The sequence below is a fragment of the Aptenodytes patagonicus genome, chromosome 17 (genome assembly GCF_965638725.1).
Source record: "Aptenodytes patagonicus chromosome 17, bAptPat1.pri.cur, whole genome shotgun sequence".
Lineage (NCBI taxonomy): Eukaryota > Metazoa > Chordata > Aves > Sphenisciformes > Spheniscidae > Aptenodytes > Aptenodytes patagonicus.
The window spans coordinates 8,738,636-8,955,454 of NC_134965.1; the positions used below are offsets into that span (position 1 = coordinate 8,738,636).

The following is a 216,819-nucleotide window of genomic DNA, read 5'->3' on the forward strand; positions in this document are numbered from 1 at the left end:
TATAAAGCATGAAAGCTGTGATGAAAAAGTAAGTAGTTATTAAATTATATTTATCTTCATATTCTCTGCTGGTTTTAAGGTCCACCTGTGCGGACAACCCTTTTCTTTGGTGGTTGCATCAGGTTTTAATTTGTTTCCAAGCTCCTTAGACCTAAACTCAGCTACTCCAGCCCTGTGAGTAATAGTGTTTGCTAATCCATGGTATTTTGCCATTTTCTTACATCAGGAAATGTCACGTTGCGTGATAACCGTCCACAGCCCCAGCGCTGTCATGATTTTTGTGAAATCTTTTGCTTTTGCTCGGCGCCCTGCTCGCGGGGACTTTTCTCCCTGTGGCAATACCGCCGGCGGTGTCCCAACGGGCTGTAGCAACATCCGAGCCCGGGCCGCGTTGGGGGAACGTTTCAGGGGAACTTTTCACCCCTCGTTCGGCAAAGCGGCCCTCGCCTTTTGCAGCCCGTCGCCCCGAAAACACCCGCGGCGAGCACCCGGCCCGGCGGCTCGCCACAGCGCGGGCCCGGCCGCCCTCCACCCCGCGGCGGCACCGCGCCCGGTGCCCGGGGGCAGCGGCGGGGGGCCGGGGCCGGGGCCGGGCGGCGCCGGGGCCGGGGCCGGGGCCGGGCGGCGCGGGGGTGCCGTCCCGGGGCCCGCCGGTTCTCGGCCAATCGGGTCGGCGCCGCGCACTCCCCGCCCCGCTCGCCCCATGTGCAGAAATAGCCCCGCCGCGGCCGGCAGCGGCTTTCCGCGGGGAGCGGGGCGGGCGGCGGCGGAGCATCCCCGGGCGGAGCGGCGGCGGGGCCGTCCCGTCCCGTCCCGTCCCGTCCCGTCCCGTCCCGTCCCGTCCCGTCCCGCGGCGCGCCCCGAGGTGCCGGCGGATGGCCCCGCGGCGGGCGCAGCGGCCGGGCCCCGCGGCGGCGGCGGGCGGGCGGTGAGCGGTGCCCCGCGGGAGCGCGGCCGCGGATGCCCCCCGGGGGCCGGGCGGTGCGGGCAGCGGGGGGTCGCGGCCCGGGGCTCGCCGCGCCCCTCCGGCCCCCCACGCCCCGGCAGCCGGGCGGGAGGCGGCGGTGAGCCCGGACATGGGTGTTTCTCTCCGGGAAGCGCTGCCCCGTGGCCTGTTGGTACCTGCGGACGGGCGCCCGGTGGAAAGTACCTTTTTCTCATGAACCGTTCTAGCTCCTCGCCCTGGGCTCTCGCCATGGACACTATGAAAACCACCTATATCGTGCTGGAACTGATCATCGCTGTGCTGTCTATCGCTGGCAATGTCCTGGTCTGCTGGGCCGTGGCCATCAACAGTACCTTGAAGAACGCAACCAACTATTTCCTGGTGTCCCTGGCAGTGGCTGATATTGCCGTGGGTTTGTTAGCCATCCCTTTCGCCATCACCATCAGCATCGGATTCCAGGCGGATTTTCACAGCTGCCTCTTCTTCGCCTGCTTCGTGCTGGTGCTGACCCAAAGCTCCATTTTCAGCTTGCTGGCGGTGGCCATCGACAGGTACCTGGCTATTAAGATCCCACTGAGGTAAGAGACCGGAGTGGACGCAGGTAGCCACGTTCCCTGACAGCCCAGACCGTGACCTTCCTTGTCTTAGCGCGCGGGAACTTCCAGTCTCTAGTGTTGCCGTAAGAGCTTTGCTGCTCACAGGTGACGATGAAAATAACAGAGATTTTTGTACTCGCTGCAGGGCTGGGATCAGGTTTTCAGTATCCTGCCTCTGACTTCAAAATACACCTTGGAGCTCAGTTTCTTGAGGATGTTTGTCTTGGGAGGGTCGGTGGCTTCTTGGGGGGGCTATGCAGTGATGTAGTGGTGTGGTCGAGATAGTTGTAGCTAATCTATGTAGGTATTTATACAACCCCCATTACTGTGGTGTTGGGGCATCTCCCAGGTAATTAAATATAGGAGCAACCACTCTTTCTCCTACTGCCCAGCCTATTAGAGAAGTAGTTTTGCAGGCTGTTCTGTAAGAGCTCTTGTCTTTTCCTGAGCTCAGAACACAATATTTTCAGAAAGGCTGAAAGTCATCTTAAATAGATCTTAATATGACTTTGTACATACTTCACATTTTCAGCTAGGACTAGAGTTTAACTAGGCTGTCTTCTAATTTTTAGAGGGATATAAGGAATGGACTTAAACCGCAATTTGTTGCATCTACAAACGCTGAAACAGTATTTCTGTGCTTGTATATGTACCTTTTCCGAGTGCATACCACGAGTGAGTGTATAGATCAGCAAATGTCAGAAGGTGTCAGCTCTGTGCATACACTGTGAAAGGAGAAAAGGGAAGGGGAAAGGATTCATAGCTCAGTTTTCAGAATTTTATGGCTTCTTAAACTTTCATCCAAGGGCAGTATCAAAGACAAATTTGTTTCCTTCTAATTCATGGGATATTGCAAAATACTGGGGGAAAATGTATTGAATATATTTCACAGGCACTTCACCAGTGAATTGGTGCAGCAGCTGCTTTAAGCTTTGCATTACAAATGCAAATTACAAACGCAAATTACAAACCCTGGCTTTGCATTACAAATGGCCTGAGTTCTGTATTCTCGGTCTCCTTGGCGTCTCTGCTGTCCCTCCCTGAGAATAAGATATCGATGGAGCCCCACTGGGCAGTCCAGGACTGGTCAGAAGTGGAGGCTGTGGGGAAGCAGGGCAGATTCGGCGTAGGGACCTCAGCTGAACTGTGTAAGCTGCAGCTTTCCTGGATTCTGCTTGTCTCGGGTATCTCCCTTGCACGAGCAATGAATTCAACCTGAAATGACTTAACTCCCCCCCCGCCCCGGCACCCTGTTCTGGCACCTTGCATCGGAGGACTCCTATACATTGGGCCCATATTAATTAGTCATCAGGCAGATGATAAAAACTGGTAGTGGAAATGCATGTATGCTGAGTGGCTGCGTGTGTCATCGGAGCATGGAAATTCCACAGGATGTAGAGTAAGCGAGAGCCGAGCTGCAGCCCTGGTCTGCACAGGAGGGAGGGGGGGCAGAGCAGTTCAGGTTGCTGCCAGCATCTCTGACACTGGCTGCTTACCTTCCCAGCCACCCGGCCGGACTCAGAGACGCACGTTGGCTCCGGATAATGCTTTGGTGCCTCTTCCATTCATTCGTTTGGGGCTTTCTTGGGATGGGGGCTAGCAGCGCAGCAGCGGCTATTGAAGCAGGTCGGATTTATTAAATTTCAGTTTAATCACACCACCCACCACAAGCAAGCTGTTCAAGCATGGGCTGTTAATTATAACTCTTTTCCATTGTACCACAAGTGCTTTTTGCAGTGCTTGGCTGAGGAAGTTGAATCTTGTGAGATCGGTTTCTACTCCGCTGGAATCCAAGACGAGAGTAGCAGATCAGAAATGCTCTGAGGGGATCGTTTCAATGTTGGCAGAAGAGAAGTGGTTTTGCCAATGGACAAAATAGCAAGTATTTCCTCCACTCTCTTCACAACGCTGGTCTCTAGCAGGTTTGCTCGACTCTCCATTAGGTCGGTCTATACACCTGTGTGGGATGAAATCCCCGGGCAGTTTTGCCTCGCTTTGGGATCCTTTCCCAACATCGCTTTTTCACCCCATCTTAGGCCAAATCTTTTATTCCATTTGCACAAACATCTTTATTCCTATGAGCGCTTCCTAGCCGGACACGTACGGCCTCTTCAGCTGTAAACGGAGGTCAAGGAGTCCCATCCTAGGCTGGTCTGAAATGTGAAGTTTGGATTAAACTTGGTCCTGGCATTGAGGCCCGTTTCATTACTCTTAGGGGTGACCAGTGAGTAAAACCCCTTTAAAAGGACGGGGGTTTGTCACTGGTAGGAGTGCAGGGCAATGGACAGGTCATTGCTTCGGCAACGGGAGATTTAGGGACTGGTACTGAAAGGCTGTTTTTATTTGTACAGCCAACATCAAAAGAGGATAGATGAGGTTATAAAGCTAAGCTGGCAAAACACTTCTCTGCTGCACTTGGGTTTTCCAACCAAGGCTCAGTTAGAGCTGCCTTGTCAGCATCGTTATTCCCAAGATGCTCCACAGTGCTGCCGGCGGCGAGGGGCGAGGAACTTGTCCAGCCACCTGCTCTAGGTAGGTGCACGCACCATTTCTGGAAGGAGGTTTGCGCTGCGGAAAGGGAAAGCTGGTCGTTAATTTGCAGGAATGGCGACCTTGGGAAAAGTTTCTTTCTCACTAAAACACTCGTTCTGGAGACCAGTAGAGAGGCTGATAACAGGCCATGAAGTATTAAACGTTTAAGAAAATGATTTGTACCCAGCCCTATCTAGCAATTACAATAAATAACGCAGTTGTTGCAGAGCAGACAAGCGTCCCTGTCACATCCACCGGCTCCCTGTGGAAACCTCTGCAGGGACACTGAGAACTGAGTGTGCCATATTATTTAATACTATTTCAGGGCTATTTAAGCACACTGAGAGGCTGGGCAGGCCTGCAAGCTGGGGGCGCGCAGGAGAAGTTTGCATTACAGCCAGGCTAATAATGGATTTTTCAGTTCTGCGGCTGAACCAAAAAATCCCATGGGGAAGAGGAAAATTGTTTCAGTCAAACTGAAACAGCAATGTTTGGAGGTTTCAGTGAAACAAAGTGATCCTGACCAACCTGGCAGATTTTGTTTGAGTTGCTTAACCCTTCCGATGTTGCTGCGCTGCTTTTTGAAATGGAGGCATCCTCGCTGGAAAGGAACTAACAAATTCTCACCTAGACAATTGCAGAACAAAAAATCTTATAACATTTAAAAATGATGTTTTAGAACCCTCCCTCTTCTGGCTAAAAATATTTGCTGAATTTGACCTGAAGCCATGAATTCTTTCTGTCCCTTGAAACTCTTATTTCGTTTGTTTTTGGAGGAGCCCCCACCCACGCTGCCCACTTCGTGCAGCTGCAGCTCTGAGCCCTTTCCCGGGTCCCTTCTCCCCTGGTCGACGCACCAGGACACGGCTTCTTGTCTTCAGGCACGCTCTAACCCTGCCTTGCTTCCCGCACCGCAGTGCTCCGACCAGGCAGCGCTGCTGCCTGCGTGTGCCCGTCCCTGTGCCGCCCCAGGTACACGGCACCATCCCTGCTCTCATCTGCCAAACTGACACCCTGGCCACCCACCCCCCCGAAAGCTCGCTCCCCCACAGCGCTTCCTCCAAGAAGAATATCAAAGCCAGGCAATCGAGCATCTTTCAGCAGCAGTAAATCCATCCTGCAGAGTGTTTGGCAACAAGAACGGTGCTAGGCTTTCACTCTGTGGCTTTCTCCAGGGCTGGATTTCACCCCACAGTCACATAGCTGCGAGCCAAAGAAGATTTGTAGGTGGAATAAAATCTTTCCCTTTTATTTGCATTAACCAAAATCCTTTGGCGTGGCTAATAATTGTAGGTACAGATAGATGCCTGGAACAAATGTGTCAAGAATTAGGGAGGGAGAAGAGCGTCTGTATTTAGAGAGCAAAAGGAGAACGAAACGCTGTACAACATCATGCTGCGTGTGCCCTTGTCTGGCTGGTAATCTCCTGCAGGGCAGTGAATGTTGTACTGCTGCTGCCTACCTGGCAAACACCCCAGCTGAGACCTGTGGAGGGAAAATTAGCCCCAGCTCCCTGCGATTTGAGCTGATCTGGTGCTTGTTCTTCCTCCCTGGATTTAGTTCTCTCCCATTTTCAATCTTATCCCTAGCAGAAGTGCAGGACTGATGTTCTCTGGCAGCTTTGCCATGAACTGGAACAGCATATCCATGACCATGCCCTCTCCCTTTCTGTACATTGTTGAGCCCTCGCTGTCCCCCCGCAGTCAGAGCATCCACGCTTGGATCACGATCTGTTAATGGTGTTGCACTGCTCTGCTTCTGGTGCTGCCCCACATGAGCTGCTGCCCCTCTTATCTTTGACCTAATGAAGGCAACAGTCCAGCTCCTTTCGGCTCTCCTCATGGGGACAAATTCCATTTGGATTGTTGTTGCTCTTATCTGATCCTTTCAGCTGTGCAGTGTCCTTTCCTGAGGTGGGTTGGCTGATGCTTTACAGCTGCCTGTCCTTGCTGTGCCCTGCTGCTGCAGAGGAGGGGGTTCCCTCTGGGTTCTCCAGCAAAGAATTGGTCCTGGATTCCTCTCAACTCCCAGCTTGTTCCTCAGCAAACCAAACCGGTGGGTGTTTGTGTCAGGTGGGAGGGCTGGAGCCACTGGGGAGGAGAGAAAATCCTCTTCAGAGCCTTGGTCTTCACCTGCCATTTTCTGTGTGCCATCAACGACATAGAATTGCAGCTGCTCTTCCTTCTTCAGCCCTTGCTTCGCTTCCTTTCTGAAGTGAAATCCTTGCACTGCCCTTCATCTGAACTCCCAGGCGTGTTCCGCTGTTCACGTGTGGCTCACACACGCAGTGCCCGATCCTGAGACCCCAGCGGGATGGGAGGCATAATTTCTCCAGAATAGTGGATGCTCTGCCTCCCCCATCCATCAGATGGCTGTGCCTGGCCAAGGTTATCATCAATTGATAAACTTAACGTGCAACAAACCTGGCAAACGTGCCCGAGTGCTGCGGGCAGGAGGGCTGGCGTGTTTGCTTGAGCAACAGAGCTGCCACGTCTTTAAGGAAGTTTGTGTCAGTTGAGCTCAACTCAGGCAGAACGTGGCGGGGTTTGTGCTGCAGCCGGGAGCCGGCAGCGCCCGCTCTCCTGGCCGTGGGTCTCGCAGGGCTGCCGCTCGCTCCGGGCTTCGGATGCAGCCAACTCTGGACACAGAAGCACAATAAAAAACTTAGGAATAATCGCATGTGCCTTCATGGCCATAAATCAGAGGGGAGAAATCACCCCTATTTTTAGTTGTGAGCAGCCTGGTTTCCTTAAGATGCATGTCCCAAATTTTTATATTTTTCCCCCACCTCGGGGGTCACTTCCCTCCCAAAAAGCAAAAATCCCGACAGGAAGGGAACGAATTGCCTTTGACACCTCTGTCCCGACGCAGCTCCCGCAGAAGCTGGGGGCTAGCAGGGATGTCGGGGCGCGGCAGCTGAAAGCCTCATTTCCAGGGCACCGATCTCTGGGCTGAACCAGAACGCAGAGCTTTGGGTTTAGGAGATTTTTTCAGTTTTGGCCAGCTCAATCTATAAAAAATACAGGTTAATTCTGAAAGCGGCTTTTGAAATCTGGCAGAATTTTACTCCAGAAGACCTTTTGCCCTCTCTGCAAAAAATATATGAAACCAAAATGTTTTGACAGCAAAGTGTTTTATTTTGCAGTTAAAAGTTTTTGCTTTGTTAATTAACGGGCTTGTTCTTGGGGTTTTTATAAATTTGCTGTTTGTCATAGCAATGAGCACAGACCACAAAACTGAGTGTTTTAGGAGTGTTCTGCCCTGGCCCTTGGCTGCACGGGGCAGTCCCTACTGGGGGGTGCTGGGGCTCCTATTCCTGTGTTATAGACAGCTTTGGTCCGCAGGATGCCAGGAATCGGTGACACCAGCTGTGCCTACAGATGTGTCAGTCCTCTCCTCTCCCCGCTGTCTCTCGTGGCTTTGCAAAGTCCGACGACGGGCTCAGGAAATTTGTACGTGCCAAAGAGCGGATTATCTCTTAATCCTATGGATGACATCAGGCCTGGGCATGAGCCACAAATAACCTGCGAGCATGTCAGTGGGTGTGTGTCCGTGCTCTTACACTCACCCTTCGGTACCGTGTGGGCACCGGCGTGGCACTGGGAAAGCGGGTGGGCACTGAGCACCGTGACCAGAGCTGCTGGACCCGCCGGGGATGAGGGACAGAGCACAGTCCCTGCAGGAGCTGCTGTGCAGGCGGACTAGTGCCACTGTGGCTGGGGCTCTGCCTGTACCCCCTTCATAATGCACTGTGCATCAGCACCCATCACCCCGCACCCCGGCGCTCACCTCCTCCCTCCCTCCCGAACCCCAGTACCGGGCTCCCCGGGAGCGCGGTGCTGCGGGGGCGGTTGTTGGCCACATCCTCCCTCCCCCGCGCTCAGACCTGTCGGTCTCTTCCATGAGATTTGCCATCGTGCTGCAATGGCGTATCTGGCATGCGGGGGCTGGATGCTGTGTCGCCAGCTGGTTCGAACCTGGCCGTGCCTGGGCAGGGAGGCGAGGACAGGACGGGCTCCTCGAGCTGCCGGAGCACGCTAGGACGGGGCACGGGTGGGTGAGTGGTGCTGGGCTTGGTGCTGACCACGCAAGATCCAACAGCCCTTGGGAAGTTCGGTCAGGGCTGTGCAGGGAAGGCAGATGAGTAGCAACTTGCTGGGGCTGGCGGATGGAAAGGCCAGCGGTTTGGGGCCTTTAGGAAGGGCTTTAGCACCCGTTTCATTACAGAAAGAGTGATCCAGCAGAGATCTGCCATCTCCCCACCCTTATCTGTTATCTGAGTGAGCAGGGCCCCGGGTGCCTGGGAGGGGTAGCGGTCGCTCCACTGCTCTATATACAGGATCACACCCAAACAGCTTGCTGTGAATCATAGTTCCTATCTCACCTTTACCAGCCACCTTTAACTCAGCTGCCCTGGTGCTGCACATCTGAGGTCTGACCGCTCTGGGAGGTTTGGAATGACAAAAATTCTCAGCCCCAGGCAGCCTCAGGCAGATAACGTGGAGCTTCAGAGCCCTGGAGGGAGGGTGGTGCCAGAGGACGAGCTCTCGGGAGGGCTGCAGGTTTGTAAGGATCCTCAGCCCTGCGGTCTCGGGTAGGGAGAACCAGGTTTTTGTGCTCCGGGACTCAGAAACACTCTATGGCGCATGAAGGGTGGGCAGGTATCGCACACTCCTGCCTGCACATGGGCGTCTTGAGGCGGCTGCTTATGTTTTGATGTCGCTGGTTGTTGGAGTGTGAGAGCCGGCGTGCGGAGCGCTGAGCTAATTTCCTTCCTGTGCCCCGGGGGCTCTGCACACCTCTGGCAGTCCCCCAGCATCAGGCGTGTTCACAGGAGTGTGGGGTTGCCCAGCGTGCGCAGGGAGCCCGCAGCTTGCCCTGCACCCCGCTTGTAGCCTGTGTGTCTTAGTTCAGTTTTCAGTCACCTTTTCTCACCCCGTCAGGGCTGAGAGCTGGCTGGGACCGGCTTCTACAGACAGAAACCAGGGTAGCGAATGCAAATTCCTGCCTGGCTGCAGGCTGCTGTGAAAGCTGTGCGTGTGAGAAAAATATTCACACCTCTACATCACAGGTGCTGTCGGTGTTCAACAAGTGCACGGCTGTGTGGCCCCCTCCCACCGCTCCCCACCCCACAGCAGCCTGAGCTGCAGTTTCCCTTCTTACTCCCTTCTTAATCCTCCAGATGACCCAAATGTGTGCCGTTTGCAGGGTGCTTTGGACCAAAACTGCACTCTCCTGCATTTCTCCTTCCCACTTTCCTGGTCCTGCAAACCTAATGCCCTTCAGCCGTCCCCCTGCCCTGAGCTGGTGCTGTGCTGGCAGTGGCAGGGCTGAGGTGCCAGCCCGTGGAGGGGTGTGTGAGGATAAACCGGGGTGAGGCGGGAGCTGGGGGCTGTAGAGGGCAAGCCTTCGCTCTCCCAGCTGCTCTGCCTCCACCCCGGGGAAGGAGGAGTTCACGGGAGGGATAAGCACATGCGTGTAGTTATCTTGCTGAGAGGGTTTTAAACCTGTAGGCACTCGATAGTCCAAGCGCGCAGGCTGCAGGACCTGGCGTGGTTGTAGCCTGTATGGAGTAGGCTGGGGCATGCCGGCACAAATGAGTACCCAGGAGCAGGGAACGCTCCCCTCCATACCCCCAGCTCATCCCAAGAGGCATCGCCATGGCTGCGTGTGAAGCACAAGTGGGTTTTGTCCATTTTGTCCTGGGAAGAGTAATTTGGAGTCTTTATAACTGGGGAGCAGTTGGGGCTGCAAACAGGTTTGCTTCTGAGTGGCAGACATTCCCCCCATCCCTGCCTTCCTCTGGGAGCAGCAGATGGCCAGCGTCCACCCGAGGGCTCATCTTCAGCCAGAACCGCTTCATCCTGGTCTCTGTGCTGCTGTTTGTGCCTCTCCCTGCCTCACATCTGTCTGCTTCTCTGTGACTCTGCTCCCAGGTGGAATTGCTTCCTAGAGAGCAAACACACAGCACGGCAGGTCTGGAGCAGCCCCAGCCCCTGAGGGCCTCCGATCACACACTGGGCTTGTCTTTTTCTCTTATTAGTTCAAAAGCATCTAGCTTTTATTTCAGACTAAGGCTGAAAATGCCATATAACATGACCAAAGCAAGCCCTGGAGAAAGTTAAAGCCTTCCAGGCTTTAAATGCCTTTTAGTGATCCTCCAAACCTAAAAATGAAGCATTGCAACCTGTGATCTTGCTGGTTAGCTGCCTCAAGCAGGAATGGAAACCTAACAGCACCGGGAGGCGAGCAGCCAGTTGTTCCTCCTCACTCTGTGAGGATGGGAGCCAAGGCAAGGCTGGGTTCCCCAAGCATCCAGGCTCAAAGCTCAGAGCAGCGCTCACATACCGGCCTCCCTTTTGAAGACAAGGCTTGAAACAGCAGCCCGCAGCCGGGCTGTGTTGCGAGGGCTGGGTGTTCTCTCTTACATGTCACTACCCAGGGTTGCACAACAGCGGGGCCGCCTGCGTGGGGTGGGGTGCTCCCCGGTGCGTGCGTGCTCTTGGCACCGGGAGCAGGGGAGGGCTGTTGCCCTGCGAGCGCTCGCTTCTTTCCATTCAGCTTTTCCTGACAGGTTAAGGACGGCCGTGAGCCAGCGTTCAGGGCTGTCTCCATCCCCTGGAGGGTGGGTGCTCAGGGGCTGAGCTGCCACAGGCGCTCAGGTTCCCCATGGAAGCACCAGGCAGTGGAAGAGGTACTCCCAGCAGCCAGAAATGGAGGGTGCTGAGCGATGCCTCCTGCCCCTCCAAATAACCCCTGTGTGCTCACCTGAGCTGTGGGTGCTGGTGTGTTTGCAGTAACCCGTCCGGCGGAAGGCCGGGAGTGCGAGCGGGGAGCACTGCTGCTGTCCCCTGCGCACAATAGGGACAGATGTGGGAGGAAGTGATTTGTCTACAACTGGATGTGGACAGACGCAGATGTCCTGCTTCCTTGGCTGATACTGTAACGGCTAATCAGATTTCTCACTCTCACCGCCAACTCCTTCCTGGTTAAAAAGCACAGCTTTTTCTTTTTTATCTCCCCCCCCCCCCCCCCCAAGGTGCAATTTATGATTAATTTAAAATGTTCGGCCAGGATATTTCAGCTGGTATGTGATCTCCATTCCATGGCTGTGCATGGAGCAAACAGAACGGCAGCAATGTGCTTATTTCATGCTGTTATAGCTCCAAAAAAAAAAAAGAGCAAGATGCAAAGTACAGCTGCAAGTAGACGACAAGGGTACGATGCTTGGCAGCCAAACTGCTCTCTCCCCTTGTGAATGGAGGTGCCTGTGTATTTTCCTTCACACTTAAAATAGAAACATACAAATTATCACTGCTTGTTTGTATCAGAGCACCTGCGTAGTCCGAGTTCTGCAAACTCTCCATCTGCTCACCTTCCTGCATCCGGCAGCCTGGGCACGGGGCAGAACAGGGAGGGAAGCAGGGGGAGCAGCGGGGAGCACCAGCCCCCAGGGCTCCCTCCACAGCTCTGGGCACCGGGAGCGCAGAGAGGACCCAAGCTGCCTGCAGCATCCCTTGCACAGCCATCACGCCTGTGTCTCCACTGATCCCATCAAATGTGGCCTCAGCACAAGATACCTGTGAGTTTGGAGTTTAAGCACTGAAATTGCTCATCGAAGGCTGATCTTGCGCTGGGGTTTGGCAGTGGGAGAACTGGCCCAAACTCCTTGAGCGGAGCGGCGCAGCACCCTCCCATCGGGCTGGGGCGCAGGGACTCTGGTGTCTCTGCTGCTGAACTGCAGCTCTGCTGACGGACACACGTCTGTGTGGGGTCGGTATAGACTGAAGTTGACCACACGACGTGTGCAGGTTTAGAGCTATGCCTTGCCTGATTCAAAGCGCTCCCCTACACCATCCCAGAGACTCCAAAGATGCCAGGACAAGGGTTGGGTCCCTCTTGGCTCTTCCCAGTTAAGGTTCCAGAAGGCAGAGTTGTCCCGTTCAAATGCTTGGACTAAGCAAGCTTGGGAGGCTCTGTCATGAGAGAAAATTTTCCTGATGGAAAAGTTAATGCTGCAACTTCAGCATTGTGTTACATACACAAGAGAAGTGTTTAAACACCCGGTGTCCATGTGCAGCTTTCACAAGCACAGCCTGGCAGCCCTGCAGCCTTTTGGGGGCTGCTGGTGAGACGAAGCCTGACCGAGGGGGGCTGGATTCCTCGTAACATCTTTTTGTTGCTAGATGCTGCATCTCAGCCAGCCTCAGGGATTTTACTCGGGCACCCAGCGAGGTCGGGGGACAGCGCTGATGCCTGGGCAGGTGGACATCCTATTGCAGACGTCTGGAGAGCCAAGACCCACAGTGTATTTGCCAGGCACCAGGGGCAGGTCTTCAGACCATAGCAGAGATGATGGGGCTCATTTTTGTGTATCCAACAGTGGCGCAGTAGCAGAGAGGCAGGGAAGGACTTTGGGAACAGGGCTGCCATGGTGAACAAATGTAAGGGGGTTGTGCCACTCTGCAGGTGACAGTCAAAGGGGTCACCTCCCGCCTGCCTGCCCCTGCGCAGGGCAAGGGCTGCGTGGTCGAATGCTGCCCAGAGCAGCGGGCCCTGCGCCACAGCGCTGTTGAGCACATGGTGGCAAGCGCTGACGCAGTTTCTCAGCTTGCAGATCACTCATTTGTTCAGCAACACACCTCAAGTGTTCAGTAAAACAAACTATTTGCTATTGGCTCTGCTCTTTGCTAACCTCGGGTTTATTTACCCAGTAATTTTTCAGCCAGGGCCCAGGCCAGCATCATGGTCAGGGCCACCACCAGACTGCACCAAGCACCAGGAGAGCAGGTGTGTCCACCACAACGTTTTGACCTGTTCATCCTTCTGGGCTGCTCAGGGACGGCGGGGGATTCTCCCCCATTCCTGTTCTCTGAGGATACATAATGTGGGAATAATAGTCCCCTTCCAGACTATTTCCTCCAGGCTGTTGCTGTTTTCTGCCCCAAGTCTAATCACCCCAAATGCTGAATTAAGCCTTGGCTGCTGCTGTACGCTCCTCGTTCGATGGGAGCTCAGGGGCAGCAGTGCCTCTGCTTGGGTGATCTCTGCGGGGTCACTGCAGGGGTTGGTGGGGAGATGCCAGGTACGTGCAGGACATGACTCAGTTCCTGCCAGTCGGGAGCCAAACTCCTGCACCGGAGAGGCTGGACTGAGCTACAGGCTGGCAACGCGTCCTGCTCTGCTCCAGCTGTGCTGAGCAATGCCTGCCTGGGTGTCTTGGCTGGTATCCAGCTCTAGTAGATAGAACTAGAAATGCAATGAGATCTGTTGGGAAAAAAACCACCCTGACCATCCTACCAACCAGAGGCACAGTGCCTGGAGAATGCAGAGAGCCTTCCTGCACCCTGTGCTAATGGACAACTTGGTCATTTTGGTGGTTGCCATGATGCTCTTCCAGAAAAGCTGTGGACCTTGCTGAGCCCTCACTGAAGCAGACCGGCCACAGGCAACAGCAGCGTGTGCTGGGTGAAGGACACCACCTCCAGTCCACGGGCCAGCTCAGGGGACATCTCCTCCAGCTTCGGTGGCAGAGCGGTTGCTCACTCCACGGCACGGTGGCTGGGCAGAGCTGTGCTGTGCCCAGGCTGAAGCCTCTGCCGCTGGCCCGTTTTGGTGATGGCACAGCAGGTACAGACCCAGCAGCCTGGCACTTGTATACGGTAACACCGGTGGGCCAGAGCCATGTTGTAAAAGCAGCTGAACTTTCCGTAAAGCATTTGACCTACTGCAACCCAGGCTGTGTGACTGTGACACTGGTGGCAAACGTATAGTTACGTATGTCGGAAGAATAGAAACCTGAATCGCTTGATGACGGCAGCACAGCGGGGGTGGCATCGGGGCTTCTGGAGCATGTCCACTGCGGGGGCACTGGGTGGGAGCTGAGATAATTAGCTGCTTGATGATGATTACGCCAGTAAAGAGACTTTCCCTGGTGGTGTAAAAGGAACTAATGCATTGCCAGGTTATTTAATCTCAATAAACCATTTTAAAAAATTCAGCTGTTATTTACGTTAAAGCAACATTTGATGCCTCTGGGCAGAAACATAGAGGAGATTCAATATTTGTTATACATTAATTGAGCAGATTTCGGTGAGTAAATTTACTTTAACAGTTTTTTTGCCTAATAATATTAAGCCTAACAGAGAACGAAGGAGGGGTTTGCTGGAGCATTCAGAGCTGTGAAAATCTGTTGGTTCCTTACTGTCTGGTCATGTTTTATAGAGCTTAGGAAAAAAGTTGAGTCTCGGCTGTCTCACAGCCCGTGCCTGCTTTTCTTGATGGTGGTTTATGACGGAGGTTGCAGGTGTGTGCAGCGGCTCGCTAATGAAACTCTTCGTGCCTTGATCTGGTAATAGTCACGTACTCCTTTATTTTTAAGCATGTGCTTAACTTCCATTAACTTAAGGCAGTGTCCCACCAAATAAGTGTATTAAGGTAATGATGTGGTTTAACCCGGCAGGCAGCTAAACACCACACAGCCGTTTGCTCACTCACCCCCCGCCCCAGTGGGATGGGGGAGTGAATCAGAAAACAAAAGTAAAATTCATGGGTTGAGATAAAGACAGTTTAGTAGGACAGAAAAGGAAGGGAAAATAATAATAATAATAATAATAATAATAATAATAATAATAATAATAATAATAATAATAGAAGAATATACAAAATAAGTGATGCACAATGCAATTGCTCACCACCCGCCGACCGATGCCCAGCCAGTTCCCGAGCAGTGGTCACCACCCCCAGGCCAACTCTCCCCAGTTTCTGTACTGAGCATGACGTCCCATGGTATGGAAGGTCCCTTTGGCCGGTTTGGGGCAGCCGTCCCGGCTGTGCCCCCTCCCAGCTTCTCGCTGGCAGGGCATAAGAGGTTGAAAAGTCCTTGACTAGTGTCAGCACTGCTCAGCAGCAACTAAAACATCGGGGTGTTATCAACATTGTTCTCATCCTAAATCCAAAACACAGCACTGTACCAGCTACTAGGAAGAAAATTAACTCTATCCCAGCCAAAACCAGGACAGGTAATAACAAGGTAATTAGTGAACAATTTTAGAGCATTGAACTATCCCCAATTTCACCTTGGCCTCTTCTGGCTGGTAGCTCAGTGACCAGCTGTGACCCTTCTCTGCAGTCACAGCAGCGACCATCATCATTACCTGGGATCAATCCACTGAATGGAGAGATGTTCGGAGGAATTTGCAATGCAAAAATAGAGCTAATCTAGGGAGCGCGTTGTTCACTGTGATGAGTTATCTCCACTTTAATGAGCACCATCTCCTCCCTGCGCGGACAGGCCTGCAGCCCTCTCCATTGCTCAGCTCTGGCTCTTGCAGACCCGGAGCGCAGCGTGTTTTTCCATCTCCTCCTTCTCACAGAAGGGGCCCCTGCTTAAATGCAATCCTGGCTGCAGCTCTGCTGTGTGTGCTGGGGAAGAGTGAGCAACACTAAAATAAACATGCCACCATTACAGCCACTGGAAAATGAAGTGACTGCTTAACTGGTTTTGTAAACCTTCAAGCCGAGCTTTATCTTTGCAGAAGAGTTCAGGAGAAGAGCAGATGGAATAAGCCTTATTTGAGGTCATATGTTTCCAGCAAGAGGTGGCACCGAATGTCACCAGCCTGGAGTGGCGCGGTGGGCATCGGCCTGAGCACAGCACACTGAGCCGCAGCATCTTTTCCTTGTGTTCCTGTGCACAGCCTGCTTCAGACACACAAAACTCTTGACTCCTTCAGTTTCTCTGTCTGAACAATGGTCCCTTTTGCATTTGCCAGTCTCGCTACAGTAGTTTTCAGGATGTGACATGACTGAAGCAGCAGAGAAGTAACTAAAGTGATCAACTAAGCGTGAATAGCACAAGCCAAGGAGCCACGGTTTTTTTCTTCCCATGTGCAGAGCTGTAGGTCAGCTGCAGCTCTTGGTGCTCCTGCAGCACTGACTAAGCTTGGCCAACGTCGTAGCTCGAGACTCAGACTTTGCCAAGAGATCGGATTTCTGGGAACTCGCTCCAAATCAAATCTTAAAGTTTTCAGGCCCCACAACCCAGACCAGCTCTGCCTGCTGAAAACAGGCATTTAGCACAGGGTTTTGAAAGCAATGGGCTTGGCCTCAGTGATGCCCTGCCTGGTAACTTCTCATCTTCTGAAGCAGCGAGACTTAATAATAATGAGAGAAAAGTGCAGGAGAAACCCCTCAGTGGCTGGACCTGCCCTTCAGACATCTACCTCGTGGAGTGTGTTCACAGTTCAGCATCACCTAAACGTGGCTGCTGCTCCCGCATCCTCTCGGCCAGCCCCGGCTGTGCCCGAAGCGAGCCCCGCTCGCAGCGGCCACGCAAAAGGAGCCGAGCGCTTCCCCCCAGCCCCTCTTTGCCTCCCGGTTCGTGCTGGCAGACCACCCCCCACTTACTCTCCTGTCTTTGTAGCTTGCAGGAGGAGAGGGACACATGGCTCGCACGGAGGTGACCGCAGTGTGATTCACAGGCACAGCTGCGGTTCTGTGGGAATAAAACCCTCCCCTGCTTCACGGGCCGGAAGAAAATCAGAACAAACGTTCTTAGGAAAGGAGAGGCAGGGTAGCCAAGCCAGAGAAAACAAGCACTGAGAGAAGGGTGTGGGAAGGGGGGGGGAACGTGTGTCTGCCAGCAGATGCTAACTGGCCGTGGAGAGGACAGTAATGGGTTTCTCATGTTGTCTTTCTGGCAGTCGCTGGTTCTTCGTATCTCCAAAAAGCAATCCAACTGATGCTTTGATGTTGGCATCTGTTTGGTTGTACCCAAACCAGCTTGACTTTTGCTGCTTTATGTTCCAGCCCCATTTGTGTCTCCGAGCATCAGCCACAACCTTTACTTTCTTGGCCATGAAGACACCCAGTCTGTGGGGTTAGGAAAGGTATGGGGCAGCATATGGCTCTACACCCCTCAGCGCTGCATCAGCTTGTCCCTGGGCCACCGCGGAGCTTCTTTGTAACACGTGTGAGAGCAGCAGGTGCCCAAGGAAGGCATTTACTTAAAAATCTGTATCTTTACAAACAGTTATGGTGGGTCAGCAGAGCACAAAGCATCGTTTGACAGCAGCAGCTACGCAGGGCTGAATGGTTTAACCCCACTGACGGTTTCAGCAGCTGCAGGTCCAAGTCTGTGTGTGGCTTCAGGACGTCTTGATGGTCAGTGTCCCCCAGAATTGGCACGTCACATACACGAGCAGTGGAGGCTGACACCAGCCCTGGGAGCTAAGCGAAGCTGCCCACATCAGCACTGTTGATGGAGGATGCATAAAGCAGGGATGCCAAGGGGGGAGAAGAGCCCAGTGTCCCTGGCTCTCAGCTCCACACCTGGATGCGAGACTCTGAATGGAGACATAAACCCTAACTTGTAACTCTCCTAAGCAATCCATCATTAGCAGTTGCTTTCAGATGCTGGCTCAGAAAAGCCTTTCAGGGTGTTTATTATCCAGCCACAACAAGCTCGTGTGGGCTGCAGTCTGGCATGTGTAAACCAGCAGCTGCAGTGTTTGGGAAACTGGTGGGATCCCTGGTTTCCACACACGTGTACTTCCCACCTTAGTGTATGAGGTAGCATGGGAAGGGACATCACATTACAGGACTGCTGCAATCTCCAGTGAAGGCCAGCATTGCTGCAGGCATAAGAGCAGCCCAAGTTGAAGCAAGTTGGCTGTGGTATAAAGGCTGTAAGTGTGTGGTGATGCTGGTTAAGTCTTTAGCTACCCATTACGGTGTAGAATTGAGAGCCAGCACTGTCTCAGCTGTAATAAGTCAGCCCAGAAGTTCAAGTAGCCCAGCAATGTGCCCTGGCGTGCCCAATAATGGATGCTTAGAGCAAGGGACTAAGTTGGTGGTTACAGAGTGAGCCTTCCCCCTGTTCTTGCCCTCCTTGTAGTTGGTGGTTTAGGCTCATGCAATAATAAAGCCTTTTTTAAGAATCCGGGTTCTTACCTCCTATTGAAGGATGTTCGCGGGCAAGAGCAGTGCTTGGCACCTCTCAGGAATAGTAAGTGAATCACCTCCCCAAATCACTTTGCGTAGGCGTAGAGCACAAGTGAGATTTTTTTTACCCTCCGGCGATCACAGAGGTGAGGTTCCTGCATGGGTGTGGGTGGCGATTTTGTGGCATTAGCCAAAATGCTGATGACTTCAACTGCAGGGAAGTCACGAGCGCTCATTTATGTAATGGCTCTATCTTGGTTTTGTTCTTGATACTGTAGGTATAATAGCCTGGTGACTGGCAAGCGGGCAAGAGGACTCATTGCTGTGCTGTGGCTCCTGTCCTTTGGAATTGGACTGACTCCGCTTATGGGCTGGAATAAAGCCATGAGCGGTTGTCCCAACGCCACCAATGAGACAGGGGCTGACACCGGGACAGAGCACCATGGCTGCTTCATCTCGTGCCTCTTTGAGAATGTGGTAACGATGAGCTACATGGTGTATTTCAACTTCTTCGGCTGCGTGCTGCTTCCGCTCATTATCATGTTGGGAATCTACATTAAGATATTCATGGTCGCCTGCAAACAGTTGCATCAGATTGAACTGATGGGCAACTCCAGGACCACACTGCAGAAGGAGGTCCACGCAGCCAAGTCTCTGGCCATCATTGTCGGACTTTTTGCCTTCTGTTGGCTGCCCCTGCATATCTTGAACTGCATCACTCACTTCCACGAGGAGTTCTCCAAATCCAAGCCTGAGTGGGTGATGTATGTGGCCATCATCCTCTCCCATGCCAACTCTGTCATCAATCCCATCATCTATGCCTACAGGATCAGGGACTTCCACTACACCTTCCGCAAGATCATTTCCAAGATCCTCTGTAAGACGGATGACTTCCCCAAGTGCACCACTGACAACAACCAGCACCTGACTGTCACCAACATTAACTCTCCAGCAGCCTCTGTGACCATATGACCGTGCATGTCCTGCTCCCAGGATTTTGCAGTCTGTCCCTGACACTACCTTTCCCTGTGCCTATGTGAACAGTTACAGCTAACTCCTAGAGGAGTGCTCAGAGATGACCACTATGCAGTTATGCAGCTGTATTTTTTTTTTTTTTAATTTTTGTAATTAACATAGTGCCTCCTAGAGGAATAACCTGACCGGGGAGACTGAGCGCAGCTCACCCTCGACTGTAAAACCAGGTTGCGTGAATGCTGGTGATCGTATTGTATTTCCTTTCCAGGTCAGACATTGACTGTGGAAGACCCACCTGCTGGGGGTGTTTCCCCAATTGTGCTGCTCATGTCAAGTCCTAGGATCTTTATTTTAATTATTATTATTATTTTTTAATCTTTTGATTCATTTAGGAGTAATAATTTTGTGTCTGTTTTTGGGTTGTTCTTTAAGTCCATACTTGACAGCACTTTGGTAATACCCTAATTATTCCATCAATTGTTTGATGCAGCTAGTATTCTCCGATGGGAAGAAGTCTTACTTAGCCCAGTTGCTGGTGTGAAACTGAACCTGCGTTCCAGGCTCTGAGGGATGTGACCGTGTTGATGGGAAAACAAGATCAGAACTGGCCAGCTATTTCTGGCCCCAGTATGGAAGCCCTACTTACTGAAAGAGAAAAAATTTAGAAAAGAGTTGACTGAAGTTTTAGAACAGCAGTTTTATTGCCTTTAAATCTCTTTGGTCTACAGGATTGTGCAGATCAGTGCTTCAGGTTTGATTTCAAATCTGTTTCCTGCTATCAAAAGGCAGAAGTGCCCTAATAGTCCTAGTTAGTCCGATCCAGCGTCACTGAGGTTAGTGCAAACACTCCCTTGGTGACACTATCTCTACAATTAGATTTTTGCTCCCAAGTCAAAACTTGACAGCCTTGCAATACGTCTAGAAGTGCAGGTTTTGGCTGCGATAGCTGGATGCTGCAGCTCGCCTGATTCCTAAAACTCGGTCTTGCTGGGGTTCCTGTGTAGCCCAGTAACCCCCAGAAGCTGTGAGTGCTTTTTTTTCTAATAGTGATTTTTATTTTTTTATTTTTTTAATCCTGACCTGCATCAGTAGCAAAAGAGACGGGAGGGGAGCTAATTTGCTTGAGAAGCTAGAATGCCTTGACTTGCGACCTGATTTTGGCCAAGCTCTTTGGGGAAGAAGCTCACCTCGCAGATTGCCCAGCCTGGCCCCTGCAGTTAGCCACAGAGTCCTGGCCCTTCGTAAGGACAAAGCCCACTCAACAGCGGAGCAGTCTTAATTTATACTGCAAGTTATAATAACTCTCTGCAACCACAGCTCAGTAGTTACTGCACCTGATTTCGTAGGTAACTAACTGTAATATGCAAAACTAGACAAAGGTAGAAAGAACCGTGCATTAATTTCTAAAGCACGAGCTCCACTTCTCCAGACTGCATGACAGCACGTGCACTGCCGTAAAAGAACCAGGGTTTCTGGCATGTCTTTTATTTTGCAGGGCAGTTTCATGCCACAGCTGTGAGGAACAGGGAGGGCAGGCAGAAAAACACCAAACAGCCTCCCTCCTTCGTGCCCAAAAGCCGACTGTGGTACAGACACAGCTGCTTTCGACTAGCTCAGACCTGCCATCACCTTGTGGCCCCCTTACAAATGGGAGTCTTGCCTGAAGGTCCCTTTACGTGGTAAAGTGGTACCGTCTCTCTCTGAAGCACTCGATGCCAGCAGCATCACCATGCGACCGGTGAGAAGCTGGAGTGCAAGGATGTGTATTGAATATGGTTTTAGTGGTAACCCATGTGGGGAGGCAGAGACAGGGAGCAGGCCTTTTAGAACCAGGTGGCAGGGAAGGAAGTTTAAACACAGCCGGTTCCTGAAGAACAGGCCCAGTGATGCCTGGAGCAGTTTGTCCCTGATAAATTGTACTTGAATCATATAGAAATCAGCTTTCTATTTTTTTTTAACTGCATTGCACTAAAAGGGGGTTAATATAAGACCCCAAGAGTTTCATTTCTCTGGCGTATATAATGACAAATACAGTGTAAAATCAGCTGAAAAGCTCATCTGAAGAAATTCTGTTCCTGCAGCATCTGCTGTGCCAGCTGGTGCGACCTGCAGGCAGCAGCTGCAGGTATGACTTAGGGCCCACCATGCAGACAGAGGACGGTTCACTAGGAGTGATGGATTTCGCTACCGTGTGTGTAGCAGCTCAGCCATAAGAGCCAGCCCCAAACGTTGGTGAATCACCAGTAAGCTCTGAATGGGTTTGTACATGTTTATGCAATGTCCAAATTTAGCTACAGCTCAGTATCTCAGATACTGGCATTTCCAAGAAGCAGCTGAATAGTTAAAAGTTACTGTCCCACGTGTTTTTCCTCTAACAGCCCCATTCAGCTTTGCTGCGTCTGCCTTGGTCATAGTCCAGCTAACACATGTAGCCACCATTTGGGCAGGGTTTCACTCTCTCCTCCTTTCATTCCTTCCCTTCTGTATTATCTTTGGTTGTGTTCCTTCTGTTAATCATGGCTGGAAACCAGCAGGGTTTCACCTGCAGGTCTGGCAGTGTTGCAAAGTGGTTGCAAGCCACATTTATCCTTACAACAAAGAATGTAATCTCTCCCCTCCTGCTGGCTGAAAATGAACCAAACTCTGGACAGCACGAACAGACTGAAATGCACAGCGCTGCAATACAGAGAGAGATGGTCCCGAACACTTGCTCGTATGTGACAGCTTGCCCTGCAGCTCGGCATCCACTACTGCTACCTTTCATATGCCTCTTATGAGCCAGAATTCCTGTAGACAAATGTGGTGTTTCCTTAGTAGACTGTGCCATCGGGTTGTTAGCCATTATTAACTATGGTCCGGGTCACTGTGGTCTTCAGGCACATTAAGTGCCTTCCTGGATCTGAGCCAAAGTCATTTCAAGGCAAAATAAAAATAGGACACCTCTCTCGCCCCCCTCGAAAAAAGCTCTGAATGTTTCTATAAAAATGTGAAGTGAAAATGGCAGAGGAACTTTCTGTAGCGAGTGCAGCTGTAGCTATTCAGCTATCACTCATTACTGCTCTGATGTACATAGGATGGATGTGTTTTCCTCATGTTGCTCAGATTTTGTATTTGCAGTAACTGTTATTTACATACAGAATGCTTAATTTACCACCTACACAACCTGGCTCAGCCTGTGCCCCATTATTTCTTCCGGTGTTGTGTTCACACGGTGTAACATACGAGGCCACGCTGTACTCAAGGAGGAGCCCAATCTCAGAGCACGGGCAGGGAGTCACAGAGCTGGAAGGAGCTGGTTTCCCAGCTCACCGGCTGGTGTGTGGAACGGGGGAGCAGCAGTCTCCTTTCCCCTGTGTCTGATGTGGACAGCCTTGCTTTGCCTGCCAGCACGAGGGGTCAACTTGTCTGAAATGGGTGATGCTTCCAAAGATCCTGTATTACAGTAAGCACAGCGGAAGCACAGACCTGTCATCAAGCTCGAGGTGCTGAGAGGTGCTGCCTGCCCTAGTCCCTGGTACAGGTTTGCCAGTGATGAATCAGGAACTGCTGTGAGCAGCCAGCTGCAAAGAGCCACTGCAGCGTCACTCTGTCAAAGGCCAACTCCACAAAGCCATGCAGGCACTGGAAGGGCGGTGGGGTTAGTCAAAGCACGAGCAGATTTAACAAGGTTTAATGGATCCCTAAGAGACCTGCTGGACTGTTCATATCCCCACATCCCAAGCACACAATACTACAGATTAATTCAAACACCTTCAGCAATCCCAAGAATAGCCTAAATAAGTGAAAATGAAGTCAACACAGGCTTCTTATCATTTTTTAATTAGTCCATCAGTGCAAGGCTGCTAATTAATGTCACACTTGGCTGCAGCACAGGAAGAAACCTACCAGCCACGATGAACATTTGACAGCCTTGTAGATATGAAAAATGCCAGCTACACAGCCGGGAGGGCACACAGAAAGCACATCTACATGTGATCCAAATCCTTCATCCTCCATCCTCTTCCTCAGCCAGTAAGATGCTTGTGAGCTGCTCCTCAGAGACAGATAGTTCCTGGCAGGCTCCCATGGCCTGACTGAGGTAGACGGCAAGTATATGTTTGCACTGCAAATAATAGTGCAGCCAAGTTAAGAGCTGGAGCAATGCGGGAATGTCATGCTCTATCTGGAAGCCACAAAAATCCATCCTGGCCAGAATGGGTCTAATGAAGCGCTCACCCCTCCCAGGCACACCAAGCCCTGGCACAGGCTGGCGCTCCAGTCGTACCAGGTCAGTTCTGCCATCAGGATAATCTAATACAGGGATCTGACACACAGCAAAGTGTTAACTGGCTCCTGATGCCCTCCCCACATGCATGCAGGAGAAGGTAGATCCAGACTATAAAGAACAAGAGTCAGCTTGGTACTGTCTGGCAGCCCACACAGCTCTCAAAAACAAGAGGACACCTGCAGACCAATTAGTTACCCTGAGCCCTTCTTCACTGGCACCAGGTGAACTGCACCACTTCATCAGCCAGACTCCATGTGGCAGTCCCATTAGCAGCAATAGCCCTTGTTCCAAGAGACCAGGGATTATTCATCTCTTGAAAGTCAGAACAGTAATGTGTAATTAAGAACAAAAGCCCTCCCTAGCCCTTGTAAGGCCTAGCTCCACCCAAATACCGCAACTCCCAGAGGCCAGATTATGCAATGGGTCAGACAGAGCCTACGTGGCCAACTCAACACGAATGTGTTTGCTCCCTTTGAAACTTCAGGCTACTCAGGTTCAAGGAGCAGAGCACAGCCTTCTCCCCCGTTCCCTGTCCCGGCCCCAAGTTAGGGCAGACAACTTACCAGAAGGCTCTCGCTCTTCTGCAGTACAGTAAAACCAAAAGCAGGACACGTGCAGAAGTGGCAGGAACTGTAGCAGGTGTAGAGTTTGCCTGAGCTCCCAAGGACCTGAAACAAAGGCAGCCAGAGGAAGCGGGAGTCAGAGACAGCATTCACTTTTAATTTCTCTAACTCTTAGCATGTATCTGGCCTGATATCCTCTCCGCAATGACTCACAGCATGCAACTGGAGAGCAGCTGCCACAATACAAAAGAGTCACCAAACACCGCAGCGACTCATCTAAGCTTGAAGCTCCTCAGCTTTCTCATGGTCTCTACACGCTTCTCTCCCTACAGGCAAGGAAGCGCTCCTGTACGTACACCTGTGCTTGCAGCAGACCTTGGCTCCAGTGACTTGTCTGCTGCTAAGAGATCAGGAAAAGGGCAGTGGCACCGAGCACACACCCCCCTCCCCTGATCTCCCAAAGCTGGAAGCACAGCAAGCTGCCAGCCCCTCCAGCGAGCTTCCTCCCCCATTACTGGCAGACACAGGATAGTTGAAGATGACGAAGACTCTCTTGTCACAGAAAGCTCATTTGAGAATCCAGGGCCACCACAGACCTGGGGATGGAAGGAGAGCAGCAGTGAGCACTCGCAGCAAGGCCTTTTCTAACCAGCTCCAGTGGCTGAAGGCTGCAAAGGCTCTTGCTGTTCTGCTGTCAAAACCAGCTGCAGCTCTCAGAATCCAGTTTTGCCTGAATGAACAAAGTTGAAGTCTCCACAGAAGAAGCCTCCCTGCTCCATCTCTGGTTTGGGAACAGCACTGCCTCCTTTTCCCACATGCTGTTTCTCTGCAAGGCTGGTACCGAGGCATATTGCTCTGCACCATGGGCATGGGATGCAGGCAGCCAGGTGAGGGAAGCATTCATTTCCAGCATGGAGAAACTGACAGGCAATCTGTGAGCTGCTGGAGCTGACTGCATGGTATGGGAAAGCTAACCTACGGATCATTTCTCTTTGGTTTCTTCAAGACTAGAAAATAGCTTTTAGAAAGCTACTTTAAGAGCCAACTGCTCTGCCCTCTCCTATTGCAAGGGAAGGGTCTGCAGGAGCGGAACATACTCGCAGACTTTAAGCAGAAACCTGCGCTCAATAGCATGGACTTTACTAATGCTCTGAGGCCTAAACTGAGTGCACCCTGTGGCCAAAACACAATCACCACAGAGTATTTGCTCTGATGTGTCTCGTATCTGCCACAGCGAGAGCAAGTGCTTTGTGTCAGCTCTGTGGCCTCGACAGCTGGCACTAACTCTTCCTGGATCCTCCAGAGAATGGTGTAATCACCAGCAGTGCCCTCCTCTGCACACAGGCCTCTGGGCTTTACTGGCACACCACACTCCTCTCCCATACCACGCTTTAGATTCTGGTTGGGTTTGTGGCACACATACACCTAAATCCAAAGATAAACACAAAAAAGTAAAAAGACAGAGGAGCTCTGCAGAGTGCTGCTCCCCTCCGGGACGCCCCTGGCACTCCTAAGTCCCTCCAGAGGAACATCATCCCTCCCGGTCCAGAGCTGCACTTGCAAGGGGAGCCTTCCCCTGTGCCCTGGAGCTCACTCTGCACCCCTTGCCTGACAGGTAACGTCCACAAGTTTAAGCTCTCCAGCAGAAGCGCCTATGCCTCATAATCCCCCTTACTGCCAGCAGATTCAGGACACAAGACTCACATTCCCATTTCAGGGTAAACCATTCTTTTTTAAGTCTGGCCTTTACCCTGGGCCCTCCTTATACTCCAGGCTGAGTTTGTTTCACTTGTGATAAGTTTGTTTTTCTCTAGCCCCTTTGATTGTTTTTTCCAAGATGAAGTATTCCGATGGTGCCTTTCCTTCAGAAGTGTTTTCCTTTGAGGAGGGGGGGAAAACACATACACTGCCAGATTTGGGCTGAGTTTAGCTTTCCCCTGTCCTGACCCAGATGGCAAGAATGCAGCTTCTGCCTAATAAGGCAGAATCTAAAATCCAAAGACCAAGAGAAAAAGGTGCCTCTGTTTCTGGCCAGCTGCAGCCAAGCTAGGCACTGGAGTGCTCTCTTGGCCCTGCGATGCTGTGAGATTTCCTTCCGCTGCCCTCATCTCCAGGCGCTTGCTGGCTGCACAGCGAGGAAAAATCACCTTGGTGGTGGTGTCCCTGCCAGCGTGTGGGGATGCAGGAGAGCCAGCTATAGCACCATGGCAGCTACTGCTGCCACCAGTGTACAGCTAGGTAGCGCCACAGTCTGTGCCAGGACCCGATGCTCAAATCCTTCACGGTGGGGCAGGTTGCCATACAGTTCTAGGAAATTAATTAAAAAAGACATAAAAAAGAAGAATCCAATAAAAGTGCAGGATGTGAGCAATGCAAGTGACAGTTGGCAGGAGGGCTAAAGCACTGCCTCTCCCCCTGCTAACTGGCTTCGCTCCCACAGCTCAGCATTTCTGCAACTCAGGCATTGCTAATAGGTGCCCCAACTGCCACCTCCTCACCACTTTACACTTCTGCTGAATCCAGCACAGCTCCACCATCAGCCAGCATCCACCATCTCTGCAACAGGTAAGACTAATTTATCCCTGACCTGGAGTTACAAGGGTTGGCTTTAGTCTGCAGCATAGGCAGGTATTACACAAGCTCTTCTGGGATGATTAACAGCTCTGAGGTAACATCAGCCCTTGAATACCCAATTGGTGCTACTCTATTAAGTAGCAAGGGCATTAATGCCCAGGCATTAAAAGACAAATCATAGCTTTCATTTGACTGAGGGCGCTTTTTTCTCCCATCTCGGTTCCTGAGGGCAAGAGCTGCCTACACTACAGGCTGCAGTCCTAGGGCCTGTCTGAGCAGAGCCGTTTTTCCCTGAAGCAGTACCCCAAGATGAGCTGGGTGATATGGAACGCAAACAGCATTTTAGCCTGTGAAGGATCAGCATCTCAGATTTGGCTATGATGACCCAAAGGAGTTTCACAATAGGACCAGCCTCGTGGCCTCAACGAGAACAGTTCTCCAAATCCAGCTGCAAGTGAAAGCACCACCTCACATTCCAGCTCAACAACATCTGGGTGCAAATGACAGAGCTGACTTTCTGGGGAATAAGTGAAAGGGATGACTGTGCATGTGCCCAGGCAGCTACGGATGCCCCCCCATTCCCCACTGCACTGAGCATGCTTCTCTGCTGAGGGAGAAGTGCACACAGCTGCGATACGTGTCTACACCACACACACACACACATGAATGAAGAGCCAGTGATGCTACCCAGCTACTCTTAAGTGCAGTATCCTACTCAGTGTTTCGGTTTCTATGGCCCCAGATTATGTTCTTGTCACTGCTCCATCCAGCAGCCTCAGGGGAGGCTCTGCTCTTCGTTTCTGCATCTCAGACAGCTGTGCTGAGGAAGAATTTCACAATAGGACCAGCCTCACACCCCCAGACAAAATATCTTTTCAGATTCCTGTTAATGAACTCATTGGCATGGCCTTAATCAGCAATCAAGCTCCACTAAAGAGGAATGCTGCTCAGAAGCACACATGCACCCTGCAGGCAGGGACTGCTTCCTGTAGGCTGCCTGTCAGCTGGGAGGACACAGGCACAGACCCTGGGTGATGCAGGGGGGCCGCTCACATCATACCCATCAGCTACAAAGTGCTTGGCAGAAGGCAGGACTTGTCCTACATTAACTCCTGGTGACCAGCCCTGATCTACCCGTCCAGGGGTTCCTTCCCCGCAGGGGAACCGGTGGCTCCCTCTACCTGCAGCGGCAGGAGGAGAGCAGTTCTGACACTTGCTCTTTTCCAGTGTGCACCAGTTGAGCCAACTGTTGGGGCCATCAGTAGATATTAATCAATCAGCTCCCATTCGGTGACTGCAGGACTGCCGCCAGCAGGAATTTTTGGCCCCTCACTTCAGTGGGGAGAGGGCTGGGCAGTGTGGAGGGGTGCCTGCCTTGCTGCAGCACACACAGTTTGAGGCAGCACTGTTCAGCAGCGACCCTGCCCAGACCAGAACAGGGTGTCAGGGCGGCACGCAGCATATCAAAGCCCTTTCGCCATGCTTCTCTGATCTCCTCAGTGTCTCATGAGGCTTCCTGCATCTAAGAGATGAATATTAGGCCTCTTAAGATGCGGATAACTCTGCCATGCTGCAGAAAAGCTGTGAGCATGTGAGCACACATTTAGGCTCGCTGGGAAGACCAGAGGCTCTAAGCAGTCCTCCTCATCCTTCACACAAAAGGGTGCTAAGTGAACACTGTGCATCCCAGCCTGCAAAGCTCTGCCTTAGCCTGCATGGCCCGACAAAGCTCTGCAAGGAGAATGTGACCATTCTCTGCCCAGTGGCATATTCATCCGAGCAACAGTAAAAAAGGAAAAGCCTTTAAGCATTCAATTACTGAGGCAGCTGCTGTCTAAGGGTCCTGGAAGCAGTGCTTCTTAGGCTTTACCAAATACCCACAGGCAAGCCCCCAACTCAAATCAAAGGCTGTGTTCTTGAGCCCTGTATATTTATGAATCATGCCTCTCTGGAGGGGCCGATGTCCTCTCCAAGGCCCCAGAAGCAATAAAGACTCCATGTGCAAATCAAGCAATGCAAGCTCTGAACACATGAAAAACATTTCTGTCGTTACCCAAGCCTGGCTTCACAGCTCTTCTCTTACCCTAGATGACCCCAAAGCATCCCAGCACCTCCAGTGAAGGAGAGAAGGCCCTTTTTAGGGAGAATATTTGGAAATGTTCCTCTTGGCTGCTGCAACAGCGAGCAAAGAGATTTCCCCCTTCTCTGGTGTGTGAAAAAGCAGAGCACCAGGTTCAGCAATGGAGGGGGCTGTGCTATCTGAGGGGGTTAGTAGTGCTAAGTAGAAGGAATTAGGTGCTTCTTCACCAAAATCTTATGGGCACAGGGTGCCACTGCTTATACAGACTCAGCTAGGGCACAGCACACAGTGTCTCTTTGACTCTGTGACCCCCATGGGCTGGATGCAGCTGGTCAATGGCTCACAGAACAGACAGACTGTCCCCAACAGAGATGCCACCAGCGCTGTGGCACAGTAAAGCAAGGAATTGTCCGTACCACAGAAAAGTCAGAAAGAAGTGCCAATGGTTCCTCTCGTCACCAAATGAGCCTCAGATCCATCTCCGATCCTGTGCTGTAAGAGGAGTTTGATCTTTAGGGCTAAGGTGGGCTCTTCTTCCTAAAATGCCATTTTATGAAGATGTTTCTGTGATTCACAGGCTTGGCTACAGTGAACTAGAATGAAACCCATGGATTTGGCCTGCATTGCTTCCTCCCAGGCAGCAAGGATCCTGTTGCCAAGTAGAGGTCAAAAGCATTCAGGACACTGAGGATTTGGAGTGCAACAGGGAAAGAAATGCAGTAATGGCAGATAACACTCCGTTGTGTACAGTTTGTCAAGAGGAAGAACTGCCTTTGCTGGATAGAATGAAAGTAATAAAGCAAAATTAGCAATCCCTGGAAAACTTCCTTCTGATTGTGATACCCACAAACACGTAAGAAATCGTCTCTGACTGGCTGGGAGCCACAAAGAAAACGGTAGTGTACCATGCTGTTCTAAGTCTAGTCTGTGGCTACTGCTCTCCAGTATCACTTTAGGAGTCTGTAAAATATTGATATTCTCTCTGTGTTTATCCAAGTGTCCTTCCATGTTCTGCAAGTTAGGAAAATATTGGCTCACACGTCAACTGGAAACCATCAGAAAGTAAGACTGAAGCGGAGAAAAACAGTGTGTACCTGGTATGCAGTCCTTCCACTGGGGGACATGACTCGGGTGACAGAACGCTGATCCACCAAATCCAAAGCTGGGACAGCAGATGGGCCAAATACGAACTTCAGCCTGAAAAAGAACGTGTCTCTAGTTAGGTCACACCACAAAAGGAGACCACTTGTCTTAGCCTTAATCCATGGGATTTAGCCCTATGGAGGCCAGGCGGCCTGTAGCCAAAGGTTCCCATTGCCTCTCAAAATCCCACCAGTTACAGCTCCATTAATTACACTACCAAGCAGCGAAGTGCATTTGTCTTTCTCAGCTTTGCTGTGTTTCACCAAGTGACCACCAATCCCAGCTGACAATCGCTCTCCTGGAAGACAGACAGGACTCAGTCCTTAACGACAGCCTCTACTCTGCCAGCTATTTGGAGCATCTACATCTTTTTTTATATTCTTAAGAGAACTTCCAAATTTCCAAGCTGCTCCCAAACAGCCCCACATCTCTTTACAAAATCCCACTCGCATTTAATTACAAGGCATTTTAAAGATTTTTCTTACACAGGACATTACAGCTTAAGTGTTTCTTCTTCAGCACTATGACCCAAACACTATCCTGGCTGCCTGCTGCACAAACAGGACATGAAGTGGTTCCTGTCCTGAACTAAAATGAGACTAAGTGCATCGGAGACACAGAAGTAAGACTTTTTTAGTCAGTCTCTATGACTGTGACACAGTGTTAGCCATGTAGGTGAGGAGTTATCTTTGAGCAGCATTTCTGGCTTGGCAGTCCCTTTACAGATCACTGATTATTGCAAAGGGAGTGTAGGTGAAGCAAGAGACACAGGTTGTCCTTACAGTGATCTGATCAACCTTTTTGTTAGTATTCCCATAGTTCTTCTGATACAAACTCTGTGTAGACAGAGCACTGGTGCTTAACCAATTTATCAAACAGTGAATCTAGACTTTAAAGCTGGAAGCTTTCCTTCTGCCCAGCACCCTAAATACACTAGGTCTTCTTCAGGGGAAACTGCACCTCTGGCAGCAGAAGCAAGACATGTTGGCAAAAAGAAGATGCAGGAAGGAAATCCTGGGGGATGCACAGTGCTGGGGATCCAACAGAGTTTACAGGCAACAGGCAGTGTCACACACACAGCTCAATTATCCTTGTTGCGGTAAACTGTGAAACTGTCACATGAGCACAACGAGCACAAACATGGATTTTAGTGGGAGCAGCACCAGGTAAACAAGAGCACACGGAGGCAGACTTGCTAATGCTAAGGGGAAAAGGGGTTCGTGCTCTGGGACACCTTAATTGTACATACAGGCTGTCCTGGATGAGTTGCCCTGGATCAGATTATTGATCAGTTGGTCTTGAATCCCACCTCCAGTTATGGCCCACACATCATGCCTCGGAGCAAGGAGAGAGCAACAATGATATATAGCTCCTTGAGCAATAGGAAATGCAGCAATAGGGCTCCTTCCTCATCCCAGGGAAACTGGTTTAAACCCTGGAGAACAAATGAGTCATTTTGTAGTGATCGCATCTCCTCTATCACAGTCACAACTGAGGTCTAAATTATTCTTTCTCTACCCACCAAACCGCATCAATAGGAAGCTAAAGACCATCAGGGAAATACTTAAGACTCCACTACACATGGAGCCACCAGATAGCAGCAGTTTTACATCTGTAATCCAGCTACCAGTAGGGCTCAGAGACAGCAAACTTATTCCAGATAAACATCCAGGGACAGCATATGCCTTATGTCACTCCACCCTCCCTAAAAACCCTTTCCTTTTCCTTTCCTTCCAAGCAGGACACATCACCATGCAGGGATGCACCACTGCACAGCATGTATGGATCAGAGAGTGCCTGGGATGGGGTAAAGATGAGGTTAGCCAGGTTTGCTCAGGTACATGTTTGCTTCCTGCAAAACACGGCCTCTACACAACTCTCTCCTCAGCCTCAGTCCTGTGCTGCAGCACCATGGAGGCATATGCTGGTGTCTGGCCGCTGCTGTGCTCGGTGCTGTAAAATTCCACACCAGCAAGTGGAAAAATAAAGAGCTGCGAGTCCTGAAGGCACAGTAGTTTCCATCTACATACTCATTGTCTGCACATCCCCTGCCGTGCAAGGGTATATGATAAGCTGTATGTCAAATATGGACATCTGTACCTTTAGCCTATTGTCCAGACAGCTCATAGGCTTAAAAGTTATTCTAGACCTGTATATCCAGCTGCTCTGAATGGGTTCCAAAGAGCTCAGGGGCAACGCAGTTAATTTTACAGACCTTTTATCCACCAAGAAAAATCTGTGTAGTCTGGGTTAGTTACAAGGGTAAACAACAAGAAAATCAGCAGTGATGAAAAGATAGTACAAAACATGAGCAGGAGAACAGGAGAAAGCAGAGGAACATTTCCAACCCCAGTGAAGACACAAAGAGCCAAGGCAGAGCCCTGGCATCTCAGCAGCATGGCTGACCTGTGCATCTGAGTCAATCTCATTGATAACAAGCCAAGCAGACAGATTTATTCCAGGAAGACCAACACTTCAGTTGCACAAACTCAAGGCAATAAGGATTGGCTTCATCTGAGGACTGAGAGGAGGTGGGTGGGGGAACACTCAACGTAAGACATTCCTTAATGATTAGGTTTGGGACTATAAGGGGGCTGAGTTTAATAAGTTTCAGTAACTCTTTCAAATTTGGGGAATTCTTTTTTCATTTATATAATTTGATCAGTCTAACAGGAAATAAGTAAGGGAAATGCCCAAAGGAAATTCAAGGACTTCAGAGATTTGGAAGAGATTCAGAAATTAAATCAGAATACTTCTGAGCCACTGGTCACAGGGAATTGATGGAAATCTGAGTGCCAAGAGTTACCACCCAACCATTATTAAACTTAACAAGGGAATTTCTTTCCTCCTCTTTTCTTTTATGACAAGAAGGAAACAAAAAGTTACGGGACTTGTCAAATATAATCCCACCCTTCAAAGGCCATTGTGGTCCCAGAAGAGGGAGCCAGCATGCATACCTTTCACACGTGTTATGTTGGATAACTTTAGACCCAAAGACATTAAGGCCTGAAGGGTTCCTGTGATCTCCTCTCCTGGCTAAATTACAGGCAGGCAAGAACACAAAGTTAAAGGTGAATCTGAAAAGCCTTTCTTACTGTGATGGTGCCTTTTCAACACCAATTAGTGGGGGCTGCAGAAGTTGTAAAACTTGGATCTCTTAGGAGACTGCTTGGGAATGACTGAAATATTCACAAGCTTCAATCAATGCAAGGACGATGAAGCTGACCTGAGACGACTTCTAAACAGAAGAAAACTCTCAAGGTAATCTTCAAGTTAACAATTCCCTTGTGCAGAGAGATGATACATTCACTTCTCCCTTTCTATCACACAAGCCCGTGACTCAAACAGAAGGAGGGGTATCAGGATGCTGCTGTGCTCACAATGATATGAACGCAGCGGAGATGCAGCACTCCAGTGGCATGAATCACTCTGAAACACAGTCCACTCTCACAGAAAACTCATTCCAGATCTGAGGGTGGACTCAGGGCTCAGGTTAAACGTTCTGGGTTTCTGCATGTTTAATCCACCCAAATCAGAGCAAGTTATCACAGGAGATTCAGCGATACAGAGATAATTCCATGAATCGCTGGAAAAACCCTTGAGATTGTCTCTTCGGACCTTCATTTCCACTACCAGCAAAAACACGTAGCAACTCTGCATGAGAAACATGTACTGGTCAAACACAGGAAAAAAATAGCAGTACTATGATGAGAGCAGATTATCAGCTGCCCTTTAGCAGGACACTTGGGACAAGAACTGAAGCAAAAGATACTTACCCCAGCAGCAGGTCATCGGGGACTGCAACAAAAAGAAAACGAAGCATGATCTTGCTGAACTTCCCCACTGTGAGAGACATCAACATCACAGGGAGGCTAGTGTCTCCCTAATGTTCCCCCAACGGCTACGCAGGACTGCACTGCTCTAGCCATCCTCTCTAGCCACCAAAAAGCAACAAGGAGCAGCAAAATGATCTGCTATGGTAGTGCTAAGGCACTTACCAAGTACAGCAATTAAGTATACATTCAGAACCACAGGGATTAATTTTAAAAAGAAATGCAGAAGCCCAAATATACTGACTTTTATAATATCCTACTTTTAAAAGCATGCAACAAAAGGCATGCGGCCTCAACATCTTACTCTGTCACTTTAAGAAGTTGGTTAAAAATATATATGTATTGGTTTCCCTGAAACTCTCTTGGCATGAGTTGAAAATTCTGGCATCACAACTTTAAAAATGTTGTTCTTTTCCCAGCATAGTCTTGCCGGGCGCCACTAGTTTATAGCTTTTAATACAGCACACAGAAACATAATGGCTTCACTTATTAGAACTTCTTGTTAAGATGGAAAATTACATTTAAGAAAATTAGTCTGTTTGTTGTAGCTAACAGCTTAGGCTCTGGTCATCAAATCTGATCTTTCTGTTATCACTAATGGGACACAGTGTACTACGTCTCTGTATTCCACTGGAAGATAAGGACTTTTGACTTTTAAAATCCTTTGTTCCAACAATTCAAAATATTCACTGTGACTTATGCTGTTGGTTTGACTTTTCTGACTTTATTCTAATTTAATTCTCCAAAGTGATTGATCAGTTTCTTTCGGCAGTTATGTCCCAGTGTACTATTTCGGTGCTTTAAGGAGAAGTAACCCTTAAAAGGAACGTTGACTTTTTTTTCTAGTTTACAACAGGATTTATAAAGCTCTTTTAAAAAGTCACATGTAGATTTTGGACCTACTCTAACCTGACAGGAGCCATACTACAAGTATGCCGGAAAGCTGTCAATGTGGTCACTCTGACAGTTTAGACATTAAGTCTCTGCCCATTTCCCACTCAAATGTAATACTCAAACAGACTTCTCTGAATGTTTATTTGGTTGGTTCCAGTGCAGCTGAAATATTCCTTAAATAGACACTTTCCTTAGGAAGAACCATTCTGCACTACTTATCAAGTAAACACAAACACATGTTTATTCTTTCAGCACAGATTGCAGAACTACGTTAGTAATCCAGAGTGCAACGAAGGTAGTTGTTCTTAACTAGCTGCTAGAATTGGCCAAGATTTAACTGTTGGCTTATGCTTGCTTCATTCAAGCAACGGGGAAGTTGTTCTTTGCCCTGGGATCACTAACACAACACCCTCTGCCGGTCAGTCAGGAAACATGATCGTTTTTACAAAGATTTCCCTTTCAGCTCCAGTTTTGAAATTAGTGAGTCTAAAAAACCAGCAGTACAGTAGGCACAACAAAACGCCTACCTAGAATTATGTAAATTATCATCTCTCAAGTGCAACCACTTACACTACAAGCTCAAAGCAAGCAGCATTGCCCTAGGTCCCATGTTCAAAAAAGTGTCCAACCTGGTCTAATTTTGGGAAGCAGGCTGCTCCTTATTACCTGTGCTTCAAACCCCTTTGTGTCCAGACAAGTTGTATCCAGTACAGAACTAAATATACACTCAGAACCACAGGGATTAATTTTAAAAAGAAATGCGGAAGCCCAAATATACTGACTTTTATAATACCCTACTTTTAAAAGCATGCAAGAAAAGGCATGCGGCCTCAACATCTTACTCTGCCACTCCTGAAAGTGAAGGCCACCCCTTATGCAACAGAGTCTGCAGAAGATGAAAGCAAGGAGAGGCTGACAACCTTCATTGCTACCTGAAGGTTCGACAGCGCCAGTAGTATTGGCCCACCGCCTGCTGGGATGGTTCTGTTCTTTACGTACCGTGTGAGGTCTCCTGAAAAGCCTTTTTGATCTCTTTCAAAAGCTCTTCTGCTACTGCTGGCAAGGTACTATCCATCTCATTGGCACTGGCCTCGTGACTGGAAGCAAGACAGAGGAGAACAGGAGACAGTGGGAAATCATTAAGGTCACCACAGATACTATAAACCGGGACAGTTTATCTGGGCAGTACTCTATTTCAACCCTGCCATGAGGCCAAGGAAAGGGCATCCTCAGCGCCTTTCGAACTGTGTTTTTTACACTTTCTCGGAACAAAGGGTTTCTCAAAAACGCAGGGGTCTCTCTCAGATACCCCCACGTATAAACAGATCCCGTGGAAGGAGGGGCGGGGGGGCGATACAGCCGGCAGCAGGAAGAGGCCCTGGCCCAGAGCGTCCCGGCGCTGGGCCAAGGCAGTTCCCGGCAGAGGAGGACGCACAGCCCACCCGCCGCCGCCCGCGCCCCTGCGGCAGGAGGGCCTGGCTGCCCCCGGGGCCCGCGAGCCGCGCTGGGGGTCTCTCGGGGAAGGGCGGCCGGCTGCCAGGCCCCGGCAGCGGGAGCCGCGCTAGCGCCGCCCCGCGCGGCGGCTGCTCCCCGCTGCGGTCCCCGGGGGCTCCCTCGGCACGGTGGAGCCGCGTCGGGGCTATTCAGAGCCGCCGGTCCTGGGACGGCGACCCCGGGGCCGGGCCTACCTGTGGCCGCGCAGCCGGGAGGGCGCGTCTCCATAGTAACAGGCGCCCTTTGCCCCGGGTGACGCACCGGCCCGCATCACGTGGCGAGGGCGCGGGCGAGCTCTTAAAGGGCCCGCGGGTGAGGATGCTGGCGGCAGGGGTGCCGCGGGCCCTGTGCCGCCTGGCCGCTCGGCGCTGCCCTGCGGGGCTCCCGCCGCCCCGGACCGCCTGGCGCGGCGGGGCCCGCGGGGAGGAGGGCAGCGGCAGGACGGGGTTCGCGCGGCGGCGGTGGGCCCGGCCGGTCGGGTGTGCCCTGGGCTTCCTGGGAGGTGAGGCGGGTCGCGGGCTGCGGGCCGGGGCGGCTCGGGGCAGGGCGGCGCGGGCGGCGGTCACCCTCGCCCCGCAGCCCTCTCCCTCTTCCCCAGGGACGCCGAGGAAGACGGCGAGGACGCCATTATCCTCCTGCTGAAGAGAGCGAAGGTGAGGCGCCGTCCCCTGCGGGGCCGGGAGCCCGTCACGCCAGGGCCCTGGCGGGTGACCGGCCCCTCGGCTTTTCCCTCTCTCTCTGCAGCTCAGCGTCATGAAGGGGGAGCTGGGGGAGGCCGAGCAGGTTCTGCACCAAGCCCTGCGGCTGTCGCACCAGTCGGATAACAGGAAAGCCATCGTCTACACTTACAGCATGGTGAGGCGCCCGGGGGGGGCCGGCAGGGGCTGGGCTGGCCGCCCTCTGGCTCGGGGCTGCCCCATGTCGTGTCTGGCCCGTGCTAGAAGTCGCCGTGGGGCCGCAGTTCCCTTCGGTGGGGGTGTGGTGCCACATGCTGGGTCTGTGGTGGAGCTGTAGGTAGAAGGAAAAGCGGTTGTGTTGAGGCTAGTCCCCGCAGCCTTTGTGGAGCTTCAGCACCGCCTGTCTCTTCCAGATGGCAAACGTGGCCTTCATGCGGGGACAGCTGGACAATGTGAGTAACTGGTTTTTTTCCCTCTGAATTTTAAGAGGCTGACATCTTGTGCAAGGTCTTGTCATGTCCAAGTTCTGAAGGTGTGGCATGCTGTGACAGGCTGCGTACTGAGAGTTGTGAGGCAGAGATCTTGCAGTCCAAAGCAGAATAATTTGCCTTGGGACTGCAGTCCCATGGAGCACATGCTGCTAAGAAAGATGCTTTCACAGTTAAATTTTGAGCTCCAACATGGTGTGCAAGGGAAGGAATACTTCTTACTGTCAAATGCCATAGTCAAGCAGTTAGATGGCTGTCCCAAGGAGAATCTGGGAAAGCCCTGAAGGCACACAGATGTGGTAAACTCGTGGCTGGTGCAGGAGTCCTAAAGTAGAAACTGAAAGGACCCTGCTAGCTGGCAGTACCGTTGGGCTCTGGTTAGCCTTTCACTTATCACTGGTCTTGACGTACAATATAAATGCCGCAAATTGTGAGACAGGTTTCTCCCAGTAGTCTGCCTCCGTAAAGAGTAGAGGTCTCTTGTTTTAACTACCATCATTCCTCAGTATTCTCTTCAAAATTCTCATTTCAGGCAGAAAAGCTCTACAAAGCAAGTATGAGCTATTTGCTTGCAGGGGACACAAAGGAGGTATGTTCTTCCAGCTGAAAGCCTTTATCAGAAGTATTAACAATTCTTTGGTCTATTTCTTGTGCTGTAATACCTCCTACTCAAAACTTGCAATACTAGCTATGAGCTTGCCAGCTTCTCAAGAACTTCCTTTGAGGGGATGGCAGCTCTGGAGACAACAGGATGGGCATTTTCAAGGTCTAAACTTGTTCTCTGGCAAAGTAATGTTTCTACTGGGGAGATGCAAGAAGAGTAACAGTTGTGTTGTGTGTCCTCCTGGCAGGATGACAATGCAATCCTTGAGATGTCCCTCAAGCTGGCCAGTATCTATGCTGCTCAGAAACAGTGAGTTCCCTGCTAAAGGCATTTTTTGCTTTCATCTCAGCTTCACAGTGGCAGTGGTGGCTGAGCAGGGGCTCTTTAAGCATAGAGTGCCTGAGGAAGCTTTGGTGTGACAAGATACCATCAACATAAAGGTTCCCACAGGCATGATATTTGCCTACCCGCTGTCACGCAGCACAGTGATTTGCTGACCTGCCCAGCTTTTAGGGCAGAATTAGTCATAGAGGACATCACTCTTTAGTCTTAAATCCACACCTCACAGGAGAGAAGGCTTTTGAAGCAACTTGTAGCTTCATTTTTCAATGAAGTGTTGGCATGGGTTGCTTTAGCTGGCCTTGTTTGGGGGGAGGGGGGGCCCCTCTCCACATCTTGGATCCCTTTGCCTATGGGTCAAGAGAAGGGTCCAGGCCATAATCAAGAAAAGAACACCGAGGGCAAGAAGTTTCTGGTGAAGGGGAAAAGCTGTCTTACAGGCCCTCTGCAATGAGGGATTGAAGGTGTTCACATCCGTCCCTTCAGGGGTGGAAGGAGCCTTGTTTTGCTGAGTAGTTGTACTTTGCAGGCACAAATTAGCCCTGGCTGGCTATGAGTTCTGCATCCTGACCTTGGAGGAGAAGATTACCAAGCAAAAGGACTTGCCTGAGGATGTCTTACCAGGTGGGACTGCCTTGTCTGCCAAAGGCTTCTCTTATTATCTTTTCTCGATTTCCCTGTCTTTGATGTTGCTTTCCCTATTGCCTAAGCACCATCTTCATGTCAATCCATTGTCTTCACACTGCATTGGTTTCCTACTCTTGTAGGATGGAGACTCATGCTTGATCTTGTAGAAGTGATCACTTCCCCTCCTCTCTATTTGCAGCTGAAGAAAAGGCCAACACCCGTCTGTTGCTTGGGATGAGCCTAGACTCCTATGCTCGCTATCTCCAAAACATTAACCAGCTCCCAGTGGCCCAAAAAATGTATGAGAAGGCTCTGCAGATATCAAATGATGTTCAGGGAGAGACTCATCCACAGGTGACATGTACAATGGTAGTTGGACTACTAGGGAAAGAAAGGCTAATGTCCTAGGGAATGAGGCAGCCTTCAAAGCAGCTTTGCTGGCATCAAATGTACACAGCACTAAATTAGCTTCTGTTTTCCTGCCAGGAAGAATGAGCATGCAGCATGCTGATATATAAGACACTATTACTGAAAGCTTCTCTGGGGAATACTACTTTCACTAGTGTGACTGGGGTATGAATGTGATGCTCCTGCTGCCCTAGACTTCTATGCAAGTCTCGCTCTGAGGCTTCTTTTTCTGTCCTGGTGCAGACTGTGGTCCTGATGAATGACTTAGCAACTGTACTGGATGCTCAGGGGCACTACGATGAGGCATACTCCTATGTGAAGAGGGCAGCTGAGCTGGCAAAGGAGACTCAACACCCTGAGGAGCACATGGTGCTGAATAACCTGGCAGCAATTCTGATGCACAAAGGTAAGTAAATAAATGTCCAGCCCATGTCACTGTGCTTGTGCTGACTGCAGATGCCTGTACTGTAGCATTGAACTATAGTGTTATTTTTGTGTTACTATTTTTAGTTTAAGCAGTAGGTCTGCTGACTTTGTGTAGGCAACTTGTATTGTGTTCAAATTGAATTCAGCTGCTGAAGGATCCTGTCCAAGATAAATGTGGTACTGGTGCATCTGACTCAAAAGGTTGCCAGTGAATCTAGTTTCCCTTGTCCTGTATGTATAGTAACTGGTTCCAAAATGATGCAAGACATGCTTGAGACTTGTTACGATGAGATCTTAACGCTGAAGCAGCACCTTGTCCTGTCATCATTGCTGCTGTCTAGCTCTTTTAGTTGGCACCCTATGCTGGCTGTTTTCTGAACCTCCCTAGTTCTTGAAGTGTTCCAAGTAGTCTTTTGCATGTCCTTTGCATGCGCTCAGCTTCAGGAGGGGACTCTGAAAATGGGTGTGTAGTTGGCTAGCCATGCTACTTTCTCCTCTTGCTACAGAAGACTTCCTGCAAGCAAAACAAGTGTACAAAGAAGCTCTCAAGCAGGCACAACAGAAGGGAGATGTTGCTTCTGTCCAGCACATCCAGGAAGAACTAGCTGAGCTGGCCAAGAGGAGAAAGGGCTCCAAATAAGTTTGGCCACAGAATACAACCTTGAGGTGGCTGACAGCAGCAAGGATTGGTCAGTACAAGCAGCCTGGGACCAGTTTGGTGCAATTCTCCAGGGGAACAGCAATGAGGAGTTTAAGGACTGCTTAACAAGAAGGGCTGCTATCGCCTAACAACTTACTTGCCCCAAAATAAAGTTGTGAAATCTTAACTATGTAAATTCGTGGTGTAGTCTATGGTTAGAGTGACCTACCATGCTAATGATTTAACTTTGTCTTGACTGCCAGCAAAGTCTGGTATTAATACTTGCAGTTAAGTCAAGGAGTGTATTTGTGTCAGTGCTACAGTTCAGTATGTATTAGCTTCAATAGAGCATTTCCCAGACTATACCCATACCATGACAGAGCTGTAGGTCCATGTCCTTTTCAAACAGGTTGCCTGAAGATCAAGTGGGTTTCTTCAAAGCATTTAGCACCCAAAGATAGAACATGTCCTCTCAGAGGAGGGGTGAGACTATGTTACCAAAGCAGAGCTGGTGTCAAAAATAAAACACTTGGCTACCTTACCCCAGCCAAGAGCACACTAAGTGCGAAAGCTGTCTTCCTTTCTTGGATAGGTCAGTGTTAGAATGCTGAGGCTTCCTCTTGGAAAAGATGGCATGTACATACCATCACGTTTGCAAGGTACATGCCTTCATGTGAATCTAGTATGAACAGCCTGCTTATACAACAGAATTTTTCAGTTCTGCCCTGCAGGGAAGCTTAATGTTAAAGACAAAGGAGAATTAAACCAGAAGTTATCAAATCTATATTTAGCTAGGATAGTAGAACTAACTAACTCTGTCATTACCAAGCATTATTTTAACCTCTCATTTGTAAGAACTTCAGCTGTTTGGTATATCCCTTAATGTTAATTGCATCACTATTAGTTTACTTACAGTAGCATGAGTGGCTTCAACTCTGCTTAACTTTGAGCTAAGAAGAGGCACGCAGGTTTTCCAGAGTAGATGTTCATTGAAGCTGGAAAAACTCAAGTCACATATACAGCTTTGTTCTCAGCAAGCTAGGAAGTAAAAATACAGCTGTTACAGGCACGCTTGTACTAACAGAAAGGCTCTAACACCTTAGAGCCAATCTTCTTTAAAGTTCTGTTTTTAAGTGGCAGACCTTAGACACTCCAGCAGTGTTAACTGGGAACCCTGCAGCACCCCCTAAGGGAAGTGTTTTGCCTGTTCTCATGAACATAGCTTGATGCTGCAAAACAAGAGGGAGACACAGAAAAAGCGAATGGAGAACTGATCCCCTTTATTGATTGGTCTGAATCCAGAAGTCACTGTCTACTGAAGACATTGTGTGGAAAAAAAAAAAAAGTTGAGTTTTATGATGCATGGGTTTTTTCAAGTCTTAAATGGTTTCATATCAGAATCACGAAACATATCAAGATGAAAGCATTGTGAAAGCGCTGATCAGAAATCAGTTAAAAATTTGTAGTAAACTACACTTTGTAAACATGATTTACAAACACCTTCCTGTTTGAAACAGGTCAGATGTAATTCCATACTTGAAGATTACTGGAATTGTGGTAAACCCTAACTTAGGCTCTGGAGAAGTTTTTCACACTGGAGAAGTTAGAACTCTGATAACAAACAAAAAAGCAGCAATATTTTATGTGCAAATGCCACTCAAGCTGTATCTTAGGAGAAAGTGACTATCCTACTTTGGATATCTTGCTGCTGCAGCAGCAATAACATGAAGCTTTGCAATGAACATGCTATACTTACTGTACAGTTAGCAAAGACGTTTGTCTGTACATGCCTCTCACATTGTATTTGTTACACTAAGAACGTGAGAACAAGTGAGTCTTAGAATGGAACTGAACTCTCCACTCCAAATTTAAATCTACAAAAAGGGCAGATCAACTTGTTTTCCAGTATATGTTGCTGTGGGAACAAAAAAAAGTTAAAATAAGAGCACAGGTCTACAAACAGGACGAAAAATTCACTCCTTTATGCCAGAAGGGTAAAGGATGGGAGGGTGAGAAAAATCTTTCTTAGAGAAAGACTGCAAGGAGATTTAAGACTGCCAACTGATCTACTCTGATGCAGTGTTTAAAAGAAGTAGCAAAATAATTCTGTATTTGCAACGCAGTGTCAAGTTTCCAAATGAGTTCCTTTGGATTTTTTCTTTCTCACACTTAGGGCAAAAAGGCTTTCCTCTGAAGTACTCAAAGTAAATTTGCTATCGATAAATAGTTCTGTACTTCCTCCTGTTTGCAACTGGACCATTACAGTCCTTCCATAAGATGTAGAGCTTACATAGCTTAAGGTTACACAGCTACATTACACCTTCTATACAAGGTATTGCAAATACAGTGTTAAATTAAAAATATTTTGACTGGAAAATAACTTCAAGGCAAAGGCTCTGTTCATCAATGAGGTGCAAAAGCAGTTTGGAATCTGACAGACCATGCCACCCCCCAACTCAGTGCTATCTGTAAATCAGTCCTTCTACCCCAGAAGACTTAAATTCAATTCCTGAGGTCAGTGCAGCAAAAAATAAGATGCTCTTGAAGATGGATGTCAGGACACCCTGTGATATCACTAACCAGATGTATGTATACATGAGCTACAAGCATATCATAGCAGGCATTGATAGATGAATGATTAAGGAGACTCTCCTAGTACCATATACAATTTAAAAAAAAAAAAAAGTCACCCTAACAAGTATTGCACACTTTAGGAGTTAAGCCAAGCGTTTGTAAGGACTTCCACCAAAAGCTTGCTTATAAGGCTAGGGATTGGGATGGGGACGCAGACTTTAAAATAACTACTACGTAATGATTTTAAAATCAGACTGGAGGAAGGTAAAAGTCACAGTACCTATTTCAAACTGGTTGTAACAGAAGCCAAGTAGTTGACTCGTGTGTTGCTCAATTATTCTATAAAAGCACTTTGTTTTATTTAAACTTGGGATGTAGAGGTTTTTCTTCTTAAAGGATTTATCAACCCACCCAGAGCCTCTGTTCAGATAAGCCATTTGCTGTGGTTAAATAGGACAGTAAAATTTAGTAGCCTGTTTTGACTGCATACAATGCAGAAACAGAAGACACCAAGATAGGCTTTTGGGGCACAGTTAAAATTCCCAGTGTGCATAACAGTGAGGTATGCCTCCAGAAGCTGTTCTTTTTGTTTTGTTTTGTTTCCTTTTAAAAATGAACCATAACATACCCATGCAATAATATTTCTGCAGTGTTGCTAAATAAAACCAACTGCACCAAAAATTTACAATGTGGCAGAATTTAAAAGTCAAAGAAATATATCATCTTATTCCAGCGAACTGGACTATGTTAATGTACAGAATTCAGTAAGGGGTCAGTCTTAAAAATCAACATTTTCACAAGAGCTTGAACACCACTGAGAAAGTGTGTCTAGGGGAAAAAAAATTATATAAAAGCACAATGCCTGCAAGAAGTGGCACGGCATTAAATGGGCAATGATGCTAGGCTGGTTGGGAGGCTAGGGTTACGGTTAGGCTAGGCTGGTAGAGAGGCTAGGGTTATGAAGAGTACTCTACACTGGAGAAAATGCTTAAAAAAAATTACAAAATGACCCCCAAAGTTTAGGCAATGATTTGAACATAAGTACACCAGATACTATAGCAAGGGAAAAAACACTGCAAAAAGTACTCTCTATTTACAGAAGAATGATTTAAAGACATTATGGTTTTCTTTACAAATAGATGTAGAACAGGAATAGTCCACATTTTTAAAAACTCTTTACATATTTATCTTTAGTAAGTCAACCTTCTTGATCACGATCCTCCAACACATGGCCTGTGCAGAAGGCATTTAATGGACTCTCCATTAATTCTTCATTGTGTGGCCCTTGCTCTCTTGGAAAGTCTCTATGGGCACAAGTCAAAAATAGATTTCTTTTTTTGACCCGCAAATTAAAAAAAAAAAAATCCGCATAGTTCAGTCATCACTGTCAGACAGAGTCTCATATTGTGCTGAAAGCAGTGGTGCAGGCTCTCGCTCCCATATCCTGTTCTGTTGGTGAGTGGTTGCTTGGCTCATGGACGGTGGGGCACACGCAATGGATGTTGGCGGTGTACTGCTGAGCATCCTCATCGTCAACGGGTTGTAAGGAAACTGTGTTGAACCTGAATCAAAGAGAGTTTCTCCAAGTCAAAAACATGAGCTGTTCTAAGAGATCTGTATCTGAAAGATAGTCGGGTTTTTGTTGTGACAACTAGCAGAAAGTCTGTTTCAGAAAATCCTTATATGCTGTAATCTTTTGACGAATATACCAGTGTTATAGTGTGTCTACCTCTGACCTTTCTACAAATACCACATCTGGTTTGTCAAGTTTGAAAGAAACCCATTTCTCACCTGTTGATGAAGGCCTGTCTTCCCAGGCCCACACTGGAGTCTGTCTGTGGTAGTCCCCTTCTGAATGTACAGATGAGACAGAAGAAGGTCTTTCGGTTCCCAAATACCCCTGTCCAGGAATCGGAGACTTAGACTTCCTACTATTTGACTTGCCGATTAGCTTCTGCTTGCCGACTCCCCCTCCTGGAAACAGAAGGGACAGATTTCACAAAAATGTTACACTGCATTTTAGCCTAAGTTTGTTTCTGTAAATTAACACTTAGTAGCAAACAGGAGGTGCACACTGGTGCCTTCTGGCATGCTGATTTACTACAATTAGTGACCGTATAGGCTGGTCTTCTAGCACACTGTTGCTAGAAAATCCCTATTCTTATCACAACGGAGTTATATTTCCATTTTTAGGAAGGGAGATGTTTTCAGTTCAAGCTAGTTCCCACTGTCACGTCTTCTTTATAAGTGATGTACTACACATGCATTTTCATCAAACCACTGAGAAGGTTCAGGTATCTAATACACCCTGTTATCTCTTCCCTGTTTCATCAGTGTCGTCATTCTCTAAAAAATACTGGCTAATGCTCCTGAAGTCACCAGCACCATTTTGAAAGCCAGTACCACTAGAGGGAATGGAAACACCATCTCTATGACTTCTAGAGGAAAGACGGCGATTTTCAGTGACACCAAATTTATTCAAAACCCTTAATTTATTTTTTTCTTTAAGACCATGAAATATTTAGGAGCTGCAATACCTCACCTGAATTTGGTGATGGATTAGCTTCTTCCCTACGCGTCTCATTACTTGCTGATACTGCAGCACTGGAACTGCCAGGTGCTACCGCAATAGATTGTGACATTACAACTCCATGCTCCTCACTCTTGTCATCAAAGTTTCCCATCAATGCTTTCCTAATAATGTCTTCCAGACCCAGATTACTGGCAGGATCTGCAAAGGAATGACCCCTAGAACTGACTGCACCTGGGAGATAAAAGAAAACATACAGGAAAAGGTGGGAGGGGAGGCAAAAAACATATCTCAGAGAAATTACAAAGGGATATGGGAAAAGATTTTAGAGAGAGGCAGAAAGGTGGGAAAAAAAACCAAAGATGAGATTTTTTAAAATGCGAAGCTACATGCTCCAAAGCAGCTCACAATGGCTACAAGTTAGACATGCCAGCAAACACTGAAGAGCTATGTCAGTAGTGCCACTAAATGTCGGACTGTTTGCAAGAGGGTAAATTTTACTTTTCTTTGGGTTTTTTTTTAATAGCAAAGGAAGCTGAGCATGCTGATTGTGATAGCATATTAAGTAAAATCTGCAGCTATTATTCAGCTGTAAAAGAAGAGACCAGAAGAATACTTCTCTCATTAATGATACATACTAATTTGTCTTATGAAGTGTGATACATGGCAAATATTTATTCCAAAAGCTTGTCTTCCATCTAAATTAATGGAAATCAGTACTTTCTCCATTTAAAAGACAGAAGCACTGTACCAGAAGGGGCAGCGACTGGCCAAAATCATGTAAAGTCAATCTGTGGTACAACTCAAGATTCAGATTTGGCAGTTCCTATCTCCCACATTTCAGTCCAATTCTCTGTCTCCCTCGCCTCTTTAACACAGTAAAATTATGGGTTATGTTTCATTTCCCCATCTCATAGAAAGTAATCAGTAAGTATTTTATATACACTGGTTTATAAAGTAAACTACATTTGATGAACTAAGCTCAAGTTTTGTTGAACTACACTGTATTTAAATTTATTTAAGTGAGATGCTAACCAGTTTCATGACTTCCACCTCTGTGTAGGACTTGCAGAGCACACAGAAATAAAACGTTCTTGCCTAAGTTCCCATTTAAAATATTTTCTGAAACTTCCTTTGGTCATTTTGCTTTTCCTTTGGTCATTTTTGCTTTACAGGAAACAAGTTTTCATGTAGGATATTACTTTTCAAATTTTCATCTTCTTCCTCATTTACTGGACTCCCCAAAGCATATAAACGGAAGATATTACACTAGTTTATTTTTTCTGAAACATATATTGTTTCTTTTATTGAAAATCTTACCTGAGGTAGTGACTGCTGGCAAATTGAATATTTCAGTCCCTGGCTGAGCAGTTGCTGCAATTAAAGCACAACATTTCATTGAGTTTTCCAGTATTGATGATCACTACAAGTGATCACTACTAGTCCTAATGCACAAGGTATAATTACTTTGAACTATGTTCAATGTTCTGGTTTTGCTTTCTCAATCTTCTAAGATGAATGTGCATTTATGTCTCTTCAGGAAAATGATCCATACCAGGGTAAAAGTATCTTATATGGTCACGGCTAGCCTTCTTTTAAAGATGTTACTTCAGGAAACAGACTGACTTTTTGAAGTTTCACAATTTATGTACTTTAAAATGCAAAGCTGCATTTCATTTGTTAAATACATATTTTAACATACGAACCGTACAGGCTGAGTATTTGTATGTACTAAAAAAATGAATGACAATAACTTTGAATGGCTAAACATCCCCCCCTCAACATTACCCATGTTATGTCCAATTTGAGAATAAAGATTTTCAACCATAACACTGAATTCAATATATAAATGAAAAGATTATTGGCAGCAATGGAAAGTGTGTTTGTACGCCAAGCATGCACACAAAATTTTCAACAGAGCCAAATCTATCGTGCACACAATGGGGATCCAATAAAAAGAATACTGCAACCCTTACTGACACAGCCTTGTTTCTCAGAATGAGATTAATTTGTTGCTCAATGCAAGAGCATTCACTTTCAAATAAACACTCTCTACTAGGTACTGAGTTCACAAACAGCTTAAACTCTCACTACTGACAATTTTGATACAAAGTTCTGTTAAGGTTTCTAAGAGAAAAACAAAAATATAGTTCTAGTATCATATTCCACCATGTCAGTATCCATTACTGAAACTATATTAAAATATGTCTTTTTAACAGCCATAATCATAAGGGCCAAGAAAACACAAGACATTCAGTTTCAAGACACCTTTCCAAAAAGGAAAATGTGTAATAGTTGATGTTGATATGAAGCAAACTACAGACACAAAGTTAACTAGAATAATGTCAGGTTTTAACTCTCTTGTTAATTATGTGTTTTTTCCATGGTTTTCAGAAACCATTTCCATCTCTCAAACAAAATGTTAAAAAGCTTAAGTGTGACAGTCCTACGTATACCAGCACTAAAAAAAAAAAGAAAAAAAAAAGGAAAAAATGTAACAATCTTCCAGTTCTTTGGTCATAAATTATTATATATGTTTTTATATTCATAGATTTGTATTAATTCATATGTTATTTTAAACTTATTTAGGCTAGGACATTTGTGGATGGCAGTCACATAAAGCTTAAGCTGGAAAAATTCAGTGAAAAGGCAAGTCCTGCATACCCATGTCAGAGTCACCTCCACCAGATGAGTTCAGCTTTCGAAATATCTCCTGTTTCTTGGATTTTACCATTGGTGAAGTGTTCTCAAGTTTGGTGAAAAACGAAGGCAGGTAGCTTATACTACCTGGAGAGCGAGAGTCAGTCCTGCCAAGACCAACATATGTCAAAGAGAGAGAACATTTTCAAGATGTACATTTAAATCTTTCCAAAAGCAGTCAGGCAGAAACCGCCAACATTCATACGAGCTTTAAAACTCTTTCCTCAGCCTGTTTTTTGGCGACCAGACAAATATAATGACTCTCCAGAACGTCTGCTTTATCCAGGTAACAGGGGTTTAAGATTCTACAGCTCACAGAAAAAGTGACCATGTCATTGTCTGTGCTGGAGAGTGGTACAGAGATGATGCTCTTACAAATCATGTCAGGGGTGCCTACTTCTGCCTTGCAACCTGCATGCCGGCTGAAGTTTGCACTGCAAATTGGTAGGTGACGAAATGTTTAAGCTAGAAGCCCAAATACTCATCCTAGCTGCTCCTACTATTTACACATTTCCAACCTTTTTCTTCTCCTCACTCTTGTCCCCAGTATGCCACCAAAAAGGACGTACTACTTCTTAAGTCTGCTCACCCACCCTGTCACACATGGTCCAAACAAATGAAGCCATTTCAGGCATTCTTAGAAACCAGGTAAAATAACCTTATGGACTGGAATCTGGCTCAAGAGCTGCCAGTTAGCCATCCTTGCTCTATGGCACAAATTCAGACTGGGATCAACGTCCTGTATTTCATACGCCTTATCAACTTTATGTTCACAGTAGCTGGCGCATTTTCTGCACATAATTTCTGTCACATTAGCGTAAAAAAATTGCTGAAGTAAATGTCAAACTGACAAGGGGTGCATTTTATCTTCAAATCTTAAAATATGCGAATTTTAGGCTGTTTATAAAGATGATAAAAGCAGTAGTATTCCAATTACAGAATTTTAAGAAAAAAAATAAACTAAAGCATGAAGAAATTCAGGTGAAAAATCTCAGCTAATACCAGCATCAGGAACAACTTGCTCTGTTTTCAAAAGTGGATAAAAACGATCAACTGTATGTTCACTGTGGCACTTAGAATACTTGAGTTTGTTTAAGCAGCAGCAATCTGGCAAATCAGCTTTAATTTAAAAAAAAAAAAAACAAAAACCAAACAAAACCAAACTCCACCCCATACTTAAATTAAAAAAATAGTCTAAAAATAAAGTAAAAAAAGACAAAGACTCTAGGTTTCCTAGGCCAAGATCCTTAAAATTCTAAAAAGTGCAGTCTTCCCTGCCACGTTCCTGAAAATCCCTTTGCATCTAGCTAACACCCATCATGGACTGTAACAACCCTGCCAGCAACTGCAGAGTGCAGGGGGAAAAAACAAAGAAAAAAAGAATCAATTTCCCCAGCATGAGCCCTAAATAAGTCCATGGTGAGCACATCAGGTGCTATTCCTTCTTCAACAGGCAGCAGAGCAAAATGACAGAAGCATCCATTCCGATGTGCATTTGCCAGACGTTTGAAGACACCAGCACTGATACAGCCTGCCAGGGATCCCATGTAGTTTTACGTTGCAGATCTGGCAGACTGACAAATAGCCCTGGAAACAGGGCTGCCCGATGCATGGACCTCCTGACATCCCACCTTCACACCTCCTGGAAATTAAGCTCCTTAGCTTAGTGGTATTTCATGTGATAAGCTGCTCTAGAATCATGAGTGTTGGAAACCTGGGTTCCTCCACACTTCACCAGGACAGTATCCAGGAAGCTGATCAGGCAGGAGAAGCCTGAATTATTTAATAAAAATGGTAGAAAATGGGCCTTTCCCAAAAACCACTTCAGTTTTATAGAACTGGCACCCACAAGGAGTTTTGTTATATCTGATAGAAAACATTATAACATAGAACACACTGCTTGCACCAAGAAACTTAAGAACAGAACACGTACAGATGACGTTTCACTCAGGCTTCCCAAAGCATCTGCCAAGTAGCAAGTTTTGAACGCTAGTGCAAAAGGATGAACAGTGATTAACAGCTTGCCCGTGGTACCAGAGGAAGATTGCTTAAACTGCTCTTTAATAAAGATATTGTTTGCAGCACAAAGATCCAGAATAATGTTTTTAAAATTCAGTTTTACACATACCTCTGTTCAGTAGGCTCACTTCTTTGGGAAAGCAAAAGAACATTTTCCTGTTTCTCATGTACAACCGGGACCTGAGGTGGCGAGATTGGCTCATAGGGCTCTGAAGAGACATGACTCCTCTCTGGAGATTTTCCAGGTCTACATCCATAATTCAGAGACAGATAAGTACTCTTAATGCATGTAAAGCAGTAGTTAACACATGTAATTGCATTGCAGTTGTTACATATATAACTAGACATAAGTAGTTATATTACACGCTTTAGTATGCTTGGCGATCTCAAAAAGGTGTCTTTGAATTGTCCATAATGACTCTGATAAGTTCTAAGTAATTAAACATCTTCACCCCCATAAAGACTAGAAATTAAGCATAAGAAGTGAAGGGAAAACAGTTATAAGCTATGTTATGAAGCCAACCAATTGTCAAAAACAGTGCAAGACAGACGTTGCCTAAAGAAAGACCAAAAGATACCTCTACTTCTGATCTACATCAAGATTACTGCGCTATTTTTTATAAATATCACATTTGGGCATTAATTAAATTTGCAGTTAAACTGAAAACATGCATTACCTTCCCCTGGACTTGTCAGACAGATTTTCAGGTGACACTCTAGCACCTGGCCGCTGATGGTGGACAGACTGCGATTGCGACTCAGGGCTGTAGCGATTTGATGTTTTTGCCCGGGTAGAAACAGGTGTTGGAGCAGGGGTGGAATTCTGGAATGTAGTGGTGGGAGGCTGCAAAGAGGCCTGAGAAGCTGCTTGGTTTCTAGCAAAGTCTTGTGTAATAATTTGCTGATTGTGGCCAAAAAAATAGAAAAGAGACCTTGGTCAGACATTGGCCAGAGTGTACGTATTCATGAACTAGATGACTATGAGACCAATTGCAACAAATTAGATGATCGTAAGTTCAGACACACCATTGCATAATATCCTCAAGTAAAACTAATAATTACAGAATTGGTATTATGTTCCAAAACATGTATTTTCATCATCAAAATATAACTTCTCACATCTGAAAAGATGCATGCAAATAAACCTACACAAATGTGATCGGCAAGGGTGATAAGTCGATGGGTCCTGGGCACATGTGCCATGCCTTCTGCTTGGGAAGAGGGAGGTGGAGGTTGTTGGGGTGAAGGTGGTTCCTGTTGTGTCCTATAGCGGTGAATTGTCCCCTCGTATTGCCTGTTTGGGTCATCTAGTTGAAGAAGAAAAGGTCAGTCTGTTAAGATGGTATTACTGAAGCTTCAAGGTTTGGAAGTTCTGTGCTTACAAATTTAATCTGCTTTAGACTTCGGGTATCCTGTGCGATAACCACCTTTTCCCCCTCCATATATACGCCCTACAATTTAGAATAGATAAATAAAGCTTCATTCCACAATGCAGGTGAATTTCAGCTCATTTCTCACCTGCAAACTGTACTGTAATAGTTTGAGCTTTACTAGTAGGTAAAGTTGTGGGCATCAACACCAATATGCAGTAATTTTAAAGAATATATTGAAAATAAATTTCTTATTAAATCAGCTACACTGTAATGTAAAGGAGCTTTGTTTAATGCCAAGTGTCAGTTCCAATACATTTGCTCTAGTTTTTTTCCCACAGATCACTGCAACAACATACTTCCAACAGAAGTTTCTGAAAAGTAAAGAATGTGGTAAGCAGTCACTTAAAGACTCCCGAGATATTTTAACTTTATTATGAGTTCATGGAGCTGGTAAATATAAGCAAGATAATTGTGAGAATATTTGCATATGCAGATAAACTTACTCTCTGTCTGGCTTGGTTTAGGTGTCTCTTGTTGATAGGGCTGTAGCTTTTCTTGGGTAGGTACAGGTGAATTTGCAGGGCTAATCACCTCAATGGCATCTCCAGGAGCTTCATACCGGTGGGAGGATACTGAATATCAAGCAAAGGTTGTGGAATAAGGTGTAAATATCACAGAAGATTTTTGTTGCCTATAGACAGCAACACTAGTGCTTCCATTAAAATGACACCAGTGAAATGAAAGTCAAAACGCTGTCTTTTTCTCACAATAACCATGGTGAAACAAATATTTCCATAAAGCAGTATTCCAACGTAAACAAAATAATTTTAGGTTTCCTGACTTCTGATAATGTTAGTTTTATTATCCTGCATTTCATGTTGTAGCATAGAATTCGAACAGAGCAAACAACTCTGAATTTGCAAGAATCTTGAGTCACTATATGCAAAAATAGTATTTGCTTATGAAATGTCTCTACTGCACAAAGCTGAATATTTTATCATTAAACATCAGAATCATTTCACAGCTTATTATCTCCCTAAAAGGCTAAGACAGACAGCAAAGAAGTAGATAGTTACTAAGATACGTACAACTACTGGAAGAATCTGAACTTTGAGAGCCCCTATCTCGTGCATCCTTGTCTGAAGCAATCTGTCGAGTGATGATCACATCTATGAAGTTAGCAGCAGTAATTGTGGTCTTTCCTCGAGTTCTCAGCTCTTCCTCGTACCTGGATTTAGGAGGAGGTCCTTTCTCTTTACCAGCCTCTGAATAGACTACTGATGAAGACTGTCCCTGGGACTTGCCACCAGAAAAATTTGCAGATGTATAGGGGCACTGGACAGGCCTCTTTTCTACCTCCAGTGTCTTCTGTTCCATCTGCTGCTGCTCAGTAACCACAGCTGACCGCCGTCCCATATTCTCTTCTATCCTGGTTCCTTCGTGCTTGTTCTCTTTTGCTTTGGCAACTTCCATCTGAGGAGCAGAGGCTGCAGCATCTACTAGTGCTGCAAGGGCATCAGCAGCAGTATTGTAACGGGAAGCTGGCAACCCTTGAGTAATAGAGGGAGCTCCAGGGGTGAGCTGCCTGTTGGCAAACATTGAATATTGTGAATTGTATCACATGAAGAAAAGAATTAGAGCCATATCATGCATACAGCAAAGTGAAGCTTTTATGACACTAATTTCTATCCAAACTGGACTGGGTGAAAATGCATTCGATCATTTCTGATAAATCCAAAAGCAATCAGATAGTGGTATACCCTTATCTTTTAGTATTTTCCCCAGGCTAAATGCACCTTTTAATAAGCTCAAATATTAGAACAGATATCTCTGCAACAGTAACTTATAAAACATACATGATACGTAGCTGAGCAGCAGGATCCAAAGGTGTGATTACACTTGTCCCATTGGTTCCTTGAAAAATACTAGGCCTTTGCTGCAGTATGTTTTCCTGGCTTCTAACTGAAGGGGACGGGGACCGAACATATCCATGACTGCCAGGTCTGCCAGGTTGCTCTGTACCTGCAGAACATAGAGCAGAGGGGAACAAACAAAAAAAATATATAGATCACTTTTATAACGATGCAGAACTATGTATCGATGCTGTCTCCTCCACATCCTTTCCCAGTTGTCTCCACCACTCTAGATGCGACTGTATGTATTAAAGGTTTAAATGGTAGCATTCTGTTTACAATGCTCTAAATGACATGCAAGTTGTGCTAGCGATAACTGGGATTCACACCATTCCCTAGGTGCTACATTGCTATGAGAGAAAGATCAAGCAGCCTGTTACTTGCTGAAGTTGCAGTCATGACCAGAACTGCTAGGTAATAGGAACCTGCCTTAAGTGCAGACTAAAACCAAACCGTGTAACATGTTGTTATTAAGCTGCATGTTGCTAACAGTGGCTACAGAAAATGAGCAGTTACAGTCTACAAGACAACTGATCCAAATGTAGCAACGTGCACTCACCTGGTCGAAGATAAAGTTCAGCAGGGACTGAAGCTATTCTCTCCCTCTCTCGTTCTCTTTCCCGCTCTCGCTCACGTTCCCTCTCCCTTTCCCGTTCCTTCTCCCTCTCCCTTTCCCGTTCCCTTTCAGCATTTGCAGCTGCAGAACCTGCCAGGTGTGTAGGGTGTCCTGGAAGGTCCACAAGATAAAATGAAGTAGCAAAAAGAGATACTCAAGCATAATTTGATGTAAACGCTTGCCAATATATTCTGCCATCCACTTACAGCAAAATTTCCCAAATACATTTTCATTCCACTCAAGACTATCCACTTATCTAGGAAGACAAAAGCTTAACATACAGTGACAGTGGAAGGCTCGACAGCTTTATACTAAAGTGGTTTCTATACAGTTAGAAACTAGACAGCTTATAGACCCTAATTCTACCCTTCGACACATATAATATGAGGTTAGTGAAATCGTAATCAAATGACTATAAATAAAGACCTGACAAAATGAGGCAAATTCTGAATTTGTCAGCGCGCCTTCAGCTGCTAATGTAACTATAAAGGATATCATTAAGAAAACCTTTGCTATCCAAGCGAGAAGTGCATGCAAAAAGCATCGCCTAAGAAAACATCAAAACATGACATTAATGAAAGCTAAATAAAGATGGTCAATTATCTCAGCATGTGAGACGATTAGAGACATCACCAAACCATAAGAGCTCTTACCTGGTGACAGAGAAGCAGGATTGTAAGGCCTGGGAGGGAACGTAAGCTGGGTACCGGGGATATACGTGATTCTCTCCATGGGTGGTGTGCTTGTTCCTCCAGGATGAGGCACTAAGATAGTGGGAGCCATATTGTTCAGGTCAATAATTCCTGTTAGGAGATGACACATGTAAGAATGGCCATTCAAGGACAGACCAATGGTCCACACATTATATATTCTGTTCATTGATAACGGTCAGCAGTGAATGTTTAGTGGAAAAAAATATAAGAATAAGTGCAGAACTATATTCCAGCTGGCTATACTCTCTTAGGTCTGGCAATCAGCAATTTAGGAACATACTAAGTCAGAATTTGCATTTCTAGCACTCCCTTTAATTGCCCTTCAGAAAAATACACTTCACCTCTACTCAATAATCCCATCTTTTAGCAAAATGGTATTACCCGACATCATTCACTCCCTTTTCCAGACCTTTTATATCCATAAAGTAAAATGAAATGTTGAAACGCACAGGTTCAACAGGTGTGGATGCGGCAATCAGAATATCATCCACATAAGAGAGGAGAGTTAGGTCTTCATTTTCTTTCTTCCACACTTCTAATTCTTTCGCTAATTGATTTCCGAACAACGTAGAACTATTTTTAAAACCTTGGGGCAACACAGTCCAAGTAAGTTGTGTTTTTTGGCCTGTACTCAGACTTCCCCATTCAAATGCGAACAACGCTTGACTTCCTGCCTCTAGAGGTATGCAGAACTCCAGTATAACTTCCCCTACTACAAAACCCACTTATCCTTTCTTTTCCAACCAATTAAGACACTACAAGATCTTATATCTTATCCCCAAGATAATTAGTCCTACCAGCCTAATTCCATCACATTTGCTATCTTCCATTCTACCAATAACTATCAAAACCCGTCTAATCAATAGACAGATTATCATATCCAGTAACCAAGCTGGCAGATTGACTATTTCCTGTTAAGTTTGTAACTCCTGGGAGAACGCCATGTAACCCCAAGGACTCATAACTATTCATTTTATTATTTTGTTCTAAGACTTTGCTCAACATTTCAATGTGAAAGAGCTCTTCAAACTCATGTCCCATAAAGAAAATCTCCATTGCAGAAATATAAGTCTCTCCACAGCAGAGTTGCAAAGAAGTTGCTTTGCTTTTTTTCAGTGGCCTTATCTTCTAAAGCATTACTTCCGAGTTTTGATGATTTATCAGTGTCTACAGTTTCTTTGCCAAGTTTCTTGCTTCTGGTGTATCTGAAGAAGTTACCTGTTCATTTAGCTTTATAAATTGTTCCTCAATTTTTTTGACCTTTATGGTCTTACATTTAACTTCTCAAGATTTCCATTTTCTTTGTTTGAGGAGTTACACTTTTGCGAGATGTCTTTTTACTTCTAATAGCTCCTTCTTGCTGCTGTTAAATGTCCAGATTGATTTAGGCTTTTCCCCACCCTGCAAGAGGTCACACACATTTGCTAACTCTCTAACATAACACCTTTAAGCCACCACCATGTTTTTCACAAACCTTGCCGTTTTAGAGGTGTTGCTTTGATTTTCATTTTGAAGAAACTCTCATTTTGATATAATTCTCTTTTCTGAAGTTTGAAGATGAGTTAAGTATGCTTCTGAATATCAATTTAAACTAGCATAAAACAGTCTAGCTTCTTGAACACTAGTAAGTCTTACAGCCTTCCCTTTAACAATATTGATTACGTACATAGTTGTCCTTTATATCCACAAAAGCCAGTTAGATGTACGACAACTCATTTGCAAACACATCTATACATATGCACTTGTATGCATGCATCCATACAAACACATATATTTATAAGCAGCAACGAAACAAACCAACCAACCAAACCACACCGCATATCCAAAACACACTTTAAAGAACATCAGAAAAAACACAGGCATACCTCTTGCTCCTGCATATGGGAGAGCTAAAGTTTGCTCTCTAGGAGATAACCCTCTCGTTACATCAGGACGTAAATTGACTTGCATCTGCTGTGAGGTAATGTAGTCATTTAGGATTGTCTGTCGTGTATTCTCCATTGCGTAAAGCTGATACTGACTTGGGTAGCCTGGCGTGGGTGAGAGCTGCCTTTGGAACAGGTAAGCAGCAGCAGCTGAGGGTGAAGGAGGGTAAAAAAGAAGATTTAGGAAGCAGCATGGATGATATTGAATGAAAGTTTCAGATGTTTATATAGCTTCAATGAGAAGTGTTATCAATTCTCTCTAGCCAGTGCCAAATGAATTAAAATAGCATTTTAATACTGATGTTTTATTGAATTTATGCACTGTATGCGGACAGAAAAAGCTAAATAATCCAGGTTGGAGATAGGCATTAGAGACTTGATTAAAAATGTAAATCCTGAAGTTCTGAAGATGTAAAGGGCTGAAATACCTAAAGGTTAGAATACTTCACAGAAGTGGACCGATGGATAGGTTAAAAGGAAGTCTACTGTATTTAATATCACCAGGGATAACCTGATAATCCCTCAGTGAGAATGAATAAACAGTCCTGAACAAAGGGGTGCTGATTACAGTTTAATTCTATAGCATCTTCCACATCCTTCTTTGCATAGTTTTCAGGAAAGCTTTTAATATATTTCACAAATACTTATCTAAAAATACTGTCTGAACTTTTTAATAAAACAGAAGCAACCTGGCAGCTTCTAAAAGAAAGTTACAATATTATACAATAATATTTTAATAAGTTTCCTGGTTAGATATTAAACCTCCCACTAAACTGAAATCAAACCACAACAGTGTATATATATAACCTCTTATAAATTATATCTGGCCATTGATAATTGTCTTTTAAAGGTATCTTTTCTGTGCATCAAAGCAGACAATACTTCTAAAAGTAAAAAAACCCAACACAAACGTATTTACCAGGATCCAGAGCCCTGTGAAATGGCATAGCAGGATCTAAATGAGGAGGGAGGTGACTCCTATAGACTTCAGGAGTTGCTCCTCTGTGATGAGGGTCAAAAGGACTGTGAGCCACTACAGGATCAACCCCTGGGACTGGAGATTTTGCTGGCACGCTCTCCCTCTGTGTTGGAGTAAGTGTGTTTTTCCTTTCGTGATTTGCTGGCTTCCCAGAAGATATTCCAGCTAAAAACAATGAAAACCCCAAATTAATAAAATGCATATTTTTCAATAGAAAACTCAGCTGCAAGTATACACTGGCTCCCAAGGAACATTCTAGAGGACCCTGCAATCTGATACAATAAATCACAGAGAATATTTTATATCACAAACTATTTCTGGTGAAAAATCTAAATCCTAAAACTAAGATCGCTTACACTTCACCATATTACCTTCCTCATCTAGATACCTCTATAATTCAGGAATAGGTTCTGCCCTTAAAGCATTACTTTTGTAGGTAACACTTTCAGTGTGATCCATAATAAAATGCAAACTGAGATTGAATTGCCTTCCCACCTCCTTGTTACAATATGGCAGATTTTCATTTTCTTACTTCAATTAACAGCTTACAGCCTTCTAAAATTCCTTCTAGCCACCCTCCAAATTGAGAGAAGCCATTAGAATAAAAAAAAAACATAGAATGAATTACGGAAACCAGTTTACCAGTAAGTTTAAAATTAAATTATTAAAACTTCTTGTCTTACTCTGGAAGGGAATAACATACCCTCACTAACTCTATTCATCATAGGTGAACTCCTGGACATTGGACTCTGATAGTTCACAGGTGTTCTCCGAGCATTGGTATCATCATAAATCCCAGGGCTCAGCTGTGATTTGGGAGTTTCATGAAGAGTTGACCTGAGAACAGAGGGACCAGAGCTGACTACTGACGTGTGACGGGAACGTACTGCATCCCCGGTCTTCACATCTTCATATTTTCCTCGCTCCACCACCTTCACGTTTTCTGGCACCATTTCCAGCTGAGGCATTCCACGGGGTAGCTTGCTTGGTCCAGTGATTAAAGATTTTACATTGTGTTTGATGGCAGACTGGCCAGAGTTGCTTTCATATTTTATGGGTGTGCCCTGAAAAGGAGAAAAAGATCAGGTAAGGTTATCCTGCCAATGTTTCACTCATGCTAAAAAACTCACATTGCTGATACCGTAGTTCATTGCTTTTATCACATTAGCACAGAACACAACTGGATCCTCGTGATTGTTACTTGTCAGTTCTCACATTTGCTTGCAAGTGTGTTCCCTACAGGTGAAGTGTCAGGATTTTTCTAGTACACAGAAAATATTTTTAAGCTTTGTAAGTTGGTTGCTTTCTTAAACCAAAACAAACAACACCTCCTCATATTTGTCATTATTCAAATATCCTGAATTGATTCACTACTGAGTCTGTAAGCAACTGTATAGTCTAGTAGTGCTTTTTGTATTTACCTGAGATATGGAGCCTTCTATGATTGGCCTGGTCGTCTGCACCATTTCAGGAGTCTTGCGACTCTCCTGGCTTAATAGGTCCTGTCTTGGGATTTCATGGATGGAACGACCCATTTCTTTTATAGTAGTGACTCCATCATATGGTTTCCCCTTAGTAATGGCTCCTTCAAATGTCCTTATGGGAGGTGACTCTCTCTTTATCTGTTTAGGGTATTTCAAGCCTTCTTCAAAACTTTCAGCTGTTGCTCTTGGTGTGCCTTTTATAGAAAGAAAGAGTCACATTACTGGTATTAATAATTACTAAGTCTCTTTTTTCCATAAACAGAGTAACTAACTACATGTCATAAAACTGGAACTTTGGTTTGCTATCATCTGCGATAATATATTCTGAAGACTAAAAAAATCGCCACAAAAATAATACTGAACAAATATTCAATATATTACTGAAAGCATCCCAAGTTATTTCAGATGCTGAAATAAAGGAAATAGCATACATCTCCAGAGGTCTGTGGAAGCGTTAGTGTTCATTTAAAAAAAAAAAAAAAGGCTACTTACCAAGTATGATATTAAAAAAAGTCTGTTTTCCAAAAAGAAATAAAATGCTATGTTTACACACTAGCTTTGTATACAGCATATCAGAAAGCTGCTGATTTATGCTTTGAAAACATGTTTAATAAAATAAGCTCCACCTTTAACACAGCTACCATTGTTAATAACAGTTTTAAGGTTCAGAAATACAGATTTTTGAGGATGTAATTAATGCTTGCCTTCTAAACTTGCAATACTTTACCTTGCATTATAGAGCCAGACAACACTGTTCTCTCTTTTAGTTCAGCATGTGGGCTACCCCTAGGCAGCGCACGGCATATTAAACCTAAAATTAAAATGAACGTAACTTAGAGAATTAAACAAGTGTTCAAAAAAAACCCCCAAAACAACAAAACCCCTCCTCCTCCTTACATACATTACAGATAATATCTGTATCACGGTAGTGCCCAGAGGGCCTAGCCTCAGTATGCTAGGCATTGTATCAACATGTTATAAACACCATCCTGCCCTAAAAAAAACCCTTTCAGTTCAAGTATTCATGCTATTACATTGTCGCAAGTTTTAACACATTTAGAAAACACAAGGTATTTTTTTATAATCAAGCATAACTCTTGTCCCAAAAGCAGTCCCTGCTTCTCTTACACTCCACTTCAGTTTCCTTACCTAGTAAAGAAAGGTGTTCGTGATGGGAATTGGAACAAAAATAAAAAACCACCCCAAAATATACCTCAGCATCCTCCAAATTAATCAAAGTTCATATTGAATCATCTGGAAAGAGCTGAATTTACTGTTCCTACAGTAGGAATCGAAATCAACCCCCCAAAGAACTCATAATTTTCCACAGTTTGAGAACAGCAAATGTGTCAGAGTGACGAGATACAGCATAGAAGTATCAGAGCAGCTTCTCATATGCCAAAAGAGCCCAAAGACAAGCCAAATGCATCAGCAACTTAAAGGCAACACTGAATTTCTATATATAGTCTAGAAACCTCTTATTCATATTGTTCCATCTGATGAAAACGTACACAAAATAGCCTTTAAGGGCTACCCAAAGATGGGATAAAATGCACTTAAGGAGTAAGACTCCATAGTTTAGGCATGAAACATTTTCTTGCGTTTGTATTTTTAAAAAACAATCAGAAAAGTTATACAATAGCCTGACTTGACCTTTGCAGGCTTAGTTTGATTATAGTTTATTAAATCAAAATAATACTAGGGATACCCTGAAGCAGGATACGGCAGCTGTGCAAGCATTCTGCTTGGCATAATCAAAGAGTTTATTGCAGGAACGCAGAAGGTCACGCCAGTGTGTTACCAAGTTACTATGCCACGGCCGAGACCAATATTTAACTGAATGGGTGAGTCCGTGGAGTTCATGCTAGTATGACTCAGTGTTGTTTCAGCTCTGCGACAACCTGCTGGGACTGTGAAGAGTCAGTTACGTGTGTCGGATCTACTGAGAGGAGTAAGTGCTGGCTGAACTACCCGCAGTTATGGTAACACACCAGCAAAACAAAAAGGAAAACTAGTATCTACTCCAGTCATATTTCCAGCATGCTTTAATTGTAGTGGTTATTACACAGATTTGGTTAGTAGTGTAAGATTTAAATCTAATTTCTCATTTAGTCTGTTCCATAAAATAACTCTAAATACTCTTACATCAGTGCAAAAGGTTTGGATAAAACACAAAACACCTTGGAAGCAGCTGTTTTTACCTTCCAGCGGTGCAGACACTGGAGACTCCCGCATTGACATTCCTTGCTTTATATTTCCTTCCATTGTATCATAGCTTCTCTTTAAACCAATTTCATGAGCAGTTCTTGGACTCCTTGTTCCTTCACGAACATTTTTAATAGCTGGCAAAATTTACAAGAGTGTGGTTAGGAAATGTGGACAATAAAAAAAAAGACGCATGAGCACTACATTTAATGAGACCACAGGTCATTAATACTTTAACAACACAATTTCGATATAATATTGCAACATTAAATCTCAACCTTAAAAAGATCTTTTAGGGCTTGTTAAAAAATAATAATAAATTCAAAGAGTTACTCATTTATCAGTATATCAACTGAAGTTCAAACTTAAATGATACATTTCTTTTGATTTTAATAGAGATAATTTTAAATGTGGTTGTTTAACCTTTCAAAATAAAAATATTCCATGACAAATTGGAAACAAATGGCACAGAAATTAAATAGTTTAACTATATTTTAAAGACATAGTACAGGAGATTCTTCAGAGCACAGGCACAATTTCTGGATCACTTTAATTCTCATACCCTCAAAAACACATGCAGGTCAATACTTCCCCCAGACTGAGGTTTATACCTATCCACCTGGAAGCAGATATAGTTCAGCTATAGATTATAAAAGCAGAACCTGCTGCAGCCTTGACTTCGATCAGGTAGAGTATACAAATACTCACTATCGTAAGATAAAATATGCCCACTTTTGCCTTCATAAATAACATGGCCTTTGGCTGAAGCTTCCTCTCGGCACTTTTCTGGGCTGCTGTCTTCTGTAGCTAGCCGGGTGATAGTTCCCTTCAACAACGCATCAGCTGCTATGCCAGACTGGGACAGAGCTGGTGTACCCTGCATTTAAACCAATCAAATGTAATTCAGAACATGTGTATTTATTTAAAAGAATAGGGAGCAGCGAAGGGGAAAAAAAAAAAAATAACAAAACCCACAACATTTTTAGATCTAGAAAACCAATTACTTTATCAAGCAGTATGGCTTAAACTTCTGCCTCTGTTATTAGACATTTAACCTAAATATTAGTAAGGTTATTTGTAGCCTATTCGCTATCTTGTTAAAAAAAAACAGAAAGAAGAATGGGAGTACAATATTACAAAAGTATTTCATGACCTAGAACATTTACCCTATAATACCATTTTGGGGGAAGATAACATATACTACATACTTAATAGTGCCATTAGGTTTTATTTCTATCCAAAGTAACGAAAACTACCCTTCTCAGAGGAGAATTGTTACTATTGCTCTCCGTAACTAGAGATCCCAAATCAACCAAAACAGCAGCACTTAAAAAATCATGAGACAAAAGGGCTTAATTTACCTTTTTGGCTTTAAACAGCATCTGCACAAGACTGGTTACAATTGATTTTAACATTTGAACTCAGGTGTGATGCTATTTTTATGGAAGTTGCTAATAAACCTTCAGTTAGGTATACCAAAGGCTCTGGTGGTTTTATTTAAAGAGTTTAAAGGCTCATATACATGAAGATGAAATCATGGCAATGCTGACTTCAGCAATAGTGGGATTTGACCATCTGATTGTATTAAAATCCCTTTTTTCACGGCAGTTCCTACTCCGTGATATTGATTTACTTTTTCAGACATGCAAATACATTCACGGTGATAGTTTAAATATGCTGTTTTGCTACAGCCTTCTCAGTAAGGGGAAAAAATACCTGAGTTATGGAGCCTCTCAAAGAAGGAATGGTCTCAACAGAAACTTTATTGGTTGGAGTTCCTCGCGTTATACTTCCCTCCTGTATCGTTGTGGTACCTGATTTGAAATAATAAGACATCCTGATAAATAAGAGAATTAAAAAAAAAAGTCGCTACTCTATTTGAAATAATTAAAAACTCCAGTGAGAACTGTTAGTTTACACTAAAATACAGGGAAAATTTCAGTTTAACAGCATGCATTTGAGGCAGTTAGACTATTTCCTCTTTTAACATAGTCTTTGACAGACGAAAAGTCTTTTACAGCATTAATCCATGGTATTTAGTTTCTTTTCTTTTGATGTATTTGGATATTTCACGTATTGCTCTGCATGTGCTCTAGTGAACAACTTAATTTTGAAATTGGCATGCCTTGAAACAAATGTTTTTAAATGAGACATGCAGACAGGAGGAGCTTGCTACAAATACACATGCCTCGGAAAACAGGGAGCAGATTAATCATATAATACTTCAAAGTAACACTTCAGCAGTTTGAGCTCTAAAAGTTAATTCTCTCAGTTTTCTCAGGCTCTGACAAAGTTTCTTAATCTGTATGACTTTCTTTACCTCGAACCACACTTTCATGTTGTGCCCTGACCAGGAGTCCCTCAGGTTGGGAATTCTGACTTCTGGGAGAGAATTCTTCTTGTTTGATATAGGGCAGGGAAGCTATTCAGAAGAAGAAAAAGAAAAAGTTTGGGTTTTTTTTCCTTTAATTATGAGTCATTAAATAGTCTATATAAAACACGTCAGCCTTTCTTTTCTTTTCTTACCAGATTTGGCTGACTCCTGCTGCCTTGGCAGCCCAAGAGATATAGAACCCACTGATGGCTTTGCAGTTTCTTGGGTGTAGGAAGCTTGACTATGGGATGTTAAGTAAGTGCCAGGTGTTCCCTGAAACAACAAATATAATATATGTTAATTCTTGTTTCTGGAATGAAGATTCACATCTATGTTTAAAGGAGAATGCTAATACTACTATGATCCCATCTTAAAATGCTACAGTATACCACTGCAAAGTATCAAAGTGTAGAACACCAGGAGTGTAGTGTCACTGTCAATTTGGAGATGCAGTTCACCTAAACTGGACATCTTCAACCATGCTACTAAATGTAAACAACTGCAACATGTTCTAAGGCACCTGTAATTCCTGGACTTTTAGAAGTGGCATGTATAGGTCTTAAGTGTTAATGCTGTGAACGCATAATCAAGTACAAGACATTGAAGGCTGGTGAAAGGGAAAAAAATTGATGTAAGCACAGATTTTCAAATAATAATTCTCTTACCTGTGAGATTGAGCCTCCCATGATGAAGGAAGGTTTTTCTGATGGCACACTTGTTTTGGAGGATGGAATGAGTGGTGGCGGTGGTCTGGTGGGTCTGGTTGTTGGAAGGCGGACTCCTTCAGGTATATTGGTTATTACTTGGTGAGGTGCTGGCTGGAGAACTTTGGGGAAAAATTGTACATTAAACATTACAGTCTGTTTCAGCTCTACTAGTTGTTAGAGAGACAACAACAGAAATAGCACCGTTCACCTGACAATTTCTGATGGGAATTGCCTCACAATACCCGAAAGCTATCTAGCTATATTTACAACTCTGAAATTCACTATGTCTAAGTGTATGTTACGCATAGAAACTGAATGGAGAACATCTAACCTTGCATCAAAGTTCAAAAAGAAATGGCAAAAGCTGCACGGTAGAATTGCAGACTCTGAAAACTAAGCTTTTAAAATAGCAGTCCAGGGTACATTCAAGTTTTTTGTTGTTTTCCCGTTTTTAAAGAAAGTTCTTATTCTTTAAATGGAATGCAATTGAGTCAAGTATAATCTAAGCTTCCCTGATTTTGTCTTATCTTAGCATGACATCATACTCTGAAGGGAAAAGTAATAATCCAAGTTTCAGAATTAAGATTTGTCAGTTATTTCACTGTTTTATAAAACATTCAGACTTAATATTAAGCAGTTACAGTCAGAAACTAATGCCAAAGATAGCAGCAGCTTTCACTTTTCCTCAACTCCCCTCTTCATAAGAAAGGCCACCCATGAATATGATGGTACTTGTATTAAGCTGAAAAACTCTTGATGACTTTGTCCCTATGCTGTTCTAACACTTTTCAGATCATCCTATTTGCTTAATAAAACCCATGTTATGCAGCTGAAGCAGCAATAAAGAACCAAAATACAACCTCACTGGAGCTAGAAAAATACTGAGCACCTATTTACATGCACACACAGAAAACAATCTATTTTCTTCTTTTGTTAATTCACGAAGTGTTTAGAGAACAACTTGATACTACATCAAGTCACAGAAGTCCAGCTTCCAAAGGAAGACTACATATCGCTACGATAAGTGACAAAATATTTACCTGGTGGGACACTATAGCGAGCTGCATTCATATCAGGCTGGGGAGAGGCTTTATTGACTTCTCTTGGAGATAGCCTGTATGGTGATGCTGACCTTGTTGCTGTATTTTGCACTTGTGCTTCCTGTTCTATTGCCCGCTTGACCTCAGCATAAGGCATATAGGCCACCGGCTTTCCTGTGAAGGTTAAAGTTACCAGAAAGAAAAGAACCCTGGATTAGAAATTGGAGTCAAAAGGTCCAGTTTACAGCACAATTTTAAACAAAGGGCCTACTCCAATGGCAGATGTACTCATCAGGTACAAATATATCAATTAAAAAGTAGTATTAAGGTACAGCTTAATTTATTATGTTCTTATGTCTATACTACTGTCCTGGTTTTGGCTGGGACAGAATTTTCTTCCTAGTAGCTGGTACAGTGCTGTGTTTTGGATTTAGGATGAGAATAATGTTGATAACACCCCGGTGTTTTAGTTGTTGCTGAGCAGTGCTGACACTAGTCAAGGACTTTTCAGCTTCCCATGCTCTATTGACTGAGAAGGCTGGAGGTGCACAAGAAGCTGGGAGGGGGCACAGCCAGGACAGCTGCCCCAAACCGGCCAAAGGAACATTCCATACCATGGGACGTCATGCTCAGTACATAAACTGGGGAAAGCTGGCCGGGGGGGCCGCTGCTCGGGGACTGGCTGGGCATCGGTCAGCAGGTGGTGAGCAATTGCATCGTGCATCACTTGCTTTGTATATTCTTTTTATCATTATTATTACTATTTTACTTTATTTCATTTCAATTATTAAACTGTTCTTATCTCAACCCACGAGTTTTCTCACTTTTACTCTTCCGACTCTCTCCCCCATCCCACCGGGGGGGGGGGGAGTGAATGAGCGGCTGTGTGGTGCTCAGTTGCCGGCTGAGGTTAAACCATGACAACTTCTATATCCAAAGCTTTGAAAAACTTTCTCATACTTTCTATATGTGAAAAACAGTATCTGGATCCTTTAGGTCCTTTAAGTGAAAGCTCTACTATTGAAAAAGATTTCATTTAAAGAAGATTCCTTTCTAAATTCTGTGCATCAGCCAGGTTTACATGCAAGTTCAGCCAGATTTACAGGCCAATCCCACCAGACAAGAAGCCTCCCTTCCTTGTTTGCTTGCCCAGAGAAGTTACAAATCAAATTTCAAATACCAATATTGCCCACCAATTGTGTTTAAAGGGAAAATACATTTTTATTGAATTTAGGAAATTAAAAATCCAGTACCAGAACTTCAGATATTCCTTTTCTTTGGCAATGGACAATTTAAGTATTCAAAATTACAAGCCAGAACAAGTCTACTGCAGCTGTAAATTCATATCTTTAACCTCCATAGTCAAAGAAAGATGGTACTAATTGTCCCATAATAGCTTTCTAAAGGATCTTTACTATTTTATTTCATGGTAAAGTATTGCGTAGGTTGTTATAAGCCAATTCAACAACAGGGCCTTTATTTTGACAAGATGCCCCACAACACAGGCAGTGTTCTGATGCATGCAACGCAAGGTTTTTAAACAGTCTGTGGGCTCACTGCTACATACAGCAGTTGGTGGACAAGCTTCATATGCACAGTGTATCTTACGAAGTAGCTGTTGTAATGATCTGATGACATCTCAGCCCCTTCTAGTCTTCAGATTAAGATGTCCAGGCTTGTAGAACCCATTTACATTAACCACGTTATCCTTCCCTCTCTGTCTGCCTCAGTAACCACCTTAATTTTTGCTGGCAGAGTCTTCACTCCAGAACTTTCCCACACTTCATAATACCGTACTGCCAATGCCAAGAGTTATTCAGGTAGAATTTCAGTTAAATGGTACTGTTAAGCAACCCCAAACTTTCCACCTAAAGAAGCAACTTCCAAAAACCACAATCTTATCCTCCCCTCCACAAATCCACAAGCTCCCTTCTCACTATTTTAACAGGCAAAAAAATGGTTATGTTTCTTTCATTTTACTTAGGTAAAAGTAATTACGGTGAAGCATTTTCATGACATAATTTAAAATTGTCATGCATATTAAATACAGAATACTTGAGTTTCAAAGGACATGATAGCTTATGTTGCTAATACTGTGGAGACAACAGAAACAATGCATGAGAATATAAAATCTAAAAATGCAGAATTATGCAACTGCGATGATATCTCTAACATTGCAACATTCAGCACATTAATCTCACTCGGTTTATTTCCCCTGTTACAATGTACAGTTTGTGGACCTATTCCTTTTCTAGTAAAGAAAGTTGAGGCAAGAGTTACACACTTAGTACAGAACTGAGCCTCCCATAGGATATGCTTTTCTTGCACAGAAAAAAGCAATCTTCTGCTAAGCTGTTTGTAATTTGCAAGCTGTCGATAGAATTGAAATAATTTCAGTTCAAAGAATGAAAATATAGCCAATATTTCACCACTTTCCTGTAACCACCAACGGTAACAGACATGTCCTTATTTAGTCACCCTGACAGGTTCCGTGAGCAGTTTTAGCCTTGTTCTGTACTGAAAATCACACTAAGGGATCACATTCAGGAAACAGGTCCAGATCCCAGAGTTCAGTTCAAACCTTGCCTCCAAGTATCCTCTATATATACAAAAGCAACGAACCATCATATTCCCAAGAGAAAGAACCTTTTACACAGCCCTCCTGCGGACAGACAGGCTAAAGCATGACAGTTCTACCATACTTTTGTGCCCTACTCCAGGGCTTAATGTCCACGGACGTACTCCAGTGCAGTAAAACATTCCTCTTAATTGTGCTTTTCTCTCCCATCTTCACCTTAAGCTTCTGAAAAGGGCTCCCCCAGAACACACAGTTATCTGGGTCCTCTCACCTGCACGCTTAATCTTTCTGAATCTCTCTCTGTAGGAACAACTCACTTTTGGATTTCACCCAAATGAAGCCAGTTTTTCTGCCTTATCTAAGTGGGCTACAATGTAGCTCTCCCAGCACTGTAACTGCAGCAGGATCTGTATAGTAGACAGGTTCCTTCAATCAAGTGCTATCAGAAAGCAATAATTAATTATCGGTACAGTAAACTTTCATTCTTAAACGAGGCAGCAGTGCAACAGGCAGACATAAAATGCAGGGTTATTTCCATGACAGATGTGAAAACGCCTACCTTCCCACTCAACATTAGGGCTCTTGGAAGCGCCACAAGGGCTTACAGCGCTTCGATACTCCATATCCAGCTGCTCTTGCCTCTGGCGTTGCTCCTCCAGCAGCGCTGACTCATGCATTGCTTTAATGTGCCGTTGATACAGCGCATAACCACTCACTGGTGTTCCAACAGGAACAGCACAGGGACTGCAAGAAACCTACAAGGAGGGGAAGGTATAACGTCAGGTACATTAATACAGGTACTTACTAAAGTAACTATCTTGCTCAATGCCTCCACTGCAGCAGCTGTAGTCCATGTATGAATGTTTCAAATGGTCCACACCTGTTTTTAAGCTATTACTTGCGTATTTGTTTGTACTTAACTTACTTAACCCCTCAAAAGTATTACGATAACAAAGCTAATGATACATTTCTTCATTTGTTTCACAATTTTTGCCACTTTAGTGTTGCGACTAGTTTTAGAGACAACGAATACTCCTTCAAACATCACTTAAAACACCCCATACCATAGGTGGTATGACAGCAGCTCGGTGGTGAAGTTGTTGCAGGTCCATCTGCCCTTGCTTTATTGTGGATGATACCAGTATTGACCCAGTGGGATTTAACAGTGAGGGCTTTGACTCCCTGCTGAAGATACTGGAAAAAGAGATAGAAGGAAGGGAAAAATATCACCAAAAAGACCAAGATTAAACATCTTAAAAAATTTACAGGCAAAAGTATGCCTCTCAACTTCAAAAGAACACCACATTTAACACACTGGACAAATAGCTGAAAAATCAGAATTATGTTGTGTTTTGTCCCACAGCACATCTGGTAGAGTAGGCAACAGATGCTGCTGTATTTTTATAATACAGAGAAATACCAAAAGAAGTGTTCAGAATCTCCAATACCAGAAATTTACATATACTGTTTCTATATGCACAGTACTGCAAGAATGCAACCTTCTTTAGAAAGAATGCTTTGAAAAAAAGATAGGAAACACTAGATATATTTAGTCCACAGGAAATAAACAAACAGTTGTATACAATAGACTACTTTCACATGGAGGGCTAGTATATTTGTGAAGTGGAAAGATTATGTCTGAAGAGGCAAGAAAGTGCAGAAACACCATCAACTGCACTCTTCGAGAGAGCACATGCAGAACAATGATACTGGATACTTTTGACATTTAACATCTATCCTTGGTACTCTGTGTATATTAAGACCACTGGGAGGGAGGGGGCATTGGCTCCAATGCTACGCTATGGCTACATAGGAATTGCACCAGCAGAACACTAAAAAGACTTCAAATATCATCAGTGGTGTCAGCCATCCCCCAAAAGATAAAATGGTTCCAAAGACATGCAGCGTTGTCCATTTAAAGCCCTATATACTTATGTAGGTTACCCACAGTGTTTAGGGCCAAGTTCCCAGGAACTAGTATTTGCATGAAGACATTGTACACCGTAGAGAAAGAGGTCATCCATTTCTCAGGACACTTGCCTGTTAATTTATGGACACTGACTGGTAAGAGTGAGAAATACTTTCACTACTCTATTATTGATAGCTTTCAAGAGATTCAGTTCTACTGATTGATATAACATGGTTCAATGACAGTAATTGGGTACAGGACTCTAGAGGTTATACAAGCAAATAAATGTGAAATGTTAAGCTAACTAAAATATCAGTATTTTATGCCCCTAGATGATTATTTTTTTAAAAGCAAGTTTCATCTCCTACTAAGAGATATATTCAGGCTGTTTTCCCTGTCAAATTCAAGGAGTTTTAGATGCATTCTACTAAACTGAGTTTGTGAGAGCAAGAATCAATTAAAACAACTCCATCTCCAAATTTTTGGCTCTACATTCAAACGGTTTTTCACTGAAGGGAACGGAGAGCCCACATACTATCCCAGACTAACCAATCACACTATAAAAATATTCCAAATCTACTTCTGAATGTGTAAATTTGTTCGTAAGTATTGTGTAAAAGCAACAAACTAACCAAACCAAACCAAAGAACTTCAGTACAGATCCAGTTACACAAATCACTGTTGAGTTTCTTAGTGGATAGATGGGGGCATTTACAAAATTCCCCACATTACTTACTTACTTAATTTTTTTAGTTGGTCACTGATTTTTAAATAGCTGTGTACCAGAAAATCCTGCAGCAGCAAGATCTTCACCTCCCCACCAGAAGTGCCACAGAGCTACTTACCATGGAAACTCATGCCAGGAGCATCTTGAATCTCTTTTCTTGCTTTGGCAAAATTTTCCTTGTTTCAGTAAGCTGCTGTCCTTTCCAGACAATTAACACAATTCCCATTCTCTGAACCGATCCCAGATGGCTTCATTTCCCTCATTCTCTAGCTTTCCAGGTAGTTGTGCTAGTTTGCTACCTACCTAGTCGGTCTATCACCATAGAATTTTGCCTTACCCTGCCTTAGGAGGCCCTTCTTTTGGCTTTTCACCAAAATTTTATATCAACATTTCCCTCTGTTGCACTTCCAGCAAAGACTCTTTAGAAATTCTTTCCCTAGTAGAAACTCGTAACAAAAATGTTGCTACTGATGACAGTTTTTGGATCACAGTTAAGTAAAATCACTTTTTAAACAACTTCTTAAAGATGGCAATATTTGAACACTAAATAATTAAACTCACCCTTGTCTGTCAGGTTCTCCATCAACTTCTTCATCAGCACTACAGGTGGCACTCGAATCATTATCTGAATGGGATTCTTGTCTTGCTGTATTAACTTGTTGTGACAGACTATAGTCCATTTCCTCTGGTTCTGACTTTTCCTTGGGTTTCTCCATATCTCTCTCTTTGGTATCACTCTCTATTTTCACTTGAATATTCTCTGGTAGCCTCATTTCAGTCTCTATAGGTTCTACTTTGGTATGCACTGGAAGAGTAATCACAGGCTTAGCTTCAACTGGATGGCTTCTACTGTCAACCTCCATAGGCTCTTCTGCCTCATTATTTATTTCTTCCTTAACCTGTGGCTCAGGGTTCTGACTTTCAGCTGTTGATACGCTTTGGGCTGTTAAGGAGGGAGATGTGCTGGTTGCAGGTTTAACGGTAGATTCTTGTTCTGCTGTTGCCTCAGTGGTTACTTTCGAAGCAGCACTCTCAGATGGAGTTTCTTCACTTGGTTTAGCAGGTTCTGCTGGAGTTGGAGATGGAGCACTTTCTGTATCAGAACTATTTTCAGCACCTGGGGAGGAAAAAAAAAAACGTTTTGGCATAAAGGTTCAATGTTAATGAAATCTAACTAGGCTTCCATGAACTGCTTCTTTAGAATAATCAAATATATGCCTGGTGTCCCAAAACACAAGACAATTGCCTTGAAGAATTGACTCACAAAGGGAGAGTAACCAAAAATCAGCAGATACAGGTTAAGGAGGGAGACTGGAATTACAGAAATAAGACTACTTAGCTAGCTCTGATCTTATAGAGAGCCAGCCCAGTAAACTCTTGTGCATATGTCAGAGAGTTGGTACTTCCATATATGATGCAGCTTTATTACAAGATTAGAGTCAACATTCACAGTACCTAAGGTGCAGCTTTAATGATTTAAATTAACATGTTTTGGACACATCACTGGCAGAAGTGGCAAAACACCGATTTTACATGAAAATCAGTCACATTTTATAGACATGCTGACTTGCAATTCTTGCTGTTAAGTTAACAGTTCTAGTTTACTTCCTTTCTGAATCACCATTGTTTTCTTGAAAATGTCTTCTTTGCTCTGTGAAAGGTGTAAACAGCATCGACAACTAGATACCAATTAAAGATGGGTGTTGATTCTTGCAGTAAAGAAGAATTTTTTAGCCTCCTCTTTTTAGCCTAGTTTATGAACTCCATTATAATATAAATAGCTTTTAGATAAATAAAAACATTTATAAAAAACTATGGCAACATCTAGAACACAGAAGTTATATTCAAGTCTTATCTTCTGATAAGAGTCTTCATTCTTCAGAACTACATCAATATTTTAAGAATGTTTGTTCAACAAAGGGATGCAATAAGGATCCATCAATTTTAACCTACCCATCTGTAAAACAAGTAATTAATTTTGACTTATTATAGAAGTGAACAATTTGCTGAATTACACACACTGCAGCTTAAAACAAAACAAAACCCAACCAAAACCCAAAATCCCCAACACTTAGCTATATCCTCTGATTCATCGTTTATGAATTCTATTGCTTACAGCTTCACAAAAGGCTGGCCAAGACGGATTGATGTTGAGTGCCTATAATTATTAGCAGTTGCAACCAACACATTTAAAAAAACTAACACTTAAATTTGCCTGTCTGAAGCTTTACTGAGGCTACAACTAGCAAAGACTAAATATCTTTGATTCAACTTGTTTCAACACGCACAATTTTTTGCTGTCAGTTTACCCTCTGGAAGATGGCATAGTCAAAGCATCTCAAAATACTAAGCAATAACATCTTAAGGCTGCTCAATACTAAAAATGCTTTTTCCCCTTCAGATACAACTAGTGAAGTGAGTTCCAATTGCTAAAATCTAACTGAAACATAGTATTTGAGCACTACATTATGAAGTGGAACATGCTTTCTGAGCATATAATTGGCACAAATCATACGTCCCTTTCTGTGCATACACAAGTTTCCTTCCCAGAAAAGTTACCTTCACTGTCTTCTGGATTCTCTTCTTCATTAGATGCTTCAATATCTTCATCCTCCTGAGCTGACACAGTTGAAGCTACACTCTCACACTGTGATACATCTCGCTCCTCACGGGGCCTTCGCGAAGACTGATAAAGACACGGCATTTACATTGTACTGAAAATTTGCAAGTATTATTTCCTTTTACACGCATTGTTATTCATCAATTTGAGGTTGAAATGAAAGACAGAGATTCCCTATTTAGCACAGATTCATTCACAAGGGCACACTCTTTCAAATTCAGGCCAGCTTTTGCTGATCCTGAACAAAAATAAGTTTGGGAACAAACCACTGTCTCAAGATATGTTTGGGGGACAACAGAACTACTGCAGCAAACACAGACACTGATGCTTTTCACTTCAGTGAGAGAACACTAGGATAACACCGCAGTTCAGAGGATTCCAACACTCAGGATTCTACTTTAGATGCCCCAAAACTTTCAGTTCCGGGTCTTCTACCAATTCTCCTGCTCTGTTTTGTACGCTTAGTACTTATTGTGCTTCAAGGTAACTGTTCTACAGCGCTGACCTGAACTTCTATAGTTGCCGGTGTACTGATAAGGAACGTGGTTTTCAGAGCACTAAAGAATTCTTCAGGCTTGAGCGTTCTATCTGATAGAAATTTTTCTATTGCATTTTAAAGCAAGAACTGATTAGTATCACAGGTCAGTGAGCATCAACTGCCTTTTCTAGGAGATTTATGTCACAACACAAAAACAAGTAGAAAAGGAAACAAGTGATGATTGCAAAACAGTCTTAGTGAAGCGTGATGAATGACTTCAGAAAGATGCCAAGTTTTCCCCTGCAAAATATTCAATGCCCACTGTACTTACCTTCTGTTTGTGCTGTTGGAGGAGGCTGTCCAGATTGTGTCTCCTTTTATAGTTGAAGTAGAAGTTCTTACACTGAGCTTCACTTTTCGTCCCAACCATTTTGGCAATTGCCGCCCAGTTTCGTCCATGTTCCACTAGGCCTGTTCAAACATATAAGAACCAACATTTACTATGATAAATAATTCAGCTATCCAAACCCAAATAAATGGAACAACAATGCCTATGGGAAGGTAAGATCAGAAGTACTGCTGTCCTTAAGAGAACTCTCACTATGACAATGTATTTGATAACTACTTAATGTGGCAAAAAAAAAGCAGTGTCAGCTTGAATGTCTGCTTATGAAGCCTTCAGACTTAACTCTTTGTTGTTGCTAATATGTAACACCTCTGCTAAAATATTGATTTTATGCATAAAATTTACAGGTAACAGTATCTACCAAATGAATACACAAGTTATAAACTACAACAGGAATTTTTGTAACTTATAAACATATTACTTTGAAAATTTACATATGACATACACAACTTCACATCTGTTTCACAGACTTCTGTGGACCAAGTACAACATCAAACAGTTCTAAGTAGCCCATATGAAAAAAGTCAACATGAGTCTCAAAAAACTGATTTTGTCTGTTAAAGATGTTTGCCTTTTTTTTTTAAAGAAAAAAACAACAGCAAGTTTCAAATTATTAATTCAGCGTAGCATTGCAAAAAATCACAGCACTCATATTCAGTAATTCAGTAAATTATTGTAATTTTGTAAATACAAGTATTCAGAAATAAGTCAAAAGCTTTAAAAGGTTTACCTTTCTTAGCAACTTCCATTTCTTCTTCTGTCCAGCGGGATGTCTCCACAGGCTCTGCCGAAGCTGAAAGAGAAAAAAAGACACTGATCAGAGAAAAGACCAGGATTCACTATTATAGCACCAATCATGCATCCCATAGTCAACTACTCTATTTACATTAAGGCTTGTTCAAGTCACTTGGGAAAGCTACTCTTGTCAGTGGGAAGTAGTCAGTCTCCATTACACCAAGTTAGAGATATAGTAGGAACCACCGCAATCTCAGCAAACTGTTCAAAACTATTCTGTCTACAAAACTATGATTAATTATCTGTCAAGGAAGACTTGTAAGTAACTTAGATGTATTTATCACTAAAATTTTACTTAAACTGTCAATAATTACCATCAACTACCAAAAGCAGCAATCCAACACACTATAAGCTAGTTCTATCTTATTGCACTGAATGCTGTGGAAAGGACTGAAATGGTTATTTATTGGTTGGTGGGTATCTACTATTCTTATATTCACTGAGTCTCCTACTGGACAAACAGAGAAAAATAAAAGAAACCAAAAAAACCAGTAAGCAAAACCAAGCAGAAAACTAAGTATGATTCAATGCAAAATACTTTTCATTCATTTCTCTGGATTTGATATCATTCTGTTTAAATTTCTGAATGGCATTAAGCTGCAACAGCCTCCATTTCCTTTTCATAAAACCTGCCATTATGCATAGCATGCAACATGGACCCTTCAAAAACTTCAGTTAAACAATAAAAGTAGGACACTATAAGGTATCTGATCCACTGAAAAACTATTTTGGATTTTCCAGAAAACCCTGCAAAAATGGTTTAAAAAACAACCCCAAAAGCAAAAAACAGCCTTAGTCTAGCTGCTGACAAAACCCCACCATATCAACTGAGCAAGAATGCCTGTCACAATCTCTGATGTTTCCAGTTAAACAAGAACTAATTCGCCCACTTACTCTGTTCTTCAGGATATGCAGAATATCTGAGCAACAAAAGAGTTGTTACAAATTCTAGAATAGCAGCTGCCTGTAACTACCAAGTTGAAGAGCTATGAGCAAACAACTTTGCCACAGCAGAGCACTGCAAGGGAAAAAAAAAAAAATCTGCCCCGCCATCCTGGATAATTATTTACTAGCCACAAGGTATTCTGTTTGCTAGTATTTCTGCACCACCACAAATTATGTCAGTCTTTTCAGAAATGCAGCCAGAGATAGCGCAGTCTTTTCTAACCATACGTGCCAAGAAAGTAACATTTTATTTTAAAGAAGTCTCTTGCCATCTAATGCAGAAACAACAACAACAAAAACAACTTGCTAGGATCTATTTCAGATTATGAAACTCCCTGAAGTACTCAAATATCAGGCCTACTCATTTAACAATAACCTCTATGAACTACAGCCTGTAAGTCAATCTGTGTCAAAGGCATTTGGATCTCTACAGATCCATCATTAACCCTGCAAAGAGAGAAAACGTAGTTGCCATAGAAAGGCTGAACTGCCTTTTTTTTCCCTGTATGGTTCTAACAGAGTCAACTGATTACACATATACTATTCATGAAGTTACACTCGTCAAGTTTAACAGTACCACACAGTCACAAAATTATAAGCAGGCCTAAGAATTAAGATGTAATACTAAAAAGGAAAAAAAAAGTGCACTGCACGCACAGAAGACAGCCTTATGTCAGTGAAGAGCCTCACGAGCAGATGGGTCCCCGAGTGTCCTACAAATGCTACTCACAAGGTTCTGGTGGGGGTGGAAGAGGCGGTGGTGGTTCTTCAGTGGCTGCAGCTGCAGCAGCATTTGCTTGTGCAGCTTCATTTGTCATTGATCTGGTGATTCTGCCCTTACGACGACCTTGACTATTGGCAGTTTTTCGGCCCCTAGGAGTGGCCTGCTCCCTTTCCTCTGTTTCCTCTGGTGCAACTTCAGTTTTGTCCTTTTCTTTGGTATTCTCTCTGGGAATAGTTAAAATATAATTCAGTCACATTCAGATAGCCATTATAGGCAGATATTCCTGAATATGGAGGTAAAAAACCCCCCAAAAATCCCCAAACAACAAAACTCAAACCACAAACAAAACTCCGCAAACCCAAAAGATGCCTTTAGTGAAACAGAATTCACTTGCTGCCCACAATTTAGAGTTGCTAGAGAAGAACATAGATACATGATATTATCAACCTCAAAGAAAATACGAACACTGTGATAGAACATATGAAAAAAACCCAAACCAACAAGATACGAAAATTATTACATGTGCAAAAAAATAATCCCATGGCTTTTTCCACCAGTCTGATTAGTTCAGCAAGACAGAGAAATTGGTATGTCCAAAAAAAATTTTTTAATGCACAAAACCTAACCTAAACAGCAAGAGATTTCAGTCCGGATTTCACTGTCAGGCTAAAGTGAATCCCGTTCTGATCTTTGCAAAAAACCTGCAATCCAGAGTGAATTAATGCATTTTCAGTACATATACTTACTTAGATTCTTCCTTCTCATCCTTTTCCTCCTCATCTTTCTTTTCCTCCTCTTTTTTCTCTGCTTTTTCTGCTTTTTCCTCTTCTACCTTTTCTTCTACCTTTTCTTCTTGAGAAGGACGAGCAATTTGTTGCTGAAATGAAATGGCATTTACACATTATAACAACTTGATCACACAAAGGTGTAGCAGCTTGTACTCAGAGCAGCAGAAACAGTGATGCTGCTTTACCTTCCACTTAATAATATTCCAAGTTACAGTCACTGCACACCGGTCAACATAACAGTAAAACGCCTCTGCCAAAAACTGTAACACCTATCTGCACCCTAAAATCATAATGAACACGATGTTCCAGGCATTATCTCCCAGACTTCAGAAGTCCCCTTTGCCACAGAATATGCAGTTTCTATATATTAGCTGTATATCCTCAGTACCTCTCAGTTTATTTTTTTCTTATGTTTCTTCTGGTCAGCTGCCCCATTCAGATACAGTATTTTGTCTTATAAATTCCACGGAGGTCCAGGCTTCTTTTGCAAAGTGAGCACAGAGGTGATAATGTACACATACATGTGTCAACAAATACATGCACTGTTGTATGCCACACTAAAAATGAACAGCTACATTTTAAAAGTGCTTAGAGAGGTCTGACCAACATTCTTGCGTAGTAATGGTGTTGCTCCTTTCAAATTTTATTTTTAACGTTGTCCATTTTAAAATAGTGAAACCTGATCGCTCACAACTTGGAAGCAGAAGATCTTGTAGCATAAACATTAAGACCAACTCTAAGCCATCTTCTCAAAACTGTTGTTAGTAATTACGAAATATAATTATTCAAAAACTTGGGTCAGGAATTTTAGACTTATGTTTCCAGTGAATTTACAGAAGGAAAATTATAGCCTAGAATTATTTATTTATTTCTTAAACTATAGTCTTTATTGAGATGATAGTTTTACAAGCACATAAGCACTGACAAATGACAAAATAATTACCATTACACGTTATTATACTAAGAAAAACTGCACAAAACACTATTTATGCATTCTCTGTTAAGGGACTCTTGCTCCTTATCTTTCAAAGTGATCCAGATGACTACCATGTGCAAGGGTATCTCATTTTAGAAAGCACATAAATTTGATTTAAACTTTCCAGAAGATACAATCTGCTTCAAACAGGAATTAATGGAAGAAATTTCTGTTACTTAATGTTATCACACAGAATTACCAGCATGGTCCCTTACAGCTGCTAAAAAAACAAAATTAAAAAAAATAAACTAAAAAAATGTAAGAAAAATTTGTTGCATTGTTTTTGCTATTCCTTATCACACAAAAAATAAAATAGCCTTGGCATTCTCTGACTTTGCTGTTAGAGGTGGCCTAACATTAGACAAGCCAAATATCCTGTGATGTTTTAAGAAAGCATTAGAGAAATGACACTGCTCATACAGAAAAAAAAACCCCAAGTATTAGGAAAGTTCTATCAAATGTGGCTACAGAAAAGATTTCCTTAAGTTTTAGTGTTGTAACCCTCCCTAAATATATTTAGGAGCCTAAATATTGCTTTTTGCCATCCACAGTGATGTATCTGCACATGGCTAAAACATCTTGCTTTCCAACGCTGCTGAATTTCTATGTCCACAGTTCACCTGCAAATTCCTTCCTCTCCAGGTTAAGATACCAAGCAGTAGTTGGCTGCCACTAAATAAATCATGTAACCCGCTCCCCAAATTCCCAGAACCCTTATGTGAAGCAAATGGTAAATGAATTAATTTTCCTGATGGGCCTCAAAACCCAGCAACCCCCATCAAGCATCTAGGGCTTAATCCATATTGCCCATTCACACGGAACAGTATCTGTAACAAGGTGATCTGAGTGCCACAGAAAAATCCAAGTCTCCTGTACCAGAAGAATGAGAAAAGAAAGCCTGAGGCTGCAGGCAAGGTTATAGCGGGCAGGACTCCAGTTAAAGGTGAGAGGGAGGTGGAAGAAAGAGCTCTCTTCCTCCTCTCTGAAAATACCTAAGTTGATTTAAAATGCATTATTACAGTTTAAATTCTGCCTTAAATATGTTTTCATAAGAAACTACGGAACGTAAGAGAGGGTGGGGAGTCAGATATGGCCACACAGAAGGAACCACTCACAGGGGTTTACATTGAAGGGGCTTGAATGGGTTAATCAAACCACCTCCATCAATGGAGTCACCCATTCAGAAGAACTGCAATACCCAGATGCTCTCCACTCAAATTTGGTGTGTGCAGAACCGACTTGTTCCTTACTGGGCACTAGATTCTGCAAGTCAATGTTAAAAAGCAAAATACATGTAATATTTATATAAAGCTACCTTTAAAATAAATACCCAAAGTACACTTGGCAATTCACGGAAGGACAAGGACAGAGACCTACAAGATTACTGTTCTAGGACTTTATTAACTCAGATTTTACAGTCCACTGAAAAATTCCTCAAAATAGGCTTTTCTTTCTCACAGAGGAACCAACCTTCCTATAAGTGTAGCAGCAGGTGTCACTGTTTCACTGACAAAACTGAGGCTGGAAATAGTCACAAAAAGGACTTGGTTTTGACATTTTAATAATGTGAACTGGAGCAGAAAACCCTAACGCTAACCACTATCATCTTGCTGCAAATTATTAGCATTTAAGATGCTGGCATTACTTGGTTATGCAAAAACTTCCTTCAGGCCAGATGTAAGAGACACGCTAAGATAAATTATTTCCATCATGCTAGATAGATTGGCCTCAAAAGTAAGGAGTTAAAAATTGCATTTTCAGAAGAAAAAAAATTTTTAAAAAAATTGTATTTTACATATAATCTATTTACAAAACAGTTACTGAAAATCCTGTGTTCTTTTTGCCTGGCTAACTTAACATCACACTTTGTAAATAACAGGATTCTCTGTTTCACAGTGAATTTATTTAACATGCATAATCAATAGGTCAAGTGCAGGTTAAACACAAACCTTAAAACAGTTGAAGCCTCGGTCAGCGACGTACCTGCACATTCATCTGTTGATCAAAACTTTTACTATCCAGGTAAGGGGACGGGCTTTAATTCAGGGTACGATTCAAAAGGACAAAAACCACACCAGCACCGACATCACACAGCTCTTTAGCAGAGGCTGCCTGACCCAGCAACGTGTTTATTCCAGGAAATTGTGTCATTCTGCCACTTAAGCTGCCTACAGCAGAGTTGCCCATCTCACATACAACCTTCTAATCTCACCGGGGTCACCCAAGGTAATCCCCACCGAGCTCGGCTTGATTGGCCGTCACAGACATACAGCAAATTTCTGTCTAGTCAGATCACTGGACTGTACCACCTGCTGCAAAGGCACACAGCTTGATCCACAGACACGCGTTTCTGCTGACCAGGCAGCCAGACCACAGAAACGCACCCCGTACCGACTACCGCTTTGCTACCAAATTTCAATGAAAAACTTTACTCGGAGAGAACCTCCTTGCAATGAGTTGTTTAAGGAATTCTCTATAATCAATGCAAAAGCATCATATAGCCATGCTTTCTTCCAATACAATGTTAAAAACTTGCTCTTCATTTGAGAAGTCACATTTGGTTTAAGATGCACTTTTTTAGTTGCCTCTGTGAGCATTCTGGAATGGTTTAGGTAGCATTTTATAAAAAGGCCGTTCTGGACCTATTTGAGGACAAAAATGTATCAGAATTCAATAAGCCTTACATCTCTTAACTTGACATGCCTTAATCTAGCATTCAGATTCTCTAAAATAAAAGCCCCCCACACTGAAACTTGAGTCAAGTTGTACTCACTACATTCTCTGAAGGATTTCAGCATCATTATCATGATTAATATCTTCTCCACTGCAATATTCCATTTGCTTGCCTTCTAATTTACAAAAATATATGAACTATTAAGAGTTTAAGCTGAAGCACCTGTTATTGGCATAAGCACATCTTGGAGCACATCATAAATCTTACATGACTTGTGTTTGCCAGTCAGCAAGGAAGTTTTGGGTTGCTACTCAGATACGAAAAATATCAGCTTCAAACAAAGCTGGGGTGTGGGAGGGGAGAGGGGGGATGAATTGCATTCTGCAACTGTAAGAAAAATTCTGGCAAGCAAGGCAGTTCAACACTCAAGTTCTTTTTTACTAGCTGTTATAGATGTTGCTAATTAATCATTAATAAAATTAAGAAACACACATGATTTTTGGTACCATGTAATTCCTTACTACAGCGTTACTAAACACGCTAACTATGATACTTCTGAGTTTAAACTTCCAAAAATGGTAAAATTTCCCATTTAGAATGTTTAGACTATTTCCTTGAGTTTGCAAGTATACCTCAACATTCTTCCGATCTATGAAGCCTGACACTTATCTGCATCCTTAACATAGAGCACACATTAAGCCTGCAAGCCAGTTGCCCAAAGTTTAGTGATCTGCTGTAGTACTTAATGTGGATCAACAACTAGCAATTAAGACCTACAACTCTGCTAAAATTCAAAGAGCAAGCAATTTGAGTTGAATGAACGATGACAGCAGCTTCAGTGTTCCAACTCACGTATTTAGTTATTCACATATAAATCAGTATTCAGAGGAGCAGTTACAAAGTCAGGTAGAGCACCTTGGGTTTCCTTTTATAGTGAGCTAAGTTCACAAATCTGTATCCTTGTGTACAGGGCTGTAATTAAAGTCTTTCCAGTTTATATGCAGTATCCAAGGAAAGCAAACAATTTATGGATTGAGAAATCCACCCAAATTTTGAATTCTACCAGTTCCAATATTCTAAAGTTTAACAATGTTGAAAGACATTCAAATATACAGTTATGATCTTCTGAATATCTCAAAACTTACAGTTACATCACATTACAGCTTGAGCCAGTTCTGTCTCCTCACCTCTTAGAACAGCTAAGAACAGCATACGGCAAAGATATTGCTCAACATGGGTATACTTACTATGATCACACCAGTCTCATTTTATACTGGAATATGAAACTGAGCCACTTAAAATGGCAGCATTATCTGCGTTTAGTGTCCACAGTGATTGTCTACATTTTGGACAATCCAGTTTATTTCCATCTTCTTTGTATTTGCCATACATCCATACTTCAGTCAGAATCTTTCACCATCACTAGTCACACAACAGTACACTTTCCCTATTAAAAAGCATTATTAGGCTTAGAAGGGCTAACGGAAGTTCTGGCAAAATACAGGATATTTCCAGTATTTCTCCCATCACAGCAGTTCACAATTAGTCAAAGCAGAAGCTCTAACTAAATCCTGCGCATAACGGAAGTGACCTTATCCCAAGCAATCCACAATTTGTGGGGTACAGACAAGTAAGTCTTCTGTGACATGATCTCTTCTCTTAGAACACCAGACCGTAATTTAAAAGGTTTAAGTATATAGCACCATAGAAGCACAACACGATGACCGTTTCTAGTGAACAGGATCAACTTATCAACTGAAGCTGTTTGCAGCAATTTTCTTTCATAGAAAAAAAATACATTTACTGGGACTCTCAGAAAACTTACATTATTTGAAAAGGACTCACATATCCTGAAGTGTAATATTTACTTAATTTGCTGTTTTGCAGTTCCGTACAGTTTTGTGCAGTTACAATACCTCAAAGTTTCAACAATTTTCTCTCTGGTATCGCTGCTGAGATATGACTAAATCCAATAACCCACAACTCTTCAGATTTTAAGGTCTGTGGATTTCTAAAACCCTGAATTTGAGAGGACCCTCCCTCCCACCCCCACCAAGCTTCAGTTCCAACAACGCATTGGGTGTTTCTTCAGCACATCACATCTATACCGTTTTCCAGCTGTTAAATTCATTTTAAGGACACAAACTCAAAATACCTGTAGGCTTGGTTGTGACATCTATTACTCTGTTCATGTACTTTATTTCATATATGGCCTTCTTTCCTAACCTCGCCACTGACCTATCTTTCATTCTATTTTCAGTATTTCCTAAATACCTGATAGATGCAAGGGGAATCAGAATGGGAAGAGCAGGGAACATGTTCAGTGAACACACAGCACTCCTCCTGCTTTCTTTAAAAAAACAAATACTAAAAAAAAAAAAATCCAAAGTTTAATTTTTTTTTTGTTTGTTTTCCAATATCCACATTAACCCTGGTAGCCTAGCAAATGTATTTATATGCTTTTTGTACATAATATGATGTTCTTTTCCCCTCCAAAGACTTCCAAAACTTCCAAAAGAATACTTCCTGAATCAGCAGAATTTTTTATTTGCATGCATTAAATTGGTCTCTTTCTTCTTGCTATTAAGTTCCAGTTTGACTTTGAGCCTGACCACCAAATAAAGATCACTAATAATTTCTGCTTTTTGAGAAACATTGACATTATGAAGTGATTATATATTTTCCACTGCAAATCACATGCTAAACCTAATTTCTGTTGGCCTCAACATAGGATTTAATGATGGATTCGACTTCAATGTCAAATGTCTACGGCAGGGTCCTCAAATAAAATGAATTTTCATATGAAAAAAAAGTCACAAACGTGCAAAGGAAGAAGATATTCCATAGAATTAAAAAAAAAAAAAAACCAAAAAAACTAGCCAAGAACACCCCTGAGGTCAGGATTACTTAAATTTAAGAAGGGCAAAAATGCAGTAAAGGAAAAATAATTGTTTTTCTTTTTTTTCCCCTCATGCATATAATATACTTGCTATATTGGATTGTAAGACGACTGTAAATATGAAACAATAAAATAACAATATCCAAGTGATTAATAAATTTAAGTTACCTGGTTTCTTCCTCTGCGTTTACCGTAATTCCTTCGCACAAGGGCTTTATAATTTTCATTTTTCTTGGTCAAATAATAATATAATACACAGTCGGGAACATTCTAAAGTGAAAAATAAAATTAAAAAAAATTAGGTTTTACTGCTATAAAAAATACGTTCTTAGTATTTAATTTCTCTCAACACTTAAACTATTCGGCCCCTAGACTAAAATAAAACTCTCTTAGACTTGTTTGCTCAGCAGGGAAGTGAATTCACAAATACAACAATATAACTATGCATAAAATTATGGTGTTAAACACAAGTCTCATGTATTTATAATATCCCTCAGCTACTTCAGTCTGCATGATTTAATCTATACTAGACATTTTGCAAGTTTGAAAGCTTCAATTTATCATAATAGCCATACGTAGTCAAGATTCTAAGTCTTAACGAATCCTAATTCTCCATTACTTCTTACATCAGTTCTGCAAAATCAGTTCTAAAGACTAAAATTCGTTCTAAAGACTAATTCAGCCAGCAGTAGGATCCCACTGACTTGAAAGGTGGTGGCAAGATTTCTTAGAGGTAGCACAGTGGCTCAGCAGAGGCAATTATGTCCTTATCTAAACAGTGAAATAGTTAAAGCAGCTTACCTCCTTCAAAAAGAAAATAAGATCAAAACTAAATGAAGTGCCATTTTCTTTTATTGTTGTCAATAGTGTCGTTTCACTAACTTTTGTTAGACGTTTGCATGCATTGATTGTGTTACTGATCAAGTATTATAAAATCCTGTCAAAGCAGTAACTTTTTTTGGACTTACAATTTTTTCCAGGAAAAGAAAATGATACTGGGATAAATGACTTACATTTGGAAAGTTAGGGATCCCACCCTAGGCTCTACTTATATTAAAAAAGTTCTTACCTTTCGTTCCAGGTAGGAAGCAATTAGACCAAAGTTCTTGGGATGTTGGACAAACCTTTTATAAATCAGAAATTATTCAAGTTTAACAACATAATTCACGATCAAATAAGCAAAGCAGTCTTCCAAACAATCTGTTCCATCAGCAAGCCTTTGATTTACACAACTGAAATTAGTCTAAAAAGCCTAGTTTTCAAATTGTGAAAATTTAGAATTAAGCACTTAAAATTAGTTATTAGCTGATATAATGAGATCATACACCTACTCTTCTCATTTTAATCTTATCATGGAACTACAGTATTTTTAAGAGAATTTCTTATCTAAGGACTAAATGCATGTGAGCCTACTCAGTTGAAAAATAAGTGGAGAAGTCTAAAACTTTTGCAATGTTTCATTCATCCAACTAAGAACATTATCAAATATTATTGCACAAAAGCTTCAGCATTCCCGATTTAACTCATGTTTACTGTGGGGTTAGGTACTTAACTGTCATTTGCAATGTAATAAAAATAAAAGATAAGAAAGCCCATTACTTTTCCTTAAAAATCTCTTTCTCATGGTCGGTCCAGACATTCATGAACTGTCTATCTTTATAGACTTTCATGGGATCCTCCATCAGACCATTCATATTAATAAACTTCACTCGTCTTTGTTCTGCATCAAACATCATGGGAGGAATGACAGAGAGCTGACGCATTTGTTTTTCATTATTCTACAGGCAAAGAATAAAAGAAAAAGTAAAGAATACAAAAAGTTGCTACTAATGTTTACAGTTCTTGAATTACACAATTCTTTAAAGCTCCACCAGAGTATACATTCACAGTTAGTTTGAAACTTCTTTTTGTCCACTTCTTAACTCTCCTAGAAATTGCCACTATCCCAATGAACATTTACACAGTCAGCTAAGGAAATAGTGTTGCAAATGATGAAAAACTAAAATGGTGCAGGGTTTTAGAAAGGAAGAGTTTTCACATGTTTGTTAGAGCTGTAAAAAACTAGGTTGTAGCAAGCCTGCAATGAACACAGACGCATGAGAAAAATGTAGGACAGATGCAATTAGGAAGCGTAAGCCTTAAAAGAAAACTATTTGTAAGACCTGTTTCAAGCCAAAGTTCACACAGACTCTCTCAAACCAGCCCCCAAAGGTTTCTCTTATCAAAAAAACCCAAACCCTCTGAAAGGGACATTTCACTGCCAGTAAAAGGATATTGAGTCATTTGCTGTGCTTCTATAGCAAAAGCCTCACCTCCTGCTCAGAAAGTCCATCAATGATTTCAGAAATCTCATGTTCGCTTCTAGCAATAGTTGCTGAAAGTCCAGCCCCTCTTTGGCCAACTCTAGAATTAGAGGAAAACAGAAGTAGTAAGGATAAAGTGGAAAATAGCTATATTTTCAGATTTTGTACACAACAATGACAACCTTCAAAACTCTTTAAAACACTGTTACCAGTCTCCCAAATTAGTTTGTTAGAACTGTGCTTTCTTAAGCAGCGTCAGAGTACAAACTCTGTTCACGTACTGCAATTTCAAACAACCGCTCATTTTTACAGGTGGATTTGTAAAGCTCAGCAAGAAGGGCATGCTTGTGTCAACATCAAAAAAGGAGCATTACCACTGGTTCCACTGCCAGTAGGTGTTTTAGATACATTAATAGGCTTCTGCTGAGTATGAGAAATGTTCATCAGTGGCACAGAAATCATCACCTTAATTAGTACAACTGATACACTGTGAAAGAGATTTTTTTTTTGTTTTATTTTTTAAAAGAAAAAAAAGCACATTAAATTTGCCTTTCATCAATTTGGTCAAGTTACTAATACAGCACCGAGACTCATTACAACAAAGGAAAATTTTTAACTTTTGAATTGATGGGGAGAGCTGTAATTTGGAAGAATTTTTCAGCTAGTGATCTTTACACTTAAGAACATCATAATAATATATTACAGCATGTGGGTCAAAAAGCATTTCAGAGATAAAAAAAATCACTGATAATTAGAGAGGCAGAAGATCTTCATTTGCTCAAAGATTTTACTGAACTAATCAATTTGCACAAAAAACCTGACAAAAAACCTTAGTATTTACACAGCAATAGTATTACAAGCACAGCTATAGACACAGATACCATTACATTGGAGAACAGAAATGTAATGTAAAGAGACAGCCCCTTCCCAAGTAGTTTGCAATTACAAAGATGTGCTATATTCTTCAAGTAAAAGCTTCTTATAGATAGGAGTTCTGCTTCCATTCTAACAATTTACTTTCTTTTCCTCTTTTCTTGAGTCCACAAAGCCAGATCTTGCAGACTTCACGATATATTGCAAACTATCTGCTTTTCCTATGTTTTATGAAGTAAGGGGATTTAGACAGACAGAAGAGAGAATGAGATGAAATCTTTATGGGGCTTGAACTTTCAAAGGTGTATTAAAATGATTTCAAATATTAGATAAACAGATTTGAACACAACTGAATCAAACTTGACCTAATTTCAATTTAAAGCACTACCTACAGTACCGTAGATAAAGCGAACTCTCAAATGCATTGTACTTCATTCCTTTTAAGACTCTTTGTACAGCTTCCATTTAACAAATGTCTGATAGATTAAAATTAAATAATAGGGACTTAATTGTCATAGCTTGCATACTTCAAAAAGCAAAAATGTCTGGAGTAAAATTACACAGCAAGTACAACAAAAGATCGCTCAAATTGTCAATTAAAGAAGTCAAATGATTTTTGAGTGTGCAGGCTAATGAATATAGGGATCATGAAACAAAGAGGTAACACAGACACCCAGTGACAGAAAACCACTAAGCATAAATCAGGGTGTAAGTCGAAAATGAACAGGCTCACGTGAAGCTGACGCTCCAATTATCTTAAGACCAACTCCACAAACTTCTTTGTGCATCTGAACAGCTTAACTCATATAGTCTCACCAAGCACCACAACCTAACTAGCCTTTGCTAATTAGCTCTTTTTCTGTATTTCTTTTGGAAAATATGGGTTTTGATGGTAGATCTAAAAAGGGGGGTAGGAAAGGAACAATTTAGACATCACTGAAGCAGCCCAAGAGGACACCAAACTGATGAGGCTAGCACCGCTGACAAAGCTGATAGGGAGGGACAGGAAAAGGCGAGGCGTGAGACAGTGGATATACAAGAAGGACGATCGTTAAAATCCTTAGGATGTGAAGTGAAACTTGAGCTCAATGCCATGAAACACAGTGAACAAATGAAAGAACACTTTATATTGTATGATACACTAATATTCTTTTTTAAAGAATAAAGTGATGAACATAAACTTAATCATTAAGCTGAACCAATTTTATTATAAATAATTTTAAAACTTAAGTCCTAAGAGATATTTTATAGGAATATTTCAAATCTATGTTAATACCTTTGGAATCGTTCTTGCTGTTCTCTTTGCTTCCGGATTTCTGGAAATTGTTTTTCATAGTACTCTCTTGTTTTGCTCTCCTTAGCTTTCCTGCGTGGATTATTTTCTATCCTGTCAACTTTTTTCTCCCATGCCTCCATCAGCTGATCATAACGTTGACAGATTTTCTGTTCCTGTTAAATTCCAAAAGTAAACCTTGAACTAGACACAAATACACTAACTGATCAGTACACATAACACAGCTGGGCTCTATATTTTTCTTGCTCTAGTGGCTTTCCATTTTGAAGATGACATATACCCAATTTTCAGCAGAGAGAAGGTGAGGAAGTGGATATAAAAATGTACATTTTGAATATTACACACTATTTCTTTGCTTTACACATCGCAATGGTATTCGGTAACTGTTATTACTGCCTTCCAGAAATCTCACATCTTCTGGTACCAGGCTTTTAATTAATGGAATTGGTTTAATTTTTATTTATTTTATTTTAAATTTTTAACTAACAGAATGGGGCTGGAATAATTGTAATATGTCCTCAAGCTCAGCAATATGTAGGGAGCTGCTCCTACGTAAAAAAACCTAGGACTGTAAGAAGAAAAATAATTCATTACATTTTCATGGTGGAACCTTCCAATTGAATGTATAATCTTCTGCTATTCTTAATAATAAAGATCATTTTTCAGGCACCACCCAAAACAGCCTTTTGACTTTGCATGCCACTTGCTACAACAGCATGCAAGAGAAAGCATTAAGTCAATTAATACTGGTATCTAACATACACAAGTTTGATTAAAAATGCTGTCTGACTTAAAGAAAAAAATCAAAGATCTGCCCCATTTTCTTTCAGATACTATAGCTACTATACAAGAAAAGAAGTTCAGAGTTCAGCCAGGCATGACAGTTAAAGATTTTCACTGGGTCTCTTCCATTCATACTCTTTAAGAAAAGGAAAGAAAAAAAAGCTTTTTCCTTATTGTACTTTAGATGGTTTTCAGTCAAATAATCAACAAACCACATTTACAAAACCTGCAGTTTATTTTCCAGTAAATCAACAAAATTTTAGCTTAAGATCTTATTTTTCTAATCAATGGGATTTACATGACACATTTGGGAATACAAGTCAAGGATCCAGACAGAAAACCAACCAATCATGTGCTCTTTTCACAAAAACATGGTAGTATTACCCGTTGTTTTCTTGCATGATTTCTTCTTTTAAAGAATAGTATTAGCTTTTTCCTCATCACCTGGTTTCTGGAAAATAAAATTGGGGGGGGGGGGGGAGTGAACTATATAAGAATCAAGCACTTCAAAACTACTCAACAAACCCATATGGATTCTAGATGTCAGATCATTATTATGAAAAATATTTTCAGGGGTAGAAAACAGAGGGAAAATTCCTGATGAAACAATCATCTAACTAATACTGTATTTTATCAGAGAGAATATTCTTGAAGGTGGCTGGAATAAGCAATCGAGACACAAAAGCTTCCAATTTCAAGCTATGTGCTCTCCTTCGTCACAAGAGAGATAATATGCTAAAATGAGTAAATTTAGCTTAAGATATTATGCTTTGGGGGGAAAAAAAAAAAATTATCTTTGTAATTCAATCCTAAAGTTAAGAGTTTTACAATATATTACTAAAAAAATTAAGTATTTTGGAACTGCTATACAGCTATATTTGAAGGAGTGGAGCAAGAAGTACTTTTTTTAAGAGAAGTTTTTAAAGGAGAGTCATCTGTAGGATTTTTTCTGTACTTACAAAATATTACAAAATGGTAGTAAAAGTTAGAGCATTTAGTAATATGCACGTAACTCACTATGCATTTCTTCACATCTGAAACTGACAATTTATTTCTTCGTTTGTAAAAACTGATAGTACAGAAATTGGTTAATGAATAAATAAATCTTACGAAGACAGTAACGTTCTTCAACAAATTTGAACTGGGATAATCATGCCACATCAGTAAAGTTTGTCTCAAAACCACCAGTATTTGAGTTTCAAAGTGAGACATGAAAGTAAATGTTTTCTTCCCAGTTACCATCCTAGAGAAGCCATGACAAGGCCTTGGTCTTCATAGTTACAATAGAGTGGGATTTCCTCAAAGATAATTTGTAAGAAATATGCACTGTTACGGCAGTTACAATTCAGCAATTATTTTCACCAAAGTCTAGTAGCAATACATATTTTGAAAATAAGCTGATTTTTGTTGCAATAGAACGATCACTATTTTGGTATTTTATAACATTGTTACAGAGTGAAATCAATATTGGTTTGACATAGCCACGTAAAAAATAAGATTTTGTTCTACGTTATGAATGACTTTCTGTAGAGAAATGAGTTCACCATCACCTTTGCAGAACTGAGACATTCAGAGTAATCAGATGCAACTTAATGGACATTTGAATTTGAGTACAAATAAGCTTAAACACATTTTAAAATTAATCTATTAAAACTTTATTTCCATTTATAAACAATATTGGCTTCAGTGAACTAAAGAAACTAGCTCATACAAATTTGAGAAACAAGTTCTATATTAAAAAAGAAACAAAAAATTCATTTCCCTCAAAATCCACGTTTCTTCCAGAAGACAAGAAGCTTACTTCAAATCACTGAATTTGGTTTGCCCTAAATAGCAAGTAAGTGTAGCACGCAACAACTCTGCTTGCAGCCCATGATAGAAAATGAGTACATGGTTAAGTCAATAAATAGATAACAACAACAAAATCAGGACTCCTACCATTTATTGAAAGTAATAACTTTTGAAACACTTCTTTGAACAGTACATTCAGGAAAAGTTAACTAGGCACATCTAGGTCAAATCTGGTATTTTAGGCTTTGAAAAATATAAGCGTTCCCAACTTAAAAAGTAAGTCTTATGATTTATTTTTATCTTTAAGTTATGATGAAAAGTTACTGTTTCCCTTTGCCTTCAGTACATATAACTCATTTCTTGCAGCACTGTTCTACAACAAAGAAATCTGAAAATTACATAGACTGGAAGCTTTTAAATATGGTTAAAGTACACACGTCCTATTTGGAAATCACGACAATCAAAAATTTGAGTGAATGTTTGAGTCTAGACCCCCTAAATGGCACAATGACAAGATATTAGAGCACTTACGTTTTGATGTTTTCATGGTAGACCTTTGTGTCTGACGGTTGGTTGTAAAGTGGCTACAATTTTGGATTAGAAAGGTACGCTTAGTACTTTTCAGTGCAAGTAATTCTAAAATATTCTAAATTAAAATATTTAACAATATTTTAATATTCTGCCAACATTGCACTCAATCTGAGATGCAGCAATCTGAAGGGACTAGAAGATACTCAACACAAAGCACAGATTTCATTACTTAAAATTAGACCATTATAACTACTTACATATATACTTCAACTTTTTCGTATTTCAAACTGTTCTCTCAAGTAGATGCAAATTTATTTTAAAAAATTACACTTATGCGCCCAATCAGTTCATTCAAGCCCCAATTCACCAGTATATTTAAACACACACTTCTTTTATACATAAACATAGAACTACATCCGTTTACCACAACAGAATTACAGACACGAAAGCAACACTGGCAACACAGAAAATAGAACAAAAGGAAGAAAAAAAAAAAAACCAAACAAAACTACAACTTACCAGTTCAACTTTTGGACCAAGACCTTCAAAAATCTTGTGAGCTTCTTCTGCTTTTTTCTGAAAATAAGGTTTTTTGTATAGTCTAAGTAAATCATCTGAAGTTAGCGTCAAAAGTGTATCTGAACTCTTTCACTTATGCTAGCTGCTAAACCCCTGTGTGATCATACTATATCCTTTTTAACCTACTTCTGCAACGTTGCCTCAGCAAATCAAGAAACCTGTACCTGAATTGTGCAGTTACTGCTCTGATCTCCATGTTTGGAAGCTGATACGAGCATAAAAGCAGAAACTGACCTCTGCAGTTCAAAAAGAACATGCATTTACTAAATAATACAGCAAATAATTATTAAGAGGAAGAGAGGTGTCCAGTAAAACAAAGTATAGCTAGCTTTGAAAAATGGAATTAAGAGACTAAAATTCCCCAATCGCAAAGTCTGGGAGTGTGAATCAATGTGTACATACACACGTGTGTGTGTATGTACACATACAGAAGTATGTCAAAGGTCCTCTTTCCCTCACACTAGACAAAGACCCCAAAATAATTCTGACCCTAAAGGAGGAAGCACTGGGTAAGACAGTTGGCTTTCACAAATTCATTTCAAGCCTGTATGATCTTCCAAAGCCCTTTCTCAGCAGACAAGGCTATCTGAAATGACCCAACATGCTAATTCAAATTTGCTTCTTTCCCCCCAATAGTTGTATGTGCTAGCCCTAAGACATCTGCAAAGAAAAATGTAGGAGAAACTAATCCATAAAGCAGTTATTATTAGAAAGTGTTCTGCTAAGTTCTAACCTCTTTCCATGTAATTTCAATCTTGAGAAATTCTTCGGAACTCATAGCTGTATGAAATAATTATATATCAAGGAAATACTATAGTATTACCATGGTAGAATGGTTTTTCTGGTCTCAAAACAATTAAAACTGAATTCTAGCCCTATTACTGTAACCAAATTTTAGCCAACAGTAGTTGAATATTAAAAGTAATTATCCTAAACTGCACGGTTTGAAGATGAAAGCTGCCAAGCGGACTGTCCTCTTGTACGACTGTAGACAGAAAGATACCAAACAAGTGCTATGTACACAAATGGCGTAACACATCTTTAATAACCCTTTAAATAAGACAGTGAGTATTGACACATGCTATATTTATTAAGTCCCATCAATACTGCCATTCTACAGTACATGTAATTCCTGATATGAGAACTCAAACCAAGTGCTAAATGGATTCACAAACACATCAGGTTTGGTAATTCCCTCGTATGTAGAATACTATATGAAGAGCTACACAGACAGAAGCAGCTAATAGATGACTATACACTGACACATGTTACTCCAACTCAGGCAACATAAAAATCGGTTTCCCCATCTACTGGCACATACACAACAAGGGGAATGCAATAGCAAGTTTAAAATTCTGTTGTAAAACCCACCTGTAACCAGAGTTAGCAGAGAAAGAGCTGCATAGCAGCCCGCTAAGATGTCTTCAAATTCACATAGTTTTGCCTACCACCCAACATGCAACTCAACTTGATGAAGTCTTGTAAGGTGATTGTATGATTTTAATAATTTTTAATTACATTATAGTGTGAAAGAGACTTAAAACAGTAAAACTGGTTTGTAACCAGAAGTAAACATATTGCTGTACATTGGTTACATCAGTTTTTATAACATAATAATTACCCTAATGTCCTATATTAAGTAAATACATCAAATTTCACAGACAACTGGGGGAAGGGGAGAACAGGCTGCATGGAACACTTGGGGGACAGTTCTACTGTATAAAATCTAGTATTGTGTTGCAGTTTTTTACCATCTCAAATTTTCAGAAATAGTCTATTGTAATAGAAGTTAGCTGTTCCTCTAAACTAGAAAATAAAATTGGGAAATTAAACAAAACATATACCACTCTCACAAAAGATCATAATACTTTCAAACCCAGCAGATATCCAACTCCTTAATCTCAAACTACCAGGAAAAAAAAACAGGCAGGAAGCACTTTGCTACTGTTGGCGGTATTACTGAGCTCTTGTACTTTTCTCATCACTTATGCAACACAAGCTCACAATTCACCTATATACTACTTCTTCATATCTGTTCATTTATGCAAATCTTAAGTGCCAGAAGTCAGAGTTTAAAAAGAAGGCATAGAATCTGACAACATATGCAGTTTTTCCCCTTCAGCTAATTTAAATGTTGGGTCTTCAGCCAAGCTTGTCAGTATTTATGCGAGGAAAAGAGAATTCGAGATAAATTTCTGAAGCATTTTTTTTATATCTATCTATCTACACACATACACACACAAACATATATATATATATGTGTGTGTGTGTGTGTGTTTATATATAGATCTATATCTATCCATCTCAACACAAGGGTTTAAGGACGAGACCCATAGATGTGTTTCCCTAGACTGCTTACAAGATAGAAGAAGGATCCTGTGATCAAGAATAAAAATGTCATGCAAGTGTCTTTCATTTAAAGAAGTAAATGAATATTAAAAGAGAGGTGGGTAAATCAATAAAACAGAAGAAGCAAAAATTGCCCCACAGAAATAAATTAAGACATAACGAATTTTAGCACATTGGGTCAGATTCACAGCTACACTCAGTCAACTGAAAAGCACGCTTACCCGATTTTCATCGTAAATAATTTGGACAATGCTGCGGTGTTTCTGTTCCACTGGAGGAGGGGAGACAGGCCTCTCTGGCTCTGGAGGCTTAGCAGCTTCTTCTTCAAGTTGTTGCTAAGAGACGAAAGAAAGAAAATCGGCCATCTGAACCATGTTACCCTTACCAGTAATTAGTCACCAGAGATAAAATATGCATCTGATCAACAGTTAGCACTGCCTGTTATTTCTCCTCTTAACTGACAAGGAATGAATGAAATGGTTTTAATGCCAACAGGGACGATAACAAGACTATTTTTTGTACTACTGGTAAACCAAATTACCTGTTTACAAGACTCATCTGCATCGAATCAGACTTGTTTCAGCTTGACATTTAAAGCCACTGTCACATTGTAATTTATCACTATTTAACCTTAAACAAAAATATTAACTTTGGCGAACAGTTACACCAAACCTGCCTTCTCACAGAGGAAGTAATCCACAGAGCTGCCTTTCTACATTGTAGATATTCAAGTGCCATTATTACTACTGTCTTTTTTTTAAAAAGGTACAAAAGTCCTTCTAACAATCCACAGAGAACATCATTCTAAACGTACTTCACAGCAGAAATAAACCACTCCACATATATTGAAGTTCCAAGATTGTTACAATACCAAACAAGCAAAAAAACCTGTAATATTTTCCAAGCTACTACACTGCTGTGATTTGATTTCAGATCAAATAGATCTGATTCAGTGACATCTTCATTTTTTAATTGTAAATATCCTTCATCCATGCCTGCCACAAACATACAACAAAGAACTACTGACGCTAGGGATCCATCCTGTCTTACAACACTGGCTAGAATGTGCTATATTGCTGCATAAGAATTCAAAATCTAAAATTTTTGCAGAATGCCATAATAAACAGGCTCAATTATTGCAGGCAACAGCAACTTTGTAATTTTTTTAAAGTCAAATCATACTACAAACGTGCACAAAGGAACCTTCATAGACGATATGCATAGTGCTTGCTGAATTTGTGGAAAAGTGAACAAACAAAAAGATAAGCATCGTTAACACACAGCCAGGTACTTAGTGACATCCTTTTTTGTTTTTCTGCTGAAGGTCACTTTACAGGTCATTAAAATTCAGACGCAATTAAATGCTTCCAGACCATAAAAACATACTGCTCCAGAGAGTTGCCTATTTGTTATCCTGGACCTACAAAAGTTAACAAACCCTATAGCAGAACTCTTATTTCCTACAGAGTTCCCACTAAAAAAACCTTAAAGCTGGCACTACTTCTATCTGGATCTTTGAAAGTCATAAAAGGAAACGGAGACAAGGACTTTGGTTTTGCCAATGAATAACAGATGCCGAGATTGAAGGGTGGGTTTAGTTGGCCACAACAGCTACTGGGAAGGCAACAACTACTGCCAGCAAACATCTCCTTTGCTTCCAATAGCTGAAGTGCAGTTCTCTGATGCAAAGCAGAGCCATGACTATACTAAAAAAAGTGGTATCTCCTCCTTATTTCACTGCTCTCTCTGTTTCCTTGCACCCCTCCTACTACACTTTCCCCCAAGGCCGACCTTAGCTCCAGATGTTAGGATCTCTTGCCCTTGTGAAAGCAGATGATCCAGGGACTTTTGTACAAGCTCTGGTTTTGGAGATGCATGCAAGAGATTCTCCCCTTGCACAGACTGCGAAAGAAGAAAGATGATAGCCTCCCCTCACCCAGCAGTCATCTTTAAAGCTGAAACTACAGTCACCGTGCCCTTGTTTCACTAGTCATCTAACAAAAATTTAAAATATAAAGCCATCTACTGTTGGTGTTCCTATGTGGCTTTCTCCTATTTTCAAAAATGTTTAAAACTACATGATATCCAATCTATTTAAACGTTCTAACAAAATCGGATACATAACCTTCCATTTTTAACTTGTTCATTTGGTTCACGTAACCAAAAAATTCACCACCAACAAATGAAGTTTTTCCACACCTTTTTCACTGGCAGGTAACAACAGTAGTGTCTGCTATGCTTACTTGCTTTTTCTTCAGTTTAAGGATTTGCTGTTCGACTTTTGCAATTTCGCGATCTACACGGTCCATGCTCTGTATCAATTCTTCCTTTGACAGCTTTGAAGGTGAAGCATTTTGGTCCTCCCCACAAGGCTGACCAGAAATTGGAGAAGATGGTCCCTCATGCTTTCCTCCAAAAGCCGGGTCCTTTTGTGGGGACAGGAGGTGGGGGGGGAGATTGAGAGAAATCAGTCATATTGATAACATGTGAATGAGTGTTCAGTAACCGAACTAGCATGCATGAATTAAAAAGAATTTCCAGTTATCTATATCTCTGTTGAGGAGCTAAGTTTAATATTTCAGTTTGTTAATGCTCTAAATATTTTAGAATTAACTGACAGCCCATTTATGATACTGTAATTTCAAAGTCCACCTTTAAAAATAACAGCACACTTCTATATTTACCTTGAAACCAAAATAAGATCAAAACATCTCCCTTTTAAAAATATATCTTCATAAACATAAACAGTATCTTTTATGTTTAAAGGAAAGGCTAATTGAGAGCCAATCCTCAATACTCTGCACATATATTGATGAGGATATTCTTGAAGATAACCATGACCGGCCTGATAAAGTACATCTGGAGTTAGTTGTGGTTATAAATGTTAAGTTCTTTTGAACTTAACATGACTTAAGAGAAGTGATGACTTAAGAGAGGACTGGTCACTATTCATTTGGCTTTCATTTTTTTTGTCTTTTTTTTTTTTCCATCTGTTTCCAAACAACATAGTTCAACATGCTTTATGTTCTAACATCAGCACTGTTGTATCTTGTCTTTGTTTATGTCCTCAGACCATCATGCTCCGTGACTACCTAGCTGGTGAACACTAGCTCAGTTATACATCCCTCATTCAAGCCAATCTGACTGAAAAAATGATGTGCCAGAATGCCACTTCTCCTCTAGATAATACCAGGCTGTATTTCTACACTGAGACAGTAGATTTCTATATGTAGCACCTGGATAAAAATTCAGTTACATGAAAGCAAGTTAACATTGCATGCCTTAGCTCAGTTTCTCCAACCCCCTTTGATTTTATCTTTGCTATGCAACACAGCAAATTACTAAGAAATCACATGCTATCATCACATGCTATCATAATTTTACTTTACTTCACAGACAGTTTATTCACATGATAAAAGGAATGGTAGAGAGAAAGCAAGACAAGTAATCAACTTCTAAAAAATCTGGTGCCTATTAGCTTTTGAATCCATACGGTGAATTTTTTCTTTAAATGATCTGAGTTTAGAAACTTGAGCACTCACCTTCAGAAGTCAGACCCACTATGCACCACCTTTTTGGTGTGTGAGTCTGTGTGCTTGTGTGCGTGCATGAGAGAAGATATTAAATATTCATTTAAGAAACATTTGTCTGCTCTATACAAATTGCTCTAATCAATACTCAGTTGCTACAATAGAAAATATCCATACCAAACTAGATTGCCCTAGATTTACCCAGAATGAGACAGTGACAAGTATAATTAGTGTTATGTAAATAAGCAGATTCATTTCAAATGCTTAAAAGGGAGAGGGGGTGGAGGGGAGTACTTTGACCATTCAGTACAAATATTCACTACATAAAAAAAATGGACTTGTATGCATTTGCCAGCAGCTTTCAATTGAAAAGCAGAAATATTTTATGTACTGTACTATAATAATTTTGCAACTGAGATTTTAATGACTTTAATGCCACTACACTACTGAGTGTAGTGGCAACTCAGAACTCCGGTCTCTTTACTGTGTTTGAGGCAGACTTACCTTCTTCTTGTTTTTATGAAAGAGTAACACTGACTCATGACCACAGTTTGTGATAATGTGTAAAAATAAATTTCTGGGATTAAAGAATGAACCTAAACAAATAAAAAATTACCTAACAGAAAAAAATTGATTAGCTCACCGCAACACAGGAAGTTACATCTTCAGCATTATAACAGAAAATGGCTTTACCTTCTTAATATCCGCAGATCTCAACCCTTCCTGCAGAGGATGTACTAAAGGCAAGACAGTAGCTGCACTGACACGCTGAAAATGGGAATCAGAGACTTGTTCAAGACGTGGTCGCTTAGATTCCAATGAATCATGATCTGTCTGAGATGGACCTGGATGAAATTGCTGTTCATATCCAGTTCTCCTTTCCTGAGGCCTAATATACAGAAGACAGAAACTATTACAATATACATTTTCCGTACAAGAAAACTATTTGGTGTTCCTCAACCCTTTTCAAATATACAGGAGATGCAATTTAGCAAAGCTCCTTCTAAATAGTAAGGCAGACAAATGTTTTTAAGTTTGATCTTTGAAAATACAACAGTTAAAATCCATTCAAAAAGAGAAAGTTAACTTGAACCTTAAGATACTGTTTAAATGCATGCCTATCATTACAAACCCTTAAAGAAACTTACCACTGCTACAATGATATTGTTCAAATCAAAGCTCTGATTCAAATTATAAACAAAAGAAATCCATGAGATAAATATAGTACTGTATTCCACTGAACACAGATGGCCACAACAGCTCTATTATTTCCTTTTTGCAGTCAAATAATTTTTAAATATACACAGAATGCTTGAAATGAGCCATGAGTCTATTTAGAACTTGATCTCTACTAAAATACTACTATATGACAGAAACAGTCATTGATTCAATCCATGAGTCATTTAAAAACTCCTCCTCCTTAGAAAAAAATGCAGAAGAACAGTATCACTAGCTTCTTTACAGTGCAATGCACAGGATGTCCATAGACCCTCATATGCTTCAGCATCTTCCTATGAAGTGCCACTGAAGAGATGACAGTAGTTTCCTGTATTTTGCCAGAACTACTGAATCAGCTTTTACAAATTTACAATGCAGGGGGTGATTTACTTCTGCCATAAACCGAAGTTTTGAGAACTCTAAAAGCTACTATGATTCTCAGCACTAAAATAGAGCCTCACTGACATTTTGGTGACAAGATGAAGGCAACATGCAAGCCCCAGATTTCACTATCATCAAGTTATTTCTGGGAATATTCTAATGAGATTTTAAACTAGACCAGTATTTACATAACATTCATTACTGATATTTCTTCAGAACCGGATACCTCCCTTACAGCCAAAATAAACTGCTAGCAGTAATCCAGCATATAAAGTCGCTCCTAGCAGATAAGAGTCCAAGGAAAAAAAGGTTGTTACAAGCAATAACACTTGCTTACAACTGTACATCAGCATACTAATAAGCTGAAGAATTGAGGTGCATAAATCATATAGTAACCTCTCCCCTAAACAGAAGCGTATTCCTGCTAACTTACTACAACCCCGTTAATCTTATTCTGATCTGTAGGGGGTTTTTAATTTCTAAATTTGGTTTTCAAAGTACATTCAATATGATTCAGGAATATAGTTAAATGAATGTTTAATACAGTCTGAAAACTTTCTTGAATCTATCAACCTTACAGTAATATTAAGGTACATTTGAACATTCATCAATATCCACCATGAAGTAACCTATTTTACTGAGAAGTAAGATATTACCAATCTGAAACTAAACTACAACATATGATTCACTGTAGTTGTCCACCATACTTGTCCTCAGTTAACCTACTGGACCCAGATCAGTTGCATCTACTTACAGAGACAGGAATGGTACACGAGACTGACAAAAAAAGGTATTTAGAACAAATGATACGAAGATGTCAAGTGTCTTGCCAAAAGTCGCATACACTCTGATTTAGTCCTCTGTGCCTAGAAGTCCATTTTGTGCCACATTTCAGTGTTTTGCAATTCTTACAACTAAAATACCCAATTAGCTCTGTTGTTTCGTACTTGCCCAGCCACACAGATACCATCTGTTGAATAAGCAAACCTGTCGTATTTCCTAGATTAGGCAATATTCATACTGTAACAAGTCTCGCACTTGTTGCTTCTACTCGGCAAGATTAAATTATCCAAAGTTACAAACTTTACACACTTTTAGCCTAAAAGGCATTAAAAAGTTTGCAATATGCACTTAGATTCTCAGAAGCTTAGTGACAGCGTTGTTAGGAGAGGTGTGGGAAAAGCGAAGCAGATTATTTCAGACAGGAAGCGACAAATATATTAGTTAAGTCAAAGGGACTGAGGAATTACACAACAGCTACAACACTCAAACGCAGGAGACCGACACTGTTACAACAATGGAGCACCAATTAATAAAGTCAAGTACTTAGGCAAAAACTGTGAAACTCAAAAACCTTTCTATTCAAAAGTTAAAACTAACTTTACAGAAAGCACAGACTAATAGAAGATTCCTGTTCACATACTTCGAAAACAGCATCCTCACCTGTCAGAGCCTGGGTGAAATTCAGAAAGCAAGGAAGGCCTGCGCCGCAGTTGCTGCTGCTGCTGTTGCTGCTGCTGCAAGAGCTGGGTTGCCTGGCTGACTTCCAGGTGAGACGAACGATAATCGGGAACTGCAAATTCCTAAATGAAACACACCTCTGATGTTAACAAGAACAAAGGTGCAGAAGACAGGATCAAAAGCATTTGGTGTCATGGAATGGACATTTCCAAAGTTACTAAATACAGACCAAGACCAGATCACCAAAGCCTTATTCCAACTCAAAAAATAAGTTTGTAAATGGCAGTTCTAAGTTTTAAAAGAACTTTAAAGAGACTAAATACTTACGCTAAGAATTCCACCTAGCTTATTAACAACTTCTAACAAAACACATATGAGTCAGCAGCAGAAGAATAACCTTTAAAAAAATATCCTTTAAAATCAATTTTGCACATCCAACTACAAAGTGCTAAACTGAGAATATGTTTCAGCAACCCCGAGGCAATTCCTTCTGTTATCATCTCAAGACATTTTTATATCAGACACCATTAATTAGGACTAAGAGTCAGAAAAGATGCATCTTCTGACTGATATAATTTATAATCAAAGTGAGGTACAAGACAATTTATTTGTATATAGGGGTCTTGCTTTTAAAAATTATATGCAGCTGGCATTAACTGAAGAGAAGCTCTACAAGACACGCAATAGGTCATTATCTGTAAGATTTAGTTTTTACAAATTATCTGAAAATAAATACGGAGCAAGTCAAAAAGCTCCAATTCTTGAATTTCCTTTTGCAAACATGTAAGTAGAAGAAAAAATCTAAAGTATCTGTAGCAGGAGGAGAATTTCATTAAAATGATGTAAACCTGAGCTGTTCTAAAGCCAACAGCTAGTCCTCCACAGCCTACCATGCCATACAGAGCACAGGATGGCAGAATAAATGCTTGGAAGAAATGACCAAGTAGGAGATTCTTAGAAATCCATTACCCCAATTCTGGCTAGCAGAACACAGCTAGCTGGAAGCACTAGTACAGCTGCTTCAGAAAAAATTCAGAGCGGAATACAAGTTTTTACATTTCAGATTCACATTCTCCACCTTGCACACAGATTTTGTCGAGAACTACATTTAGCTTATAAATAATCTAGCCCAATACTCCTTACACAGAAGAAGGAAAGATGACTATAGGTTCACTTCTTAGGCTCCTGGGCCTAATGGGAGATTAATGCCCCATAAAAATTTAGCACCCACAAATGCCCCAAGAGCCCAGTCTCTCAAAGGATTTGTTACACCCAGAACACTGCATTCATATTAAATGTATACTAACTGCAGACAGGTTATTTGCATATTCTTGGAAAATTACTGCTATGAATGCATACGGACTCAGACGCGCTTAGTTGGCCAAATTTAATATGATGACTAAACATTAATAAATTAAAGCAAAACTACAACAAAAGTTTATGAACACAAACCCTAGTGAATTTATTCAAACTACGAGAAACCAATGATAAAAACAGGAAGTTTAATTAATTAATTAATTCTCCGTGACAGAGATACAGAATTATAAAACTCAGTTTTCTGTCAAAACACATATAAAAAAGCAGATACATATATAATCTTGAAGAAGCAAAATGCAGTGCTTTCAGGAAAAAAAAAGGAGGGGAAAACAAAACAAACCACCCCACAACTATTTACCTAAGCAACACTGGCAGCAGTTCTCAGCAGACAAAACACTTGCCTTGCCACTTCGAGCATTTCTTTATATTTGATTTTTCAACATTAAAAGAGTAGAGGAAATAAGAATCAAAAAGACTCAATCTCTTGAGAAGACAAGATTCTCAATGTACAGTCTTTAAGACAGGTCATTTCTAAAGAAGTGTTTTGCCAGTTTGGGCAGATTTACAAATGTTAAATAATAGGAAATATTGACAAGCTGTAGTGTTTTATTTAGGATACCTTCACAGTTTTACAGAGCATTTTTTAATACTAGTCTACGTAAAAAGAAAGAAAGGGTAAAAAAAGAAAACCAAGCAAAAACTTTAAAAAGCCAAAATTGCAGCCAATGATAGTCAGGGATTTTAATAATTTCAGCTACAGCATTGCAGGAAAGCATAATTCAACAGCTAATTATATCCTTTCAAGGTAATACTTCAGAAGGAACCAAGGAGCAGTACATGGCTACAGATTATACTTCCCAGAAGTTACATCATAGTCAGATCCTCATTCAAAGACACTATATACTTGAATAAGTAGACCCATCAGCCTTAACGCAAGAGCCAAACTCCAAAGGCACAAACAACATTGCTATACAGATTTCCCCAGTCAGTTTTAACTGGGCATATTGGTCTGCAACTCCACTGTTTTCAAATGTGAACGACTTGTATTACATTGCTGTGCCAAATGGGATTTTTTTTTTTTTTTTTTTAAACCAAACACCCGAATTATACTCTTGCTAGATTTGTAACCCTCATATCTCCTTACCTGCTGGTGTCGGGTGCTAGGGAAGGTGTACTGGACAGAGTGAGTAGGATAACGACTCTGTTCTGTGCTGAATGCTCCTTGGTTAGGAGGGTAGCCTGAACTTGACATTATCAGAGAAGAAGTCTTCACAAAGCTGTGAGATCAAGACCAGCAAGCAATCATGTTTCTAGGAAACCGCCTAAAGGAAAAAAGATCACTGATAAGCACTGAAGTACCAGATGTACTCACAATACATTACAGCCATAGTCACCTAAGCAAAACAACCATTACCAGTAAAAGCTTTTTCCTGATGTATTTATTTAACAGGTTACTCTAGTCTGAAACATGTTAACAGGTCTTAAATGGGCTCAAAATGAGACATGTCAGCATTGTCTATACAAAGATTTGAGGATTATATTGTCAGAATACATCATTTTACCAGTTACCAGTTCGATTAGGAGGATTTTAAAAGACAAGTAGGTCACTTTAAATAGATGTTAAAGAGGTTATAATAGTCTATAGATGGACTCTTTATTTACAGTAAATTTCTTTAGCACAACGTGAAGTTCACTTTCATTTCTTCTACAGAGTTTTTGGATTCTATGAACTGTTTCTTACTTTCAGATTCAGGTAGTCTTAGGGCTGCTTTACTCAATGCCACCTACAGTTCATTAAACCACAGTGTATCAATCAGGACCTAAAATATATTACCATCTAACAGCAGCTTTACAGAAGTAGTTAAAAAAGGCAGTCACAAAGAAAAAAAAAAAAAACAACACACTATTTCAATTGACAGCATAGTTTGTCTCGTATGGGATGCCAGAAACTGAATGTACTATGAAGCCTTAAAACAATCCTGCTTAGTTGACATTCGATGACTACTTTGCCTCTATTGTATTCTCCAACTACAGATTAACAGCAAACACTGAAATGCATACTGATCTGGGGAAGATTTTAAGTACTGAAAAAATCCAGACAAGTTCACTAACAAAGTCCGAGCATCTATGAAGCTGTGTATAGTTTCAGCTGCTGAAGATCAGAAGACATTGATTAAACACTGCGCCCATCAGTGCTTTGAGCAGGTAAATTATGGCTCTAACCAAAAGAGCAGGACGTATATATTTTTTAAACACGAGATATTTCTCTCCGATAGCTCAAAAGATGTAATCTTTGGAGCCTTTGTATTAAGTAGAGAATTCTACTGGACCCGAGGCAAATTCTCAACCTCTGGTCCAGAGCCTAGCAGACATATCAGACCTTCAAATAAAGTAACTGTTGATCCCTGCCTAGATGGCTTCATTTCAAAGCGCATTAATCTTCAGCCTTTCACAAACATCACATGTAAAGTTATACTTCTGAACTGCATTTTCCATTAACAGTCAATAGACAAAATCAGCTCAGGAAAGGATCAGACACAGCAAGCTATACAAACAGATCTTAAAGTTTATCCAACATATTTTATCATTCCTGTTCTGTTCGGGGTTTTTTCCCCACCCCTCCATCAAACAAAGCAAGCTTTACATGTTGGACTATCAGAATAATGAGACAAATTTAGATTTACCTCTTAAACCTGATTTTCAGATATGAAAAATTAAAGAAAAAACTACAGTTTCTCTTTCAAAGCAATACTACAGATCACTTGTGTGCTTTACAGTACCTATATATCTATTATAGTACCTATAATTCATATCCAAGTGACAAGTTCTAACATAGAATTCTTCACCACAACATTTATTATACTTCATCATTCATACTGCATTCGTTGGAGTACATCTTTACCAACTATGTGATGGTCTAATAGGTCTGAGTCATATCTATGCCATTTAATCAAGAAACAGTGTCACAGAGCAAGCAGTTTTAGCTAACATACATTGTGATAGTTAGCTGCAAGCTATAGTACCTGAACACTCAAACGTATTCCTAAGTCCAAGCTACAGCAAAAAAGCCTTTGATTTTTCTCTCTCAATTTCCATGCAAGTCCATGTAAAACTATAGCATATAGCTGTCAGCTCAGTCAAACGTTTACTAATGTGATAACTACTCCCATCACAGGCTGGTGAACATTTATTATTAAATGAACAACTGGCTCCATGGTATAAGGTTGCTCCAACAATTTAAGGTTACAAAAGTACAAATATTGGTTTGATGAATTGCTGATGCCCTAACTTGTGCTACCTCACCAGCTTCGTATGCAGTCTTCATAAATATGTGGAAGATGACTAACTGGATTTTATATATATGTATGTCTGTTACACCTTCAAAACTTTAGTGAGGAATAAAGACAGTAATACTGGATCTTATCAAAGCTCCTTTAGCCCAATATACTGCAACTGACGATGGCCAGCAGCAGGCATTTAGGGAGCACATACCAGTTACTTTCCCAACAAACTCTCCAGCCTTCTAGTGGCTCCCTGAGACACAGCTTGTGGCTCAGGGATTCCTTGAGTCAGAGCCTTTCTGTTTAAGATTTCTTAATGGCTTTCTTTTCCATTGGTTTGTCCAGCTGTTTTCCGAACTAGTATAAACTCTCAGCATTCACAACTTTGTTGCAAGGAATTCTACAGTTTAGTGGCACTTCTCATGAGAAACCACCAGTTTTTGTTCGCTCTGGACCCGCTACCTTCCTTTGATATCTCTAGTTTTCGCATTGCAACAGACCAAACAACTATTTCATATTCTTTTTTTCCCCATTGCACATGTGATTCTGTAGACTTCTATCATATCCCTTCAGCTGTATCTTTCTATGCTGAAGAATCCTAGTCTACTTGGCTGTTCCTTGTCAACCACTTCCAAACCTTCTCTAGTTCTGTGATACCCATTCTGAGGCATAGGGAGCCAGAAACATACACCAAATTCTGCAAAAGTATCAATAAACACTCATCCTGTTCTTACTCTCTTCCCTGACATGCTGACCACTGTCAGGTAGATCTGAAGAATCTGGGGATGCAGAGGGGATCAGGAGAGCAACTACTTGAAAATCACACACAAATATAGGCCAACAACTGCATGATTCAAGGTCCTTTCTAGTTTCTCTCTGTCAAGCTATGTCTTCTCCTTATTTTCTCAATATTCAGTCAAACCCGCAAGTTGATCATTAACCCAGGTTGATGTTCAATCCACACTCACTTTGTATGATGCTATAAAGGCTGTTTCTCCATTCACAAGAACTTTAGCGTACAGATTGTTAGGTTTGTGTTAGGACTGTTGGTCTTGAAGTCTTCATTGATATAAAAATCTTTCACAACCAACAGCAATGAGAGGTCCTGACCGTCTCTCCAGATTCTGTGCTAGACGTGGGAAGATGAGGGGGAGGAGCGCGGCATGGCGCACAAGCATGAACATCCTTCATCCATCCAGCAAATGTTAACTCAAACCCCATATCTCATAACCTACAAGTTTTACACAATACATATGAAAACATTCAGTCTAACGGCCTTCCTACTGAGAACTGCAAGTATGATCATGTTTGTAGCACCAAAATAATAATAATAATAATAATAATAATAATAATAATAATAATAATAATAAAAAAGTGAAACAAAGAAAAGCTGCCAACAGAGGAAGGCAACAGAAACAGCATTAGAGGTTATAATTGTGTTCAATAAGAGAGGTGGGAAGTGAAGAGAGGGAAAAAAGAAAAAATGAAGTTATCAGTGGTGGGGGTGCATTCTTCTTCCTCCCCGAGGGAACTGACACAACAGCAGGAAGAGATAAGGGCAGTAACAGGAGAGGAAAATACATGGTTACATATTGGCAATTACAAGGTAGGGAGGGAACTAAAGGATGGGGATTCTGCATAGGATCTCATTTCTTTCAAGACAAAATCAACACTGTAGTACAACAACACATAAAATGATATCAAAGTACAATATTCCTTCCATCTAAGCCTCCTTTTCTTGTTACAGACATTTACATGTGCCTGCACGCTCTCCTAATTTGACCTCTCTACATGCCCTGCAGACCCCATCTTATCTCCCAGTCTCCTATAGTATGAGCTTGTTTACACTCTCTGCCATATTGAGGGGGGAGGGAGTTTTGCCAATATTTGCCTGTAGAATTTCCACCAATATTCTGCTCATCTCTCCCTGTCTTACTACCTTAATTCTGCAATTGTGGATGTAAATACTTGACTTCAACTCTTATTTCTCTGCAGGCAACCTTATGACCTTTCGTCTAAAAGCATCTGCCTCTCTCTTCAGCATCTGCTCACATATATCCAGCAGACACAGATTATTCTTCATCAATCTATTTCTTGGTCAGTGAGGGCAATGCCAGCTTCCTGCTGTAACCTCTCCAAGTTCCATAGTTCAGATTATGTTTAAATACGGCAGTCTTTTCACATAAAATTGTAACTCTGTGTGTAGACTGTAAACAATCACATCCGGGCTTTCCTCACTGCTGTATCCTTCCTTTAGTCACGACAAACTTCGTCTAGCTCCACTCAAATCCAGGCAGAATCCTCCTTTAAAGTTCCTCGCTATTAACTCTCTCTGCCTCTCCAATCCTTCCACTGGTTCCCTCTTCTCTGCTAGAACAGAGGCTGCTCATCTTCATTTTCAGCACCCTTGACCCAGTACGACAGAAGAAATCAACTTCCAACTCTGCTCAGTCAATGACAGCAAGATTCTATTTTTTAGACAAGTATTTTCATACCTTTTCATGTTATTCTGCAAATTTCAGAGGTTTCTTATATAAACATTTATAAGAACTGTTACAGACTTTGGAATTCTGCCTTAAATGTCTCACAAAGATAAAGTTAGGTCATGAATACTTTCACACAACTGCCAACCAGGCTGGCAAATTGTCTGTCTCGCTGAATGCTGACAATTAGAAGGGGCAGAAAGAAATATTTCTTGTTTTGTACTTCAGAACCCAGTCTGTTCTGCTGTATGTCCCACTTCACTGACATTCCCAGCCTGTGGTAAAACATAAGGGATGGGGAAACCCAGCAGTGTCAAACGGATAATATTTAAAAAAAAAAAAAATTACAGGAGAAGTAGGAGCAAAGAGTCAAAGAAGAAACTTATGTCTGAAGATACCTAGCTGAGAAAAAGCAGTGACAAGAGAGTAACAGTTTCAGGAACTGTGAAGAGATACTCGGCCCTGTGTTAATTTGACCTTCTCGGGCAAGGAAATGATTTAACAACGTTTATTTCTAAAGGTATGACAATATTTTTCTCTTTGGCCAGCTCAAACTACTGAACAGGTCTGATTCAGTCTTCCCCTTAAAAGCTACTGTTCGCACTTACATTTGTCATATGTAGAGAATTTTGAGTAAGTTACAAATCATTTGGAACTGGGTATTATAATGGCAACAGTCATAGCATAATTTCAGATTTGGTTTCTATGAGGCAATACTAATTTGAACAATCTCTCTTCATCGCCAGATCTCAAAATGCTTCAGAAAGAAGCAGAAGTACGTGCTATCTTCAGTATACACATGGGAAAATGAGTCACAGAAAGGTTAAGAAATCTATCAAAGACTACCCAGGAAATAGTCAATGACTGAATCGGAAATAAGACTCAAGTCTTGCAGCACTTTAAGCAGCCAAAAGCTAGCGCTGCCTGAGAAAATCTGTTCTTCACTCGGGAAAATACAGCGGGTTAAGATCTGTGACTATTTTTAGCAGGTCAGTTCCCCAAAACCGTTCAATGCATGGCCACGCAAATGTTTACGCCAGCAGAAGGGAAGGGGTCAAGAGGCCAGAAGGACAGCGGAGTCACCTACTCGCTGTTTGTGGAACCACGGCCCTGCTTGCTGGAATACCCTGTCTCCTACTCTTACCTTCACCTTCAGGGATTAAAGACCAGTCTCATGGGTAGACTCAGTTTTTCTTCACATATACAAAACAAGCTAACACTTTTGCATTTAGAGTAATTTTCATGCCTTCTTGAAGTACTTAACCAACATTTGCTAATTACATTTCACATCCTTTTGGGAATTTTCCTCATCTTGTTTTTGAGCAAACTAAGTGTGATATAAAGAGTGCAAAAAATTAGATTACAGTCATATAAAGCTTAAACTGAGTCGAGGGATTTTGTTTTTAAATCAGCAGCCTTAGTAAATTGAGCTCTGATGTAACTAACCTATGGCAGAACAAGGAAGGCTCTGCCTTATGCAGGGGATCTACAATGAATCACATTGTAGATGTGATTAATTCAGGGATATTTATTGAAAGTTTACTCTGGTGAGAAAATGAAGAGGAAGGGACTGTTTCAGCAGTGGTTAGAAAACCTTTATCCAAAGCATGATAACAATACTTGTGAATAATTCTTCCTGAGATTTCACTTTATAAAAAGGTAACGAAACAATCTCATGGAAAAAAACAAAACAAAGCAGGCCATATTTAAGGACCAACCTATTAAACCACAATAACTAGATTTCATGAATTAAAGACCTGTGTCTGTACCTTCAAGACACAACGCTCTAACTGACATACAATAACACAAAATTACAAGTTGAGATTCACGTAAGTAAAATCCTTCAAGTATATTGCTAGATTTGCAAAACAAATCTTCCTAGTGGTATTGTTATTCTGTCAGATAATCATAAATCTGTTCAAACACTCAAGCAAAAACATAAAATTTGCATCTTGGGGATATGCCACACAAAAAAATACTAGCATGTACATTTCTGACAGATTTCTAAAAATAGCTTAATGGGTCCAACCTCCATATAAAAAGTTACTTTATTCAAACTAATAGACACAGTAAAAGGCTAAGTATTACTTACCGTCTAAAGCTCCAATGCTCAGAAAATTAACGGTACTGCTACAAGCTAGGACTGACTTAGCAGTCTAAAAGTCTTAACTAAAAAAGTACTAGACACTTCAAGAGCAGTTATTCACCCTTCAGTCACTGCCTTAATGTCCAATTATCAGCATAGTCATATGACAGTTATTCAGAAAAACAACAATGAAAAAATTTAGTGATAAAGAATTTTGGGTTCAAACTGATCTATGTTAACCCTTCAAGTCTAATTATACAAAGTTCTGCAAAGTATTGTGGAATGGGATGGTGAGAAAATTAGCTACAGGATCATTAGATAGGACAATCCTAAAAGATACGGGGTTTTCATTCAAGAACCTACCAGAAGGTTGACGCCCAAGCAGATTTAAGATAATTTTGTGCTTTAAAACAAGAACTGAAGGAAACGTATTCCAGCTACAATATCCAAGCTTACAGGTGTGCTTGTAAGTATGAAAATCTGTTGGGCATACTCCCCAAAAGATGAAAGATTCTTTGCATGCTACAAGCAAAAAATGTTAATAGGTCAACACTGAAATTAAAGACAATTTAAGTAACGGCTATTTAAACACATTCCAGAACACCGCGCTTCCCGTTTTTGCAGAACGGAGACATCATCCTCAAAGCTCAGGATCTCTTCCACAGTTTCTTTAATCTTTTTCCACTCAGTCTTATGCTGCAGAACACTCCTGTAGAGAAGCTTGTAGTGAAAGCATATGGGCATATGCTATTAGAATGAATAGAAACAACGAACATATTTTCTCCAAGTTGAGAACAACTAACTGCTGAATTTTCCATGACAATTCTACATGTGCAAATGCCTTTTCTTCTTCTGTGACAGACATTTGAAATATACCATAAATTCCCGAGAACTTTAATCTCACGTAGTTGCACTCCCTCTACTCACGAGGTTATTGACATAAAAATTGTTTTTTCTATCCCTGCTAGAAATACAGTAAAAAAAAAAAATCAACATCTATAAGGCTGTGTTTTACTAGCAACACTAAATAACATTCTCTCCATTAATTATTAACGTGATATGAATCAAGCCATAAATACAGCAATGAGGGTATTTGAAAAAAGATGCTAAGAAAAGCCCAAACATCTGAATTTGACCCTTCTCACACCCTGAAATTTCCACTAGCGTACAATACTGTCTCATTTCTGAATGTCCAAAGCATTAACTCACAATTATGCTATACAGCGTCTGACTCACATTCTACATGACATGGAAGCATGGTATACTTTAATTTAGCCAATTACAGAAGTGACAGGAGTCAAAGAGCATTACAGCAGTCAATTCAAGATGTCACATTTACTCTATACTAGCATGACTTTTCCATCTGCATCAAGATAGCTAAAAAATTAAAATAGGATTTTATATTTCAAATTTTAATAGAAAAAGATTTTCCATTATGAGACTATCAACTCCTTAAAGTACTTAAGTAATAGCTTTTGGAACATTAAATATTAAATAAGTATTAAAAGAGCACTTAAAAAATATTTTTGTTGCCATTCCAAAAGGTTAATAATGGTTGCATACTTGCATATGCAATTTACAACCAAAATGTTGCCAAATCTCAGGATTACATTGTTATACTTCATCTTTAAATAACCGTTTCTCTCTCCTGCTAGGTAACTACACATACAAATAGAATTTGTGCTCTACCAAAATGGGGTCGATCAAATTCAGCTGACAAGATACTCTTCTCCAGGAAATTCTATTTTAATCTCTCCTGTAATTTACGAGCTTAAAGAAAAGTTGCTAATGCATGATATCAACATCCAGGCTATACACAACTTTGCCATATTATACAGGGGATCATAACAGCTAAAGCTAAGACTGTGTTAACATCTTGGGAAGTTTCTAATCAGCTACCCACTTGCCTCACAAAAAAAAGGGGTGCCGAGTACATACATTTCAAATAAAAGTACATATTTTCAGCATCCACTCACCAGTTAACACACTAACACACCAGGGTAAGAGAGAATCCCTGAGGGAGGAAACCTCCTCTTCTGAGTTTTATCGAGGAATAGCACCTACTAATTGTGAAGGAGTCTATCCAGCTCTCTTCTGCCAAGGAGGGTCACAGTAACACCAGAACTGTCCAGAAGAGGTAGGAGGAAGTCCTCCATTCAGAAATGGAAATGAAGAATGTAGACATTTCCTTGACTAAAAGCACCACTGAGCAATGATTTAAACCAAAGAAGGGTACAAACCTTAGAAAGGTTTTTTTGGTTTTAGAAGTATATCATAGAAAAGTAGACAGTTTGTATTCTAAAGACATCTAAAACATATTTTGGTTTTCCTAGCAACACCAGATTCTCATTCCTAGTTGTCCCAAGATAGCAAATAGCATGCAGTTAATGTACACCACAGAAAATTTTCATAAGCCAAGGACCAGAAACCAAAGCTACAGAATTGAATGTCCAAAGCAAACCCTACAAAGTCCAAACAGTGCGCAGATAAGGTCTCTCATTCACAAGGGGAATCAGCTTTTTTCCCCGAGATAACTGCAGCAGTTCCCAAACCCCAGACATCCACCTTACCCCTTTTGAAGGACCCCATCCCTGCCACAGGGGTGATTCAACCTGTCATGAAACACCAACTGAAGTATTCAAACTTCACCCACAAAACTATAAGGTGAAACAGAAACCAACCCAAGCATCTTCCAATGTACTAGTTTGTAGCGTGCAAGAGGTTCAAGAGATGCTATGCAAACAGCGGTGATAAGAACTACGACAACCTTCCTCGGCAAGTCATCCTCACTCATGAGTCAGTGCCCAACAACTCACTGAGGTTTACTCGAATTCACCTATTTCCTCTCATTTCACCTAAGATTTAGAAATGACCATCATGATCTCAAACCTCACATATATCATACACTATGCATAAAATATTCTTTCAAAACAGCAATTTTTGCTTCTCCATCTTGGACTGAAAGCATAGGCACTTTAAAAACAGCTACTGTACGTGAATTTATTCCTCCACTGTTAATCCATCTGCAGGTAAAACTGCTTTAGACATCATTTAACATGCCAGAAATTATGTGGTCACAGTTTTACATTTCCAGCCTCTCCCTGTAGTTCATTCATTATCAAAAGCATATCTGTAGCGGCAGCTTTTTAAAGCAGCTTTGGTTTGGCAAAGGAAATATAACTTGACTAATCATACTGACTAAACCCATAGCTCCACAAACTACAATGTATTCTAAGAGAAACCACATACTGTAAAGAGGGGTTCAGGACAAACTAAGTATCAGCCTCATCACTCTCCTCAGTTGACTGGGTTCGGATAAAATCAAGTCTGGGTTTTAGCTAAAAATACAATAAGGTTAAAATAAGAGATTTTTTTTTTACTGCACACAAAAGCAATGCCTAGGTCTATTCAGATAGTCCACAGGAAATGCACCAAGGCCTTCTGGAAACCAAGTTTATTGTTACTACATTTATGATTAAGTTTGAGATGTTCTACTTCACAGGGAATGCAACAATATATAAAAATGTAACTCCAGTTGAGACTCACACACAGCCTCTAGGTCACAGAAAAAGGCAAAGAATGGAAAACATCCTGAACTACGAATGGTATAAGTAAATCTTTATATCTGTGGAAAAAAAACCAGCCAGAACTTCAAGGTTCTACGTATGCATAAGTCTGATCTTTGAGACCATAGTGAAACATCAGCACCTATAGAAATAATGGCTATAATGGAACAAGTAAGTGACCACATTTATTAAGAAAGGTTTTGGGAATAACATTCCAAGAAAGCTAAACCATGAAATTACACTGATTATACGGGAGAATTCCCACCTTTCAGACACCCCTTCTCTGTCAATACAGCATTTCAGGTAGCATAAAAACAGGAACAAGAGTTGAAGAATATGAACCTGAAACAAAACTCTACAGTGGATAACCAAGTATATACAATTTTTTTTGATTTAAACTAATTCCTCTTCTTTTCTTTTTTCTCCCCCAAAACTACTATTAATGAGGTGAAGAGTACAGCTAAACTGCAATAATATATCTACCTAGTTTGCTGAACAGCACTTGAAGTTGTAATGAACTTACATAGGCTTAACTTTCTAACATTGACAAACAGGACAGGAATCAGTAGGTTTCCTAGTTGATTTATATTCACGTTTGTTAGACATCTTCCTTGAAACATGAATGTATTTTAATCCATTTAGGAGAGCATCCGCTTTTCAAAGCAGCCCCAGGTTCTGCCCGGGACCCCACCAGTAACAGCCCAGCAGACGTTTCACGTGGAGAGCGTGGCCTGTGCCCTGCAGCCAGGGAACGCTACTCGGGCTGTTTTCAACTCTCGACGGGACAAGTGTGCCTCTGACTTTATGAAGACTACAAAGAGAATTAACCAAATGCACTTTCCCTGCAGCACAGCATAAGGCACAACTGAATGTATGGCACGAGAGGAGCTATTAAAGGAGACATCATACTAGTTTAAGTATATTTTATACTTTACCTCATCCTTTTTCATTTATAGGTGTTCTTTCCCTCGCTATCTTTGTGAATGTATTTTCATTTTTAGTTTTACCCAAGACTAGTCGCTCAACATGGACAGAATTTTTAAGTCCTGGTCAACAGTTTGTCCAGGTACTCTGTCTGCATAAAAATTTCATTTCTGAATTTTTTCACTGCTGAGAGTTATGAACAATAGGATTTTTCAGAGATGGCTGATGCATCTTTGTATCAATACAGTGTCTTAATTTTGCAGTACCCTTTGTAATCATAAGCAGGTGAAGTCACTGACTTCAAAACCACATAGACCAACATCCTCCTTAAGCCTCAAGAAAAAAAATGCATATCAAATCAGTCTGGGAGTGGCAACATTACATGAGTGGTTTAGACATGAAGCCATTCAAGGACATGGAAATCTCTCTTAGGATACTGGGAGGAAACATAGATGCAAGGTAAGATTGAGCTTTCCGTATGCACACCAACTCACAAAACTTAAGCCCCAGCAGGCCCAGACTGTGGTAGTCATTTAACAGATGGTGGATAAACACTGAACTAGCACGGAAGAGGAAAGGAACATCACAAAACATGATTACTAGATGGAGAATCATTGAAGGAGGGAGAAACTAAAATGGAAGATATATTCAGCACATTCCTGGGTATTTGCATAATTTAGAAATAGCACAAAGTAAATATTTACAGACGGCAGTCCTGCATAGGTCAGAATTTTTATCTGGAACATTTACAATAGAGAGACAAGGTAACACATTGTTAACAGCTTGTCATCTGAAACACTGATTCAGATTTGACTAAAGAACACAAATGACTTGAAGAGTTCAAGACTGGCATCCAGGAAACGTTTGTTTGCATTATGAAACTACTGTCTGGTTACTAGTCTGTTCTCAAGATTGTACTGTGTTGCAGTGCACCTGCATGAGGCATAGATCCCTTCCAGCTTAAACAATTGTTAAAATCTTAAATTTAAGTAGCTACGCACATTAGAACTCCGAATAATATTTTTGATCATGCAAGAAAACCTTCATTAAAACCATTTTCGAGGCAAGTGTAAAAGAAGAGGAATAAAACACTTCACCGCAACTTTGTCTGACAGCTTTGAAAGAGTAAGTTAAATGCCAGTATTAGGAACATAATACGGAAAAAAAGAAAATCTTTCTCTCTACTACAGAAGACTTTTTCAGTTACTTTCATGCATTTAACAGTAGTTGAAGTAAAGTCAGGTTCCCTTCCCTGTGAGCATCTCTCACTCATGCTGTAACTGAAAAATGAAATAACTTAGAAGATGCAGATAGAGAACCACAAGAACTGTGGAAGGGGACTAGAGGGGGGAAACCGAAAGGAAGCTTTAGAGTCTGTCCCTACTTTTACCACAGTTTTTGAGAGAGTTTTCTAGATCCCTTTAGATCACAATGAAAAACATGTATGCCCAGAAAGAGCAACTAAAATGAGTGCTGTAGGAGATAAAGTGTATTTAAAATAAATCATCAGCAGCACAATGTAGAAAAGTTAATATCCTCCGATTTTGTGCATGTAACTTCAATCTGGAGAGTTACTTCTATTGATTCATACAATAACCAACAAGCCAGAGAGAAGTAACACTTGTGGAAGCAAACACTTGTAATATCCTCTCCACACGTTAAAAAAATGTGCATTATAACTCTTAGAAAGAAGATTCCAAAATGCTGCTCCTTCCTATGTTTCAGTAACAAGTTTAGGTACTTTAGTGACCAATATCAAACAGTACATTTCAAATAGGTAAGTTATACTGCACATAAAGCACAACAGAACATTTTTCCTTAGCAGGCTATATTATATCGCATAGAAAAGCGATGTCAAGAAAAAATTAACCATGCTTTCGCAAAAAGGGTCACTGTAGTTGGCTTGTTTCCTCTGAACTTTTGAATCCTTGGGATAAGCGCGAAGGTCTTTCATCCCCCCCAACACAAGACATTAGATTTCAGCTAACTAGAAATCCACTTAAAATGTTACATACTTCCTTTCCAAATGTCAAGGTTGTTTAGTTAATCAGGAATAACAACATTGTGCAGAATACAATTCCAGTGCAAAATTGCAACAGATCTGCACGGTCCTCATGTGCAGTGACACAATGCTATGTGTACACTTATTCAGGTGCTTACGCTGTGCCCATGGCCATCCAACTTACCACAATAGTAAAGTTTTTTTAAAATAACACCGGTTTTTTTTTCCCCTCAAATCACACTGCGTAGGATAAAAATCCCTACCTGAACTCTAGGAGTTCATAACCATAGTGCTATACCTAAAAATACTGCATAATACAAGAATGCTGCCACAAAACCAAATCTTCAGAACTAGACATCCCCTTCTCATTGTAATAAGTTGTTCTTTTTTTATTATTCTTAGGTTATACCAATATTTACAGTCATGAAAAGGTAATATGCTTGTTAAGGCCGTATCTGTGAAACAAGAAGAAACGGGTTTTGGACAACAATAGATTGTTCAGACTACCTACTTACTTACTTGAGCCTGTGTAACACTAACAGCACATGCGTCCATCTAGAATCTTGCCTAACTGCAACCGACTTGATACCCACAGGTTTTTTTAAGTAGAGAAAAATCAGTACGTACAAAGTTCTTTACCATCAAGTCAGAATAATTCTAGAAAAAGCCACTTCCATTGTGCCCTCCAGCAGCCCAGAGATGACAGAAGCTGGGGATGTTTACAGGTCCTACATGAATAATTCAGCGTCAGCATCAGCAACAACTCCCCACCACTGACAACCTCAACGTGGGGCTGGAGCAGGCGGCCGCGATGCACCTCCAACAAGCGAGCTCTGAAAGCAGGACATCTTCAGAAACTAACGCACTCCTGGCCGAGCGTCCAAGTGGCCGATTTTGAAGAACTAGCCTTTTTTTTTTTTAATTTTTTTTTTTTTTAACTTGCACTTCTCCTACCGACAGGACAGGGATGAACACCCAACACACCGATGCTCTGGGATTTCTCCAAAAACTTCCCCACAAGGGCCATCTCTCACGGCCACCCCCCGCCCCACCGTCCCCTCCGGACCTTCCCGCACACAAACAGCGTAAATAGAGAAAAAAAAACCCGCAGGCACCGGGCACCCCCCGCCCCAGCCCGCACCTGATCCGCCCACCTCCCCCACCCCCGGCGGTTCCCCCGAGGACCCCCCCCCGGCTCCAGCGCCCTCCCCCCGGGAACGAAAGCGGCTCTCTCCCCGGTGAGGAGGGAGGAGGAAGGGATGGCCGGGGCCCCCGCCTCTTCCCCCTCCTCCTCCTCCTCCTCCTCCTCCTCCTCACAGCGGAGGCGCTAGGCCCCGCTGCCCCACCGGGCCGCGCCGCCCCCCCGCGCCGCCCCGCCGGGCCCCCTGCCCTTACCGACGGCGCGGCGCTGGGGCGGCCCGGGCGGCAGGCTCTGGTGGGGCTGGACGGTCGCGGCGTCTCACCTCAACCTCAGCGCCACCGCCACCGCCATCTTGCCTCCCCTCCCCCGGCTCGGTGGGCTCCGCCCCCTCTCGCCAGGTCCTGGCAGCTACTGAACAAACGGCGGCGCCGCGGCTCGGTGGTTTCTACCGGCGGCGGGGGCTCGCCCCTTCCTCCCGCCATGTCGGTGCGCAGCGCTGCCCAGGCAGCACCAGCCCGCGAGAAGCCGCGGGCGGCACCGGCGGTGAGAGGGCGGGCCGCTATGCTCCTTCCAGGACCCGCTGGCCGGTGCGGCGGGGAAGGTTTCCCTCCCCCTCCCCGCTGAGGGGGCTCGGGGCGGGGGGGGGCCGCCGCCATGAGGCGAGCGCGGGGCGCGGCGGCGCTGAGGCAAGCGGGTCCCGTCGCCACCGGCAGCGGCTGCCGGTGGGCGCTGCTGAGGGGCCCGGCCCGGCGGCTCTCCCAGTGATGTTACTGACCGGTGGGGTGGGAGCGCGGGAGAGCCGCACCGCCTCGCTCTCCCCCGCCGCCTTACGGGAGAACCGATCTAAATGTGTAATAACTGATACCGGGCCCGGAGCGGGGCGAGAGGGGCGCGGGGGGCACCCGCGGAGCCGGCAGGCCGCCGCCGTGCCAATGAATGGGGCCTCTGGAGCCGCGGGCGGCTCAAGAGCCGGGGGAGGGGGGGGGGGGGGGGTGTCGGGAACCCGTCCCGGGCCCCGAGCATCGCCCGAAGGGCGCCCAGCCCCCGCCGTGCCCTTCCCGCCCCCCGGGCTGCGGCGCCTCCGCCGGGGCCCCGTCAGACTCCCGCGCTGTCGGTGACGTCGTGCCTCTGCCTCTGAATGACTTCTGAAAAATGTGAGAGAGGTTTAAAATCTCAAATGTCTTTTAATTCCTCCCCCCGAATGAAGAGTATGTAAATCGTTCCCTGCTTTTTCAATAAGGTATTTCAAACCTGCGTGGCGTTTTACCTGCAAACGTGTAATTCCAGGTGTGCTAAGATCACAAATGAATCTCTTATCAGGTTTACTATGGGGAAAAAAAGAGATACCATTAGGCAAGATTAAATTATCTCATTGTTGTTACAATTCCCATTAAATACGAGAAGTCGTATCCCACATCTGTGGGATGTGTGTCCACACAATTTTTTATTAAGACTAATAAAGCAGGGGCTCACCCTGTGGCAAACGGGATTACTTATAAAACATGCATGGTACTAAGTGTGCAGTTATTACAGTAGCTGAGTTCCACTCTGGTAAGTGCTACGTTGAGGTGACATGACGCATCTCCAGGCTGAAGTGTCTGCAGTCTTTCATCCCAGCAGATGCCGATGACCACCTCTATTCACTTGGAAGTTAAAGTGCCCAAATAAAAGTCTGTGAAGACAAGTCGGGGATACATTTCGTGAGGCGTTAGCTGCTCTTCAGATATTGAATTCCTCTGAATTGCTTTCCTCATTTTGTTCTTTAAACCTAGCCGGCTAACATACTCCACCATTGCTGACAATACACTTGTCTTCCATATTGCCTGTTTGTCTTGAAAAGCAAAGTTTCCAAGCCATCGCGTCTCTCATTGCCTTTTCCATGTTTATTTTACTACTTCCTGTCTCCTTTTGCTCTGCAACCTTCTCCAATGGTTGACTTCACTTCTAAGACGTACCCAAACGGTGTTTTTTTTCCCTTGCAGCCACGCTGGGGATAGCCAGCAGACTGGCAGGTAGCAGAACGTGTCTGAAGATAAGCTCCTCTTGCCCTGCTTTTGAGGTTTCCCTTAACCCGCGTCTCTTCCACAGCAGTACAGCGCGGGGATAAAAAGGTACTACACGCTGAAAAGCTCAACTTTTGTCACTGTTAGTTATTATTTCTTAACGTACCAGCAGGGTCAGCTGCTGCGCCGCGGGGCCCGGGCAATGAGGGCTCTCCCCAACGGGAACGGCCGCCGTTCAAACCCCGCCCGCGGGGCCCCGCTGGGCCCCCTGCCAAGCCTGGCGAGGGCAGCGCGGCGGGAGGCCTCCCGGTGTGCCCCTCCTCCTGGGCAGCCCTGGAGAAGCGGAGCCGGGGCACGTTTCCGCGACAGCGGCCGAGCGGCCCCGCCCCGAGGCGGGGAAGAGAGGGGAGGGGTGGGGGGGGGACCCTTTCGTGCCCCGGAACCTTCCTGCCGCCCCTGCCGTTTCCTGCCGGAGCGGCGCGGCGCGGCGCCGGTCGCTATGGCAGCGGGGCCGTGGGGCTGGGGGCCGGCGGCGCTGGCGCTGCTGCTCGCGCTGCTGCTCGCGCTGCTGCTCGGTGGCGCGCGCCTCCTGCGGCGCCGTTACGCGGCCGACGGGGCTCGCGCCTCTCTGTGGGGAAGGGCGGCGGCGCGGGCGGATGGCGTCCGCGTGTTGCTGGTGACGGCGCACCCTGATGACGAAGCGATGTTCTTCGCCCCCACGGTGCTCGGCTTGGGCAGGGCCGGCGCCCGCGCCGCGGTGCTGTGCTGCTCCGCAGGTGAGGGGGGACGCGCCGGGAACGGCGGGGCGCCCACCCGCGAGGTGCCACCGCGGCCGCCCCTAGAGGCCGGGCTTCCCGCCCGTCACGTCATGGGAAGGCTGCCATGATGCCTTCCCACGTGTGGCCGCTCGCTGTGACGTCAGCCCCGGGCTATGACGACGTGTCAGTGTCTCAGAGAAGGGAGCGGTGGCTGTACCGTGGGGCGACCCCACTCACCCACTCAGCTGTGACACCGCGCGTGATGTCACCGTGACGCCACACGTGATGTCATTGCAGTGCTGAACCTCGGAGCCCTCTAGGCCTGTGCTGCCATGACAGCGTGGCACCGCTGTGAAATACGCATGCAGCGGAGGAGGTGCTGTGCCATCCATCTGCGGTTCGGCGGCGTGGTTCGGGGTCACGGCGCACTGTCGTAACGTCCCGCACGCCCCAGAGCGCTGCCGCGCATGGGTGGCTTTGGTCAGAATGTTGCTTTCTGCAGAGTTTCAGCAGCTGCGATCAGCAGCAAAATCTCCCTCCACACCTGAACCTTGCGCAGTGGTTTCACAATCCCATCTCCTGTTGCGGCACTGAGGTACTTTCAAACTGCGGAGGCGTCAGTCGGTTGTCAAAAGGCACTGTTTAGCACGGCCTTTCGGCTTCTTGTAATTCAGTCTTGTAGAGGACTTGCTTGGATGATCCAGTTTTAATGTCATAATGATACATTCACTGTAACACATCTAAAAATAGCAGTTGCATAACAGTCCAAACATGGAAAAATAGGCCTGAAGAGAACCTGAGGTTGTGTTGTCCATCAGTCGACCCGAAGGCAGCATCAATGCGTCTTCATTTGCTGCAGACAAATGTCTAGTTTGTTCTTCAGAACCTCCGGGGAGGTTCCTCAGCCTGTGCGGTCTGTGTCAGTGCTGCATTAGCTTTTCTTCAAATCACTTTTTTCCTGAATCACTGGTGTACTTTAAGCTTGTTTGTTTATTTTTCCTATCTGCCATGGACATGGAAATCGGAGTATCCCTTTGTAGCAGCCTCTTACATATTTTAAGACTGTTATCTGCCCCTTCTGTCTTATCTTCTCCAGACTAAACAACCCTGTTTCTTGCCATCTTTCCTCGTAGGTCATGTTTTCTAAACCTCTGATCATTCTCATCACTCTCCTTTGGACTCTTCTAGTTGGTTCACGTCTTTTTTGAAGTGCAGTGATCAAAAACTGGAAGCAGTACTCCCACTGAGGCCTTTCTGGGGCTGAATAGAATGGAAAGATTCTTACAGGCTCCACTGTTTCCCAGGACAAGGATTTTTCACAGCATGTGACACTCTTGTCTTGTGTTTTTCTTGTGATCTACTAAAGCTCCAGATTTTTTTTTTTTTTCTGCAGAACTGATACCTAATCAGTTATTACGTTGTTCAGTTTTTTGTGCATAAGAAACAACCTCATTTTAATTGATCTTTCAAACCATACTGCTACACCAGAATCCATGAGCCAGTGGTGAAAACTAAAGATCTTTTTTTTATGTTTGTTGAGAGGAATACCTGAGGGTACAAACATTTACATCTTACACTGACAGCTACTTACATTTGGGAAAAGGGCCCTCTGTGTTTTTGAAAGCTCCAGCTAGTTCACTGCCAACTTTTCTGTTCTTTGTTTTCAAAGCTTTCTGTCATAACAGACGGTCTAGGTGAGAAGACGGGGATTAAGCTATTGTTGAAGTCCAGCAGTGTAATGGCTTTACTGATCGCTATATACCTCCCATTCAAGATTTAGTGCAGAGCTTTCAGTTGTCTTTGCTGAGGGACAAAGGTCTGTGGATACCATTTGGCTTTTTCACAGCTACGGAGAGATTACTGAAGTGCAACTCTGCCATTTCAGTTTTGGGGACTAATACACTCCTGCTATTAGAGAACTTTCCAAAGTAGTGTTGTGTTTCTGTTTATTTTGTTAATTTTTCTTTTTTCTTTACTCCTGATTCAGTGACATGAAACATTCAGTGTGTTTGACACTGCCTTCTATGTACTCTCCTGCATGTCTTCGTAACGGAACTAGCAGCACACAGAGGAGTGCATTCACTGAGATAATAGATTTTTCTGTGCCTCTTATTAGTCTTTTGGGCAATTCAGACGGTTCATCCTCTCATTGTTTGTATGATTGATGATGACAAGTGAGTTGATCAAAGACTCTGCAAATTGTAATGCTGAGACAAAATCATTACTTAGAAACCGTCATACTTGCAGTTTTCAGATATCAATCAAAATGACTTAAAATGAATTAGAATTACAGCACTGTGAAAAAAAATCAGTCTTTTCCACACTGAATAATCTTCAGTTGAAATAATAACTCGGTATAAACGTGCTGTGTTCTCCGTAGTAGCTGACTCTCTATTGTGAGTGCTTCATGGATGAGGTCCAGCAGCGTCAGCGATTCAGCTGGTTTTGCTCTCAATAGCTGCCTGTTTTTTCTTGTTAGCATTTATATATTCCTGATGTCCTGACACATTTCTCAAGCTGTGGAACGTCGATCCGTTCCTTTGAGTTCAGTAGAAGTTAGGTATTTTGGGAACAGTGGTACTATTTGGATAAAACATCACCTGCAGTCAGCTATTACACTGCATTGCAGCAAAAGATATGTTATCTTAAAACACTAGTGTCGTTAATGGCCTTGCAAAAAATCAGTCTAAAATAAGTCCCGCTGTACTCATGTAATCCATCTAGTGAAGGTGCACACTTAAATTAATTTTGCTGAAGCCGGAACTTGCAATCTAAGCTGCAGACTACCAAGCTGACGTGTTCCTCAGCAAACCCACAGACAATCATTGTCATAGTCTCCTAAAGCCATTCACTCACAGCCTGCAAGAAGAGTTTGGGGTTTTTTTGTAGTTACTCTTTCCCTCTTTGAAAATTTTACAAAGCTTGCTAGTGATGGCTCGAATTGCAACACTGCTCGAGAGAAACGCTAGATTTAGATGACTCACACCCACAACAATAAAAAGTTCTAGCGTAATTCAAGACAGCTGACTACAGACTTGAATCATACATTAATACTCAGCTGTATTTTTTTCATTTTATTGCTTCAAAGTTAAAATTGGGTTGCAAGTACTGCCCTGCACAGGGCAACGTTCTGGAAGGGGCCATCGTGGCTCTGGCATGGACTTTGCATGGCTGATGCCAAGAAAAAATAAGGGAATGTCAGGGCAAGATGAGAAGAAAATAATTCAGTGAAGAAGGGGGCAGTGTTTTAAGATAATGGATCCCGTTTCCCTGCTAGTTGTTGGTCTCAGTCTGTTATAACTTTTCCCAAATGCCTTATCTAAATTAGGTTTTCTCTCTTCTTTTAGTTCTATAAGTTCTTTGCAATCTTGCCGTACTAGTTTCTGCCTGAATTTCCTCTGTGAATGATGCAGACTTCTGAGAAATCTTTGTCTCAAAACAGAGATTGTTACGATGGAATTCCTCATTTCTTCAAATCCTTTTAGTTCCATCACTGTATTCTACTGCAGTGTCCTAGTGTGATATGACAGTTACTGCTCATTAGAAGTGGCCCAGAATATACTATAAACTTTAATCACTTAAAGAATACCCCGTGGGACAGGCTTTCCATGTGTTATCTCAACAATCCTGTTCCAAGTACTTTGGACTTGCTGTTCAGCTTGGCTCTGTGGGCCTATGCTGTTAAGAGTACAGGAGGGAGTTCACGGCAGCATGAAGGAGGAGTGACTCTTTGGCTCTTCCTAAGGAGATTAATTATTACTGATTTGTTGTGAATACTTGTTTTTAAAAAAAGTGGACTAAGATCCCACTAACCTCTTTCACAGAGACAACCTGGAAATTTGCCAGTGGTAACAACTTTCAGTCACCTCACTGCAAAGGCAGTTTCTCTTGTGTTTATGAAAAGATCTTGCTCAATTGTTTTGTAGTATATTGGTGACTTCCATTCAGAAGATGTGTGAGCAGTTAGTCCATGTATAGGCATATTAGAAGACTCTCTTTTTTCCCCACAAAGCATGGTCAGCTGTCGTGGTTTAACCCCAGCCGGCAACTAAGCCCCACCCAGCCGCTCGCTCACTCCCCCCCGGTGGGATGGGAGAGAGAATCAGAAGGGTAAAAGTGAGAAAACTCGTGCATTGAGATAAAGACAGTTTAACAGGTAAAGCAAAAGCTGCGCACACAAGCAAAGCAAAACAAGGAATTCATTCACTGCTTCCCATCGGCAGGCAGGTGTTCAGCCATCCCCAGGAAAGCAGGGCTCCATCACACATAACGGTGACTTGGGAAGACAAACACCATCACTCTGAACGTCCCCCTCTTCCTCCTTCTTCCCCCAGCTTTATATGCTGAGCATGACGTCACATGGTGTGGGATATCCCTTGGGTCAGTTGGGGTCAGCTGTCCCGGCTGTGTCCCCTCCCAACTTCTTGTGCACCCCCAGCCTGCTCGCTGGTGGGGTGGGGTGAGAAGCAGAAAAGGCCTCGACTCTGTGTCAGCACTGCTCAGCAGTAACGAAAACATCCCTGTGTTATCAGCACTGTTTCCAGCACAAATCTGAAACACAGCCCCATACTAGCTACTGTGAAGAGAATTAACTCTTCCCCAGCCAAAACCAGCACATCAGCCTATGGAATTCACCAAAAGAGATACTAAATCTTGCTAAAAATTTAGTAATGTTCAGAAGTGGATTGGGCATATACCAAAATAAAACAAAAAGCCCAAACAAAAAACTCAGAAGAGCTAGAAATTGTGATGTTTCAAGGAATAAGACATTTGATAATCAAACAGGTGGTTGGAAGCAGTTTCCCAAGCAGGTTATTCCAGAATTGTTGTTTGGAAGGTCTCCTGTGTCTTTGGCAGAAGCATTCAACTTTGGCCACTCTTAGGATGAGGATACTGGGCTGTTTGGACCACTGATCTGATTAGACATGGCAATTTCTGATGGCCTTGCCAAATAAGCTCGGCTTATATACGGCTGCAAGCCACACTCAGTGCATAAACGTGAGGAATGTAGTCAAGGTGGGCAGAACTTTGCCTCAGCATTTTACCCTGAGCTAAGCCGGGTGTTGCTCAAAAGCTATGGAGTTTGTCCCCTGCAATGTGTCTGTGCCTCAGATGATGCCCTTTTATTTAATGTGTGATGCTCACGCTTAATGCTTTGAGAAAGAAAAGAGGAATTAATTCCAAGCTAACCTAAACTAAGTTAGACAGTGTTGCTGTGTTTGCTATTTTTAGGAAATTATTACAATCAAGGAGAGATTCGCAAGAAAGAACTGGAACAGAGTTGTTTTCTTCTGGGGATTCCTGCTTCCGATGTAACAGTCCTTGATCACAGGTAACCGGTTTTCTTTTATAGCATAATTTCATTGCAGTTTTTAAATAGGGGGTGAAGTTCACTTTAAAGTTCAGTGAAAGCATACTGTGTCATTCTAAAAAGTCTTGAGGAATCTCAAAAATGACCACATTAGATATTTTTGTTAACTCTTAATATAACTAATTAAAGCAGAAGACAATTCAAGTGTATAATGGGGATCATAATCCCTAGGTTAAGCTCTGTTGATACAGCATTTAGAATACTGATAACCATACTTGTTAGGGTCTGGCACAGTCGGTTTGGGCAGCATGGTCACGTTTTGTTACACTTGCTGCAGTGTTACACAATTACAAATTCTCTGAATTGCCGGTGGCAGGTTTGTCTGTAGGCTAGTCTTTACAGGGTTAGTGTGGAATTCTATTATATTTATAATCTGGTTTAGTCCTGGCTAAAGACAAAAGTGAATTGCAGTACTAAAGACAGTCCATAATAACATGACAGTAAGATTCTTTCAAATTAGGCCATGAAAGATTTCTGTTTTTCTAAGGTGTGATGTTGTTTTCTTTAGTTGTGTGTAGATACAAAGGTAGGTGATAAAGCTGACACTTACTTGTTTTGGGATTAATTCAGGAACTCTCTTCTGGCAAGGTGATTTAACACTTTGAATGAGTGAAACTCAGAACTAACATTGTAAAGGCCTCTTAAATTGCCCAGTCGCTGTCTATCTGGGGTTGATAGGAGCTGAACTAGATCGTGATTGCTAGGAAACACCGTACAAGTGGTTGTTTCAATTGTAAACAACTGTCATACAATCCATAATGAATATTTTTGTTTATGAAGAAGTAACTTTAATAGCAACGTATTGATTTAAAGCCACACCAGCTAGAAAAGTCAGAGTTGAAAAAGAATCTGGCTCCACGCAGGCCCTTTTCCCATGAACATATTTTCCCTTAAGCTCAGGCAACAGAAACCACAGTCCAGAATATGAATCTTCTTGAGTTCTTTGCTTTTTTTAGCTTTAGGTTTCTCTCCAAGTTTTCAGTTCACTTAGGAAAACAGCATAGGAGTTGTTTTTCCTTTGGAATGAAAAGAGATGTTTCCGTTCCCTTCTCAAGAACTGGTTTTGGATAACTTCAAGTTTTGTAGTACAATCATATGACAATGCCCAAAATATTTTGGGGAGGGATAAGGAAAAAAACTGCTAAGCTTTGCTAAGCGTAAAGTCTGCTCAATGAACCATCTTTTGAAATTAACACAGAGCCCAGAAGCCTACTGGCCTTTCACCCTCTAACGCAATGTGAAGTTGGTTAGTATGTGATGCAAGTTTCCCGATACTGCTCAGTCATCCCCCAGCGTACACAGTCCAGAGAACTGCTTTTTGCAAGTAATACTTTGGTTTGCTCTGTAGGAAGGTGAGGGCCATTTCAGAGAAATAGCTTGGATCATGCCTCTCTCTTACTTTTGTTGCTAGTATTACACATATTTATCTAAGTAATGACTGATACATAATTTCCCCCAGTGAATGCAGTGCCTGAAAAGACAGATCCATCCCATTGCCCAGAGCTTCTGGGCATGGACTAGAATGTACAACGTCATTCTAAGAAACAGGTTTAGATTTGAGGTCTTTATCTCTGAGGTTAGATTGCTGTGAGATAACCATCAAATTGTCTAACTTTGTTGTGCATTCAGTGAGTGAACTGAAGTTCTTGCTGAATTTTGCTCAGAGCTTGTTTATACAATGAAGTTAAATGTGTTTACAGTGCATTATTTACTCTGCAATAACTCACCGTGTGGATGCTCTTTATGAAAAACATCTGTGGATCAGGTGTTAGCAACATGGTAGAGGATCAGGAATAATTTCTAGATGACACTGAATTTTTAGAGTAACTAATTTTTAGAGTACTATTTTCCAGTGGTTTCGACAAAGCACTGGGACTCAGGGTTCTTGAAACTTTGAGTAAGTTCCTGGATTCCTTAAGGTCAGTAGCTTTCCTATGCCTCTGTTATGACTTCTGTAATTTACAGATTATACAAAAATATTTGCCAGTATGGCATGATGTGAAACTTACTAAATTAATACGTTATCTACCACTAGATTTCCATGTAAATTCATGTCTACAGAATACAGTTCAGGAGGCTGTTCCTCTTTAGCATTTTGTCTTCCGTAGGCACTGTTTAAGATCAGAGCCCTTTGGCTTTTTTTGTTCCCTTTGTAACTCTTCAGAAGATAATTTTCCATCAATGTAAAGAACTAGCACATTGTTTAAGGACTGCAGCTGCATGCTGCCCATCTAACATTTCTTATACAAACACTGGATGCTTTACATTATCCAAGCTGCAGACTTGTATTTTGGTATGGAAAGCCCAAAGGATTGCTAGGTCTGGATTTGCTCCAGCCATTGTAGTGTGGAGCTGAGTCATGCTGCTTCCTCTTTCTTTGCATGATCTACAAGTGAGTGAGTAGAATTTTCAAGATGTAAAAGGGGAAATACATCTGAAAAGCAAGGTGATTGACTTGCTCTGTAATCTCACTTGGCCAGGCAGGTATAAAATCAACATGACATTTTGAATAGTGTGTGAGCTTGTAAAGAGAAAGCTTTAGTCAGTCATCCTGTGATGAAATCTGTGTTAAAGAACAATTCCTTATTAAGCAGTTCCTTGCCTTAAACAATGACTCTCTCAAGTATAGTCAGGATTCCTAGGGCAGGACTAGTTCAGTCTCTATCAGACAACTGCTTTGCACGGATTCTTCAGCGGGTGTTGGATGTTGTTACTGTGTTTGTTACCTCAGTTAAAGACAACTCAAATCTTCTGCACAAATATGGTCCCAAACTGTACCCACATTTCAGCCCTAGAGATTAGAGGTACACATGAATCTCCCGCAGAAAAGTTCTTTGCTGTAGAGCGCATGTCCAGGAGTGGAAAGGGGCATGCGTTACCATGAAGCACCCAGTTACTTTAGGTGAGCAGATGGGCGTGCAGACAGCCTTTTCCAGATTATTTTAGATTAGAGCACTGGACTCTTCCTACTTGTGAAAAGTACAGGGCAGGCACCAGATTTGCAGAGGTGTCCCCTGAGCTGTCATGTAATTATCATAGCTCCAACACTACACCAACTGAACAAGCTGCTTTTAAGAGAGAAAAATTTTACCGTCCGCTTTTGTTACCATTCTCACACTAGGCTTAATACTTGGAGCAGCCCAGCTCAGAACTAGGACTTGTATTGTTCAAAGTTAATTTCTGTACTGTTGCAATTATTCCTGCTGCTGGGTGAAGGAGGAGTAGCAAGAGAGTGGGGTCTGAAACTCATGTAAGATAAAAGTCACTTCATTAATGATATAAGTGGTAATGTAAACTCTGTGCTTTTGGTACATTTTTATTGTCTTATGTGCTGCAACAATGGACTTTTTGTAGCTGTAAAGATGAGAGATAATTTGTTTTATCTACTGTGCCATGATACCAGCTTAATTTTCACAAAGACTGGTATAGTTCTACAGATCTGCAGTGAAGGTAAAACAAGCACAGCTAAAATATGAATGGTATAGATACCTCTAATGCAAACACAGACTAACTCAACTGACGAATCTGCTACAATGATACATCTAAAATAGTAGGCATGTCAGATGCTGGACATTTCTGTGGTGGCAGAAGGATCTAATTTATAAAGCATTTGGCTGCACTGCAAACAAAAAGGGACATCCATTTTCACCAAAAGTTCTGTTGTTCTTTAGGCATGTGTTAGACTTCGCTGCCAGATTTAGCTTAAAGTTTAAATTGCTCAGGTAATGTATGGGCAAATGATCCACTTAAAGGACATGAGTACTTGCAGAGCAGGGCAGAACTCCCTCCATCTTGAGAAGAACAAGTCTGAGTAACTGATTTGCACTTGAGATGTGTGGCAAAGAGAAGGTTCAGCTTGGCAAGAGGAGAGCTTGTAAACAAGTAAAAAGCGAGTCCTGCATTACCATAAAACACAGAGATGGTTTCTCTTCGCTTCTCTTTTAGAATATGCAGAAAAGAATGCCTTAGTAGCAATGTGAAGAGAAAAAATGTTCACGTAAGAGCTGCTTTGGGTGCTGTTCTTTGATGTGGCAACGTTTTCTTGGTTGTTGCTCTGTCTGGTCTTGAGAACATAGTGAGATGAAGGTGCTCTAGTCTCCAAAACCAGTTATCAGGTCACAAGTCATTGCCATGGTTTTGGACTTGTAAGTGTACTTTGTGGTGACTTTACTTACAGCTGAGAAAGCTTATCGGTAAGTAAGTAATCTGTGAATACATGCTCCTGAGCTAGAAAGCTCTTTCTCATGGTATATGGAAAACCAGGAGTTGGTATCTAATTGATCTAATATTAAGAGTTAGTTAAGCTCCCATTAACATTGGGCACATCTGCCAGTGCTCTGGCTGTCTACTAGTCTGTAATATAACATGTGAACAGGAGATGTTTTCTAAGCTGTTTTCACTTTCCGAAGAGAACAAGCAAAAAGGAAGCTCAAATTACTCTTTTTTTTCTAATATCTGTTTTGGGTTCATGGAAAGATAAATATCAGGCATTTTACTGCAGCTTCTGAAGCTTTTGTGCATGGTTGTACTGGACAGAAAGTAAAACTATTTGCATCTCTAATATGACAGAAAATATTTGGCCCAAGTTTGCACTGCAAAGAAAATAATAGCCGAGATTTGTGTAAACTAGAAAATTTTCCATTCACGGTACAAAGGCTTACTGCAAATAATGTTACATCTGTTTCCAAGTTTCCATGGAAATTGCACTCCATTTGCTTTTTTATTATTATTATTTCACTTAAGTCCAAAAGGGCTCTGATTAGACAGTGCACAGCAGAGAGGACATCTGCCCCTGCAGAATCACAGGCTATCTGCAAGTTTTTTATGAGGCTGCAGAGAGGCTCAAATTCTTTTTTTTCTTTTTTTTCATATAATAATTCTTTGCTGTTGGGCTTGTTTTCTCCCCCTACAAGGTAAATAGGCTTTATTGCACTTCCTCATGTTTAACTTCTAATGAACTTCCTTCCACGAGCTCTCCACGTCAGAGAAGTGAGTCTGTAAGGTCACGGGAAAAATATATCCTTAAATAAATAGTGTGTGTGTCTGATTGTGATGATCAGAAAGATATAAAAACACTCAGACCCTTCAGAGAATGAAATACGTAACTGGAAATTTGAACCTTTTTATTAGAATTTAGAAACATATATACAGACAGTTAAGAAGTATATCCCATTGATCCAGTTCGGTTTTACTGTACTTAGGTGGTTCGTTGATGGCTTTATTGATTCGAGTGCAGGGTGCTAAGCGCCTGAAAGCTGAAGATGCAAGCTATATAGTGAGAATATGTACTGCAGTTAAGAAAGCTTGCCTGAAAACTGAGGGCACCAGGAGAAGTGCAGAGATAAAATTCTGGCCTCAGTAAAGTCTGGCGGCAAAGCTATGAGTGATTTCATACCAGTTTCTGACTCACTCATTTGCAGACCTGTGTCATCTTGCTGAATGGGATTTTTTTAAAATGTATTTATCCTATGTGTTTCTGATCAGAAAGGTGATATTATTCCCCGACGTTTCTCCTTTCCCTGTTCTTATATTTCATATTTTGGGATCAGTATTTAATAGTTTTAATTCTGCTGAAATAATTGTGGTAATTAGTTACATTTTGTCTTCCTGAGTTCCTCGTGGTAGTATAATTTGACATTTTATTTTATTGCTAATTCTAAAGAGCTGATCTATGTGCTGGTTAAGATTGCTGCCATGCTTTATTCTAGAAGAGCTGCATATTTCAGTAGCGAGTGATGGGGTTCTTTTCATCTTACTTATCCCAGCAACGCTGTAAAGGTCCTTATTTTTTGCAGAATTTTCCTTAATTAAGAATGGCATCTGTGGGACCAGAAAATCTTAGATGTAAATTGGTCGCACATTCAGTGTGTATTACAGGGAAATCAACCTACATCTTTTGAATCAGTCAAACATACTCATAGTCATCCTGAATACTAACACGCTTTATCATTACAAGAAGGCATGAAGCCTTTGTCAGTCAGGTGGGTATCTTGATGTTTATGTAATCACTATAGCCAAATTTCACTCCTGTTTAGTATAATTCTTGAAATTTAAACTGTTTTCTTTCCGAGAAGACAATAAAATATTTGGCCACCTATTTTTATTTAAAAATATTTCTAAATAAACAGATAATTTTGGAAAAATGCTTACCACATGGCAGCTCATGCTGATATTTTAGGACATCAGAACACTTTATAAACAGGCTTATATCAAAGTCTGCCTTCCAGCTTCTGCTTTTATGTGTTCCTTTATGCAATAATTTAAGAGGAAATTCTTCTGGGGATTGAGATGTCTCTCTGCCCTCCAGGAAAGCTGCTTTCTGAAACAAAGGCTTGTATTGCAGTGTTAGGTTTAGCTATTTTGTCCTAAGTTAGATATTTTCCTCAATAAGGAAATCTGCCCTTCTGTGAACCAGGTCCTTTCTCAGCTTTCTAGCATAATTAACTTCCTTGCTGTGCAAAAAGGGGGAAGGGTCTGTGGTGAAAGGGAAAATGATCATTTCAGTGCTAAAGGGGCATGTCCCCCAGATTACCTCTGTAGAGCAATGAGCAATGGTCCTTTTCAAAACATTCAAGGATTCTCCTTCAGATGTCAACAGAGACCTGTCAAACAACATCAGTGAAGTCACAGCAGGGTTTGATTAAGAGCAGGAGTCTGGCCAGAGAAGCCAAGGGCTCTGAATAAATGCAGGGGGAAGTGAAGGAGTACTGCTAAAGGACAAAATGTCTTTATGGAAGTCGAATCAAAATACTAAGCAAAAATCAGAATACTGAGATTTATACTTTTAATGCTCAAGATTATTTTAGCAGCATAAAAAGCATGAAATACTGATCTCAAAACATGAAATATGAGAATAGGGATCCCAGCCATCCCCCAAAGCTGATGCAAGTTTGATTCGACTTAAAAAACATCAGCTCTGGTAAGCTGATAGAAAGAGAAGAAATAAGGCTGTGCATAATAGCTGTGTTTCAGGAGTCTGGGAAAACTGGCTAGGGGTGAAGACAGGGAAATGCACTAGAACAGGGAAATCCACTAGGAGTTCTATTTTTTTTTTGTTCTTTCTTAGTTCATACCTTCAGAAATGCCTTTTACTATTCTTTTATTAATGGCTTTTAAAAGTCCCCCACATGTGTTAGACAGGCATCTTCTTTGGAGCAAAGAAAGCTTCAATGACCCATCCTGAATTGGTGGGTGGTTCATGTCCCAGCTTTGCTGTCTCCTGGTAACACAGATATGCTGACTGGAGCATATCTGTAACTAGACCACTTGTGTCCACCCAGAAGGAAGTGTCTTTGGGTTTGCTGGTTTCCAGCATAAAATTCAGGGTTTCATATTAAAATATTTCGGGTGGACTTTCTTCATGAGGCTATACCGACATAGAAAGATACGGTCATTAGATTAAAGCTATTTTCAACAGTTATACCCAAGAGTCTCCTTTTAAACATGACAAACTATAACAACCTATTTATTTTGCCAGTTACACAGTGGAACAATACAGTGTGTTTTGCTAACAGACACCCTGAGGAACTAATGGAGAATGACAGGCGTTTCCCCTTTGACCCTGGAAGGTTCCCTGCTTTGATAGCCCAGCAATATCTCTGTTAGTCACTCATTTTAACCTGCAGCTGCAAACGCCTTGCTCTTAGTTATAGGCAGACTGGGGTCTTTTATCAAGGAAGAGAAAATGGTCAAGTCTTTTCCTTAAAGAGTAACAGTTATACCAAATAGTCACAGTAAGTTAATCAAAGAGGAGGAACAAACAAAAAAAAAATCTAGCATGGATTCAGCTTAAGCTTTTGAATCTCTGCATTCCTCCCAGCTTACTCAGGGAAAATATATTCCTATTTCTACTGGGAACACTCTTAAAAGACTTCTTACAATAATGGATTGGGCGTTAACGCCTTATTCACAAGAACTGTGTGGTTTCTTTGTGTGTTCTCATAATCTTATTTTAATTGTAGCTACAGTACAAAATGTTGAGTGCCTCAATTAAAATAAAGCTGTGAGATCTGAGGCTATGACATGGTTTGGAAACATCATCCATCTGCATCTGCAATGGCTTGCATTTTCTGCATGTCAGGTAATTACTGTGCTGGAAAACAGAAGAAGGAGATTTGCAGCCTCTCTTGGTCAAAAACCCCTTTGGGATTCAGTCTAGGAAGTGCAGTTACATCAATTCCTGTTTTTCCTAAAGGTCAGGATCCTAGGTGTACTAGGTAGCTCCTGCAGTTAGTGTGTGTCTGTAGTCACACTTTAGTTGGAGGTAATTGCAGTAACTTCCCCGAAGTTGCCTCAGTCTCTGGGAGACGAGAAGTTTCAGTGTGTCCACGGGCCTCAGGACATTAAAACCAGTTGTTGGTTTATTCCCGTTCCCTTCATCTAACTTTGCTAGTTCAGACAGTCACTAGAAACTTTATGGAATAATCAATATCTGAGCCCTGGGAGCAAGGCTTTTATTAGGCTCATTAAGGACAGAATGTTTCCAATTACAAGGCATAGTGTCAAAGGCTGTCAGATCACTTTAAATGCCACGATATGCTGTCTTGCTGAATGCCAGCAATATAATTCTCATTTCTTGAGTTCATTTTCAAAATTCCCATTGAAGTCAGAAGGCATCTCCTATGCTGGCAGCTAGTAAGAGAACATAGGAAGCAGTGCATACAGTGCCTGAGGGATGAGTGGGAAGCATCCCCTTCTATGGCAGATTCAAAGGGTTGAGTTGATGAGCTGCAGAAATAGGGTGTCCTTGGGGCCTTTGGGACAGGACCATGGGGTGAAGGAAATTTCCGAGAATTTCACCTCCTTCTAAAAATAATTGCAGGGCATTCAGTGGGGACCTTTCTGGCTTTTTTATATAAAAAGACAGTGTCACAATAGGGGGAAAAAAAATATTTGCTTTGTGGACATCACTCCTGAGTAATAAAAGGAGATTAGTTACTTTCATGTTGATTGAAGAGTTTTATTTTTCATAGGAATAGCAATGTTAGGACTGCAGACACCATAAAGACTCAGTGGAATTTTTGTGAAGATATAGACTTACAAATTCTGTGTTTTTATACAACATATGTTTTGGGTCCACATCAACCCAATTCTTCCACATAGGTGGTAGAACTGGAGCTGTAGAATCTTGGACGTCTTAATTTCTTTCTTTCCTCAGAGCCACCTTCTGGTCCCATCAAAATCAGTGGGGGTTGGCCATTGACTTCAGTAGGACCAGAAATTGTCATTGAAACAGTCAACAAGAGACGACAAAGTCTTGTTTAAAAAAATGTTAGTAGGGGGAAAGTTGGAAAAGCAACTGTACAATGGATGTTGTGTAAAATGTGTTTTCTCTTAATGACCTTGCAGTTCAGATTGGCTCTGTTTACATACAAATCAAAAGCTGGTTTGTCTAACTGCCAGCACAGCAAAACTCAGTCTGGGATCTGAATATCCAGCTGTGTCTTTTGCCTCTGACATCCTCCCAGTAATAAAAGTTGTGTGGCTGGGATTTGGCTAGAGTCGCAGATGATGTGCGAGCCAGAATTGAATTCAGCCTGCTCTTCCTCTGCAAGACAATAGAAGCTAAAACTTGTTTGTGTCAATAAAATAAGCATATACAGCTCATAACCCCTTAGGGACCAGATATGATGAATAAGATGGTTTTTTTCCATCATCACATTTCTAACTCTGACCAATGTTAGTAATAAGTCTGTGAGAACTCAGACTTTTGTCTTCCTCATTTCAAAGTCGGAGCAGAAGCTTTTATGGAGTTTACCTGTGAAGGTGCAGCATCCAGAGAATAGACATAATTATGACAGCCTTTGCAGAGCTATCTAAGCCAGGTTCTTTGTTCTTCACTTTCAAACTCCCTGAAGGGTGGACTATGTTAAGTGCTGTCTTTGCTCTGTAAGCCTGTACTCTCTTAACAGCTTCCCTGCAGATTGACAAAGTGACAGAGACAGTAACTTCTTCGCAGGTAAAACGGTACTGCTAGCATGCCTATTAGTCATCACTTTCCTGTTTCAGTCTTTTCTCCAATGGTATGTTAGCAAACTAGGCTGCTTTGTGTAGCAGAGGCTCTCAAATGTTGCCTTAAGGGGTTTCTGTTTGGTAGCTTGTCAGGAGCTTGGGTGCTGCACCTTGTGAGACAGATGCCAGTGGAGCGTATAGTGATGGAGAGGTTTCAGGTCTTGGGGTACTGTCTGGATGTTGGCAAAGCTATCTCAGTTCATAAGGGAGCAATGCATGATGAAACTGTATTTACTGCGGGGTCTTCTTTCTTATAACGATGGTGAAAGCTCTGGCTGCAGTACAGAGCTCCATTAGCAATTTCACTTGCAGGTTGCACTTTGGCCACCTCATTGTAAAAGACTGCCTGTAAAGCTATATAGCAGTTAGGCACAGCGTTTGTTATCTCCACTTTTTCCATTAATAAAACTGTCTTTGACAGATGATTGAAAGCTCCTCCAGTTGACAGTATCAGTGTGGACCAGCAAAGGTGTTCTCAGCAGTCTAGAATGTGAGGCTTCCCGAATGCTTCTAGCTGACTGCAGTGGGGTGCTGCTCTGCAGCAGCATGATCCAGGGCCACCTTTTGAAGCATCCTACAGCAAGAGAATTCCCATTTGTATTTTCTTGGCTGAGTTTGTTGTGACATGCCCTGTTATTTTTGCATTCTGTGTCCATTCTGAAGTTCCTCCAGGCATCCCTTCAAATGAAACATTGCATCACTGAGGAAGTGAAGCCATTAAAAGTGAATGCTTTCGCCAAACACTTGGAAAAAATACAGTCAGCTCTCATCTACCCGAAATTGACTTGTAAGTTGACATTGCAAAATTTGGGAAGAACAATAGTCCTTTCTTGAGTGGTTTGATGCAGTTGAGCTGTGCTGTTATTTTTTTGCCACATCATGAATGAAGGTTTTATATTTGCATAGAGCAAATGTAGAAGGGTTACCAAGCAAAGTAGTTAGAGCATGGAGCGTCACACTTTAAAATCCTTTTGAAGGAAGAGAAATTTTACGTTCTCTGTTGAACTCTGCTGAGGTCTCTGACCTTCTCTGTGTTTTACTTTCATCCTCTAATAATCCTGCCTTTTTGCAGAGCTGTGGGGATGGACCAATTGCTGTTTACATGCTATTCTTATGGTGTGAAACACTGTATAAGTGTTAATGATCATTATTGAAGTTTTCCCTGGTAGTCAAAGGGTTAATTTCTTTCTCCAAAGAAGGAGATCTGATTTAGGTTTGGCATGGGAGGAGGGAAGACAGAGGATTTTGTTCTGCAGGAAACTAGGTCAGCAGGTTTTTATTATCGTGCTCAACAGCCCAATGTGGTTTGCATTTAGGAATGAACTCGGTTGACATTGTGTATGGTTGATTTCCTCTTCCCAGAAAGCAGGCCTCAGACATTGCTCCATACATTATGGCTTTCCCAAATTGAATGCAAGAGAATATTTAGCTGAAGAAGCTCAGGCAGTTGTGAGTTTGTTAGGTACATTTTTAGAGCTGTCTGTTAGGAACGCAGAATGAAGTCCCAAGATATTTTGGAGAGGAAGAACAGTAGGGCTGGAATCTTTTCAGTCACTGAAGTGCATCAGAATCACAGAGATCTTCGTTGTTTTTACACCCCATCTACTGATGATTGTTCTTATAGCCTGTAGCATTGTTTGGTTTTTGTTTGGATGTGGTCAGATTCTGATCTTGGTCCTGCCAAAGTAAATTTGGAGTAATTCTCTTGCTTTCTCTGAAGCTACTGCCGTGTGTGGCTGAGATCACAGTGTGGTCCTGCAGATAACCTTTAGATAGGGAGTTTTCCATTATAACTTTTGGACCATCATGACTGATAAACGATTTGAATAATCCAGAATCTTTTTCACATCTTCCAGCTTTCTTGACCATATATCCTGGAGTGTATTCTTTTCCTGGGCAACTGAGAATAGATGTCTGTGTTCTTTACCTCTGCCTATTGAAGACCAAATTGTGGCAGACATCACGCGTGTTGGAGAATTCAGGCTGCCTTTCTTTACAGATTATTTTGACTTTACTGAATAATGAAAATCCAAGTACTTAATAACTTAAAAAAAAATCTACTTTGTTTTTGATTGTAGGGATCTGGTAAGGGTGATGGAGCTTAGAAAGTCTATTGGTAACGTCTAGGAAAATTTCTGAGTAATAGGATTTAAGGCTGAGCATCTATTTCCAGTTTTATACTCTTGTTGTTTTACAGACTTTAATGTGAGTTAATGGCTCTTCAGCATAATAAAACCATCTAATTCTGTCCTGTTCTAGTCTTTATTCAGTTCTGGCACTGAGAAACCCAGACATTTTTGCAAACCAAGTTTGGCTTTTAAAGCCAAACAAGGAAAATACAGGCAATACTGAGAAGAACAGACAGCAGTAGGTTGCCAGCCATTCCTGGAAATAATGGAGTTTCACAACCATTCCCTGCAGACTGGACATTTAGGGAGGAAAAATATCCTTGTGGCTTATATGGACAGAATAATGAAAATGCAAAGTCTGTTGAGAAAGTTTATTATGGTAAAAATTCAAATGCCATTCTAGGGTTTAAACCAAAAAGCAGCATATCAAATGCCTCAAAATGATGACAGCATAGAAATAATACAGGTCAGAAAATTGCATATGGTCTCTCCTGAACTTGCTTTTAATGTCATGTTAGGCTGTACATTTTAGTTGTTCAATGCCTTTGAATATTTAAACAGTCTTAGCGGCAATAAATGTGCTCATATAATCATCTTTTGAAATATGAACATGTTAAACAGGGATGAAGAAAGTTGGTATTTCTGTAATACCCTTGTGCTCTTACATTGTTGGCATCTGTGACTGAGAGCCAAGAAAACAACAGCCCATGTCACAATGAGAGGCATAGAGGGGACTTGTAGCAGGCAGACACGTACACACAATAAACATCCAAGCTGAGGCAGCATTTTGAAAATTGCCTTCTACATAACGAAAACAGAAGGGGTTGTAGGAGAATCTCCATAGCTTCATTCAGGGATGATGAATTATTTCATTCAAATTTGTAGCGACTCAGAAAATGTCACTATGTTGCTGGAAGACTTGGGTTGTATTCCTTACTCCCTAAATTGAACTAAGTTGAATTAAACTCTTAGCTCAAGAAATGAGAGATGGGAAAGACACTCTCTCTCCTGTAATGGCTCTCCAGAATGTATATTATATCTCTTGAGGCTGTCAGCCATGTGAAGCTTTTGCGATGTGACTCAGTTTGGTCATTCTTGCTGTGAATAAAAAGGGTGAAATCCTACATTTTTATAAAGGCTTTTTCTCCCCCAAAAAAGTCCAGAAAGCATGACAAATCATCAGCATATCAGAGCTGTCACTGAAAATGCAGTAGCTTCTGGGTTGAAACAGCAACTGTTAACAGCAGTCAGTAATGCCATGTGTATGAAAAATGTCCGCTGCTGTATATTGTGTTCTTTCAAATGAATGAACTAGAGAGTTTCTAGACTGAAAATGAGGTTGGTAAATGCAGAAGAGCAGTGCATGTATGTCAGCGAATGAACAGATGCTTGCAGAAGACTGTGGGATAAACAGATGCTGAGTAATGCTGGTATACGAAATAAGCCATTTGTGCCCATTTGGGACCTCTGCTGTATAACGGATGCAGCCTGCAAATTTAAGTAGGTTATGATGTTGTCCCCTATGGCTGGGGTTAGAGGCCAGTCCAGTTAACTGTGGAGTAGTCACTTTGTGGAACAAACATGAAGGCACTAAGCTAAAATCGTCTTTCAGAGAGCAATGGCTTCATATGGGTGCATTTCTTTTTTGTTTTTAAATGTAACCCTATCTTTACCAATTAAAGTAGCTATTTAATGGTTAGAATACGATCTCTGAGCTATGAGCACAAACCCTGTTTATCCCTTTTGTGGGATAGAATATATTTAGTCTTGCTTTATTTGTAGTTATTATTCCTTCTCAGTGTTTTAACCAGTAATTAACCCTATCTGTTGATAGTTGTTTACAGCTGGGAACAGGCTGACAAGAATGGTGCTCTTTGTTCTGCAGTGAGGAGGGAACAGTGCCAGGTAGCTATCCTGTATCTGTTTCCGAAAGCCTGGTAGCCATCTCCTGGGGCAACCCCTGTACCAGGAGAGAGGGAACAGCAGTCTTCTCAGACATGGCTGCTCACTGCCGATCTTTTCTGAGAATGCCAATCGGTTGGTTGATTAATTTTATTGACAACTTATTGCAGGCAAAAGGTGCCAGACTGAAAGCACTGGTAAACAGTAGACATAGGTCCCACGCAATATTACAGTGGAGTAACTCTACATACCAGTGCGTGTTGGTACACTTCGTTTTTGCTTCAAATTGATTGCTTGTATCTGCAAGAAGATTACTGTCCAATGTGATACAACTTTCAGCCTCTTCCCTTGGATGCCAATAAGAAGATTAATTAGAATAGGGCTAAAATTGTATTAGTATTTAAGGGAGATACATTTTTTCCTGCGCTGCCTCATCTCTTATTCCATCCCAATCCTTTATGCATTATGCTCGAAGAGGTACTGTAGAGCAGAGTTGAAGACCCTCCGTACAGAGTCCTCATACAGCTTCTGCTACGTTTAGTGCTCTTGGTATCTACAAGGAGGTAAGGAAGGACTCTTTGTCTCCATCCTCGTATATCCTTATTCCAGGAGAATGGATATGCTCTTGCAAGAGCAATCTAGAGCAGTGCTCTGCCAGCACAGGATGTTTGATACACAACACGTTCAATACCCCCTCCTACAGTGGCTCATTCTGTTGACACTCGGGGTATCCTTCCACAGTACCCTTGCTGGGGCCTTCACACAGCTCACAAGTGATCTCTGGCTCCACAGCAGCTATAACACTCGAGTAATCTCCAGCCAGTCTTGGCAGTTGGACTTTCCCAGTGACCTGTATTAACCAGAAGTGTCTTGGGAGGTTTCCCAGTTCCGCCATTCTGCTTTTGGGAGGTTTCCCAGTTCCGCCATTCTGCTTTTGGGAGGTTTCCCAGTTCCGCCATTCTGCTTTTGGTGTTTACAGCTACAGTAACTAACTCCTGACATTTATACCCAGCTCGTGCTCTGATTGCTGCAGCTTGGTGCCTGTTTGCACACGGGGCCTTCTGATAAGGCAGGCATTTGACCTTTCTATTCTTAACCCATTAACATTTAGAAGAGCTGCTCTCCTCACCTCTAGAGGCTGTGTTCCTCCCCCTCCCCCCAATATCCCTGTTTCTGCCAGATAAGATTACGCCTGGGTTATATATTGATCTAAAAGCAGAGTGCCAAATGCAGCCCACACCAGTTCAAGGGCAAATACTGAATCCATATGAGTGAGTTCACATGCTTTGGTTCAGTAGTGGAAAGGTAATGACCAATGCCTCTTTTTGCCCTCTCAACAGAACCTGAGGGCAAACGCAAGGGTATCAGTTCTTTATCGCACCAGTAAAATGAACATCATGGCTGCAGTAGGTACCAGTCCAATTTGCTGATGCTGCATCTTTGTGCTGTTTCCTCTTCTTCATCTGCACTTGAACAGATGAAAGGGTTGAAGTGATTATTACACGCTCATTTGCTTGAGGCAGTGTATTCAGTAACCTGAACTTGGAAACAAGAGCCAAGATTCCTTTGTTTTAAGCCAAGCCTAGCTCAATGAATACTGCACTGTGTCACTTGAACAAATCTCTTCACCTATGCATATGTATTTCCTAGTTTTTGAAAGTGGGAACCTATTAGCAACCTAGTGAATTATAAATAGCAAAAACTATTCTGGGAAAGGGGCTATATCAACAAATGTATATAGCCATTTACAGTCAAATACAAAGTCAGTCATTCTTTGTTAAAAATTAGTCATTGAAGTACCCCCAGATGAAACCCTTGGGCACACTTTACAAGCTGACTGTACGAAGTGACACTGAGAAGCTCTTATGAGCTCTTAGGGCATAACTGCAGATAGCCAGTTAAACATCAGCTCCGAGGGCCATAGCTATCACACAAGACTGTGAATGGGGAGCAAGGGAATAACAGATAGGAGTAAGGAGATGTTATAGCCTCTTCACATATCGTTTGGGAGTCTCTTGTTCTAGTTCAGTATCTTGGTATAAAGTCTACATTTCCAAAAGGATGTTGACGTTTGGAAAATACTTGGGAAACAGTCACCAGAAAGATGAAGGATGTGGAAAACAGGCCTAATAATGGATGTTTAAGATGCTTGAGCTGTTTGCTTTATCCATGAGATGGCTTGATAGTGATACAGGAGGATCAACGTGGGGAAGAGATTTGTTGGATGAGGTCTGTTGAGCTGTTACATAGCATGTCGTATGAGAATAATGACCACAGTGGTCCCTGCTGGCTTTAAAAATGTATGACAATGATGATAACTACAATCAATCATAAGAATTAATTAGCTGGCAAGCCTGATTTTTCCACTGCAAAACCAAAAGCCACTGGAGCAGGATGGATAAAAATTTATTGCAATTATTAATATTTTATTATGTTAAATGGTTTAAAATAAAACATTGTCATTTAATGTGCATTTATGACCATCTGTACTAAGAACTAAGCTTCAAGTAGTCTAAAAAGATAACTTTCATGGAATTAGAGGCAGGCAGTATGCTTTTTCCTGCCAATGTTTAAGAGAAAGTAAAACCACTGAATTGATGGAGGTATCTGACCAAGCACTAGACTTTTTTAGAGTGAACAATGACTCCATTTTAGTTGTCTTATTTTACCTAATTCAGAAACTAGGTAATTCAGAGTTGAAAAGCTCATTCAAAAATGAAGGAGGAAAGCTTTTTTTCATCTTGTGGTCTGTGAATAAAAATAGATGTGAAAGTCTGTTCTACTAATTTTTTAGATGCCTGAAGAGCACGTGTGATCCAAAAACAACTGCTTTATCTCCTTAACTACAGTTAATATTGTCTTTGTTTACTAGATCTGTTAGGTTTTAATACTATGTTTTAGTAAGCTTTTCCATATATTTCTAGAAATTCTAATATCTTTTAACCAGTTGTTAGAAAACAATTATAAAATATTGTTTTAATGACTTTGAGCTCCAGCTTCCATCTCAACTCAAAATTGCACAAACCATGAATAAAAATTCATTTAGTGGGGCAAAATACATCACTCCCTGCTTGTTAATACAATAAACTGTAAAAATTAAATTCTACGCTTAGCTATAGAGTTGTTTTAGAGATAAGTAAATCACCTATTTAAAATGGGTGGGTTGAAATCAACCTGTCCTGCACTGCAGGCAGAGGTGGGTAGGAATTTTGCTGTTCATTTACTGCTGGATTGATCCCCACATTTGTGAATTTCCTTGTAAGTGAAAAGTAGCACATCATCACCAGGATCATTGCTGCATTGGGCCCTTACCTCGTCGTTGTTTGAGTTTGCCTGTAAGGCAGTCACTGTTGTAATGTCAGAGACAATCACTGACCGTTTGAGCAGCCTAACTGAGAGAGACAAGGCATAGGAATGGAAATGCTCCCTGCCAGTGCTTTTAGAGATCCTGGTTTACGTGGCTGCGTTTTTTTTTTTCTTTTTTTTTTTCCCCCCTCTTCAAATGTTCCATGAAGTAAATTTTTATCAGTGACTCAGAGCAAAAGAAAATTTCAGATTTTTGTGATAAGATATTAGATGTCTGGACAAGCCTTCAACTTAAAATGTTTTTTTGGCTTATCCAGTGTACTGTACATGCTGAGATGTGAGTGTGTGAGCCTCTAGTTATGATTAAAACACCAAAAGCATGGACATAGGAAGCAATAAAGTATTATGTAGGAGAAGATTCATCATTTTTGTGACGTTGTTTAAAGGAAGCCCAGATGTCGGAGTAGATATCTACTGAATCAATCATTTTCTAAGCCACAGATGACCAGAAAATTAATTAAAAAGAAAAAAAAGAGAGAGATTAGAGAAGTAAACCTGCAGAACTTAATGTTTAAACAACGTAGCCCAGACTAGTTTGGCCTTAAAGTGATCTGCATTAACAGTAATTTATTTGGGAATGTTTAACCCTCAGGATTGAAATTCAGTCTTGTTCAGTGGTTATGAAGACTGGGAGGCAGGATTGCTCCAGTTTGCTTCTGCTGCTGAGTATGTCAGGAGAAACAAGTTCCTAAGCAGAGCTCCAGCAAGGAACAGAATTTTTGCCATTGGCTGCAGCGGTGCCAGGATTTTCTGTCCCCTCCGTGTCACATTATCCCCATACGACTATGTCCATAATGTCTGTTATACCTCAAAGGGAGGACGAGGTGGCTGCTGGATCACATGTTTAGAGAAGACTTGAAGATCTTTCAACGAAAGATTTGGCGGAGTGGCACATTTTTATTAAAGCATTATCTATTCATCTCTTATTCAGTAGAGACAGCGAGAAATTCTGAAAGGATTGTCCTCCCTGAGATGAGAAGGAGGGGTATGTGCATTGCTGCGCAGGGATATTGCCGTGCTGGGATAACTCATGAGGGTACCAAGAGCAGTACTGCTCCATTAGCACAGCCCTGTGCCCAGATGAATTAGCCCTGCCTCTCAGCTGGATGGATGAGGGTGAGAACTGCTCTGTGCTGATGCAGCAAGACTGCTTTTCTTGCAAGAACGAATTATGCCATTAATGTGCAGATCTCTGCACCTCCCTTCTTTGCGAGCTTTTTACATATTCTGTGTGGTCTTGTATGTCTAAAGCAAGACAGGCTCAGAAGATGATAATTTAGATATATTTCTGCTAGCAGCAGGTGACAAGAGAAATAAAATACTTTAAGAATACTTAGACTTGCAAAACAGCATCAGGGTCAAGGTACTTTCTAACAGCTCAATAGAAACTCCTTTAATAATACCTTATAAACTTTCCTGGCTGCCTGGCCTATTTACAGTCCTTGTCCTTACCCCTAATCCATTTCAGAAGATGTGTTTCCATTTCAATTCAGAGATTGCCCAGCAGGACATTTGTCTTAGCACACAGGGACAGCTGTGTTGACAGTCTCTACAGCCTCAGGGCATTATAGGCTCTCTGTAATCAGATGAGACCTGTACATGCCTCAGTGCCTTAGCAGTGAACTGAAACAACCTTTGTCTGTTTGGGATGATAAAGGAAGTGACCATGTTTAGAAATTTGGCAGTCATTTTGTGAGATCCTCTGAAGGATATATAAACTGCAAAACCAAATGAAGGTCCAGGAGTCTGTTTTACTGTAGCAGTCCATCAGGCAGCATGAAAAAAGTCTGGTGTTGGAGAAATACATACAAGAAATGCAGATGATTTGAGGTTAACTTGTAAAAATATGTTGAGTAATTTTTATATAATGTCTATCCCCTAGATCCCTATCCAGTGGTATGGTTTTACAGCTGTACATATCTATTTTCTGAAAGGTTTCTTTTTCTTCCTTTGTGCTGTGTGACAGAGTTACCAACTCCTTCTATTTGAGGAATCCTAGGAGTTACTTGTAACAGTAGTAGATAAAAGTTAGACAGAAATAGGATTTTTAAACTGCTAGCACACCATTTAAAATGCAGTTTGCATAGCAATAGCAATGACCAAATCCCTGTTGAATACTAGCCAAGAGTATCCATTGGTGTGTTTTATTCATGCAGTGTGATAGTGCAGTTAACTCAAGTCTGTATTGATTCTATTTATTTCAATTTAGAAAACATCTCCACTGAGCATTCAGTGTTATTATTATAAGGACAAGGAGCAACATTTTGGACTGACAGCCACGCATATAAATACAAATCTTTTGCAAAACATTCTGTCATACTGCTTCTCCTAGGAGAACAAGTCAGACTTAAACAGAAACAGATTCTGCTGTCGAGGTTCTTGCTGAAAATGCCCTCCCTCCAGCTCCCTTATGATTACATCAGGGGACCATTTGTTTTAGTGTCTCAGATGATCTCCACAGCTGCATTATTGTACAGAGAGAGAGAAAGACAGGCGTTAAGGTAAACAGGTTAAACACACTTAATAGGTAAAACATGCACTTTACATCGTACCTTGCAACTAACAGACCGTCAGTAGAGATCCTAGAATATTGACGCTGTAAATAGGTGTTTGTAACCTGACTGCTTCTTGTGAACCATAGGGAGTGCGTAGGTAATAAATATATACAGATCCATGGTACATAGTATATAGTAAATGGCTGTGAGTTACTTGCTTGTCACAGGTACCTACACAGTCAGAACTGTTTGAATGCTTAGGCAGGCCAAAGGTTGTGAACGTGAGACACACAAGTTCGAGAAAGTCCATTTAGTGAAGGAACCTACATTAATTAGCTCCACCACTTGTTGCAATTGTTTCCTTCTGCTTATGATGATTGAGTCACACTGATCTGACCACCCCGGGTCAACCACAATGTTACCAAGACAACTAAGTAAACTAGTCACTGCCCTTGAGTATTGCCTGCCACAACCCAGAGTGTTGCCAGCATTTGAATATGGCAGCATGAAATGGCTCACAGCTCCCTACTCCAGCTTTGTCTGGATGTTAGAAAGGTGATGTGATGGAACAGAACCTCAGTTCCTTGTACAAGCAAGCTCTTGATATAGCTGAAGTGTTGTTCAGGTCTCCTCAGCAGCAACAACCAAGATGAATCAGATACTCAAAACTGGACTGGATGGGGCCACTCAAAGATTCTAAACAGTGCAGTATGTGGTTGGCCATAATCTCTCTAACATGACAGAAAAAGAAAGCGCTAATAAGGGGCTACAAGCACTACTTACTTCTTTAATCAGTTTCAGAAAGGTGTTAGGGCTGCAGGTAGGTAAAAGAAGGATGGTGGGCTGCATGTGAAAAAATCATTGACACATTCCACCCCATAACAGTGTCCCATTGAAACATCTCTCTGTAACAGTCCCAGATCCTGCCTGCTAAGAATTTCCTTATTATATGCTGTTTGACTGGAAGGGGTGAGTGAAGGAGAGCCCTAGCTATCATTAAAAAGGAAAGGGAAAAAAAAAGTCTAATCATATAAATCCCTGTAGTTTGTTTCCTCTTAGAAGATCTGTGCTCTGTAATTACATTGCCAAAGAAGCCTTTCTTCTTTTGAGTTCACGCGAAGCTAAATGGTTTTATTCCCTTTGGCCTTAGTTCAATCAGTGTACATGAAATTACAAAGTTTTTCAGTTCTAGTGTAAGCTTGAATTAGAAGTCGGTGGATGTGGCACTTCAGATGAGAGCAAACTATTAAAAAGAATAAATTCCCTAAAGGGACAGTTGCTAGGTTGGGAGTACGTTTAACGTAACCCCACCGCCAAATAGGAATTTTGTTTAAGAGAACCCAACCCACCAGCAAAGAGTGCCAGCAATCCAGAATTTCCAACATATAACAACTATGAATAGAACAAGATACTCTGTTAGGAGGTAAGTAGTGCTGACAAATTGTTAAAAAAAATATAGGTATTTTCATTATAAGGGGTAAAACAGCGTAAAAGATACTCAAAATAATATGTCAGAGCAGTGAGATGGGATTTACTAGTTTGCTCATGGCGTTTACTGTTGCACTTGGTGGAGATACTGAAGCCAACTTTGAGCACTTTAGATAATTTGTTCTGTAGGAAACATAGTTGTTTTGATGATGCAACATCAACTTTTTAAAAAGGAGAAGGCAGAACTTGATGAAGCAAATAGGAAGCATATGTTTTCATTTGTCACGTATTCACCTTTTTTCCTAACACTAGATTTTGCGAATGTGGATGGTGTTTTATGACCCATAATCTCAGTTTCATTGCATGAGAGATCAGGAACAAGGGAAATGAATGCTTTGCTGGACATTGTGAGCATCTTTTGCCTCCTGTAGCTTCTTCAGTCAGTTTTGGTTAGAAGGAAAAAATATTTTTATTGCAGTGCAGGAAACGGAAATAGTTTTTTAGAAACTGAAATGGGATTTGGGATGAATATTTTGTTATCTGATCCTTCTGTACCAACTGAAGCATTAAATGAAAACAGTTTGATTACAGTTCCATGCCAAGTCATGCCCTCTCTTCTAACAAGTCACATATTAACTATCTCACTGTACCTGCATACTCCTTATACAGTAATTTCAATACCCTCTCATTTCAGCGTTGCAGTCTATTTCTCTGCAATTACTGTTTGCATTGAAATAATTCATTACATAGCCTTCCCTCCATGCATGTTCTACATGCTTTACAGTTTTTGTGACTGTAAGCTTAACAAATCTTGTCTGAGTTATGTGCCATTTTCTCTTCTTTAATAGTTAATATTTAACTGAATTTTGTTAAGTGTATAAGTGTTCAGTCTGTTTTCAGATGAAGGATGAATGTTTTCCTGTAAATCAGTTTTTAAGTCTTCTAAGCACTGAAAAGTCTGGCAAACAATGCTTGAAAGAAGTAAAATCTGTGCTTATTTTGGGGTGCAAAATGGCAGGGGATAAAAGGGGGCAATTCACAATTTAAGTTGGATGAATTCTTCATTAAGTCCATTCTACTTCATGTCATTACATAGCTTCAGCAAGATTTAAACCCTTCGTTTTGGAAGGAAGAGTGACATCTGTAATAAATTATGGTGTCTCTTATTTAAACAGTAGCATTGTTAGAAATATTTTCTTCCTGTATTTCTGTTTCATAAGCCAAATACTCAGCATTTCTCTTATTCTCATAAGTAACCACATGATGGGCTGCCAAGGCTGGTTTATCATTTGCCTTGGAAAAGACATCATATAATATTGCAAGATAAAACATTGGCAGACGGAGGTTTGATCTGTGGGGAAGAGAGGTAAGGGGTTTGCAGAATTTGTGCTAATAGATTGAGGCTTGAATGGGAGTACTACATGCACAGCTCATACACGAGTATCAGCGAATTCAGCCGGTCTTACCAATAAGGGGCAGAGAACAGTTTATTGCAGCGATCATGTTTCTGCAGAAATGAGACTTGAGTCACTGATTTCATTTGAATTTTTTCACGGCTTTTTCACTTTTTCATTTTCTAGCCAGACCTAACAAATTTCCTTTCAGTGTTTTTTATGAAACATTTATATTTGGACGTAGGTATAAATGTGGATGAATATCTAGCTGTCAAAGGGAGTTCTGATATTAAGGCATACCTGCTTTTCAGTGTGGTATCTGCAGGGACCATTCTTGTTACAATGAACTTGTCATCATAGCAAAGAAAAGAAATCCATACAACCTCTTACTGAGAATAACAAGGTTTTACTAGAGAATGCAATATTTTAGGGCAAGACATGAGTTTGTGTAGACTACTTTTAAGTAGCAAGTACAGAAGGAAAAGCGGCCAAGAATATTGCTGGAAACAGTCATCCAGGGCTGTGTCATACCAATGCGGTCCAGAGCACAATTAGGTGATGCAGAGGTCAACACTTTGACCATCGACAGGTTTTGGGAGGTACTTTTAAGCAGCTCCTATGATGTTGGTGTAATGGTGGATAATTTGCAACTGTTAATGTGTCTTCTGCTCAATCCAAGTACCCAGGAATATATGAGGCTCTGCAGAGCACCTATAAGAGGCCTGTTGAAAAATGGATTGTTATTTGCCCCAGGCAATAAAATGTATTCCTGGAGTGAGTGTGGGTGATGCAGCACTGGGCTGTGGCCGTGCTGCGAGCCGGGAGCTCACATGCTCCATTCCAGGCTCTGCCCCTGACTCAGCTCTGTTGCCTCAGGCTCTCTAGGGAAAGTTAACTGAGCTCTTAATTCTCTCATTATAAAATGTGGACGTTATTACTTGCTTACTTCCCCATACCAGCCTCACAGGGGGGTTAGTTAATGAACATCTGTTAATGTGTGGAAATAAATGCTGTAAAAGTGCTGAAGTAGTAGTAGTAGTCCTGCTCATACAGTGATGGCATGGCTGCAGGTTGGTAATCTGCAGCTTTTTCTTACGGGATTGTGCTGTAAGGTTATAATAACCATTTTAGCAAGGCACCTGTAGAGCACAGCTTCCCTGTCTCCAAGGTACTCCCTGTGCCCCCGGTACTTGTAAGGTGTTCCAGAGCCCAGGACTGGGACGCTGCGCCAACACAGTTCTTGTGCCCCTGGAGGAGTTTCGTGCACCCCCATGTAACCCAGGTACCTGCAATTCATCGCACGCAGTGCTTGATGAGGGTATTATCTTCCCAGCTCTGGTTCACTATCCTCACTCATCTGCCACTCATTAAGAAGAAAAAGATACTGTTCCCTTCTTTAAAGCTTATTGATTTCCTTACCCCCACTCCCCCCCCGTCGCTGAATGTCTTAATCCCACTCGGTTTCCTGCAGTGGTGTCAGGAGTGCGAAGCACCACTCACACTGCGCGGAGTGGCCTTTCTCCTGGGCCACTGCAGGCGGCTGCTGGAGCGTGAAGCCCCCGCTCGCAAGAGTTAATTGTTTCCAGCTTTTGCCAGTCTTGGCCTGGTCCTAGAAATCTGGCTGGATGCTGGCGGCTGCCAGGAGCCTCCGTCTCGCCCGTCATGTGAGTAGTGTAAACAGGCCGGCAGCGCTGCCGGGCGAGTGGGAGGCTCGCTAGTGGGCCAAAGTTCAGCGGCTGCATCACGGCCCCGCGGCAGCACCGGCCGAGCAGGCAGTGGCGGGGTTACTGCCGATCACCCCAGCTGTTGCTATAGCAAAACCATTGCATAACGCTCGCATTAAATCAGAGCGCGGAGGAGAGGAAAGCTAACTGATAAAGGTCGTTGCATTGTTGTACTCGTTTTGTTCATTGTTGCTGAGTCCCGCTTAGCTGTTGCAAATTGAGTTCCAAGCATAGTTCCTGGCTGGGCTGCTGTGGAAGCCGGTGCAGGTTTTCACCGGCTGCAGAGGGAGAGCAGGGCCTTGCCTAGAGCTCGCTCATGTAATCATGTAATTGGGGCATTCACATGAATGGGGCTGGCAAGACAGTGCCTGCAAAAGGATTGTTTGCATGACTAGAAACTTTGCATGTCAGTAAAATTTGTGGGATCAAGCTTGCAGTTAAGATAGGTGTTTAACTTCTTGATACAAGCTGTCTTATGAAAGGAAGCGATTTGGTGGTAGTAATAAAATTTGTGACCAGCTAGAGAGCTCAGGGCATCAGAACCTCAGTGTTATAAAGGGTGGGTACACCATGACTTCAAGAAGTAATGGTCCCGTATCATTGCGTAGACCAAATGGATTGCAGGAGACGGTTGTTTGTGGGAGGCTGAGGAGTCAGGAAACCTCTTTTTGGATGAAATTGGTACAGGGAAGCTGGAATGTTGTGACATGGGAAGCTGCATTTGGAATCAGGCCATCATCCTCTTGAGATCTCTGCTGAAGTTGCATCTGCATTTACATAAGTTTTGGCATGAGAAATAAATGTCCATGAAGTGACTATTCTGTGCTTTCTCTTCCTAGATGATTAATTAAAATGGCTGAGGAATTGATTTGGCTACAAGCTTTCTCCTGAGGTTTCTGACTGCAGTTTATTTGTTATGTGGAATAGACCAAGGTCTCTCTCTTTGGTAGGAGCGATTATGCTTTTGGCTCTCCTTCTCTTTGAGGGTCTGGCCCATGCCATTAAGTCAGTGGCAAAGTTCTGTATGACTTACCTGGGTCAGAATCAGAACTGCAATTTTTGCCTAAACAGTATGGTGTATTTATCATTCCAAGAGCAAACAGATTTAACATTAAGGTTGTGATGAAGTGGCGCTAGGTTTATTTGGCATATACAGGTTGTGGTATTTCAGTCATTAGCCTCTGAAGGATTTTCCTGGCTGCTGTGAGAGACTTTCTGTTCCTTCACCTTGGGTTTGTACCCTTTCCACTGTGCAAGTCCTAGGCATGTTACGATGCATGTCGGGAACTTCATGTGCCAGTACTGTAGTAAAAACCTAGCTAGGAAGAACACACTGCATTCCCCTTCCACCTGTCCGCTTACTGCTCTTCTGGCAGGAGAGTGAGACCTCCTGCCCAGCAGTTTGAAACTGCAAGTCTGTCCTTCTTGAACCAGTGGTGCCAGGACTCATGTTAGTTGAGCATGGTTTCTTGGTGCATGGGTTGATGTACCCTGTCCCAAGCTCTGGTATGCTGTGCTGTTCTTTTTTTCAAAGCATTTTACAAAAAAAAAAAAGAAATTAGTAAGGGAAGAGTGAAGTCCTGTGGTCTGCTCCTCAGAGTCCTGGTTTTGCTGGTAATTTGTATTTCAGTTTTAAAACGTAAGTTTTGATTGTGGGGTTGTTGGGCTTTTTGTTCTCACTCAGGACAACTTGGGCTGTCAGACCCCAGATAAATTCCTAGGCACTATGGCAAAGCCAATAATAATAATGAGGAAGTGAGCACAGCTATGCGCTATTCTGGGAACTGCCTGATCATTTCATACAGGCTTGACGATGTTCATTTCTTACAGTACAGATGGTGCTTTTGGAGAAGTGTGGTCTGTGTTCTTTCCCTGTTATTGTCAGAAATATCAAAGTGGCCAGAGACATCCCGAAGTGGTAAGTAATTGAGCCTGAGGAGCTAGGTGTTAGTAGAGGTGAGTCTGTCCACCTTTTTTGGTTTCAGATCAGTTTATCCCTCCTCTGGGAGCTGACATAGACAAGAGCAGATTGTTCTGGGAATGTGGAGCAAAATTCCCAAAGGCCATAAACTTCCATAGTCTGCACTGTTCAAGCTCTCCACTGAGCATTTCCATCAAACATCTTCTGGGCTGAGGAAGGTGTTGAACTGAAGTGCTGCTACATATATGCCTTTGCCCAGCAATTGTGCTCTAAGATGCCAGACACTTGCATGTTTGAAGATGTTTCTCTTATTAGAGGTCTGCAGATGAGATTGCCAGATGTTGCTAATAGATCTGTTATTTGTCAGTCATTTGGGACAAATACCAAAAATGCACTTTGCCAACAGATACTCAGAAAAAGGTTGGTGAATTCTTGTTTTCCTGAACTAGGTAGGGACTTTAACGGTCTACTTTCCTGCATACCTCTCCAAGACGTGAGTGGAATTGACTTCATTTCACACTGCACTATTGTCTGTTGCCTAAACCACATTTCAGTGGGCCAGAGGAGGAACTGCTGACTCATAATTCAGCATGGCAGCCCCAAATCTCATGAGACTACTAAGTCTAGCCTCTGACTGACGTTTTCAGTGAACTCTGTTAATGGCCCCCAACAGATCACACAGAAGTCCAGCTTCTATAAAATGAAAGGGAGGCTTCTTGCCCAGCACTTGGCAAGTCACTACTGGCAGTCTGTAGTGCTGGAAACTGCTGGTTGTGCTGGAAACAAGCTAAATGGTGGCTGGCTGAAAATGTGTCACTGATGTGGGATCTGTGGGCCCCACTCAGTCGATGGGCACATAGTATATGCTGCTCACATAATGGCTGTCAGGGATGAAGGGCTGCATCTGGCCTTGGCTTGGCATGTAGTATATGTGCAAAATGAATGCAACTCAAACATGAATGAAAGTTGGGAATAAAAAGTAGCATAAAACACAGCACCCAACTTGAGGGTGAAAGGTAAGGGGAGCAACTGCTGTATTTTTTAAAGAATTCTCTTTAGGGACTTGAACTTAATTGTTTTGTTACTACCAGTCTCACCAGGGATCCAGATACACTCCATGGCACTGTGTGGTTCCTGCAAACAACCCGTTGCAGATTTCTGCTCAAATTAAAGCTAGGGCTTCTCAGCGTAGTTTGGAGTGAATGAACTAGAGGCCCCTCCTTCCTCTGGCAGCTGAATTCAAAGCTGTGCATGACAGCAAGGTATTCGGTGCTCATTGCCTTGAGTGATTGGTCAATCAGTGGTGATGACTGCACAGGTTCTGATGTGATCCTCACACTGGTTCCTGAGCACGTTCCAGCAGCACAGTAATAACATGAGTGTCACACATGGAGTGTGACACTTGCACGTGAGACTCCCAGGTCTTGTTTCTCATCTTGCAGGTCATATGTTTGCAGCACAGCATTGGGGCAGTGCTGTGTACTAAGTGTATGTCAGCCACAGATGTGATTTGCTGTGTGAGACCAAGGATCGGACAAGGAGTTGTAGACATATGCCGGAAATATTGTTCTCCACCAGTGTGACCCTACTAGAAGTCATGTTCCTTAGCTGCAGTATTGCATGGTGACACCTTGCCACTACGTGACCAAAGCAAGGTGCCCAGTAGGCGACACACCCAACCCCCTGTCATGTGGTTTGGCAAACAGGGTCTCCATCGTTCGGATAACATCTGGCCCAGATGTCTCAGCTTTCTTACGTGCTCTGGAGAGTCTGGGAAATTTTAAACTTTAAATATTGCTGTGTTTCTGCTAAAAAGGATATGTTCCAAGGAGTATTCCTGGTATTTGCAGCTGAAAGCAAAGCGGTTTGTGATGACACTTGATTTGGGAGTCCATTCGCTATTTGGCACCAGCCCCTAAGGAAATTCTAACTGCTTGAGAAGACGTTATCCTTGTTGCAGAGTTCCTCTGCACCACAGAGGCAGAGCTGTTCATTGTATCCATCGTTTTGGAGCTTCATGCAGTCTTTTATGTGTTTTGGGCCAAGCCTTCAAGTCAGGACTAAGGTGTTGAACTTGATTCCATTCTCTGTGAGAAGACAATGCAGGGAGTAAAGACAGGTTTGGGGGGTTCCCAGTACCCAGGATTGCCAAGACATATGTTTTAGATTTTGATCTAGAAATCAGAGAACAGACATAACACTTTCCTTAGAAGGATCTCAAACTTCTTTACATAGGTGTGAACATACAATTATTTCCATTTCGCAGGCGTGAAGAGCAGAAGATAGGAAAGCTGTGACTAAATCAGTGATCAGTTCAGAATTAGCTGAGCTGAATTTTGTTTCCTGTCTTACACAGCAGGGCCTGATGCCCTCTCCAAACTAGTTTTTAAAAGTTACTTTTTAGAACTAGCTTAAGCCACTGTAGTTTCTATGCATTTCTGTTCTTGAAAGGCACCATCAATTGTTTTTTTTTAAAGACATTGAATATGAACTTGTTCCTACAGAGCTTTGTGCTGTAATTTATCAACAAGGCACTGAGGCACAGACGTCAAATGAATACCAGATTTCAAATTATGATAAGCAATTGTGTCATCTCTGTGAATAGACATTAAACTCTGCTGAGAAATCATCAATAATTCATTAAAAAAAATAAATTAGTACAGGGACATTTGGATAGGTCTTTGCAAACAAGCAGTCCTGTGTTCTGTAATATTTCCTTTGAATTTAAACCCGAAGGATGCTTATTTCTCAAACAGAAACACATGATCATGCCCAAGTCAAAAAGTTAGTTTTCTAGAGATCTAATTACCATTTACCTTTGGGGAGTTATGGGGGTACTTGGAATATTATCTGACAGAGGTGCACTGTGTTTTCACACAGCTCAGTGGAGAAGCATGCACAGCTTGCCTGGACTTTTGAGCAAGCTGAACGGAGTGCTCACTGTCTTTGTGTTCTTTCCCTTTACACATGACTTCTGCCTGGTATGGCCACATTAGTGACGTCAGCACTTACCTGGCATCTCAACTTATTTAATTTACCTTTGAAATTTGTATAAAGTAGGTCCAAACTTACACATTACAAAAGTTAAGGATGGGAGAAAAGTATTATGTCCATTCTGTTTTTTTTCTTTTGTGAAATATTTGAAGTGTATTTTATTTCTAACATTCCAGTCGCTGACATTTTCACCACTTCCTTTACCCTCTACTTACACCAAAACCTAAGATTCTTATTTCCAATCTTAAAATACAAATCTCAGAGTAATTTGGGTTTCTTTACTATGAGGAGAGGGAGGAAGCTGCTGGTGTAAAAATTTCAGCTTGAGCTTCTCTGTTGTAGGTGGCTTTTCATTTGACAGTTAGCATCCTGGCTTAGTCCATTTCTCTCCTAAATTGTAGATTGTTACATTCCAATAAGCACACAGCATCTGTTCTCCGTATAACATGATGTTGCAAGATGCTGATCGTTTGTCTAAGTGTGCTCTTTTCAATTGAATCAGAGATGTACATGCAGCCTAACAGCAATATTTCCCTCCTGTCTGTAATTGGCCATTATAGGAAGAGAAATTTATAAATAGTTATTAATGTAAGGATTTAGAGGCTCTGCTTCAAGATCTAGGGCTAGCCTGTCTTAACTTATCTTAGCATAATCTCAAAAATAAAAATTCTCTGCTCTACTTTAGGGAGCATGAAGTAATTTCTGTTTATACAGTTTTTTCAATTACTTTGATGCTATGATATAAAGGTCACTGATTGCCTCTAGTCATCACATGGCTTCTTCAATAATTGTGCACTCACGTCATTTTCTTCTGTGGGATCTTTTGCTTTTTGATCCAGTTTCAATTGCCCAGATGTTCATTTCATACAGTTAACTTTATACAAAGGGCATCCTTTGTTCCAGCAAACACATTGTGGTCATTGTACTCAGCTGGGAACTTAGTGCACAGCAGTTCACCTGTTTCCTATGTAAGCCACCATCAATCTACTGACCTTTGTGCTGATTTAATGTAGAATCATTCACTGGGGAGGGGAGGGATAAGGAGGAGAAATTACGCAAAAATGTTTCCTGGTCCCTAGCCTTGGATTGATTAAGGTCATGCTGCAGGATAAAAAGGCAATAAGGAATGGGAAAGCTCTTTCATCTTGACCCTTTTGGTGTGTAGTGGAATGGAAAATCACGTTAGTACCTTGAAAGTTTTACTCTGGTGTCTCAGAATCTATTAATGGAGACCTAAGCATCTTCGAAAAGGAACGCTATTGCCACTCCACTCCCTTCCCTATCACCACCTGTAAAGGCATCATGTCAAGGCAGAGAGAGGGTGCTTGCCAGTCCCCATCAGGGTAAGTGTCACATAGTGAGAGGCACTGCTTCATAACATACCCAGGGGCCTGAGGATTCAACAGATTTCAGGAGGGACAGATCTCAAGGTTATTCTCACTGGCAGTGTCCCATATAGGACAGCCCATTTCCTGTTTGTTAAGCCACGTGGACATCGCATAGACTAACTGTTTAGTTTAACTTAACCTTTAGAGCAGTCACGAGAGCTTAGTTCATGAGCAGAATAAATTCCATGGAAGGCTTTGAAAGAAGAGTGTACGTATAAATGCACTGGCTGTTGCTAAAAGATCTGTGGAAGGTGAGCAGTGGAAAATTGGACAGAGTTCGAGTGGTATATCATGTAAGAAGGGTGTAACTTGGCAATATATATCTGTGAAGGTTTTTAAATCTCTATCTTGGCCAAAAGAGACCCTCCAAATGACAGGAATCTAGCCATCTTGAGCCCAAACGTTCCTAGAAAGATGACCTTACAAAATTGTCCAGGCTACTGGCAAGGATAGCATTACTGGCAACATGCACAGTGTTTTAATGGCCAAGGCTGAGGCATAAGAGGAGCTACGCTCCACAGCCCACAGCAGGCAAGAGGAGGAGGCCTGGAGAGGAGCTGGCATCAGGCAGTGATTGTTAACATTTCTTTCATTCAGCCAGCTGTAAGACTGCTGGGCAAGATCCGCACAAGGCTGATTTTTGGTTTAATGTGCTGATGTGATTTGCTGTGGCCCCCTTGTAGCTCTCTGCTGCCTGGGACAGGCTATCCAGGACAACCCCTGTATTCTTCCTGTGCAAACCTTGGGAAGGGGAACTGCAGATGCCAGTGTCTGCTCTGTCTGTTCAGCTTGGCAAGGAGGAAAGCAAGGAGGCAAGAAGGAGAAAACCAGGGGTCCTGTCCGGTTCTCACTACCAACAGTGGATGGTTAAATAGAAAGGTACAGGTTTTTGTTTTCAGAAAACAATGTTTTCCATGACTGGTCCTGCTGAAATCAGTAAGCAAAGACAGACACTACCCCATACTGCAGCAACTGCAGCACCATAATTCTCCATTTCTCTCTCTCTTCAGTCTATAGATCTCTTGGCACAGCTGTAAATTCCCTGTACAGTGCACAGCATGGCTTTCACTGAAAAAAGCTGGGAAAACAACATTTCTGGAGCCTTATTCCATTAAAAATATTTTTTTTGCTGCTTCTATGCATCTCCCTATTTTTCCCTGGTCAACAAGGGTTGCATCCAAGCAGCCACCTGCATTCATTATCAGTCATGTGGAATGCCCATAAACATCACTTCCAGACCGTAACAGTTTGGTGGAAATGAGGCCAAGCGACCAAACCCCTCTACTCTTTCCACCAGCACCCTCCAGCAGTGTGACCTGGGAGGCCTCTCCAGTGCAGGATTTATATCTTGATCTGTCGCAGTGACCGACAGCAGCAACGAGGAGCTCTCTGGGGCAGAGGACAGGGAGGGCGGGTGTGGGGAACCGTGTCTCCTGGGACAAGCTCCAGTCTGCTCCAGGGAATGTGCTAATTTTCACTCCTTTATAGTCCTTTATCTCAGCCCTTCGACCTTGAGCTCAGAGGCATTATCAGCCTTAGCCAGAAAGGCAGTGTGGAGTTAACCATTTAAATGCTGAATGTTTCTCATACTAAGTCCTGACGGTAAAACCACAATGAATGCAACTTATTTCAATAGTGCAGCAAGTCAGTGGACTTTTCAGGCTTGGTGAGGACTGATTTATGATATTAGGAAAAATACTTTGTACTGAATAGTTGATTTTGTGAACTACAGCAGCTTCCAAAGTTTGTATGTCCCTACAAAGTTCCTGGGGCATGTAGAGACCTCCTGTAAGAATGTATCTTGTGTTCATTGCTATAGGGTGTATAGGAACTTGGTTTTCTTAGTCACCTTTTCATCCTTACCTGGACCCAATTATTGATATCCAGAGCACAGGCAGAAAGTTATTGGTCTCATGCTTTCAGCGGGGTCCCTACTATCATGGTAACCCTTCAATTTTTGACTTTACAAAGTATTATACAAACTCTTACCAAAAAAAAAGTAATTTCCTGGAGCAATCTAGATTAATGTATTGCCAGTTCTACTGACTTCTCTGGGTGACTTTGGGCATGTCATGTGTCACTTTTTGTGTTTGCAGAATGAGCTAGGAATACTTCAGTGGGCCATCGTGACTATTAATGAGTTATGAATGTGCTTATATACACGTGTGTCTGGTTTGGCAAGATTAGCTTCTCTGTCTTTGGTGCCTGACAAACATTATGCAAGAAAAATAATTCCTTTTTCTTACTAGGAGTGAGTGGTCTCTCCATGAGAAGCAGTAAGCTGGAGAAACAGAATTTTTTGCAGAATATTCCAGCTTAATCAGTTCAGTGTTCATGGAGTTAATTTGCTCATGCCTTCAGATTGTTTTGTTTCCAGGGATTCTAAACCGTTGCCTCCAGCTGTTCATTTCCATTGAACGAGGGTGATCTTTATCTGTCTAAACTAGTTAAAACCTGCTCCACTACCCGGCAGCCTTTTTGGAGACAGCCCAATAAAGCTGAGTGCAGTGGCTATGACACCAAAGCCTCCTGGACATCATAAATTCCAAGCCCTACTTTTTTTTCTGACCTCTCACTGTTTGAGCACCCCTCCTGTTTTAATGGGACTCTTCACTTCCTCCACAGCTCCATTTAACCCCTGTCCAAAAAGAGGAATGATATTTGCATTGTAAGTGGCCAGTGAAGAATCCCTTTTAGACTAATTTACTACAATATTATCAGATTAAGCCTTGACATAACCTCAAAGGTACCATTCGAACAACTGAAGGACTGTTAGACTTGCACTTAGACTCTGCTCAGTGTGCATGTTGCTTGGGATGTTTTAGCTGAAGCATATTTTTAAAATGTGCTCCATTTAAAGCTTGCTGTGACGTGGTGGGACTTGTAATACCTTCGGGGTCAACAGAGCCACTTCCTCTTCAAACATGAGATGTGAAAGTTTTTGTTTAGAGCAGATGAGATGCAGGTTTGTTAAGCTGATGAGACAACCACCAGATGTACCAAAGAATCTTTCCTATGATGAAATTCAAATGTCTTGTATACATCAGGCAAAGATGATGTCTATACAAGAGGGAATTGCAAACAACAACAAAAATTTCTGTTGTTGGTAATACCGCTACAGGGACCGTAGCTAGAATGTGTACACTAATGTAGAAGTGCCTTCCCTTGTTGCTGGGATTTCTAACAGCACATTATTTTGGCCTGTGCTGAACAGGAGTACATAACACAACAGGTGAAATGCTAATGGTCAGTTTGTACGTTAGGCTCTTCCTTCTACTACTACTACTGTTAGCAGTGGGAAAACTTGTGGCCAGAAGACCTCTCATGAAGACCCAGGTTGAGCTTTACTTTGGAATGTGCCGAGGAGACATTTTCCTGTTGTTTTGTTGCAGATGTTATAATTCTTGCTCTCTGGGGAGTCAGCAAGGCGCGAAGAGTGTTGGGAGGTAGCACCCCTGCTCTCTGCAGCAAACAGCTGGATCAGTTCAGATCCAAACCCATGTGTCTGTGTGAGAACGCTGTGTAGTCACTTTTCTGCTAAACCACTTCACAGCAATTATCAGACTATCAGAAGATGGAAAAGGTCTGAGAAAAAGACCAGTTTAACATATCATTATTGGTCTTTAGCAGCTGTGTGTTATCCTATTGTTACTAATAACCTTTTTAACTTTGCAAGCAATGTTTTCTTGGCGCCATTCAAACATAATGGCTGGGGGGTCAAATTCAGCTCTCAGTTGTGTAAATATGAAATAATTCTGTTGGCTGCCTGGTGTTATTTTGCATTTGGCTCATGGTGCCTTGCCCCTAGGAGCCTGCAATCTAAAATACCCAGGCAGAGTATTCAGTCACAGTATGCTTTGCATACCCAGTTGGTATGCAAAGCATAACATAAACAGATGAAGAACTACGATCAAATCCATGCAATATAATTATGGTCCTATTGTCCTCTGGTTGAGGTTAATGGGTTATTCCTGTATAAATGAGAGCAGGAGTTTGCTTGTTACTTTTCATATGTAATTCACCAGTAGATTATGACTGGAAAGTCTTTCAGGAAAATGTGTTTTAAAAGGGGTTTTAAATAAGAGAAAGTAATTTTATTGGGTTGAGTAGAGAACAAGAATCATTGAACAAAAGAGATGTTGCTTAAAGCAAAGCAGTCAGAAAGTCTGCCTTAATGGTAAGAAGAAAGGGAGACCTTGGCAAATCTATGAGGAGGGTGTTGGAACTGCTGTTTCCCTTTCAACCCTCCAATATACAAGCTTGTAAAACTCCTAAGTAAAGTTCAGTGGTTTTATATGATAAATAAATTTATCTTGATTTCATTCTCTGATAAGAGGATCTCTCTTTTCTAGCGTGGTCTTTATAAAGTTCTCAGCAGTGAAGTGACTAATTGCACTTCTCATTTTCAGGGATCTTCCAGATAATCCTGCTGTTGAATGGGACACACAACTCCTCGCAGCCTTTGTGCTAAAGCATATAGAAGCCAATAACATCAACCTGGTAATGCGAAACTTTCTACAGCACAGGCAATTTCCACATTACTCTTGAGCTAGTGTTCTAGGCTTTTTCCTTCCCTCTGAAAGCTTTCTTTGAAGTCTTGAAAGTTAGGATTTTGCTTCTGGATTCTCTGTGAAATAGCCTAGGTATAAGTATACCTATATATAAGTATAAGTATATATATATATTCATTTTGAATATTTGCTTTATAATGTTTATCCATTTCTCTAGCTAGATCTTATGAAGCCTCTTTTGGGTTGTAGTGCCACCAGCCTTCACTGAAGTAAAAGCTTCAAATTGGTTAAAAACTGCAAACTCTGTTGGAACTAGTAAGCGTCACGGTAGTACATCTTGGGGTTCACTAGTTGTAGAAGACCCTCTGAATAAGCCCAGCTGAATTTCAGGTCTAAAATGATACCTGAAAGCAATTTTGCATTTTGTAGTTTAAGACTTTTTGTGAGTATTTGTACAGCTCCTGTGTCTTGACAAGTAAGACATGGTCATTCTGATGCACTTCAAACAACTGCTAGAAGATCAGAACGAATAGAATTGCTCCACTGAAAATTATGGAAAAGGATGATGGTGTGGTTTGGATGTATCTTTCCTCTCTGGAGATCTTTCTTTGCTTCCCAGTGAGAAATAAACGGTGGAAGAATTTTGCTTTACTAACTCCTCAAATGTTTTCTATGTTTTAAAGCAACCATTTTGCCCCTGTTGCTAGGTTTCATTGATGAAGAGAGCCCATCTGGGATTTAGGCTTATGCTTAGGCTTAGATTTGAAGTACGTTGGCAGGCGTGTGTTAGAGAGCTAGATTAGCAGGGATATAGGTCAGGATTGAAGAATATTAAACCGTGGAGATTTCCTAGCACTGGTATAGGAGGTTTTTTCCCCACAGAACAGGAATAAGGGCCTAAGCACAGAAAAGGTTGTGTTCTGTTCTTTTCTGTAGAACCTTGCTGTGATCAGGCATGTCACTGTCACACACTGATTAGCAGGAAAATCACAAAAATCTTAAAGCCTTTCAGCAGTTCACAAAACAAGAAACCACATCTCCTGTAGCATGAAAGCCCCATGAGCACAAAAACCAGCATCATGCATCCAACTCTGTATTGATTCTGAGGCTAATTTTCCATGAAATTCATTGCTGTGCACAGAGACAAATGCAGTTTTCCTGGACTCTTTTTGTGCCTTTTGGCCCCATGAATAGATAGGTTTTAATCTAATCTGAAAGCTCCTAATACAATAGGATTTGTATTGAATGTTTGTGACTCTCACGGGCACTACTAGGACAAGTGCACCAGAATCCCAGTAGAAATTCTGAAAACACTAGAACTCCTCTAGATGGTTAGAAAGGGTTAGATCTTTGCCTCAGAGGAAATTGAACTCAAGCTGTTTGTGCTGGGGGAGGCAGGAGTCTGCCACTAACATAGCGTGAGCTGAAAAATCAAGTGCGGGGTTTTCAAAGCAAGAAACACGCACAATCACTAGAACTCTACCCGCTGTGCTGCGGGTGTCAGGTATAGCTGTAGTAACAAGGAACACTGTGGCAGGGCCCACTGCGTTCCCCTCAGCACTTCCCTGAGCAGCAGTGAGGACAAATTACTGTAGCAGAACATGTCAGCAGTACCAAAGGCCACTGAAGCAGCTTCTTGGGGATGGTGGTAATGAACTGCTCTGTAAACTTACATTATTTTAAGTGTCCCAAGTAATCACACAGGTCTCACATGTTTGCTATAATACCTTTCATTTAAGAGCAGACCTAGTTTGCCAACAACAGCAAGGCAAGTGCCTAATTACCTTTGTCTAACATTCTGCATTTTAAAACTTCAAAGCTTGCTATCTGTTAGCCATTCTTAGAGCATCTCTGCTGTCCTGAGACAATGGCCTTGCCTTGAAAGGTAAACTGAGTCTATTTTTCAGTAATGTTGAAATTGACAGAATTGGCTTAACATGTTAAAAGAGCCTTGTCAAAACATTGTGTTGTTTCAAACACAACAAGCTAACTCAATGGAGTTAACGTGATTGGAAGACATGTATTGTTTTAGCTATCCCAGTGGGAAAACTTTCCCCAGTTCTCCCCCTAGTCATAGCATAGACAATGGTGTCTTTTATTTACAGAACATATGTATCATCTGGCAGTGGAGAAGCAGGCTGCAATTCCAACATGTCTGAAAGGAAAGATTGCAAGGCAAGGAGTCGCACCATGTTATGCGTAGTTTTGTTCCATTGCATAGTTACTCATTTCCTCACTTGCCCTGGAAGTCCATGAGTAACTCAATCTATTTGAGAGCTACAGGGACATATTTCATCCAAGCTCTACATTAAATAGTGCAGACAGAAATTAACAGTTGGTGTACTCAAAGCCAAAACTAATTTATAGACTTTGGAAATTATTTCCTGCCTGCTGGATTTATAAGCAAAAGCCAGTGTTGCTGGGAGAGGCAGCCAAGGCTAGTCTGTCTCGATCCAGATTAGAAAGTATTCGGTGTATAAAAAAAATAAATTACATAGTATTGTGTGAGCACCAGGCAGGCTCTAGAGTATGAGGCTCTACTAGAGGCCTTAAGGCTCTACTCTTAAGGATCTCAGGTTTGGTGATAGCAGAGCTTGGATTAGGAGGCGACATTCAGACTGTGTTTGGGGCAGATGCAGTGCCGAGACCAGAATTCAGGAATACCACGTTCTTACAAGCTGCTTTCCACTATGGACTGATGGAAACATCATCTGTACAACTGTTTGTGGAGGAGTCCCATTGTCTTGGGTCAGCTCCAAATCAGCCTAGAAAGCCAGATCCTTCTACAAATGGCATTCAAGTTGGAGCTTATATTTGAGAGGGGGAGTTCAGCTCTCATGTTTTGGATCTCAGCCTCCACAGTCTCCTAAAATTTGGGAGCATTTGAATGTGTGATGTTTGTAGACAATTTTAAATGCTTTTGCAGAACACCAGATATGGAGGGCAGCATGTGGAGTTTGCTAGAGGAGGCAACAGAGCTGGGACAGACTTTGGCATCCCTTTTCCTCCCTTCCTCACTTATGTTGCAGTCTCCTCAGGTGTGCTTTGGGGTACATGAGTGGGAGGCCCCCAGGACCTTTCATTCTAAGAGCCTGTGCATGACTTACACACTTGCAACTCAAACCTGGTAGACACTGGGATGTTGATCATGATTAGATTTTTCCTTTTTCATCCAGTTGACCATTCTTTTTAGTCTTTAGCTTCTCTGATTTAGTAGCAACAAGAGACACCTCCAAACATAGACCCTCCCAAGAGGATCAAAGGGAGTTTGAATGTCACTGGCCGCTGCAAGTGTAAGTCGGGCCTATGAAATGATGCTCAGAGGAAGGCCATTAGAAATGGAGTTGCTTGCTATGCAATTTTATGGGATGGCCCTTCTTAAAAAGGAAGGAGACCTTTCTATCCCCACCAATCTACTTGAGCAGATGTGTGCTCTGTTTGAAGCATTGGATGACGCCAGAAAGAGTGAGGGAGACCCACAGCTTTGAGTGCTTTTTTCCTCCGATGCACATGGTGTGTAGAAGGAGCATGGACTCCAGACCTCTCAGGATTTTTCTCTTCTGCTAGTAATTGAGTAATTTCCTCTGTGCTCTCCCTCCTCCGGAAGGGATTTCTGGACCTGTTTGTCTTGGCTGTTGCTCTGGCTTCCAGTAGTGAAAGCTCAATTTCCTGAATACCAAGGTCACCCAGAAGAAAACCCTGCAACACCAAGGGCAGCAGTTCCCATTTCAGAACAGGTGTGGGGAGGGAACTCCCTCTTGCCCTAAAGATTTCATTGAGCAATAATTTCCATATCAAGTATATTTCCTATCCCAGCCTTTTGCTCCCTGAACTGGCTAAGCCTGTTTTTAACCCAGACAGTTTCAAGATGTTCAGGTTTTCTCATCCTGCCCTGATTGTTTGCTTGATTTCATCATCAGCCTGGTTCAGGTTATGTGCTAAAAGCAAACACACCGGCTAGCTGCACCATGTGGAAGAAGCAAATGCTCCCGTGTGAAAATATCTTCAGCATGTGAGAAAGAAATTCAGATTTGTTATCAATGAAACGAATCCCTGAAGCCAGAGGAATATATTTACATGTGATTGCTGCCTGCTTTAAGTCACGAGCACCGCAGTGATGCTGTGGAATCAGTACCCTGTTTAGACAACAGACTTCAGAGCCCATTGGCTAATTTCAACCACATTTGACAGCAGGGTAGTAGTCTTGAAATGTTCTGTTTGTACAGGTTACGTGAAAAGAAATGATCAGGCAGAAGAGACAAACCCTCTCTCTGTCCCCATTTAGTAAAAAGGTTTAGTGCAAGTCCAGCCCTTAGCAGACTCACACTGTTATTCACCTGCATAGGAATTTATTCTGCCTGCAGTGAATGGGGGACATTGTCATCTTAGGAAAGTGCCACTCTAGGTAGGAGTGACTTCAGAGCATGTTTTTTCTTATCTGTAAAATACAGGGTGCTATGCTGGTTCCCTGAGCTGTACAGAATGTAATAATGTCTTTCCCAGATGAGCTACTCAGAAAGCTGATAGCCTTAGGGAGGGCTTAGCGCCATGCCAGACCACGGAGTCCCTGCAGAGAGTCTCTCAGGTAATGCTGATGTACAGCAAAAGCAGCCAAAGCCAAAGACATAACTTTTCTCCTTATAAAATAAGGATTGACCAGAAAATGCTTCTTTGTACCTGAACGAATCCAAATTGGGTCCTGCCACTTCCTGCCATCAATGAATAACCCCACTGCTTGGTGGCAGCATTATTACAGCCACTGGGCAAAGTGGAAAGTCTAATTGTGGACTTGTACTGGGTGGATGGGTTTATAAGCAGGCTTGTCTGGAGTTTGTGGTTTTTGAAGTATTTCTTATCACTGTCTTTGTGTTTCCTCTCCCTCTTTGCACAGTATCTCCTGTGTTTGACAGAGCCTCTCCTGTTGGAGGGTGGAGTAGCAAGTTGCAGGACAGGCAGGGCGGCTTTTGATCTTCCCTTGATCTTTAACCCAGTACTTCAGGTCCTGCATATAAAATAGATTTTGAAAAGGGAGCTGTGGTGAGTAAGCAAGGCAGTAGCATTTCCTTCCTTGAAGAGAGAACAAGCTGGCAAGGAAGCAGACATTGATTGAAATGTAGGGAGGTTATGGTTTCTTCCTGGTCATAGAGACGGGAGCTGTGGAGAGCTCTGCTGCCTGGCCTCTCCCAGAGCAAAAACCTAACTTTAGGCTGTCCAAGGACTGTCACTTTCACCATCTGGAAAACCTACCAGCACACATTCCCTGTCTGCTCTACACTTTGCGCTGCCAGTTTGTCTTCTAGGTTGGAAGCGGGAGCCTTTAAGAACCCACTTCACAATACTGTGCAGAGTGAGCCCTTAGGGTGGATGCTTCACCCCTGACACATTATTGATAGGTCTTAGGGCAGGGAGCCAAGGGTATTCTGTGCTTTGGACGGTGACTTGTTAGTGCTGTGTTCACGCATTACTTCTGCATTATGAAGTTCCCATTTCTCCCTGCAGAGAAGCAATAAACAATATGATCTTCTCATTCAGCGAAAAGCCTGACTTGCTTGTAAAAAAAGCGCAGTCAGCTGATTCTTTAAAAAGGCTTGTTCTTATATCAGATTATTTTATCACTATGTTATCCTGTGATGAAGCCTCGTTACAATCAGGACGGTAGTACATGATTGTGTTGCTCTTGTTAAAGCAATATGTCCTGATTCACAGTACAACAAACTATAGTTTCACCCTGTAATCTGCAGGCATTCTAGTATGTTCTCAAATCCAGGAGAGAGTGATTCATAGAGCTGGACCTCTTGGGTCAGGAAGAAGTTTGCAAAAGATCACTCTGAAAGTAACCTTTTGGCCTGGTAATAAGTAACAAGTGCATCCTGCCAGTGGGAACACGGTATTTGTCGTCTTTCTGTTGTTCAAGCTGTTAGACTGTGTAGTCGTCTAGTTCCAGAGTGTCTTGTTTGTTGAGTTGTATTTCTGTAGCATGAGTTCACACACAAGGCCTCATTGTGCAAGACAAAAACAACTCTTTAGATAACAATGGGCTGGGACAGTACTGTGTTAGAAGTCAAAGTTGGTAACTGCAGTTTCCTTCTTCAAATTATTATTGTTCTATGATTTGTTTGCAGGTGGTAACCTTTGATGCAGGAGGAGTGAGTGGTCATGCTAACCACATTTCTCTTTACGCTGCTTTAAGGTACAGTGTTCTGCACACTTAATTGAATGCCTCACTATAGTGTTACAGAGCGAATGTGGTGTTTGTGTGTAAGCAGAAAACTAATAGCTAGAGCCAAGAGCAGTATTAATGTAACGGATATAACTGAGTGCCAGGCTGTGGGACACGATACTGTTTGGAGAAACTCTTACAGCTCTGTAAATGACTTACAGCATCCTTTATTATTCCATCTGCTGGTGCTTTGCCAGTCTCCCTTTCACTGGGCCCTCTTTGCTCTTCCTGTCCTTGATCCCACTAAGATACACCACAGATCACTTTGCACTTCTGGTTTGAGGAGAGTGTGTGAATAGCTGATGCCTGAGCTGGTGATAGCTGGATTTTGGAAAGTTCTGCACCATTGTTCCAGAGGATATTGCCATCCTGTCTGGGTAACTGAATTTACCTCTCTGACCCAAGAACGTTGCTCTTTCACTGGAGCTGTCCCTATTTACCACTCTTCCTAAGTCAACTTGTTCCTTTACCACTTTATTCTTTACATTCTGAGAATCTCTGTCTCTGTGCTGTGATGTGGGAAGGTTGCTAGACAAAAATCCCTTGTATTAAAATCACCCAAATTCTGCTGGCAAGACAGCTACTGTATTTTATTTTAACCCTCTGTTCATTCAGACCTCATTGTGTCCTAGAGAGATCTCCCCCAGAGCTGCCCCTGCCTTTCCCAGGCAAGAGAAGAACTCTTTGCAAGTATATCTTGTATTTTTAGCACACATTTGTTTTCTGAATCATCTGTGCAATTCAGATAACTCTCTGGCTCTCCTTGCTAACAACACCACAGTGATTTGCCTTTCTCACTTGCCTGGAGAAAGCTGCAGTGCCACAGAACCCATTCTGTGACCTACTGAGCTCCTCTGGGAAGATGCTGAAAGTCTTTGATGCTATCTGGTGGCTGGAATTCAGCGTTAGAGGGGATCATGGCTTTTCCAAGCAAGTTCTGAAATACCCTAGCAGAAGGAAAAGGGGTGGAGTTAAAGCAAACTGTGTGTTTGTTTGGGCTAAGCGGGGAGATGCTTTCCGGCACAATGTTATTTGAGATGTGAGTGGGGAACAGAGGTTGATGACCGATGCTCATACCATTGGCACAGAGGTACTAGAGAGCTTCCAGCTGCCTGGACCTCAGTGTTTGCTCAGTCAATTGCCGTACGGCCTGCAAATAGGAATGGAGGGCAGATTGTTAGATGTCCCCCTGCATCCTGAAGAGATACAGGGAAAACAAGCTAGCAGCTGAATTATGTATGAGAAAGTTAAGGAAAACTCTCAATTTTAATCCCAGCTCTACTGTTGTCTCACTTTGTGGCTGTGCAGAAATCACTTTCCCACCTTTGTTCTTTAGGTTTCCTGTGTGTGCAGTGGGGATGTTAACCCTCTTCTTGCCTCAGAGTATGTTACTAGCAAGTATTCATTAGATGCAAGCCCCTTGAACTCAGATCTTTGCATTAGTCCTTAGCCTACAGCAGAACATTGTCCTGGGCTGATGAGATACATGCTGATAGGGACACCAGAGCATAAGCAGCTCTCATTAACTTAGGGCTGGTTTGTTTCTTGTCTCTCGTCCAGTCCTGAATCAGCAGAAATAAGCATGGTGGCCCAGTCATCTGCATGTGGCAAGAGTGATTCTGTGGCCACTGAAAGGTTAAGTTTATTTTTAGTGGCTTGCTTGCCCTCATTATTTTTCAGTTTGTGTCATGGAGGAAGTAGAGCGTGACTGCATCACTCCTGATTTTCAGTGCCCTGATGAGTTCTCACATGTTGGCTAGTACAGGCAGTGCTGGGAGCATATGCTGAGGCTTCTCACGTACCTCCCTGACAGCAGGGCTTTGCAAAGCAGCGGTTGCTGCCCCTGGGGCCCCAGTGTTACATGGCAAGAAAAAGGCAAATGAACTCTCCCCTCCAGGTATCATGTGCAATGTATTTATTAACCATCTTTAAACAAGGTCTGCAGGGTTCTGCCTCCACTGTGGCTGTAAGTGGAAAGGATGAAGCAGAGGGCTGGTGCAGTGATCCTCAGCTCTTTTGGATGCTCCCAGTCTGTGGGAGATAGATTTGTGCCCACTACCTAAGAGATTACTTTCTGCGAGAGCAGGGGTAGAACAGGCTGTGTGACCCATGCCACAACTCCATGCTTCAGGAGGTGCAAATTACTGAACAGCTTCAAGGAACAAAACAGTTCAGGAAATGGTCATAGCTGAGCAGATGCTCAGTATTTTCTGCTAAGGGCATAAATATTCTTTCTAGTGTCTGGAACAGAGGTTATATTCAAAGGAGCAGGAACTATTCAGAAGAAATGTGCCCTTCCCCTTGCAGCAACCTTCCTCCTGACAGCTTGCAGGGAGTCCAGCTGCTGCTATGTGCCTAGGCTTCAGATCTGGGAGGAACTGTGAAATGCCAAGGTTTGAGAGTAGATCTGTTCTTCTGCGAGGGAAAAATAAGAAAAAACAGGATGGGAGAGGAACACAAATTGCTATTTGATTTCAGTCTCCCCTGGGAGTATTTCAGTTCTGGCTTCCAGACAAAAAAACCCAACCCAAAACCAAGAAAATCCCACTATAGCGAAGAAGGGAGAATTGGAAGCGAACCTCTGTAGCTCTGCTTCTTTCCCCATCACCTTGATTGGGCAACATCATTCTCTCTTAGCCCCCAAAACAGGAGCTTTCCCTGTGGCCAAGAGAGGCTGGATCCTGTACACGCGTCCACAAGGAAGAGCAGGTCTTGGGTGACATCAAGGTCACTTTACTCCCCTCTCAGCATTTGGCCAGTCACTAGGCACTATGGTAATAAGCATGGTAAATACTGCATGACAGGAATATTTGACAACCTCTCTTTCCTGCACTTTGAAATGACAGTGTTTGCACTGAGATCACATGTAATATCGAGGTGGTTTAGTTTTGCATGAGTCATTGTGCATTTTGATTTTAAACAAGCCCTCTTGCCCAGTAGCCTAGCAAATAGGGGGCTGTTGGTTTTGTTGTTTGCTTGCTTGCTTAGGGGGGAGAGGAATGGTCTTTGTGAGGGGGAGGAAGGACTGGACCACTCCTTTTCTTCAGTGAGCTATCAAATCCATTTCATCCCAGCTAGAACAGAAAAGAATAGTCCTTGTCTGCTTAGGGCAGAGCAAACTGAGTGGAAAATAGGAGCTGCTATATTTAACTACTGTGCATTATGTTGTTATAGCAACTGCATCCATAAAACTTATATCAATGATGCCATATAAAAAGCTACATCAAAGTATCATTAGCTGAGCCTATTCTTGTCGATTCCATTTGGAAAAACACCTCTCAGTCCTGCAGGATGTTTCTTAACATTTGCCAACTCAGTGGTAGGTTGTAAAAGAGACTGTGCAGAGGTGCTGTTTGGGAGCTTAGTGCTTTATCACTCTTGAGTTGATTATGATGCAGCTTGAGTGCCACTGATGCCTTGTTGTACTTACATGTCGCAGCCTGACTATTGAATGCCCCATTTATGAATGCCATGGGACATAGCATCGTGCAGAAGGGTTGCACTGAGGCTCCCTGAAAGAGGAGGATTGATTAAATGCCAGTTTCAAATAAGTATATCGAAACAATGAACAGTGCATTGTCCAGCCAAATCCCACAGACTTGGTGGGTGCAGTTCTCAAAAGCCACCAACTGCATTACATCCCTACAAAGCACAGTTCTGCTTGTATTGAATTTCCAAGGCCAGGTCTTTAAGGATGTGTTGAGCAGGAAGCAAGCTGTTTCTTGGGTGGTTAGCTTGATGATAATGAATGGTATCCCATCTACCATTTTTATTCGATGCCTTCTTACAGTGTGGGGCTAGAATGGGACTCTGATCTCTCATTCCTTTTAAGCAGCTGTAGCCCGTGCACTTCAAGTGAGTGGCATCTCATTTATGTTTTTAAAGCAGGGTGCTGTTTTGTATTTCCCTTGCCTTTTCCCAGAAAATCCTTTTTTCAAAACTGGTTATTATTTGCTCTGTCTTGGAAAAGGATTTCCTGTGTCACTGATGTGTTTGTTTGGGATTGTTTAGTCCCTGCTGGAGTTCTAGGTTCCATGCAAAATAAAGAAGTGTTGAAGAAATAACAGGTTCCAGTATCTTATGTTTCAGCCTGTCCTTTCACAGTCCAGCTCACTTCTGGTGTTTTGTTTTACTGATCTTAAATGTCCCAGGGGGAACTTAGGAGTGGTGGCTGTGATTGCACCCAGACTGCCTCCATAAGGTCAAGACAGAATTGTCCTCCTCTGTTTACCCTTTGTGACTCTGTCCCTTCCCCTCAGAGGACTCTGCCCTATGCCTGGCATATATCCCATAGCTGGGTACGTTGTCCTAGATTTTATCTCATTCCTTCACCCCTGCTCCCTCCTTCCTTAAATTGACTAAGTTTATTCATCCCAGTGCCCTCCATGATACTGTCGAGAGCCGTTAGGATAGAGCTGAGCACAGGGCACCAGCATTGCAGGGATCCCCCCCAAAGAAGTTTTTTTTTCCAAAGAAACAGCCTCAAGGAATGTCCTTCCCAGTGTCACTAGGCTGCTAGCAGCATGAGTGGAGCAGTGACACTGCACATTCTTCTCCCAGACAGTGCAGGGACCAAAGCACAGAGCCACAGAGCAGCTCTGTCAACTGGAAGATCTTGGAATCAACACCTTTTTTTCTGACTGGCAGAACCATCTTTTGCCACTGCAATACACGTGAGTACAGAGTGCCTGAATAGTGTTTTACAAACTGCATGTTGCTACATGGTGTAGTTCAGGGTGCATGGAAATGGAGCCAGAAAGTCCGGTTAGGGAGGGAGGAGGCGTTCCAGATAGCAAACATTCAACATCTGGCAAGTATATCCCTCTAATGTCTCTGTGATTCCTAGGAGACTGGCTGTTCTTCCTCTTTCACATCTGTTTCATCAGATTAATTGGGCAGATTAGAGGTTATGATCCTAAATGGAGCCCCAATGCATCTTTAAGACATCCATTCTTTGCCACGCTCTTCAGAATTGTATTTCCCCAGTGCTCTACAGCAGCCAGCACAGTCAGTTCAGTGAAGGGTTTTGCCTTTGGCACAGGAGACTATTTGGAGAGTGAAGTCATTGATCTCAGTGAACAATTTCTCATCAAACAGAACATCACCAAAACTGTAATCCACCCACCAGGGCATCAGTCCTGCTTCTACCCCCGAGGCGTTCTGTGTTCCCCAAGACCGAGGTTTCAGCTCCATCTTGACTTGTTCCTTCTTGCCATCATGGGGAGGTATCAGTGGTCAGTGCCTCTTAGGAGCTAGCCCACTCACTTTGCTGGCATCTTTCCTTGAGGATGACTGAATAAAGATGGGGAATTTGGGAACTAGCTCAGTCTTGCAGTTTGTAGGATGAGGATTATTGGACCATTTCAGTTTTTCTGCTGAGCAGATGCAGCTGATAGCTACAGACAGCAATAGCTTTCAAAGCAGCTGGTCCGTGAGGGAGGAGCTGGTTCTGAGTCCCTGCAGTGCAAAAATGGTGGGTGCCTTCAGACATCTCACAGCCTTTTGAAGTTCTTCACTGCAGAGGGTCCCACTTTCCTTCAAATGTGCATCTGAACCTACCACAGGCATAATAAAGAGGGTGCAGTGAGAGGTGCCCTGTAATCAGCTGGCCTCTGGGACTTTGTGGACAGGTGGGAATAAGCCACCTTAGATCACTTTATGTTTAAAAAGAAGAAGAATTTTTAAAAATTCTCTCTGGAAAAAAACACATGGAAAGAGCTCCTGAAAAAGAGCCTGTTTGTTTGACTTTTTGAGATTTTATGCCAAACTCTCATTTCACCCAAACCACAGCAAGTCCAATCTATAAAACAACATTCCCAAAATGGCAACAACAGAGAGCTGCAACCTCTCCCCTACTTGGAAGTGTCCCACAGAGAGAGCTCCAGCAGGGTGGAGATGGGAGCGAGAAGATTGATTTGGGAGAGGATTGGCTAGTTTTATGAACGTGTGCAGGAGGTAGAGTTTTGTGTTTCTTTCTCTCTCTCTCTCTCTGCAACCACAGTTCATTGCCATCTCTTGCCTGAGAAATACAAACGAGCAAGGCTGCAATTCCTCTGCAGCATTATAGCTGGGTGGAGCCCATTCCCATAGCTCTGCACTGAGCCTTGCCGAGTGCTGAAGCATTTGGCTCAGGACAAAAAGGATGAGGAGGGAATCAGTTTCTTCATGCCTTTTCTTCCAGATCAGTGTCAGGTCTGCCTGGCAGCAGCCTTGAGAACCTTTCGGTAATGAAAATACAGTTTGTGTCTCCCTGAACCTTTACACAAGCACAAACTCCTTAATTTGCTGCTGGATCAAACTTTCCTTCCCTGCTGAAGACGCTCTCTGCTCCTGCTGAAACGTTTCCATATGAACTGGATCTCTCCTTGCTTCTGTTTCTAGTGGCCAGGAATGGTTATTATTAGTTCACTCTTGGAGCAGCTCTTCACATCCTTTAATTTGCTGTCAGTTAGTGCTTTGAAGGTCCCTCTATGGCAGCACACCCAGAACAGACACTAGGACTTTGGATAGTTAGCCAAATTTCACAACCACTCACTGCTTTATCTCTCCAAGCTTGTTTTAAAAAGTTCCCACCCTGCTAGCTTTACCAAGTGCTGAATCACTTTGGGTGGCCAGATTCTAGTTGTGAGGGAAGAAACCTCTGGCAGAAGAGCAGAGCAGACATTAATGGAGATACTTAAACCTTCTTCCCCCCAAAAAAAAAATTGCTGGTAATGTTTACAAGGCAACATTTAACAATCTTTGTCAGAACTGTAGGACTTGAGTAGTGGGGTAGAAGGTGGCCAAGTCAGTATTACAAGGCCATTGTTTAGTAGAAAATGGTATTGTTTACAGATCTTTGGCTCTGGAGAAGAGGAGACCATTGGCAGGAGAATCTATTTAAGGCATATGTCTTCTCATTGCTGTTTGAGTTCTGCCATGACCTGCATTTCTGGCTTGACTTTTGCTTTGAATTGCTTTGGGTATTCATTACTCTGTGCTTCCTATTTTGTCTACGCCTGTGTAGCTAATCCTTTTCCTTGAACTTAACCAATAGCCAGAGATAATCCTAGTTTGAAAGTGACTGGAGAAACATAACAGTTTACATATAATGTATGTTTTATCCTGGTTGATTTACACATGAACTGTCACATTGTCCTTCGTTAAATACACCACTTTAAGATGATAACAATCTCTTTAAATATTACACAGGGTTAAATAACTTTTCTTTTTTTATTTCCTTTCTCCTTTTGGCAAATGTTCCATTGTTTGGACTTTTTTTTTCTTATGGAAGAGCAAGCCTGGGTGTGGGACAGCTCTGAGTGCCATCTGCTGGAGACCTGCTTCCTCCCATCCCTGCGATGGGCCAAATCTGGAGGCGATGCAAATGGTGATGTGAGCATAAGTGCTCTGAAGCTATGAACCACAGGCTAGAGCAGGAAAAACAAGAGAATTAAAAAGGAATTGAAGCTAATACCCTCTGATGCCTTCATCATATCAGGATCATTTGCTTACACTTCTTGATAGAAGTACCATCACTGTTCACATCTCCTGCTCTGGTCCCCTCATTCTGTTTCCAAGGGATGCATTTTTGCTACAGAGACTTCTCAGGACAAAGTCATGAAGGGATCAAAGTCTTAGTGAGCAAAAAGTCAGAGCAGCTTCTCAGATGTCCCAGTGCCAGCATGGGTTAGAAAGAAAGAAGCTGGTCCCCGAACAGGAGCTGCCACTGAGGCAATGTCCCCGGTCAGCAAACACAAGATTTTAAAGAGCCAGTGCTCTCAGAGGTGAAGAGCCTTTGGCAGCCTCTTGCAGTTTCCCTTAGTGCAACATGAGAAGTTTGAGAGCGGGTTGGATTTATGGAGCTTATTTGTTCTGTGTCCCAGCAGCCAGGATGAGGAAAGGAATGGCAGAGTCATATGGGGAATGAGGCTTACCACTGCCTGACATGTGCATCCAGTGTCGACTCCTGAACTTTCTTACAAGATTAGCCATTGTAAATGTGTGTGTATTAAGAGAAAAGGGTTGATTTAGCATACAGAGTTTATACCTGTGAAATCAGGATTTGAGTAACATTGAGTGTTTACCCCCATGTATCTCTTCATTCACAGGTACCTGCATTCAGAGCGGAAGTTACCTGAAGGTATGTCACATTACGCATCCATGACCCTGCAGGCATTAGGCAATTGTTTACATGAATGTTCTGTCCAGGGTTTCATTTGCCTAACTCACCTCTATTTGCAATGCAAATGAAACCCGCAGCTGAACTCTTCCTTGCCCTTTTATCTCCCTGCAGTTTTTTACCAGCTCAGGCTTCTCTACAGTCACTTTTCTGTCCTTCAGGGTTTTCCTGTCTTGGTGGTATGATTCAGTGTCTGGCCTATGCCTCTTGCTGTATTGTGTGAATAGGAGTGCTGTTTCCAGGTCTCTCAGCTCAGTCCCAGAGTTTTTGGTCACATCTTACTTATAAGCCTTTTTTTGTTGTTGTTGTGACAAGAGCCTCAGAAACCATTACCAGCTCAGCCAAAAATGGTTGCATGTACCAAGCTAAGCTTCCATCAAAATGTGGTCAGTATGGGAAAGGTATCTGAAATCTGCACTGGCAGAATAAATCGTTGGAGTGGCTTTTTTCACCTGTAAATACACAAGTATTTTTGAGAAACTCTCTGTACCAGTAGGGAAAAGAAAGAACCAAAGTACAGAAGCAGGCTGCTCCTGACCCCCTTTTCTAGCTGCTGTCCCAGAGTAGATCTGCAGCCCTTATCTCTAGCAAACAGTGCCTGACTCAGGGACAAATTTGTGGAACTAGTTTAAGCACAAAGCTGTGAGCTGTTTGGACAGAGCTTAGGAAGGTGGCTCAACCAGGCCCACCCAGTCAACCTCCCTCAGCAGTCATCTGGACTTTGTTTCTTCAGTTCTAATTCCCGAATCATTGTAGGATTTGGATGCGTCACAGCAAATCAGTTTTAATTCCCTGCTAGCAGCAAGTTGCAGACAAAGATCTGGTGGAGAGAGCATGAGCCAAGATGGCAGAATGCCGTTTAACTGAGTTCTGACTCTAGTCTCTTCAATTCCCGCATCTATGAAACAGGAGTATTAATGCCGCCTTCATTCCTAGGACCTTTTCTTTGTTTACCTTTGGGATGCAGCAAAGAGCTCTGTGTGTGCTGTGTGCCGTACAGAGAAAGAACAAGGAACTGCAGTGGTAGATGTCACTGCTAGATGTCAGGCCTTATCTAGACTGAACCACCCTCATGTTCTGTTCATGCAGGTTTGTTAGATATACTATGGTCCTGAATATGGTCTGTGCCTCAAATTGGTTCAGGTTTGAAACGGACCCATGTATAGACAACATTTCCATTTCTCTAGCAGCATCAAGAGACTCCTGAAGCTATGTGAAAGCCTTGCTGTTCTGATTACATCACATCTGACATGACCTACAAACACCAAAGGAACGGGGAGCTCCCATGCTGCTGCTTACGCTAAGCCTTTCCAAATATAGTTCCAGTCTCATTGAAATTCCCAGTATTTATAATTTGATCTGGCAGGCGTGCAGGGCTGTGCATCAGAGGGGCTTAATGAAACAAGAGTGATGCTGGGATTGAGGCTGTCTGGATAGAGCTGAAAGGCATGTTCAGGCCATGGAAATGTGCTGCTCTCCTGTTGGTAAAAAGAAACTATTTGTGGGTGAACCTGTGTAAGCCCATGTGATCAGGGAATCCACAGAAAATCTCTGCAAATGCAAAAGCCAGCTAAGCCTTGCATTGCCTCACTGATATGCAAATGAGCACCCTAAATATCCTGCTTTGCTTTCTAATGCCTTTAGCCAGCATAAACACAACAGGCTCCTTATTATCTGTAGTCAAGTTCTCCAGTCCAGGCACAAGCACATAGGCTTGTTTCAAGAAGCCGAGACAGCTGCTGGATATGCATCCACCCCTACTACTGGCCCCATCCAGCTATAACCAGCACTCTTCCAAAAGAAAAAGAATTGGTGTGCTAACGTCTGTCAGGAGCAGTGCAAGCCTTTAGCACACGTAGATCTGCTAATTTCTCATTCTAGGCATACTTGCTGCATAAGTGATTTGGAAGTAGAAAGCCAAGCCGAACAGGCTGCAGGCTTCATGCACTTCTATTCTAGGCCTAATCCACTAGCTATATTGATCTTGCCCTTTCTGCCAACCCAGAGAGGTTGTATTACACTGTTAATCCCATCCTGCCCAGGTCACAGTCACAACAGGCTCTGAAAAGCTTCACCTGCTGGTGTCATAGGAGTAGACTAATCAATGGCAGCACTTCTCTTATCCTGCTTGGCAGGGAGCAGCCTGTTTCTCTGAACCCTTTTCCATCTCTCCCTGGACTGTACATTCCTTCCCTGCTTCATTTCATCTCACGTTCCCATGCGGAGCAGCCTTTACTGTCAGCATGTGGAGATCCTTGTCGTATCACTAACACAGAAGACTCTTACAGTGCCCTTCATTTTGTGAGGCTTGAATGCCATTGCTTTGCCTGATCTGACCGATAGGGACCCAGGAAGCCAGACTGATTAATACTGAAATCACTTGCAGTTGTTTTGAGCCCTTATTGCTGAGCTTTGGGGAACAAAAGGGCGTAATTGCTGCATGAATTAATATTTCTTAGGGAAAAAATTGTGAGGAAAGGGAGAGCACATTTTGTTAACAGAGCAGCCCAGGCTTCAGAGATTGGTGGTGGGTAACCCTACACCAGCTCTCTTCCCATCATTGCAAATAGGAATTCACACGGCATTGCCAGAGTCCATTAACAACCATCCAGGAAAGGAAAGACCCATTGCCCCATGTTTGCTCTAGCCCTGTCCTCCCCAGTAAGCACTGAAAAGCAAACAGGTGGCCAGTGGGAATGCTGACTACAAGAGCAAGGAGATCCATATCTATTCCTTTCCTCTGCTGTGCCATAGTGCAGCACCATATTAACTCTTTTCTCTGAAATTACCCACCAACAGATTGGAACTGCTGAGCAGCCCAGAGGATCTCTGCAGAGAAGCAGGGGAAGAGTGGTTCCCCTACTCATGGCACATCACAAGTTTGCTTCCAAGTTTGCTGCTTGGAAACAAGATGTGTCTTTAGTGGGAGTAAAAGAACTGTCAGGGCACTTCCATGTGCAGCTGCAACACTTGTCCCTGCAGAGCATCCTTTGCAATAGCAAGCTGAAACCTTACGGCAGCTAAACAGCAACTGCTCTGTCTGTCACTTGTCAAGGTGGATCATGAGCGAGACAGGAGCTCAGGCTCGCGGTCGGGAAGTGGCACAGGCCATGCTGGTCACACAGCTGCCTGCATTCCCGCACGTCCGAGGGACTCGCTGCAGGGAGCTTGGCAGCGCCATCGGTCCTTCCAGATCGCATTGCACAGCCGCTGCTCTGCAGGGACGGGCACGATGACCATGCAAGGGTTGGATGGCTGAGGCCGCAGTAGGACGGGAGTAGGGACGTGGTACAGCACTGACATAGTTAAGACAGGAGGGCCTTCAAGGCAGAGGGGTGCCAAAAGTGATCCTAACCTGGGCAGCCTGGGCAAGGCACTGCCGGCAGGGACGCAGGCTGTGGGTCCCGGCTCCCTCGGCAGCTGGCGGACACCGCCATCTCCCGGCAGCTCCTGGCAGGCCGGGCCTGCAGCAAATGTCCATGAGCTTCAGGAGGGCTTTTCCTCCGGTTCCTGGCACAGCGCAGACTTATGTCAGCGTTTGTCTGGATGGAAGTGCTGGTGATTTCCCTTGAGGCCTCCAACCCTGCCCATTGCTGCCCACAGCAGGAGAAAAAACTCCTTTGAATGCTCTGTCCACCCTACTGGGGAGTCATGTCCCAGGATCAGTGCAGAAAGAGAACTGAAAGGGGAGCACGGTCCTGGAGCCTTCTGTGATACTGAAATAAAGTTACCAGTTTTGCTTTTGAGAGTGGAAAAGGGTATTGAAAAGTTAGAACAAATTGTACATCCTTCTCTTGAAGGAGAGAGAAGAAAGAAAGGAATTGAAAGATGCTGGAGGCGTGCTGGAGGGAGTCCATCAGGATTGCCATGTCCTGCCATTGCAGGCTTTGGCTGGAATAAAAGCAAGACCTTTCTTTGCAGTGAAATGAGTTAGTGTCACTGGGAAGAGGCAGGGGACACAAATCACTTGTGAGGGGATTTGTGGAGGATCATCCCATACGTGCTGTTTGTTCCTGGGTTCAGTGTGTCACAGACCCCTGGCTGGGGAAGGAATGGTGCTTGCTGGTGGGGTATCTTTCAGTACCATGCTCTACCTTGAAGACTTTTGCGGGCTTCTTCCCCTGTGTCTCCAGGAAATTAATTCACCATAAGAGCAGCAAGTTCCTATCTCATACTTGATAGAGGCTAGACTGAAGGATCTACCAAATGTCCACAGTAGGGAAGTTAGCAGCAGGTTGACTGTTCAGATCTTTGTGGGATGAGATTCCTTAGCAGATCTGCACAAAGGGCTCCTAGCAGAGGCATCATCACCTCTCTCACAGAAACCCACCTCACGTAGTTACTCTTTTCGGAAAAGATGTTTGCTTCTGCCCCTATCCTGGAGAGTCTTTTCCCTTAGGAGGACACAAGTCCTGCCTACATTTTAGAGCCAAGAGGTATTTGAGCACCACCAGTTCGCTTTGTGCTCAGGACATAACAGCTTAAGCAGTATTAGACACGTGAGCACAGGCTTCCACACTAAAATGGTCCATTAGGCAGCCTTTGTAGCAATTCAGCATTGTTCTTTGTCTCCTTTGTATAATTTCACCGTTTAAGGGTACACTGAAGAAAATCTCATTGCAGATCTAATTGTATACCTGACCACCTGTGTAAACTGTGACTTTGACCTCTTCTGTTGAACTTTAATACAATGTCTGAAGTGTGGAGCATAATCACAGCAGCTTCCAAGCCCTAAGAAATCCCAAAGCAGCTCCCTTGAGAGCTACAGGCTGTTAACGGGACCATCAGTAACTCTGAGCTCATCAGTGAAGACAATTTAGCCATGGTAAAAAAAATAGCAATTAACTTCTGAGTTCAAGGGGCTCTTTAAAACAGAAAAAAATTCCACACCAGTAGAATCTTTATACATGTTACCTTCATCTGCTTCATCACAAACGTCTGAGCAATGAATTCTGGAACTCTGTTAAAGTGTAACTGCCTGCCTGAGCTAATATTTGGTACAGCCATTCCTGAATCTTGTAAATATTTTTTCTGTAGCAAAGAATTGGAGTAGAAAGAGGAAATTTCATTTTTGTAGCTGAACCAGAGACTGCGGTTTTAAATTTCCATTGTATGATATAGTGCCAGCATTCAGAGAGCCATCCTGTGCTTTTTCCTTTGAGTCTAACTATGTAGGAATAATTTAAATTATACGCAAAAAAAACCCCAAACCCTCTGGTATTCTGAGCTAGCTTTGCTTTCCACAGACCACATACAGAACAAGAACCAGTACAAATGGTCATAGGCATGCACTGGGCACAAAGAGGTCCTGGTGGAAGCACGAGTAGAAGTCGCTCCCCTTTGGCACAAAAAAGATCCCCGTGGCCAGCAGTACGGGGGAGCCTGCAAAGACCTGCTGAGCCTGGAGAGATGGGCACCTTACAAGAATACTCTTGTTTTGAAATATTTATCCTCTTTCTCTGTCTAGGGTGCCGTGTGCTCCTGCTTGAATCAGTGAATCTCTTCCGGAAGTACATCTCCGTGCTGGATGTACCCGTTTCCTGCCTCCTGCCCACAGATGCACTCTTCATACTCACAGAGGAGGAGACTGAACAAGCCAGGGTGAGATGCGTGGTACCTGCTTAACCTGTTTGAACAGCTCATCATCATTCTGAAGACTCTAGTCAGAAGTGTCATATTCACAGAGAACTCCATAAATAATTATATACGTGGATTATAAATGTCACTGATGAACGATCTTCAGTGATTTGTAAAACATGAATGGACAAGACAGGTTGCTTCATGTGCTGTGTGGATAGCAGGACAGGGCTGAGCAGACTTGCAGCTCAGAGATCTTCAGTAGTCACAGTGCACTGAGTTTTACACTGTGTCCAGGATGTAGGATGTATTTCAAAGGAGTCTGGATCCAACATAATATTCTGAACATGTGAGTGGCCTGTCAAAGAATGGCATGACTGCATGCCAGGAAAACCATCCTTGGATCATAGCTCTAACTAAAGACGGATACAGCTTGTGAACTTGTGGCTCTTTACGAGTTCCCTTCTCTACTGTGTATTTTTTTAATTATTTTGCTGCATAAGATCTCACACATTTAGTCCACAGTTCCCTGTATCAGAGTCTGATTAGCTCCCCTTCCACAGGATGTAAATATTTGCCCAGCAAACAGTCCTGTTAATCCACAAATGATATACACAGAACTTTCCTGCTTTTGAGGCTGCGATAGAGTTACGTATGGAAACTGCTCTGATAAAGGTGGCATTATTCTCTTGTGTTTTGTGTTTCTGAAATCTGACCTTTCTAAGCTGGTGCACCATAAATATATATAAATATTTAAATATATAAAAATATATTTAGATATATAAAATATATAAATATTTAAATATATGAATGTAACTATGAAGTTAAGTTTCAGCTGGCAATACATGATCGGAAGCAGCATGCGAAGTGTTCTCAGATGCACACCTCTCAGGTTTCTGCTTCCCCAGCATGTGAACACCCAGGCGTGAGATCACATAGTGAGGAGGAACTATACGTGACAAAGAAGCTGTCACAGCACCAATCTGCAGCTGATAATGCCCTTTCTAGCAGGACCCCTCTGAACATTAGGCAGCCCAACAGCAGCCACACAGGGGCAGACAGGCCTCTCCCTGCCCTTTGGCCCCATAGAGCAGGCAGCCTTCTACCTCTCACTGCTTCTTCCCTGCTCACTGAAAACAGGCTGTCCTATAAATGGGCAGTGAACCTCACAGGAGGCCTAGGAAACTGCGCTCACATTAGGTCTGGAAGGTTCTTGTAATGCTTTCTCAACTATTTTTCCTCCTAGAGAGCCATGCGGTGTCATCGCAGCCAGCTCCTCTGGTTTCGCCACATCTATATGCTTTTCTCACGTTATATGATGATCAATTCACTCCGCCTTCTGTAAAAGAAACGCCGCTCACAAATTCAGGAGTAAAAGAATGAGCAAAAAAAAGACCGTGTCAGGCCAAGGACTAAAGAAAACTCACCTGTTACATGCTCAAGAGGACAGGATTCTCTTTGTGTAGCATTCTTTCAGACTACAAAAAACAGGCTGTATGAACTTGCTTCTGAATATCTTGTTGCCTGATACATTAAGATGAATAGGGTTTAACAACTACTCTATCTTCTCACTGTAGAAGCTTAAATAGGATAAGAAATTTGGATTAACCTAATTAGGAGTAAAATGCAGGAGTATTCTGCATTGGAGAAGATATGGCACAAACTATTTTTTCCCAAGAGGATATAGCTGTGAGGACTGCTTGGCAACTATCTCTTGGTGCTTTTGTAAAATCCAAGTATCAGGAGTGACTTTTCAAAGATCACGCTATCACCACAGATAAAACCAGAACCACAAGACCTGTCTTAATTCAGTCAGAACTTTAAAAAGCCAAAGCTTATGAATAAAACATCAGAAATCATACAAATTTCTCTAATTGCACTGATCTTTGCTGCTACTGCTGCTTCTTTCATACACATTGTGTTGCAGGCTCCACCTTCGCGGAGTCCCCCTCATGAAACATGAGCATTTCTTCTTGCTTCAGAACATGGCACTCGAGATCAACTCACAAGAGTCTCAACAGGACGCAAGAATGAAGTGCAAGAGACCCAGACTGTAACTAGGTCTTTTATAGAACACATGCGGAGATAAAAATTGCAAGAGATGTTTTAAAAGCTGCTCCACTTATATAAATGACAAGTGCAAGAGTTAAAAGATCCTCTCCCTTTATGTTTAAAGGTAAGTGAAGCAGCTTTCAGTGGTTTCATTTCTTAGTCTATACAGAGATTTTACTAGTGATTTGGGTTTCTGTGGGGTCACGGGGGAGCAAAGTCAGTAATACCCAACATTTCTGTAGGCCTTTGCACTCATTAATGTGGGCTCACATCTGCAGGAGGCGTCTTTCCTGGATCTACACAGCTAGTCACTGCATAATCGAGATCAGAGCCCAAATTGTCTGATCTGTTGCTGTGAGCACATCCTCCTCCTGAAGACAACAAATGAGGTCCTGGTTGTACTGAAGTACGTGCCCATTGTTCTAAGAGTATGACAGTGTTGAACTCTGTTCCCTGGCCATGAGTCAGTGCCTAAGCCTATGCCTACTCAGCCTTAAGTAAGTCCAGGCTTAAGCACAACAGTACTTAATCACATAACTTCAGTGGCCCCTCTCTTGCGTACAGTTAAGCACCTGTGTAAATGCTTTACTGAACTTAAGCCTGATAAGCTCTTTCAAATCCCCTTTAACTCTAAATCCATGGTCAATTCACTGAAGTCAATGGAAAAAAAACAGTGTTAAGTTAGTAGTATGTCCTAAGCAAGAGATTATCTTATATAGGGCATTTTTATAAGCCAGACTTGAAACACAGGAAATATCCATACAAGCAAAGATTAGATTTTTTTTTGTACTTTGCTCTGTTTATTGTGATTTAAACTTTAGCAAAGTACCAAAGGGCAAAGTACCAAAATAGCAGCCCTGGGGTGGTTTATGGAACAGAGGTAGTCTGAAAATTGAAAGTCACAAATGAATGGGACAGGCAGCATAGAAAGATTTATTTACGAAACAGAGAACAGATAACAATAATGTAGAGATTGATTTTGCCAACCCTCACCCAGGAAAGCCCACACTACAGTTCCACGGCAGTGCTCCAGGTTCAGCTGCTGGAAGGGTATGTCAGGGTTTTGACATGTCTCTGATGGTCTTATGTTCCTTCACTGCCTTCTCCCATTCCTTGCCATTGATATCCTCTGTGACAATGGTCTGCACGGTGCCATCATCCAGGCAATGGGGAGCTATTCCTGAAGAAAGACAGAGTACACAGAAACCTGCTTTTCATAGCTAAAGTGTGGGAGATGCCTGCACCACTCTGTGGATGGGGCATCTCGGGGAATGGTAAATGCTCGGTCCAGCTATTGCTGTAAGGTCGAGGAGCCTAGATGAGAAACGTGTCAGAAGCCCAGAAGTCATGGGTAAGACTGTTTCTTACGGAGGAGCTACAGGTTCAGACTGCAGTTCCAGATGTTTAGCACTTTAGGAAGAAACTCTTAAGACACATGCTGCTCACTGCTGTCATGTTAGTAGCCAATGGAGTCTTTATCCAAGGTTTGCTTGGTGGTTAGCTTTGGTTACCACAGTTTACTCTTTCTACCTACCATAACCATCCGGATTAGAACGAGGAGTATAAAAGCTCTGTACACCACAGGTCTTGCAGAATGTGTGCTGGGCATGATGTGTGTTGAAGGTGTATGTTGTCAAATTATCAGCACCCTAAGCAAATGAAAAGCAATGTAAGTTTTCCACAAAAATAGATGTATTAATTACTTTCTATGGGCCTGTAGCTGAGAAATGTAAAATTAAAATACCACCTTCATGTCTTTACTTCAGATACAGAGTTCTGCATTCATGCTCCTTTTCTGAACCCCTGTGTTTTGTATATAAACGTGTCCATCCCAGTCAAGCCTAAGAACTGCAAGAGCTCTAACATCAGCTCACTAAGATGCACTAACACACCCACACCAGACTGCCTAAAATTCAGCCATTTCCCCCAACCAGCCATAGGCAAACTTAGGACAGAAAACTGGCTGCCACTTGCATCTTTGAGGATGACACTGGATTATACTGCTCGTGTTCATGGCCATGCTCTTACTGCATTCTTACTCTACCTTCAGCAGCTTGAAACGCGACGCTGGGACAATGAAGTGTCTGTTCTGTTTCTTTGTGCAAATGCTGCAACTGTAAAAGAAAAAGCAGACCTTTCTAGAAGCAGCGGACAAGTTATAGTACAGCAATCGGATCTAGCATGGACCTTTTGACAACAGAAATTCCACTGACAGCTAAAATGGCTCCTGGTTAGCATCACAGAGGTAAGCGGCAAAAGTGGACTCGTGGTATCAGTAGTGTTTGGCTAAGCACACCCATGGAACAGACTGACCCTACACCGGTACACCAGTAAGGTATTCTCCTACGCCAAACATTATATGCTATTTTTTCTTCACATATAAAACTCTCAACAGACGTAACAAGGACAAACTCTAGAGAAATCCATTTAATCTGTCAGACTAGACTTTGCCAATTTTGCCAACATTAATTACCTTGCAAACAAGAAAGTAAGATTCAGAAGTTTACCCACGAGCTAGAAGCAAACTAGTTGCAGGCGAAGGGGGATCACTATTGAAATCAGACACTGTTGTAGTTTGAAGCACATGTGGTCAGAGATGTAACGTTCACTTGAGAAGGCCAAGTTAAAAAAGGATTGATGTGCTTTGAGCACACTGCACTTAGAGGAAACAAAAAGCAGATGGCTGAGCACCTGTACTCATTAGATCTCTCCTGACACTTTCTGCATGAGCATGGATGTGAGACCTGAAGTCCTGCCCAAAGAAGGAGCGCCTGAAGTCACCAGCACTGATCCCATATTGAATCAGGACATAATTAGGGGTATACCCTATGGAAACAGCTCAGAGGATGTTCTGCAGTTGTGTAATCTTCTTTTAGCTCTAAGGTATGGATTGGAAAAGCATACGAGCTTTTATTCATCTGTGAGAATAGGGAACAAAAAAAAACTCACTTGCAGTTAAAAACATGCAGATCTGCTGAAGCCCAGACCTCAAAGCGGACGGCTCCGCAGTGACAGCCTCCTGTGTGTTTGACCAAACCTCTGTATTCACTGGAGAGAGAAACAACAGAGGGTTTGTGATCATACTTTTTTTTTTGGCCAAGAAAACAGTAAGTCTATATACTACATTATTCAATTCCGCTTTGAGCAATTGCAGAACACCGGAAAATGTATCCACTCAAATGTATTTTAATAAAAAGTACCAGAGTGAGATAGAGAATGGCTTTTGTCCTCTGCAGCAATTGCTTTTCTCATTTAATTAAAATGGTGAAAAGGAAAGAAAAGCAACAGCTCAAGTAAAGTACACTCCGCATGCAATACAAAACATATGCTCCCCTGCCACAGTCCAGGTCAAAATGCTGACCCAGGCTGCATCATTATCCGTGCACAACGGTACATAGAAATGAGTGGTATTACCACAAGACAACTGGGAATTGAATTTTCCCACAATTTTCCCACAACTGCTCCAGCACGACTAATATTCCTCCATTTAAAAGCTGGGAAAAGCAGAGATAAGTGGATTCTACATCATATTTGAAATGCATTTTATTTTGTATTGTAATTGCAGAGGAACTTCATCAGGGAATTTCCGAGCTTGTCCTTCTCCCTCTCCCCTAGGACACCTCCATAGCAACTAGGCAGAATCACCATGCTAGGTCAAACGCAAAATGCAAAGGAAAAACCTCTTCCTTTCAGATTTTCACTCCCACGGACAGTTACTGATTACAGTCCAGTGATGATGTGCTGTTCTCTGAAAAGAAAGAGCACAGGAAATGGGTGGAGATTTAGAAGCTGAGCTTCACAGATCCCGCACGGTGCCCCCAGGGGCATTTTTGACGGGAGAGCCCTAAAACACAGGAAGCTTTAGCATAAAAAGCCACTTTCTCCGTGGTGCGTGCAGACCCCCTCCCCTTCTCTGCAGCTCTCCAGAAGCCCGTGTTTACTGCTGTGCAAACGCTGCCAAGAGGACGATGATCTAACGGGGAAAGGAGCCGCCGGGCAGTGTGGCTCAGCCTGGGAGCTGCGGGAAGAGCCGCCCCGGCCCCGTACTCACTAGGCGTCCAGCAGCAGCCGCGCCGCCTCCTCGCAGCTCAGCCGATGCCGCTCCTGGAAGGCGGCCCAGCGCCCGCTCTGCGCCCCCAGATCGAAGGCTCCGGGACCGGGGGGCTGTGCCTGCGCCCCCGGCCCGGCGGCCGGTCCGCCCGCTTTCTTCCCTCGCCCCCGGCGGCTCCCGCCCGCGGGGGAGCCGGCGGCCGCGCTGCCCCGCCGGGACCGCCGCGCGCTGCCCGCCGTGGCTCGCCCCATGCGCCGCCGAGCGTGGCTGCGCCGCGCCCGCCAGGGGGCGCCGTAGTGTCGCGGCGCCGCGCAGCGGGGCCGGGGGTGTCCCGGCGGGCCCGGCCCGGGTCTCTCCGTTAACAGCGGGGCCGCAGAGGACGCTCCGCGGTCGGCGTCGGCCTCGGCCCCGTCTGCCAGCGGTAACGGGGGACGGCTGGGGGGTGGGGGGGGTGGGCAGCGTGGGCGAGCAAAACGGGAAATCACGGAACATTCACGCCCCACACTGTTAGCCGGTTTGCCCCAAAGGAAAGCAGGCTCGCCTCTTCCTTGTAAAATCCCTTGTAATGGTAGAAATGCCAGTTATCCACAAGCATTAGCATGAGGTTTTTCCTTTAATTATAAACATATGATGCCTCACGTATTCAAGGATGTCCAGGTGCTTTGCAGACCTGAGGTGCTATTAAAAGGATATTGTTTCACATCTCTGCTATGCACCCACCCTCATTTAGAAAAAGACTGCTGTTTAACAACACTGCAGTGTATCAGGATGCACCTTCGGAAGTGTATTTAGTCCTTCCCGAGGTTTCAAATCATTGTGGCAGCCTTGCAGAGAAATGGATTCTAACACGATTCCCACTAGACAACTTTTCACAAATTCTGTCACCAAAGTCTTAAAGTTAAAAAAGGAAAACAATCAAGATAGTACATACCTTTTTTTCAAAAAAAAAAAAAAAGCTCAGGAAAATGTGAAAGCACCCCTCTAGTGGTAAATATCTTAGAAAAGGTTATTCTTGGACATTTGAAAGAGAATGATGTTTCTCAAGTAAAACTATTCACTGCAGGGGAGAAGTACAAAACTTGTAGGTGTCCACGTCACATTTGGAGAAAAAAAAATCACTCCAAGGATGAATCTTTATGCCCAGTGTTGCAGGACTGGAAATTTATTTTGTTTGAGTTATAATAAAGAATTTGTATTTTCAACTGGACTTAATGTCTTGCTCTTCTCAAGAAGGGGAACAGGGAAAGATGTAAACAAGTGAGCTGGCAGTCTGTTGTGGGGTAGAAGAGGCACCAAAGGGTCATGTCTCAGCCAGGAATATAGCAAAGCAACTGGACAATGATGAAACAGCTATCAGCACTCTCTGGTCTGGAAAACGGCGTTAAAAACATGAGACTACAGTGTGTAGGCTGCCTCCTGAGATGGCACATACCAGGACTCGCGTAACAATCCTGTGGCTCAGCACCTCTCTTCTCTGATGATAGGAAAGGGTACTGAGTTACAATTTCCTGTTATTCCTCATGTGAACCTCTGTACTGGTTACTCATCCTAATGGAACCATTTTAATACACTGTATGTGACAAATTCTGGCCCATGCCAGCATGTTCATCTGTAGCTCCTGATCTGAGCCACTCCCAGACCTTTAGTCACACTAGATTTCATGTTAGTCACCTTATATTTTGGGAGGAAAAGTCACTGAGGTGAAACAGGAGACCATGAACTGAAACTGAGCCTGTGCAGTTTGCCGCATGGATTCATTTGCCTTCAGTGCGGGGTACGGCCAGCAGCAGTTGCAGGTTTCAGCCTACATGGTCTGTCCTTTTCTAAAAACAGTTAACTGCACTAAACTGAAAGCCAGAACATATTTTAGGAGCTTGTTAGCGAGCAGTTCACACAAATGACCTCCTCGCTGCAAGACAGGAGACACTAGCACTTGTACACTCTCAAAAAGCAGTTCCAGTGAGAAAACTGGAGTGAGTATGCAGTCCGTGTGGTATCTGCAAATCTATCACTTCTGTGTCCCTCCACCATTAGTGCAGCATACTTTAAACGTAGGAGGTGTTTGGAGAAGCTAAATTCTGTTCCCCTATGACGTTTCAGGATAAAGAACTGGAAGACAAAAATGGAAGAACAAAATGCAGCTTTGTTTCAGAAGGCTATAGTAAAGAAATTCTTCCTCTTTTTTCCTTTGTTTCATATTTTATGACAAAGGACTCCTAAAGCTCAAAACCGGGTCTCACATAAATAATCAATTCAAGAGTTTTATAGTGGATCTCTGGCTGATGATAAATTTCACTGCTATTCTGATTTGCAAGCCCTAAATTTCAGTGGTTGCATACTGTATTGTCAGTGTATCTGGGCGGCAGGCATTTCCCAGTGCCCAAAGAGTTAACAGCTTTCACTGGTACAGTACTTCCAAATCTGATGCAGTGTTTGCCAAACTTTAGTGGAAGCCAATAGCTTGATGAAGAATGCTTTTGCTCTTAAGCTTCCGTGACAAAATGAAGGAAGAATTATTCAGAAAGACGATGGGATGGACAAGAGGAAAAGTCCAGTAAATCACTGTTAGTTCTCTTTAGAGATAGAGATGTCTTGTGATATTCGAAGTTCAACAGCTGACGTGTTTTAATGTTAAAGTACAAAGGTGTTTTTCTGTGCCATCTCAGCTCTGCTTGCATAACAATGACTCAGCTCTGCAGACCTGGCTTGCAGCCCGCATTGAGATTCTGTCTGTAAGGGCATTTTCATCGCAAAAGCAGCACTGAAAGCAGCTACATGTTTGTGCGTTAAAGAGAATTAGGAACTGTGGATGCTTTTCATCTAATAAACAGGGAGCTAGAAGTAGTGTAATAGCTAACACCACACTTAAAAGAATTGAGGTAGTTAAAACTGCATAGTTTGTCCAGGGGAGAAAAACGTCAGTGCTTGCATTTTAGTGTTACTTATTGTGGAGAGGGAGGCATTCTGGACATTCTCCTCACCATCAAGGGATCCAAGCTGGATCTGAAGGCAAAATACAGGAGCTATCACCTCTGGGCCACTGGACAAAGGCTGTTCAGAATGGCCTTGACAGTATTTGTTTTTGTTCACTGTTAGAGAGGTTCTATTGAAACATATTAATAATGATTAACAGCGTTTTAGGACTTATTTCTTCCATCTTTCCATTTTTCAAGGTGCTGCTTTGCTATCCTGCTGAAAAAACCTCACCCCAGAAACCACATGCTAAATCGGCTGAGACGCAGCAGAGAGAACGTGAACAAAGAGAGCTCCTTCACTGCAGTGCAGCTTGGATCAGATCCAAAAGACTCACAGGCAGGAGGCAGACTGAAAAGATGCAGACAAGTAATTTTTAGAATAGACCTAGTTATTAATTGTTGCTTTCACTGGCATAACATGCAGGCACAAACCTGTCATTTTAGGCCGATGGCGTCTTTATAAAATGCCCTTTAGAAGTCTCCTTACATCAGAAGCATAGTGAATTGCCACGTTCCTCTGGGTCATTTAGACCTGCAGAGAAAGACGTGCCCAAGCCTGTTTATTGTGGCAGCACAGATCGTAAAGCTGTATCCCATGTGTCCTGCCAAGTCAAAATATGCTTTAAACAAACAGGGAGACAGATGAGTATTGCTCATTTTCCCCTTTTTACTACAAATCTGGATATCTATTTCTTTTTCTTAAGCTTTCAGCTCCTGAAGTTGGTAGCTTACTAAAAACTTTGTTTATTTAAGGTATTTTTAGCATAAGGCTTAAAAAACAAAACTCAGATAGTTGTCTTTTTTTGGTAATCTCATAATATTACAGTCAATCTCATAGTACTTTGAATTGTGACTTGCTATTTTTGTAACCCTTGAGCTTGGCAGTACAAGGACAAGCAGCAAGATGCCATAGCTCTATTTGTTTTGTGGCTGGAACTTCAGCAAAGACTAGGCCTTATTGCAGTGTTACAGGTTTGGGGAGAATATATTTATCTCCACAACTGTAAATAGATAAATATAATTATCCTGTGTCATACACAGGGAGAGAGACCTTAGGTAGGAATGAGTAATATTGTGAGATAGGAATATACATTGTTTTTTTCCCAGTGGCAAGTAGCCCTATTTTTCTCTGAACAAAGGAACAGTGCTGAACTTGCTACACAAACTCAAATCGGCTGGCTGGCTGGCTGTCCCAAGTTAAACCCTTGTAACTAAAGATAAACAGATTGCTTCATTTGACATTGCTCATGTAGAAATGATATGCTGTTGCTAGGACATTCGTGTACATAAAAAACAGACCCAGCTTGTGTTCTAGAATGTACAGATTCGTTGGAAACATTTCTTTGTCCCCAGATTCTTCTCTTCTGAAAGTAGGTTGCTTTGTACTACTTCCCAATGACCTACTTTTGAAACCACTTGGAAGGAAATACGTGTTCCCAACTGCAGCCCTGGCAAAGGCTGGAACCACCTGTGCAGTCAGGCAGTCACAAGACACAGATTTCTGCTTTTTCAGCTTTGCATTTATTTATATACAGTTCACAGTCAGCTGCTTGATGATTCTTAATTCACCAAGAGCTACTGGAGGAAGAGTGGCATGTATGTTAAATACATACGCTTTGTACAACCACAACAGTTACTAGACCATTTAAGAATAAACAGTTCTCCTTTGTCTGTATCAAATTCAGGCAGTAAAGTATTTTCTAAAGAAATTCTGAGGTAAAGCTGAAATTCAGTAAAATGAAGTCACAAGGCCATCACCTCCAGCTTAGGAGATTGTTCTGTACACATAATGTGTGAAAATGAGGCAGAATCTGGCCCACGATATATAAACACTGCATTCTGACTTTAAAAAGAAGCACCTTTCAACTTGATAATAATTATCATTGAAGTAGTATAAAGAATCTATGCAGATACAAAGTGTGTAACATTCAGGGCACAAGTTTACCCCACAGAAAAAGCCAAGGGACAGAAAAAGAGGTACTTAAGAAGCTCTCTGTGTTCAGCCCCCCCCCCAAAAACAAAAGAGATGGTCTCTGTACAGGCATGTAGATGGCTATCGCAGATTAATGGTTAGGAGAATTAAATGAATCCAATCAATGGAGGCTGCAAAATGCTAATGGTGGCCTGTGTAGAATACCTTGCCCGCAGGCTATGTAGATTAGTTTAATTCTGCTAAGGCCTGGAGTTGTGTGCACAAAGCCTAACTCTTTTGTTTATCTCTTTTTACAGAGGGATAACTGAGGGAAATAATGAGGCTTTTTGCATGGAATTGATGAATTTAATCCATAATTGTTTTTAAAATAGAGTCTGCATTCAATGTCAGCATGTTGCTGCCTGTGCTTGCTTTGGGTAACGTCATTTCCCTGAAGAATGAATTTTTCAGGAGCCATTATTAACAAGGTATTTAAAGAACTACCCATGGTAGACTCATCTTGTTGGGACTTTAGTCTGATCTGTTGATTTGAATACTTAAACAGAAGCTGAACAACAACAGTGAAAGCAGATTAGTCATAGGATTTAGCCATACTTAGAAAAAAACAAGGGAGGGCTCCTGTGTTTTCTGGTTTACACAGAAGGAAAAAAAAATGACAGAAATTTCTCCTTCTCCATCTAGAGGGACATTAAAAAACAAAGACACGCACACTAAAATCCTTAATACAAGTCTGATGTGCTCAGACACAGGCCAATCTTTAGATTAGTCTGTGGTTAATCTCCAGCTTAACAGATGTGGCCTTTCACATTTGTAAATACTAGTTACTCGTGGCCTTCCTCTCAGGACTCCATGATATTGTTTGGCTGGGGGACACAGTTCCTGGAGCAGTGCCTGGGATATACAGCATACACAGGCCAGCCTTGGAGCAAACATTTAGTCACCTTGGCACCATGCAAACAAAATGAACCTATTGGAAACACTGAGCAAAACTGGCAGCGTAAAGAAAACAAATGTGATGTTGCCTAAATCTGCCTTTTCTCCTAAATTTATGTAGCTGAATAACATTTCCAAGGCTGGTTACTGCCATGGCGCTGACTCTGAACTTTCCAGTTACCATTTTCCTCTCTTCCTGTTTCTACATTGTGAATAAGTATTGTTGGGATGATTTATTTCCTTTTTACTGTAAACAAGGAGGTGCTAGCAGACACAAGCCCTGTTAGGAGAAAGGAAAGGAAATGGGTTTTGTTGTTGTTAGGGTTTTTTGGTGGTCTTGTTGTCTTTTTTTTTTTTTAGGGGGGAAATAGAGCAGCTCTGTACTGAATCCTGCCGTTCACGTGCGTGCTTGTGCTTTGTGAGTGGAGGATTTAACAGCAAGTTCATCTGGCTTCACTGAAGGAGCTAGCAGCAGATAAAACACTACCATGTAAAAACCTTTCCGGATTTTGTGTACTCCAGCTATAGTATGGTATGAGTTAAGGGCTGGCCTGAAAGGTATAATGAAGCTTAATTAACACAAAGCACATTTCCACATATTCCGTTCACAGAAGTTGCTCCATAACCTGATCACAGCTTCCTGTTCTGAAGGCAAGTAAACAGCCATTTGAATTTCAAATGTCAGCATTTCATCACAGGGGTTGTTTTGCAACCTCACTAAATTAAAGAATTAAGTTGTCAGCCGGCTGAAATTGGTTCAAAGGGCTGCTCAGGAAATGGGCTGCATGACGAGGGACACACTCAGCCTGTAGCAACCGTGACGCACCAGCAGTCACCAACACTTGCTAAATTTCTGAATAACATCTTTTTCCAGCTTTGCTAACTGCCTTCTGCTCTTCCCAGCTTTTCCTCGCAGCCACAGACGACAGGACTAGCCCTACGGCCTATTCCAGGCTCTGCCATAAATGCTTCCACGCCACCCCAGGGAAGGGGGTCAGTCAGATGCGCTGTTATCTCTGTGGGTCAACAAAAAGCTGGCACCAAGGGTAACCCCGCTTTCTTCGGGGCACTTTTCCCCCCAACCCGCGCCCGGCTCGTCCCTAAGCATTGCCTGGGGCTGAGACAGGGGCTAAAACAAGCGCCCCATCTCCGCGGGGCCCCGGGCGCTTCCCCCTCCTCAGCCCCCTCCCGCCGGCCAGTGCAGCAGCACCAGCCCGCATGCGCGCAGCTGCCTCTTCGCCGAAATCTGCCTCCGCAAGGCGGCTCCCCCCTAGCAACAGCGCTGACCTCACCGCGCGCCAATCAGCGCCGAGCAGCACGCGAATCTTCCAGAGCTTTCCTTAGAGCCGCGCCCTCCTCGCCCTCTCTAGCTTCCCCCCGGATCAACCAATCAACACCCGCTCTTCTTACTGCTGCACCAACCAATGCCGAACTTCTCGGTGTTTCCACGAACCGCTTCACCGGTCCTTCAGATCCATCCGCGCCCTCAGAAATTTCCAGATTTTTAAGGGTCTGAGGTCCCACACTGAGACTCCAGGACCCCTTTGCCCCCGGGAGAGAGATTGGAGAGGGAGAAAGGCGAGTATTTTTCATAGCAGCGGTCTTTTACTCGGGACTACTTTGGGAAGCGGATGGACATGTCATTTTACGGGGGCGGGGCCTGTGTGCACGGAACCGCATAAATGCGGGTGGGTCTGCGTCATGCAGCAGATTACGGCTGCCGTGGAACAGAGGGCGACTGTTGACGAGTGACGTTCAGGGCCGGAGACGTGAGTCGAGCGGTGGGAGAGGGTTTGGGGTTTTTTTGGGGGGTGGGGTTGGAAGGGAAAGAGCGGGACGATTTTTCTGAGCAGGAAGGTATAAGGTGTGGGGTGGGTGCTGGTCGGACGGTATTTTTTGGTAGGGGTGGGAGGGCAAGGGACTGTGCAGAGTCTTGTCACTCTGAACTATGTCGCTGAGAATGGCGGCGGGGTGTGTGTGTGTGTGTATAAAACGGCTTGTATGCGAGGAGGAGGCAGCATTACAGTGAAAATGGCGGAGGCTGTGCTTGTCTTCCCCGGAAGCAGGTTGCTGAGTCACTGCCGCGGGGGGAGCAGCGCAGCGCCGCTGTCGCGATTCGCCACCGTGAGGTTCTGCGGGAGGCTGCGGTGGTGCGTCCCACTGCCGCATTGCTGCAGTGGGGGGGGGGGGGGGAAGGGGGGGCGTCTAGAAGAGACTGATGAGAGGCAATGTAAGGAATCTGTTACGGGAACATAGCTACCCAGTCTTAAAGAGGTTTAATTAGTCAAGAGTAAAGTGTTGCAGAATGATTGTAGGAAACGTTAATAAAACCTGCAAAACAAAAATCCCAACTGGTATTTATACAGTGTGAAATAGCAATAGTAGTCCTGCTAATCGGAAATCATTAAGGACTGTGCTTTACTAAGTAGCTAAAGCTGAACCTTCTGTATGTTTTGCAGTTCAACATGCAGATCTTTGTGAAGACCCTGACTGGCAAGACCATCACCCTCGAGGTTGAGCCTAGTGACACCATTGAGAATGTGAAGGCCAAGATCCAAGACAAGGAAGGCATTCCCCCTGATCAGCAGAGGCTGATCTTTGCTGGCAAGCAGCTGGAAGACGGGCGCACCCTGTCTGACTACAACATCCAGAAGGAGTCCACCCTGCATCTTGTGCTGCGCCTGAGGGGTGGCATGCAGATCTTTGTGAAGACCCTGACTGGCAAGACCATCACCCTTGAGGTTGAGCCCAGTGACACCATTGAGAATGTGAAGGCCAAGATCCAAGACAAGGAAGGCATTCCCCCTGATCAGCAGAGGCTGATCTTTGCTGGCAAGCAGCTGGAAGATGGACGCACCCTGTCTGATTACAACATCCAGAAGGAGTCCACCCTGCATCTTGTGCTGCGCCTGAGAGGTGGCATGCAGATCTTTGTGAAGACCCTGACTGGCAAGACCATCACCCTCGAGGTTGAGCCCAGTGACACCATTGAGAATGTGAAGGCCAAGATCCAGGACAAGGAAGGCATTCCCCCTGATCAGCAGAGGCTGATCTTTGCTGGCAAGCAGCTGGAAGATGGGCGCACCCTGTCTGACTACAACATCCAGAAGGAGTCCACCCTGCATCTTGTGCTGCGCCTGAGGGGTGGCATGCAGATCTTTGTGAAGACCCTGACTGGCAAGACCATCACCCTCGAGGTTGAGCCCAGTGACACCATTGAGAATGTGAAGGCCAAGATCCAGGACAAGGAAGGCATTCCCCCTGATCAGCAGAGGCTGATCTTTGCTGGCAAGCAGCTGGAAGATGGACGCACCCTGTCTGACTACAACATCCAGAAGGAGTCCACCCTGCATCTTGTGCTGCGCCTGAGAGGTGGCATGCAGATCTTTGTGAAGACCCTGACTGGCAAGACCATCACCCTCGAGGTTGAGCCCAGTGACACCATTGAGAATGTGAAGGCCAAGATCCAGGACAAGGAAGGCATTCCCCCTGATCAGCAGAGGCTGATCTTTGCTGGCAAGCAGCTGGAAGACGGGCGCACCCTGTCTGACTACAACATCCAGAAGGAGTCCACCCTGCATCTTGTGCTGCGCCTGAGAGGTGGCTGTTAAGTTATTGTGCATCTTGCTTGACAGCAAGATTGCCAATAGCACTTGTGTTTGCACTGTAGTTCTTTAATGTCTTAATATTAAGTTAAATGCAAGGTTTATGCAAGCTTAAGTAACTGCTGAACAACTGTCTGAAATGCTAATAAAGTTTTCTGTTGCACATTACAATTTGTAGTCTGTCTCAGTTCAAGCTAGTAAAACTGGTGTATTTAAGTGACATGCTTACTTCGGCTTTGTTCCTTGGCAGTTTAAGCCTCTTTGCATGTATAATGAGGACCTTGTGGATGAAACGGATCTGGATTAAAGTCTTAATTTAAGCACTAATACCATGTTACTTTTTCTTCCTAGAGTTTAACACAACTTTTATTTCCAGGAAGGGTAATATCTTCTGCTAAAGACCCCAGAATGCTGGAAACCAAATAAAGGTGGTAGGACTGTCAGTGGGGTGGGTTTTGCTGCAATTTGTAAACTTGTAGTGTCTTTAAATTGACTCTACCAGCCTTGAGAGGAGTGTGGACAGTTTCATTGCATAGCACTGCCATGAAGTGACTTGAGCCTCAGTATGCTCTGGGGGGGGGCTATGTGAGCAAATGTGAGTAGTTCTGTATTTTTTTTTTGAGTGGGAAAACTACTGTTTCTTCCAGTGGCAGCCTGTTCAAAGTAAATTTTACAAAGGTGGATGTGGGGTTTTTTCTCTGGCTGAACTACAGGAACACATCATCTGGAGAAGGACTAATTGCAGGGGTAATTACTGCTGGTGTGGGGGCTGTCTTAATACATTGGCTCTAGTGAAAATTAAATACTGAATAGCAATATGTGATGGAGCAGTATAGCAATTTCCTGGTTTAAGTAAAAGTTTTACACAGTCATTTAATGGCAAAAGCTAGGGAGTTTCCACTAAAGTCTGGGTTGTCTTTTTTTTTTTATGGGGTGGGTTAAGGAAACTTGCCCAAACAGGCGTTGGGAGGCTTACAGTGGGGGTTAGAAGGGTTTGGTTCAACTGTGTAGTGATGGGTCTTAAAAGGTGGATGTAATCATCCATATGCCCTTTCACAGAAACCTAACGGGTTGTAAGGATCGTAGCTGTCAATGTCTTCATCTGTTGAATTTTGACAGCTGCTTAACTTGAAATGGGAGTCTTGGCATCCATATGCTGTATGCACAGTGCATGCACATATGCTCGTGCACTTCACTTTTTACTGATAATCCTGTCTTACGCACCACCTTGACTTTTTTTTTGACCACTGTAGTGTTGCTGTGAAAGTTTGTTCCTCTTGAGTTTCAGCTTTCAATTTATCATTACCAAGTGTGGTAAGTAATGCACTTGTATTAGCAGTGCATTCTTAGCATGGATTGGCATGCAATCATGGCCAAAGTGTTGCACTACTGTTTTCATAGAAAACTGCACACTGTAGCTAAGTTCAGTGTGGTTTTCATGGTTACAACCATGAAGGTTTCTTTTTTTTTCTTCCAGCAGCAGGGCTTGCTTCCCTGTCTACTATACATAGCTGTGCTAGCAGAAATATAAAGTTTGGTGAACGATTGCTGTTTCTACCATAAGATACTTTCCTGAGATTACTCAGGGTTTCCTGCAATTGCTGCTTTTGCCTTTCCTTGATTTTTGCAGTTTAGCCACTTAGCCAGGTTTTGCTTTTTCCAGTTTAGCCTCCTAGGCTGGTTGCCCCAAGAGGTTGTAGAGACTCCTTCCTTGGAGATACTCAAAAGCCATCTGGACGTGCTTCTGGGTGACCAGCTCTAGGTGGCCCTGGTTGAGTAGGAGGGCTGGATGAGATGACCTCCAGAGGTCCCTCCCAACCTCAACCATTCTCTGATTCTGTCACTTCTGACTGGGTGTCTCACCGCCTGCTGTCTGCTCAGTAGCGTATAAACTCCCCGTGCAATTCATAGTAGTCCAGAGGAGATATGGCACTGAATAACTACATTCCTTAATTCTGCTGCTGATTTGCTCCATGGTAAAACCAGCTGCTTTATCTTCCCTGGCTCATGATTGAGAGATGTCCTTTCTCAAGTTCTGCTAATAATTAAGTTATGCTGCATGGTAACAGTTACAGACACTGGTCAGATAATGCAGGCTGCAGGTGCAGTTTGCTTTGGTTTAGATACAAGGCTGTAAATGGCAGGTAGCCTTTCTCCAGAGTCAGTTACTGAATGAGAACTGTTGCAGAAGCGTTGCTCAAATATGGTGTGGAACTCAGATGTTAGGCTGGCTTTGTGCAGAGCTATCTTTGGGGTTTGGTCTGCCCTGCAAGAGCAGGGACCCTGGGCACGTGAGGTGTAGCTGTCTGAGTGGGTCTGCACCAGCTTCCCGGTGTGTGCTCGCTCTAGCTTTATTCAGCCCAAGCCAAACCTATGTTGAACCATTGCCTCTGCTGGTACTTCTGGTGGTCCTGTTTGTGGATGGTTCGTAAGCGGAGCCATGCATGGAGCCTGCTTCAGCCTGGTGTTGCACCTGAGGTAATAAGGAGTGGGAAGAGGGGGGGAATGTTCAGGCATTTTGTGACTCTGGGGAGCAGCTCAGGCCTGGTTTAGGCAGCCTGAGCCGATTGTGTGAAATTGAATGTGTCCGTGTGCTGTTTTCCGCAGCGCTGTGGGAAGATTTCCTTAGGTGAGGCTTGTGTTGAAAATCAACTGACTTACTAGAAATGGCACAGAACATATCCTGAAAGCCAAAGTACAAGGAGTGAAACCCCCAGATGCTGTCGTGTTGCAGCACTACCCCGGGCGACGTGCGGAGCTGGACTCTCAGATGGCTCACTGCGAGGACGCTGGGGTGCTTGCGCTGGACTTCTGCTTCTCTGGTAGGAGCTGTGTTATCGAGGCTTCTGATCCCCCAGCTAAGGGAGAGGTGGCAGTCACTAGCTGGAAGAGATGATTGCAAGGGATTTCTTCATTAATAAAGAGAAATCTTTGCAGTTTACCTAAAATGATGTGAATTAGGGAAATGTATATAAATTACAAGGAAATGTAAATACGAGTTTGCATAACATGCATTGTTTATACTGAAGAAGTTATGAACAAAAGACAAAGTAAGAGGTATCAGGCAATATGAATGATGGATGTTGTTGAGGTACAACATTTGTTTTCTTTACAATGTAGTGGTAACTCGATTCAATCTGCTTAGAGCCAACTTCATAACTAAAATAAGAATTTAATAGGCTTTAGCCACAATCTATATGCTATTAAAATGGAATAATCCTAATGGTCCCGTATAGACAACAGATTCTGATATCTTTTAATCCTGCTGCAACCTGAGCTTTGTTTTTTCTTATAGCTTCAATTAATGTCTAGTTTCTTCTCTCTTTAAAAAAAATGAAAATTCCAAGATTTCAGGGTTTTTGTCTTTTGTGCTTTTAAAAAAAAATACTTCTATCTGTTTTAAGACGACAAATGAGATAACCCTGTTACACTGGGTTTTGGATATGTTCAGTGTTTTGCTGTGGTAGCAACTGCCCCAAAACAAAATCATATAGGGAAAGTGAGAGTTGAGGCAGAGAAACATCGGGAATACCTCATTAATTTTGCAGTCTTGTCTGCAGTTCCAAAGGCATTGCATAGTAGCTGCGTTCAAAGATCCTTGGCTGCACAATTTTATATTTACGGAACATTGCTGCATCATTAAAAACAGCCTTATTTGGAACTTGAGTTTTTAAGTTAGACACGTTTCTGTTAACTATTTGATACAAACAGTAAGTGAATGACTATAATTCTCACAAGTGTATGCTTGCAACTCTTTTTTGCTATTTTTGAAGAATTTCCTATAGAGGCCGTTTTCATAAGCAGCCGGAATTCAGGTTTACTTAACGGCCACTGGATGTCACTGTTTCTCCACAAAAGTGTTATTTAACATTACCGTTGGATTTCATATTTTGCTGCTATTTGATTGTCAGTGGAGCATTCCTTCAGGCTGTAATCCTACAGAAAGGGATACATCAAGTACAAAGATACTTCCATTTAAGGAATAAGAGAAGTGGATGGTTCCTTCAAAGGCCTGAGAAGCGTATAGATAGGAGCCTTTAAATGTTATGATGTAAGTCTAGTAGTTACAGAAATACTGTCATGTAAATTAATTGAGTCCCCAGGGCTATCAGACAAGTTCTGGCAAAGAATTACACTTAAGAATATTTGGATTTTAGATTGGGCACTGGCTGGCGTCTCTAGAGGTGTAGGATCCCATCTGTGTAACTATAACAAATGGAGCTGCTAAAATTCATCCCTTCATTGTGGGTTTTACATTAAGTTGCATGAAAAAAAAGTCTGGCCTTGCAAAAATACTTGATATTTTTCCAAGTGTGAAAGTACACCTTTAAAAGAAACAGTTTTCTCTTTTAGCTGTGTGGCCTTCGTGAGGTTTGAATGAAGCACTGGCCTACCTGTTGTTCTGGAGAAAATGTTGAGAGTTACCCTTGCACGCTGTTATTACAGGCTTCCCTCCTCCTGCGAAGACGATTTTTGAGCTGCTTCCCCTTAAAGTGACTACAGATCAATGCTGTAATTAAATTACAGACACATGTAAGTGGCTTTGATCTTCTATTTACAGCATACAGAAAACATGATAGTAATCATGAGAGTATTACATTTTTCAGTATTTGGTAAAAATGGGCACTTAGGTGAACAGAGAATATATATTTTGGGAAATGTGCTTGTTTCCATCTCTTCAGAAAGCCATCTTCCTCATGCTTCCTTTTGTCTTCTGTTTCAGCAGGTTCCAGTCATTGCTTTTCCTGCCATGAATTATTGTGCTGCTTCATATATCACCTATAATTGTATCATAATTATGAAAATATTTCATAATATTATGAAACAAAAAATTATTGATTTGACTTAAAATTTCACTTAGTAGTTAAGAGTTTGACTTATCTTTTCCCAGATTTAAGGTTTCCACAGAATGTGTCTCTCCTGTCAGGAGAAACTTAGTGCCGTCAGACATATTTTTATCAGCAAAATAAGCACTGAGCAATTGCAAGATTCCTCCTTGTTCCCCCAAATAAAAGCCTCAAAAGGCAAGAGGATCACGTGTTGCTTTTGAAAACTCAGGCTGGCAGATAGATGAAATTAAATCGCTGCTTTTATTCTCCCTGCATGCTGCTTTGGATGGCTTTCCCCCAATTCCTAACAGCTATCAGGATTTTAAATTTTGGTGGCAAGATGCTTGTTAAGCATCATAACCAGCTCAGCTGGCTAGTGCACAGCAGCGACCTAATCCCATTACTGACCTCGGAACACTGTTACTAGCAGTTGCACATTTGAGCAGATCTTGTATTTTTTTTTTTTCTGCCTTGCTTCTCCCTTCTCTGAAATGGAAGTGCAAGTGTTTACCCTGGTGTACTCCCTGGGAAAGCATGTGCAGATGTGTGTATGCATACAAATGTTTCTGTGTTCCTCCAGCAGCTCCATGTTTCTGTTTTGCTGTGGTGACCTCTCAGCTGGCAGTGATTCCTTTCCCAGCAAGCTGCACATTCTCCTTCCTCTGTGTAAGCTATTAAAACCAGATGCGCATAAAGAACTCTGTTATGATGCACTTTTGTGGGCTTATTTCATTCCTTGGCTAGAACGGTGGGCTGACTCCCATGAAAGCTGGGGGAAAGCCCAAGAGGATTTAAGCCCGTAAGTCTGAGCTAAACTCTCGGGCCTGAATCTACGTCTGTTGATATCACAGTAAATTAAGTGTAACGCGACAAAAGCAAACTGAACTAAATCAGCGCAAGGCTGGAATGAGGGAGAGGAGAGATGAGATCTGGTCTTGCATTTATCTGCATATGTTTGTTCTTTATAGGCTATTCTGTGGGTCCTAATAAATCATTAAGCCTGGAAAGAATAAGTAGCTTTGCATTGTTCCTGGATCAGCTTAATTTTGAAACACAGGAATCTGAGAGATAAGCTTGTGATCTCATGCAAAACCATGAAAGAGGAAAAGGCACCCTGCCATTTAATGGGGGTATTTATAGGAAGGTCATCTCGCAGCCTGCATCTGACTCAAAGTAGGAGCCATCTGGGAATGTTTCTATGGGTGAGAGCCACATTCCAGGAAGCCCCGCATCATCCTGCAGTCCTCTCAGATAAGGATTGCTTTAGGCAGCAACGTTGTGCTGGGGAAGGCCATTGAGACTCTGGGTTCTGAATGTCATCCTGCACTGACGCTGTGGGAAATAACGATCACGCTGCTTCCTCAGGCCCCGGTTCTGTTAGGAGTGGGAGAGAAAAAACTAAGACACGTGGTGTGGGCTGATGCCCTCTGTTTCCGAGGGGTCCTGTTTTGTGAGTGACAAGTGAAGGGGTATTAGTGTGCGTGCATGGTCTCAGCTACAGTCAGTTGTAGGGATGGTCAGTCCATGCTCCCAGAACCTCCAAGCCTCTTCAAGACTTGCGCTCCTTTGGAGAACCAGCCCATTAAGAAATGGGCACTGCTGGCCAATTAAGTAACCAGTGGCCTAAGTGTTTTGGAACTGGGGCTGCTTTGTGCGGTCTCCTGTGCTTGTGATGAGCAGCTGACACCGTGTACTTCGTAGGGTAATGTTCTGGCTAGTTTGTTGTCTCATACGATTTGTGCTGCCTCCTAACTGGGGTGTGTGAAGTGTGAGAACTGGCTTCCCACAGAAACAGTTGACCTCGGATGTTTGGATGCATACTTGTCCTGGGGCTGAGGGAGCCTTGTGACAAACCTCACAATTAAACCACGGGCTCCAGCACTGTCAGGGTCAAATCAGCCACCTCCCTTGAGATCTGAGTGGGCTGTTGTTGAAAGCCACGAGATGTCGCCTCTATATGTGCAGGCAGGGGTTAAGCATTATGAATTTGCGATAGCCAGCCAGCTTTCCCATATAAGAGCACTGCACTCATTGGCTCTCTCTTTTACTGAGAAATCTATCTAGTCATTTCCTGTGCAAGCCCTTCTTCACTTTGCAAAAAGCTATACAGTTGAGTGAATTACAATAATCCGTGGTTATTCCTTCTCACAGGCAGCCTGGATTCTCTCATGGACCACCACCAACTAGGAGTTCAACATTGTGCCGTTAATAGAGTGCTAATATGAGCGTGGTCTTCTCTGCAGAAGAGGAGGACTCTCACCCATGGATGTAAATAATTTGGAGTCTGCTTTCATGCTTATTAATGCTTGTTGGTATTTGACTTGATTTCTACTGAGAGATTATTTACCCTCTGAAGGATCCGTTGGGACTCCTTGTCAGATCAGTTCTTGGGTGGAGCTTGCAGCAATGTGGGGTAAGTGCTGTGCTCTTCCTCTTTTGACGGCAGGGCTTTTTTTGTGCTGCGTTACTCAAAATGGCTTGGTAAAGTCGCAGAAAGAAACAACTTGGCTCTTGAGTAGAGAAGTGAAGTGAAAGTTGAGCTGGCAAACAGAGAGTGCTCTCTGTGTTTCCTAGGGATGCACAAAGTGGATGCATATATTATAGGGTCTTTTTTTTTAGGACCATTTTGCTCTTGCTTTTAAACCAGACAGTCTGTCTGTACAAGACTGACACTAAATAACTCTCTCGAGTGCTGTGGAGAGATGGAAACTGCAGCTGAGAAATGATTTTGGGGAAAGGAAGACAGAAAAGCACAAGCAAACTATTATGGAATTACAAATAGCCCTCTAAAGGATCGGCAAATGTACCAGTAAGTGTTTTGGGGGAGGAAATAAGTCTGAAATGGGATTACAGGGTGTATGCCTGTGTGTGCAGAGGGATGTTTGTCATTAGAGTGCAGACTAAACTGAATGACTGAATTACCATAGTGGTTTGTCTTGAAATCAACCCTTGGATTTCGTGCTGTGAGCTGCATAAAGATGTTTTGTGGCTGTTTTCTGCCTAGAACTATGTTTCTTCATATCCTAATCTATGCCAGAATGCTTATGCTGTGTCAATTTACCTCTTTGCTGGTGCAGGCTATGGAGTCTGGCTGTAGTCTCAGCAAGGGAGATTTCTCTTCAGAGAAAACCTGTTAACCATTTGGAGGGAGTACATGTGAATAAGACGGAGTTATTAAAAAAAAGCTCTGCTTCAGGTTGGTAATCATGGATGTTTCCTCGCTGCCTCACAAACTGTGCATGAATCTGTAGTCATATGAAGACTACAGATAGCTTGCATTGGGTGTGGATCCGAGATGTATCCAGATATATATAAAGAGATGTCTCAAAAGAGTAAAAAAGGAGTACAGGACATACTAGATGAGAGAAGCGGGCTGGCTGGGTGCTCTGATGAATACTGATGCTCTCTGTACAGCAGATCTGGATCCAGCTTTGGTCTTGGGAGAGCTGTGCTGTGTTCAGGCTCTGAGGGCTGTGAGTGTCTGTGTGGCAGCCGGGGTGTGTGTTTGCCTGTGTTGTGGAGCTGGAAGTTCAAAGCCTGTGCCCGCGTGGATAGCCAACATCTCCAAACACTGGGGAGATCCCACTCATTTTGCCCCAGGATGAAATGCGAGAATGCATGAGTGGAACATAAGTTGTGCATATGTTTCCCCTGTAGAAATATTGTCATTCTTACCAACAGAGAACATGAACAAACTTACCACTCTGTTCCAAAGAAGGCTTACAGTTAATCTTATCTTTTTGGCCACTTGGTGACTAGCCTGTGTTGGCTGCGCTGAGACAAGAACAATGATCGTAGTCTCCTAAAGATCCACTTTCTTTGCCTTTTATGTAAGGACGCTGTGCTACTGCCAACAGGTGAGGTCATCTCACAAAGGGGGTTCAGATGTTCTGCAGACAAGTTGCCTGTATTTCATGAACTGCTTTTGAACTTCTCCAGCGGTACCCTATTTAAGGCCTCGATCCTTTATTCAAATAATCCCACTGTGCAGAGTTTTACTGAATCTCTCTCTCAAGGGACCTGTAGTCAACTGTAGGAACACTGGACCTGGAAACATGCTTTCCTCTATGTGTGTGCCACACCGTACACATTCTAGGTTTGTGAACAAATTGTGTTAATTCTCCCTCTCCCTTGCAGGTTTAGTCTCCCAGTGGGGAACGTCTTTGGTGATCTGCAAGACCATCTCTACTAGAAATGGATAACTTCACAAATGGGCAGCCGGGCCCAGGTCAGAGGAACAGGTTGATAGGATTGCTAGAAACAGATGACAGTATCCAGGATGATAAACCTGCATCTAGTAAAAGAGAAGAAAGATCAGCGCTACGTGGAAAGAAAGGAGAGCCACGGCCCTTGGAGACACCTTATCAGAAGGAGAGCAGTGACTTTCCTCCTAAAGTCAAGATTAATCTGAACTATCGGCCAGGACTCGTCAGCAAGTGAGTAACTTGGATATTGGACAAGGGTGGGATCCCTGCTGGTCTGTACTGATCCCTGCTGGTGGGGGCCTATAGACTTTACCAAAGTCTAAACTAAAAGTGACAATACAGGAATATTACAGGAATCTGGTGGCATGTAACTAAAGGCAGAAAGGGGACATACTAGCCCTTTTCTTTTCCACTTGGAAGGTACGTGTATGGTGTGTGTTGTGGTGTATTTTGGGTATATCTGAACTAGCACCAAATAAACCGAGTTGGGTGTAAGAGCAGCTTAGCATGGAGCCCCGTACAAATGAACTGTTCTTGCCAGGGAGGGATGTAAACTAGCTCACAGAGTGCTTCACACCATGTGATGGGACTGATTCTGGTCCTGCAGCTATCTTGGGCTTCTCTGTCTTTGTGCTCTGGATGTGTTCCAAGGTTGCACATCAGACTGGATCTGGGAAGAGCTCCAGCTGATGGAAAGAGCAGCCACTTAAGAGAATTCTGGGAAATAGCTGTCTCTATTTTTCCCTTGACTCAAAAATAAAATACTTGTTTTTTCTGCCAAACTTTTCTGCCTCCCTCCTTTCTTACATCGTCCCACTAGAACTTATTGCACACTCTTGTCTTCTGTTTTTCAGAACTTCTTAACGCTTTGCATTTCTTCCATAGCCAAAAGGACCCCAATCGCTTTGACAGAGACAGGCTCTTCAGCGCAGTCTCAAGGGGCAGCCCTGAGGCACTGGATGGTTTACTTGAGTATTTAAGGAGGACCTCCAAATTTCTCACCAATTCTGAATACACAGGTAGATTCCTACTCAGTACTCCATAAACAGGGTTAGCAGAAGCAGCACTTGTTAATGTAGGAGGGAAGCAGGGGAACCTGCTCGTGGTTCTTTGCTTTCTCCGGCCCTCTGTCCGTTCTTTTATTTTCCTAATGTCCCCCTGAGGATGGAGAATGCCATTAATTATATATATCCTAAGGCTTTTGCGTCTACTGCAGACTGAAAATACTGAGTAAGGCCTTTAAAATAATTATTTGGTCCTACAGTGACAGTTAAGTTCTGAATCAAGTAACACAGATATGTGCAAAGTACATGCACAACCCATTCAATACTCTTTTTCTACTAGATGCAAAGACTGGGAAGACCTGCTTAATGAAAGCTCTGTTGAACTTAAAAAATGGAAAGAATGACACAATCCCACTTTTGCTGGAAATAGACCAAAAGACACAGAATCCCAGGCCACTTGTCAATGTGACATGCTCTGATTGTTACTACAGAGGTAAGGTTTCTGTTCTGATGCTGTGTCAGAGCAGCCTCCCCATTCGACAGGTGACGTGCAGATACAAGGAAAAAGAGGGGAACCGGAGCTTATGCAGCACTGCAGTTCCACAGTTCTGGTGCAGTTACAGTAACAGCCTACTCACCTTTTAGTTCTGATTTCTGGTTCTGGTCTACATCCTCTTCAGCCCTGAATTATACACTTCACTTCTGCAACTTTGTTCTCAGTCTGTAAAACAGAAATGATAGATGTTTAATAACCCAGGAAATATGAGAGGGTTTGCTTTGGAAAGAGCTTAAAAAGAATGTCTAAAAGTGAAAAAGAAATAGTATATTGCTATTAAAGAATGAGTTCTGCTGGTTGGGTTATCCTTTTAATAGCAGGCATGCAGCATAGTCATGTACGTGGTATAGTTGTCTTTATCCCCTCATAGCTGCTTGGGATCTTAGTTCCAGGCAGGGGTAACTGCGTGGTCTTGTGTTAAATTTCTTATAGTCTTGGGGCTTGTCTTCTGACTTAGTGTTTCCAACGTGCTTTTCCAACGAACATCGTTGAAAGTCATCACTTGCCACCCACCCCCTGCCTAGCACTGAGACTGCAGGATTGCTATGCAGAACATAGTGATTGTTGAAACGGTGCTTTGCTGAAGAGTCCTTTGCCTGTTCCCTCTGATAGGGCACTGCGTGATAGGTTTTGCCTGTTTCCTTAGGCCAGACAGCACTCCATATTGCCATAGAGAAAAGGAGCCTAGATTTAGTGAAACTTCTAGTAGAGAATGGAGCTGATGTCCATGCCAGAGCCCATGGTGAATTCTTCAAGAAGAAGAAAGAAGGAGTTTACTTTTATTTTGGTGAGTCAGTGTGGAACACGTTCCTTCCCTTTTTTTTATTGCCTTACTGTATGTGATGCTGCTAATTCTAGTTGGGTTTGCCCCTCTGTGTGTGGGTTGCCATCTCCACTGTCCTGTAATCAAGCTCTTGACTTATTCGAATGGCAGAATCCTTTCACAGACTGAGGTGTCCCATGATCATTTGCAATCATCTTTTGGTTTTATGTATTTAATCCCATCTGAGGGGCTTCAGCCAGAGACAAATACTTGGTTAGTTTAGCCAAATTAGGGGTCTGGGAAAGTGTTTCAGCTGTCCCCAGAAATAAGGAGTAATTGTTTACTGCAAAACCCTTTCTGAATCTAGAGACGCTGAGAAAGAACTTGTTCTGTGTTCCAGTGGTAAAACTATAGGCTAAATATATTTTCCTAGAATTGCTTTTTTTCTTCTTTAATTTTTTTCCACCCCTTTCTGCTTCCCCTCCAAATACTGTCCTAATCTCTTCAGGTGAACTTCCCCTCTCCTTGGCTGCTTGTACCAACCAGCCTGATGTGGTGGAATATCTTCTAAACAATCCCCACCAGAAAGCCAGGCTCCAGGAGCAGGATACACAGGGCAACACCGTCCTTCATGCCCTGGTGATGATTGCAGATGACACTGAGGAGAACACCAAGTTTGTGAGCACAACATACGTTGAGATCTTGAAGGCAGGTGTGAAGGTTGACCCAACGTGGAAACTGGAGGAGATAGTGAATTACGATGGATTAAATCCTCTGCAGCTTGCTGCCAAGACAGGCAAAGTGGAGGTAAAAACAACCAGAGGGAATCCCTGGGGTTGCTGAGAAACAAGGAAGACTGCAGCATACATCCTCAGCATAGCAGTGGGGTTTGATGTCGGAGCGTCTTGCACCCAACCCGTAGTAATGCTGCTGACAGTGGCAGTGCCACAGGAGAGAATAAAGGAGGCCTCCTCCAGGCCACTCCAGTTAGTGTCCTACACAGTCTCAGCTGGCTGCTGCTGTTCTCTGTCCCAGCCAAGACAGCTGGTCTGGACCAAAACTGGTTCTACTCCTGGAAGAGCTGATACAAGGTGTAGTTAGATTGCCTGCTTTTAGCCAGATAGTCTGGTGTTTGGATATATCAAAATGTATAATGCAGAAAGCCAGGTGTCCTGTATTTGAAGGTGACTTGGCTGTGCTTGTGTCATTCTATACCTTCATTACGTATGTGTTTTTCTGGTATGCATCCGGTTTCTCTTCAGATCTTCAAGCACATCATCCAAAGAGAGATCAAAGACCCAGTGTACAGGCACCTGTCACGCAAGTTCACTGAATGGACCTACGGACCTATCCATGTGTCTCTCTATGACTTGTCCTCTATAGACAGCTTTGAGGAAAATTCTGTGCTGGAGATTCTGGCATACAGCAGTGACACACCGGTGAGTGCTTTTACTAAAAGTCAAAGACAGCAACATTTTTTCTGCCTTTCTATAGTGTTGCTGTATAATTATGCAAATCATTTCAAGTTAATGTGGTATTTCACATGATCATTTTTCTGGAAGAGAAACGTGTGATGGAAGTATATGCATATTTTATTAATTATAGTCTGCTTGGCATGCCTCTGATAATCTGTAATATGAGAGAAATTTTTGATCTTTTGGTTGTCCTAAGCCTGGGTGTGTCCAAATACCTTGATGAAGCCAAGCAGAAGTAACTTCTTATGGGATGATTGATTTCTTTCATACGGAAAGGCCTGACTGAATAAACCCTTAGGGGTACCCTAATTGGAGCCACTGGACTCCAACCCTGAAAAAGACAATCCTCTGGTGAATTTGTATTCCTGTTGACACATGGGTACATTTTTGTTGTTTTTTTTTTTCCACAGAATCGGTACAAGATGGTAGTTTTGGAGCCACTGAACAAACTACTTCAGCAAAAATGGGAAACGTTTGCTTCCAAGAGATTCTACTTCAGTTTTGTCTCATACTTGTCATTCATGATCATCTTTACAGCCATTGCGTACTATCAACCCTTACGGGTAAAGGTAGGCCCAATCTTCTTTTATCTGGAAAGACCTGAATGGATGGAGCTGAGTTTTAAAAGGCACAGGGTGGTTATCATCACTACCTCTGCCTGTCTTCAGTGTTTTGGGTTTTTTTGTTTTCATCTTGCAGCCTTCATTTCCAGTGGAGTTCACGGCTGGAGGCTTCCTGTGGGTCTCTGGACTGATCATTATCTTGCTAGGAGGCATTTATCTAATCTTTGCTCAGGTATGGGGATCTCTCATCTAGTTTCATTGTAAGAAAGAAAAAAAGGAAACCATCACTGACATGGAGGCAACAGATTCGGTTCTCCTGACATCAGGCTGTGCATGAGTGGATGGCAGGAGGGAATCCTGCTCTGAGACACCTACAGTGTCAGTGTGATCTAGCAGTGACGGGGGGGCACAAGCCAGGTTGCTGGGCCGGAGGAAGAATAGGCTCACAACAGTAAGCAATTATGAGAGACTTCTGATATATATGGTACTAAAATGCATCCTTGGCATTTAATGCAGTCGCTTAATAAAGACACAGGGCTGAGCCATGATTCAGCCCTTGTTTATCCTTGCCCTTTATAAATAAGACCTTTTTTTCATCTTGGAAGGATGACTAGCTGAAATTTGGGATCTTGAAAATGAAAGCGTGAAGAGGCGCTTATGGAGCAAGCCTCTCCCCTGAGCGATAGGCTATGCCGGGCAGGAATCACTCTCTGGCATGCTCTGTTGTTTTGATGAATGGCTACCATTGATTTTTCTCTGTTAGAGTCTGTACCTGCGGAGGAGACGCCAGTCCCTGAAGACTATGTGTTCTGACAGCTGCATTGAGATCTTGATGTATGTCTCTTGGGGTTTTTTGCACAATGAAAGCACGAGTGAAATTGGTTCTCTGCTGTGTGCAGCTAAGTTGCCTTAACATTACTAGAGAGATGGTGAGCAGGAAAGATTGATTCTCTGCCACTGTCTCCTCTTTCCGTCCTTTCCCTGCTTGCTTCTCCTACCTGCTGCATTTTGTCATAACCCTTTGTTGTAATGGACTTTGCTGGGTAGGGTCTGTCCTTGGATTTGTAGCTGAACATGGTGAAGGTCAGACCCTCAGTTATTCCACAGTTAAGAACGTATACTTATTAGAAAAAGAGCTCAAGTTTTTAACCATACGGTCACTATGGCTCAGATTTGGTCAAAAGGAAAATAACCCCTCAGTTTTCTGAGGAGAAATGTGTGTAGATGCATGTGTGTGCATGTATGTGTGCATGTGTTCATAAGTGTTAAAATTCTTTTCCATTTTATATCAGTTATGTGAGTTACATCAAGCAGTTCAGAGTTTCCATACTGTGAGATTAACCAGTTCATAACAAACTGCAACAGTTTATGGGTCTGGTTATAACAGGATATGCTTATATAAACTATGTGTCTGATTAACTGCCACTTCATATGCTCCGTGTAGCCTCGTAAAATGTGTTTGCTTTTCCTTGCAAAACAACAGATCTGCAAATGGGCCTTTTTGTTGAGGTAAGTCACTGTGTCACTCACTCTACTTCTCTCCAGCTTCATCCAGGCTTTCTCATTGCTGCTGTCAGCAGTGCTGTATGGTGCAAGTTCAGAAAACTATGTGGCGGTGATGGTGTTCTCCCTGCTTTTGGGATGGGTGAACATGCTGTATTACACTCGGGGTTTTCAACGCACTGGGATCTACAGTGTCATGATACAGAAGGTCAGTACTCGAAAAAACCTGTAAGAAAAGCTTTTGGGTGTGAGGAACTAATAGAAATCCTGCAATTACTTTTCTTCTCTCAGGATCATGAAAACCATAAATGGAATTGATGTACTGACTATGGAAGTAAAGAAATTGCAGAAGGCAATTAGATCAGTGTCTTCAAGGAAGTATAGTTGCGGCAAACCACTAGTTTGCCATCTTTGAAGATAACAAGTGAGAGCAGCTGACACTTACCCATTTGTCATAAAATGACTCAAAACTAGCAGTCAAAACTGGTGCAGATTCCCTGGAACTGTTACGCTTGGGCAGATTTCCAGGTCCATGAAGGAGTCTGGGACTAGAAAGGCAAGACAAAGCAGGTGAAACGAGGTGCCAGGAAAGAATTTTGATCACCACTTGTGTGAAACCCAATGGAGATAGAAAAGAAAGAGATGTGTGTTGAAACAATTTGGAAACAGCCATACTGGGAAACTGACACGATATTTATTTGTTTCAAAGAACCTGTTCATGCAAACATAACAAAGAAGTTCATGTAGTACTCTCAGATTAAGCTACTAATGATGTTACTTACCCGAGGAAGTAATTTAACATGTATTAGTAGTTTCTTAAACTGGATAAAAGGATTTTCCAACTTGCTTTCAGTATTGTTACTGGGGGTTGGTTTATGATGTGTGAGAACAGTAGATCATCCTGGTGATTTCATGTGAGAGAAAGAATGGCACTTCCTCCTGATTTGTGTTTCAGACTATCCTGAGAGATCTGCTGCGTTTCCTCTTGGTTTATATGATCTTCCTCTTTGGCTTTGCTGCAGGTAAGGACTTACTCAGCATTATGTTATAGGCTGGGCTGCAAGAAGTAAATCTTTCTGAGGAGGATTCAAATTCTGTTTTTCTCATAGCTCTGGTTACGCTGATGGGGGAAGCTCCTTCAGTCTCTCAGAACAAGTCTCTTGCTCAGATGGAGAGCGCTGGGAGCCATGCTATGTACGGCGGGCTGCTTAGCGTCTCCCTGGAGCTCTTCAAGATCACCATTGGGATGGGCGACCTGGAGTTCCAGGAACATGCCAGATTCAGATACTTCGTCATGCTCCTGCTGCTTCTCTTTGTGATCCTCACTTACATTCTTCTGCTCAACATGCTGATTGCGCTCATGAGCGAGACTGTCACAGATATTTCTGGTTATAGCAAAAGTGTCTGGAAGCTGCAGGTGAGACACGGTGCTGCTCAGCAGTTATGTCGTGGCCCAAACTCCTACTTGAGTCTCATAACATCAGAGATGACAGTGACTGTCTTTGTCTTAAGCCTCAGTTATAAACTTCTCTTTTACATAAATTTGCCACTCTGGGGGTAAATCCTAACATCACTTTTAGATGTATTTAAAACTCATGCTGTTTGCATGGCTACCAGCCAGTCCAGATCAACATACATAAGTAACTTGAGAGAGTAAGCAACTGACTGATACTGTTAAGCTAAGGAGTGCTTTGGGATTGAGTTCCAAAGTGATTTTCTAAGTCAAAGTAGTTGCTGATTGGGGAAGTTTTAATCAAAAAGAGGGGCTGGGGTCTGTATGCCCTGTTTTCTCTCTGACATGGACTTCTTCTTTCAGAGGGCTATTGCTATTCTAGAAATAGAGAAGGCCTGGCTGTGGCGCCAAGGAGGGAAGAGGAGATCTGGCTGCTTCATGTCAGTGGGCCTCAATAAGAAAGATGAGAGATGGTGTTTCAGGTAAGACAGGTGTACCATTACCTCTTACACTGCAGCCTAGTAATGGGTTCCCATGATTCATAAGCTGGTAGCCCTGAACTGCCACAGGGAATTTCAGCACTGACTCAACGGAGTGACTCAACCACATGTTTCTGGGTACACACAAATTGGTTGGTGATTGCAATACTGGAAGTTTGAGAGCTAGTTGAGCCGCCAGCGTTGTCACCAAGACATGCTGTCACCAAAAGATGTCCTGTTTAACCCACATCTGTGCAAGTGGTTATGGTGGCAGGGTGTCTGCAATGATGCTTTCTTTGCCGCTGCGAGTATAGCTGTGCCCAGAGCAGGCTGTGGTGGGAGGGGTGCAGGCTGGTGGCCCCTTCGCTCAGGAACGTGCAACTTGAGCGCAACACGAGGGGGCAGCACTCTTCCTCGCATATGGGGGCTGGGAGAGCAGATTGAACCTTTCTCCACCCAGCGAACCAAACTGCAGGCAGCATTTCTGTAACTCCAGGGTGTTATGGGCTATGGAGCACGTATAGAAAGTGGAATCTTCTCCTTTGTATTAAGTATGTTCCCTGGGAGAAACTGGAGTATTTTAAAACAAACAACATAGACCAGCACACAGTATGCAGGGGAAGAAGATTTACCTCGTGGAGCCTAGACTACGGAAGATCTTTACTCAAAAAAAAGCTCTGTAGGGTGTTGTTGCTACAGCCAAACCATTAGGATTGCGTTGGCAGGATGAGCTGGGTTGGGATGCTGCGGGACAATGAGATACGGACTGAAATGCTATGCTCCATGCATCAGTGTCTGTTGCATTTTGTCTATCCAGAGTGGAAGAAATTAAATGGACAAATTGGGCAAAGGATGTGGGAGTTCTTAAGGAAGACCCTGGAAACACCAGTGATTCAGAAATAAATCCGGAAGGTAAATTAAATCATGAAGAAAGGTCTTCAGTGTCCTTTTAGCTTTCTGCTCAGCAGCTACTCTTGGCATGTTATTATGTCTTTGGTAACAGAAATTTTAGGCAGGCCAGCTTGCTCATGAAATTGCTTCACAGCATCCCTCAATAGTAGCAGCATCACTTGTGAGCTGAGAAAATAAAGAATTAGGGTGGGTATGGACCTGGTCAGAGTTTGGGAACAAATAATGAGAATGAAGGAGATGCCATTTCTACTTACCTCTGGTAGAAATGGGCAGGAAACGCTGCTGAGAAAAGCAGGGGCTGTTCCTCCCTTTGACTCAGTAGCCCAAATGCGTGGTGCTTTTTCTAGGAAAGGTAAAATTTAGGCCCACTCATACTGCAAGTGTTAACATCACAGGGCTTTTATAGCACAAATCAGGGCATTAACACTGGCAACTTTGTCAACTTCTGCCTAAGATAATTATGTTTGCTTCCCTTGTTACACCTGGGAAGCAACTCTGTGTGGAAAATGGAGAGCTGTTACTTTATCTAGAAATATTTTGTCAGCCTGGCAGAGCTTGGGCAGAAGCTCCACCGGATTTAAACATGGCCCCCTGCTCTTCCAGCATAGGTTCTTCCTCAATGCCAGTTTTCTAGGAGCGGGGAGGTTGCAACACTTAAAATACTATCTGTTGTATGTTGGGTTTTCTCTAAACCTGTGCTCTTGTAAAAACTGGATCCCTTTGTCAGCTTCCTGCTGACAAAGGGCTGCTGTTTTTATGTCTCCTGCTGCAGAGACAAGATCATGGAAACGGATGCCACAGAAACAACTGAGACCGGCTGTTTCAGAGGAGCAGTCACTATTGCAGCCCCAGCTATCAGCAACGGAGATGATGCCTCTAGAGGGACAAACCAGAAATCTTTAGCAGGTTTTCTGGATTGCAACCTTGCTTCCAACTTCATAGGAGTAGTTTTTCCTATAGCGGCTGGAAGAATTGAAGGCATTACCAGTATTAAAGTGCATTTCATCAAAGACTGTGGTTCAGCCTGTGGCTTTAAATATTTACATGCACTTTAATCATTAATTTCCTCTGAAGAAACTATTTTTACTCAACTTTCTCTGCTTGACACTTTCTTATTACTGTGTCTAAAGGTGCAAGAGCAAGATCATTGGGGCAGTGGGGAGTGGTCTTTGGGAAGGCAGTGCTTTCTGAGCTGTATAGAAATAATGCTGGAAGCAAAGGATGGAGTGACCTATCTAAGAATGGCTTGACTACTATTTTTTTTGTCACAAGAGACTGCACTGAAGTGCTTTGGAATAAAGAGTGTTGTAGAGGCATAAAAAGTTGCTAAGGATGGAGTTGGCTTCTGTGCAAAACACTGTCGGTGTGAGACATGAGTGGACAAATACTCAGTCTTCAGTCGTCAAGAGCCATACTGAGTCTTTGTGTCAGTACCTGCAGTGCTCGGTGTTTAGCCCACATCGGAATTCCCATTTTACGGTATTAATGAAACTGTTTGCACGATGTGCACATTTGCTTAAGAGCACAAAAGTGATGTGGATTTCTTGGACCTGTAACTTCGCATGGTGAATTTCTGAAACATCTGTCTTTCACAGGTTGCTTTGCCTCTGTAGAAAACAGCAGCAGAATCCTGCACGTGGCTTCTGAGAGGCAGATGGGCCAAAATGCATCATGCGGTTAATATTTCCTGTCAGTCTTAGTGGGCATCCTGTCTTGCTGTAAACGATTACAAGGATCTCATTGCTTTTTGTAATGTGCACGCTGCTTCAGGCAGGATGGAAAACATACTTTAAACTCTGTGGAAAAGAGATAAAAATGAGCTGTCTCACTTTCAGCCTATATTTAAAAATAGTAACGTGTATTTCTGTAAACTATCAATATAGCAAGTTTACTTAATAGAAAATGTTCATCCTTGGATGTATTTTCAGAGCTTCAGGCGCTCTCAAAAAGGAAGAGAAGGTGTGATCAGTGTGGACTATAAGGCCTTATGAAATTCCTGATTACCTTTCACCCAGCACTGTGCTGACCTCACTGCCATGCGAGTGAACTCTTGTTTTCAATGACCTCATGTCAGTTTATGCAGCCACATCTGAAGCTGTAACAGCCGATGTTGCTTTGAATGCATCTTTCATAGAGGGAATGGCGAGTGATAACCCTGAAAAAGCTGCAGACTACAAATGTTGGCAGCAGCTTTCATTCAGTAAGATAAACTATGCAACTCAAGATCTCCTGTCTCTTGTTTCTGCTCCGAGCGAGTGAAGCTAGGAGGTTTGTCTTTTGGAGACAACCATCTTAATCCTGTTGCTTACTACATGCACGGGACTGGCAGCAAAAGCATTGCTTTTAGAACTTATTCCCTGTCACTTCAGATGGGTTCTTCCCGTGTGCTGGGCAATTCCCTCTGCAGCTTCACTGCATTGGGTGTCTGAATTGTAACTAACTTTTCTCACTCCAGCTTCTGCTGTTTTCTTGCTTTGTGAAGACTTCAGCTGCTTTTTCCATCTATGGCTTTGTCCTAAGTGTTCCCAAGATTTGGCAAGGTGCTCATATTGCACAAAAGG

At 42.8% G+C, this 216,819-nt stretch overlaps 8 protein-coding genes and 2 long non-coding RNA genes across 22 annotated transcripts; 6 read left to right on the top strand and 4 right to left on the bottom strand.

Moving 5' to 3' along the window:
- The first annotated feature begins 1,064 nt into the window (after positions 1 to 1,064).
- ADORA2B (adenosine A2b receptor) lies at positions 1,065 to 22,153 on the top strand. The gene is made up of 2 exons (XM_076354925.1): positions 1,065 to 1,524; positions 18,297 to 22,153. The coding sequence occupies exons 1-2, from the start codon at positions 1,160 to 1,162 to the stop codon at positions 18,988 to 18,990; spliced, it is 1,059 nt and encodes a 352-aa protein (XP_076211040.1). The 5' UTR covers positions 1,065 to 1,159; the 3' UTR covers positions 18,991 to 22,153.
- Positions 22,154 to 22,780: 627 nt separating this feature from the next.
- Positions 22,781 to 37,015, bottom strand: ZSWIM7 (zinc finger SWIM-type containing 7). 2 transcript variants are annotated; one of them, XM_076354926.1, is made up of 6 exons: positions 36,691 to 37,015; positions 35,347 to 35,444; positions 33,397 to 33,418; positions 29,572 to 29,674; positions 23,824 to 23,928; positions 22,781 to 23,095 (listed from the first exon to the last, which is right to left on the bottom strand). In XM_076354926.1, exons 1-6 carry the CDS (start codon positions 36,759 to 36,761, stop codon positions 22,979 to 22,981), a joined length of 516 nt encoding a protein of 171 aa, XP_076211041.1. In that variant the 5' UTR covers positions 36,762 to 37,015; the 3' UTR covers positions 22,781 to 22,978. The 2 variants fall into 2 exon arrangements, with proteins under 2 accessions (XP_076211041.1, XP_076211042.1); XM_076354927.1 differs by lacking the exon at positions 36,691 to 37,015 and adding an exon at positions 36,036 to 36,085.
- TTC19 (tetratricopeptide repeat domain 19) lies at positions 36,160 to 40,237 on the top strand. Of its 2 annotated transcripts, none has more exons than XM_076354923.1 (10): positions 36,160 to 36,343; positions 36,421 to 36,494; positions 36,586 to 36,696; positions 36,932 to 36,970; positions 37,539 to 37,595; positions 37,858 to 37,919; positions 38,479 to 38,573; positions 38,776 to 38,930; positions 39,228 to 39,390; positions 39,917 to 40,237. In XM_076354923.1, the coding sequence occupies exons 1-10, from the start codon at positions 36,160 to 36,162 to the stop codon at positions 40,048 to 40,050; spliced, it is 1,074 nt and encodes a 357-aa protein (XP_076211038.1). In that variant the 3' UTR covers positions 40,051 to 40,237. The 2 variants fall into 2 exon arrangements, with proteins under 2 accessions (XP_076211038.1, XP_076211039.1); XM_076354924.1 differs by having other exon boundaries at positions 39,920 to 40,237.
- Positions 40,238 to 41,313: 1,076 nt separating this feature from the next.
- Positions 41,314 to 118,003, bottom strand: NCOR1 (nuclear receptor corepressor 1). 5 transcript variants are annotated; one of them, XM_076354419.1, is made up of 47 exons: positions 117,937 to 118,003; positions 103,276 to 103,453; positions 100,797 to 100,936; positions 98,448 to 98,643; positions 96,468 to 96,650; positions 94,446 to 94,559; positions 91,816 to 91,872; positions 91,297 to 91,349; positions 89,359 to 89,425; positions 88,174 to 88,346; positions 86,034 to 86,124; positions 85,321 to 85,499; positions 84,791 to 84,845; positions 83,890 to 83,991; positions 77,131 to 77,261; positions 76,391 to 76,608; positions 74,651 to 74,713; positions 73,846 to 73,985; positions 72,976 to 73,102; positions 70,978 to 71,533; positions 68,845 to 68,974; positions 68,340 to 68,535; positions 65,203 to 65,376; positions 64,121 to 64,281; positions 63,608 to 63,728; positions 63,402 to 63,503; positions 62,798 to 62,895; positions 61,790 to 61,958; positions 61,078 to 61,218; positions 59,604 to 59,687; positions 58,814 to 59,070; positions 58,096 to 58,456; positions 57,333 to 57,557; positions 56,354 to 56,563; positions 54,429 to 54,578; positions 53,719 to 53,886; positions 53,103 to 53,268; positions 52,335 to 52,831; positions 51,750 to 51,878; positions 51,023 to 51,180; positions 50,551 to 50,774; positions 49,983 to 50,120; positions 47,819 to 47,961; positions 46,475 to 46,528; positions 45,167 to 45,388; positions 44,416 to 44,598; positions 41,314 to 44,186 (listed from the first exon to the last, which is right to left on the bottom strand). In XM_076354419.1, the coding sequence occupies exons 2-47, from the start codon at positions 103,381 to 103,383 to the stop codon at positions 43,999 to 44,001; spliced, it is 7,602 nt and encodes a 2,533-aa protein (XP_076210534.1). In that variant the 5' UTR covers positions 103,384 to 103,453; positions 117,937 to 118,003; the 3' UTR covers positions 41,314 to 43,998. The 5 variants fall into 5 exon arrangements, with proteins under 5 accessions (XP_076210534.1, XP_076210532.1, XP_076210533.1 ...); XM_076354417.1 differs by having other exon boundaries at positions 117,869 to 117,973; XM_076354418.1 differs by lacking the exon at positions 117,937 to 118,003 and adding an exon at positions 117,101 to 117,181.
- Positions 118,004 to 119,043: 1,040 nt separating this feature from the next.
- Positions 119,044 to 119,992, bottom strand: LOC143168219 (uncharacterized). The gene is made up of 2 exons (XR_012996671.1): positions 119,784 to 119,992; positions 119,044 to 119,286 (listed from the first exon to the last, which is right to left on the bottom strand). It is a non-coding gene; the product is annotated as an uncharacterized LOC143168219 (long non-coding RNA).
- Positions 119,993 to 120,116: 124 nt separating this feature from the next.
- PIGL (phosphatidylinositol glycan anchor biosynthesis class L) lies at positions 120,117 to 183,020 on the top strand. The gene is made up of 7 exons (XM_076354431.1): positions 120,117 to 120,393; positions 125,608 to 125,707; positions 160,908 to 160,998; positions 167,132 to 167,199; positions 175,320 to 175,351; positions 180,858 to 180,991; positions 182,214 to 183,020. The coding sequence occupies exons 1-7, from the start codon at positions 120,117 to 120,119 to the stop codon at positions 182,310 to 182,312; spliced, it is 801 nt and encodes a 266-aa protein (XP_076210546.1). The 3' UTR covers positions 182,313 to 183,020.
- Positions 183,021 to 183,925: 905 nt separating this feature from the next.
- On the bottom strand, positions 183,926 to 187,321 carry CENPV (centromere protein V). The gene is made up of 5 exons (XM_076354432.1): positions 187,071 to 187,321; positions 185,969 to 186,067; positions 185,064 to 185,133; positions 184,554 to 184,668; positions 183,926 to 184,199 (listed from the first exon to the last, which is right to left on the bottom strand). Exons 1-5 carry the CDS (start codon positions 187,319 to 187,321, stop codon positions 184,075 to 184,077), a joined length of 660 nt encoding a protein of 219 aa, XP_076210547.1. The 3' UTR covers positions 183,926 to 184,074.
- On the top strand, positions 185,133 to 193,152 carry LOC143168218 (uncharacterized). The gene is made up of 3 exons (XR_012996670.1): positions 185,133 to 185,264; positions 190,244 to 190,412; positions 192,350 to 193,152. It is a non-coding gene; the product is annotated as an uncharacterized LOC143168218 (long non-coding RNA).
- A 1,421-nt stretch (positions 193,153 to 194,573) lies between these two features.
- On the top strand, positions 194,574 to 196,843 carry UBB (ubiquitin B). Its single transcript, XM_076354430.1, has 2 exons — positions 194,574 to 194,680; positions 195,371 to 196,843. The coding sequence occupies exon 2, from the start codon at positions 195,377 to 195,379 to the stop codon at positions 196,520 to 196,522; it is 1,146 nt and encodes a 381-aa protein (XP_076210545.1). The 5' UTR covers positions 194,574 to 194,680; positions 195,371 to 195,376; the 3' UTR covers positions 196,523 to 196,843.
- Positions 196,844 to 200,312: 3,469 nt separating this feature from the next.
- On the top strand, positions 200,313 to 216,094 carry LOC143168214 (transient receptor potential cation channel subfamily V member 2-like). 7 transcript variants are annotated; one of them, XM_076354423.1, is made up of 19 exons: positions 200,313 to 201,049; positions 201,926 to 202,011; positions 203,497 to 203,758; positions 204,423 to 204,541; positions 205,483 to 205,781; positions 206,436 to 206,569; positions 206,895 to 207,047; positions 207,757 to 207,897; positions 208,382 to 208,680; positions 209,136 to 209,312; positions 209,759 to 209,917; positions 210,048 to 210,143; positions 210,675 to 210,745; positions 211,457 to 211,622; positions 212,370 to 212,436; positions 212,524 to 212,831; positions 213,231 to 213,349; positions 214,164 to 214,258; positions 215,031 to 216,094. In XM_076354423.1, the coding sequence occupies exons 5-19, from the start codon at positions 205,540 to 205,542 to the stop codon at positions 215,159 to 215,161; spliced, it is 2,358 nt and encodes a 785-aa protein (XP_076210538.1). In that variant the 5' UTR covers positions 200,313 to 201,049; positions 201,926 to 202,011; positions 203,497 to 203,758; positions 204,423 to 204,541; positions 205,483 to 205,539; the 3' UTR covers positions 215,162 to 216,094. The 7 variants fall into 7 exon arrangements, with proteins under 7 accessions (XP_076210538.1, XP_076210537.1, XP_076210544.1 ...); XM_076354422.1 differs by lacking the exon at positions 201,926 to 202,011; XM_076354429.1 differs by lacking the exon at positions 201,926 to 202,011 and having other exon boundaries at positions 214,986 to 215,050.
- The last annotated feature ends 725 nt before the right edge of the window (positions 216,095 to 216,819 follow it).

Bases quoted from the DNA above. Each gene is read 5' to 3' on its own strand.
- TTC19 (XM_076354923.1), top strand. From the start codon at position 36,160: ATGCTGGCGGCAGGGGTGCCGCGGGCCCTGTGCCGCCTGGCCGCTCGG. The intron at 36,697-36,931 runs GTGAGGCGCCCG...TGTCTCTTCCAG, and splicing joins TCGTCTACACTTACAGCATG to ATGGCAAACGTGGCCTTCAT. The intron at 39,391-39,916 runs GTAAGTAAATAA...CTCTTGCTACAG, and splicing joins AGCAATTCTGATGCACAAAG to AAGACTTCCTGCAAGCAAAA.
- ADORA2B (XM_076354925.1), top strand. From the start codon at position 1,160: ATGAACCGTTCTAGCTCCTCGCCCTGGGCTCTCGCCATGGACACTATG. The intron at 1,525-18,296 runs GTAAGAGACCGG...TTGATACTGTAG, and splicing joins GCTATTAAGATCCCACTGAG to GTATAATAGCCTGGTGACTG.
- UBB (XM_076354430.1), top strand. From the start codon at position 195,377: ATGCAGATCTTTGTGAAGACCCTGACTGGCAAGACCATCACCCTCGAG.
- NCOR1 (XM_076354419.1), bottom strand. From the start codon at position 103,383: ATGTCAAGTTCAGGCTACCCTCCTAACCAAGGAGCATTCAGCACAGAA. The intron at 85,500-86,033 runs GTGAGGCTTTTG...CTTTGCCTGTAG, and splicing joins ATGGACTTTCTGAGCAGGAG to AATAATGAAAAACAAATGCG. The intron at 56,564-57,332 runs GTAAATACGTTT...CTTCACCCTCAG, and splicing joins TCACAGGGCTCTGGATCCTG to CTGCTGCTGCTTACCTGTTC.
- LOC143168214 (XM_076354423.1), top strand. From the start codon at position 205,540: ATGGATAACTTCACAAATGGGCAGCCGGGCCCAGGTCAGAGGAACAGG. The intron at 205,782-206,435 runs GTGAGTAACTTG...TTTCTTCCATAG, and splicing joins CGGCCAGGACTCGTCAGCAA to CCAAAAGGACCCCAATCGCT. The intron at 209,918-210,047 runs GTAGGCCCAATC...TTCATCTTGCAG, and splicing joins ATCAACCCTTACGGGTAAAG to CCTTCATTTCCAGTGGAGTT.
- ZSWIM7 (XM_076354926.1), bottom strand. From the start codon at position 36,761: ATGGGGCAGCCCCGAGCCAGAGGGCGGCCAGCCCAGCCCCTGCCGGCC. The intron at 35,445-36,690 runs GTAAGTGTAGAC...TCTTGCTTCCAG, and splicing joins CCCGGGCGCCTCACCATGCT to TCACGAGGCCAGTGCCAATG. The intron at 23,929-29,571 runs GTACACACTGTT...CCTTTGTTTCAG, and splicing joins GTGGAAGGACTGCATACCAG to GTCCTTGGGAGCTCAGGCAA.
- CENPV (XM_076354432.1), bottom strand. From the start codon at position 187,321: ATGGGGCGAGCCACGGCGGGCAGCGCGCGGCGGTCCCGGCGGGGCAGC. The intron at 185,134-185,968 runs GTGAGTTTTTTT...TTTCTTTTACAG, and splicing joins CTGCATGTTTTTAACTGCAA to TTGCAGCATTTGCACAAAGA. The intron at 184,669-185,063 runs GTAGAGTAAGAA...TCATTTGCTTAG, and splicing joins CGCGTTTCAAGCTGCTGAAG to GGTGCTGATAATTTGACAAC.
- PIGL (XM_076354431.1), top strand. From the start codon at position 120,117: ATGGCAGCGGGGCCGTGGGGCTGGGGGCCGGCGGCGCTGGCGCTGCTG. The intron at 120,394-125,607 runs GTGAGGGGGGAC...TGCTATTTTTAG, and splicing joins GGTGCTGTGCTGCTCCGCAG to GAAATTATTACAATCAAGGA. The intron at 160,999-167,131 runs GTAATGCGAAAC...ATTTGTTTGCAG, and splicing joins AAGCCAATAACATCAACCTG to GTGGTAACCTTTGATGCAGG.